The 288,358-nt window shown below is 44.1% G+C and overlaps 5 protein-coding genes and 1 long non-coding RNA gene across 11 annotated transcripts; 3 read left to right on the top strand and 3 right to left on the bottom strand.

Annotated features, from left to right (window-relative positions):
* Positions 1-50,597: 50,597 nt before the first annotated feature.
* On the bottom strand, positions 50,598-127,455 carry gpam (glycerol-3-phosphate acyltransferase, mitochondrial). 5 transcript variants are annotated; one of them, XM_033033979.1, is made up of 23 exons: positions 127,290-127,455; positions 125,031-125,153; positions 92,316-92,437; positions 89,572-89,694; positions 86,762-86,835; positions 84,277-84,390; positions 82,529-82,678; positions 78,020-78,119; positions 75,480-75,616; positions 74,284-74,383; positions 72,982-73,194; positions 71,802-71,915; positions 70,954-71,039; positions 69,350-69,465; positions 67,489-67,559; positions 66,535-66,799; positions 64,936-65,072; positions 64,673-64,750; positions 62,577-62,702; positions 61,305-61,425; positions 57,753-57,821; positions 56,276-56,334; positions 50,598-55,184 (listed from the first exon to the last, which is right to left on the bottom strand). In XM_033033979.1, exons 3-23 carry the CDS (start codon positions 92,415-92,417, stop codon positions 55,071-55,073), a joined length of 2,469 nt encoding a protein of 822 aa, XP_032889870.1. In that variant the 5' UTR covers positions 92,418-92,437; positions 125,031-125,153; positions 127,290-127,455; the 3' UTR covers positions 50,598-55,070. The 5 variants fall into 5 exon arrangements, with proteins under 5 accessions (XP_032889870.1, XP_032889869.1, XP_032889868.1 ...); XM_033033978.1 differs by having other exon boundaries at positions 125,031-125,135; positions 127,290-127,416; XM_033033977.1 differs by lacking the exon at positions 125,031-125,153 and having other exon boundaries at positions 127,290-127,433.
* Positions 127,456-127,584: 129 nt separating this feature from the next.
* On the top strand, positions 127,585-149,617 carry sfxn4 (sideroflexin 4). Of its 2 annotated transcripts, none has more exons than XM_033033975.1 (14): positions 127,585-127,931; positions 132,451-132,516; positions 135,399-135,467; positions 135,625-135,651; positions 137,181-137,235; positions 138,415-138,440; positions 139,263-139,316; positions 140,313-140,375; positions 141,441-141,509; positions 142,134-142,224; positions 144,187-144,338; positions 145,583-145,668; positions 146,877-146,994; positions 149,325-149,617. In XM_033033975.1, the coding sequence occupies exons 1-14, from the start codon at positions 127,893-127,895 to the stop codon at positions 149,400-149,402; spliced, it is 993 nt and encodes a 330-aa protein (XP_032889866.1). In that variant the 5' UTR covers positions 127,585-127,892; the 3' UTR covers positions 149,403-149,617. The 2 variants fall into 2 exon arrangements, with proteins under 2 accessions (XP_032889866.1, XP_032889867.1); XM_033033976.1 differs by having other exon boundaries at positions 127,590-127,931; positions 144,223-144,338.
* Positions 149,618-153,942: 4,325 nt separating this feature from the next.
* Positions 153,943-175,688, bottom strand: dennd10 (DENN domain containing 10). The gene is made up of 10 exons (XM_033033973.1): positions 175,537-175,688; positions 175,302-175,417; positions 170,278-170,474; positions 168,306-168,385; positions 164,521-164,669; positions 162,209-162,320; positions 159,580-159,680; positions 158,615-158,722; positions 155,697-155,791; positions 153,943-154,607 (listed from the first exon to the last, which is right to left on the bottom strand). Exons 2-10 carry the CDS (start codon positions 175,339-175,341, stop codon positions 154,437-154,439), a joined length of 1,053 nt encoding a protein of 350 aa, XP_032889864.1. The 5' UTR covers positions 175,342-175,417; positions 175,537-175,688; the 3' UTR covers positions 153,943-154,436.
* LOC116981170 lies at positions 174,450-176,062 on the top strand. Its single transcript, XR_004414180.1, has 2 exons — positions 174,450-174,588; positions 175,237-176,062. It is a non-coding gene; the product is annotated as an uncharacterized LOC116981170 (long non-coding RNA).
* Positions 176,063-179,772: 3,710 nt separating this feature from the next.
* On the top strand, positions 179,773-238,730 carry eif3a (eukaryotic translation initiation factor 3 subunit A). Its single transcript, XM_033033972.1, has 22 exons — positions 179,773-179,986; positions 191,225-191,415; positions 191,802-191,938; positions 195,240-195,403; positions 200,439-200,638; positions 202,421-202,629; positions 203,258-203,429; positions 205,197-205,301; positions 207,869-207,967; positions 209,874-209,990; positions 211,161-211,346; positions 212,872-213,219; positions 215,891-215,995; positions 216,827-216,940; positions 217,096-217,218; positions 217,393-217,546; positions 217,640-217,824; positions 221,916-222,016; positions 225,160-225,428; positions 227,327-227,459; positions 229,511-229,692; positions 237,845-238,730. The coding sequence occupies exons 1-22, from the start codon at positions 179,938-179,940 to the stop codon at positions 238,036-238,038; spliced, it is 3,537 nt and encodes a 1,178-aa protein (XP_032889863.1). The 5' UTR covers positions 179,773-179,937; the 3' UTR covers positions 238,039-238,730.
* A 7,088-nt stretch (positions 238,731-245,818) lies between these two features.
* Positions 245,819-247,493, bottom strand: nanos1 (nanos C2HC-type zinc finger 1). The gene has a single exon (XM_033033971.1). The coding sequence runs from the start codon at positions 247,097-247,099 to the stop codon at positions 246,278-246,280; it is 822 nt and encodes a 273-aa protein (XP_032889862.1). The 5' UTR covers positions 247,100-247,493; the 3' UTR covers positions 245,819-246,277.
* Between the last annotated feature and the right edge of the window lie 40,865 nt (positions 247,494-288,358).

Here is a 288,358-nt window from a genome sequence, read left to right as displayed (position 1 = left end):
AGGGGAAGGTAAAAGAATGAATGGGGAATATCAAGCGTTAAGAGTGTTTTATTCTCATGTGTCCCGGATAGAACAATGAAATTCTCACTTGCTGCAGCACAACATAATATGTAAACGCAATACACTGTAAACAATATGATAATCGAGAGAGAAAAAAAAGTTCAGTGTGCATATATACACATACCCACAAGTACACACAATTGAAAAGTGGTGTGTCTTCTATATAATTAAAAGGCTAATCTTGACCACTTCCTGTTTGCGCTGTATATTGATTTTAGAAAAAACGCTACCACGTACGGCTGTGATTTTTGGCCATCTTACTCAGAGTCCCCCTCCACTCATCAGGTGCCGAGGATTTTTCCCATCGATAAAAAATAAGAGTTATTAGTGTTTTAAAAATGTTGAGATTCTCTCTCCTGTCAATCTCGCCATGAAGGCCATGCCCCTTCCGGTGGTAGGGGAGGGACTATAAAACCAGGAAATGTGGAATTTAAAGGAATAGCCGAGAGTCAACTGCCAGCCCACCAGCCGTGAGTCAGTGAGTGAGTGAGCTGCCAGCACACCAGGCTTGAGCGACTGAGTCGCCAGCCCAATAATCCATTCGGCCCACAATGTCCATACTAGCCCTCTGGAAACCAATCCCTTCAGCCCACAACACCCATACTAACGCTCCAGAAAGCCCCACCCCCCACTGGACACCAATATTGGAATTGGTGGAGAGGTGGAATATTGCGTTGGGGGACCAGCCCTCCCGTGTGAAGCTGGGACCCAATGGGTCCCACTTAGTCTAGTATATATAGGTATGTTGCAAAGCCTACCTGAAGCGTCGCTGAAAATCTGCCGCTGCGGTGTGCGCGATTTTGGCGCCGTTTAGAGGGGGGCGGGTTTAAAACGCGATTTTCTCTAGGCTGTTCAAATCGAAGATGTTCAGCCTAGTTAATTATTAACGGAAAATCGCTGAAAGACCCCGTCGCAAAAGCTATTATTAGTTTTAAAGGCCTCGTAAAATAGTTCTAGTAGTTTAAAAATCAATCTCTAAACCCGCGAACACCAGCAACCGCAGGGTCTCATAAAGCAAATATCTGAAGGTATGCTGTATATTTTTACATTAAAAAGGGCTTCTAAAGATCCCTTTATACAAAGTTTAATATTGCGAGTAGCTCATTTTGGGCCCATTATATCCCGCAGTATTTTTCTGGGCATTTGGGGCACAAATCTACCGCAATGTGAACGTTCTAAACCAGCGCGTTCCACAGGGACCCACTGGAAAGCTGATTAAAAATGGACTTTAATTTACAGCAATTGGACACTAAATTCCTTCCATTTGGTCTATAAATTAATGTAAATGAGATTTTAAAATCATGTTTTATTGTGAATTATTTGTGAATATTATTTGGACATTTAGGCTATTTAAAAATGTTAATCATTTATTAAGAAATGGATAGATGTTTAGATCTAGTAATTGAAGTCTGAAATTAGCTACAATTAGGTAACTAACTAATTATATGCTTTAATTTCAGGTCATCCAAGTAAGAATATTTTATATTTGTTTCAGAATGCTTCAATCTATGATAACTGAAAATTTCATTCAGTTCTCTTAATTTTTAAGAAAGTTATGGGCTTTTGACTGTTCACGATCACAGCTTTTTTGTTATGTCCATAGAAAATCAATAGGGAACAAGATGCTCATTTCCCAGTATGAAAATGGCCATAACTTTTTAAATACTTGAGATATGAAAGTGAATTAGGTGTCAAATTAAACTTATTTTTATGCTTTATCTGATGGGATAAATTGCAGACTTGATTTTTTTAATCTCAAAATTTTGTGACATTGCTAGTATATATATATATAAAATATGTGTGTGTGTGAGTGTGTGTGTATGTGTGTGTGTGTATGTGTGTGTGTGTATGTGTGTGTGTGTGTGTGTGTGTGTGTGTGTGTGTGTGTGTGTGTGTGTGTGTGTGTATATCCACATACATATATATATACAGCTTAAGGATAAGGGGGAAATCCTTTAAAACCGAGATGAGAAGAACTTTTTTCACACAGAGAGTGGTGAATCTCTGGAACTCCCTGCCACAGAGGGTAGTCGAGGCCAGTTCATTGGCTATATTTAAGAGGGAGTTAGATGTGGCCCTTGTGGCTAAGGGGATCAGAGGGTATGAAGAGAAGGCAGGTACGGGATACTGAGTTGGATGATCAGCCATGATCATATTGAATGGCGGTGCAGGCTCGAAGGGCCGAATGGCCTACTCCTGCACCTAATTTCTATGTTTCTATGTTTCTATGATGTTGGGGAAGTCCAGGACAAGGGGTCACAGCTTAAGGATAAGGGGGAAATCCTTTAAAACCGAGATGAGAAGAACTTTTTTCACACAGAGAGTGGTGAATCTCTGGAACTCCCTGCCACAGAGGGTAGTCGAGGCCAGTTCATTGGCTATATTTAAGAGGGAGTTAGATGTGGCCCTTGTGGCTAAGGGGATCAGAGGGTATGAAGAGAAGGCAGGTACGGGATACTGAGTTGGATGATCAGCCATGATCATATTGAATGGCGGTGCAGGCTCGAAGGGCCGAATGGCCTACTATCCCGCATACATTCCAAAAAATCCTCTTCCTCAGCACCCCTGCCAATTTGATTCACCCAATCTATATGTAGATTGAAGTCACCCATTATAACGGTTTTGCCTTTGTCGCACGCATTTCTAATTTCCTGTTTGATACCATCTCCAACTTCACTACTACTGTTAGGTGGCCTGTATACAACACCCACCAGCGTTTTCTGCCCCTTAGTGTTTCGCAGCTCTACCCATACCGATTCCACATCCTGCAAACTAATGTCCTTCCTTTCCATTGCGTTAATCTCCTCTCTAATCAGCAACGCTACCCCACCTCCTTTTCCTTTCTCTCTATCCCTCCTGAATATTGAATATCCCTGGATGTTCAGCTCCCAGCCTTGGTCACCCTGGAGCCATGTCTCTGTGATCCCAACTATATCATAGTCATTAATAGCTATCTGCACATTCAACTCATCCACCTTATTACGAATGCTCCTTGCATTGAGACACAAAGCCTTCAGGCTTGTTTTTACAACACTCTTACCCCTTATACAATTTTGTTGAAAAGTGGCCCTTTTTGATTTTTGCCCTGGATTTTCCGGCCTGCCACTTTTACTTTTCACCTTGCTACCTATTGCTTCTACCCTCATTTCACACCCCTCTGTCTCTACGCTCACACATTTAAGAAACCCTTTCCCTTTAACTCCATCCTCCATATATATATACACACACGCACATATATATATATACACACACATATATATACACACACATACTCAAAAAACAAACAATAGTAGTGCAATAATAATAATAATAGTCTATTGTAGTTCAGAGCTTATTTGAGGTTGGAGTGTTTAATAGCCCGATGGCTGTGGCGAAGAAGATATTCCTAAACATGGACACTACAGTTTTCAGGCTCCTGTACCTTCTTCCCGATGGCAATGGTAAAATGAGTGTATGGCCAGGATGGTCTGGGTCTCTGATGATGTTCTCTGCCATTTTGAGGCAGCAATCCCGATAAAACCCGTCGATGGTGTGGAGCTTAGTGCCGGTGATGGACTGGGCAGTGTTCACAACTTTTTGCTGCCTTTTCCGCTCCCGGCATTCAAGTTGCCAAACCAGGCAATGGTGCAACCAGTCAATATGCTCTCTACTATACACATGTAGAAGTTCAAGAGAATCCTCTCTGACACATCGAAACTCCATAATCTTCTCAGGAAATAGAGGTGTTGATGTGCTTTATTTATAATTACAACAGTGTGCTGGGTCCAGGAATGTTTTTGACTCTCTCCACCATCGTCCCGTTGATATGAACAGGATTGCGGGTCCTCACCCTTCCCCTACCAAAGTCCACAATCAGTTCCTTGGTTTTACTGACATTGAGAGCCAGTTTGTTGTGCTGGCACCATTTGGTCAATTGATCGATCTCACTTCTATACTCTGACTAATCACCATCTGTAATTCGTCCAACAACGGTGGTGTCATCAGCAAACTTGAAGATGGAGTTCGCACTGTGTCCATCCACACAGCCATGAGTATAGAGTGAGTAGAGTAGGGGGGCTGAGCACGCAGCCTTGAGGTGCTCCCGTACTGATTGTTCATGAGGAAGAAGTATTTCTGCCAATTCGAACAGACTGTGGTCTGTGGATGAGGAAGTCGAGGATCCAATTGCAGAGTGATGAGCAGAGGCCCAGTTCCGTGAGCTTGGTAACCAACATTTTTTTAAATCAGAAATATTTATTCAAATATTAAAATAATAGACAGTACAGTAAAAAAACAAAACAGAACCCACCACCATAATACACGACAATCGATAAACTATTATACAACTATCTTGTACTCCTTGTCAAGGATGCGATGCCCAGCGGTCCCGTAAATCCCCCAGGGCCTGGTAACCAGCATGGAGGGGATGATGGTATTGAACGCCGAGCTGTAGTCTATAAACAACAGTCTGACAACAGGTGTTTTTATTGTCCAAGTGGTCCAGTGCGGAGTGGAGAGCCAGTGAGATCGCATCCTCCGTTGATCTGTTGTGATGGTAGGCAAACTGTAATGGGTTGAGGTTCTTGTTGAGGTAGGGGTTGATATGCACCATAACCAACCTCTCAAAGCACTTCTTCACCACGAACGTTAGTGCTACTGGTCGATAGTCGTTGAGGCACGTCACCTTACTCTTCTTGGACACCGGTGTTATTGATGCCCTCTTAGAGCAGGTGCGAACCTCAGTAATGAGAGGTTGAAAATGTTAAATTCCAATTGGGGTTGGACAGAAAAAAATAAGGGTGAGCGTCGTAAAATTCTACATAGATGATGGGGATAAAGATGTTGAAACCAGACTGAACTGTGAATTGAAAGTGAGGAAACTACAGAACTGTGGGACCACAAGGAACTGCAGGTGCCATTTTTTTAAACACAAAAATACACAAAGTGCCGGAATAAATCTGCAGGTCAGGCTGTATCTCTGGAGAACATAGTTGGTTGATTTTTCCAGTCAGGACCTTTCTTCAGATTGACTGCGGTGGCAGGGGAGAAAGTTGGAAGAGAGGACAAAGCCTGGCAAGTATAGATAGATACAAGTGAGGTGGGTGAGGATTGACAAGTGGAGCTGTTCCCAAACCATGATGTGATGCATCCCATGCTGTTAGACCTGCATTTCTTGCATTAAAGCAATGGCTATATTTTCTAAAGTGGGGTTGGACAGAAAAATATAGCCATTGCTTTAACGCCAGAAATGCAGGAATTCAATAACTCTGAACTATTTTGAATTGCCCCTGAGCCCCAGAAAGGCAAAATAAAAGGAGAAGGTTTGAATGTACCCTTGTTTCCAGGGCAGGAGTGCGGATAAACTTATCAAATCTTATTCTGCAATGCAAACTATTCAACGTAACTTAGGCATTCAGGGAAAGCCAGGATTAAACAGCCTGAATGCATTTACTGTTGCTCACTAAAATAAGCTCTATAAGATTTACGTGCAAACTCCACCTTATATCACATAATTCATGTCTATTTCATCTCTTTAAAACACATAAACTATAGCTAATTTTCTATTTTTTTAATATGGCTATATATGTTATATATATGAACTTTAATATTGCTATTTAAAATATGGTTAGCTCAAATTTTTATTTTTAAATGTTGATGAATATTTCTTTATTACATTCCTTAATTGTGGATTTTTAATATTTATTTATGATTTCAGTAATGTATAAAAACAATATTTGAGACTTATTTCAATGTTTCTTTACAATTATGTAAAGTGGGTAATATAGATATTTTGAGGTAAATTGCTCCTGAAATAAAATAACTATCATATTTTTTTGTGGTCATTTTATTCGTACTGAAGTTTGCTTCTGTCCAGCCACTGCATAGATATAAATAAACCAAAAAATAAATGATGGTGCATTATTGCAGTGGTGAAGTTACTGAACTTCAGAGATCCAGATACATGGGTTTGAATCCCACTTAATGACCCAGGCCACTGTACCATTCTACCAACAATAGAGTCCTGAACTACAATCTACCTCATTGGAGACCCTCGGATGATCTTTCATCGGACTTTGATCGGAATCAAACTTCATGAATTGTGATATTCCTTCTTTCCTTCAATGAACAAGTGAGACATTGTCTTGCTCCAGTATCTCATTGGATATTCCATCCATTTTGTAGCTCTTTGATGAAACAGGTAAGTGATTGCCTATCTAAGTTCATATATAGAACACAGGACAGTACAGCATGAAAAGATTGTGTCATAAGATCATAAGTGATAGGAGTAGAATTAGGCCATTCGGCCCATCAAGTCTACTCCGCCATTCAATCATGGCTGATCTATCTCCCTCCTAACCTAATTCTCCTGCCTTCTGACACCCGAACAGGCCCTTCAACCCACAAAGTCTGTGCTGAACATGATGCCAAGATAAAATAGTGAGATTAAATGAGAACTTACCAGTTTGAAGTTTGATCGTTAGTTTATGAGGAGGAACGTTGAGGGAATACGTGAAGAACCCCGCCAGGACGCATGCGTGTCATTCTTCAAAGCAGCGGTGTGAAATCACAGATAACTGTAATGACTAAACATAGTAAGATTAGAGAAGAGATACCAGTTTAGGATATGATCAAGGGTGGGAGCGGGGGGCACGTATTCCCTCAACGTTCCTCCTCATAAAATAACGCTCAAACTTCAAACTGGTAAGTTCTCGTTTAATCTCACTATTTTACTTCGGAGTCACGTGAGTGACTACGTGAAGATTTTAAAGCTCTGTGATTTCATGCCGTGGAACGAGTCCATGCATCACATCTGCCTTGATTATGGGGAGAATAGAGTTAACATCATTAGACATCAATACAATATCGAAACCCAACGGTAAAAATATTAACACCAATTATTGCCCCTATTTATGGGGTAATTTATATTACAGAACTTAAAGTTGTTTCTGCAAATGTTCCAGGTTCAATGACTGGTTTGTTATAAAGTCGTTGGAAAGTTTCCTACGTTGACCATCCTGCTGTCTTGAGGATTTGGTCCATAGGTATGTCCAACTTCATAGCTGCCGATGTAGCTGCAGCCCTGGTGGAGTGAGATTTAAAATGCTAGTGAGCACTCCAGCCTTAGTTAGGACCTGTTTTAGCCATCTAGTGATGGTCTGGTCTGTCACTGTTTTGAGTGGCTGTTAGTAGCTGATTAAAGTGACATTTCTTCCCTCTGATGATCTTAGTATTCTTCATATATTATATATGATAGTAAGTGTGTTACAATACAGAGACGACCATCTGTAGGGTAGGCCCTGAATTCTGTTTTTTTGGGGGGGTTTTTACGCCTGCTGACCCCCGTCTGTTCTGTATGACTATTACATTGATGTGAAAAGTTAAATTTCCAGATGAAATAATCATGTTGTCCAACCTTATTTTCTGTAGTGATTGGACCCTTTGTGTCGTGACCAAGGCCATCAGCATGACTGTTTTCATAGTCAGTTTCTGTAGGGACAGAGCTTTAGCTGAAGACCAGTTTGTTAACATGGTCAGTGCAATGCTCCCATCCCATGTTTGGGAGTACCTGGTTCTTGGGGATTAATATTAAACTGCCCCTCATGAGTTAGGTTGCCTGGGTGTGTCCCAACAGAATGCCGCTCTGTTCCTTGCGACAGGTATGTTGACAGAGCACTTCTGGCGCAGTTGATGGTACTATGACTGAGCCTCTCATCGTAATGGAGGCTTGCCAGGAATTCCAGAACAGACGGGATGTTCATAGATCTGTGGGTGATGATTATTGTTTGTGACAGTACTCCCATTCTTGATGACACCAAGTACTGATTTAGGTGGGCTGTCTGAGGCCCGCTGAAATAATACCGCATTCGGTTCGTCAGTCCCAGGTGTAGAAGAGGAGCTTTCCACTCTAAAATTAATAGGTTTATATATAATTGTGACATGGTTACTCCCCTTGTAGCGGGAAGAACCAGTAAGTTAGATCTAGGATGGATGGTGATGTATGGTTCTAAAACCATGTTGATGTCACCAGGACCCATGGTTGAGTAGGCCAATCAGGTATTATCAAAATACGAGACGCGGAGTCTATAGTTTCTTCCTAAATACCCGACTGATGAGGCGGAGGGATGCATAAATGATCCCCCAAGCAGCCAAGATGCATCTGAACCACTGCCCCAGGTTCTGGTTCCCAAGACATAATTTGATAACTGGTAAGAGTATGGATGTGAATAGGACGTTATCTGGTGTTCCATACCGTGCTGTTCCAGCAATACATATTTGTCCAACATCCATACAGTGTTTCTAGTCTTAGCGTGACCTGTTGTCTGCCACTAAATTCAGTTCCCTGGTAAATTGGTAGCTGATATCCAAATTCTATCTGGATACACTATTGCCAAATAGTGTTGGCCAGATAGTCATATGAGGTCGATACGTTCCTACCCATATGGTTGACATATGCTACCACGGTGGTGTAGTCAATGTGTAGTCTAACATACTGGTGATATAACCCAGAACAATATGACTTAAAGCCAAGGCATGCACTACCCCCCCAGGTATATATGCCCAGCATTTGTAATGATGCCTCCTGTACATCCCCCACAGCTGGAGATGGAATTAGTAGCATCCCAATCCAAGGCCCATGAGACGGGTAACTGTCAATGTTTGGATTGGAACAATGCCTTATGTTATGTCTCCACCATTTTAGTACCATAGTGGCCTCTGTTGGTAGCTTCATAGGTCTGTCAGAATGAACCCCCCCATAAATTTAGAGTGACGCATGATTGCACTCAGTAACTTGATTATGTAATGGTCTGATTTATGTGGCTGGACACAGCCACTAATGCCAATCCTACTACCAGTCTGATGGATAGTTCAGTTTCCTGCAAGCCTCCATAAAGGCTGCAACCTTTTCTTTCGGCAAAGTCCCTGACATGAGAACTGAATTAATGGTGAACCCCAGATAATCCATTTTTTGTTGAAGGTGTTAATTAGATTTAACTGGATGGATGATAAATCCCAGTTCTTCAAACAATTGTTTTGTGGCTGTTTTGCCAACAATAAATATGTCATCTAGATATGCCATTACCATGACTTTTAGTTTTAGCTGTAACGCTAGGGCTGGTTTCAAATTTGTTGTGAATAACCTGGGCTGCTGTAAGTCCATAAGGTAGTGCCCTGTCTTGCCAGAGCTGACCCATCCAGTTAAATTTTAAATAACATCTGTGGTCACCTCTTGTGGGTACTGTATTGTAAGCATCTTTTAACATTGATGCTCGCCAAGTAGTAGTCTTTGGAAGTCAATTGCTTTGCAGTGACAAAGGTTCCCATCTTGAATGAATATATTGTACAAAGGTATTTAAAGTAGTCAATCGATGATGATGCGGCCACCACCATATTCTTTGATTTTATAAGATATTGGACACGAATTCCTGTGATTCGTGTTGGGTTTGTTCAATTACTCCTTTTTATATAGCCGCTGTAGTTCAGCATGTGCTTTGGATTTCCCTATGCCTGTGAGCACGAACATTCGGTTCGGTACATGCTGTACTGGAGGTTAGGTTTTTGTATATTCTATGGTATAACCCTGGTCCCTGCATCCAAATAATATTGTTTCTCCCCCAACTTTCGTGCTTCCTTAATTCTAAAGGAACCAGACCCACCTATCACCATTGTGTTGGGTTTGTGTTGAAAGGCTTGTGCATTTTCCAGGACGGTCGGTCTGGGCTATGGCCTAAAAGACCGATGTTGGGTGTTCCTGGTTTAGCGCCTGCTCCGGTTGCGTTGTCCGGCTGGGGTCCGTAGGGGTTCTGCTTTTATGAGCCCCAGTGATTTCGCCTCTTCATCAAGTTCTTTGACTCGTTTTGGTAAGTCCCCTCCAATATGGTTTGGAGGTTCCAGGTTTACAGAGGCCGGGAAATTTGGGGTCTAAAGCTGGTTGGATATTACTTACCCTGATGTTGTTCGACTCATATTGTGATTTGCAGAGTAAAGCCAGTGCATCTAGGTGGTCTAGGGTCATGTTTTGCTCCTTAATGTGCGGGCAAAAAGCTGTAATCCCTGCCATTAGGACTTGTAGGACTTTCTGAATTGTTAAGTCCCTGATTCTAATAGATGCCCCTACATGTTTCCAGATGCACTGGTTTACTCTGGGAACATTTAGCTGCTTGCAGTTCCCTGGAGGTAAATGTCATGCCATGGTGTCTGATAGTGCCAGTGCCTGCAGTTGGTAGAATGACATATAGTCAATGCTTACCCCGATTTTCAGGTCTTGGCCAGTTTAGCCTGATTGGATAAACTGGGACACCATGTCCAGCATGTTTTCTTTCACCCCAGGCATACTGGGGGTATGTTGATCCTTGCCTCCTTCAGGGTCTGACCAGGGTGGATACTCCGTGCTCTCCTCTGATCAGGGAGAAACACTGTGCAGCCCCTCCAGGGGTACTGCTGTGGGGCTTATTAGTTGCCCACTGTGGCTTTGCCACTTTGGAGTATTTTCACTCTGCAGCCCCACAAGGGGTACTGCTCCTGCAGCCGGTCCAACCGGCTCCAATGCTCTCGGGCACTGGCCACTCCCGGCTGCTCTTTATCCTGCATGCTGCAGCCGCTCCAACCGACCCCGGTGCTCACGGGCACTGGTCGCTCGCGGCTGCCTTGTTTGTCCTGCAGCCGCTCAAACCGACCCCCATGCGCACGGGCACTGGTCGCTCGCGGCTGCATAGTTCCCCGCTCCCAGCCGCTCAAACCGGCTCCCGTGTGCACGGGCACCGGCCGCTCGCGGCTGCTCCTAAAGCCGCTCAAACCGATCCCCATGCACACGGGCACTGGTCGCTCACGGCTATTCAGAGTCGGACTCCTCGGAGTCAACGACTCTGTTAGGTGCTTACCTCTCCCGACCGGCCGGGGCCGGCGCGGGAGCGAAGTCGGGAGTGAAAGTCGGGCACAGCTGTTCCCATTACGGGAGATTACGTGCCTTGGGCTGCTGCTGCCGGCTGCCCGCTACTCCACGGTTCTCCCCCCGCCAGCTTTCCCGCAGCCTTTGTGGATCCGGTCCAAGTCTCCACCTAAAAGGTAAGTGGAAGGAACTCAGAGTCTCCTTACCTGCTGTTCCCGGCTTTCAAATGTTGCCGCTAGGGGAACGTCGTTCCCCCTTGCTGTGACTCGTTGCAATGCGTGTAGCGATATATGGCACGCATGCGTCCTGGCGGGGTTCTTCACGTAGTCACTCACGTGACTCCGAAGTAAAATAATCCCTTTTGACTGCACATGATCCAAATCCCTCCATAACCTGCATATTAACGTGTCCATCTAAAAGCCTCTTAAATGCAGTTTTCGCCCAACTGATGAATATTTCCAACATTTTCTGTTTTTATTTGTGAAAAGACATTAATCCATTTGAGTGAATGATGCAGATGATTCTCCAAAGAAAATGCAACTATTAATATTGCGTTCTCGTTACAACAATGAACCAATGCTGCTTGCACGGTAAACACCCCCCCCCCCCGCTCTCATTTCACCTTGCCTGTGTAGGCTCTGCCTCAACAGTGCAGAAGATTTTAAATAATTCCACATAATTATATATATACGTCTATTATCAAACAATTATTCAAAGTTAAACCCAACTTTACTTGAGCCACAATTAGTTTCAACAGCAAACAACTCTCTATAGGAAATGTACAAAATAGAACATTTTACGTTGCTCGGTACAGGTGACAAAAAACGAAACAAAAAAAAAATCCATATTTCTATATTGATTTAAGAGATATTCAGCCGACATTGGGATATCATTAGGAATAACAGGTTGAATGGCCTCAATCCATGTTGAAATGTTATATAACCTGTACCAGATTCTTCAACTATATACTTAAATGTGCTTTATATGACAAAAAATTTTTTAAATAAGGTTATTCTGAAATTCTAATTTTAGATATTTGGGTTTGCTATCCGGCTGACTAAGTCTTTAAATTTAAAAATGCATTTTTGTTCTTTAGGACTTCTGAATTGGTATTTTTCCACTGTGCTAAATCATTTCCATTTATTCTTCCAAGCATTGATTATAATAAAAGTTTTAATGACACACAAATCAAACAAAAAGGACAAAAGTGCTTTTATTTTCTCCTTTATCTGTTCGGATTGCAGGAAATATTATCTTTGCTAATTATGTTAGCTTTATAATGTTTGAAAGTACATTGTGGGAAGCTAGCTTACCTCCTCTCTGAGTCACAACTACACACCCTTCTCCGACTGAAACTGGCAAACTTAGTGATGTGGTTGTCCATCAACACTTGTTAATTAACTTCACTGATTGGCACTTCAGTAGAACACTCTGCAGGGACTTATTTGATTCATTAACCATATAACCATATAACAATTACAGCACGGAAACAGGCCATCTCGGCCCTTCTAGTCCGTGCCGAACACGTATTCTCCCCTAGTCCCATCTACCTGCACTCAGACCATAACCCTCCATTTCTTTCCCGTCCATATAACTATCCAATTTATTTTTAAATGATAAAATCGAACCTGCCTCCACCACCTTCACTGGAAGTTCATTCCACACAGCTGCCACTCTCTGAGTAAAGAAGTTCCCCCTCATGTTACCCCTAAACTTCTGTCCCTTAATTCTCAAGTCATGTCCTCTTGTTTGAATCTTCCCTACTCTCAGTGGGAAAAGCTTATCCACGTCAACTCTGTCTATCCCTCTCATCATTTTAAAGACCTCTATCAAGTCCCCCCTTAACCTTCTGCGCTCCATAGAATAAAGACCTAACTTGTTCAACCTTTCTCTGTAACTTAGTTGCTGAAACCCAGGCAACATTCTAGTAAATCACCTCTGTACTCTCTCTATTTTGTTGACATCCTTCCTATAATTAGGCGACCAAAATTGTACACCATACTCCAGAATTGGCCTCACCAATGCCTTGTACAATTTTAACATTACATCCCAACTTCTATACTCAATGCTCTGATGTATAAAGGCCAGCACACCAAAAGCTTTCTTTACCACCCTATCTACATGAGATTCCACCTTCAGGGAACTGTGCACAGTTATTCCCAGATCCCTCTGTTCAACTGCATTCTTCAATTCCCTACCATTTACCATGTACGTCCTATTTTGATTTGTCCTGCCAAGATGTAGCACCTTACACTTATCAGCATTAAACTCCATCTGCCATCTTTCAGCCCACTCTTCCAACTGGCATAAATCTCTCTGTAGACTTTGAAAATCTGCTTCATTATCCACAACACCACTTATCTTAGTATCATCTGCATACTTACTAATCCAATTTGCCACACCATCATCTAGATCATTGATGTACATGACAAACAACAAAGGACCCAACACAGATCCCTGTGGAACCCCACTAGTCACTGGCCTCCAACCTGACAAACAGCCAACCACCATTACTCTCTGGCATCTCCCATTCAGCCACTGTTGAATCCATCTTGTTACTCCACCATTAATACCCAACAATTGAACCTTTTTAACCAACCTTCCATGAGGAACCTTGTCAAGGGCCTTACTGAAGTCCATATATACACCATCCACTGTTTTACCCTCATCAATTTCCCGAGTAACCTCTTCAAAAATTTCAAGAAGATTAGTCAAACATGAATCCAGGCACAAATCCATGTTGACTGTTCCTAATCAGACCCTGTTTATCCAGATGCTCATATATATTATCTCTAAGTATCCTTTCCATTAATTTGCCCACCACATTAAAAGAGTAAAAATAATAAAACTTTTGCTTCATGCATCCAAGCTGAAAATCAGGTCACATTTGCAAAATCAGATATGCATTTACCGTACAAGACTTTCTTCAGTACTCCTTAATATGGAGGCTTTTTCAAGATTGTGGTAGGGAGGCAAAAGTACAGGCAGAGTTACCCCAGTTTAGGAGTTATTGGATGCCTGAAATGGGTAACAAGGCAAGGGAATTTTTGAAAGAAAAACAGTAGGACAACATATTGCCCATTGAGTTACTCCAGCACTTTGTGTCTTTTTTTTGTAAATCATCATCTGCAGTCAAGAAGGGTTCCTACCCGAAACCTTCCTTTCCTCCTATGATGCTGCCTGAGCCACCAAGTTACTCCAGCATTTTGTGCGTATCTGCAGTACCATTATTCTACCCGATAATTAATTGATTGATTGATTGTTTGATCGATCGATTGATTCATTGATCGATTGATTGATTGAATATTGTATGGAAACGGGTCCTTTGTCCCACCGAGTTTACCCTGATGATCACATGGATTCAGTGTTATCCCACTTTTGCACCCACTCCCTACACATGAGGGGCAATTTACATCAGCCATTTAATCTACAAACCCGCACGCCTTTGGGATGTGGGAGGAAACCAGATCATCTTGAGAAAATCCACGAGGTCACAGGAAGAATGTGCAAGCTCTGCACAGATGGCACCCGTTGTCGGGATCGAGCCTGGGTCTGGCGCTGTAAGGCAGCAATTCTGCCAGCTGCACCACTATTCCAAACATATTAGATGAAAGATTAATTACACTTCCTGGAATGGTTAACAGCAAACAGTTAACCTGCCCACCTGAGGGAAGGTGTAAGAAGAAACTGCATAGGTATGTTCTCATGTATTCACAGGAGACTATGGATGCTGCCTTACTGCGCCAGAAATCCGGGTTGGATCCTAACTATGGGTGCTGTCTGTATGGGGTTAGTATGTATGGGAGTTGTGTCCGGATGTCCCGATTTCCTCCCACATACCAAAGCCGTACAGGTTTGCAGGATAATTGGCTTCTGTAAATTGCCTATAGTGTGAACTAGGATACAACTAGTGTACGGGGTGATCTCTAGTTGGTGTGGACTCGGTGGACCGAAAGATCTGTTTCCACACTGTATCTCCAAATTAAACTAAAGTTCACTTCAGCGGTTTGCCTTATGTTGCTGCTTACATACATGGGGGTTGCACGTAAGGTCATCGGGTCAAAGGGCGTGACGCACGGAGCAGCTCAATCCATCTGGAGGACATGGCAGCTTCCAGCATACACTGTAAACATACGAAATGCGTGCTTTCTTACCTGTTAAAAACCGCCGAAATGGTGAATTTTTGCGCTGTAAATCATTGTGGAGGGTGACTGAGCGCTCTGAACCAAATGCTCGAGTGTCGCGGCCCAAATATGCTTAAACATTACTGGCCCAATATATCGGCTTAATACTTCAGACAGCCAACTTAGTCTGAACTTACTCAATCCAGAGCCTATCCCATTAGTCGGCTCAATATCCGCTTAATACTTAAATTTACTTAGTCTGAGTCAACAATCCCGAAAAATGTTTTACGTTGCGTTGTCTGTTCTGAAAGATCTTAGCAGGAACCAGATCACTTTGGATGAAGGATAAGAGTGTTCCTGGGTACTCTTAGGAGTTCAGACTCAAGGGGTCGAATAGTGCCCTTGGAGACCCCGGCCAAACTGTAGCCTCTTACTCAGCCTTCAGCGATTATTTCCAGCAAGAGCTGCCGACTACGCCAATGTTGCGGCACAATTATGCTTAAACAGACAAAAACGCAAATAAAATCAGCGATCAAGCAGTACAATCTTTATTTCGCCAGGCCGGTGTGGTAAAACTCTTAACAGTATGCAGATTACAGACTATACAGAGTTCTCATCCCCACACAAAGGGGCAGTGATCTAATTACATATATCTACAATAACCAATGATTCAGCAATACCTTATCTACAGATCATAGCACAGCCTCTTGCTTCTTAAGATTGACAGATCCTTAAGATTGACAGCTTCTTAAGATTGACAGGTTCTTCTGACACAGGAAGGGTTAGCCTTTTATGGTTATATGGGAAGGCTATATTTCTGCAGAACAAGCATTTTGGGTTTTTCTACTTATGACGCACATTATAATCTTATAGTCTGAATTCTCTCTCAATGTTTACATTGTAGAGGAGACATTCATGAAGCTGTGCTTGTTATCTCGCTTATGTTATTGGAAAGGGAACATCAACAGTCTGCTAGCTTTGTTAGTGTACTGAATGCAAAGGTTAGTGCTTTTTTGCTAGCTTTGCAATTTAATAGAAGAAGGTTAAAGCTTGTCTTAGTCTCAGCGGAATCCATTTTGTGAGTTTAAATCATTATTAACTTCCACATTCCTTCCTCTTTATCAGTTTATGATAACATTCACAATCCCCGGGTAGGTACATAATGGTCTCAAGCAATTAACAATAAAAATTAGAGCAATGATTACTAAAACGAGCCATAGTGTGGCGGTCCCTGGGGGTAGGCCACTCCTTGGATCATCCCCCTCGCCGATTGAGGGACAGGGGCGTTGGTCTGCCACGGGGTTTCCTGACGACTCCCTAGGGGTAGAGATAAGGGTGTCGTGGTGTGTACTCGGACTGCAGGAATTAAAAAGCTTCTTTTGAATCCCGCCTGGTGTCCGGTCTTTTCCTGACCTTGACCAGGCCACTACACTGGTGACCTCGACGTGATGGTGAGAATTCCACAGCTCGTCGGCATGTTCACCCAGCGCCTGCATGTCGTTAAACGGATCCCTGGCGAGCTGCATGCGAATTTCGGGAGGCAGCTGCTGCAGGTAGGCATATTTAAATAAAAAACACGGCTCATGTTCCCCCATTAGGGTGAGCATGTCTTCCAGGAGGGCAGACGGCTGGCGGTCGCCCAGGCCGTCCATTCTGAAAATGCGAGCTGCCCGCTCGGCGTCACCCAGGCCAAACCTCCTGATGAGAAATGCTTTAAGGCCAGTATATTTGTTTGTTACCGGGGGGGCCCTGAGGAAAGGCTTAACTCGCCTCGCAGTTAGTTGGTCAAGCGAGCCAACCACGTAATAGTACTTAGTCTCATCCTGCGTGATACCTCTCACAGCAAACTGTGCCTCTGCCAGCTGGAACCAGGTTTCGGGTTCTTTGGTCCACAGCGTTGGGAGCTTCAACGCAACGGCGTTATTATCCATCACGATGCGTGATGAACGACGCGGAGAGGGCGCGGCTCACTGACCCAGACTGGGTAGACGCTCTACCATGGGTTTTGCTGGGGATACGTACCGCACCCAAGGAGGACTTGGCCTCCTCCTCCGCCGAGTTGGTGTATGGGTCTCCGTTAACGGTGCCCGGGGAGTTCATCCCGCCGGCACGTGGCCAGGTGGAGCAGCCTTCGGACGCTCTGCAACGTCTTCGGCAGATGGTGGGCAAGCTGGCGCCGGTGCCCACGTCTCGTCATGGGTCCTTCCGTCCGCACGTTCCCTCTGCTCTGGAGGACTGCCAGTTTGTTTTTCTGCGCAGGGATGCACATCGGACACCTCTACAGCGGCCGTACGAAGGTCCCTTCCGGGTCTTGGAACATGGCTCGTCGACTTTCGTCCTGGACATGGGGGGTCGGCGTGAGACTGTTTCAGTTGCGCGGTTGAAGCCAGCACATATTGATATCGATCGGCCGGCGCTGGTACCGCTGCCCCGTAAGCGAGGGCGGCCTCTGTCTAGGGTACCTCCTCCTCTGGCTACTTCGTCCCCCGCACTTGTTGACCAGGCGCCTGTTCCAGGGCCGAGCGTTGTGTGCACCCGGGCTGGCCGGCTTGTACGCCCTCCTGTCCGTTTCTTACCTCGGGTACTTGGGGGGGGGGTCCTGTGGCGGTCCCTGGGGGGTAGGCCACTCCTTGGATCATCCCCCTCGCCGATTGAGGGACAGGGGCGTTGGTCTGCCACAGGGTTTCCTGACGACTCCCTAGGGGTAGAGATAAGGGTGTCGTGGTGTGTACTCGGACTGCAGGAATTAAAAAGCTTCTTTTGAATCCGCCTGGTGTCCGGTCTTTTCCTGACCTTGACCAGGCCACTACAATAGTGTAATATAGTATTCCAAAGTCCATCAAGCCAACTGAATGGTCAGCATCTCCCATTTACTTCATTGTACCCATGCATGTCACTGTTAACTTCATGGATTTTCTCAATTTCTTGGGAAATGTGGGCAGCAAGGTCGGTGATATTGGTAGTCTCATCGGGGAAATAAGTGCAACATTCACGGTTTATGATAGCACAGGTGCCTCCTTTTTCTGCCAAGATAAAGTCCAATGCCATGCGATTTTGTAAGGCCATAGTGTGGATGGCAACCATCTCTGCTGTAATAGATGGCATGACCTTATTTACATCTGTTAAGGCACTAGCGGTTGCATTTACCAATGTCTCCATGGTGGAGGCCATATTGATCAATTCTCGAGAAGCACGAGCAGTCCCCCAGAATGGGAAGGCAATCATCCAAAATGGTTCTAGTTCTGATATGCCCCATCTTGTTCTGAAGGGAAGGGGCAACTCAGTTAGTTGTTGCACCATACGCATGTGGGGAAAGTCATAAGCCAGATAGCAGCATCCTCTCCAGTTGTCGTTCTTACCCAACCTCATGTCAAAAGTGGAGTCATCTCCTGGTGGCATCCCTGGCAGCCAAGGGTATGCCCATGATCCACATACAAAGTGTGTTCCATTTACTGGTCAAGGTGGTCTCATAATAGAGAATGGGAGGTTTGAAGTGCAAGAACTGTTTCCCAAATACACTCCTTTTCCTTTGCCGTTACAATGACAGGTGCCATTTACAGAGATACAGGGATTGCTTGCTAGTTTCAGTCGGGGATTTTTCCAACTTTTGGTCTCATCTTTCTTCCAACCTGATTCAAATGGGGGAGTGTACCATCCCTTAAAGTCGTTACACACAATTTCCCCACCATTTGTCCCTCTTGTGTTCTCTCTGCACCTGCCAGCAGCAGTTCCATTGTGAAAGCCGTATACGGCCATAACTTTGGTCTGGTTTACGGGTATTGGTACCAATGGTATGTCTCCCCCGCTGTTGTGGGAAATGTAGGTGCACACCCAACAGTTACTACCATCCCCCCTTCGAGCAAAATCATAGCTCATGGCCAAAAGGGTACTAGTCCAGGCCACCTGGGCCATTACCAGGACGCTGAGGAAAGTTATTAGTGTCATTGTTCTTCTTTCCTTTAAAAATTAATTTGCAATCAGGAAGGAATCTGGGGACAACACTTCTTATTATAATACAGCTTCCTCTTTGTTGATCTTCATCATCAATACTTATTTCATAGTAAGAAAGACTATTTTTAATATACAATAGTTATAAAACAGTTAACACGATTACATACAAAGATTATCAAGAATTGAGAATGGAGCTGTCAACTATCTTTATGCAGAGCTTATATAAAAAATGAAGAGTAATAATAATAATCTCCCCACTCCGGGACCTACCCGAGGGGGGCCTCTCCCCTCCCGATCCCTCAGCTCCAGGGATGCTCGCCCCCCTCACCCGACATCATCGCAGCCTTGCTGGAGAAGACGGGGCCTGCGGTAGTTTACATCGAGACAGATATAGAGATAGAGAGAGACAGAGGGAGAGACAGAGACAGAGACAGAGACAGAGGAAGAGACAAAGAGAGACAGAGAGAGACAGCGAGAGAGAAACAGAGAGAGAGAGAGAGAGAGAGAGAGAGAGAGAGAGAGAGAGAGAGAGAGAGAGAGAGAGAGAGAGAGAGAGAGAGAGAGAGAGAGAGAGAGAGAGAGAGGAGGAGAGAAGAGAGATATGTAGGTATACATACATATCTATCCATTTCTATCCTATTGTATATATCTTTATCTATATATATCTCTCGTCTCTCTACTCTATCTATATATCTATCTCTTCTCTCTCTCTCGCTCTTCTGGATAGAGAGGCTGTGTTTTTTCTCAGCTCCAGTGGCTGAGAAGTTTTAAGCAGCCTTTGAAGGATCCTGTCGCTGGGAAAGGAACAGAGGCAGAGGGGCTTCATAGTCTAACTTATTGTTGGACTGTTGAAACTTTCCAATGCTTTAAAGACTCCTCCATTTAGCGTGAAAATCCCTTGATAATTTTCTGCATTGTCGAGGGAGCAGGGTGCGGCTGTCATTGGCGGACTGCCAAGAGTGCCTGGATATCGAGGGTTTGAAGTTTTTCGGTGCCTTTGCTGTGTTTTGGCACTGATTCTCTGCCCTAAAGTCATTTTGCACAGTGCGGCTGCCTGGCTTAATGTGAAGACGGTGCTTTTGCGTTCGGCAAGAAAGGGCGAGCTGGCTTTCTGGCATGGACGAGTTTGGAACTTTCCTTCTTCAGCTGGAGGACTTTGCTTTTTGAGGATTGCTTTGGACTGTGACTGTCCCTGGGAATTAATTTGCTGAGCTGCTGGAGGGACGGGAGCTGGTTTGTGCCTCTGCCCGGATGGCGATGGCGGGGGCGCGGCAGAAGGCGAGGAGCTACGCAGTAGTGACATCAGCAGCGGAAGCGAGGCCATCTGAACATGAGCCTCATGTTGACTTGAACTGGGACAGTTTTGGTATCTCGGTTCAAACTGGGCCCCAGATGTCCAGGGGAGCGATTACGAAGGCTATGAATACCCTTCTTGGTAGGGGGGCTATTGTCTCTTCCGAGCTCGAGAGGGGAAAGGTTGAGATGATATTGAAGAAACGGGAGGATGTGGCCACAGTGGTGGAGAGGGGGATTTCAGTGGGGGGGGGTCCATATACAGGTGGACCCATGGGTGTCCAGGGTGAGACCGGTTCTCCTGCGGAGTTGCCCTACATGTATTCCGGATGCGACACTCATTCCACACCTGTCTCAGATTGGGGAGGTGCGGTCTAAGTGCTTTAGGCTCATGCACCCTGGGGGGGACCCGGAGGAAAAAGGGATTCTCAGTTTCAAAAGGAGGGTGTTCGTGAAGGTGGGGGAGGGGGAAGGCGATGAGGGGAGTTTCGAGGTGGAGTGTAGGGGTCTCCCTAGAACCGTGCGTTGGAGTTGGGGAAAGGCACGGTGTCATGCGTGCGGTTGTTATGGACATCTCCGTAGGGAATGTCCTAATCATGGGGTCGCTGCCAGAACCTCTAGCGCAGCGGCCCAGGAATGCACTGCTGGCCCATCAGCGGTGGCTCGTCATGCCTCGGAGGGGCGGGGTGGAATTGCTGACCTGGCTGGGGCTGCTGGCTCTGCCTCGGTGATCCGGGGCAGCGGGGATAGCCCTTCTGGGTCTGTAGTTTCCGCCTTGGGGACCCGGGGCAGCGAGGGCCCCCGCCCCCTACATCTTGAACCTGTGGGGGTGGCTGAAGGTGAGGCACAGAGGGAGGGTGGAGAGAAATGGGAGCAGCAGAAGAAGAAGAGGAGTAAGCAGAAAAAGATTACCCAAGTGAGTCAAAAGCAGGTGGGTGTGCAACTGCCGAGTGCGGAGATCACCCAAGGGGTGCCTGTCAGCTCCAGGGAGGCCCAGAGTGAAACTGCCGTGGCCCAGCAAGGAGCTGAGGTGGCTCTGACGGGAGTAGGGAAGGTAACACGTGCGGGTGGTAAAGTGGCTGGGGGTAGTGTGGAGGCGGAAGACCCTTCCTTTATGGAGGTCACCACACCGCCGCATGCTAGTGGGACAAAAAGGAGGATTGGGCCTGGCGAGGAAGAGCAAAGACGTGAATCCAAAGTAAGGGGGGTGCAGTTTTCCAGTCCTTCCACCACCGATGTGGGTGGAGGTCAGGAAATGAAGTCTTCTGGGTTGGAGGTTGAGCCTCCGCTTCAGGGATCTCTCGAGGGTACCATAGGGTCAGGTGACGGGGTAGACCCCTCTGGAGCTGTGTCCTCTGGGCGGGGGGAGGTTCTTTCGTCACAGGGGCCCTCCGAGGGAGGTATCTCATCGTGTGTTGATCTTGGCTCCCCTGGGGGTGCGTCCTCTGGATCGGAGGAGGTCCCCTCGTTTCAGAGGCCTACTAAGGGTGTTAGCACGCAGGAGGGTGGGACAAGCTCCCCTGGTAGTGTGGACCCTGAGACGGGGGATGAGCAGAGTCAGCCCGAGGGAGGGGGGCCGGGGGGAATGGTGTACCAATCAATGCTCAATATTGGAGCCAGTGGAGGTGCCGAGGTGTGTATTGTACTGCCGGCTGATTTGGCAGGGGAGAGAAAAAAGACTGGTGGAGAGCCTCTGGGTGTTGCCAGTGGAGGGGTTGCTTTCGGTGCTGTGGAGGTCGGAGTTGTTTCGGGCAGCGACCTTCTTTCGGATTCTGGGGGTGCCAGTTTACCACAGACCCTGGGGGTGCCTCTTGTTTTCTCTTCCCCAGTCCTAGATGTGGAGGGTGAGGACAGAGCGCAGGAGCCCAGCCAGTCAGTGGGCTGCGTGATGCGGATAGGGGCTTTGGGACCCTTCCCCGGCATTGATCCTGGGGGTGGTGACATGTCGGAGGAGGGGGAGAGGGATGGGGCCAGTTTGTGTGAAGGGGTTGGCGAAATTCCAGAGAGCTCTGGTCTTTCGACTTCTGAAAATGACCTTGGTGATGCTGAGCGTGTTGTGTCAGGTGCGAGTAACTTGGCCGATAGCCCAGGAACCAAGGACGAGTCTCATACAAGTGCTATCTGCGAGTTGCTGGAATTTTTAAAAACAAGCCGTTCCAACAAGACAAAGTTTGAGGCTGCTAAGAGACGGTGGGCTGATCTGTCGGCCTTAGTTGAAACTCTCGAGGCTATCCTTGCCAGCGAGGATAGTGGTCTTCCTGGCTCTGAGCAGTGCCTGCTTAGGGGCTTTTTGGAGTTCCTAAGAGAGAGGGCTACAGAGCCCAGGAGGAGAAGTGGGAGGATTTCAAACTAATGTACCAGTGCATTCACGTTAGTTACCCTAAATTTAAACGGGAGTAGAGCGAGTTTTCGCAGATTCCAGCTTTTATCGGTCCTTAGGGAGGGGAAATTTGCAGTGTGTTTTCTGCAGGAGACGCATACTGTTGTCAGTGATGAACCCACCTGGAGATTGGAGTGGGAAGGTGAGGTCTATATGAGTCATCTTAGCTCAAATTCGAGTGGGGTGGCCATTCTGTTGGCTCAGAATTTCCTGCCCAATATTATAAAAGTGCAAGAAGTTGTGCCAGGACGTTTGCTCCATCTGGCCGTGAGCCTGGATGGCATGCCGTTGCATTTCATTAACGTGTATGCCCCCAGCTCCGGCACCATGCAGGCCGGCCTACTTCAGGAGGTGAGTGCTCTGTTGAGCACTATTGATCGGGGAGAGTGTGTCTTCCTTGGGGGGGACTTTAACTGCACACTTGAGGTGCGAGATCGTTCTGGTACTCAGTGTGCCCCTGCTGTAGCGAAGAAGCTGAGAGGGTTGATTGATTCTTTTGAGTTGGTTGATGCGTGGCGGGACCTCAACCCAGACTCCACTGCTTTTTCATGGAGGTCTGAGGGCGGTGGTTCCCGCATTGATCGAATATATATCTCCCGAGCGTTTGTTTCCCGTGTCTCAGCGGCCTCAATGCAGCTGGTGCCATGCTCGGACCATTGTCTGGTGCGTGCGGATTTTAATCCAGCGTGCGCTCGGGGCGGGTCTGCGTATTGGCACTTTAATAACCGGCTGCTGGAGGATCGGTGTTTCCGGGAGTCATTCAGTCAGTTTTGGGTGAGGTGGAGAGAGAGGCAGAGGTGCTTCTCTTCCCTTAGGCAGTGGTGGGATGTGGGGAAAGCTCACATCCGTATTTTTTGTAAGGAATACACGTGGGGGTCGACCGGGCGGCGGGACTCAGCGGTTGAGAAGCTTGAGAGGGAGCTGAGGGACGCAGAGTCTCGCCTGGGTCAGGTTGGAGGTGAATCTTGCGAATGGGGTGTGTTTCATGAGAAGAAGGAAGCCTTGAGGAACCTGCAACTTGAGAGGTCCCGGGGCGCTTATGTGAGGGCGCGGGTCCAGATGCTGCACGATCTGGATCGAGCTTCGCCTTTCTTTTTCTCTCTGGAGAAAGGGCGGGGAGCCCGCAAACAGCTCGTGGAGCTGCTAGCGGATGATGGCTCCTCTGTCACGGATCCAGAGAGGATTAGTGCCTTGGTCAGGTCCTTTTATGGATCCCTGTTCTCCGCAGGTGGAGTCAGTGGGGAAGCTCAGCAGGACCTGTGGAAGAGTCTACCGATTATGGATAGGGAGGTGGTCGATATTCTTGATGGCCCTTTATCTTTGGAGGAGTTGACTTGTGCATTGCATCAGCTCAGGAGGGGTAAGTCCCCCGGGATGGATGGGCTGATGGTAGAGTTTGTAAGAGCTTTCTGGGGTATCCTGGGGGGTGATTACATGTTGGTTCTGGGGGAGAGCCTGGCGACCGGGGAGATGCCCCTCTCGTGGCGTAGAGCAGTTGTTGTCCTGCTGCCCAAGAAGGGGGAACTCCGCTTGTTGAAAAACTGGCGCCCGGTCTCTCTCCTATGCACAGAGTATAAAGTTTTTGCACGGGCGATGGCAAATCGCCTGGGCTCCGTGCTGTCTCAGTTGATTCACCATGACCAGTCCTACACAGTCCCTGGTCGGTCCATTCAGGATAACATCCACCTGGTTAGGGACCTGATTCATCTAGCACAGGGAACTGGTCAGTCAGCTGCTTTTCTGTCTCTTGATCAGGAGAAGGCTTTTGATAGGGTAGAGCATGAATACCTTTTCGGGACGTTGCAAGCGTTCGGATTTGGACCGCATTTTGTGGCCCGGGTCCGCCTCTTGTATGCTGCAGTGGAGTGCCTTGTGAAGGTTAATGGTGCGTTGTTGGCTCCCTTTCATTTTGGGAGGGGGGTCCGTCAGGGGTGCCCCATGTCAGGTCAGTTGTACGCGGTCTGTGTGGAGCCGTTCTTGTGTCTTCTTCGGAGGAGGTTGACAGGCCTGGCCCTACCGGGCCCGGGGGTGGAGTTGGTTCTTTCGGCATATGCCGATGATGTACTCCTTATGTTCACCGATCCTGGTGACCTGCGGAGGATGCGTGATTGCCAGAAGATATTCTCGGCTGCATCTTCTGCCAGGATTAATTGGAGCAAGTGCTCTGGACTTTTAGTGGGTCAGTGGCAGGTGGACCCCCTGCCAGAGGAGATGGTAATGTTTGCGTGGAGCACCACGCACCTCCTCTATCTGGGGGTGTACCTGAGTCCCACTGAGGATGCTTGTCCGGCAAACTGGCAGGAGTTGGAGACGAAAGTGGTTGCCAGGCTGGGGCGCTGGTCAGGCCTGCTTGGAGTTCTTTCTTTTCAGGGGAGGGTGTTGGTCATAAACCAGCTGGTGGCCTTCATGTTATGGTACCGGCTGGCTACTCTTGTCCCGCCTTCCATTTTTGTAAATGCTTTACAGAAGAAGCTGGTGGACTTCTTTTGGGGAAATAGGAAGCACTGGGTTTCCGCAGCGGTCCTGAGTCTCCCGTTAGAGGAGGGTGGCCAGTCCTTGGTATGCGTGCGTACCCAGGTGGCGGCTCTCCGCCTCAGGACTCTGAGGAGGTATATGTATATAGAGAACCCCCCCAGATGGCACGTTTTGGCCACATATTTTTTCCGACGGGGTCGTTGTCTAAGGGGGGTCTCGCGGCTCCCGGAGGCGGGCATCAGTCGACCCGCCCTAAGGGGCTTGCCTGTTTTCTACCGGGATGTGTTAAGAGTGAGGAATCTGGTTGTTTTCAGCCAGCGTGTTGCTCCACGAGGGGAGGGGGATGTTGCAGCTGCGGGAGTGGCCGGTCCTCACCAAATCATGGCGGGTGTCGAGGAGAGGCGCGAGCCTAGAGTGGTTTTGAATGAGCTCTTACCCGATCCGTCAGATCTGCTCATCGGGCCTCGGTTCCGGGACATATCTCGGGCACCGGCTCCACACAACCTGAGCCGCCTTTCGGAGATGATTAGCGTGCCGTTTCGTGACGCGAAGAGACGCTCACTGTATAGAATGTTCCTGCACATTCTGCACCTCCTTGCCTTCGTCTCCCGTCCCGACACTCCATGGCGGACGGTGTTACCACCTGAAGGCGGGGAAGGTCCCCAGTGGGGGTCCCTCTACACGGGAGTTGTCCCCCTTTACATTGGGGACCTGTGGTGGATAGTGATGCACGGAGCGGTGGCATGTAACAAACTTTTGAGTCGGTTCACGGACTCGTCCGCTGCCTGTATTTTCTGTGGCGAGGAAGATACCGTGTTCCACATTTATATGGAGTGTGAGAGGCTACTGCCCTTGTATCAATATCTGAAGGGGTTGTTGCTAAAGTTGTGGTTACATTTTAGTCCTACGATTCTTGTGTTTGGACACAAGGCAGGTTGTGGGGAGAGCCAAGTGGGAGGGTGGGACCTACCTGTCTGTCTACTCCTGGGCCTGGCCAAGATGGCCATACGCGGGTCCAGGCAGCAGGCGATGGATGGTCAGGCAAGGGTCGGCTGCTTGCCCCTCTTTCGGGCCTACGTCCGTGCACGTGTGTCCCTGGAGAGGGAACATGCGGTGTTCACGGGGACTTTGGAGGTATTCCGTGGGCGCTGGTCACCGCGAGGGGTTGAGAGTATTGTGAATAATGATTGTAATGTTGTACTATAATGACACTTGGTATAATGTAATTTCGTTTTGTGTATGACGTGATCTGTTGTATTATTTGATGTGTTGAATAAAGTCTTGGAAAAAAAAAAAAAAAAAAAAAAGAGAGAGACAGAGAGGGGACTTTGGAGGTATTCCGTGGGCGCTGGTCACCGCGTGGGGTTGAGAGTATTGTGAATAATGATTGTAATGTTGTACTATAATGACACTTGATATAATGTAATTTTGTTTTGTATATGACTTGATCTGTTGTATTATTTGATGTGTTGAATAAAGTCTTGGAATTGGAAAAAAAAAAAAAAAAAGAGAGACAGAGACAGAGACAGAGAGAGACAGAGAGAGAGACAGGGAGAGAGGGAGAGAGAGAGAGAGAGAGAGAGAGAGAGAGAGAGAGAGAGAGAGAGAGAGAGAGAGAGAGAGAGAGAGAGAGAGAGAGAGAGAGAGAGAGAGAGAGAGAGAGAGAGAGAACGACAGACAGACAGACAGACAGACAGACAGACAGACAGACAGACAGACAGACAGACAGACAGACAGACAGACAGACAAACAGACAGACAGACAGACAGACAGAGACATTAACACTGTGTTTTTTATTTTCTGTTTTTGGATTGAATTCTGTTTTTAATTTGTGTCTCTGTGATGTATTTTTTACCTGTTCTATTCCGATTATATGTTTTTTTTCCGATTTGTAAGGTGTCCTTGAGATGTCTGAAAGGCGCCCATTAAATAAAATGTATTATTATTATTATTATTATTAAATTTATAAAACTGACATTTCTTTATTTTTCCCTACGGCCCGCAGAAATGTGGCAAATATATAATAGTAGGGATGTCACAAAATTTTGAGATGTTAAAAATCAAGCCTGTAATTTATCCAATCAGATTAAGCATAAAAAAACCTTTAATTTTACACCCAATTAACTTTCATATCTTCAATATTAAAAAAGTCATTGTCATTTTCATACTCGGAAATTAGCTCCTTGTTCCCTATTGCTTTTCCATTAACTTAACACAAAAGCTGTGATTGAGGGCAAGGGCCATTAACACAGATATGTGTTCAAAATCCTCAAACATCCACTCTCAAGATAATCAAAATCACTATTTTTTGCACAATCATGTCATAAGAACATCTAAATTATTTGTATTTTGTGTAATTGTCTATCCATGATCAATATTTTCATACTAAATATCTGACTAAAAACTTCCACAGTACAAACAGATATCGGGGCCAATTAACCTAACCAATTAATCATCAGATTAAAATGAAATTTTTAATTAAAACGCCAAAAACTAGATAAGATGTTAAATAAACATCCTACATCCTTTTGTTTTGTCCTGAACTTCATTCCGTGATTTTGAAGGTGTTGAAGTTGAGCCCGACTTTCAAATCCAGCGATTCAATAGACCAGCAACGTTATGAAAAAAAAACACGAATGGGATGACTGAACGAGATTTCCTCTACGCCATAGGCTTGCCGTACGAGGAATTCCTCCGACAACCAATGAAAAACCTGCATTTTACTCACCCCCCCCCCCCCCACAGCCTCTCGAGTCGCACGCACAGGCAGTGGGCAGATCGAGATCGCCACTGATCGCGGGGATTGTAACGACACTATATTATAATGTGGCCCTCATACTGAAAAGTTTGGAGGCCCCTGAAAGTAAACTAAACAATCACAATCAATCACAATCACAATAATACTTTATTAGCCAAGTATGATTTGCAACATAAGAGGAATTTCATTTGCCAAGTCAGTCATACAAATAAAAAGCAACGGAACACACAAAATATATTTTAACATAAACATCCACCACAGTGACTCCTACACATTCCTCACTGTGATGGAAGGTGAAAAAAAGTTCAAATCTCTTCCCTTCTTTGCTCTCCCGCGGTCGGGGGTCTCGAGCCCTCCGTTGACGGGGCGATCTTGACTCTGGTAGCTGGCGGTGTTTAGCTCTCCGCTTCGGGGCGATCAGCTCCTGCATCGGGGGGATGTCAGCAACCCCGTGCCGGGGCTCTAAACTAATATAGAGATTTGTTCAAAACTACAAACAATAGACAATAGACAATGGACAAAAGGTGCAGGAGTAGGCCATTCGGCCCTTCAAGCCAGCACCGCCATTCAATATGATCATGGCTGATCGTCCCCAATCAGTACTCCATTCCTGCCTTCTCCCCATATCCCCTGACTCCGCTATTTTTTAGAGCCCTATCTAGCTCTCTCTTGAAAGCATCCAGAGAACCTGCCTCCACCGCCCTCTGAGGCCGAGAATTCCACAGACTCATAGAAACATAGAAACATAGAAGATAGGTGCAGGAATAGGCCATTCGGCCCTTCGAGCCTGCACCGCCATTCAATATGATCATGGCTGATCATCCAACTCACCATTCTCTGTGAGAAAAAGTGTTTCCTCGTCTCCGTTCTAAGTGGCTTACTCCTTATTCTTAAACTGTGGCCCCTGGATGTTGGGGGAGTCCAATCGGGTACATGTTTCCTGCCTCTAGCGTGTCCAAGCCCTTAACAATCATACAGCTGTTTGGCTACATCACTACTTTTGATTTCACAGTTCAATCTCCAGGGTATTGTGTGCGAGCCACGTGAATATTATGTGGGAATAGCTTCATCCGCTTGTTTTCATGTTTCCTATTGTAAGCTTCCACAGCCTTGCAGCTCCTGACAATAACATAGGATGAAAGAACAGATGCTGAAAAATCTGCAGCGTATATTATATTGCTTGGATCAAAGAGTTTGGACGGAGAAACAGCATGCATTGATTTGATTTCTGAACAGCTTCTGTTCTTGAAACAATTACAGAATTTATGTTTAAAGAATGACTTCTGTGAACATTCTTGAGTTAGACATTTGAGATTAAACATGAGATTAAAGGACTGGTTTACCATGCAGGCAGATCCTTTACTGAAAGCAAACATTTCAAAGGCAATGTGGAACACCATAAACACAAAGAGCAAATAGACGGGAGTGAATTGGAGACACAAGAGACTGCAGATGCTGGAATCTTGAGCAACACGCACAAATTAGAGGGTCAGGCAGCATCTATGCAGGGAATTGACAGACAACTTTTAGACTTCAGACTTTAGAGATACAGCCTGGAAACAGACCCTTTGGCCCACCGAGTCCGTGCCAATGAGCAATCCCTGCACATTAGCCTATCATACACATTTATAATTTTACCAAAGCCAATTAACCTACAAACCCATATGTCTGGGAGTGTGGGAGGAAACCGGAGCACCTAGAGAAAACCCACGCAGTCACAGAGAGAATGTACAGACAGCACCCGTAGATACATAGATACATAGACAATACGTAGGCCAATCGGCCCTTCGAACCATTCACTGTGAGCATGGCTGATCATCCACAATCAGTTCCCCGTTCCTGCCTTCTCCCCATATCCCTTGATTCCGCTAGCCTTAAGAGCTCTAACTCTCTCTTGAATGCATCCAGTCAATCGGCCTCCACTGCCTTCTGTGGCAGAGAATTCCACAAATTCACAACTCACTGGTTCATACCTGGGTATCTGGCGCTGTAAGCTCTGATACGTATCTCCTTGACTCCATCCCACTGCCCATTGTCCACCACAATCTTGCCACTGCCCCAATATGTCATGAGGTTGAAAAGGCCGTGCAAAGCAAAGAGCAACGAGGCAAGTTCCCTCCTGGCGGGAGGTCATAATTCCCTCATCTGGCTAAAGGAAAGTAGGAGAGCTCAGTGATGCCAAAACCGTCCACCTCAAGAAAAATGATTACAAAGTGGTCTTCTTACTGTCTATCACAGGGACAGGCTTCAAAGAAATCCTCCTCCTGCTCTTCCCAGACCTGCAACCCAGTTCCCATCTGTCAAGAGGTGCAATGGATGGATACCATCTTCAGAATACAGCAAGCAGCATTGTGCACTGCTGGTGATCTCTCTCACAATCCTGTCGTACCTTTCAAAATTCCATCACCCAAGTGGGATTTTTTGTGACTACATACACGCTAGTAATTTGTTTCATTCATCATATTTGAAAACATTAGCAACGCAGTGGTGCTGGTTTCCAACGGGAACGGCGACAGAGGCACCACACATCTCTGTCCTCCAGTTCCTACGGACTTCCGACGCTGGAAGTATAGGATTTTGGTGTGTTATTATCATGCCTTACAATGCTATGTACGACAGTGATAGCTACCTCTACTGAAGTGTGGATCGCTAGAAACTCTTTTTTTAATTTATTTTTATTAGAAGCAATGTACAGTAGTATAAACCGTGGCATAAGACATAATACGTTTCGTGTACAACTTCGTGTTTTAAATTGAACAATAGAAAAGTAACAGAAGAAAGAAAAATAGAGAAAAGAAGAGAGTAAGTGAAGTAGTGATGTGTAAACCCCTGGATCACCACTCCAGGAGTTAACAAGTGATAGTTAGTAGAAGGATAGAGAGAAAAAACACATAGTTGTAAAAAGAAAAGGAAAGAAGAAAGAACGGAAAAACAGAAAAACAGAAAGGGGGTATACCTACTTCATATCTTTCCACACCCCTCACCCAGTTCAGAAACGGTTAATTTCCAGAGTTGTGTTGCACCATGTTATGCTTGTAATAAATCGATGAAAGGAGACCATATCCTTAAAAATTGCTCTGATTTTCCTGCTAGGACGAATCTCATATCTGCTTGCTAGAAACTCATCCGCCCTTTGACAGGTCTTGTGTTTGGTCTTGCTAGGGGTCCGCATCCCGCTCCTCACCTGGCAAACCAGGTGGGGGTGACGGCTTAGTCGCCGACTATCCGACCATGGAGCAGGTAGCACGGGATTACATGGTACCTGTGGCGGGGGGGCCTCCCCCCGACCTGACCTAATGTTACCCAGTAAGATGGCCCTGAAGCAAGGCAAGTCTTCCCCAGCTGGTCCCGGAAGTAGATCTGCTATCCTCAATTACAATTGCTCCATTCTTTTAAATCTTTATTTATCTTTAATCAGACTTGACTGGATTTTATCTTGCACTAAACGTTATACCTTTTATTCTGAATCTTCACACTGTGGATGGCTCAGTTGTAATTATGTTGTCAATTGGCTGACTGGAGTAACTAACAAAAGCTTTTCACTAGTACCTCGATACACGTGACGATCATAAACTAAACTAATGATGGCTTTCCTCCAGTAAATGTTGGCAAAATAGAACATCAATCCAAAGCGATAACTGGTCCTATGGTGAACGCCTGGATTGTTTATAGACACAAAAATCTGGAGTAACTCAGCGGGTCAGGCAGCATCACTGCAGTGAAGGAATGGGTGACGTTTCAGGTTGACACCCTTCTTCAGACGTCTCGACCCCACCCATTCCTTCTCTCCAGAGATGCTGCCTGCCTGCTGAGTTACTCCAGCTTTTTGTGTCTGTAAACAATCCAAGTGTTCACCATAGGACCAGTTATCATTTTGGATTGATGATCTATGGAGGAAAACCATCATTAGTTTAGTTTAGTTTATTATCTTCGGTTTGAACCAGCATCTGCAGTTCCTTCCTACACTTGGATTATTTAGCTTAGTTTAAAGATACAGCGCGGAAACAAGTCCTTCGGCACACCAATGCCGTGCCGACCAGCGATCCTGGCACACTAACACTATCCTGCACACACCACGGACAATTTACAATTTTACCAAAGCCAATTGACCTACGGAATGCCCGGAGAAAACACACACAGAACATGGGGAGAACATACAAACTCCATACAGACAGCACTCGTGGTCAGGATTGAACCCGGGTCTCTGGTGCTGTAAGGCAGCACTCTACCACTGGGCCACCGTGCTGCCCCCTAAGCAGACACGCCTCTGATACTGGTCACCGAGAACTAGAGTGAATAGAGCATCGAGGCAGCTTGGCTCTTTTACAGCCACACTGAGCTTGGCCCAGGACTTTCAAGCTATTGTGGACTGTGAAATCAAAAGGCTCAATTTCTACATCCCTCACCACACAAAATACATTTGAAGAAAAATGTCAGAAGTAGGTACCAGGTTTCAGAAGAAAGTAAAACTTACTTTTTTCCCCTCCTTAATTGATATTCTGAGAACATAAAAAAGCCTTTGAAAGTTGGCAGTGCTTGGTCTTCACAGCAGGAACATTGAAATTACCTTAAATTGTGCTTTTTGTCCAACTTAAAAGCCAAAAGTACAAAGGAGAATGGTATCAAGGAATAGAAAGAACAGAAGCAAAGGTTCTGGCCCAAAGCTACATAGGAGTGACTTAATAGACGCTGCTTATTCTGAATTCAATGTAACAGTACAATCTGTAATACTTGGAACTGCCAATGGTCAGGGATCAATAAGATTACAAATGGGCATCACACTGCAGATATATTCATTCTGTTTGAAATCATGCAAAAGTAAGTGGCATATCTTGCAGTAAACGTTAGTCCCTTTCATGGGCGGAAATCCCGGGGGGGGGGGGGGGGGCACGTCCCTCCCATGCTTTGAGAGGTGGGGGACAATCCCACCCATGTTTCGTAATCCAGATTTTGAAATGCGGTGAAAAAAAACCTATTAAAATCTCCGCTTTCCGCGAAACAGTCACTGTTAAGCGCTTGTTAAATGTCTCTATTGACATCATATTATCACAATGACTCACCAATTGTGTTTTGACCTTCAAGTATTACTAAAGGTATTCACTGAGAATTTCTTAAAGCTGTCTGATGTGGGCACAATAACCATTTGAACTAATTGGATGTATTGGTGGATGGGAAAGATTTAAACGGGTATCGGATTTAAACGGGTCAGGTCATTAAGGGCTCCGGTCGAACAGGTTTCCTGGCTGGCTTGCAGGTAAGTCCCTCATTCACGGTATTTCGTTTTTTTCCCATCTCTCTCGCTCTCCCCCCTCCAAGGTTGATTCTTCTGTTTGCCTTTATTTGCTTCAGCTTTATTTGTTTACGTGTTATTTATCACATTGTAGCTTCTGAAAGATTCAAGCGGGTATCAGACGCTTTCTAAGGGCTGAATTGGCCCGTTTGCCGGTCCTTTCATCGCCCGGCGCGGCTTGAAATCAAACTGCTGCATCGAGGCGATCGAGGCTCCCGATGTTGAAGCCCCCGCCGGCCGATTTTAAGCCGTGCCGGGCGATGAAAGGCCCCGCAAATGGGCTGATACAAGCCCTACGATTCGGGGCGGACGTGTGTGTGTGTGTGTGTGTGTGTGTGTGTGTGTGTGTGTGTGTGTGTGTGTGTGTGTGTGTGTGTGTGTGTGTGTACGCGCGGCCGCCAAGAAATTGGGTCCGCCCCATGTTGTGATAGCGATTTCCGCCCCTGGTTTTATCCTGTATCTGTACACTGTGGACGGCTCGATTGTGTAATCGTGTATAGTCTTTCCGCTGACGGGGACAGTGGGGGTGTAAAGACAGGTGTGCTGGGTGGGGTTGGAAACTGGGTAGATGAGAAGCGAGGGGAGTACCTGAAATTGGAGAATTTATTGTTCTTACCATTGGGTATTAGGCTACTCAAGTGGAATATGAGGTGATTTTCTTCTATTTTATAACCTGATTTTATAATTAGTTTTTGTAAAAACACAAAGTGATGGAGTAAGTCAGTAGATCTGACAGATCTGTGGAGGGTAGAAACAAGGAACTGCAAATGCAGGTAAATACACAAAAGTACACAAAGTGCTGAAGTAACTCAGCAGGCCAGGCAGCATCTCTGGAGAACATGGATAGGTGAATTTTGTAGGTTCTCCAGAGATGCTGCCTGACCTGCTCAGTTACTCAAATACACCTGGAACATTTCCAACATTTCCCTACCATTTCTAGACCTCACTATCTCCACCGCAGGTAATAGACTACTGACTGACATCTACTATAAACCCACTGACTCCCATGGCTATCTGGACTACACTTCTTCCCACCCTGCTTTCTGTAAGGACTCCATCCCCTACTCCCAATTCCTCCGTCTACACCGCATCTGCACCCAGGATGAGGTGTTCCAAACCAGGAACCTCATTCTTCAGGGAACTGAGGTTCCCCTCTTCTACCATAGATGAGGCTCTCACCAGGGTCTCTTCTATACCCTGTGACTCTGCTCTCACTCCCCACCCCCCCAGGGCAGAGTCCCCCTTGTCCTCACCTTCCACCCTACCAGCCGTCATATACAACAAATAATCCTCCAACATTTTCGCCACCTCCAACGGGATCCCACCACCGGCCACATCTTCCCATCTCCTCCCGTCTGCTTTCCACAGAGACCGATCCCTCCATAACTCCCTGGTCAATTCGTCCCTTCCCACCCAAACCACACTCTCCCCTAGCACTTTCCCTTGCAACCGCAGGAAATGCTACACTTGTCGCTTTACCTCCCCACTTGACTCCATTCAAGGACCCAAGCAGACTTTCCAGGTCCGGCAGAGGTTCACCTGCACCTCCTCCAACCTCATCTATTGCATCCGCTGCTCTAGGTGTCAGCTGCTCTACATTGGTGAGACCAAGCGTACGCTTGGCGATCGCTTCGCCCACCAATAACCAACCTGATCTCCCGGTGGCTCAGCACCAACTCCACCTCCCATTCCGAATCTGACCTTTCTGTCCTGGGCCTCCTCCATGGCCAGAGTGAGGCCCACCGTAAATTGGAGGAGCAGCACCTCATATTTCGCTTGGGTAGCTTACACCCCAGTGGTATGAACATTGACCTCCAATTTCAGGTAGTCTCTGCTTTCTCCTCCCCTTCCCAGCTCTCCCTCAGCCCTCTGTCTCCACCTCTTCCTTTCTTCTCCTACCCCCCCACCTTCACATCAGTCTGAAGAAGGGTCTCAACCCGAAACGTTGCCTATTTCCTTCGCTCCATAGATGCTGCCTCACCCGCTGAGTTTCTCCAGCATTTTTGTCTACCTTCGATTTTCCAGCATCTGCAGCTCCTTCTTAAACTGCTCAGCTACTCCAGCACTTTTTGTTCTTTTGAAGATTTCCCCACAGTGAAGATGTGGATCACAGAAATGACGGAGACATGACATTTAGAAAAAAATAAGGTTTGTTTTGTCTGACAAATCAGATCAATTTTCCAAAATATGGTCTCCTTTCATTGAATTCCTTCAACAACATAATGGTTGAACACAAATTCAAAACCGACGCTCGGGTCGGGTGAGCGGGCGTAGGGAAGGGTAGTGGGATATATCTCCGCTTTTTTTTTCACTTCTTCGTTAGTTCAGGGGTTTTTCTTTTTCGTATCTTTTCCGAAATTCTTTTTCTTTTTCCTTTCTTCTTCCTTTCCCTTCTTTCCTTTTTTCTTTTTTCCAATTTACTTATTAGTTTACAAAGTGTTAAAACTGAAGCTGTACGAAAATTGTATAATTGTTATGTCGATTACTTTCTCTTTGTACAATTGCTTCTAATAAAATAAATATTAAAAAAAAGAAAGATTTCATCATCTCCGGTTCTTGAAGCTCCAAGTAATTTTATAAACTAGTTTGGTTTATTTCTCAACTTTGCTCTAAGTCTAAACTATGTTTTCTCATTCCAAATTGCTTGATTGAGACTTAAACACTGCTCTACTGACCCCCTGTGTTCGTGCATTGGAACTGCAAGCTGCCTCACCCTGGTGCTGTGGGGCTCTCGCTACAAATGCTCAGGACTGCCACCTAGAGCCAGAACGGGTACTGCAGCCAAATCTTCATGTGTTTTAAGTTAAGAAAACTGCCTGGACCAAGACAGCACCGAGATCTACTCCCCCTGGATTCTACCACTCACCTGCACATTAGGGGCTATATAGAGCGGCCAATGAACCTACAGACCTGCGCTTATTTGGGATATGTGTGAAGTGGGTAAAAACGGGAGCATCAGCACGGTCACATGGAGAACTCACCCACAGTCAGGATCGAACCCAGGTCTAAGAAGGCAGCAACTCTACCGCTGCGCAACCCCTAATTCATGACTCCTCACTCTTCCTAGATTCAGGAATGCTTGTGATTAGAAGCACAGCACTGTACATTTCCACCAGGTCTGGACCACCCCAGTCCCACATGTAGACCCTGTAGTGTATTTTGGGTACTTGGAACTGACTCAAAAGAACTCTCAGATACAGGAGTAAACTAGCAAGCTTCTTTATTGTAGGACGCAACCATGAGTCTCCTTCAGCGCATGCGTCCCCTCACACAAGACATAACATATGCTAATTACACTATATACATTACACTGCTCCCCCTTTAGCTTGGAGGCGAATAACACCATTTCTAGTACATTAAATATAATTGATTAACACACAGTTGCAAAATTATATTATTGCAGTCATCTTACATTACATCCTCAGAACTGTAAACTGTATCTAAACTTAGCACTTATAATGGTTCATTCCATTCATCTTTCTAATCACTCTAGCTCTACCTCTATCTCTGCCTCATCCCTTTTTAAATATCCTAATCTAATTTGCAGATTTCTTCCTGTTCTTGAAATTCTGCTAAAGTTAACATTTCCTCTGTTTCTGTTCCTTATTTGTAGGTGGGATCTGACACATGACTGCAGGTTTTCGTTTTTCAGTCGCTCTCTGTCGCTCAATTTCCTGGCGCTACGTATTTATCTGCTCTTGTTGTATAATGACATTCTGCAATGCATAAACATTTGTCCATTGCTCAGTGAAGGAAGCTCCATGTTGGACTATACTGAAGTGTCCTAATCGCAATCGGTCCTGCATACTTTTGTCTCGACCGGCAAGCCTCTCTTCATTAGACTTTTCTGTTAACAGCTTTTTGCTCATCGTCACACATTTATTTAACCGTTCTTTGCAACGTTTAAGCCTTTTCTGCTGTTCGTCTATGTGTCTTCTTAAATCACCTTTCTGGTTATTCATCAAGAAGTAGGATTTATACTGTCCTTGCAATACAGCAGTGGCTTTGATTTGCGCTCTGTATATTTCTCTTACTACATAAGCACGGTAGTGATACTGCACTACAACTGCTGTATAAATCACTGCCAAAATGCTGAAGTAACTCAGCAGGGCAGACAGCATCTCTGGAGAGAAAGAATGGGTGACATTTCGGGTCGAGACCCATCTTCAGACTAATGTCAGCAGAGAGGGAGATACATAGATAAGGAAGTGAAAGGTGTTAAAACAGGACAAAAGGAATTGAGATCAAGGAAAATATAGAATAGATCATTGTGAGCTGGGAGAAGGTAACAAAGCAAACACAGATAAAATGTAGTCGGTGACAGTAAGACTGATCGGAGAACTGGGAAGGGGGAGGGATGGAGAGAGAGGGAAAGCAAGGGTTACTTGAAGTTAGAGAAGTCCCACAGAGCCAGGTACAACTCAATGGGTAAGTTGTTGAGGGGTGTCACTTGCCTTGAAGGAAATCAACCTTGACAGCTTGTTGAGGGCTAACATGTGGCCCACCTGACCCATATTTCTCCATATGTTTTCTCTTTTGATCATTTATACATTGGGAAAGAATGGGAATCAAAACGCTCGAAGATCTGTATGAAGTGGGAAAATTACTATCATTTCAACAACTACAACTGAAATATAATTTGAAAAATAACCAATATTTTAAATATCTTCAAATTTGTGATTATTTGAAAAAATACACAAAAGACTATCATAATATGCCTTCCGACTTACTGGATGAAGCAATGAAGACAAAGGCGGAATCAGCTAACTTAATATCGTACTTATATAATATCATTTTAAACATAGAAATACCCACAACAGATGGAATTAGAAGAGACTGGGAACAAGAATTAGCTATAAAAATTTCAAAAGAGAGCTGGGATAAACATTTACTACAGGTGCATAAATGCTCGATCAATGTACGACATACGCTTATCCAATTCAAAACATTACATAGACTATACTATTCAAAAACTAAATTAAATAAAATCTTTCCTAATGTTTCACCAATCTGTGATAAATGTCTGTGTCAAGAAGCTACCATAGCGCACTCTTTTGTTTTTTGTACAAAAATCCAAAAATTCTGGCATGGAATATTTGATATTTTTTCAAAATTAATTAAAATAAAACTGGTACCAAAACCAGAATGGATCATTTTTGGGATATCGGAAGGTATCCCTGAATTAAACGTGTATCAGAAGAATTTACTCAATTACGGGCTAATAATGGGAAAAAAGCTCATACTTAAATTCTGGAAAAATGCGCCCACACCAACAATAAAAATGTGGATATCAAATATGTTTGAAACATTACATCTGGAAGAGATGAGATTCCTCTTAGCAGATAAAGCAAACCAATTCCAAAAGACGTGGTCTACGTTTATGGACCTATTACAAGCATGAGGTGCAATAGTAATTTAAAAAATAAATAAATAAATAAATGGTATCAGGACCTGGCATTGGGAGATAAAACAACAAAAACAGACTTGGTTGGTAGTCTTTCTGCGGAGTTTAATGTTATAATAGAGCGATTGTCCTTACTTTCTTTTTCTTTCTTTTCTAGGGTCTACTTTCTTACTTTACTTCCTTCTCTAACTTCTTTTCTAAGGGGCTTTCTTTTCCCAACACTCTCCTGCACTTCACAACTCTTGCGCACCTTCTTTACTTTCCTTACTTCTATCTTTTTCTTAAAGCTTTAAAAAAAAAAAAAAATGAAGCGGTACAAAAAATGTATTAAGATATATGTGTTGTGTGTTATTGTAATTTACCGTACTTCTAATAAAAAAAATAAATAAATTAAAAAAAAAAAAAAAAATGTTTTCTCTTTTGCGCGAGAGACTTATTCTGTAAGTGGATAAAGTGTTTCCATTATAAATGTATTTATTTAAACACAGAACCAAAAAGGAGAGCACAGTAAGCTGCTTATAACATCTACACGAGAGTGATCATGAATGGTTTTGCCGGTTATGGTCTACCACATGGAGCAAACAAAATGCATAAATCAAAGCTTCAGAGAACGCCAGCTCACAAGGTTAGGTTGAGGGTAGAGAGATTGATCAGTTGGACTCATCAAAAATGGCCTGCTACCATCTATTATATAAAGTAAATCATCCTCCCTATTAACCTTTCCTGACAGAAACAACAGGCAGGGAATGATAACTGTTAGTAGTATTTCATGAGCTCACATAATCTTCTATCGTAGGAGGTAGAGGTGTTCAACTCTTTACTGAAGTGTGTTCGCAGATAGCTGGGTATTCAGTACAAGTTCAGTTACCCAGAAATTAATGAAGGTGACAACTCCTGGCAAGAGAAGACCAACGTCCTTCTCGATTTACATGCATTAGTCTTGTATGACATAATTCACAATTCAGAAGTGTACAAAGACAGACAGGAATATGGTCAGGGATCGAGCATTCATCTTTCTGATCATTTCAAATCTTCCAGGTTTACCTCAAACTCTTTGGAAAAAAATGTAGATCTGAGACGGTAATGCTTCCTTTCAAACATCATAGTCCTGAACCGGACTAAACACTTTAATTCTCCTTCCCATTCCCACACAGACCTTTCTGTCCTGGGCCTCCTCCATTGTCAGAGTGAGGCTACACGCAAATTGGAGGAACAGCATCTCATATTTTGCTTGGTTACAGCCAGTGTTATGAATATTGAATTCTCTAACTTCAAGTAACCCCGGCATTCGCTCTCTCTCTATCCCTTTACCGAAGTCGCACCAGCTTCTCGTTCACCCAACAGCTAACAATCGTCCGTTTCCTTTATCATTATTACTTTTTTGCATATCTTTCGTTCATTGTGCTATATCTCTCTACATCATCGTCTATATCTCGTTTCCCTTATCCCTAACCAGTCTGAAGAAGGGTCTCGACCCGAAACATAACCCATTCCTTCTCTCCAGAGATGCTGCCTGTCCCGCTGAGTTACTCCAGCTTTTTGTGTCTATCTTCTGTTTAAACCAGTATCTGCAGTTCCTTCCTACACCAGTGATAGGTAGATACAGGTAAGAGGAGGGGGTTGATTAGCAGATGGGTTGACAAAGGCTTGAGATAAAAAGGAGACAAAAGGCTGGTATATAAGAGGTGTGAAATGAGAAGCAAAAGGGAGGGATAGGGTTGGAAGGAGTGATAATGGGAGAAATCGGTGCACATCAGGGCACAGGGAAGAGAGAGGGGAAGAAAGAGGAGGTATGTAACCAAAATTTGGAGAGTTCAATGCTCATACTGTTGGGTTTTTATGCTCTTCTTATAAAACTACTATTTAAATATTAATAGTGGATACTCTGCTTCATCTTAATCAATGCATTATTGAGAAATAGACAATGTTAGACATAGTCTGCTTCCAAATGCTTCCATAATTTGAGCGTATTAATCTCCGCCGCCCTATCTGCAAATGTCCATTCCAGGTATTGATCATATTTTGTAGTCAGAACCACCCAAATTAGTTATTTATATTTAAACCTTGTTTCGGTCATTCCCACTTGGCCTTCAGCCAAATTGCAGAAAATTTAATTTGCTGCATTTTATATTGGTTTTCTACTCAAAATGTTATGAGCAGCTTTAGCTCACTCTAAGTAGATCATAAATTGTGGCAGCAAATAATTTAATTAAAGCATCGCAGAAGGATTGACATAAATTAATTTCTCTCATGAGCCTTTGATCAAAAAATGGTTGGCACATTTAAACCTCACGCTGGACTTAATATAAGAACAGCATTAATTGCCACGGCAGCTGCACGAGGCGGTGGTGGAAGGAGCCAATGGCATCGCGCTGGGCCAGGCCGACACCTTCTTGATGGCCAGGATAGCAGCAGCCAGCCGAGAGTTCCGCCCGAGTCGACAGAATGCCCCTCTTCCAGGCCGACGTCCGTGTCAGTGTGACCCTGGGACATGCGATGTCCACAGGGACTCTGGAGGCCTTCCATGAACGCTGGTCACTGTGCGGGGGGTGGGGTGTGGATAAGAATGATAGTGTTGTAATTCGATGATTGATTGACTGAGGTTTGTAAACTGCCGGACTGATCTCTGTAACTATGATTAACTGACTAAAATGTCCTTGTTAAGGCAAAAAAAAACACCCTTTCTTGATTAATCCAGTGGCCCCAGGACATTAAAACGAGAGGGCTATAAGGATTGCATGTTTCCTTAGCCCTCGATCGGACGTTTCAGAGACTTGGTAGTTGCAAGATAGCACAACGTAGCAGCTCTCTCAGTATTGTTCTGTTGTGTTTAGTTTAGAGGTACAGCATTGAAACAGGACCTTCGGCCCACCGAGCCCACACCGACCATCGATCACCCTTTCACACTAGTTCTATGTTGATGAGAAAGTGGGGTAACATAGAACATACTCTGGAATTTAGAAGGATAAGAGGGTACCTTATTGAAACATATAAGATTATTAAGGGTTTAGACACGCTAGAGGCAGGAAACATGTTCCCGATTTCGTGGGAGTCCAGAACCAGGGGCCACAGTTTTAAGAATAAAGGGTAAGCCATTTAGAACGGAGATGAGGAAATACTTTTTCACACAGAGAGTTGTGAGTCTGTGGAATTCTCTGCCTCAGAGGGCAGTGGAGGCCGGTTCTCTGGATGCTTTAAAGAGAGTTAGATAGAGCTCTTAAAAATAACGGAGTCAAGGGTTTTGGGGAGAAGGGTGGAACGGGGTACTGATTGTGGATGATCAGCCACGATCACATTGAATGGCGGCGCTGGCTCTAAGGGCCAAATGGCCTACTCCTGCACCTATTATCTATCGTCTATTGTCGACAGAGGCCAATTAACTTACAAAACCACACTTCTTTGGGATGTGGGAGGAGACAATAGACAATAGGAGACCAGAGTACCCGGGGGGAAACCCATGCAGTCACAGGGAGAATGTGTCAACTTTGCACAGGTAGCACCCGAGTTCCGAATCGAACCCGGGTCTCTGGAGCTGCGCTGCCCGCAGTGTATGGTATGATTTAACGGAAGCATACAGAACAAGCATTTCACTATATCTCTTCATCATCTACATCCTCCCCCTTGGTCATATACTCCGTCACTTCAAACTGGACTTCCATTGCTATGCTGATGACACCCAGATCTATCTCAGCACCAAGTCCCCCGACCACCCCCCTCTCTCCCATATCAACTCCTGCCTGTCAGCCATCAAATCTTGGATGCAACTCAACTTCCTTAAATTAAACAGTAACAAAACAGAATTTCTCCTCATTGGCTCCAAATCAACACTTACCAAAATTAACAACCCCACTCTCACTATTGACGGCACCACTGTCTCCCCATCTCCTCAGGCCCGCAACCTTGGCGTGATCTTTGACTCAACCCTCTCCCTTGAGCCTCACATCCGCCATGTTGTCAAAACATCATTTTTTCACCTCCGCAACATTGCCAAAATCAGACCCTCTCTCACACCCCCCGCTGCTGAAAGACTCATCCATGCCTTCATGGATGGACTGGACTACTGTAACTCTCTTCTCTTTGGCATCAATTCCAGCAACATCAACAGACTCCAACTGGTCCAGAATGCAGCCGCCCGACTCATTACCCACACCAAATCCTGGCACCACATCACCCCAGTCCTCAAAGAACTTCACTGGCTTCCCATTTCCCACCGGATCATCTACAAAATCCTGGTCCTCACCTACAAAGCCCTCAACCACTTGGCCCCCCCTTATCTCACTGACCTCCTCTCCCCCTACCAACCCTCACGGTCCCTCAGATCCATTTCAGCCGGTCTCCTCTCCATTCTGAAATCCAACCTCTGCACTTTTGGAGACAGAGCCTTCTCCAGGGCAGCTCCCAGGCTCTGGAACTCCCTCCCATAATTGATCCGAACTTCTGAGTCCCTCACCATCTTCCAGTCCCGCCTCAAGACCCATCTCTTCACCTCTGCATACCCTTAGTCCCATGTCCCCCTCCCCTTTGCATCTCTGTCTTACTGCTCTATTTTGTTTTGTTCTTGACTCACCATGTAAAGCGACTTTGATTCCTTGAAAAGCGCTATACAAATAAAATGTATTATTATTATTATTATCTCTGTAAATGTGACAATAAAAAACCATTAAACTACTAAATTGTGGATAGAAAATGCTAATGCAGAATACATTAACCACATTCTCCTCAGTATTGTGTCAATTTTATAACTCCAAATTATATCTTTAGTTTACTAAGTTAATTCAAGCATTAAAGGGAATATAGGGAAGAAAAGTGGTTGGACTTTGGAATGCACTGCCTGAAAAAGTGATGGAGACAGGGACTCACTCAACATTTAAGAAATTACTAGACGGTACTTGAATCGGCAAGGCATAGAAACAAGTGTTGATTAATAGGTTTCAAAGGTCAAAGGCTTCAAAGGACTTTTATTGTCACGTGTACCAATTACGGTACAGTGATATGCGAATTACTATACAGCCATACCAAAAAAAAAGCAATAAGACACACAACTGCATAAAAGTTAACATAAACGTCCACCACAGTGGATTCCCCACATTCCTCACCGTGGAAGGTAAAAGTTTGGAAGGTAAAAAATTTCAACCTTCTTCCTCTTTATTCTCCTGCGATCGGGGCAGTCGAACCATCCATCGGTGCGATCAAAGCCCCCGCAGCCGGCGGTCGAAGCTCCCACGTCAGGGCGGTCGAAGCCCCCGCGTCAGGTCGATCAAAGTTCCCGCGTCGGGGCGGTCAAAGCTCCTGCGGCTTGGAGTCCCTGAAGTCGGTCCCTGACCAGAGACCGCGAGCTCCGTGATGTTAAGTCCGCAAGCTCACACGGTTGGAGCTCCAAGGTCGATCCCTGGCAAAGGGATTGCGGGCTCCGCGATGTTAAAGTCCCGTAGGCTCCCCGCGGTGGTGCTCTCAAAAGTCGGTCTCCAGCAAAGGCCGCCAACTCCTCGATGTTAAGCCGCAGTGCGGACGGAGATACAATACGCATCTCCGTCGAGGTAAGAGATTAGAAAAAATTCCTCCCCCGCCATAAAACAAGCTAAAGAACACTAAAAACATACATTTAACATATACTATTAAAACACAAAGAAGGGACAGACAGACTGTTGGAGAGGCAGCCATGGCGCATACATAGAATTTCTACACATTTGTTACTGTTTAATGTTTCAGTTGAAAAACATTTTATTTTGATTTTTGATGAATAACTCAAAATAGGATTAGGTGGTGGGGGCGCTGCAAGCTGGCAGCCCTGCCAGCAGCGTGTTAGTTTTTTCTACTTTTTACATTTTTTTTAGTGTGTCCTAATGTGTGTTTTTAATGTCTCTCTGTGTGTCTTGTGTGGGAGTGGTGTGCGGGGGTAAGGGGGAAACCGCTTCGGTCGCCTCCTCCATGGAGAGGCAACTTTTTCCATGTCGCCTCCCCCGTAGCCTAACATCGAGGATCGGTGCAACCTTTCCAGAGACGTGCCCGGGTCTTCAGCGGCAGGCGCAGCGCGGACTCTCGTCGTGGAGCGGGCGAGCCTTCGCCGGGGGTCGCCGGAGGGGAGCGCTCCGTTTGCTGGCCTGCGGCAGCCTGAAGCCGCGGTCTGTAGAGCTCCAGCCGGCGCGGCGTCCGCAGTCTGGGATCCCTTGTTGGGGACCAGGGAGGAGAAGAGCTCCGACCGCCAGCCCGCGGCCTACTTCTACTGCGGGAGCGGCGGCGACTTACCATCAGGAGCGGGGTCCCTCGCCGGAGATCCCTGGAGAAGAGCTCCGACTGCCGGCCCTGCGGTCTGCGGTGCTTCCGGCTGCAGCGTGGCGGGGTCTTTAGATCTTCGACCGCCGGTCTGCGGCCTACACCAACCTGAAGCCGCGGTCTCCGGTGGGGAAGCACCGATTCTGGGCTTTACCTTGTCTAATCATCTGGACGCCCGCAATCGCGGCTGCGGAGGGTTGAGGTCCCGACCATGGGGGAAAATGGAGGAGGACTGGCCAAATTTTGTGCCTTCCACCACGGTGATGAATGCTGTGGTGGATGTTTGTGTTAATTTTTTTATTGTGTGTTCTTTTTCATTGTATCGCTGCTGGCAAATTCATTTCATTTGCACCTTATGTGCAAGTGATGAATAAAACTGATATTGATAGATATTGATTAGTATAGATTGGTTGGCTGCAAGGCGTACGAAATGCACCAACTAGACAGGATTGTGAAGACCGCCAGCAGGATTATTGGTGCTCCACTCCCTTTCCTGCTGGACATATACAGGAAGAGATGTATCAGCAGAGCCATCTCCATCACCAAAGACCCCTACCACCCATCGCATCACATATTCTCCATCCTGCCATCTGGGAAGAGGTACAGGAGCATTAGCTGCAAAACCAGCAGGATGCTCCTCAGCTTCTTCCCGCAGGCTATAAGACTGATAAACGGACTTTGCCCCCTGCCAAAGTATCGCGCACCAACCTGGACACACTGCAGCAGAGCCACTGTCGTGCCGCTGCCGATCGGAACGCCTGTTGATGTTTAGTAGAGAGTTTAATTTGTTCATGATATATGTATTTTTATTTCTATTTATTTTTTACTGCACACTGAATGGACACTGGTTGAGCAACGTTTTTTTGTTTCCTCTGGGTATGTGAGTACTCAGGAAAATGACAATAAAGATATACTACTACTGCATGGGCGAGGTGGGCTGAAGGGCTTGTTTTGATTCTGGATTACCTTATTACACAAAGCTGCAGCTAAAAAGCTAAACTCCACGTAATCCTGTACAACTGGTTTACGCCGTCACCTTTGCAGGTTTCTCTTTTACAAGGTGTTTTCCAATTCTGCAATGAAATTCACCACCATTAGGAGAGGTATTTCTGAATGATGGCTGAATATGTAAAACATATCCCCCTCCCCTCCCCATAATGACATTCCCTTCCAGGAAACTATGCCTTTTATTGGCTGTGCTCCTCACAGAAGCAAGGGACTCCCCCCTCTCCCCCCCCCCCCCCCCCCTCCCCCCCCCTCCCCCTCCCCCCCCCCCCCCTCCCCTCCCCACCCCAAAGACTATAATTCTCCCCTATAATTATGGGGAGAGTTGCTGTGTTAGATTTTCCAGGTATTCATCTGATTACTAGGGCGGCACAGTGGTGCATGGGGCAGGGCAGTGATGCAGAGGTAGAGTTGCTGCCTTAGAGATGATCCAAGATGGCGGCGCGCACAGTCGCAGCGGCTCGAAGCTCTCCCTTTCGGTGCTTTTTTTGTGTGTTTTTGTTTGTATGTCTGTTTGACAATGTTACGTTTTGTCGTGCGAATCTCACCTTCAGCCGACAGGATCTTCTGATTATCGGATTACAGTGTAAACAGGCAGTTAAGAGTGTTTTTCTGCATTCACGCAACATACCGGAGGAGATAGCCAGGACACCGGGCTCTCCGTGGATTGTTGTCGGCCCCAGCAAACGCTGGAGATGGAGGAGGCACAGGAAGCAAAAGCGTGGTCGCCGGTCCGGACTACTCGCTAGGCTAAGGCAACAACCACATAAACCACCGCTACCCAGCATCATTCTCACCAACGCCAGATCTATCACCAACAAAATGGACGAACTAAGACTACAGGTCGCCGCAAACAAATTCATCGCGGACAGTTGCATTCTGCTAATAACAGAGACGTGGCTACACGCACTTGTACCGGACGGAGCCATTGAGCTAGCAGGCCGCACAGCATTTCGCTGGGATAGAAACAAAGACTCCGGTAAGAACAAAGGAGGGGGGTTATGCATCTACGTTCACAACAACTGGTGCACAAATACCACAATCATAGACAGACACTGTTCTGCTGATTTGGAGTACCTGATAGTTAGATGCAGGCCTTTCTACCTTCCACGTGAGTTTACCATGGTCATAGTTACAGCTGTGTATATCCCACCGGATGCTAATGCTAGCATAGCCCTAGGTTACCTCCATAGCGCTATCAGCAAACAAGAGAACACCTACCCCAAAGCAGCCCATATCATAGCTGGTGATTTCAATCACGCAGACTTAAAATCAGTTCTCCCCAAGTTTGAACAACACATCAAATGTGCAACCAGGGGAGAAAATACATTAGACAAGGCCTACTCAAACATCAAGAAGGGGTTTAGAGCCACACCACTACCACACTTAGGCCAGTCGGATCACTTATCCATTCACTTAGCACCAGCATACACCCCCCTCAGGAGAAAAGCTCAACCCACCACCAGGACTGTTAAAACTTGGCCTGAAGGAGCTTCCTCACAGCTACAGGACTGCTTTGAAAGGACAAACTGGGACATTTTTGGAAATCAGGACTTGGAGGAGTACACATCCACGGTACTCTTTTACATCCAGAACTGTGTTGACAACGTCACCGTCGACAAACTCATCCGGGTGTACCCCAACCAGAAGCCGTGGATGACAAAAGAGGTCAAACTCTCCTCAAGGACCGCAACACCGCCTTCAGGTCTGGCGACAGAGCCCTGTACAGCGCTGCTAGAGCCAACCTGAAGAAAGGCATCAGGGATGCCAAAGCGGCCCACAAGAGGAAGATAGAGGACCACTTTAACAACGATCCACGGCGGGTGTGGCAGGGCATCCAGCACATCACCAACTACAAGCCCAGCAACAGCACAATGGCCAACGGCGACGCCTCACTGGCAGAGGAGCTGAACTGCTTCTTTGCTCGCTTCGAGGCAGAACCAGAAGAGCTCGTCACCATTCTCCCACCAGCCCCTAACAACAACAACTACACCCTCACTGTGCAGGAGCATGAAGTGAGGCGGGTGCTCAGGGAGGTGAACCCGAGGAAGGCTGCCGGCCCGGATGGCGTGACAGGAAGGGTTCTGAAGGAATGTGCAGACCAGCTCTCCGAGGTCTTCACGAAAATCTTCAACCTGTCCCTGTCCAAATCCATCATCCCACCGTGCCTGAAGTCTGCCACAATCATCCCACTACCAAAAAAGCCTGTTATCAGCGGCCTTAACGACTACCGACCGGTCGCTCTCACACCAGTCATCATGAAGTATTTCGAGAGGCTGGTCCAGCAGCACATCAAAGCCAGCCTCCCGCCCAACTTCGATCCACACCAGTTTGCCTACAGAGCAAATAGGTCCACTGAGGATGCCATCGCCACTGCTCTTCACACTGCACTGACCCACCTCGAACACCAGGGGAGCTATGTGAGGATGCTTTTCATTGACTTTAGCTCCGCATTCAATACCATCATCCCCAGTTTGCAGACGACACGACTGTGGTTGGACGTATCTCAGGAGGAGATGAGGCAGCCTACAGGGAGGAAGTCCAAAGACTGGCAGCGTGGTGTTCAGACAACAACCTCATCCTAAACACCACAAAAACAAAGGAAATTATCATAGACTTCCGTAAGAACAGTGCAGCCCCCAAACCCCTATTCATCAATGGGGACTGTGTGGAAAGGGTCTCAGACTTCAGATTCCTGGGCACACAAATTACGGAGGATCTCTCCTGGACTACAAACACCACCACAGCAGTCAAGAAGGCCCAGCAGCGACTCTACTTTCTGAGGATCCTCAGGAAAAACCTGGAGGAGAAGCTGCTGGTGTCCTTCTACCGCTGCTCCATCGAGAGTGTGCTGGCGTACTGTATAACCACATGGTATGCCAGCTGCTCTGCAGCGGACAGGTGAGCCCTTCAAAGGGTCATCAACAGGCTGCCCACTGCCCTCCCTGAAGGACATCTTCAGCTCTCACTGCCTTGGCAGGGCAGCCAACATCCTGAAGGACCCTTCCCACCCTGGACACAACCTGTTCCACCTGCTGCCCTCTGGCAGACGGTACAGGTCTTTCAAAACTCGCACAAACAGACTGAGAGACAGCTTCTACCCCATAGCCACACGTGAACTTAACAATGCAAAATAAGTAATAACACTCACATTTAACTGAATGGTTCTACGTCAGCTGCTATTGTTATTTATCTGTAATTTTTTTTTATATGTATATATTTTTACCTTTTTTTATATATTTAAAATTGCTCTTGTGAATCGCACCGTGGGATTGACTTTTAAATTTCGCTGTACCATGTGCAATGACAATAAAGAGATTCATTCATTCATTCATTCATTATAGCGCCAGAGATCTGGGTTCAATCCTGACTGTGAGTGCTGTCTGTAAAAAGGTTTTCTCCGAGTGCTCTGGTTTCCTCCACATTCCAGAAACGTACAGGTTTGTAGGTTAATTGGCTTCCGTAAGCTTCCCCTAGTGTGTAGGATTCAAAACTGCCCACATACCTCAAAAGGTTTCCTATTCATGTACCTGTCCAAATGTATTTTAAATGTTGTTATTGTACCTACCTGAACTACCTCCTCTGGCAGCTTGCTCCATTTACCCACAGCCCTGTGCATGTTAAATCTTTCCCCTCTCAATTTAAACCCATGTCTGTTGGTTCTTGACTTTCCTGCTCTGGGTAAAAGACTGTACATTCACCCTATCTATTCCCCTCATGATTTTATACACTGCTATAAACTCACCCCTCAGCCTCCTGCCCGCTAAGGAATAACGTCCTAGCCTGCTCCACCCTTTCCTATAGGCCTCAAGTCCTAGCAACATATCTGTAAATGATCCAGAGTGTTTTGAATTAAAGTTGTACTTGCCCCATATGTAAACAGTAATGCTCCAGCAAATTATTTAATGGAGTGCAACAAACAACTTTATTTGCAGAACTGAAAAGAGTATTTCTCATCTTTTCCTGAAGTACACTTACTCTAATAGTCCATAGGGCAAATGACGCCAAGGTGCATCATCAAGGTGGAACATGCGCCAAGGGTTGGTTGTGGAGGCAGATACGATAGTGGCATTGAAGAGACTTTTAGATAGACACATGAATATGCAGGTGAATGGACGAATATGGATTAAGTGCAGGCACGTAAGAGTTGGTCTTGGCATCATGTTCAGCATAGACATTGTGAGCTGAAGGGCCTGTTCCTGTGAGGCGCTGTTCTATTAAATCTTCCCCCCTCCCACTTTAAACCCGTGTCCTGTGGTTCTTGATTTTCCAACCTTGGGTAAAAGACTCTGGGCATTCACTAACTATTTCCCTTGTGATTTAGACACTGCTATAAACTCACACCTCAGCCTTGTGTGCTCCAAGGAATAAATACCCCCCCCCCTCCCTCATGATAGTACCTGCCCCAACTGCCTCCTCTGGCAGCTCGTTCCATACAACCACCACCCTTTGTATGAAAAAGTTACCCCTCAGGTTCCCATTAAATCTTTCCTCCATCACTTATGTCCTCTGGTTCTCAATTTAGCCGATTCTGCACAATAGACTGAGCGTCTAAATGATCTATTCCTCTCATGCTTTTGTACACCTCTATAAGATCACCTCTCATCCTCCTGCGCTCCAAGAAATAGAGTCCTAGTGTTAGAATTGTGCGGTGCATTCAAATATGATGCATTTTAATAATTCACTATTCAGCCAAAACATTCATAAAACAGACTGATGCAATTTTTTTCAATGTTTATTTTATAAAAGTGACAAAACAGTTCTCCTCAAACCAGATATAGGATCTTTGAGATCAGTCTCCTGCAATTTGCATTTCAAACATTACAACACAATAGTAATTGGAAAAAAAAATACTTGCGTGCTTGCGCATTTACTAATTTTCCTCTTCCCATTCCCACAAAAACACTACATACAGATAGGCAACAGCTGAGAATTATACAGAGAAAGTGACAGTTCCCTCTTTTGGCTCTGTGGGAATGACTATATCTTGAGCAGTACATGGTTTGTACCACACTGCCAACCATTCTCAAGACAACTGTCATGAGCAAAAAAAGCTTTTGCTTTGTACATTTGGCTTTAGTAGTTAATAATCTTCAAACTGCATTACATTAGTTTAATAATTTAAATAGGTAACTATTTTAGCACAAATAATTAATTATGCTTGTAGAATAATATCAGTAAAAGGTGTAGATCTGAATAAACAATATATACTTTAGTGCCAAATAGCCTCAAACCTTCTGCAGACATTTATTGTGTGCCACTGTCTCGCCAACACAGCAGTATTGGCAGCAAAATGGGCCTCGCATTCAAAAGCACTGAAACTATGTCTTGACATCTGATCTTGACATTTCATTTTCTATCTGCCACCAGTCTATCTAGTTTTGCAGCATCCCAGGACTAAATTAAATACTGCATCAGTCTATCACCAGTTTGCATCAGAAGGAAAACAGTAAATTCCTTAATTAAACTTTTCTATAACCAAAACAGAACTTATTAAGCATTTCGCTAAAGCAATATGAAGGAGATTGACCTGTTAGGGTAATATGCAAGAATGTTTTGCCCTTGAAATTCACAACTACCCCAAAGACATTCACCAGAATATGGACAAGATTGTTTATACATAATAACTCAAAGATTGTTATACCTGCTATTCTTTTCCTGTTTTGTACTTTTACCTACATTTATTTTCTTCATGTGGTACTAAGTATATCCAAAGTTGCTGTTATGCAGTTAGTATATGTTAGAATCTATAAAAACCTAAAAGGTACATGACAACCCAGTCAAATGTATTCAAATTATTCCCCATTAGCACAGAAAGTAAAGTGTGGTCTAGTATCAAATGATCCAGAATGCATCGGTCACAGTTTTAAATTCCTGAAGGATGTTAGATTGGCTGAAAACCTCAGTACCCGTGGATTTGGGATGGGGTAACGGGATTTATGAACCTGAATTCCACAACACTTTCTGGCTCTCACTTCAGAGTGTGCACATGGGTGCTTGTGCGTGTTTGCAGTTGGTATTATCAAGCAAAGCCAGGACAGAATTTAGCTGGGACAGTCAGCGTGGATGAAACATAGTCGACCGATACCCATTGACCAGAGTCATTCACTTTTGGGAAAGGACTGGATCCTGGCAGGTTACAGACTTCAAGAGAGAAAGAAAGGAAGTTGGTGGTAAGAAGGGAGTGTTTTTTCAGAACTTTTACTCATTACCACATCATCAAACAGCCCCAAAAATTAATTAGTTGGTGGAAAGCTGATACCTATTTAAACAAGGTAAGATAATTTACAATAGACCACTCATTGTCATAGTATGTTAAACATTTTGAAATAGATTCAGATATTACCAAGGAAACAGAAATCAGACAAGTAACAGTTAAAAAGACAGCAAACTGTTGTTAACTTCTTGTGTGTTTCATCCATGAGATTTATTCCCTGATTGGCTCTAATAATGGGTTAAGCTCTCTTTCTCTTTTGGAAGCACCATATAATTAAGGCTTCTTGGGATCTAGGTTATTTCACAGTCCTGAGCTTAACAGATCAGTGCAATTGCAGATCAAATGCTTTTCAGCTCATTAAAACCTCTCTATATTCATTTCTTTACATAAAACGTTCGTTTGTACCACAGTTAGGGGAAGATTTCACTGCACACACAAGCAAAACATGTATGACCCAATACCTCTAAACTACCTGTATAATTAAATATCACAACCCTGGAAAGAAAGCTTTCCTGTATTTTTATGCACCACAGTACTGCATGTCAAAAACAGAGTTTAAAATCCTGAAACAAGTCAAAAGAAAACATAAATATAGAATAAAACAATTGACATGGCTGAGCAAGATTACAAGAGAAATGACAAGATAAAGTTTCTGTTTTTATTCTGCAATGTATGTTTTTTTTCTCTTTCAACCCTTTTTCCTCATCAAAATTACTCTCCACATGACCATCCCTTCCACGTCATGATCCGACCTTATGAGGCAGAAGGGTCATTAACAAGTTCAGCAGTCATAGAACCAAAATATCAAATAATGCAGCATGTGACATTGTCGTTTTACATATATTAGTGTACGTTAGAAGCGAGACATTCAGGTTTAGAATTAAAAAAAGAACAAATGCACATTAAAATACAGTCGCTTTAACATGGGAGGACTCTTTGGTGTAACACATAGATGATGACCACTGTGATCTGATTAGCCATTACGTAATACACCATTGAGATTTAATGTCCGTTTGCTGTAAATATTCAGGGTGAAGTTGCAGCTTAGATAAGTGACCTTCTCTTACTGAGAGCTGTTGGCATTCTGGGCGCAAAATCTATAAAGAGGTAGGTCTCCCATTTTGGAGGCTAAATGTTGTGTTTATGAATTTTTAATCCAGATAGAGGGATTAATGTGTGAAATCAGTGAAATGAGGAGCTGACCTTGACCATGTCCTTGCACTGTGAGATAAAACAAAATTAAAAGCCAGTGCAAGCATTTCCAGTATTTTGTACACAGACGGTGGTAATACTACCGCACGCTTCACAGGTATGAAGTTGATCTGTGATGCCCATCTACACACTAGGGATGGTTTACCCACTATATATTTCTTCCAATGCAACAACATTATTTTGTTATTGTACGGTGGCTAATTTGAAAGCCGTTTGGGAGAAGTGTCAGGTTAGCTTCAATACCTGTCAAGGCTGGATTCGAATTTGAGTGTTTAAGTTGGAAGGCATACACAAGTGTTCTCACAGCACACCACTTGCCACAAGATGCATATAATTTTTGAAAGGGTTACCTTATTGCTAAGGTGAAATCAATGTGTATTGAAACCATAAGACCTTCTGGAAAATATATGGAATAAATAAATTCTTTCGTTGCTAAATATGTCAGTAAATTTATTTTTCAGTAAACCTATGGTAATCTTTAAGACCCAGAAAGAGACAGATTGAATAAATGGCAACGTAATTAGTCATCAATGCAAGAGTGTGGGTCAGCTATTCTGATTTACAAAGCAGTTCAGTAGAGGAGAGAGGCTGAAAGAGAGAGAGCAGAGGGAGAGATCGCAGACTGAAGGGATGTATAGAAAGAGCTTGTATTACTCCTATATAACTCCTTGCTGGGGAGGCAAACGAACTCACAGCTTCCAGGCACAGTTGTTTAGTTGTTTCATACAGTACTGGCAATAACCAGAGGCCCGATCGCACGCTCTCCAACACCAACAAATCATCATAGGGTAGGTGTCTGCAACATGGCGGGTAAAAAAAACCTTTATAAAGATTATCTTTCCGGAGTTTGAATGACTGCAACTAATGTGGTGCGGTAGGGCGGGATGGGATAGAGGGAGGAGAATGAGAGCCATGTATTCCTGAAGGTGACAAATCTTTTCAAAGAGGCAACAATCCTCCAAATACTTATGGCTGCTGCTCAGCCATTGACTGATCTTTAGATTGTGCATGGTGTTAAACATTGGTCTAGGCAAAGCCTGCTTATAAAGCCCGCAGCCAAGCGTATAGATACCCTCCTGATTACAAATCAATTATTCCATTTAAGGTACAATAATTAAATCAGGAAGATGGCCCATAACCAAAATAATAGTTTTGTGGGGGTGAAAATCCACACCCGAACGACACAGATCTCACAATGTCTGATTAGTTACGTTTAGTCTATCAAAATCTCTTTTAGTGTACCACTTTCCTGCATTGAAACAAGTCTCTCCAGTGCACCAAGAACCCAAGATAACTTGATACACCTGTCATTATCACTGGATTTGACACTCCAGTTCATGGCGTATGTTCACAACCAGTCGGGAACCGAGTAGCCACTTCAAGTTAAACGAACACAAAACACATAAGCACTACAGGTGAGACAAGCGTCTGTAGTTTTCACATCTTATCATCAAATGTCAGTGTCATCAATAAGCCAGCACTAATGATGGCAATCAGCTTTTGGTGGCTTACCCTTCCACAAGTCTGCATCAAAACACACAGAAGATGACAATGTGTGGAATGATACACCAGTTAAATTACTTTGAGGGAAAGCAGCCAAACCAAGTCAGCCATATATATCTTTCACTAAAACAGTGAAACAAATCAAATTAGAGAATGCAGCATGTAAAATATTCATTTCATTTCTTAAATGTCAAATAATTAATTCAAACGGGTTCATTAATCCATGTCAATAAATTATCATACCCTGTCCAGTATTTTCTACAACACAGTAAAATTATGAATGTACTCCAGCAGCTTCTGTCGATTGATGAGAGGTAGAAAGATGTTGCTCAGTTCCAAAACCGTGCTCCCACTCTTCTGTGCTTTAAAAACCTGCAGAAGTAGAATCGCCACAATGTAAAATGATCGCCATCTTCATGTCAACTTACAACTTGCAGTAGCTACAATTATAGTTCTCTTCCGCAATTACACGTGAACAAATATTTCCGCCTTCTGGTAAGAAAATAAACACTTGGAGCTCAGGAAGCCCGATAGCCCTTTGAGCCTGACTTGGGGAATCATTGAGAATTCAATTAACTAACGCTGGTCGATCATTTCACAAGAGAATCAATAGGAAATTCCAAGTCAGCAGCTATTTTAAAGATTATTTTTTGTAGAACCACAATTTGACAAAATAGCCACGAGAATGTACTGTGCAGACAGAGGCATTTAAACAATTACTCTAGCCCATAAGTAATGATAGTTTATAATATGTCTGCCATGAAGTATGAAAAACGGCCTATTTCGACGAGTATTCTGTTGCTATCAGAGCTTTCAGGTAACTAACATCACCTTTCTGATGGACCCAACAATTTCTGAAAGTTCCAAAGTGCTGTGCATATCAGATCACCTATGCGAAGAAGGGTCCTGACCCGAAATGTCACCTATACACGTTTTCCAGAGTGCTGCCTAACCCAGAATTACACCAGCAATGTGTCTTTTATTGTAAATCAGCATCTTGCAGTTCCTTATCTCTGTTATTTCTGAAAGTTCATTGGAGATATTATTAACCCTGTTAACAAAGTAATCAGATATAACTTTGATGCCCATGTCCATTTTTCACACTTTGCTTAATACTACAAATTAACAGCCTTATTAAGTCATGGTAGCTCAAATGGAAGATAGTCATCACAGTGGCATAGCAGTGGAGTTGCTGCCTTACAGCTCCAGAGATCCAGGTTCAATCCTGAAGACGGGTGCTGTCTTTGCAGTCTGTACATTCTCCCTGTGACTGCGTGGGTTTTCTTCAGGTGGACGTACAGGTTTGTAGGTTAATTGGCTTCTGTAAATCGTTCCTAGTGTGCAGGATAGTGTTAGTGTACGGGGTGATTGATGGTCGGCGCGTACTCGGTGGGCTGAAGTGCCAGTTTCTGCGCTGCATCTCTGAAGTCTAAAGTAAATATCACAGGAAATATAAAACTTACCCCAAGGTCCTTAAGAGTTTTCACCGCACTTTTTGCAAGACAGAAGGTTGCACTCTCCCCTAAAGAACAAAATGAAACAGACTAAACAAGATCTGTTGTGGTATTGTCAAAAATACATTTAAAGATACAATAATTTATAGCCACAAGAATGAGGCACAAGTTATTTTATTGTTAAGACCACAGATTTAAATGCTGCATAAAACAATTCTGAGGTCAATCTGGGTTTAATTATTAATTGCGGAGTGAAGTTTGCAATAAGAATATTCTTTTATATTTCCAGCCTTAGATCGAGTGGGCTGCCAGAGGTTATAAAATAGCCACTTTTTAAAATAAGAAATACGGATACTTCTAATATCTCATGTGGACAAAAGGCTTTTAAACTATTTAACATTTCCAAGCAGATGCCCCATGATAAAGGCATATTGTGCCATGGAATGCCAAATGTGTTACCCCACTGTCACACTGGAGATTTGATGGCTTAGAGTCATAGTGCATACAGTGTGGAGATGGGGCCTTTGGCCCAACTTGCCAATGCTGACCAACTAGTCCAACCTGCCTTTGTTTGGCTCAAACCCCCCCAAAGCTACCCATCCATGTACTGGTCCAAATGCTTCGTAAACATTGTGATAATACTTGTCCCAACTACCTCCTCTAGCAGCCCCTTCCATACACGCACGCCTCTTTGCGTAAAAAAGTTACCCCCCAAATTCCTATTAACTTTCCTTCCTCACCTCAAACCCTTTTATCTGTTTCGCCATTCCCCTACTCTGGGCAAGAGCGTGTGTTTACCCTATTTATTTGTCTCATGATTTTGTACACCTCTACAAGATCACCCCTCATCCTCCTGCGCTCCAAGGGAATAGAGTGCTATCCCGCTCAACCTCTCCCAATATGTCTGGCCCCCGAATCCTGGCAATACCCTCGTAAATCCTCTCTGTACCCTTTCCAGCTTCTTCCAGTTAGAATTCTAAAGTCTATTTGTGGTTTAGGGTAAATTAGCAGTCAAATTACTGAGAATTTTGAAAATTAGGAAAGCTTTTAAATGTCTGGCTCTGAGGTTTTGTTCTTTTTTTCCCCTACATCCTTCCTCCATGTGGTGAACCAGGCACAACTTCCAAATCAGAAAGCTGGGTTCAAGACTTCAGTCCAGCACAAGGCTCAACATCTGGGTTAATGTTTTGGTGCAGCTGTGAGAGGTTGCTGAATGGTCAAAAGTACTATCCCTGCCTTAACATCCTCTGAATTAGATGTTTATCCAAAAGGCCTGAAATATTATTACTGGTTCCATTTAAAATCTTTGGCAGGGTTTTTATTTTGGCGTTCAAACATAAATCATAACAATAAAGGGGTCTGAAATATTTGGAGCTATGAATAATGTTTGTTTATCTTGCAAGTTCATATAAGCAGTTTATGAATTTAGCGCAAAGGAAATTAGATTTCAAATGATCATACTGTATCTCATTTGTTCATGACTCACCAAATACTGCTATTTTCATTTCGGTTCGGGATAAAAGATATTTGTGAAACTTGCTGATGTATTCAGTTTCTGAAAAACAACATATTTCTGAAAGTTGCTTATGAATGAGGATTGATTAAATAGAACATTATACAGTGCTTTTTCTTTCTCCATTTTGAGTGGAGTTTAACTACTATAGCAACTTCACCCTGGGCAATCGATTTTATTGATGCTGAAGTTACCTTGCATATAACGCAGCACAAATTCAACAAAGCCAGGACTGACCATGTACGGTGAGCAGCTGTATTTGGATGTTATCTATTATTGTTGATATTTCAAAATGGCTTGCCACAAATCAGAACCAGATTCTAAAAGCCGCGGCCATACCGACAGCAGGCGTGGCTCACCTGCCGTGGAATCGAGCGAGGGAAGTCACCGAGCCCGGCCACTGCTCGCCCCCGAAGATTGGGGACCAGAGATGAGGTAGAGGGAGTCGGTGGCGGACACGGTATAAAGGGACAGTAAAAAGAACTGGGGGTCTTATCTTCCGTGCCCTCAAGGTCGGCTACAGGAGGCGCCTCCGGGGTACAAAGGTTGAAGATGTTCAAGCATGGAGAGGGGCGACGGTTCGCAGGACGACCGGATAGACCTGCAGCTGCAACGGGGCTTATTGGCCAGCTGTAGTTGGGACTGTGAAATGGCGCCAAAAGCTGGCAACTATTGCACATAGACTCAGTGAGCTGTTTCTATGCATTATGTACTTATTGTATTTATGTATGGTAATAATATTCTGACCAGACTGCAAAAAATGAATATCACTGTACCTTGGTATATGTGATAATAAAGGTATCATAGAACCATTGATTAAATTTACAGCAGTAGATTTGGCTTCAGTTCGTTTGGGCAATTCACATATTTATCTGCAAAGGCAATTACACTGCGGAGTACAAGGATTTCTCTTTCTTAAACAAAACTTGACAAAAATTAAAAAATAGCAGATTCTGCAAATAGTCATACAGTACGGAAACAGGCCTTTCGGCCCAACTGGCTCTGCCAACCAAGATGTTCCATCTACACTAGTCCCACCTGCCCATACTTTGGCCCATATCCTTCAAAAGCTTTCCAATCTGAAGCAAAAACAGAAAATGGTGGAAATACTCAGCAGGTCGGATAGTATATCTGGGAAGAGGAAAAGAGTCAATCTTTCAGGTTGAAGACCCTTCTCCAGGACTGGAAAAGGGAATAAAAGTGAGTTTTACGCTGCAGGGAAGTTGGAGGGAGGAAAGGTTAAGACAAACTGAACATCTATGATAGGTCGAGCTTAAGTTGCTTTGGGAATACATTGTTAATAGAGCAGGTGTAAGTTTTGAGTGCCCGCCATAATGTTTGGGGCAAAAACCCATAATTTATTAATTTGCCTCTGTACTCCACAATTTGAGATTTGTAATAGAAAAAATCACTTGGTTAAAGTGCACATTGTCAGATTTTAATAAAGCCCATTTTTATACATTTTGGTTTAGAAAATAGGTGCAGGAGTAGGCCATTTCACCATGTAGAAATTACAGCAGTGTTTATACACAGTGTACGAGTGATCGGTGGTCGATGTGGACTCGGTGGGCCTAAGGGCCTGCCATACCATAGTTACGCAACCAGACACAATTAAATTTAAGGTAGCTCTTTTTTCCCCAAGAACCCTTTTTTGCTTAAGTCCAAGTCAAGAGTCAAGAGAGTTTTATTGTCATGTGTCCCAGATGGGACAATGACATTCTTGCTTACTGCAGCACAACAGAATATGTAAACATAATACAGAACAGGAGATAAAAGTTCAGTGTGTCTATATACCCTAGCCCAAATATATATACCCAATAAATAAACAGATAAAGTGCAATAGGCTGTTATTGTTCAGAGTTTGGAGTTTGGTGATGGACCATCCACCACCTCCAGTTTAAATTCCATTTTGAATATTTTTGGAGGACCAGGAAACCAAGAAGCAAGAGTTACTCCAGGGAGTTACTCCAGCTCCAGGGAGTGATTCTGCGTTGGTTTTCAGCGGTCGCGGCGAGGTGGCGACCGGACAGCAATGGCAGCCAGATCTCCCACAATGCAAAGGGAGGGAGAAAGTGCCGGCGCCGACCAGTTGCCGTGGCAGTGCGCATGTGCAGGGCGGCCAGCCAGCGGATGAGGAGCGTCCGGAGAGCGGAGAGCGGAGACCTGGACACGGATGGCGGGCGGAGACGGAGAGTGACAGAGAGAGATATAGAGAGAGGGGCCCGCTCAGAGTTTAACGGCAGGTGTCCCGGATGCTTGCCAAGCCGGGCAAAATGGCACGGCTTTTAGGTTGCCCAGTGGGACTTTAGGTGGCCATTGGCACCCCGGGCAACCGTTAATTGCGAGCCCTGTTGCTGTGTCCCAAACATTATGGTGCCCTGAAATGGGGGGACTGTGTATAAACACTGCTGTAATTTCTACATGGTGAAACCAAAATGTATAAAAAAGACCTTTATTAAAATCTGACACTATGCACTTTAACCACATGTGATTTTTTTCTATTACAAATCTCAAATTGTGGAGTACAGAGGCAAATAAATAAATGATGGGCCTTTGTTCCAAACATTATGAAGGGCACTGTATAATATGTTGCAAATAACAGGTCACGGTGTACTAATGGAGAAGGGAAAATTATTTTAAAAAAGAGCCAATGCCACACTTGGAGGACTTACAGAAAAATATGTCTGGTTTGGATAGAGGTAGAGAAAGAGTGTTATAGGAAGTTGGAGAATTCATTATCGAGTCCAGTAAGCATTCGGAAATGGTCAATCGAGAATGTTAATTTTGCTTGCTCTTGACTTGTGGGGATTCCAAACAATTTGTTTTAATTTTAACTTTTGATTTCCTGCATTTTCAGTTTTTGGTTATTGTACGATTGCTCATTCGGTGATTAATATATAGTGATCAACGGAAGCTAGAAGACTCTTGCTCATTGTCAGTCAAGGCTGGCTAAAGAATTAACTGGACCTGCATTGTAAGTGCTGTGCCAACAAGAGCAGTTCAGAAGCTGATGTGACTAGTTTGTCTTTTTAACTTCTTCTTGTCTTTCTACTATCTACAACATAAATCAAGAGAATGGATGAATACTCTCTACTTGCCAGAAGGTAACTTAAATATTTAAGGAGCTCTCCACATGACCCAAGACACAGCAGTGCATTTCATAACTCATCTTGAAAATTGCCCCACTTGCCTAAACATTCTACAGTGTTCACCATCCACTGTGACAACTCGCTAAATTTTCTTTGAATTAATTTCCTGCCTTTATCAATTAGATGAACCAAATGCAAGGCAAAATCACTGCCACTACACCTCTAAATTCCCATTCAAGCCATGCACTATCCCTACCTGGAATTATATTGATTTTCCTTCATTGTCACCGTGTCAAACGCCTGGACCTTTCTATTCAATAGTCGATCGATGGTCAGCGCAGACTCGGTGGGACTTAGGGCCTGTTTCCACGCTGTATCTCTAAAACTAAAACTACAAATGAAGAAAGCACAAGTAATGATCTCAGTGAGAACCTACCTTCAACTGGAAGTCTGAAGCTTTGAATATAAACAGCGGCTGAAAAGTAAGCTTCCAATAAAGGGCCCAACAATCTTTGCAAGAAAGTGATGAACGCCTGGTGATCTGGCGACTGGCTCACCTAGAAAAGTTACAATTGAAAATGATTTGCCGTTTCACAAATGATATTTTACGTATTAACACATTTTGTGTGGGGTTACTCACATTGCAGTTATTTGAATGCTATAAAATACAGTTAGAAATACAGCTTCCAGTCTTCTTTCAGCAAATGGCAGAAGCCACATAATAGAAAATCAATCGGATGGTAGCACGTTTCATTTTATTTATGACATAAATGGTTGTCATTCAGCTCATTAAGTCCGTGCCACTCTCAGAGTAATCCCATCAATCACACTCCCTCATTAATGCCTCTGTATTTTATTTTCTCATACATGCCCATTAGCTTCATTCTAATCCCAGACCATCATTTACACGAGGAGTAATTTACAGAGCCAATTAACTTCCCAACCGAGGACAACTCAGATGGGAATTTAATTCAATCAATCTATTGCACTTACTCTGATTGCCCAAAAGTATATTGAAGAAGCCAAAATTTAATCTATAAAATGTTCCATTGAATGGCCCAGGAACTATGAGCATTTAAACCACATTGTCTAATTAAATTTCTGAGATACAGCGCAGAAACAGGACCTTCGGCCGTCCGGATCTGTACTGACCAGTGATCCCCGTACATTAGCACCATCCTACGCACTAGGGACAATTTACAATCTTTACCAATGCCAATGAACCTACAAACCTGTACATCTTTGGAATGTAGGAGGAAACCAGAGCAACCAGGGAAAACCAACGCGGTCAGAGGGAGAACGTACAAACTCTGTACAGTCAGCATCCGCAGTCAGGATTGAACCCGGGTCTCTGGTGCTCTACTACTTGTCACTGTGCCGCCCCTTTGAGTATTTTTATAATCTGACAATTTAATCCAGGATTAATTTTTTTTATTGTCACCTGTACTGAGGTACGGTGAAAACCTTTGCTTTGCATGCCATCTAATCAAATCAGATAATACTAAACATAAATACAACCAAGCCAAACTCAAGTACAATAGTTAAAGCAAAGGGAAAGATACAGAGTGTTGAATATTGCTCTCAGCGCTATAGCTCAACAGTTCTAGAGACCAAGTCCAACATCCGCAATGAGGTAGAGAAGATTTGGACTGTACTCTAGTACCAAGGACCGTTCAGAAATCTGCCAGAAGTGTTTTACATTTCATACCTTTAGGTAACGATCGCGCTGCTCTTCCCCATAGTCACTGTCATCTTCTTCATCACTTCTCCACGACAGACCATCTGGGTACTTATTCGCCCACGTCTCCTCTGTGGGACTGGGGCTCAGGTCCTCCTGTCCATTCATTAAGCAAAAACATGTTACTATTTGGGAAATACCTATGTCATTTATCACCCAAGTCTCTATTGCAGTGCACTACATTCATTCCTTTTAAGTTTGGCTTTTTTTTTTTTAAAGTCTCACACTGAGCCACCATTGAAGGGATGGACAGAAACTATGGGTAATGATGGCGATGAGTGAAGTTTTTTGCTGATTTGCAGCCAATGTACTCTTACAGACTGTCGCTCTTGCAGTTCAGACAGATACAGTGTTTAGACACAGCAAATTTAAATCAAATGTGACACGTTCTCAAATCAATATAGTTCACATGTTATAGGAGTAGAATTGAGCCATTCGGCCCATCGAGTCTACTGCGCCATTCAATCATGGCCAATCTCTGCCTCCTAATCCCATTTTCCTGTCTTCTCCCCACAACCCTTGACATTCATTCTAATCAGGAATTTGTCTATTTCAGCCTTAAAAATAGCCACTGACTTGGCCTCTACAGCCCTCTGTGGCAATGAGTTCCACAGATTAACTCTGACTAAAGATGTTCCTCCTCACCTCCTTTCTAAAAGTGCGCCCTTTAATTCTGAGGCTATGACTTCTGGTCCTGGACTCTCTCACCAGTGGAAACATCCTTTTCACATCCACTTATCTATGCCTTTCATTATTCCGTAAATTTCAATGAGGTCAACCCTTCAACCCCCTCAACCTTCTAAACTCCAGCGAGTAGAGGCCCAGTGCTGTCAAATGTTAAAATATAGTGCACAGTGTCGAAGAGACCAGGTCCCTGTGCATTGCTTTCATCCCAGAGTGCAAATTCTGGTTTAATCATCATGTCCCAGTTCAAGAGAAAAACATTGGATTTAAGTTGATGTAGCTACCAAGTTTCAGAACAATATATCAGGGATTTCCTAGCTGCCACTTGGAATGCTGTAATTTTCTGCATTCTAAAATAAGGTACAAGTTTGTTCATTCATCACAGCTTTACATCTCATAGATTACATATAGATTATTTATGTGGCAGTATTTAACTTGCTATATTAATTTGATAATGTATCACACTTTTAAAATAATTGCTACCTCGACATGCTTGAACTACTGGAACAACAGCACTGTAGGAGTACTGTAGGAGACTGCAAAGCAGCAAAAAGGCTCAGTCACCACCGCATCTATTAAAAAATGATTACAGAATGGCACTTTATTTTAAATAGTAGTAAAAATTAAAACTGAAAAATACAGGTATATAAAATATTGAAAATTTTTATTTCAAATACGCAGTATTATGCTTTTATATTTTGAATTTGTGTTTATTCGATCAATTTGAGATACTGAGCTTTTAAAGGACATGACAAGTCTCTTAACAAATTCTAGACAATAAAAGAAACAATATATGCATTCTACGTGAAACCACAGCTGGGAGTGGAGTTTAGATATACAGCGCGGAAACAGGCCCATTGGCCCCCCGTGTCCGCACCGACCAGCAATCCCCACACATTAACACTAACCTATATTAAGAACAAATTTTACCAAGCCAATTGACCTACAAAGTTGTATGTCTTTGGAGTATGGGAGGAAATTGAAGGTCTTGGAGAAAACACATGTCTGTCAAGGGGAGAACATACAAACTCCGTACAGACAAGCACCCTTAGCCAGGATCAAACCCAGGTCTCTAGCGCAGTAAGCGCTGTAAGGCAGCAACTCTACAACAGCGCCACCGTGCCGTCCAAAGAAAAGAGAGAAAAGGACTAACTTCTAAACATTAATGGAGAACAAAGAACATGATATATTGTAGGTTTTCTTTTGTGCTTCAATCAGGCTTCCTTTAAATGTAACCAACTATTTCCTACTGAATTACTGCTGGTGGAGAAAACTGGATTGTTTTGGATTGGTTTAGTAACAAGAAGTTCTGATTTTATCCCACTCCAATGGGTGAACCATCAATGGTGCAGCACTTAAAGTTCAACAAGTTGTTTGCTCACCTCTGCCACCAACAGGATGCCGTACTGAATGAACTTGCTCACAGCGTCATTGAAAACTTGGTATACTGCCTGGCAGGGCTACAAATGGAAATTACTTATAATTAGATAATTTAATGTAGGATCAACAATAATCTCATTGCTGCTACATTTGGTGAAAATGCCGTGGGAGTGTCCCACATGCCATTCTTCATTTAGCAGTTAAATCAATAATATTTATTAATCAGAACTCATCATACAATATATTGCACTTAGTTTAGACTCACCAATCCTACAATCACCTCATTGGAAAGGAGGTGACACAGATCAGCTGCTGTACGAACAAGCCTTTCCTGGCTGACTGTTGGGTCCATTTTGCCAGGTCCTGAAATATTCTCCCTTAGTACAGCACAGAGGGAAGAGGCTGCAATACAATGAAATAGGTTCAACAATGGAAATTGTGAGAAATGAAATAGTGAGATAATCATATTACAGTGAACGGACCATGGAAGCAGGAGTGGGTCACACAGTCACAGAATCATTCAGTGTGGAAACAGTCCCTTCAGCCCAACTAGCCCGTGCCAACAAACAGGTCCCACCTGCCTGCGTTTGGCCCATATCCTTCTAAACCTGTCCTATCCATGTACCTACCTGAAAGCTTCTTAAACGTAGGCATGATGTGACTGAATAGCACGCAAAGTTTTTCACTGTGTCTTGATACATGTGACAATCATACACCAATATCAATACAGTCAACACTTGTTATTACATACCTCTTTGTAACAGATTTCAGTTTAATAGGACTGTCTCTTTAGGAACACAGGATGCTATTTACACTGCAGAGGCAATTGAAATTGACAGGACATTGAAATTGACAGGCCATTGCTTCGATCTACACTTAAAGGGCCTGTCCCACTATACGAGTTTACCCAAGAGCTTTCCCGAGTTTAAAAAAAAAATCAAACTTGTGGTAAATACGTAGAATGTACGTAGCGGGTACGTCGGAGCTCGGGACGTCTCTTAGCGGCTCGTAACGCTAACGGCAGGTACTCGGGAAACGAGGTAAGCTCGTGAAGTTATTTCAACACGTTGAAAAATGTCCACGAGAGCTCCGAGTACCTACGAGCAGCTATTACCGTAATTCTTCGAGTTCGAGGGGAAACTCGGGAGAACTCTTGAATTACCTCGTACTGTGGGACAGGCCCTTAACTCTATTTAACAATGTAACAAACAGCCTTTATTTTTAGTCTTAAAATATATTTTTAGCTGTTAAAAAGAACTTTATGCACTCAGCAGGTTAGTGTCTTTGGAAGGAGAAAGAGAGTTAATGTTTAAAGTCAATGTCCTTTCACCCTGAACTCCGGGCAGTCATTGTGTCATGGGAGTCTCACTTAGACAAGGTTTCCACACCCCAATGCCCCAGACCTCCCACAATCTCTGAATGCGGGTATCAGCAGCAGGGGCAGCAGTTATTGCCGTTCCCCAGCTGTGCTCGACAAGGTGGTGCTGGGCGGCCATCTTGGGCCACAACGCTCCTTGTGGTGAGGGAGGTCCCACTGGGCTGTCAGAGACGGGGCTCCCGGATTCTGGCCCAGTAGCCCAGGCTGAGATGTCAATGGGGGGGGGGGGGAACCTTTGCTCTGTTATTGCGGACAATTGGCAAAAACAGACACACCCCACCCCCCCCCCCCTCCACGATCTGTTCAATCAGTAGTCTACCGACATGGTTCTTTCCCCAGACCACTTGGGTTCTCCTGTATATGAAGCTTAAATATCCTGCTTCATCCAGTGGCTTAATTAGAATTTTAGCTGAAACAATCAAATCATAAACGTAAATGCCAAAGTATGTTCCAATCACTGTCAAGACTGAGATGTTAAGCACTTACCCAGTATTGCTTCGGTGAGAAAAACCTGGAAAATGCCGTTGCTGTAGAAATTCAGCTCAAACAGGGCTGGAATCGTCGTGGTTGGTGCAATAAAGAACTCACTGTTTCTCCGGGAGCTTCTGACATTAACACAGTCTCCCAGTAAATGAAGGGCATGCATTACGACGTCTTCGGAATTTCCAGAAAATCCCAGATCAAAATCCCGAGCCAGGACTACCTCTTTCATACAGAAAAAATCTTCCACTAATTTTGATAAGTGGACACCCTGAAAGAAAAAAGACATGAAAATAATGTAATCTATGTTAGATATAATCACATCCACTTTTTACAACATCAATTACAAATGAAAATTTGTGAAGAGATAATTGCACATACTGTGGTGTTAGTCGAGCAGAATATTGATTGGAAATATTAAAATCTCTATCATTGTCTATAGGCCTTGATTCTTCCATCAAGTCAGAAGTACACACAATGTAATCAGAGTAAGGGCACTAAACCACCTGATCTTGATTATTTTTCACTTGGTGTACTGTGACAGGGAAGACACTCTACACATCAAATGCTGCATTGCAGTTCAGAGTAAGTCAAATGCAAGCCAATTATGTTCTCAACCTTTGTAATATTGAAGGATTTTGTTTGAGTGTATTTATAGAAAATGTATATTCCATGTGCCCTCAACTTTTTATTATAATTTTGGGATTTGCGTCATGTAGTAAACTGCATTTTAGATTTCTTGAAAGAAGCAGCTGTGATGTGATGCAGGTAACTATTTTCAAATTACTGGCAGCTCCTCATTACATTGAATGACTTTAAATTGGTCACATCCAAAAGCGCAATTTTAATCTCCACTGTACAAAAGTGTTATAAAGAAACAAAGAGTGAATATACTCTGCATCTCTCACCACGTTAGCACATGCCAGTTTTAACGATAGCTTACAAATGCAAATCCCTCACCTCTCGGTGCCGGTAGAGAAGCAAACACGCAACAATGTGAGTGGACATCACAGCAGAACATCTACTGGCAGCTGGAATAGACAAATAAAATGACTGTTTTAGATGGGGCATCTTGATCGCCATAGATGAGTTGGATGAAGGGCCTGTTTCCATGCTGTATGATTCTATGACTAAGACTCTATCGACAATAAATAAATGGAATGTGACAAACCAACTTGTCGAAGACTCAGACAGTAAAATCTTCAAACACTTGAGCAATTACATTAGAGCTTTCGATATGGTTTACTACATTTTCCCTTCGGAAATGAACCAGAATTTTGTAACTAATTAAAAGATTTGCTGACAAAATATTTTTATTTAATTTAATTTAATTAAATTTAATTTCATTCCCATTAAGGCAGCAACTCATGCTAAAATATAGCGGGCGTTAGCAGCCCTCTGATAACTTGCTCAAATCTCCATTTCCAGTATGAACATCAGTGACAAGTTACAAAGCGCTGGAGAAACTCAGGGGTCAGGCAGCATCTGTGGAGGGAATAGACAGATGACATTGCGAGTCGGGACCCTTCTCTTTTTTCTCGAGTCCGAAGAAGGGTTCCAACCCTAAACATTGTCTATCCATTCCCTCCACAGATGTTGCCTGAGCCACTAGGTTCGTCCAACACTTCATGTTTTCCTCAATATTCCAGTAATGCAGTTCCTTGTGACTCCAGTACATTAATAGGCATATTAACTATGGAAATGCAAGGGAGATGCAGCATGCAAACTGCATGGGTGGTGGGTGGAAAATGCGTGACCAGCTGAGCCTATTTCTGTCCACACAATTTCTAGCATGGCACTGATTACAACAGGAACAGACATCAGAATTATTTTTCCTACTCTCGTGACCAAGAGAATCGATTACACAAAACTCGCTGGTATTTTATAGAAGTTTGGAGAATGCAAACTACATAAAATTTGTAACACAGAAACAACCCATTTAACCCAATTAGAAGAAGGGTGAAGAAGGGTTTCGGCCCGAAACGTCGCCTATTTCCTTCGCTCCATAGATGCTGCTGCACCCGCTGAGTTTCCCCCGCAATTTTGTGTAACCCAATTAGTCTATGGCAGTACTTATGTCCGACAAGAAACATCTCCTGTCCCATCATCTAAATGCATCAGCATAATCTATATCTGGAATGGGCATTGCTCATAATACCTAGAGAATGGACTGGACTCTAAAAATGACGCTAAAACATGGCGCCTCTTGCACGAGGGATCAGTAGTTTATTTCTGTTCAATTTGATAATCGGGGATGTGCTTAGGTGGACTGTTGTAAGAATTTTTCATTGTGCATTTGCACTTTTCCCAGTAGCTGTAAAAGTATGTTCTGCACTGTTTATTTTCTTGTTCACTACCTTTAATAAATGTTTAAAAAACATTTAGACAGGTACATGGATAAGATAGCATTACAGAAATTTGGCAATGCAGGCAGGTGGGACTAGTGTAGGCAGGTAGGACCAGTGTAAATGGGGCACGTTGCTCGGCATGGGCAAGTTGAATCGAAAGGCCTGTTTCCTTGCTGTATAACTCTATGACTTCATGTGACAATAAATGCTTCATTGACCTTTGAGTACACATGTAGCTTTCACTTGGAATCATCTGGATTATTTGTTTCAATTACTTCAAGTTCCCCAATTCAATTTGAACTTGGAACCATCAATTTTAAACATTGTCTGTAACTTCAACCCTTGCCTTAATTAAATGTTTTATTTGCATTGTCGATTCATAAAAATAGCATGTTGTTTCACAAAAAACTGAATGTTTAATTTGCATTCGGCAAAGAAAATCAAACTTAAAAAATGATTCCTGCCACACTTACTGAATAGAGCATGTTTGGCTACATTGGAGATCAGCTGCCGCCGGTATTGTTCATCAAATAAATCTCTGGAGATTACAACAGGTGTAAGATCTTGCTCAATATGGTTAAGGCCTGGTCTATTGGGATAAAGCAACGCATAGTGAAGCATTGAAGGATTTTTTTTTGTAAACCATATGAAAATGCAGTGACTAGGCTGCAACTAAAATGCATACATTTAACAAGCATAAAAGGAATTCTAAACTTTAATTTTGACATTATTCTGTTTTTTTTTTAATCCTTTGACATTATTTTGTACTAGTGAAACATCTCTCCCAAAAATACAATAATGCTGCATCTTTATTTCCTGAGAAACTGAATAAAACATTTTAAGAAATGCTTCTTCATAGATTGTTAACCAATGCCGCACAAGTTGTAACGGTGCGTGAGTTTCCATCGGGTACCTATTTGTTTTATGTTGCTGGAGGTGCGGCTTTGAAGCCCGTGATGCAAAATACTTCTTATAACTGTAACATCTGTAACCAACTTCAGATGCACAAACTGAATCTTCCGTGTAAATCATTTAGAAACACAAAGAAGCTGTGCAAACTACCTGCAGGGTTTTTTGAACATACTGTTTTAAAGCAGGTAACCACAAATTCTTCACGTGTTCACGATTATCGATGCCACTGCAGAAAAACTGCTCAGCACGCTGATTACAGGATGCCAGAAAACCCTTGTTACAACAGATATGGAGGGGGGGAAGAGGCGGTGTCCATTATTGTCGATTGTCCATTATAACTAAGTGGGTAAATTTGTACAGCATTGGAAAACAGCCTGTAAATATACACTAAATAAGACACGTGATGAGCAGGAAAGGTAAACACAGACTGAGACTGAACGCTCTGACGTTCTTTTGGTGCTGTTTATGACACTGCTGTGACATGGTTACCATCAGTGACGGCACGCAAGGTACCTCCAAAATGTTATAAACTAGATTTTCACATTTTTAATATTACAAAAAGATTACTAGAATTTAAAAAAAATAACATTATTAATTATCTTAGGCGGTCAGGCCCTTAAACAGCTAAAACTGCTTATAGTTGAACGATCCGCCATAGACACCAATAGGAACAATATGCCTGCCGGCAACTTTTGTCCAAGAGAAACACCCTGGTTACCGTATCGAATGATCTTTGCATATTTTTTTCTTGTGAATGTCTGTAAAAACAGAACCGGTTCGTTACATGGGATGCCTGTGTGCGCTTCACCTACAAAGGGTGGAGAATTTATCAGATGATATTCAGCAAATGTTTCTGTCACTCAGCTGCATCCAGTTAAAGTGGCTGCTTCCTGTTGCCTTTCCAATGAGACGCATATAAATTGAGGCAGCTGATCTCTGACCCAGTGCTCAGTCTTTGTTCCTGATACGAATGGACACCTCGGTTACAACAGATTCCGTCCGCTATAACCAAAATCTATTATAAAGAGGTCCGTAATAACGAGGGTTGACAGTAATGAGATTAATTGCTGCAACAAGTAAGAATTTAATTGTTCCGTTTCTGGACATATGACAACAAAATCCTCTTAACTCTTGATATGCTTCCCTTCACAAGCCCAGTGCTTACCTTTCAGTGATAATGGTCGGAAGAAGATTTTCTTCCAGGGATAGGGTTGCAGGCAATGGACGATTCCTCTGAGTATCAATGTATTCCTAAAGAAACAAAGATTACGTTTTTACATTACTATCTTCACCCACATTTTAAATCACTTTGAACAGTCAAATTAGAACTTAGAGAAGGATATATTTGCTTTGTAAGAGCAAATTGTTACTATGTCAAAATAATTGCAGAAATGTTTTGCCCGATAATAAGGCGACCCCAAAGCTAACGTGTCAAATTTCCTCAAAGGAAAACAAAGCTGGTTGATGATGACATGGGGAATAATATCCAGGTGGAAAAAGAGCTGATGTTCCCTCGGGATAGCTTACAAGATGCCAAACAATTACGGGACATCAATGATCCATGTCGTGAAAGTAAAACAATGCCTTCTTACTGCGAAAACTAAAGTCAATTATTTGTATCTTACAAATCAAAACATATGTTTAAAATATATTAATATTAAGTAAGCTGTAATATTAATGTTTAGTTAACTGTAAGGCACAAGTCAGTTATTTCAATGCTTGATTTAATAATATTAAAAAGGACACAAAGTGCTGGAGTAATTCAGAAGTCAGGCAGCATCTCTGGAGCACATGTATAGGTGTTTTGGGGTTAAGACCTTTCTTCCACCACTTTCAACCCGAAGTATCACCTTTCCATGTTCTCCAGTGATGCTGCCTGACCTGCTGAATTACTCCAGCAATTTGTGTTGGTTTGTGTGTTAACCAACATCTGCACTTCCTTGTTTCTACATTTAATAGTGGGTTTCGACTCTTAAATGCTAAATTCAGGCGATTTCCATTTTTATCACTCACCCTAACAGAAAATGGTTGCCCAAAGTCTACTCGGACACAGCCAAAGTTCTTGCGAAGCATTCTGAAGACTCCTTGTGCAACACCCCAAAGGCTCTCTTTTTTTTTGGGCTTCCCCTAGAAAAGAGCATTTATCAGCATTACTTCATTAAACTTAGAACTGAACCAGTGACTAAATCTTTCATGTTAAACATCAGTGTAGCATATTTGTCACAAAAATAAGTTATTGGGTGTTGTTAATCATCTGTCAATGTGGTAGGCCTCAAACAAATTGTTGGTGATATTTACACCGAAGAACCTGTAGCTCTCGACCATCTCCATCTCCAGAATCACCACTGATTCTGAATGGGGTGTGCATGGAATACATTGGCATACACCAGTGAGCTAAAATACAAAGTAATGCCTCCAGAAGATTATAGATATTAATTATGGAAATCACCTGTCAGGTTAGCCTTAATTGTAGCCCTGACCAGGTGGTCTTGAGTTGCTGCTTTGAGTCATTGAAGTTCGTGTTGTTCATAAGTTCATAATACTTCATAAGGGCGGCACGGTGGCTCAGCAATACAGTTGCTGCCTTACAGCGCCTGAGGCCCAGGTTCGATCCTGACTACGGGTACTGTCTGCACGGAATTTGTACGTTCCCTACCTGACCACGCCATTCAATCATGGCTGATCTATCTTTCCCTCTCAACCCATTCTCCTGCCTTCTCCCCATAATTTTTGACACCCTTACTAGTCAAGAATCTCCGCTTTAAAAATACCCACTGGCCTGGCCTCCACAACCGTCTGCGGCAATGAATTCCACAGATTCACCACCCTCTGACTAAAGAAATTCCTCCTCATCTTTCTAAAGGTACATCCTTTTATTCTGCAGATACTTTGCTACAGGATTACAACTCAGCGTAAGGATTTGAAACGGGATGGTCTGTGACTTGATGCAGTGCTTGGAGGTGATGTACTTCCAATGACCTGCTGTCTTGGTTATCTTGGGATTGCAGGGTTAGCAGATTGAATGGTTTAGGTCTATGCCAATGTATCCCATGAATGAGTAATAAGAAAACTGAATAACTGATACCTGTATTTCCAGACTTTGTACAGGATAGCAAAACATTCACAACTCAGAGAAAGCAACAGAGCAAGTGCCCAGGATAAAAACAGCATCAATGTTAAAAATGGTACCCACCAGCTGTTCACTGTTGTAATTGCCTTCAATGATCCGGTCATAGGAGATTCCCACTGGAATAATCATGACATCAGTAACGATATTCTCACAGAGGCTATCGACCACAATAGAGAGAAGTCCGGTCATGGCCATATATGGTTTACCACTACGAGACCGCGTGCCTTCCACAAATATCTCCATAAACTGCCGCTGCCGCAGAAGTTCCTCAATGTACTGTTAAATTAAATAGGTATCACTCATATATATAAAAATAAATCAGTCATCCCATTACTTACTGGAATCTTATTAGCTGGCTCTCCAACCAACTTCTTGCACTAACCTTCGAACATCTAATTTAATTCTGATGTATATTTAGGACTGCCACAATCGGCACTCATCTAATGATGCATTGGTCAGTGGAATGTAGTACAAACTCATGAAAACCCAGGATTAAATAGAAATAAGCAGCAAACTTATGCTGGAGATCTAAGTTATTGCGATTCAGTGACCTGTCAGGTGTCATTTTGGACATAGTTTCTCATTAAGCCCTTCCAGTGAGCCAATATGCAAATTATTGTCTCCAGAAGGCTATATATTGACACAGATTGAAACTACAAATCCACCACTGATTTTCCGGCATCCTTGGTTCTAGAGCCTTTCTGGATTATCTGTTTTGCTGGACCAACAGAGGTCACGGCATCAGAGAGAAGTTCAATAGTACCAGAACGGTCCGTCCGCCTAGACAGCTGAGGAGCCGAGATATCGACCCCTTAATGTCAGCTTGGAAGTTGGCTATGGGAACAGATCTGTCGGCTCCGACCGGACCAGAGTTCCTGAACCTCGGCCGCAGGGAGCAAATTCGACCCGCTGATCGGCCGCGGAAGTCGTCTATGGGAACGGGCCTGCCGGCTCTGGCCTAGCCAGAGTTCTAGAACCCAAGCCACAGGGGGCAAATTCGAACTGCTGATCTGTGCAAAAGTCCTGATGAGGTCGAGATCGCCCGCCTCACCTGGCCCAGGTGCCATACTTTCAGGGGGGGCAGGGGATGACGACTTCCAGGCAGGATATCAAGTGCGCTCTCGTAATTTTGTCTCGTAATTTAATGGAGGTGCCAGACCACGTTGTCAGAAAATCGATGCTGGGCCTATGCACGACAAAGGATGAGTACTATACAAGGGTAAAACTGTTCCAACTGAGAATGAAACAAATGAACCTAGGCTACCAAAATAAAACTGGCAGACATGTACGCCTGATGAAAGTATGTACGGACAATTATTTTAATGATTTGCTTCCAGTCTCCCAACTATTCCCAGCATAACCTACCACACGCAGCACAGATCTATACAGGATATCCTTCCGTCCATCTGCACCAATATCCAACTTCCTTCGAATGAAGAAGCCACCAAGTTTTCTTATGAGTGTGCTGCAAAAATCAACATTTTATTGCCTAAAATGACATGATTGGAATAGGTCCAGCACATGAATTCCATAATTTCATTGACAAAAAGAGCACAGATCTACTATTTGGTTCATGTTTCAGATAAACGAATGCTACTACTGAACGCTGGAAAATGTTTCCGTTCAAACTAAGGCCATATCTGTTCCATTGTACAATGTCCAAGGGGTCATTTTCATAACTTTCAGTGACAATGACACTAAAATGCATTTGCCTGTCACCATATTTTTCTTTTGTCTTCCATCTTAAAACTGAAGAGTTACCCAAAACAATTCATAACCTAAAAGTTCATAACTCCTTCCATTCAATCAGAATCATGTAACGGATTCTGTATTTGTTTTTATTTTAGATATACGGCGTGGAAACAGTCCCTTCGCCAACCAAATCCTCACCGACCAACGATCCCCATACACTAACATTACCCGACACACACTAGGGACAATTTACAATTATATCATGCCAATTCATTTACAAACCTGTAAATCTTTGGAGTGCGGGAGGAAACTGGAGCTTCCTGGAGAAAGTCCACACTTTATTGCTAGGAAATCAAATAAAAACAAAAACTTTGGAAACACTCATCCCTTTGAGCTAGTTTGTGTTAATGGGGCAGATAGACACAATATGCTGGAGTAACCCCGCAACTCAGGCAGCATCTCTGGAGAAAAAAAAAAAAATAGGTGACGATTCGGGTCGGAATCCTTCCTTAGACTTTTGTTAATGGGGAACATTTGCCTTTTTAATTCTGATTTCACATTCATTTCTCATATTGTTTAATGTCTTACTTTCCAATTAGGTATTTACCTCCCTTTTAGCTACCAATTGATTTTGAAGCCATGGTCATCTAAATCGAGATTTCACAATCTCCTTCTTTTATATGAAGATTATTTGGAGATAGCAAAAAAAATGTTTTAGAGGTGAATCTTATGGAAAAGAAAATCTCACTAGGTTTGTGGAAAATATAGTTCAACTACAGAAAGGCACACAACATGAATATGGGAGCTGATATATTTGCATTTAAGAGAGACTTGGATAAAGAAAAGTGCCTTGACTTCATTCCACTCACCTGAAAATGGGAATATTTAAATTATTTCCAGCGGCAATATGCGGTGCTTTGATGTTGTGACAGAAGAGAATGAAAGTAAGCAGCAAGTAGTCAATGTGAGATTTGTGAACCGGTAGAAAGATCAGAGGAACATTCTGCTGGAGGGCAAGAAAAAAAAGATAAATGAAAACATAAACTACCACTTGAAGAAAGCAATAGGTCCTTTCAATATCTGGCTAAAACCTTTCCAAATTTAATAACAACCGAGTTAATAACAGAGCAATCCCTTTCTTATCGTTCCTTCTTAGCAATATGCATTCTAATATTAATTTCAGTGTTGTATCTTATTTATTTTAACTTTGCATAAGCTTGCAGTACCCAGATTGTTCAATGGCCTAATGTATATCGGTAACATGCAGTCATAAATGGATAAATTGTATTTGCAATGCAAACCATATGGGGAATGATTTTATTTTATTATCTCATGTACGTGTTCACATGAATCATACCATTCCCCGAATCCTTCCACATGCTCATCAACAATTCATCAACAATTATTCTCCTATTAACATTTTGGAAAAAAATTATAATCAACCATTGTACAGTATCACCTCCAAATAATCTTCATAATCTCATGAACCAATAAAAAAAAAAAAACACCTGATATTTAATACTGGGATCAATGATGTTTAAATGGTGTGTGTAAAGATCCCTTTGGTCAGTAGCAACAATATCAGCTTGAGAGAACAAAAGATGATTGAAATGTAGGTGATTTTAATTGGTGATGGAGTTCAAGGATAATTTCATCTTTTGAATTCAGATGATTAGATAGGAATGCAAAATTACAACCAGTATCCAATGTTCTAAAATCAGCTCACATCAACAAAAAACATTAACCATCTTCCTAATTACTGGACCATAATTAATGCATAATCTATTTATACAAGAGTGCAGCATCGGAACAGGCCCTTCGACCCACAATGTCTATGTCGAACTTGATTCAAAGTTAAACTACGCCCTTCTGCCTGCATGTGACCCATATCTCTCCATTCCCTGCATATTTAACAGGAGAACCAGATACAGCAAGTAAAATCAGTGGGTACCAGGTAGATAGCAGTAGGTGGCATCATACCATGGCAGGTACGCCAGTGACCAACTGGCATATGATTTAACCTGTTCAATTTTTTTGTGATTTAACTAAAACTGTCACAAGTTAAATATAACCAGTTACATTTGCATTTTGTTCAAATTTGTTTTCATTAAGAGCGACTCAGTGTACGTGGTTCAATGCCAAGGCCTTACAAACGTGGCCTATTGGGCAATAGAAATTTGCTGTCATGGATTTTACAAATCACTACCCAAAAATTTGAGATACAGAATAAAAATCACTCTCCCTGATATTATGCAAAAAAAATAAATAAATGAACACATCTGTGCACATGCCCTGACATGTGCAGATGATACCGGTTTGCATAATGGAAAATCAGAATACCTTTTGCTTGGACTGCACCACCCCCCTCCAATTTCAGGTGGTCCTTGCTTTCTCCCTCCTTCCCCTCCCCTTCCCAGCTCTCCCACAGCCCACTGTCTCCGCCTCTTCCTTTCTTCTTCCCGGCCCCCCCCCCCCCCCACCCCCCCCCCACCCCACCCCACGTCATCTATTCCTTCGCTCCATCGATGCTGCCTCACCCGCTGAGTTTCTCCAGCATTTTTGTCTACATTCGATTTTTACAGCATCTGCAGTTCTTTCTTAAACAATTCTGATGAGTATGTTGGCTAGTTAACTAGAATAAGGATCCCCATAATCTAGTTCTATGTTATCCCACTTTTGCATCCTACATACACTTGGGGCAATTTGCAGAAACCAATTAAGCTACAAAGCTGCTTGTCTTTGGAGCGTGGAAGGAAACCGGGGCACCTGGAGAAAACCCATGCGGTCACAGGGAGAAGGAATAAACTCCGCAGCAAGCACCCATAGTCAGCGGTCAAACCCAGGTCCTTGGCGCTGAGCCAGCAGCTCTACTGCTGTAGCACTGTGCCGCTCCTTTCATAACACTGGCTTCCATCCAGGTTAACAGCGAATAAAAAGTATTTAGGTCATATGCAGGCACAGTCAGCTCTATTCCACATCTTTAATGTTCTTCCTCTTAGCAATTCAAATAATATTTACAAAGTTTCCCATCATCACCAAAGTTAAACAATCATTTGCATGGCACTGTTCAACTTTATACGCAGGAAAACTGAACTTTGGCCACTGGTTAAGATATATGGGAGTGATTTTAATTTGTACACACTCAGTGGTTGTTAAGTGTTCTAGCACTATCAGAGTCATCTGAACAACAACATGCTAAAAGTTAATTCCCCACAGAACATTGAGCAATGGCAAATAATTCATCAGGAGTTACTGTTCAGGATCCAGGTGTTTCCCAACAAAACAAATTAGTCTAATCACACTTGCTCTTCTCTTAGCAACTTATTTTAAAGCAAGGGAAGTGTATACAATGGCCATTCTCAAGCACATTGCACTTCATTAAAGCTGGTGCTTATTTTTAATTGCTTACCTCTGCAGCAGCTTTCTTAACCATCTCAAGCTGTCCTTTGTGAATCTGTATGCTCCAAAAGAAGCCATTGAACAGTTTCAGCAGCACCCAACCTGTTAGTCTAAAAAAACAGGTAGTAGTTTAGTTAAACACATTTTTCATGTATGAAACTTAACCTTCATTTTCTATTTGTTTTCTGCAGCAAACTCAAACCAAAGATTATAGGTATGACAAATGCAATTTACTTTGGTGATTGAGAACCAATGATGTTATAAAAACTGACATAAAAGAGCATTTTGCATTGAAAATGGCAACAGAACCAAAAAAAAGAGAATCAAGTATTCAGAGTTTAATTTTTTAAGTCATTCTTTGTCAAATTCTTCACTGGCACAGCCAGCATTTATTCCCTCATTTAAAATCATGTAATCATCGTGTTGAACAGCACGAATAAAGGCCCTGTGCCCCACCTTGTGCATGCTGACAAGTTGGCATATTGTGCTAGTCCTATTCGTGTGCATTTGGTCCATAGCCCATTACACTCTTACGATTTATATATATGTCCAAATCTCTTTTAAAAGTCACTAGACCAAGTGCAGACCCGTTGGGTCTGTTTCCCTAACGGCGTTTGCGGGGGGGGGGGGGGGCAGCGGCATCACACTCACATTAACCACCCCCCAAACACACAGGTGGGGGGAGGGGAGGTGAGAAGAGGGGAGGGAGGGGAGAGGAGGAGGAGGAAATGGGACAGATTTGGGAGGGAAAGGAGTGCGGGGTAGGACGTGAGAGAGGGGGATGGGGAGAGAGACGTGGGGGAGGGGGGGATGGGGAGGGAGGGGAGGATGGAGGGAGGGGGAGAGGGGTGGGGGGAGAGAGGGGAAGGAGTGGGGAGAGAGGAGGGGGAAGGGGGGAGAGAAGAGGAAGAGTGGGGAGGGAGGAGGAGAGGGGTAGGGGGAGTGATGGAAGAGGGACAGAGGGGTGGGGGAAGGGGGCAGGGGGAGAGAGGGAAGGGGGTGGGGTAGAGAGGGAAGGGGGGTGGGGGAGAGAGGGAAGGGGGTGGGGGAGGGATGAGGAGGGAGAGGGGGAGAGGAGTGGGGAGGGAGGGGTAAAGGGGTAGCGGGAGTGGTGGAAGAGGGACGGGGGAGTGGTGGAAGAGGACAGAGGGGTAGGGGAAGGGGTGGGGGAGAGAGGGGAAGGGAAGGGAAGAGAGAGGGGTGGAGGAGGAAGAGGGGTGGGGTAAGGGGAGAGAAGTGGAAGAGTGGGGAGGGAGGGGTAGGGGGAGTGGTTGAAGAGGGACAGAGCGGTATGGGGAAGGGGGCGGGGGGAGAGAGGGAAGGGGGTGGGGTAGAGAGGGAAGGGGGGTGGGGGAGAGAGGGATGGGTGGGAGAGGGAGAGGGGCGAGTAGAGGGAGACATAGAAATTAAGTGCAGGAGTAGGCCATTCGGCCCTACGAGCCTGCACCACCATTCAATATGATCATGGCTCATCATCCAACTCAGTATCCTGTACCTGCCTTCTCTCCATACCCCCTGATCCCTTTAGCCACAAGGGCCAGATCTAACTCCCTCTTAAATATAGCCAATGAACTGGCCTCAACTACCTTCTGTGCCAGTGAATTCCAGAGATTCACCACTCTCTGTGTGAAAAATGTTTTTCTCATCTCGGTCCTAAAAGATTTACCCCTTATCCTTAAACTGTGACCCCTTGTTCTGGACTTCCCCAACATCTGGAACAATCTTCTTGCATCTAGCCTGTCCAACCCCTTCAGAATTTTGTAAGTCTATAAGATACCCCCTCAATCTTCTAAAATCTAGCGAGTACAAGCTGAGTCTATCCAGTCTTTATTCATATGAAAGTCCTGACATCCCAGGAATCAGTCTGGTGAGCCTTCTCTGTACTCCCACTATGGCAAGAATGTCTTTGAGCATTGGGCATTGTGACATCACACGATGGAACGTTCACCAGGGGCTGGGGCTGCTTCTATGGGTGAGAAGCCAGTATTTTTTTTAATATTGGGGGGGGGGGGGGGGGGGGGCTGCGGCATCACACTCACATTAACCACCCCCGAAACACACAGGTGGGGGGAGGGGGGGGTGAGAAGAGGGGTGGGAGGGGAGAGGAGGAGGAGGAAACGGGACAGATTTGGGAGAGAAAGGAGAGCGGGGTAGGGGGTGAGAGAGGGGGATGGGGAGAGAGATGTGGGGGAGGGGGGGGGATGGGGAGCTAGGGGAGGAGGGAGCGAGGGGGAGAGGGGTGGGGGGAGAGAGGGGAAAGAGTGGGGAAGGGGGGAGAGAAGTGGGAGAGTGGGGAGGGAGGAGGAGAGGGGTAGGGTCTGTGTGAAAAATGTTTTTCTCATCTCGGTCCTAAAAGATTTACCCCTTATCCTTAAACTGTGACCCCTTGTTCTGGACTTCCCCAACATCTGGAACAATCTTCCTGCATCTAGCCTGTCCAACCCCTTAAGAATTTTGTACGTTTCTATAAGATACCCCCTCAATCTTCTAAAATCTAGCGAGTACAAGCCAAGTCTATCCAGTCTTTCTTCATATGAAAGTCCTGACATCCCAGGAATCAGTCTGGTGAACCTTCTCTGTACTGTCACTATGGCAACAATGTCTTTGAGCATTGGGTATTGTGACATCACACAATGGAACGTTCACCAGGGGCTGGGGCTGATTCTATGGGTGAGAAGCCAGTATTTTTTGAAATATTGGGGGGGGGGGCTGCGGCATCAAACTCACATTAACCACCCCCCAAACACACTGGTGGGGGGAGGGGGGTGAGAAGAGGGGAGGGAGGGGAGAGGAGGAGGAAACGGGACAGATTTGGGAGAGAAAGGAGAGCGGGGTAGGGGGTGAGAGAGGGGGATGGGGAGAGAGATGTGGGGGAGGGGGGGATGGGGAGGGAGGGGAAGAGGGAGGGAGGGGAAGAGGGAGGGAGGGGGAGAGGGGTGGGGGGGAGAGAGGAGAAAGAGTGGGGAGGGAGAGTGGAGGGGGTGGGGGGAGAGAAGTGGAAGAGTGGGGAGGGAGGAGGAGAGGGGTAGGGGGAGTGATGGAAGACGGACAGAGGGATAGGGGGAAGGGGGCGGGGGGAGAGAGGGAAGGGGGTGGGGGAGAGAGGGAGAGGGGTGAGGAGAGGGAGGGGGAGGAGAGAAGGGGGAGAGAAGTGGAAGAGTGGGGGGGGGAGGGAGGGAGGGAGGGGTAGAGGGAGTGGTGGAAGAGGGACGGGGGAGTGGTGGAAGAGGAACAGAGGGGTAAGAGGAAGGGGTGGGGGAGAGAGGGAAAGGGAGGGGAAGAGAGAGGGGTGGGGTAAGGGTAGAGAAGTGGAAGAGTGGGGAGGGAGGGGTAGGGGGAGTGGTGGAAGATGGACAGAGGGGATGGGGAAGGGGGCGGGGGGAGAGAGGGAAGGGGGTGGGGTAGAGAGGGAAGGGGGGTGGGGGAGAGAGGGATGGGTGGGAGAGGGAGAGGGGTGAGGAGAGGGAAACATAGAAACATAGAAATTAAGTGCAGGAGTAGGCCATTCGGCCCTTCGAGCCTGCAACGCCATTCAATATGATCATGGCTGATCATCCAACTCAGTATCCTGTACCTGCCTTCTCTCCATACCCCCTGATCCCTTTAGCCACAAGGGCCACATCTAACTCCCTCTTAAGTTCCGATTGGGCATATGTGAACATTGGGCATTGTGACATCACACAATGGAACGTTCACCAGGGGCTGGGGCTCCTGCAAAGGCATATGTAAATGAATCCATTCCGATTGGACATCTGTGAGCATTGGGCATTGTGACATCACACGATGGAACGTTCACCAGGGGCTGGTGCTGCTTCTATGGGTGAGAAGCCAGTTTATTTTTGAAATATTGGGGGGGGGGAGGATTTGATTAAAAACGTGTACTTAAACACAACGAAATGTAATGAGGAGCGGATACTTAGAAAGAAAAATGAAATCTCTACCGAAATGGAAAAGATGTCGGCGATTCTGCGTCTGGTTTCGGAGTTGCAGTGAATCAAAGGAAGAAATGCAGCCGGCAGCCGTCCATGTAAATGGATCCATTCCGATTGGACATCTGCGAGCATTGGGCATTGTGATTGGACATCTGCGAGCATTGGGCATTGTGACATCACACGATGGAAACGAATCAAAAGGAAGAAAGGCAGCCGGACGGACGGCAGGCGACAGGCACACAGTTTTATATATTAGATAGATAATTGCATCTGCTTCTATACCGTCAATGATGGTGTCCATTATTGCTGACTGTCTGCAATAACCGAGTGAGGGGGGTGAAGTTTAACCCAAGGCCTGGAGTGGAGATACGCGAGGTTAAACCAGCAGGAATTCACAGGAGCTGCAGAGCTGCCGTCATGCGGTGCACCAGGGAGGGACCCGCGCTACTCACACAACCGATAGTACGTCTCATTAGGTAACTGGCAGAAGTGGGGGGGCGGTGAAATGGGAGCCTCGCTCTGCTAAAACCAAAATCCGCTATATTATTGTGAGAGTTTACTCTGTTAAAATTGATGGACATAATTACCTGATCACAGCTGGCGAGATGTTTGCCACCATTTGCTGAAGGATCCCTCTAGCTTTTCGCTTTACTTTATTCACAGCTTTGGGTTCTGGCTGGGCAAGAGTTTCTACGGGCATTCGATCAGTCACAGTTTCCACAATGGCCTTTTGCACTCTGCAGTTCACAACGCCAGAAATAAGATTTATTTTTTAAAGCGCATTTTTTTTTAAAGTGCATCTCCATTCTTTCCCATAATTTTCACCATACCACTTTCAATACTCAAGATCTTTTCTTTTAAATGGTTATAACTGACTGCAAATGTAAGCTGTATATACATTTTGTGGGAAGCAAATAAAAAACAGAGATTCTGGAAATTTAAAGTAAAGGTAGAAACTGCTGAAACAAAAATACTCAGCAGACGACATAGCATCTGTGAAGGGGGAAAAGGAGTCAGCTACTCAAATCTAAACGCGATTCTTGCAGTTTGGTGGGCACTCCGTAAATAGGGACAAATCGTGGGGAATCCTGAAAATATCTGCAGATTAATAAGAATCTTATAGTATAAAGATAAAGTAATATCTTTCAGTGTGACCTTACTAAATAACAATTATTCAGAACATGGTGAATAGATACATAGTTTTCCTTTTATGACCCCTCTCCCCCCACCCCCGCCCATTCCGTCTATATCCCACCATCTGGCTTTACAATCCACTCCTCTTCTCTTCTTATCTTACACCCCGTTTGTGGAAAGAGAAACTAGGTTAACATTTCAGATTGATGACTGAAGGAGTCATTCATGCTTAGGCTAATTACTGTTAGCATATTTTATTATTTTGTCTCGATATTTCTAGCAATATTATTTTGAACTCTTGGGGATGGGCTTTGATACGTAGATGAACGTTACATATATCATACCAGGAGAGGGAGTGGCCAAATCAGACTGGAGCAGGCACGGGAGAGAGAATACAGTTCTTACCAGAAGAGAGAGAGAGAGAACGGAAAATTACAGCTTGTATAAGAATAAGGAACACCTGGTATGAATCATCTCTTTGTTTGTACAACTATTTCAATAAAGAATCAATTAAACTGGAAATAAAGGCTGGAGGATACGTTTTCCTTATCGTTTGCATAAGTTCACTCCTTCCTGCCTGTGTAGTAATGGCAACGGAAAGTTGGACATTGGAAAAGTTTGAAATTGTCATTACAATGACCTTTCAAAAAAGCAAAGAAAAGTAAGAAAACACGGCTGATTTAAGTTGAAGGGGAGAGTGGAGAGAAGGAAGGTTATATTTGTGGTAAGATGGAGATCAAGAGAGGTGGGAACTTGGTGATGCAGAATACTAGTTGCTAGAAATCTGGATTAAAAGAAAATTTCCAGTAGGTGAAGAAGCATTCTCTCTCTCGATACAGTTCACCAGAGCATCATGTCTTAACGAGTTAAGTATTGAGGATACATTAACAGTTTCAGTTATTTTCAGTTGGTTTGTGCACCTCTGAAAAAGGTTTTCTAAACAAGCTTTTCCACGTAAATTGTATTCAAAACTTGGAATGCTCTTACCCATATGGGTGTGGCTGTTTTGTGGTCAACAAAATACTCAACTACTATGTGCTAAGGTTTGGTGAATGTAACTGTGCTGCATTTGCTGAATATAAATCATTCAGCTTAAACAAGGGTGTCAGTCATGTGGGGGGGGGGGGGGTTAAAGGGCAGGGGGCAGGAACTAATGCAGTATGTGCGAGACTTCCAAACAATAAAATTCAGTACTCCATACCTGGTGCTGTTTAAAACATTCTCAATCACATTCCTTGGAAACATATCACGATGCACATCTCTTTCCTGAATGAACAGGACATAGCAGAGGCGTCGTGCCAACCAACCTCGGTATCTAATCACCAAAGCAAAGGGGTAAATATCAACCTATTTCATCACTGCTCCAACCCAGTACATAGTTAACGTGATAGACACAAAGTTCTGAAGGAACTCAGCGGGTTCAGCAGCATCTATGGAGAAAATGGGTCAGTGATGTTTTGGGTTGGGACCCTTCTTCAGATTGAAGGATAGGTGAACAGCTTGGGTCAGGACCCTTCTCCAGGCTCACGGGTCTCCACCCAAAATGTCACCTATCCATTTTCTCCAGAGATGCTGCCTGACTCACTGAGTTACTCCAGCATTCTGTGGCTATCTTTGGTATAATCCATTTTATTAAATCAAAAATGATTTTAATAGAAATCCAAATATCAAAAATGCTGCTGTGCCATAATTCAAAAATATATTTTCATGCACACTGCAAAATCCCGAAGAGTAATTGTGATCAAGTACACAACAGCTGTCTGTCATAATTCAAGTGACATTTTGCTGTGTTAACATTATGCACCATTTCCCAATCAAGGATGCAAATTACATAGGCAACATATTTGCAGACCTTTGATAACAGCATTTCCAGCCTACTACAAGCTAACAACTACACTTGGTCTACAAGAAACAACCTAACTTCCCACTCTGTGCCACTGAGGTGGCAGCCACACTGAAAAACCTCAGATGTAGGCTAGTGTACTAACTTGTAACAGTCTAACTGTGGTACAGTTTAGTTAATTTAAGTACAAATTAGTAATTGATCAGTGTCTTGGATGATGACTGAGATCACATTTATCCCAAAATGTTTCCATTGCTTTGGCACTTATCAACTGGCAGGAGAAAGCAGATTCAGATTCAGATTCAATCTTTATTGTCATTGAGCAGTGTACAGTACAGAGACAACGAAATGCAGTTAGCATCTCACCCAGAAGAGCGAACATAGAATAATGAACAGCAGAATATATATATGTACATACATTAGTGCAATTTTTCTGAGGGAGGGAGAGTCCGGGGGGGTGACTGGCAATCACCAAGGTGTAGAGTTAAGTAATGTAACATCCGCAGGGAAGAAGCTGTTCCTGAACCTGCTGGTCTGGCAACGGAGAGACCTGTAGCGCCTCCCAGATGGGAGGAGGGTAAACAGTCTGTGGCTGGGGTGAGAGCCGTCCTTGACGATGCTGAGCGCCCTTCGCAGACATCGCTTGCTCTGGACAGACTCAATGGAGGGGAGTGAGGAACCGGTAATGCGTTGGGCAATTTTCACCACCCTCTGCAGTGCTTTCTGGTCGGTGACAGAGCAGTTGCCATACCATACTGTGATACAGTTGGTAAGGATGCTCTCGATCGTGCAGCGGTAGAAGTTCACCAGAATCTGAGGAGACAGATGGACCTTCTTTAGTCTCCTCAGGAAGAAGAGACGCTGGTGAGCCTTCTTGACCAGTGTTGAGGTATTGTGGGTCCAGGAGAGGTCATCAGAGATGTTGACCCCAGAAACCTGAAGCTGGAAACATGTTCCACCTCCGTCCCGTTAATATAGAGGGGGGGGGGGGGGGGGGTGCGTGCCACCCCTAGACGTTCTGTAGTCCACAATGAGCTCCTTGGTCTTCTTGGAGTTAAGGGCCAGGTTGTTGTCAGCGCACCATGCTGCTAGGAGCTGGACCTCCTCCCTATAGGCCAACTCATCGTTGTCGCTGATGAGGCCAATCACCGTTGTATCATCTGCATACTTGATGATGATGTTAGTACCATGTACAGGCGTGCAGTCGTGGGTGAAGTGGGAGTAGAGGAGGGAGCTTTGTCAAACATCTCCAGCAACCCTTTTTCAAACATCTCCAGCAAAGAAGTTAGGGTGTGCTGGCAAGTCAAGTTTTGTCGGTATGAGGTCAACTGACCAAATGTTAAAAGACAAATATTCAACATACATGACTGGCGCTGGATTTATTTGGAGCCAGGAACCAAATATAATATGCCCTTTATGTTAACTGGACGGCTTTTCTCAGCACACACACACACACACACACACACATATTGTTTACAGAATACTATGTTTACATATTCTGTTGTGTTGCTGCAAATAAGAATTTCATTTTTTCTATCTGGGATTTATGACAATAAAACACTCTTAACTCTTGGATTATCTTAAATTCAATGCTTTATAATTATATATTATCTGTGGTAACATTGAAAAGGAATCAGGATGAACTTAACTATGTTAATACAATCTTCACACGTGCCATTTCTGATAACTTTTTTTTAAATGAGTAGGATCATCATCCACACATCAAATTAATCACAGCCAAATATGATGCCAGCTTTTGCAATGCTGTATCAATATGTTTTATAAATACCCATTTGTTAAACACAGAAACCAGCATCCACAATAATATCAAATTAGATCATACCTGGTGTGAGTTTCATTAATATAAATAACATTCCGTAGTCCTTGGGAAGGGATGCTGGCATTGAAAAGTGTATCCTGGGTTACAAAAGGACAAAACACTGAAGTCACCTTTAATATATGTGTGCAGTTGCACAAGCAAAAAAATAATTATTTTGTCAAACTTATTTCTGAGCCCATAACTTGAATAAGCAGAATAATTCATTGAAACACACATTGATATGATTTGGCCGCGGCAAGCCTTTCACAATGCTTTCACCACTCATTTGAGATAGATGCATGACCAGTTCTTTGGCATGAATTCCTTCCCTTTGGGCAAGATAAACATGGCCATTCTTCGACTTTCAGCAATTCAGTATTAGATCAGCAACTTCAATTTGAAATTTGAAAGGGTACCAACAATACTGGCTGGTGCATCAAGTTAAGAGGTAACATTCTTCAATGATAATGAAAAAGCTTTCATTCACTGTTCTGATGAATTACCAAACTCGAGTCCTTATGGATAGGAATGGTTTAGAGGGATAAGGACCAAAGGCAAGCCAATGGGACTAGCTCAGGTGGCAACATTGATGGCGTTGTTAAATTGGGCTGAAGATTGGGGAGACCAAGTTAACCAGATGATTGCTATCCACACAAATCTGCTTCAAATATTAAGTATGCAGATCTAACTAGGACAAAATTAGGCTCTACAATGATATTCACTTCACTGAGCAGCCTTCTTAGTCTATCAAGGCTCAAATATAAAAATATTAATAGTCTTCATTGAGGCACAGTTTAATGTACTTGGATCCATACAACAGCAAGGAATCAATATCTGCAAATGAAAGGGAAGGGAAAATCAACAAAATGACAAAAATATGTATATGTGAGGCAATATGGACTGCATCCATCCTATACTGTACCTAACTTACAGATCATAGAGTTACAGAGTCATACAGCGTGAAATCAGGCCTTTTAGCCTAACCTGCCCATGCCAACCATCATGTCCCATCTGCACTAGTCCCTCCTGCCTGAATTTGGCCCATATCCCTCTAAACCCATCCTATCCATGTACAGTGCCCTCCATAATGTTTGGGACATCATTTATTTATTCATTTACCTCTGTACTCCACAATTTGAGATTTGTAATAGAAAAAAAAAAATCACATATGGTTAGTGCATTGTCAGATTTTATTAAAGGGTATTTTTATACATTTTCCTTTCACCGTGTAGAAATTATAGCTGTGTTTATACGTAGGTTATTTTAAAGAAAAATCACTATTTTCATTGTGGGGGTGGGGTGTGAGATAGGGAGGAGGTTTAATTTTTAAAAAAACATTGCGATTTGGATTGTGGGGGGGGGGGTGGGATAGGGGGGAGGTGAGGAGTGGGGGAGCAAGGAGATTGAGGGAGAGGAGAGTGGTGGGGAGGGGAGAGGGGTTATGGAGGGTGAGGGATTGACTGAGGGTAGGGGAAAGGAGAGGGAGGGAGAGGAGTGGGAGGGAGAGAGGGGAAAGGAGAGGGAAGGTGAAGAGGAGGGGGATGGAGTGCTGGGTGATGAGGGGGAATGGAGGAGGATAGGGGAAGGAAGAGGGATGGCGAGGCGCAGTTGGGGGAGCTTTGCTGTGACTCGTGTCACAATGGGGATCTCCGGCGTCACACTGGGAACCCCTCAGCCGCACCTGTGAAGTTGGGGACTATGGGTCAGTGATGGAATATTTAATTGGGAAACGGGGCCCAACGGGTCTGCACTTGGTCTAGGTTCCATTTTTAAATAGTCAGGAAAAAAATTTTAACTAATTTTAACGAATCTTTAAATTTGCTCCATCCATCCGAGTAAAAATACTGAGAAAATACCAAAAATTAGACAGGTAGAAAAAGTTGTTTGCCCCACCTCATCAGTTTGCCAAAGATTCATGATCCCCTCATCAGAATTAAGTCAAGCCTTCTTTGGAAGGAAATCTAAAGCACCAACTGTGCTGATTGTCAGCATATACAGCATGTTCTAACTGGTATTATTCAATTTATCTTTCTTTCTCAATAACCACTGAAACCTTGACAATGTTCCAACATGTAGCCCTGAACTTCTCATAACTTACTGAATTGAAGAAAAACAAACTTTGTATGCAAAGGATTTCATCCCTTAATTTTCTTCTGCTATCTGAACAATAACCCACTCAAAAGGTAGAGTTCTTACTTCCTAGAAAATAAGCTGAAGGAAATGTGTAACAAAAAAGAGGAAACTGTGTTATACTTTTCCACTTTGTTCACGCAGAATCTGGCTCAAAAATTACTAAAGCATGCCTATTAAATCAATGCATTTAAAGGATTAATCTCCTTCAGTGATCAAAAATAGATTTCATGTAAATCTGGTAGGTCATTTCAAGTGATGCCAATGTCATTGAGCTAAGTATCCAATATATTAATTATTCGACTGCAACACGATTCACATATGGTAAAGGTACTTTGGCCCTGCATTTTGTCTGATATATCACTATAATTTTATCTTTGCCATTCCCTATTCTCCCCTCTCCCATCAGGCACGGGGTATAGAAGTGTGAAAACACGTGTTCAGGGACAGTTTCTCCCCAGTTGTTTTCAGGCAAGTGAACCATCCTACCAACAGAGGTACCATTTACCTCATTGGAGATCTTTGGACTATCTTTGATCAGACTAAACATTATTCCCTTTGTCATGCATTTGTACACTGTGGACGGATCGATTGTAATCATGTATTGTCTTTCTGAAGACTGGGTAGCATGCAACAAAAGCATATTCACTGTACCTCGGTACACATGACAATAAACTAAACTATTATAAACTGGACTCAATTACCCTGCTTAAGGGAGAACAGATGTGGCAGCACCGTCCGACAAACGGTCGCTTTCTGTTCAGAATCGACTCCTTTCCAGTAGCAGCTGCGGACTGAAAGACACCAGAGCTGGGACAGTATTCTTCCTGTAAAATATTACAACACAATAGGAATGGCATGAGAGGAATTCTAATGAATAAAGCAGCTGAAATGAAAAACCCCTCCAGGGCTTAAAAATTGTATTGTCAATGCCAACATTTCAGAACACATCTCCCAATCTTTCTTTAAAAGCAAAGCCAACCCAAGCATATTTTAGTCAATATATTCCTCCATAGCCATTTGAGATATAAAGACACAGAAAAAGAATATTCTCCCCTTTCTCCGTCACACATTAATTTAATGCAACCACTGAAATGCACTTTGATAGAACTTTATCATCTCTAAACCACCTTGCTGTTAATACTATTTAAGGGTAGAAACCTGATTGGTGATGAGGTTCAAACAAGATGTCCTGGATAAAAAACAAATGATTTTACATCACAATTTATTACCATTAAAGTCACATCTATACTTAGGGCCTGTGATAATTATCTCAAATTGTACTGTGCCAGGAGAATGATACTACTAGTTAAATCAGAAGCATATTAATCAGGTAACAAAATCAAAGGCACAAGGAAGTACAACGGTACTTTATTTTCTGGATTAAGGTTTTCCTTTAGTCAGCAGTGATGAGGAATATGCCAAAGTATAGTGCTTTATGTAAACCATGGAGTGGCACTTCAGATTCAAAAAATGTTTCTGTAGCTTAAAAGAGCATTTTAAAGGAGAAAGGAAAGGTATAGTTGTGACATTTGAGAGGGTTCCAGAGTTAAAGGACATTAGCAGCTGAGAACACAATTGCAACTGGTACAGCAACAAGATTTAAGGGTGATCAAGATATCAAAATGAGATCTCCACAGCAAAAACACACAGCACTGAGCGGCACAGTGGCTCAGCAGTAGAGTTGCTGCCTTACTGCGCCAGACACCTGGTTTCGATCCTGACAACGGATGCTGTCTGTACGGAGTGTGGAGTTGGGACGGTGGTGCGTTGGAGTTTGTACATTCTTCCCACGACCGCGTGCGTTTTCTACGGGTGCTCCAGTTGTTGGGTGTATGGGTTGTAGATTAATTGGCTCCAGTAAAATTGTAAATTATCCCTGGTGTGAAGGATAATGCTAGTGTACTGGTGCTTATTTCCGCATTGCATATCTACAATCAAATCTGCCATACGAGTTAAGAGGACTGGGAAGGTTAGAGAAATAGGGAGGGGCAAGATTGTGGCAGGATTAAAAAAACATTGTGAATTTAAAAACTGACACATTGCTTATCTGAGCTAGTGTATGTGAGCCACTATATGGGCGTGAACAGACGGGGTTGAATATCATAAATGAAACAGTAGAAGAGTTTAAAAAAAACCTCAGGATTACAGAGTAAAAAGAGGGAGGTCAGTCAGGGTGGCATCGCAATAATCAGGATAAAGAAGGCATGATGGCGACTAAGAATCTCAACCCAAAACATCACCCGTCCATGTTCTCCAGAGATGCTGCCTGACCTGTTGAGTTATTCCAGCAGTTTATTTCCTTTTATGGCATGGTACAAGGTTTTAACAGCAGACAAGCTGAGGCATGAGCAAGTTTGCTCAATGTTATAGATATGGAGTTTAGTGGTCCGAGGGATGGCACAATCATCAAAAAACTGAACAACGTGCTTCAGTTTTAGACAGTTACCAGGCAGAGGCGTAAAGTTGTTTGGAGATAAAGTTTGAGAAGCTTGCTTAAAATGATGGCTTTGTACTTTCCAATAATTAATTGAATGAAAGTTACTCTGTGAGCAGCAACATTCATTCAATTAATTATTGGGAAGTACAAAGCCATCATTATAAACCAACTTCTCAAGGAGCCAAGAGAAGATCCCTTGGCAAACTCCAGAGGTTTCAGTGCAATTTAGGATTGGAAGTCAGGACTGGTGATTCTCTAGATATTGAGTTGAACAACAGTGGCACAGCACAGGACGAAGATCGTGTGGTCAACTCTTTCAAAGGCTGCCTGAAGATTAAGGAGGAGAGATTACTTTGTTCCAATCACACAGGATGCACTAGTAATAGAATCATAGAGTTATACAGTGTGGAAACAGGCCCTTCGGCCCAACTTGCCCACACCAGCCTACATATCCCAGCTACACTAATCCCACCTGCCTGCATTTGGCCCATATCCATACAAACCAGTCCTGTTCATGTACCTGTCTAACTGTTTCTTAAATGTTGCAATAGTCTCTGCCTCAACTACCATATCTGGCAGCTTGTTCCATACACCCTTTGTGTCAAAAGTTACTTCTCAGATTCCCATTCAATCTTTTCCCCATCACCTTAAACCTATGTCCTCTGGTCCTCGATTTCCCTTCTCTGGGCAAGAGACCCCGTGCATCTACCCAATCTATTTCTCTCATGATTTTATACACCTCTGTAAGATCACCCCTCATCCTAAAGACAGAACTATTTACAGTACGATGGGAGGGATGAAAACCTAATTGGTGGGATTCACACAAGCAGGCCTCGGTCAGATAAAAAACATTTTACAGTACAATTTATCACTCAATTTATAATCATAAAATGGAGATGTTTATTGCATAAAACATATTTTGCCTTTCTAGTGCCTCGTAAATAGAGATTTCTTCTATGAAAATGAAAATATTTACTGTGTTGGGTTTATGTTTGAAAGTTTGCTTACGAGCTCATCGCTGCAATTCTTCATTCTGTTACCAGCTTGTGCTCCAGAATTTGACAAATAGGCATTGTCGATCACTGAGGTAATCAGCACTGCATCAGCCATGCCTCCTGTTTATTGGAGTACTGCAAATGAAAAGAAGAATACCCTTTTATTTAAAAAAACATTAAAGTATGACAATTTAAAAAAATTTAAACAATATTTAAAACAAGGGGTCGGCCATTTAGAACGGAGATGAGGAAAAACTTTTTCACCCAGAGAGTTGTGCATCTGTGGAATTCTCTGCCTCAGAAGGCAGTGGAAGCCAATTGTCTGGATGCTTTCAAGAGAGATAGTGAATGGCGGTGCTGGCTCGAAGGGCCGAATGGCCTACTCCTGCACCTATTGTCTATTGTCATATATTTGCATATGACAGATTTCTTAACTATGCTTAGCTCAGTGACAGCAAATTAACCGCCAAGGCTGTAGATTTAAGCCTCATCCAGCAGCCTGACACTGCAGTGCAGTAGTGAGGGAGTGCTGTACTGAGCAGCAATATTTTCCAAATGAGTTGTTAAACCAAGGACATGATTGCCCAAGAGAATGTACTCAAGAGAATGTACAAGAGCTACATTTAGCACTCAACCAAAATCAAAAGAACACATTATCTGGTCGCACAGTTCATTGCGGTTTAGTCAGTCATGCAGATGGAAAAAGGTTCCTCAGCCCACCACGTCAAGGCCAATCATCATTTAAACGGAAGGTACACAAAAATGCTGGAGAAACTCAGCGGGTGCAGCAGCATCTATGGAGCGAAGGAAATAGGCGACGTTTTGGGCCGAAACCCTTCTTCAGACTGAAGAAGTCTGAAGACTTCTTCAGAAACCCTTCTGAAGAAGGGTTTCGGCCCGAAACGTCGCCTATTTCCTTCGCTCCATAGATGCTGCTGCACCCGCTGAGTTTCTCCAGCATTTTTTTGTACCTTCGATCTTCCAGCATCTGCAGTTCCTTCTTGATCATTTAAACGGATCCCATTTTATTCTCCCCATATTCCCATCAACTACACCTGAACCTCCCCTCCAAACGCCACATTTATCCCACACTAGGGGCGATGTATGGTAACCAATTAACCTACCAACCTTTGTTTCCTTAGGTTGGGAGAGGAATTGGAGTCCCTGGGGGATACAGATGCAGTCACGGGGAGAACATGCAAACTCCATGATGACAACACCAGAGGTCAGGATTGAAATGGCGCTGTTAAGGTTAAGCCAGAGGCTCTACTAGCTGCGTCAGTTCATTGTCAAATGTCAACATTTTGTGAGGGATTATCTGTCATATTTCCTACATTACAAGAGTAGACAGAGTTCAAAATCATTTCATAACTGTTTTGGAACATCTTGAGATAGTGCTGCTGCATAAATGTGTTCTTTCTTTCAAGAGAAAGGAACATTAATTACTTCCCTTCCATAAGTTTTAAACCATTGCAAAGAGTCAATCAATACAACAATGAAAGCTAATTGAAAGCACCAGTGAGCAAAGATTTGCTGCAGATCATTGAAGTCTAATACTGTGACCACAAAGAATGCTTGTGGGACAGATTTAATCATTTTTCCTGTCATATTATACATTGTTCAAGTAATACAGAAAATTTGTGAGTGGGATAGACTTACAGCCGTGATGTATTTTACAACTGAAGCAACCCTGGCGGTGGACCGAATAATTATCAAGCATGCTTTACTCAAGCGGAAATCCCCATTTAAATTGAAAATTGACATACATTGTTAATGGTATGAACTTTTATTTATAAAACTGAACCTCAACGAGATTGTCTGTAATACTGGGCCAGCAATTTTCAACGGTAAATAGTATGAAGTAATTTTCAAAACTCAATTGGTCAAAATTAAGGATAACGCACTTCAGAATTATTGGCAGGCATGCTGTGGAGTACTTTTCAAATGTCTGGAAGAGTATGTATTTATCATTACCATTGAACATTGACAGCATAGGGACAGATCCTTCAGCCTACAATGTCTGCACCGAACACGATGCCAAGATAAACTAATCTCATCTGCCTGCACAAGTGTACCCTGTATATACATGTGTACTGCTTATTCCATGAGCTTCATGTGAACAAGGAATTTTATGACACCATGATATGTATAACCAACTGATCAGATCTGATCTGCAGGGCGATTTCCCAGCAGGAGAGGTAGAGAGTGTGGATTTCATGAAGAGTCCACTGTTGGAGTAAAGGAGGGGTAGACAGGCAACAATGCTTACGGTGGCGCTGCAAGCTTAAGGTAAACTTGTGCTGGACTTCAGGACATCCAGGGAGAAATACAGGGAAACCTGACAGAAGCACTGCTGCTCGGGTGAATGATCTGCCACAGAAAATCACAACCTAGTGCTTTGTCTGTTCTTCCATTTTCTCAATGCATTTTACAGCCCAAGAATTACATGTGAAGCATCGTATAGGCAAATAAATGACAATTTATAAACAAGAATATCACACAAATAGATGAGTGATCATTAAATTTATTGAGATGGTGATATTAGTTGCGAGGAGAATTGTGTGCTAGAACGGCAGGAAATCTTCAGACCCTAATATCATTGAACTAATAAGGCTATCACAGGAAGGTCTGCATAGATTCACTTGGGAAAGGTGCTGCAGAAACTTTCCTTTGAACAGATGGAAAACACCTTAAAATTGCTTGTGTTTATTACCCTGTTTTGAATTACAAACATTTAATTCATTTAGAAAAGGCATTCTCAGCTATTTTATAATAATAAATTATTTTGCAAAACACTTAGTATATCGAGTTTTCGCCTTATATTTTGAGTTTCAGTTTAGAGATACAACATGAAAAAATGCCCTTGAGCCCACCGAGTATACGCTGACCATCGATCACCCATTCACATCAGTTCTATGTTATTCCACTTTTGCATCCACTCGCTTCACTGGAGGCATTTTTACTTGGGATATGGGAGGTAACCGGATCAAATCCATGCAGTCTCTGGCGGGAACATGCAAACTCCACACAGACAGCACCCAAAATGGGGATCAAACTTGAGTCTCTGGTGCAGTGATGCAGCAGCTCTATAAGCTAGGCCACCGTTAGATATTTAAGACTCCATTCTAACCACATATCTTCCATTCCAGACATACCTATTATCTGCTAAACCCATATCCGTTTACATACATAGGGCCACACCCTCCTGTCAGAAAGAATGATTTAAAATATATGTCCTTAACACTTCAAAAGGAAGGTAAAGGCTTAGTTTCATCTCTAACTGCAGAACAATGACAATATCATTTGAGATGGGCAGTTGAGATCATTGCTAAGCTCTGACTTAAGTCCTGGCAGCAATGTGACCATTTAAAAAGCATCCTTCTCTGTGAGGACCTATGATGCTCTACGTTTTGTTGTCCTTTACCTTGAATTATCTTTGTATTTTGTAACGTTTAAGGTGAGGGGGAGGGAAGGGGGGGTGAAAGATTTAATAAAAACCTGAGAGTAATCTTTTTTTACACAGAGGGTGGTGGATGTATGCAACATGATGCCGGAGGAGGTAGTTTACACAGGTACTATCACAATGTTTAAGAAACATTTAGACAGATGCATGGATAGGACAGGTTTAGAGGAATATGGGCCAAAGGCAGGCAGGTGGGACTAGTGTAGATGGGACATGTTGGTCGGTGTGGGCAAGTTGGGCCAAAGAGTCTGTTTCCACCCTGTCTGACTATAATTTTTCTAGTCCTTTGTATTTGCTGCAACACGAGAACATTAGTGACACCGGCAAGTGCAGAACACACCTACAAATGTGCCAAACGCAGCACTCCCGCCATGTGTGTAAAATAACAGATTAGACTAGGATCAGTCTGAAGAAGGGTCTTGAGCCGAAACGTCACCCATTCCTTCTCTCCAGAGATGCTGCCAGTCACGCTGTGTTACTCCAGCATTTTGTGTCTACCTTCGATTTAAACCAGCATCTGCAGTTCTTTCCCACACAGATTAGACTAGGAAACAGCTTCAGGAACTGGAACTGTGAACTGACACAAATGAAGTCGGCAGGCACGAGCATGAATCCTATGGATGAATACTATTTTGTAATCTGCCCTTTAATACTGCGAGCTCAAGGCACCACGTTCTACCAACTGTGTAACTATGTTTTCAGCTATAAATCTGGGATGATGAACTAATTGTTTGAAGCTCAGATTTCAAAGACTACTGAAGAATTACTTCTGAGCCAAGTTCTATCATTGGAACTGTTTCCCTTTTGACTAGAGGTTTCACCTTCAACTTACTGTATTTTTCATGGTGGTTTCCCCTGATTTGAACTCGGAGAATTACGGTAATAGCCGCTCATAGGTACTCGGAGCTCTCGTGGACATTCTTCAACATGTTAAAAAATCTTCACGAGTCTACCACGTTTCCCGAGTACCTGCCGTTAGTGTTACGAGCCGCTAAGAGACGTCCCGAGCTCCGACATACCCGCTACGTACATTCTACATGCTTACCACGAGTTAGATTTTTTTTTTAACTCGGGAGAGCTCTTGAAGTACCTCGTACAGTGGGACAGGCCCTTAATTCTGCCAGAAAAAAATGCAGTTTCATTTAATTTTGTTTTACAGATCAGAGACAGTGTTGCTCATGTTTCATCCGATAAGCATTTTGCTGAAGCACTGCAAGCACATTCCAGTAGTATTTTCCAGCCAATGCATACCGTATGCCAACCACAAAGAAACAAAAGAAGTACATTTAAATGCTTCTTTTACAAAGTGCCAATAGAAAGTTAGAGTTTGTAACCCTTTCAGCGATGCTCACTTGCTTCCTCTTGGGTGGTTCCCCGCAATGGAGGATGACTTGTTTCCACTCTGGTTTTGTGGGTTCTGTGGTGACTGATGAGTTCAATGTGGACACTGCAGACTCGTTCATAATTAGGGGCGGGAGAGGCCTGACAGGGCAGCCAGGTGCGAAAGTGTGCTCCTTCCACCATACGCACTGGGCTTCACCATTGCATGCTCTCCACGTTCTCAATACCATTGCAAATTAATCTCACCACCAATGCTACTTTTGTGATGTTATTGTTGTATAATAATACAACAATTATTATACAAACAATAATAGTAACTGTTGTATTGTCAAGATAATAATGACAGTCACAATCATTATTGTAACAATGATTGTGAACAATCCCCAAAAACTCTCACCAGCTTCTTCAGATGCACCATAGAAAGCATTTTATCAGGATGCATCACAGCTTGGTTTGGTAACAACTCCAGCCAAGACCACAAACAATTGCAGGGAATTGTGGACCCAGCCCAGACCATCACACAAACCAACCCCCGTTCCATTGACTCCATGTATGCCTCACACTGCCTCGGCAAGGACAAGTCACACCCCAGCCACTCCCTCTCCTCCCCTCTCATATCAGGCTGGGACAGTTTCTTCCCAGCTGTTATCAGGCAACTGAACCATCCTATCAGCAACTAGAGAGCAGTCCTGAGCTACTATCTACCTCATTGGAGACCCTCAGGCGACCTTTGATCGGACTTTACTGGACTTTATCTTGCACTAAATGTTATTCAATTATTCCCTTTAACATGTATTTGTACACTGTGGATGGCTCAATTGTAATTATGTATTGTCTTTACGCAGACTAGTTAGCATGCAACAATAGCTTTTCACTATAGGAAGGAACTGCAGATGCTGGTTTAAACCAAAGATAGACACAGAAAGCTGGAGTAACTCAGGTCAGACAGCATATCTGCAGAAAAGGAATAGGTGATGTTTCTTGTCGAGACCCTTCCTCAGACGGTCTTGAACTGAAACGTCACTTCTTTCCAGAGATACTGTCTGACTCGCTGAGTTACTCCAACTTTTGTGTCTATCTTCAGCTTCTCACTGTACCTCAGTACATGTGGCAATAAACTAAAAGCAACTCAAACACAACTCATCTTTTTTTTCTTGTATCACCCTTATGTTTCTAACAGGGCCTGGAAAATGTTTGTGTATGGCGAACTGCCACCTCTAAAGATTTAAAAGCTAAATTTTTTTTTTTTAATTTAAATTTTGAATTTACAAAAATATTACCAAAGTTTAAAAAGTAAAATCTAGTAATTGAGTTAGGCTGTTAGGCCCTTTGACAACTTAAGCAGCTTAGAGGATGACAAACCGCCATAGACGCTAACAAGGAATATGCGCACCAGCATCTTATTGTCTATTAAATAAAAGCACTGACAACCACTATTATTCCACTGTGTCTCCTAACAAAATATAGTCAAGATCCTTTCCGGAAAACACACATCCTGTCTTCACCAAAGGTGACATTTTACAACATACAATACTGTTATGCACTTAACTCAATATTTAACTGTACATTTCTATAGACAATAGTGCAACAGCACGTATTATACAAATGGATGTCAAATGATGTCAAATCAACAGAAAAACTAATTCACACATGCCCAAGAGATTTTTTTTTTTGCAACTTACAGGGATCTATGACCCAGTGGTCTTGGAATTTCAGAACACAATTTTGATCATGTAAATAAATGGTTTATTTTTACTTCATTTATCACCCTTTACTTCAAACCTACATTTTCAAAAAGGATCTGGCAAAATGCAAGTGTTGGGGATTGAGTTGTAATTATAAAGTCAAGTTAGTTTTAGCTTAGTTTAGTTACAGCGCAGAAACAGGCGCTTCGGCCCACCGAGTCCGCACCGACCAGCGATCCCCGCACATTAACACTACCCGAAACACACTAGGGACAATTTTACACATACACCAAGCCAATTAACCTACAAACCTGTACGTCTTTGGAGTGTGCGAGGAAACCAAAGATCTCGGAGAAAACCCACGCAGTCACAGGGAGAACGTACAAACTCCATAGACAGCATCCGTGGTCGGGATTGAACCTGGGTCGCCGGCACTGCAAGCGCTGTAAGGCAGCAACTCTACTGCTGCGCCACCATGGCCACCCTCAAGTTTTTTTAGTTATTGCTTATGAGTGCGTTAAGGATATGCAGAAAAAAATCTCAAATGGCAATGGAGAAAGTTTGGGAATCTGATTTACAGCACGGTGAAGAGAATGCATAACTATATCCCATTGAGTGTCTTAGACAAGTAATTTATTTGACAGTATTAATAATGTATGTGACATAAAAATCGCATCATGTTTATCTGGATTTATTTCTAATGTAACCAGATTAACCTTCCTGTCTTGTCCTCTATGTAGCTTAGAATTAAGCAATCAGAGGACTTGATGTACTTGCCACATTGCAAATAGACAGTGGCCTCCAAGAATTAAGTAAAAGTATTCAAAGTTAATCAGGTACAAGATAAATTATCAAAACAGAAAATGGAATAGTAAGTTGAGCAAGAAGCAAAATCATCTCTAATTCTTAAAATATCGCCGATCATTGAAAGCTACGGAGCCGCTGCAGGTAAATGGGATTAGTACAGATGAGTACTTTGATGGTCGGCATTGATATGAAGGACTGAATGGACTGTTTTCTGTGCAGTATGACTCTTAGAGCTATGACTCTGTTTCATTAGAATATAGAAACAGTCCTTTCGGCCAACGCCCATGCCAGCAAGTTTGTCCACATTTGCCCCATATCCTTCTAAATGTTTTCTTATCCATGGACCCGTCTAAAGGTCTTTTAAATATTGTAATTGTACCCAACATTATCACTTCCTCTGGATTCCCACCTATTTCTTCTCCCCCCACATTCTTTCTAGCTTCACAATTCGCAACTCTTCAATCTTTTTGTCTCACGCAAGGTTTTTTATCTCTAGCCTGTGCCTAACCATGTGTATCAAACAGCCGCCTCACCTGCATTCACCTATTATCTGCCATGCTTTGTCCTACCATCACTTTCCTCTCCCCACCCCCACCACTGCCCTCCACAATCAGTCTGATGGGTCAATAGACAATAGGTGCAGGAGTAGGCCATTCGGCCCATCAAGCCAGCAACGCCATTGAATGTGATCATGGCTGATCAACCCCAATCAGTACCATGTTCCTGCCTTCTCCCCATATCCCCTGACTCGGCTATCTTTAAGAGCCCTATCTAGCTCTCTTTTGAAAGCATCCAGAGAACCTGCCTCCACCGCCCTCTGAGGCAGAGAATTCCACAGACTCACAACTCTCTGTGAGACAAAGTGTTTACTCGTCTCCGTTCTAAATGGCTTACCCCTTATTTTTAAACTGTGTCCCCTGGTTCTGGACTCCCCCAACATCGGGAACATGTTTCCTGCCTCTAGTGTGTCCAAACCCTTACACATTTTATATGTTTCAATAAGATGCCCTCTCATCCTTCTAAATCCCAGAGTGTACAAGCCCAGCCGCTCCATTCTCTCAGCATATGACAGTCCCGCCATCCAGGGAATTAATCTTGATGGCCCCGACCTGAAATGTCACCTATCCACAATCTCCAGAAATGTTGCCTGACTCGCTGGGTTACTCCAACAATATGGCTTTTTTTGTAAACCAGCATCTGCAGTTCCTTGTTTTTACATTGTATCCAATTGCCTAACTCAACCTGGTGCAAGATCTAACCTTCCGGACCAGCCTCCCGTGAGGGACCTTGCCAAAGTCCATGTAGACAACTATGAATGCACTGTCCTTGTCAATCCTCCAATAGAGATTACATCAGTGGAATAATGTTATTCCCTTCATATCAATTCTAGCAAAAAGGAAATCAATCTGAAGTGTTAAATTGTTTCATTCTCCAGAGATATTGTTGAATATTTTCATTGCATTGTTTTTATGTCAAGAAGTGACCACAGTATTTTGGTTTTGTGCAGTTATTAGTGTCATAGAGTCAGGCAGCGTGGAAACAAGCCCTTCGGCCCAACTTGCGCACACCGACCAACTCATCCCACCTGCCTGCTTTTGGCCAATATCCCTCTAAACCTGTCCTATCCATGTCTCTGCCAAAATGTTGCCCAAATGTTCCGATAGTACCTGTATTCTTGCAAAGTACCTGCAAAGTTATTCTTGACATTGGAGGAATGTTATTTTTCAGTTTAAATTTTTATTTTGTACCAATATCAAAATGAGCATACTTTTTAAAAAAAAGATCATAGGAGGAAAAATATTTGAGCTTGCTGTAGCTTGGATAACCGCAATTGGCCAGAATTCTATCATTACAGAAACATTGTGGAGTCGGAGGTTTGTGGGTCACAAATCCTTCCAGAGGATGTGAACACATCCTGTACACAGGCTCCAATGTCATTTCTGCCACACTAAACTTTCATAAGCTCACTCCTCCCTTCAGACGAATACCCAACCCCAACCTCACACCTCCATATTGCTGCCAATTATTTAGGAGGAGAATATCAGCTAGACAGAGGGCGGCACAGTGGTGCAGCAGTAGAGTTGCTTCTTTACAGCGCTGGAGACCCGGATTCGATCCTGACCGCGGGTGCTGTCTGTACGGTGTTTGTATGTTTTCCCTATGACCGTGCGTTTTTTTTTTCTGGGAGCTCCGGCTTCCTCCCATATTCCAAAGACATGCAGGTTTGTAGGTTAATTGACTTTGGTAAAATTGTAAATTGTCCCTAATGTATAGGATAGAGTTAGTATAGGGGGTGATCATTGGTCTCAGTGGACCGAAGGGCCTGTTTCCGTGCTGTATCTCAAAGTCTAAAAGGTCATTCTTTAGTTTAAATCTTTTTATTTGAATTTTGAATTTAACAGCAATTTGCATACATACAATGATAACAGACAGTGATAATCAGGACATAATTGTACAACAGTATGTAAACGACCCTCAAAACCCTTACCCTTACCCACCCTCGCCACCCGGGAACAAACAACACTCACATACGTACACATCCACACAAATACGATTTAAAAAAAAAAAAAAAAAATTAAATTAAATTAAACACAAAATTAAAAATAAAAATAAATAAATAAATAAATTGTGGGGAGGGAGGGGGGGGGGGGGGGGGGGTTGAGGGGATAGCAGCTGCAATAAGACAGAGCTGTGATAGAGGACACTCAGTCCTCTTCCGAGTCCGGAAACAAGTTAAGAGAGTTAACAAGTTCCAGGAAAGGGTTCCATGTATCTAGGAATGTCTTGGTAGAGCCTTTGAGAGAGAACCTAAGTTTTTCAAGCTTTAAGTTGTAGAGCACCTCCTTGATCCAGCGGGCGTGTGTAGGGGGACAGGTAAGTCTCCAGTTAAGCAAAATCAGTCTCCGGGCTAACAGGGTTGTAAAAGCCAAGACCCGCTTCAACGCAACAGAGAGGTTGGTGTTGGGGGGAATACCAAAAATAGCTGACAGTGGGTTTGGAGGAATAGTCTGGCCATAGGCTCTGCTTAGCACGTCGAAAGCACTCCTCCAAAAGGTTGCTAGCTTAGGGCAAGACCAAAACATATGACTATGGTTGGCAGGGGATTGATTGCATCTGTTGCAGGTGTCTTTAACAGCGGGGTATATTCTAGATAATCTTGCGTTTGTGTAGTGGACTTTGTGAAGGACTTTGCATTGGATTAGGCCATGACGGGCACATATGGAGGAAGAATGGATCAAATCCAAGGCAGAGTCCCATTGCTGGTCTGTTAGTTTCATATTCAGCTCGCCCTCCCACGCTCAAAGTCTAAAAGGTCATTCTTTGAACAGCGAGATAAGAAAGCACTGATGTTGGCATACTAGGTGAGGTCTGCTACATAATTTTAACAGGTTGTATGTAAACACAATGCATTCCACTAGGCGCATGTGACAATAAAGTATCATTGAATTATTGAATCACTTGGCATTTTTCCAACTGAAATAGGGAATCATAAGTCCAGTCTCAGGTACTTGCACAGCCTCATATAGTACTGCACCCTGGATCCAATGCAAGTCTGACTTTGTAAACTGATCTCAACAATGGAGACTCTGAAGCAGGCAAGTGACACAACCTGTTCATGCGTCTAACTAGTCAACTAAAGTAGCATATCTAAGCTCGAGCAATCTTAGTTCGGTTGTGTATGCATGAGCGCTTCCAAGTTTCGCCTCTTGCATAAAAGCCCTGTCCCACGGTTCGAGTTCATTCCAAGAGCTCTCCCGAGTTTGCCCTGATTCGAACTCGGAGATTTACGGTAATGGCCACTCGCCGGTCCTTGGGGTTCTCGTGGATATTTTTCAACATGATGAAAAATCTTCACGAGTCTTCCCGTGTTTACCTGCCATTAGCGAGTCTTCCCGAGTACCTGCCGTTAGCGTTACGAGCCGCTAAGAGACGTCCCCGTGCTCCGATGTACATGCGTCGTTCATTCTCCGTGCTTACCACGAGTTTGATTTTTTTTAAACTCGGGAGAGTTCTTGGAATGAACTCGTACCGTGGGACAGGGCTATACGTTATGATAAAGAAGCCAATTTGCCAGAGGTTGGTCATAGCACTGTGATGACTACACAAGTTACCACCTACAAGGTAAGGGGAACATAATAGATTGAACTTCCTTTATCTGCCACAATAATCTCCAATACACAGCACAGCAACGCCGCAAAAACAAAATGCAAATAATCTTCAGAAGGCAGAAAGATCATTCAAGTTAGGTAGGAAATGACCGGCAGCAAGTTTTACCATTGAGCCATATCTCATACAGTGTTGAAACAAAACTCCAGAAAGATAAACAGGAAATTATTCACCCATCGTGTTTGGAAGAGCTATCTGATTAATCCCACAATATGTTCTCTTCCTGCTGCCTGTAATATATTTTTCTGACAAGCATGTGAATGCTGCTGCAAAGTCTGTTTTTCCTACTGTTCCACGCATCCATCTTGGATCACAACAACTCACTGTGGAAAATAATATCTCTATTGTCAATCATAATGCTTTACTTTCCTCCTGAGCTCCTGAGACTTTGAATTCGAAATTTCAAACGATTTTCTTCCCACGTTACTTGTTTTTAAAAGAACACAATTTCCAGCAATCAACAACCTTATGTCAGTGTCAGTACCTGAGACCTTAATGTGAGCAAGACGAAAGAGTTGGAGTTGACCCAAGGATGCGAGGAATGAATACAACCCTGTCCTCATCATTGGAATTGTTGCATCCATATCACCAGCAAATTCAACTGGTCATTCCACATTAATGCGGTGATCAAGAAAGGACATTAGCAATTTACTTTCTGACAAGATTTGACATGTCCATGAGGATTCTAGTACATGCGCTACATAAAGTAATTTGATGGGATGCATCTCAGGCTGGTATGGCAACTGCTCTGCACTTGATCGCCTGAACTTGCAAATACAGGGGAGTCCATCATAGGTTCGTCAATTCCTTCTATCCAGTCTCTCTTCCTGGTCTGTGTAGGAAGGAACTGCAGATGCCGGTGTATACCGAAGATAAAAAACAAAATGCTTGAGTAACTCAGCGGATCAGGCAGCACCCCTAGAGAAAACAGACGACATTTCGGGTCTAGCCCCTTCTTCAGACTCATGGTCCACTGCATGAGCACGTTTAGATTTATGGTCAAAATGCCTGTACCCTGCAATTCCCTTCTCTCTCTTCTACGTCTGGGCGAAGGTACAGAAGTTTAAAAGGTCAAATGTCCAGACTTAAGAACAGCATGTTCACCAATGCTCTTACACCCCTAAACCAATCACCACTTTCACTCTATCTTCACGGCAGTGCTGCCTCGTATTCTTATGGGCCTGTCCCACTTAGGCAACTTTTTAGGCGACTGCAGGAGACTATGCAGTCGCCACATGTTCGCGGGTGGTTGCCGGGGAGTCGCCTTCATGGTCGTGAGGAGTTCCCGCATTCTGGGAACTAATCACGGCCTCATTATGGTCGCCGTGAATTTTTCAACATGTTGAAAAATTAGCAGCGACTGGAATGAAGTCGCCATGGAGAGTAGTGAGATTTCTCAAGCCGTAGGCGAGTCGCCAGGAGGTCGAAGGTTGTCGTAGGTTGTAGCCGGTGCTGACCGGTGAATTTCATTGGCTCAATGGAAAAATAAAAGTAAGCTGTAGTTTTCAGAGCCGAGGATAACCGACCGGTAATGTTAATGTCCGCCGAGCTTCACAGCCGTGTATCTCTGGCTTCTCCTTCCCCCCCTTTCTCCACCACCCCCTTTTAAAGGACACCGTACACTGTGCTTTAGCCGTCCTTTTACAGCGCCAACCTTCCTGTTCATCGCGGTGTGTGTCTGTTTCACCTTGCCTTTGCACAGTGTGAATTCTTTAGACAGCACTCCCCCCGCTTGCCCTGTCCCCCGCCTGCATATCGGGCTGGTGAAGGAAACTGTGTGACTGTGTGTCTGTGTGTGTGTGTGTGTTAAACTCTGACAGTCACCGTTCCAGTTGCTGGTTTTTCAGGGTACTGCTGGCAACTTGACAGTCGCTGGCAGTCCACTGAAAAATCGCCTAAGTGGGACAGGCCCATTACTCTTAACTCTGCCTCATTTGGTTATTCCATTATTGCACTATTACTTTGTACAACTTCAGATTGTGCTGCAATCTTGCACCATCCTGCTATTTTGCACTTGTTGTATTTATCATGACTGCATGTGTACTGTTTACACTGTGAGCTTCATGTGAACAAGGAATTTCATTGCACCTTGGTGTATGACAATAAACTAATCTAAATCTGCATCTTTAAATCTAAATCTATTCCGCATTTCCACATCAGATCGTCTGCGCTTTCTTTGTGACGCCTCAGAGACAACAAATCCTAAGAGGCACACCTTAGTATTACAAACACCTGTTCACCCTCCCATTGATTGATGCCCTCAAGCACTGCAGTTCTGCACTTTGCCGTGCTTCCCTAGGATGTAGTTTGGCCAAAGAGCCATGGAGAAGCTCCAGGCTACAATGCTCATCTCACCCTACTCTGCTCATTTCTGAAATCTGGTTCAGAACGCTGGAGGGCTGCCCCACCGTACACAACAGCAAGCTGCTTACTATTCACCTGAATTCTTTACTGTTACAGATGAGCACCTCAGGGGACCTCATTGAAACTTACAGAATAGTGAAAGGCCTGGTTAGAGTGAATGTGGAGAGGATGTTTCCACTAGTGGGAGAGTCTAGGACCAGAGGCCATGGCATCAGAATAAAATAACATACCTTTAGAATGGATATGAGGAGGAATTTATTTATTTTGAGGGTGGTGAATCTGTGGAATTTATTGCCACAGAAGGCTGTGGAGGCCAGGTCAAATGATATTTTTTAAGGCAGAGATTGACAGATTCTTCATTAGTGAGGGTGTCAGGGGTTATGGGGAGAAGGCAGGAGAATGAGGTTGAGAGGGAAAGATAGTGCAGTTAGTGCAGGTATCCAGGCCAAGAAACCCTGAGTTTGTACTCAAACAATGGGACTCAACTCCATTTACATTTTAGGCAGACAAAAAATGCTGGAGAAACTCAGCATCTATGGAGAGAAGGAATTGGCGATCTTTTGGGTCGAGACCCTTCTTCAGACTGATGTCGGAGGTTGGGGGGTGGGAAAAAGGAAGTAGGCGGAGATAGTGGGACTTGTGGGAGAACTGGGAAGGGGGAGGGGAAGGAGGGAGAATACAAGGGCTATCTAAAATTAGAGAAGTCAATATTCATACCGCTGGGGTGTAAACTACCTAAACAAAATACGAGGTGCTGTTCCTCCAATTTGCGCTGGGCCTCACTCTGGCAATGGAGGAACAGAATGGTCAGACTGAGAATGGGAGTGGGAGTTGAAGTGCTGAGCAACTGGGCGATCAGGTTGGTTAAGATGGACTGAGCGGAGGTGTTCAGAGAAGCAATCGCCGAGCCCTTTTTAGCAAGAACTTGTGTAATCTCCTGGAATTTTTATATGGCACATGAATGAAAGGTAATATATCTCAACTGCCACATTAATCTGCTTGAACTCCACCTTCTTACATAAGGTTTGGCATCCCCTTATTCACAGTTATCACTTAATTCAGTTTGATAGCAACAACACTCAATCTGTATGACTTACCAATGAATTCCTGCTGCCACCTACTCCCTATTGCCACTCCATTCAGCAGATGCTCATCACTCTGCTGTCCTTCTCAACTTGGCATATCACAAATGACCAAACTTTAAAGATGAAATATAATCTGTTCCCGGTTCTTGGCATTGCTTCATATGTTACATCACACCTGACACATTTTTCAAATGTTCTAACCTTGGACGGCTGTACTTTCAGTGATAAGAATCAAACTCACCAGTTAAAAGTTGGTCGCTGATTGGCTGAGATAGATTGACCTGAAATAGCAACGAACAGGCGGATTCATCACTTGTGTTGTAAAATCTTATTATTCAATTGGTAAATCTTTATTGCCCTATGTGGCTCCCCATGGTACACAATATTGAGCCCACCAATTGTAAAGTTCTAATTGTTTAAAAATCTTTTTGTGGTCATATTTCAATTTATTCCTTCTTATGACAATCTTCCTCAACAGTACCTAGCAAAGATCCTATAGCGGAGCAAGATAGATCACTCCTGCTAAATGCAATGGGCTGACGTGTAGTACGGAACGGAACGGAACGTGGGTCTTTTTTTCATCCATTTCCGTAAGCCAAGCCGACCCGACTCGCAGTGTAATCAACGTTGCGGGGAAACAGTTTGTGTTAATAAATTAAAATTCTGAAAATGATGAGTAGATTTTTACCAAATAACTTTTATTTTTACGAGGATGTTTCCGTAACCGGCTTCCGGTTCCGCACTAGTATCTTTGCTCCGCTATGGGATCTTTGATGCGGAGACGGAAACCGGTTATGGAAATGGGGCCTAAAATTACCCATGGATCTGCACATGACCGTATTACGTCTTTTTCGTCGAGTGATCTATCTTGATTGCTATAGGATCTTTGGTACCTAGTGGTGACTCTACCACTATCCTGAGCTTATACTACCAATTCTTCTCCTCCCTATGCTATACCATTACTGATAGAAACTAAAGCTACCACTTGCATTCTGGCATTCCCTTCCGAATTTCCAATTCTGACATTAAGCAGGTGAAATGGTTATCTATCTCCTTGTCTATCTAATCCCATTATCATTCAATTTCAACATCACCGTGCCATCACAAACCATGCAGTCCATGGGAAAGCCCTACATTCCATTTCCCCACTCTGCTGCCAGCCTTTTCCTAACCTTCATTCCTCTTCCCATTACAAGTCAGTGATTCAATTGAGCACAATGCAAAACTGAAGTTTTATTTTTACACAAAAAACACTAAATATATGCCAGTTTACTTCACCGATTCTAAATGTCTCACAGCTTAATTTAGTTACAGCATGTAAATTGGCCCTTCGGCCCATCGAGTGTGCGCCGACCAGTGATCCCAGCACTCCAGCACTATCCTACACACTTTGGACCAAAGCTGTACATCTTTGGAGTGTAGGAGGAAACAGGAGCACCCGGAGAAAACCCACACGGCCACAGTGAGAATGTACAAACTCCGTACTGACAGCACCCGCAGTCAGGATCGAACCTGGGTCTCTGGCGCTGTAAGGCAGCAACTCTACCACTGCGCCACCGTGCCGCTCATATGGCACATGAATTTTCCAGTTCTTTTCCAGTAAAGCAGGGGTGGGCAAAAGATGCACTTATCCCAGAAATACCAAATATCAAAAAACGTTTTTTTGAAAACAAATTCTGCCCGTAAGAAATGCTTACAAGAAAAAATCTCTTGAGAGATGGTAAAATAGAGCTGTTTGGTAATTGAGTTAAATGTATGATCCTGGGCCAGAATTTGCAAACTCAGGAACAGTACTGCCTTGAGAGATAAGCTAGAATAATCTTTTGCTTGTGGTGTAAATGAACTGTATTAGCCTTTACTCACAGAATCCCAATTGGCTCTTTCTCCTATTGATGAGACTCATCCCTCAATTAGACATATTACCAACCCCAACTTTTAAAGCCAAGTGCACTTACAATAAATAACCTTGTAACTGCAAACAGATCATGTTGAAATATAATCCTGCCATTTGTTTGTTTCTTTATAACTGATTAATAAACTTTATTCAGTTATCAAGTATTTATTGGGTTGCTTTCAATTTATCGGACTAGACTGAACTACTACAGTTCAATGCTGTGATCAAACATTTTGCGACCAATGTTACCTTGACTTCCAAACGACCTGACAAGGATGGTGATGCATATTCATTAGAAACTTTCAAAGTTAAGTTACACCTGTACTTAAAGGCAAACATTTTGCCGAACTATGAAGAAAGATCATGAAACTCATCGAATGATCATCACACAAGCATCATGAACCCTATAGCCATCTTAGGTCTTACAATACAACTTCATCTCCAGAGGGAAATTGATCTGCCGTCAGTCATAAAACACAACATGATACATGAAACATGAAATTAAAATGATGAGTGGAAAGTCCAGGTTTGGGGATAAGCAAAGATTGGGGAAGAGGGGGGGGGGGAGTCAGTCAGTCCACCACACGACAGAGGGGGAGAAGTTGTACAGTTTGATAGCCACAGGGGAAAAGCATCTCCTGGGACATTCTGTGCTGCGTCTTGGTGGAACTAGTCTGTTGCTGAACGTGCTCCTCAGGTTGACCAGTATGTCATGGACAGAGAGGGTGAGCTGCATTGTCCAAGATGCTCCACAGTTTGAGAAACATCCTCCCCTCCAAGACCACCTCCAATAAAGCCAGCTTTCCTGATGAGCTTGTTGATTCTGTTGGTGTGCTGGCCTTCCCTCTGCTACCCCAGCACACGAGAGCGAAGAAGATGGCACTGGCCCCCACTTATCGATAGACCATCTGCAGCATCTTACTACAGACGTTGAAAGAGGGGAGCCTCCTCTGAAAGTATAGACGGCTCTGACTCTTATTATACAGTGCCTCAGCGTTCCTGGACCAGTTTACTGTCCAGGTAAACTCCAGGGTACCTGTACTCCTTGGTAAACTGCACATCCAAACCCTTAATGAAGACAGGGGACAGATTCTGACTCCATGTAAGAATCCTTGTAAGTATTGTAAAAATCCAAGATTTTAGGATCCATTTCAGAAATTTTGGAAAAGACTTGCACACAAATCTCCTTTCATGAGGCTCTTTTTAATGTCATTTGCGCTCTGCTAAAACTAATTGGCAAGAGACAATAGTTTTAGTTTAGTTTAGAGGCACAACATGGAAACAGGCCTTTCGACCTACCAAGTCCACACCAAACATCATCTATGTTATCCCACTATGTTATCCCACTTTGTCATTCACTCTCTACACACTCGGGTCAATTTACTGAGGGCGATTAACCTACAAACCTGCACCTCTTTGGGATGTGGGAGGAAACAGGAGGACAAGGCGAAACTCATGCAGTCACACGGGGAACATACAAACTCCACACAGACAACAGCCGAGGTCAGGATCGAAGCCAGGTCTCCCGTATCGTGTGGCAGCAACTCTACTAGCTACTCCATTGTGCCGCCCTGTAAAATATTGCTTTTAATTCTAACATGGCAGTTCAATGTACTCTAAAAACAATCCACCAGCACAGATCAGAGTTCTGCAAAAATAAAAGAGCAAGAGATAAAAAATTTAAACACAAAATAGCCTAATGAAAGGAGATTTATGTGAGGGTCTTTTCCTTAAAATCTTGGAATGTGAAAAGAAGGCTGTAGGGTTCATGGTGTGTGTGCAATGATTATCTGATCGGAGTTCTGAGAAAGTAAAAGAGCAAGGGAATAAAATATTTTCTCCAGGTGAATTTCAGTGAAAGGTACACAATTTGAAACGGTATGCAATGTTGCTTGGTCCGTTTGAAAACTAATTAAAGCAGCTAGAAATGCATTCAAAAGGCTGAGTCTAGTATTATTGAAATGCTTTGTCTTCATCCTTTCCCACTCGACCACAGAGAAAATTAAAATGTGCATTTTAATTTTAAAAAGAAAAACCTTGGTAGGAAAAGATGCAAATTATACGATGCTTGGAACCTGCACAATAGAACAATGAATTAACTGCTTGTGTCAAGAAAGAACAGTACAGGCAGCACAGGGAGATAAGGTTCTGAATAAGCATACTTGCTTTCATTAACCAGGACAACAAATGTAAGAACAGAAAGATTAAAATGCAACTTTGCATAACACTGGTGAAAGTATTTGGTAGGCAACAGTTTAGTTTGTGTGCAGTTCTGGTCACCACATTATGGGAAATAAGTGATTGCACTGGAGATCGTACAATGGAGATTTGCCACAATGCTGGAATAGCTCAGTAGCTCAGGCAGCATCTCTGGATATGTTTTGGGTTGGGGCCCTTCTTCAGGCATAGTGTCTTTAACAATCAGAAACAATGAAGAATAATCCCAACATGAAACGTTATCTATCCATGTTTTTCAGAGATGCAGCCTAACCTGCTGAGTTACTCCATCACTTGTGTCCTTTTTGCAAACCAGCATCTGCAGCTCATTGTATCTAGATTCACCATAATGTTGCATTTTAATTATGAGGAAAGACTGGATGACCCGAGTTTGTTTTCCTTGAAGAGGTGAGGGGAAACCTGATCGAGGAATACTAAATTCTGAAGGTGTTTTGAGACAAGCATTTGTATTGCCAAGACAAAGAAGTCTATGGACCAAGTGCTGGTAAATGGGTTAGTATACCTAGTAGATCCCCTAAATAAGAACTTCATGGTGGAATGAAGGGCCTGTTTCGGCGCTGTACAACTTTATGACTATAAATACAGAAAAAATGTTCTAGTTAAATTGAAGCAGGACAGATATCAAAGAAATTAGAAAAATGGCATAGCCCAACATTGTTCATTCAGAAAGGAACAATAGATTCCGAACGCAGTTCCAAACATTTGCTAACTTGCCCATACACAGATGTTTTAGTGAGAACATGCTGACTTTTATTTAAAACTTTTTTTTTTCCTTAGCCCTAACTTGTGTTAGGATTCAGCTACCAGAAAACTACGACACAAAGCAGGCCAAAAACGACTGCTTCTAATTGTACTCGACCAACCTGGTGTCTGCTGTGACATTTTATTTCCCTTGGCAATTATTTTATGTAATATGTTGAGTTACATGATAATATTATAATCAATCTTTGAAGTTTTCAGACTAAGACAATGAAAATGAATAATTCCGATTGTGGCCACCTTCTTCCGTGGTTTCGAAGTCCAAATGGAAAATGTTCCTTTAAATATTCCACTAACCCTCTGGACTCGCTGCTCGAAGGAACTTGTTTGACATGTTAACCAAATTCCGGTACAAATGTTCAACCGTGCAAATATTTAATTATGAAGATAGACATGTCAAAATGTTGACAAAAATTAGGCAACAAGGATCTTGCCCTTCAGCCCACCTTGTCGATGCTTGACATACTGGGCTAGTTCCATTTGCCTGCATTTGGCTCATAGCCCTCTAAACCTTTCTTATCCATTTACAATATCTGTCCAAATATCTTTTAAAAGTCATAACTGTATCTGCTTCTAAAGTTTCCTCTGGAGGCTCATTCCACAAATCTCTTTTTTCTGGACAGCTATATAGGAGGTTCAGGATTCATGTGTGAGGTATTTCTTCAGGAGTGATGTCCCAGAACTCCCCTAACGGCTCAGTACACATGCTAATATGCCGTGTTCTGTATGGTTCAGGAAGGTTTTGAGTTCACAATGGCTCATGCTAAGAGGGAAAACTGAACTGGTGAGGCACCTTCTTTGCCCGGTTCGATACTGGCAACACCACCAGGTGTGGAATAACCCCGGCCACAGCGGAGGGACAGGCCTTAACACTGAGCACTCAGGAGGTACAGTGCGCTCTGCGTAGGATCAATCCACGCAAGGCTGCAGGCCCGGATGGTGTACAGGGAAGAGTATTAAAGGACTGTGCTGGACAGCTGGCGGAGGTATTCACGAGAATCTTCAATCTCTCTCTATCTCTGGCAACGGTCCCCAAGTGCCTGAAAACAGCCACCATAGTGCCGGTGCCGAAAAAGTCCAAAATCACCAACCTCAACGACTACCGGCCGGTTGCCCTGACTCCAATCCCCATGAAGTGCTTCGAAAGGCTGGTCCTCTCCCATATTAAATCCAGCATCCCTGCCTCACTGGACTCCCATCAATTTGCATACAGGGCAAATAGATCGACAGAGGATGCCATCTCTCTGGCCCTTCACACTGTCCTGACTCACCTGGACAGACAGGGCACGTATGTGAGGATGCTCTTCATTGACTATAGCTCTGCATTCAATACGGTCATCCCCACCAAGCTCACCACCAAACTCCACCAGCTAGGCCTCAGCTCACCGATATGCGCTTGGATCCTGAACTTTCTCACGGAGCGACCGCAGGCAGTGAGACTGGGCCCGCACCTGTCCTCCACCATCACCCTGAGCACCGGCACACCACAGGGTTGTGTACTAAGCCCCATGCTCTACTCCCTCTTCACTCACGACTGTGTCCCTGCATTCGACACCAACACCATCGTGAAGTTTGCAGACGACACAACAGTGATTGGGCTGATCACCAACGGTGATGAAACAAACTACAGAGCGGAGGTGCAGAACCTGGCGGACTGGTGCGCCAATAACAACTTGGCACTAAACACCTCCAAGACCAAGGAGCTGATTATTGACTTCAGGAGGTCCCATTCTGGAGAATATGCCCCAATCTCCATTTATGGGGAAAGTGTGGAGAGAGTGTCCAGCTTTAAGTTTCTGGGCACTCACATTTCAGAAGACCTCACATGGTCCACAAACACCGCCGCGCTGGTCAAGAAGGCACAGCAACGACTGTTCTTCCTGAGGACATTAAAAAAGACTGGTCTGCCCCAACAGCTGCTGACAACGTGCTACCGCTGCACCACAGAGAGCATACTAACGTATGGCATCTCTGTGTGGTATCTCAGCTGCACGGAGGCGGAGAGGAGAGTTCTTCAGCGCGTCGTCAACAGAGCGCAGCGGATCATCGGGACAGAGCTACCAGCCTTGGAGGGCATCTACCACACGCGGTGCCTCAGGAAGGCCCTCAGCATCCATAAGGACTCATCACACCCCTGCCACGGTCTGTTTCAACTACTTCCCTCCGGCAGACGTTACAAGGCCTTCTATGCCCGAACCTCCAGACTCAGGAACAGTTTTATCCCAAGAGCTATAGCGGCTCTGAACCGGCCCTAATGAGTGCCCCCCCCACCCACCCCCTTTGGACAGTCTCCCTCAGATGGTCACGTCAATCAATTCAGCTTGTTTATTTATGTATTGTATTTATTTACCTTTCTTGTACATCAGTGGAGCTGCATACTAAATCTCGTTGCACTGACGTGCAATGACAATAAAAGATATATTATTATTATTATTATTATTATTATAATTAGGCAAGGTAGGTTTGGATAGTGAACAAATAATCTGCCAATGTTCTCGTTTCTTGTCTGCATCACCTTGCCTGTGCTAACAAATGAAGAGTGATCAATCGAATGCAATACCGAAGGTCAGCCAGTTACCTTCTTTCAATCTTATTCAGTGGCAACAGATGAACAAAGCCTGTTACAAGATATACTTTCATCGGAAATATGCACGGTATTAAATATATGTAAAGTCTTACCTGCAAAATAAACTGCGTAGCTTCTCACGTCACTTAACCAGGAAGACAAATGGTGAACAGTACAGAAACCATCTGCTATGCAGTTTTTAATTTGCTGATGAGAAGTTTCCCGCAGGCTGCTGCAGGATCGTGTGCTGAGTCTACAAGGGCTGGAGCAACTCTGCACCAGGTCACCAACTTTCCTGCTTCTCATGCTCATCTTAAATACGCTTGCCGAGGCAGTCTAACATAAAGCAGCAGCTATCCACCGACCCAGTATATGTATTTGTGAACTGGCACACTGGATACAAGTATACACTTCATGGGTTTGTAGGTTAATTGGACTCCGTAATTGCCCCTTGTGTGCAGATGTGAGAGTGGGATAACTCTCTCACTCTATGGGAGTGTGAACAGTGGTCGATCGTCGGCGTGGACTCAGTGAACTGAAGAGCCTGTTTCAATGCTACATCTCGAAACTACACTAAAATAAAGCCGATCACTGCAAAGCTACATTCCATCTTCACCTGCACAGGAAACATTTCCTAATACAGGTAGCAATCAGGAATAGGAGCCATTGCTAGATTTATTGCTCTCTGTTCAAGGATAATGTGTCTTGTTGCACTATCCCTGCCTTCATTCATTTAGTTGTCCTTCCTCAGTACGAACCATATTGAACCCCAAACCTTTCTGAACTACATCATGGAACGGTGGCGAACGATGGACTTTGGGGTCACCACCTATAAAGAAATAACTCACTAATGAACCTAGAACCTCCAAAGTACATAGGAATCTTCTGCAACCTAGCTAGTTAAGGGCCTGTCCCACTTGGGCGTCATTTGCGCGTCACGACGCACGTGATGCGCGCAAGGCGTGCATTATGCGCGCATGCCGTGCATTACGCACGCATGGTGACGCAGGCAGTGACGCGCGATCGCGCGCGACGCCCCAAGATTTTGGGATTCACGAACGCGCAAATGGCGCCCAAGTGGGACAGGCCCTTTTGCCTTGTCTGTTATTGTTACTGTTGCAAATTGTTGCTAATATTATTGCTATTTGGTTTGCCCCTGCAGGCACTCCTGCATGCGCAATACTCACCCAGACCCAAAGATTATAGAGGAGGATCTTTGCACCAGACCTGTCCGCCAGACTGGCATCAGCAGCTGGTAGAGCTGCTGCCTCACAGCACCACAGACACCTGTTCGAACCTGACCTCGGGTGCTGACTGTGTGGAGTTTGCATGTTCTCACTGCGCTGGGTGTTCCAGTTTCCTCCCACATCCCAAAGACAGGCGGGTTTGTAGGTTAATTGGCCTCGGTAAATTGTCCATAGTGTGTAGGGAGATCGATTGTCAATGTGGGCCAAAGGGCCTATTTCCATGCTGTATCACTAAGTTAAATTCTAACGTACATGTTCGGAAAAAGGAGTCTTACGAGTGATTTTAACAAAAACGCTATTAACATCAAGCCCTATAAAAGCTCTGAGAACAATCAGTTCCTGAACTATATTCCGATCATCAAACACAAATCTATTTTACATAATTTTTAGTGAAGCAAGTTCTTAAAGGTTAAAAGCTGACAATTCCAGTAAAAACAAAAAATAGCATGAATCACAACAAAATCAGTAATGATTTTAGGTTCATCTCAGGCAGAACACCTTTTTTGGCTGCATGGCACATGCATATTAAAAAAAAAAATCGCACTCATTTAGTTTCACAACACAAAATGCCATATGAACTCAGCACGTCAGACAACATCTGGGGTGGGAATGTAAGGCAACATTTTGGGTTGGTGTGCATTGCTCCAGATTCCAACATCTACAGTTCCTTTTTGCTCCGCGATTTGATCACGGCTCATCTACAGTTCCCTCCTAACTCCGTTCTCCTGCCTTCTTCCCATTACCTTTGACACCCTTACTAATTAAGAACCTATCAAGCTCTGCTTTAAAAATACCCATTGATTTGGACTCCAACACCATCTTTGCCAATGAATTCCAGAAATTCACCACCCTCTAGCTAACGAAATTCCTCCTCATCTCGATTCTAAATGTACATGTCATACGAGAATTTTCCCGAACAGTCTGTGACCCATAGCGCTGTGGCCATAGCATTATATTTAGAACCCATAGCGCTGCAGCCGACAGCTCTATTTAAATTCCCGCACGTTAAGCCGACAGTGCTCTGTTTAAGCCTTTGTGCGCCTTAACTTTACGTGCCAAGTCTGTAACGCTGAGTATTACTTTACGCGCCAGTCTGCGACTGATAGCACTTTGTTCCCAAATGGGAGGGGGGGGGGGGGGGGGGGGGGGGGGTGCTTGCTGGGATGCAGTCCCCTGCCATTGGTCATAGTTTGAATTTGGGAGCAGCACTATTGGCCAGGACTTATCGCCGGTTATTTCAACACCTGGTTTCTTACCTGTATAATGGCAGACACCAGCAAGCCAGAAGTTAGTTCAAGTTCATGTACGAGGGGTTCACCAATAGGCTGAGTCACGATCTGCACCACGGATGGAGGCAGAGAGAGAGATGTGTGCTGCTGTAATACGGACCCCACGCATACCAAGACAATTATTCTTTTTGTTCGAAAGAAGACACAAAATGTTGGAGTAACTCAGCGGGTGAGGCAGCATCTATGGAGAGAAGGAAGGGGCGCCATTTCGGGTAGAGACCCTTCTTCAAACTGATGTCAGGGGAGGGGGCGGGACAATGATACAATGTAGACGGAGACAGTAAGTCTAGTGGGAGAACTGGGAACGGGAAGGGGATGGAAAGAGAAAGCAAGGGCTATCTGAAGTTAGAAAAGTCAATGTTCATACTGCTGGGGTGTAAACTACCCAAGCAAAATATGAGGTGCTGTTCCTCCAATTTGCGCTGGGCCTAACTCTGACAATGGAGAAGGCCCAGGACAGAAAGGTCAGATTGGGAATGTGAGGGGGAGTTGAAGTGCTGCAGGAGATCAGGTAGGTTAAGACGGACTGAGCGGAGGTGTTCAGTGAAACGATCGCCGAGCCTGCGTTTGGTCTCGCCGATGTAGAGAAGTTGACACCTGGAACAGCGGATACAGTAGATGAGGTTGGAGGAGGTGCAAGTGAACCTCTGCCTCACCTGGAAAGACGGTTTGATTCCTTGGATGTAGTCGAGGGGGGAAAAAGGGACATGTGTTGCATCTCCTGCGTTTGCAGGGGAAAGTACCTGGGGGAGGGGCTGGTTTGGGTGGGAAGGGACGAGTTGACCAGGGAGTTTCGGAGGGAACGGTCTCTGCGGAAAGCAGAAAGGGGTGGAGATGGGGAAATGTGGCCGGTAGTGGGATCCCGTTGGAGGTGGTGAAAATGTTGGAGGATTATATGCTGTATGTGCCGGTTGATGGGGTGGAAGATGAGGACAAGGGGGACTCTGCCTTTCTTACGAATGGGGGGGGAGGGGGAGTAAGAGCGGAGCTGTGGGATATCGAGGAGACCTCATCTATAATGGAAGAGGGGAACCCCCGTTTCCTAAAGAAGGAGGACATCTCCGATGCCCTGGTATGGAACACCTTATCCTGGGCACAGATGTGGCGTAGATGGAGGAATTGGGAGTAGGAGATAAGAGCCTTTAGAGGAAGCAGGGTGGGAAGAAGTGTAGTCAAGATAGCGATGGGAGTCAGTAGGTTTGTAGTAGATGTCGGTCAATAGTCTGTTTCCTGTGATGGAGACGCGATCAGCGCCGCGGACAGAGGCGCAGAGGGAGAGAGAGAGAGAGAGAGAGAGGTGTGCTGTTGTAAAACTGGACCCCGCGCATACCGAGACAACTATTGTTTTTGTCCTCTGTTGCCAATAAAACTGACTTGCAACTAAACAGACGAGTGAGCCTTTTTATTTTCTACTAGTCAGATCCTTGAAACTGTTCCCTTGTAACAACATCCTTTTATTCTTATTCCAATACTGGTACATCCTGTCCACGTCCACCCAGTCTAGGTGAACTGATCATGAGCTGGTTATAGATTAGTGTTGATAACTGGCATTAGGGTAGAACACAAAGCTCATTGTCAGTTCAAACAATATGAGGTCTGTTCTATGTTCAGTAACAAGTAATAAGAAAAAAGCCGAAAGTGTGGATTTGCCCAGGTCAATCTGTGTGCCTTTTAAACAGTTTTGTTTATACTCAGTATGTAGAAACAAGGAATTGCAGATGCTGGTTTACAAAAAAATACACAAAGTGCTGTCAGGTTATAGGTGAAGAAAGAAGAGGGAGGTTTTTGATAGGCAGATGGTTGAACTTATCTTTAGTTAATCTACTTGTACATTCCAGATATGGTACCTGGAAAATGACTCTTAAGATAAACAATGCAGCAGGGTTGCTAAAGGGAATTAAGTGGGGACGGGAGAGGTATTGGTATGCAAGGAACAGGACATGGTTACGATTCCATTGACAGCTCTGCTGGGTACAATCACAATTTCCATTTGAAGCTCCTACGATATATATTCCAATCATATTCAAGTTTCACCTCAGAATGGAGCAAACAAAATGATCATTCACAATCAATATAATTTTCCAGAACATCCTTCTTTATGACACTGAGAAAGAGCCTAAATAGTAGGAGACAATGTATATTCACCATAAACTGGTGCTCAGAGATATTTAATTTTGAAATGTTTCCCCTCGGTTTAAAGGTTCATGAAATTGAAAGAAAGATTGCAAATCCCTTCCAACATTCCTGCTGTGACCACCTCAAGCAGCAAAGTTCAAAACCAGCCCTCGAGCTGCTATGGGCTAAATAGCTCAAATATTTAACCGGATTATCATTAGAGAAATCTACGAACAATCTATTTCTCATCTCAGTTTTAAATGGCTTCCCCTTTATTCTCAGACTGTGGCCCCTGGTTCTGGACTCCCCCAACAAATGTAGGAATTACAAGGCTATGGAGATTATTTGAAGACCCCTTTGGACTCCACTGCTGATCTTACATCTTTCAGCTTCAAAACTTTAAATTTGCTTCTCATCAGGCACGTGCCGTGAGGGTACGCAAGGTAGGCACTGCCTACCCTGACTAAAATAATAAAATGGTAATTATTAAATATAAATTGTAAAGGCATGGGAGAATAATGCCTACCTAAGAGATCGATCTCTTAGGTAGGCATAATTCTCCGTGCCTTTCATCCGCAGTACATGTAACACGCGAAGGTCAGTACTGCGCATGCGCAGCGCAAGTTTCTTGGCGGGATTTTCAAACATGGATTGCCATTATCTTAAGAAAAAAAGAGAGAAGAATGGAGTTTGTGTACAAATGATGTGGTAAGTAAATTTCTTGGTGCTATACGTTTTTAAATACCGTATTTCCCGGCAATGAAGACGCCATTTTTTTACCCAAAAATAAGGCACGAAAATTTACATGCATCTTGGAAACCGAAGTTGGAAGGCTGTTCGCCAAGAAAGATAGACTTGGCTATCCCTCAGTACAACAACATCAAGAACGATGTTGTTGTACTGATAGCCAAGTCTATCCCTCATTGCTGGCAGCTGATGGGAAGCGGCTGTAAAAGGACAGCGCCGCTGAAGAGGGGAGAGTTCCTTTCACAGCGTGTGGGGAGTCTGGCCCGGGTAAAGTTGCAGGGAGGGCAGGAGCATTGAGAAGGAGGGGGTCGGGGATCATGCCAGCAACTCACTTGCCGCGACGCTCCAGGCGCGGAGCCACCGCATTGTGGCTGGGGGGAGAAGTAGCTTGGGTGGCTGCGAGCGGCCGCCGGGACCAGGCAGAGGAACCGGCCGCCACCTCAGCTCCTTCTGCCGGCCCCCGCATCTCTGGCAGTGCATGAGTGAGTGAGTTACTGGCATGATCCCCAACCCCCTCCTTCTCAATGCTCCTGCCCTCCCCGCAATTTTACCCCTGGCCAGACTCCCCACACGCTGTGAAAGGAACTCTCCTCACCAATTGGTCCCTTGAACAAGTATTGTCATTCAATAAGATCACAACTGATTCAACTTGTCCCGGTGTGCTCATGTTTTTCCCCACCATCTCTCCACCTGCCGTTAACCTCCACCCCCCACCCATTCAGTAATTCAGAATGTAGGAGATTTGGAAGCCTTGGGCAAATAGCTTTCTTTATTTTTATCTTTTTGAGTGTGAGAAATTCAATGTCCCACCAGTCTTCTTTCAAAATTTATCAACTCAAAATGGGGGTGTGTTTTCATTGCCGGGAAATACGGTACTTTATTAAGAGATTTGGCTTTTGAAGATTTTTTAAAAGCCGACTGACTGCCTACCCTGAGTAATTACTCACGGCACGTGCCTGGTTCTCATGAATGAGTCCACTCCCTCTGTGCAAGTCCCCAGGTGATCAATCAAGAGCAGAAAGCCTAGCTCCCAGTCATTTATTGGCCTTTTGCCCTAGAAATAGATTGTTCTTGAGGAACGGGTTTATCTAGTCAGCTCAAGTCAGGAAAAAAATCTTTCATAGTATATTGCTAAAGTTTTGATGAATGTGCTCTCCCAAATGGGGTTCAAGGAGAGAATCTGAATTTGCTCTACAGGGACATCAGTAACATAGTCCTACTTAGAAATCGGAGACTAGGAGCTCCTCAGTCAAATCTGGAGTCAGACAAGACAGCCCTCTCCGCTCAGAATCATGTGTGTGTTGTATTGAGCCTTTTGCCAAAAATAAAGGCTGAAGCTTTATTTGAAAGGACCCGGGCATTGGAAGGATCGCAAATAGTGGGGGCATTCAGGACGAAGCTTCCTGATCTTTGCCGAGGTTCGGCTCAGCCATTGCATGAAACAGCACTTTGTAACCTCAAAAAAAGACACAAAGTGCTGGGGTAACTCAGCAGGTAAGGCAGCATCTCTGGAAAACATGGACAGGTGCCGTTTCGGGTTAGGGTCCTCCTTTGCAATCTCCAAGCTGTTTCCTGGGACTCTCGCTGAGGCAAAGATTGGTTGCTATTGGAAGGTCATCAACTCACTGAAAGACGCACCTTGATATGCCCGTGACCTATTGGTCTTCCAGTGTGTGGAATTTTCCGCAAATGAACGCTGCCGACTGGCGCATTCTGAGTTGCTGACCTCAAGGCGGAGGGAGTATTGAAGCTTGTTGCAGCCGCTGTAACGGTTCTATCCCTCATTGCTGGCAGCTGATGGGAAGCGGCTGTAAAAGGACAGCGCCGCTGAAGAGGGGAGAGTTCCTTTCACAGCGTGTGGGGAGTCTGGCCCGGGTAAAGTTGCAAGGAGGGCAGGAGCATTGAGAAGGAGGGGGTCGGGGATCATGCCAGCAACTCACTTGCCGCGACGCTCCAGGCGCGGAGCCACCGCATTGTGGCTGGGGGGAGAAGTAGCTTGGGTGGCTGCGAGCGGCCGCCGGGACCAGACAGAGGAACCGGCCGCCACCTCAGCTCCTTCTGCCGGCCCCCGCACCTCTGGCAGTGCATGAGTGAGTGAGTTACTGGCATGATCCCCAACCCCCTCCTTCTCAATGCTCCTGCCCTCCCCGCAATTTTACCCCTGGCCAGACTCCCCACACGCTGTGAAAGGAACTCTCCTCACCAATTGGTCCCTTGAACAAGTATTGTCATTCAATAAGATCACAACTGATTCAACTTGTCCCGGTGTGCTCATGTTTTTCCCAGCATCTCTCCACCTGCCGTTAACCTCCACCCCCCACCCATTCAGTAATTCAGAATGTAGGAGATTTGGAAGCCTTGGGCAAATAGCTTTCTTTATTTTTATCTTTTTGAGTGTGAGAAATTCAATGTCCCACCAGTCTTCTTTCAAAATTTATCAACTCAAAATGGGGGTGTGTTTTCATTGCCAGGAAATACGGTACTTTATTAAGAGATTTGGCTTTTGAAGATTTTTTAAAAGCCGACTGACTGCCTACCCTGAGCAATTACTCACGGCACGTGCCTGGTTCTCATGAATGAGTCCACTCCCTCTGTGCAAGTCCCCAGGTGATCAATCAAGAGCAGAAAGCCTAGCTCCCAGTCATTTATTGGCCTTTTGCCCTAGAAATAGATTGTTCTTGAGGAACGGGTTTATCTAGTCAGCTCAAGTCAGGAAAAAAATCTTTCATAGTATATTGCTAAAGTTTTGATGAATGTGCTCTCCCAAATGGGGTTCAAGGAGAGAATCTGAATTTGCTCTACAGGGACATCAGTAACATAGTCCTACTTAGAAATCGGAGACTAGGAGCTCCTCAGTCAAATCTGGAGTCAGACAAGACAGCCCTCTCCGCTCAGAATCATGTGTGTGTTGTATTGAGCCTTTTGCCAAAAATAAAGGCTGAAGCTTTATTTGAAAGGACCCGGGCATTGGAAGGATCGCAAATAGTGGGGGCATTCAGGACGAAGCTTCCTGATCTTTGCCGAGGTTCGGCTCAGCCACTGCATGAAACAGCACTTTGTAATCTCAAAAAAAGACACAAAGTGCTGGGGTAACTCAGCAGGTAAGGCAGCATCTCTGGAAAACATGGACAGGTGCCGTTTCGGGTTAGGGTCCTCCTTTGCAATCTCCAAGCTGTTTCCTGGGACTCTCGCTGAGGCAAAGATTGGTTGCTATTGGAAGGTCATCAACTCACTGAAAGACGCACCTTGATATGCCCGTGACCTATTGGTCTTCCAGTGTGTGGAATTTTCCGCAAATGAACGCTGCCGACTGGCGCATTCTGAGTTGCTGACCTCAAGGCGGAGGGAGTATTGAAGCTTGTTGCAGCCGCTGTAACGGTTCTTTAAGGGGAAAGGCCACAGTCTGGAGTCCTCCCTCCACTAGCCTCTCAAAGTCATTCTAGACAAAATGCTTGGGATTGAAAATATAATAACACATGGAAATATTTTAAGTATTAAAAGTGACGGTGGTTTAAAATGTAATAAAAATGATCTGCAGATGCTGGTTTATACCAAAGATAGACACAAAATGCTGGAGTAACTCAGCAGCAACTCTGGAGAACATCAATGGGTGATCGGCCTATCAGAACCACCCTGCCTAATGTCATCTGTTGCCGGCCCTGGGTTGTCCTTGTCTTTTCTTCCTTCCAGTTCCTCCCCCCCATACAATCAGTCTGAAGGGTCCCAACTCAAAACGTCATCTATCCATTTTTCCCCAGAGATGCTGCCTGACCCGCTGAGTTACTCCAGCATTTTGTGTCTATCTGTGACTGTGGAGATAAGTTTAGTCCAGTGAATGAAGTAATTGCAAGTTTCAATATTGTACTACTGTATACCTTATCAATAATGTATGTTTGGAATAAGCTGGAGCACATGCCAGCTTCCTCCCGACCTTCTGAACCCACTCCAAAAGGAGATCAGCAAAGACTGAAAACCTGGGACCTCCTTGACACACTGGCTTGTCTATTCACTCGAGGGAGTATTCCAGCACCAATTTCTGAATTTGGCATGACTTGCATGGCACATGTTGTTTCAGATATAAATACGTTTATAGCCCGAGGCAAGAAACTGGGACAGGGAGCACGACAGCTCAATGTGATCTTGCACTGCCCAGGAACTTACTCAAACCTGCACAGAAATAACTAGAAATCAATTTCCCACCTTCTAGTTCCTTGCACTTAATATTGAGATAAGCTATATTACACTGAAATATAGAAGTTGGTAGGTTACGCTACAGTTGTACAAGGCCTTGGTATACCAAGACAATTAACCTGCAAACCTGTACGTCTTTGGAGCGCGGGAGGAAACCGATCTCGGAGAAATCCCACGCAGGTAACGGGGTGGACGTACAAACTGCATACTGATAGCACCCGTAGTCAGGATCGAACCTGGGTCCCTGGCGTTGTAAGGCAGCAACTCTACCATTGCGCCACCGTGCCGATGGTGTATAAGATCATGAGGGGAATAGTAGAGCCAATGCACGGAGTCATTTACCCAGGGTAGGGGAATCAAGAACCAGAGGACATATGTTTAAAGTGAGAGAGGAAAGATTTAAGAGGAACCTGAGGGGCAACTTTTTCCACACAGAATAGTGGTTATATGGAACGATCTGCCAGAGGAGATAGTTGAGGTAGGCACTATCACACATTTAAAAGACTTTCTGACAGGTACATGGAGAGGCACGGTTTAGAGGGATGTGGGCCAGACGCAGGTAGGGGGACATGGAGATGGGGCATGTTGGTCGGCGTGGGCAAGTTGGGCCAAAGGGCTTGTTTGTTTCCATGCTGTAGGGCTCTATGACTGCCCCTGCCTCTCTTCCCTATTATCAGTAGCACAACCTTGAACCATGAAAGTCCTTGTGTTCTGGAAATTTATCCTTCCATCCCAATCTTTCAGAAGCTCCCACCAAACTCCTTTGTTACCTGCCTGTTATCTTCTTTCAAATCTGCCTTGGCATCAAGTCCTCGGGAAATTTCAGAGCTGCAACATGCCTTTCTTCCCTCAGGCACAGCGCCTTGCCACTTTCACTGCACAAACGGAAGGACCTGATATCCGAAGGTCATCAACTTAAGACAAAGCTCTTTTTAATTTATACATTTATGCATTTTAAAAGTGCAAACAAGCATATTTAGAATGGGTCACAGCGGACAATCTGAGCCAACTAAGGGGATCAGTCATATCAAACGTGCGTCACTGCAGAACCTGATTAATTGGATGTGACAGTCATTTTTTATTTAGAATGCAAATGGGATGCAGGTCCTCCAATGAATTATTCTTATTCTCGATGCCAACGTAGTTTCTCCGAAGAGACTTCTACCCGAGTATGCACCGCACTACTTGCATGGAATTTGAGAGATAAAAATGACACAAACTCCTCTCCATTCCCATCACCTCCCACACTAAGGAATGCAAGCAATTCTGTGAAACTTTCATGAAGTTTATAATAGTGCAAATTCTTCCCAAGAAACACAAACTTGTGCACAATTCTGTACATCTTACAAAACTTTTGTTTCAAACCAGTTTTCAAAATAGCAATTGATACGCCTTTCTTCTCCTTTCCAGCTTTCTCTCCCCCACTACAATCAGTCTGAAGAAGAGTCCTGACCCAAAACATCACCTATCCAAGTCCTCCAGAGGTGCTGTCTGACCCACTGAGTCACTCCAGCATTGAGTTCAAATCATACGCCGATCATGTTGCATCTCCAGCAGTTGCATGAAAGTGTCAGGGGATAGTGAGGGGTGATCAGATCAGGGAGTCGCAGAGGAAGGCAGAAAGGGGAGGGGAGAAGATGTGGCTTGTGGTGGGATCTCAGTGCATGGTGGAAATAATGAATGATGAGCTGAATGAGGAGGCTAGTGGAGTGAATGATCAACAATTCATTCCAATCCCATGCCCTCTCCCTCTCCACAGATGCTGCTCAGGCTGCTGAGTTCCTCCACCAGATTGTCACTTGCCAGCTCTCCTGTCTTCCCCTCATGCCAGCTCCTCTGACCACTGATATCCTCCTGTTCTGATAGCCATTCAACCACTGATGGTCTCAGCAACAGTCTTTGCCCTTTTCTGTGCATCTTACTTTCTATCCTTGCTTCCAATGCTCTTAAACCCTACCCGCACTTGGAGGTCGTAGTGTCTCCTCTGATTATTTGTGATCAGGCTCAAATAATCAGAGGAGACACTACGACCTCCAACCCTTGGCTGAGGGAGTCGCTTGGTCCCTCTCCACAACACTGGTAGTCTCAGCCCAAACCTCTGCTGTGGGTCGCTGAACTCACCCATTCAGTAATATTTGTAGCCGCAATTTCCATTATTTCGGGGGGGGGGGGGGTCTCTCAAGATTGCTCCCTGTCACTGGCGCGCTCAACTTTAACTTCTGCCTTGCCCGAGAGTCGCTGAGTCTTCTGGTCTCGCTTTCCCTTCGTCTGGGGTCTCTCTGAGTGATGCTCAATTGCCTCAGTCCTTCCCTGTACCAGTGGAGTTCCCAGACTCCCTCTTGGTCAGAAGAGTCTCTATTCCCAGCCTCAGACTCCTCTCACCCTGGGTCGAGGGAGGAGGGAGCAGCAGTGGGACTGCGTTTCTTCAATATCCCCTTTCCCAAGGTTGTGCGGGGGGAGGGGGGGGGTGAAGGAGTCTGAACCACCCAGCCTCCTTTCATCTGGAGTAGGGGGTGGATGAAGAGTCTCAGTCCCCCCCCCCCTCCCCCCTCCCCCCTCCTCTCTCTCTCACCCACGGGAGGGTAGTGGCTCCTCGGTGTGGGGGGGAGAAGTCTCAATGACCCCTCGCAGTCTTCAGAGTCTCAGTCTTTCCTCACCCCGGGGGTAGAGGGTGTCCCTGTCCCCTTGCCCAGGGGGAGGGGGATCTCACTATCCCCTCGTCCCAGAAATAGAGGGGTGTGTCAGTCACCCCGGGGATAAGGGAGTCTCTTGCCCCAAAGATAGAGATGGTTTCAGTCTCCCGTCGCCCCGGGGGTAATCATCGCCGGTCGCCGTTATCACACTAGCCGTGGATAGTGATCTATCCATCAACCTCCTCCTCCTCCACATTGCCCCGGACCCAGCGCGGCCTGTGTATCCCGAGGGGGGGGGGGGGGGGGGGCCCGAAACCCTCGGCCCCGAAGCTGTAGCAGCGCGGGGAGACGAGGGGCTGGGCCCCCGGCACCAGGAGCCGAGCGGAGCGGCCTTACCTCAGGACATGCCGCAGCCGCCGGCCCCGACACCGGCCCTTCGCATCGCTGACGACAACTGACACCGACACCCGGTGCTGCTGCTGCTCGGGCAGGCGACCGTCCACACTGGGGACCTCATGGGGGCGGCACTCCTCCCAGCCGGGCGGTGGCGCTGTTCCCGGTCCTCCCAGCCGGGCGGTGGCGCTGTTCCCGGTCCTCCCAAACTCCTACGCCCCTTCCCGCCGCTGGGTGGCGCCATCCCCGGTCCTCCAGGCCACACGCTGGCGGTGCCTCCCAGCCGCCTGGCGGCGCTGCAGGCACATCCACCCTCCGCTTAATGTGCTCTAACGTGTATTTTTTTATTCATGTTGTCTGAGGATAAACGCATGATCTCTTGGGTCCGTCCAGCGCGGCACTTGTATTACTCTGCGCGCATTGCCGCGCCTGCATTGCGGTGTCGGGGACCAGGCCTGGCGGCCGCGGGGTTAAGTTAGGAGCCTTCGCCGCTCCAGGTGACCGGTGCCACCTGCAATGGCGTCCCCGCCGCCTGGGTCCCTCCGCCAAATCACTCCGGGCGGGACGAGCAACTCAGAGGTCAACTGATGGTCTCCTCATGATCCAATGGAAGGGAATGTAGATCAGTGGAGAAGGGAAGGACAGGTAACTGACTCATATTTCCGACAGACACAAAGTAACTCTGGAGTAACTCAGCGGGACAGGCAGCATCTCTGTCGTAGCCATTTAGCTGACAACACTCTGTAGAGAAGGAATGGGTGAGGTTTCAGGTCGAGACCCTTCTTCAGACCCTATACATGATTCATATCTCAACTCGCTGCATCGTAACTGAAGCTTTAATTCTTACATTTTGTTGTTTGCAGGATGTCTTTATATTGCAGCTACCCGTCCTTTGGATCTTGCCCACCTGAAACCTTGTCCTTTAATGCAAAGGCTCCAAAATCTGCATCTTGCATTGGTAAATCCCTCCATGGCTTAGGTTTACCTTGTCTGCAGCATCCTTTCAGGGCAAAGAATGGTTTGTGGGTTCTGAGATAACTGACAAAGCTAATGTGCGGCTGGAAGATCTTTCACAGATGAGGTAGGATGTAGCTAATAGGATAGAAGCTGAGTAGATTATGAGGCAGTATGTTCCTGTTACCATGTACACGGTCTTGTACGTGCCCATAACATATGGTCTTGATGTTCAGAATACTTTCTGAAGGCTTCTTCTCAACTTTGAAAGTAATAAGCCAGAAATGTCTCAGAATCACCGGGAAAGTATTGGGTAAATAATATAGGTTGCCTAACACAGCTGACTAGAGCCTCGGTGCTGAGAATGTTGGCTTGGGAGAGAACACTAATGTTAGTCTCTGAATTCTGCCTCATCATGGTTGTGATCCAACCAGCAAAAGTGGTAACGTCGGCAAACTTTAAGATCCAATTGCTGCTCAACTGGACCACATGGTCATGTGTGCTGAGGGATTGGAGCAGGGGACTGAGCACACAACACTAGGGACACTAGGGTTTTGAGGGGGAAGGAAATGTTAAATGACCAATTCCATCTGATGGAAGTCTACCAGAGGTGGAAGAAGGGTCTCGACCTGAAACGTCACCCATTCCTTCTCTCCATAGATGCTGCCTGTCCCGCTGTGTTACTCCAGCTTTTGTGCCTATCTGAAGTCTACCAGAGAGCAAGTCCAGCAGACGATTATATGTGGCGGCCTCAAGGCCAAAGAGTAGAGGCTTAGGAATGAGCTTATTTCATATTGATGCTGTTGAGGTCCGAGCTGTAGTCATTGAATAGCTTTATCATTGTTACTTTTTTGCATATCTTTCATTTATTTGTTCTATATCACCCTATATCGTCTCTTGTTTCCCCTTCCCCTGACTCTGGGTCTGAAGAAGGGTCTCGACCTGAAGCGTCACCTATTCCTTTTTTCCAGAGATGCTGCCTGATCCGCTGAGTTACTACAGTATTTTGGGTCTATCTCAGGGCTACCAACTCTCACGCTTTGAGCGTGACACTCACGCATTTCAGCCAATTCTCACGCCCTTGCGCTGAAGACAGAATTCTCACGCTGACTTCAGTCCCTGCACAGCAAAGATCCTATAGCGGAGCTATAGGATCTTTGCTGCACAGTTTGTCTCTTTGCGCCACATGACAGCGATCTGCACGGATTGGGGAAGCACGTCAGTCCCGGGCAGCGGGTGTCAGCGCTTTTGTGCGCTGTCTGCGAGCGCTGCGCTTCCGGCTTCTGCGGCAACCTCGCTCCCTCCCTCCCTCCTGCCCTTCAACTCACACGGCAGCGCCAATGCACGCTACACGTTTGGGCGGCCCGGGAAAGAGAGGGAGGGGAGAAAGAGAGAGAGAGAAAGAAAAAAAGGGAGGGATGGAGGCAAAGAGAGACGGGGAGGGAATGTAGTTACGGATTGAAGGAAGGGAAGGAGAAAGGGGAGAAAGGAAGCGTGAGGAAAAAGAGGGAGGGTGAGGAAAGGGAGGGAGGGGGAGGAAAGTGGGAGGGATGGGGGGAGGATGGAGGGGGGGAAGGAAAGGTGTGTGCGTGTCTGTTTCCCTGTGTGTGTGCCTCCCTGTGTGTGTCTCCCTGTGTGTGTGTGTGTATGTGTCTCCCCGTGTGTGTGTGTCTCCCCGTGTGTGTGTGTCTCCCCGTGTGTGTGTGTCTCCCCGTGTGTGTGTCTCCCCGTGTGTGTGTCTGTCTGTCTCCCTGTGTGTGTGTGTCTGTCTGTCTCCCTGTGTATGTGTGTGTCTGTCTCCCTGTGTGTGTGTGTGTCTGTCTCCCTGTGTGTGTGTGTGTGTGTCTGTCTTGTCTCCCTGTGTGTGTGTCTTCCTTTGTGTATGTGTCTCCCTGTGCATCTGTTGTCACATCCTGGCCTTGGACAGGGCTGCCAACTCTCACGCTTTGAGCGTGAGAGTCACGCATTTCAGCCAATTCTCACGCTGATGACAGAATTCTCACGCTGTCTTCAGTCCCTGCACAGTTTGTCTTTTTGCGCCATATCACAACGATCTGTGCGGTCTGGGGAAGCGCGTCAGTTGGCGGCTGTGAATTAAGTTGCATCTGTTCTCTTCTCTTCTTTCTTGGTTGGATGTGCAGCCGCCGACAACATGAAGCAGCCGGATGTAAAACTAACCAGGTGAATCGGTTGTAAAACATGGGGAGGACCATAATGAGGCCAAACATCTAGGACAGGGTTCGGCAATCCACGGCACACGGGCTGAATCCGGCCCGTAACCCGAAAAAACACGTTTTTTTTCAATTCGTTTTCATTTAAGCAAAATTGCCCTCACTTTCCCCATTTTGATTCTTGAGATTAATATCCCTTTGCTCTGTTAACAGCGTTAAAGTACTTATGAGGTCGAGTCAGGAAAGGGAACATGTTATTTCTTTTTAGTTTGCTTTAATTTGTTAGTTGATTGTTTGTTGAGTGCCATCATTTCTGAAATGGTCAGAAAGTAACTTAACTGTTATAAAGCAGTAATAAGTGATTTTTGGCCAAACAATTGGAACTTGCATAAAATTTTTGCATTATTAGCAGGACTGCCAACTCTCACGCATTGAGCGTGACTCACGCATTTCACAAAATTCTCATGCTCTCACGCTGATCACAAAATTTCTCACGCTCAAATATCTGCGGGTGCTGAAAGTTCAAATTAAAGCAAAAATTGTTTCAGAGGTGAGTAAAAACCATGAGGGGAATATCAGGTGAATGCACAGTCTTTTTCCCAGGATATGCGATTGAAGCACTAGAGGGGATTGGTTTAAAGCAGGGCTATCAAACTACCAGCACCAACCCCCATCCTCCCTACGGCACAGCACACACCTCCCACCCTCACCTCCAGCGGCTCTATGTCCGTCGACCGCTCTATCCACACACCATGGAGTTTTAACCCCGGCCCGGAGCCAGGAGCGGTTGGTGCCGCGTCCGGAGCCTACTATGGGAGGGGAACACGCCCTCCCTCGCAATTTCTCACTCTCAACTCTCACCCAATGTTGGCAGCCCTGCATCCTGATGTAGGTGCTCCTATTGGCAAAGTGATCTGGAGTTGAATGTATAGCAAGGGAATGGTATCCTCTCTGGATCAATTATTCCTGGAGTCATCCAGATATCAGAAGCATAGTGAAGAACAACACTCGCTACTGATAATAATACATAGGAGCAGAATTAGGCAATTTAGCCCATTGAATCTGCTCCGCCATTTGATCATTGCTGATCTATTTTTTCCCCCTCAACGCCATTCTCATGCCTTCTCCCCGTAATCTTCGATGCCCTTGCTAATCAAGAACCTATCAACCTCCACTTTAGAAATACCCAATGACTCGGCCTCCACCAGCGTCTGTGTCAATGAATTCCACAGATTCACCACCGTCTGTGGCAATGAATTCCACAGATTCACCACCCCCTGGCTAAAGAAATTCCTCCTCAGGTCTGCTGGGGTGTCTTCACTGTCACAACCTATCTGGGTCTTTTATCTGTTCCTCTATGAGAGAAAGAAAACACATATTACTGTAACTCTCTGTCATTTCCATATCCTCTCTTTAACCACTACCCCTTGCTCTACCTCCATCTCTTACTCAGATTTAGAAGGTTACTTTACAAATGATATATACCTTGCAACAATTTGTTACATGAAGAGGTTTTTATATTGGTGCACTGCTCCATCTGATACAGATTAATTACAAAAATCAGGTGTAACAATGTAAACAATTTTTGGACTGGAGGCCTAGTGTGCCTCAGGGTTCGTTGCTGGGCCCATTGCTGTTTGCCATGTATCAATGATTTGGATGAGAACGTACATGGGCATGATTAGCAAGTTTGCAGATGACACAAAGATGGGTGGTATTGTAGATAGTGATGGTGTCTGCCCCACTTGCCCCAGATGGTTGTCAAAAATTGCAGCAGGATCTTGAACAGTTGGGCAAGTGGGCTGAGGAATGGTTGATGGAATTTAATACTGTGAAATGTGAGGTGTTGCCATTTGGGTAGACCAACATAGGCAGGACCTACACAGACACCACACAGTGAATATGTTCTTGCAAACTTGCTAAGTAGGTCATCAGGAAAATAAGTTGCTAAATCTGCACAATAATAAGCAACGTCACTTTGTTAATATATTTTTGCTGATGTTATTTTATGCCATTAGTTTGACTGTTGTGTTCTTTAGTCTTTCCTCCGTAGGTTTCTTCAATTGGTGGACATCTTGGATCCTACAACATTACTCGCATCAAATGTAAGCAGAGCCATATCTGAAAATGGACAGTCTAACCTGGACAATGATGGTTTAGTTTTACTAAAGAGTATTGAATTATGTTGAAAACCTGCAACGATGATTATACTGTTGGAGATTGATGGCATCCCAGCGATAGTTTTTACTAGCTATGATCCTCCACATAAATAAAACACTGTTTTATCCTTACAAATAAAACACACGGTTATGTGTTGGAAGGAACTACAGATTCTGGTTTACACTGAAGATAGACACAAAATGCTGCAATATTTTAGTGGGTCAGGCAGCATCTCTGCAGAAAAGGAATAGGTGATGTTTCAGGTGGATACGTAGGTCTGTAGAAGGGTCTCAACCCAAAACGTCAGCTATTCCTTTTCTCCAGAGATGCTACCTGAACCTCCGAGTAACTCCAGCATTTTGTGTCCACACAGGTGTGTGTTGTTGCCAGAGCTGGAGTTCACTGCCATCCTCCTTAACTGACAGCGAGAGAACAGTGGGAAGGGTTGTCACGTATGCACTGCACAGTGATATTTCCCTCAATCACTCCCCAAAGTCCGGTCCCTGTGCTCAATATACTGGAGCGGCTCTCGATCCAGGTGAGCCCCAGGCTGCTGCAAGGCCTCCTCCACTGCCCTCAACCGGCTCGGCCTGCGAACCGACGTCACTCTCCTCGCTCGACCGCCTTTGTGTCCCAGGGGCGCCTCCTGCAGCCGACCTTGAAGGAGCTGGTGACGTTACCCCGGTCCCTCTACCACAGGACCACCAGTGGCTCCATCCTCCTATTTTGAACCCCATGGATTCACAAATGTCCTGGTTGTCCACGGGCCGGTGGGTTGTTGGCCTGGGGTGGAGCCTCGCACCACCATGGCACTCCTGCAACACAGAAGAGTACAGCACAGGAGCAGGCCTTTCAGCCCACAATGTCTGTGCCAAACATGATCCCAAGACCAACCCTGACCTGCCTCCACATAATCTATATCCCCCCATTCCCTACATATTCATGCGCCTACCCAAAAATCTCTTCAATGCCGCCATCGTATCTGCCTCCATCACCACCCCTGGCTGCGCATTCCAGGCACTCACCATCCTCCTAGCAACCAAAGTGTAAAAATAACACTTGCCCTGCACATCTCCTTCAAACACACCTTAATATTCCACATAATATTCCTAATGCAGCTTAACCAAAATTGAATACAGCTGCATCTTGAGGCAGAAGCCTGGTATGCTGCCCCTCGGACTGTCAAGCTATTCCCTCCAGTATTTGATATTTCCATCTTGGGAAATAGGTTCTGACTCTCTACCTATGTATGCATCTCATAATTTGAGATTCTTCTATCATGTCACAAAGTGGGATAACACAGAACACGTGCACAGGTGACCATTGGTCGGCATGAACTCGAAGGACTGAAGGGCATGTTTCCAATTCTAAACAGCCCGCAACCTCCGGCATTCCAGGGAAAACAATCCAAGTCTGTCCAACCTCTCCCTGCAACTAACACACTCTAACTCATCCATCATTCTGGTAAACCACCGCTGCACCCTTTCCAAAGCCTCCACATCCGTCCTGTAATGGGGCGACCAGAACTGCACACAATACTCCAAATGCATCCAAACCAAAGTCCTATAAAGCTGCACCTAGAAGGAAAGAAGCCTTGTATGCTCTACAACCTTTTCAAACATTTTCTTTAAACATTTAGTCTTTTAAGACAATTATTTGTACACCTTACATGTTGCCTTGTACTGTCTCAGGAAGTCCAGAACACTTGTGATGCAAACTGTAATTGTGGTAACTTGTGTTTTATGGAACTTCCTTTGCACACAGCAGTCCCACATAGATAATGGAGATAAGTGAAAAGATAAGCTTTATAAACCATATTTTCAATGAAGAAGTGGGAGCCAATTTGCAACTTGGAGCTGATTAATCATTTGGCAATATTGAACCATATCTCATTAGTTACAAACAGTCTCATTCATTCGCGAGGTGTGTTAACAGTGATTACATTTAGTGGTCTTAAAGAGACTACACCCTGATTTGGGCAGTGAAATAATGTATTGGTTGTTAGGAGGAAAATCACCCAGTCATTATTACTGTGCTGATGCGACTCTGAGGGCAGTTTAGGTGATGCTGCCGGGCTTTCATTTCTACATGGCGGCTCTGGGGGGAACAGTATTCCATCTCGTTTGCTGTAAGCAATGCATGGAAGGCCGCCTTGTTTTAGAGTGAAAGCCAGGCAGCTTTGCCCAACACTGCCCTCAGAGTAATCCCGGCACAATGGCGCAATGGTAGAGCTGCTGCCTCGCATCGATAGAGACCCGGGTTCGATCCTGACGACGGTTGCTGTCCATGTGGAGTTTGTGCGTTCTCCCGATGATGACGTGGGTTTTCTCTGGGTGCTCCAGTTTCCTCTCTCGTCCAAAGATGTGTAGGTTAATTGGCTTTTGTGCATTGTCCCTAGTGTGTAGGATAGAACTAGTGTGTGGGTGATCGCTGGTTGGAGCGAACTCTGTATCTTTAAACCAAATTAAACTAAAGAGTGTAAGAATTGATATTCCCAGAAAAAATGGAACTGCAAATCATTCAAGATAGATGTAACTTTTTCATTTGATTTTATTCACTCTGCAATGGTTCTATTTATTGGTCTTTGTAAGTTAGTTACAAGATTCGAATCAAGTTGTAAAGATTATACCTGTATGATGCGTCTTGAATTAGCATCTGTTTTGTCATTGAATACATTGGGTATTCCTATCTGAAGGTTAAAATCCACACCTGGGGCAGATTCCTCTCCTCGCCTTTTGTTGCCACAATGCAGTGGGGCGGACAGTGAGTGGAGCCCATGTTTCTGTTGAACTTATTAAATGCAAATCTTTCTTTTTCACTAAGACAGAAGGAAATAGAAAATGCTCACACTCTACTTCAGAGCAGCCAACTGAAGGAAGTGGTGAAAGATGAGAAGGTACGCCATGTTCTCCGAGCAAAAACAATCCATGGCAAAAGGCAGACATGCCCTTTGATTTTTCACTTGTACAGTTTATTTACTTTGTTATTTGGTTAGTGTTCATGAGTTTAGGTTCTTGTGCATTTATTAATAACTTCCCCCTTTTCCCTTGCAGATTAAAGAAGCTCTGAAACTTACCCTGGTGAGCAAAAGTTAGTGAAAATTAGCAGAACATATAAGCAGAATTAGTCAATAATTAGATCGTGCTGATTGTTAATTGGTAAAATACCTTTGAAAATATTAATATCAAAGACAGAATATCAATACGAACAGGTTGGGAAGGACAGTTTGATCCCACATTTTAAGTCCAATGAGAAAAAACCCCACAAGTAACTGGAATAACTCAGTGGGTCAGGCAGCATCTCGGGAGAACATGGATAGGTAACATTTTGGGTCAGGCTCTTCTTCAGACTGATCGTGGTGGAGGGTGAGGGAAGAAAACTCGAAGAGAGGAAGGATAGGACAATGCCTGTCAAGTGATAGGTGGATACAGGTGAGGGGTGGGTAGATAGGCTGAAGAAGGATCCTGACCCAGAACGTCACCTATCCATGTTCTCCAGAGATACTGCCTGACCCGCTGAGTTACTCTTAGCACTTAGTGACTCTTTTGTTGTTAACCAGCATCGGCAGTTCCTTGTGCCTCTTCTCTAGTTCCAACGAGTTGACATTGAACTGACTTTTCACGTTCGCGGAACATCCTTTTAAGACCAATTAGTTAGTTTTGAAGTGCATTCACAGATGGAGTGCAGCTGAACGTGGTATCTGCCCAGCACACAATAAGATCTGACAAACAACAAAAACGACTCTTGGTTTCTTGCATTACAACAATGACTTCGAAAGAATGTCATTAGGTGTCATTAGCACGCTACAAAAGCTTTCTCTACCTCTGTACATGTGATAATAAACAAAACTAAAATTTATGTAATGTACCCTCACAAAACAACTCTCATATTTAACCTTCAAGGTTAATCTTGGCTAACTTGCCCTGTATTGTACCCCCAAAAAATTAATGCATCTTCCCAGCAGTTCAGTGTCTATAAGAGAACACTGGGGTATGACTATGGCTCCATGGAAACAAGAATCCCTTCCTGTATCCCTTTGTTATCTCCTCTTCCCCAGTCAATAATGGGCCATTATGGGCTACACCCTTCCTTGGTTATCTGTTGTCGGCTCTTCGTTGTTTTAGCTTTTCCTGTCTCCAGTTCCCTCCCCTCTACTTCCAGTCTAAAGAATGGTCCTGACCCGAAACGTCACCCATCCTTTATCTCCAGAAATGCTGCCTGACCCGCTGAGTTACTCCTGCACTTTGTGTTTATCTTCAGTATAAACCAGCATCTGCAGTTCATTTGTACACATCCTTTGAAGACCAATTAGTTAGTTTTGAAGTGCATACTCGGTACTGAGTGTTCCAGTTCTCCCAAACGAAGGCTAACATTCCAAGAACCCCAACGATAACACAATGTCTCAACTTACAACAGGTGTTTGCGATGATCTTTGTAACTATTTACATCTTGTGGTTACGATTGTCTTAATTGTAATGTACCTAATATATTAACTTATTGTTACATATACTAATTGCTTAGTGATTTTTTTAAATCCCAAACTATTTCTGTCATTGCCCTGTGGTGACGTAGCTAATGTAACACATCTCTTTATCTCTCTGTCCCTCAGTCTTCAGTTCATCCAGACACGGGGAATGTGCTGCCGACAGTGTTCCGTGTTTCAGGTGAGCATTGTTCACATCATTCATTATGTAATTGCAGAGAGTTGTGGACGTAGCCCAGTCCATCACGCAAACCAACCTCCCTTCCATTGACTCCATCCACATGTCACGCTGCCTCGGCAATGCCGCCAGTATAATCAATGACCAATCCCACCCCGGTCACTCACTCTTCTCCCCTCTCCCATCAAAAAAAGTAAAAATGCATACCTCCAGATTCAGGAACGGTTTCTTCCCAGCTGTTACCAGGCAACTGAACCGACCTCTCGCCAACTGGTGAGCGATCCTGATCTACCATCTACCCCATTAGAGACCTTCGAACTATCTTTAATTGGACTTTACTGGACCTTATCTTGCATTAAATGTTATTCCCTTTCTCCTGCATCTGTACACTGTGGACGACTTGATTGTATTCAATCATGTGTAGTCATTTTGCTGACTGGATAGCACGCAACAGAAAAGCTTTTCACTGTACTCCAGTACACGTAATGATAAACTAAACTACACCATGTATTCACCCTCTTGCAGTCTTCTTTAAGATTAGCAACGATTTCTCGCGACATTGCCCTGGGGTAGTCTGGAACATGCTAAAGGTGATTCCGTCCCAACCAAAAAATCTAGTTGCTGTTAGCAAGTATAACTACAAGAGCAACTAGAGGAGTTTTTCAGTTGGTTGGCAATACCTTGTGAACCCAAGGCTGTTTGCATGGGTCAACAAGAATAATCACAATAGTCTTGCTTTTTCAAAATAATTTGCATGCGAACAGAGTGTAATATAAAGGTACACCATTGATTTTCCAGCACCCTTGGTTCCAGAGCCTTGCCGGATTATCCATCTTGCAGGTCCCAACAGAGGTCACGTCATAACAATTCAACAATACACCTCTGATCCACTAATTATACCACTCCCATGTTTCTAAAGTGCTACGGACTGCTAGAAACTTAAATAAAGAATTAACAATGAACAAAGAAGTAAACATTTAATTCTTTCAGGATGAGCCATGTCCTGAAAGAATATCGCCACACACAATGCTCTCTTAACTTTCTCTGGAATAAAGGAGGTGCCAGACCATCAGTTGCCTGAAAAATCGATGGGCCTGTATACAACATTTTGAGATGCATGAGATGTAACTTAGCAAATAAGTGTCAAACTATTTATGGTTTTTCTTTTGCTCTCTCCACCAGCATTCGCACCATTTGCTAGTCCTTTGGTAGGTACTGAAAATCGATGGGTCAATATTTCATTCAAAGGCACAAACTGTAATGTGCGCCTTTTCTTCATGCTTCCGAAATAGTTTGAATGAGCATCAGCCAATTGTTAGTTTTGTGTAAACTGGTATCATATTTTAGTAGTTACATTTATACTGCTCTGCAGTAAATGTGGCTGTATTGGAGAGAGTGCAGGCAAGCCTCATCAGGATGTTTAGTGGATTGGAAGACCTTGGATATGGGGAGATTGGATAGACTGGCTATTTTCCCTGGAGTAAATCAGGCCAAGGGATAACCAGAGGGACCTATATAAATTTATAAGAAGCATAGATAGATAGGGTAGATATTCAGAAACTTTTTTTCACAGTTGGCATATCAAAAAGAAGAGGATATTTGTTGAGATGAGAGGAAGGAGTTTCAAAAGGGATTTCAAGGGATTTTTTTTTCTCACACAGAGAGTTGTTGATATCAGGAACCTACTGCCAGAAGAGATGGTGGAGTAATTTAGGCAGCACTTCAATAGGCAAGCCATAGAAAGACACACAACTAACTGGATTAGTGTACAGTAGGTGGGCAAAAGGTTCAGCATAGACATGGTGGGCAGAAAGTGCTGTTTCTGTGATGTCCAACATTATGACTATGGCTCTTATTTTAAGATGTTAGGGGAGTTTCTTGTTAACCTTCCAACAAGCTTATTAAAACACTTCAAATGCAGATACTTGGCAGCAGAGTTCAATTCTGAACTTAAAATTAGATACTCAATACATTTTCTAGAAGGTCATTGATAATCATTTCTTATTGATCTAATTGTCTTTTATTTTCAGATTATAGCAATACTTCTGCCTCACAAGAGGATGAAACCAGCTTTGCTTTGCCAGGTAATAATGTTCCTGGATGGGATTATTCTGCTGATATGAAATCTGTGCAAATAACGAAGTTCTGTGGGAGCTATCAACTGAGATTATGCACTCACCACTTGAAAATGCTCTGGTCGAAAAGGTGACTGACAGGAAATGGAAGTGTTTTTAAAAAACGAAATATTTTAAAGGTAGCAAGAAAATAAGCAGATCAAAATAGCTTACTGAATCAGTAGAAATGTGGAAAGAGACAAAAGGATGAGCATAGGGGGGTAGAAATTGACCCAGAGATTTGATTAGATCTGCAGACATGAAGAATCTTATACACCACCAATTTTTCCATCACCCTTGGTTCCAGAGACTTACAGTGCCTCGCAGCGCCAGAGACGCGGGTTCAATCCTTACCTCGGGTAGTCTCTGTGTGGAGTTTGCACGTTCTCCCTGTGACCGTGGGCTTCCTCTGGGTGTTCCGGTTTACACACACATCCCAAAGAGGTGGGGGGTTAATAGGTTAAACAGCCTCTGTAAATTGCCCCTCTTGCATAGGGAGTGGATGAGAAAGTGGGGTAACATAGAACCAGCGTGAATGGGTCAGCTTGAACTCAGTGGGCTGAAGGGACTGTTTCCATGTTATTTCTCAAAGCAAAAACTCTAAACTAAACTATTGGTTCAGCCATTTTCATGATGAATGTAAGGGAGGCTCAGAGAGCCAGCCAGCCCACCCCTGCACTATGCATATAACAAGATTGTCTGATGAAGAGTACACTGTTGTCTCAAACTATGGTGTTTGACCTAAAGAAAGTGTCTCGATTGCAAAGTTCTTCATTACAGTGACCATCATTATGATAATTTAAAAAAAATACCCAAACCAGAAATACACCTGATTCTTGGATTTCTCCCATCAGTCTGCTGGCTCTGAGTAACGTAATGTATGTAATAGGTACATTTAAAATGATTACTGTATAAAACTTAAAGACTGGTCAGTAGAGAATGTTATAATATTATTGCCGTCTGTAGCTTCTCTTTCAGTCATACAGTGCGGGATACAACTTGGCAAATGGAAATAAAACTACCTGTAAAGTAAGTTTAATTCTTTTCAGCTTGGGTTATATATATATATGGTTTCATTAATATTGTACATTGAGTTCAGAATGTTTTGATTATGGATTATTGGGGAACATATTGCAAACCCCTCCCCTCCACCCCCCATAAATTGTTAATTCATGTCCATTTAATGATGGAAATCTGCAATCTTGCCTAGTTTCTTTTACCGTAGGGTGGCCTGCTGGCAAAGCGTTAGAGTTGCTGCTTTACAGCGCCATTGACCTGGGTTTGATCCTAACTATGGGTGTTTGTCTGTACAGTGTTTGTACATTCTCTCTGTGACCTGTGTGGGTTTTCGCCAAGATCTTTGGTTTCCTCCCGCACTCCAAAGACATACAGGTTTGTAGGTTAATTGGCTTGGTATAAATGTAAGTTGTCCCTAGTGTGTGTTAATGTGCGGGGATCGCTGGTCGGCGTGGATTCGGTGGGCCAAAGGGCCTGTTTCAGCGCTGTATCTCTAAATTAAACTAAACTAAAGTTGTGCAAGAGGCCATACTTGGAGTGCCATGCACAGTTTTGGTTACCTTGCTATAGGAGGGATGTCATTAAGATGGAAAGAGTACAGAGAAGATTTATGAGGATGTTGCCATGACTTGAGGACATAAAAATATGGTTATGAGCAAAGTATAATCAATGCTGCCAACGTTGCAAACCCCTTCTTGATAATACCGGGTATTAGTGCAAGCGCTGAGGAGCCTGCTTTCACAGATGAGGGGGAATCTAAATTAAATGGAGGAAATGGTGGATGGCAGATGAAAGCTGAAGTGTCTTGAGAAAGTGGGGTAAGACAAGGCAAGATGTCTGGGAAAATAATACATTAACGTTGAACAAAATCTTTAATTCCAAATACGGTTATTCACTTTATCTCATTACTTCAGTCTTGAAACAATTCAGATCCCTCCTGTCTTTTTGTAAACATTTCTGAATATGGAACTACAGCTAATTTTGAAATCAACAAAGACATTTCAAAAAGCAGTGTAATGTTAATTATTTTCTGTACTATATTTGATCAAAATTTACAAATTTGTTTCTTTTTTTTAGGATGAAAAAATGCCTCTAAATAAATTTCTCCTTTTGATCGGAGCTGTATCCTACACAACATGTTTGGGAGTATGTAATCATAATAATAATTTTTTTATGAAGAATTAGGTGATGAAATGGTTTGACAATTACGGTATTGAGGCATGCCTTAGTTAGCAAATTTATACTTAGTGCAAAAAATAAAGTAGTTATCCTTAGCATAGCAGCAGCACAGTGGCCCAGCCATAGAGTTGCTGCCTTACAGCGCCCGAGACCCAGGTTCGATCCAGACTACTAGAGAGCCATCTGTTTGAAGTTTGAACGTTATCCCCATGACCTCATGGGGTTTTCTCCAGGTGCTCCGGTTTCCCTCCACACTACAAAGACATGCAGGTTTGTAGGTTAATTGGCTTCAGTATAAATTGTAGATTGTCCCAATTGTGAGGGATAGTGCTAGTGTACGGGGATTGCTGGTTGCTGAAGGGCCTATTTCCATGCTGTACCTCTAAACTAAAATAACCTCAACCATTATTTATTTTTGAACTACAATGAGGTAGAAGGTCAACAAGAATTGGTGTTCTTAAACTTTCTTCAAGAAATGTTAAATTGGCATTTAATAATTGGCTCTTTAACTGTCACTCACTCCTGCATTCTTAATTGAATTTGGATTTGTAGATGTTATTTGGAATGACCTGTGTTCATGTTGTGTTTTAGGTTGTCCCTCAGTTTGTGGTATCCCGCTACAGTTTCAACAGTCCAGCAATGTACACTTTCTTCAGAAAGATCTTGCCCGTTCCTGTACTTGGTAAGTATGCTGCTGTTTCTTCACGGGTCGTCACGAGGGATCGATCGTGGCTTGTTTCTGCTCTGGTTCTGTGGGTTTAGTTTAGCAGGGAGAATGTACAAACTCCGTACACACAGCACCTGTAGTCGGGACGGAACCCGGACTCTGGTGCTACAAGCGCTACTTCTTCTTCTTGAATATGGCATGCACAGCCTAAAGTTGTAGGACAACTTATTCTATTTGATCTTATTTGATTGTGCACTAGTCAAATTATTTGATTGCATTAGTCAAATTATTTGATTACATTAGTCAAAACAGGGCGGACCATGTGAAGGTTGCAATCTTCCACCCCCTGCAAGCGCTGTAAGGCAGAAACTCTACCGCTGACTTGGTTGACAAAGCTAGCGTACAGCCCACAAATGGGCAGCCACTGCTTGATGGGATGAGCAAGTTTGGGGTGGGCTTCAGATTGTTCCTTGCAAATGGACTCAAGGTGCTCAATATCATCCTGAATACACCCTGTTTATCCTACTGGCTTTTAAAATATCCTTGAATCATTTCAATTGTCCGCTTGATCATCTCTTGTCATGTTGAGGCTTGGACTGGAATATATATTTTGGGTGTACGGTGGCGAACTGACAACGATTATGGCTTGGCCCTTGGACTCGTGTTAGTGTTATTAGGGATGCTGGCCTGGGAGAAGATATGGATGTCGCTTCACAAGATGCCATGATTTGGAGGGTTTTGCAGGCCTCTTGACCATATCTTTTCCAGTTCTTTGGCAAGTCCATAACTGGTTTGAGCAGTCAGATAGGCAAAGTCAAAGTTTTGGGGTCAATGTTCTTGTGAATCACAAATGCCGTGAGAGATTGATTAGAGAGTACATTGTTGACTGTGGCTTTCCTCTGCACCAACTCTATGTGCATATTCACAGAAGCAGCATCCACTGCAGGCAGGGAAAGAAAGTATTGCATTCCTGTATTATGGGCACCTAATTCATATTCACCCATTGAAATGGCAGAGTTTCTAGCTTTAACAGGAAGGCCACATTAATATAGAAAAACAGTATTATCACAAGGTACAGCACACTGCATATGCTGCCAGGCTTTGCCTCTGCCCGTCCCCTGTCTTTTCCAGCTATCCACCCCTTCCTCCGATGTCTGAAGAAGGGTCCTGACCTAAAACATTGCCTGTCCTTTCCCCCACGAGGTGCTGCATGACCTGTGGAGTTCCTCCAGCTCTTTGTGTTTGCAGCACGGCGGTCTGGCCTACACTCTGTAAACTTTCAAGTTTATACTTTGTGTTTCTTTTCTGCTGTAAGTCAGGCTGGGAAGTTTGACATCTCATAAACACAACAAGGAGAGGGTCAGTCTGCTGCACACTAAGTTTGAAGAAGGGCCCCAATCCAAAATATCACCTAACCATGTTCTCCAGAGATGCTACTGACTGAGTTACTCCAGCACCTTGTGTCTTTTTGTGTAAACCACCATCTGCAGGTCCTTGTTTCTGCACTCCAAATTACATTTCTGCCTTTGGATTTTTATTGGAAATAATTGGTTGTGTACTTGTGGAAGAAGTTCAATTGCCCAATGTCTCATTGCAGGGATTAAGGTTCAAGTGTAGTTAGATGGCTGTGGAGTCATTTTTTGCTCATCTGCCTTTGTATCATTATTAGAAAACAGGATGTCAGGGGTTGTGGGGAGAAAGTGAGAGAATGGGGTTGAGAGTGAAAGATAGATCAGCCATGATTGAATGGCAGAGTAGACTTGATAGGCCAAATGGCCTAATTCTGCTCCTATGACCTATGAATTTATGAAAAGCCAAGGTAATTCTCATGGCAGTTTTTCCACCATGGAAATCCCAAGCTTGATTAGCTGTAAGTTAATGGTGTCTATCAGTCTTTTAAGATTATACACTGAAGAACGATTGGTAGAATGAGGCAAACTTTGTCATCTGAAGCTTTCGATTGTCGTACTTCTTTAGGGCTAGTTTTGATTGTGGTTCTCTCCCTCCTGTCAGCGATTGCCAGTGCTTTCAATGTGGCAGTAGTCCGAGGATCCGAATTTGAGAAAGGTGTTGAAGTTACAGATAAAAATGGAAATGTCGTAGGAATCTCCCAGGCAGCCGGAACCAAGGTAAGGCTACTTTATCCCGGACACACAGGGTAAGTTGTGAGTCCAGTGCTTGCCACGACATTTTGTTAAATTATAATCAATTTTCAAGCTAGAATCTGGAAGAATCTGCTCTTGAATTGACAAGGGAAAACTAATTTGCCGTTGACCTGGTGTGCAAACCTCAGCCATTCCTCGCATTACATGATGTAATCCAGAAAGAAAGAACAAAGTTCCAGGTCCCAAATCCATATTAAGTCAATAATGCCTGATCGATTCCTGGGATAAAGGGTTTGATATGTGAGGATGAATTGAATAAATTTGCTGATCCCTGGAGCTGAGATGAATGAGATGCAATCTTCTTGAAGTATGTTCAGTTCTGAGGGGTTGACAGAACAATTCCACCGGTGGAGCATAAAAACTATAAAAATCCCCATCTGGGACAGAGTGAGACGAGAAGTGATCTCTTCTCACCCGGTTATGAATCTTTGGAAAATTTCATCAGAACTGGGGATACCGATTCAAGAAATATTTTCAATATGGAGAGATCAGAGGGTTCATCTCCAAAGGATTAAGGGTTGTGGGCATAGGTGGTGAGTAGAGTTGAGACCAATGACCAGACACAAAGACATGGAACAGTAGAGCACAGGAACAGGCCCTTCGGCACACATTGTCCATGTCGAACATGATGCCATGTTAAACCAATCTCTGCCAGCACATGATCCATATCTCTGCGTATTACAGAATGACAGCAAACTTGAGCACTATAATGTAGTAACTAGGAACTACAGTTGCTGGTTCACAAAAAAAGGCACAAAGTACTGGAATATCTCAACTGGTCAGGTAACATCTCTGAAGAACATGGATATGTGACATTTCGGTTTGGGACCTTTCAGACTTACAAAGAAAGTGCTGGAGTACTGTATCTCAGCGGGTCAGGTAGTCAGGTAACATCACTGGAGAACATGGATAGATGATGTTTCAGGTCAGGACCCCTCTTTAGACTGAGTTACTCCAACACTTTGTGTGGTTTCCCTTGAGCACCACAACCTATCCCTACTATCTTTGACTTCCCTGGATTACAGAGGGAAATAAGCACAAATTGCCTGACTACTCTTCATGACGTTCACAATAATCTACAGATATTGTTGTGTTTGAATATTGTAAAGAGTCAAGTGATCATGGAGATTGCATGCAAGAGGCTTAATAGTTGCATCCTTGGCTATGAAATTAGTGTAAGAACCATTAAAGTTTATTTTCCCTTTTAGGCAGTTAAAGACACAGCAGTTTCCAGAGCAGTATTAATTGGAACCACAGCAGCTGCACCTACCATGATTGTCAGCTATTTACAAAGGTATGAAATATTCTGAAATTTTTATTCCGCTACTTTTGAGGTACAGTGTAATGTCGCCCCACATGTATGGGGGGGAAACACCATCGCCGATTCAAACAGTCCATTTGATTTGATTTTCTACATTTTATGCTACCTTCATCTTTTTTAGCTTTTCTGCAGCAGACAAAAAGCAACGGGAAGAAACATAGAAAATAAGTGCAGAAAATAAGAGTAGGCCATTCGGCCCTTCGAGCCAGCACCGCCATTCAATGTGATCATGGCTGATCATCCAGAATCAGTATCCCGTTCCTGCTTTCTCCCCATATCCCTTGATTCCATAGAAGACCTGCTCCCAATCTCCCACCACTGTTGAGAATTGACCTGGGATAACTTCTCTCTAAATGTCCACCCTTGCTTGCAAGAACAATCCTATCCAGTGTATTGCGTTCCCCACAAAGCTATGGTTAACACCCGGAACTTTTAATGTGGAGGAAAGAACTGCAGATGCTGGTATAAACCGAAGGTAGACACAAAAAGCTGGAGTAACTTAGCAGGTCAGACAGCATCTCTTGAGAATAGGAGACGTTTCAGGTTGTGCCCCTTCTTCAGACCCTTGTGTCTTGACCTGAAACATCACCTATTTTTTCCAGTGATGCTGTCTGACCCGCTGAGTTACTACAGCTTTTTATATCTACTCTCAATGTGGAGATTGATGACTACAAACTCATTGTGCCAAGTAGTGGTGTAGTATTTGAGTTCCAAGATGATAGCACTTTAGTAACTATATCTTTGCAATCCTTTCTTTTTTGTGACAGGTTTCACACGTGGCAGTCAATTAAATAAATGTTTATTTAAATGTCAGATAGCTATATCCTTGCAAGCAAGGAGCGGCACTATGATGCACCTGGTGGAGCTGTTGCCAAACAGCACCAGAGATCCGGGTTCGATCTGACCTCGGGTGCTGTCTGTGTAGAGTTTGCACGTTCTCCCTGTGACTACGTGGGTTTCCTCCCACATTCCGAAGACGTATAGGTTTGTATATTATTTGGCTTCTGTAAAATGTCCCTGGTTTGTAGGGAGTGGATGAGAAAGTGGGATAACATAGAACTGGTGTGAACTGACGATCAAAGGTCATCGTGCACTCGATGGGCCTCCGTGACAGTTTTACATATTAGACATAGCAATTTTACACATTATATTTTCATTATCATTGTGCACTTTTATTCCAGGACAAATTTCATAAGAAGATTCCCACATGCTTTAGCTCCTATTGGCCATGTAACGACGATCTTGATCCTAGGATTAATGGTACCCATTTCCTTCAGCCTGTTTCCTCAGATGGGGAAGGTATGTCCTGAGTTTAACACCTACCATTTGTCCTGTTGTATTCTGCATTAATCCTGTTGAACTAATAGTTTCCCTTAATTGTCACCAATAGTTTCCAACAGGGTTTTCTTGTGGGATTTTGTCAGATTAATTCTCCATGTAGGCACCTCACGTTTTCCACGTGTTTGATTTACACGTCTTTTATTTTTAAATAACACGCTTCTTTAATTAATATCAAAACCTAATTTACCTGCTGTATTTTTTAAATAACGCGCTCAAATTTATGCCTGTCTAAATGTTTAAAATTCGTATGTTTAATTTAGGCGTTTTTAAATTGCCGCAGCTTTTCAGGAACGTAACCACCACGTAAAACACAAGGTGCCTGTGTTATTAGATTTGTATTTAATATGCTAGCTGATTATTGTTGTCATTGTTGTTCACTTTGAGAGACTTCTTGCTGTAAGAACAAATGTCACGATGGCAGCATGCTACATTTGTCTAGCTCTAACATCTCCAGGCATTGTACGTGTTATGAAGGGTTTCAAGGAGACATGCTGTTTGCTGCCTCTTTCACTCGCTTGATGCTGCTGCTGAAAACGGTAGCAGCTGCAAGGAGAGGCCGATGCAGAAAATCCTGCATTCCACTGATGTGTGGCCATAACATGCAAGGGTGATAATGAACCAAACTCAATGTCTCATTTCCCTTCCATTGGATAGTATTTAGTGAAAGCAACCCTGAGAAAAGTAAAAGTAAAATCCACGGCATCTAACTGAGAAACCTGTGCTTACTTAATGTATTGAAAAACGCACCAACATCATCTGAAAGGGAGTGGGAACACCTCATCTTTTGAATTGAAAGTAGGATGGAGCCTCAATTAATGAGGCATATCTATCTAATGAGGAAATGGAAGGGAAGATGAGGTGGTCACAAAGGAATTTGAATTGGGCTTACTTTCAGTGGCTCCTGGTTATAAGGTATGCAGAGGTATTTGGTGTCTGGGCTTAGATTGGATAGCACAGGGAATCTAATGTGGACACAAAGGCATTTGAATTTGAAGAGTTTAGAAATGTAGGCTGCATCAGTTCTCTGCTGTTGGTACTGAGCTTTCTGGGAGAACGGACATAGATTTCAATATCCCTCATGGAAAAGGAAGAAGGTGAGATAGGTTGACAACCTTCCAGTAAAATGTTCCCACCATAGTCTTTGTAAAAAAAAAATGTGTCCTGCACATCCCCATTAAACTTTCCCCCTCTCACCTTATAGCTGTGCCCTCCAATGTTGGACCTTTCCACCTTGGGGAGGAAAAAGGTTTTGACTGTCTACCGTCTGCCTCTCGTAATTTCTGATCTCAGGATTGGCATCTTCCCCGTTGCTCCATCTATTGTACTTGTCTACCCTATCAATGCCTCTCATAATTTCTAATCTCAGGATGGCAGATCCCTACTCCACCTCTCCATTTCTTGGTGTAGACATTAACCAAAGACTCTTCAGTGACAAAGCAGCAGAGACCCAATGCCCCTGAAACCGTGTGCGACCTGAAATCAGGATATAGAAACAGTACAGCTCGGGAATGGGCCCTTCAGCCTACAATGTCTGTGCCGAACATGATGCCAAGTTAAACTGATCTCATCTACATGTACATGATCCATGTCCTTCTATTTCCTGCACTTCCACGTGACTATCCAAAAGCCCCTTAAACGCCACTATCGTATCTGCTTCCACCACCATTCCTGGTAAAGCGTTCCAGGCCCCCACCACTCTCTGTGTAAAATAAACTTGTCCCTCACATCACCATTAAACTACCCCCCTCTCGCCTTATACCTATGCCCTCTAATGTTGGACCGTTCCACTCTGGGGGGAAAAGTTCTGTCTACCCTCTCTATGACTCTCATAGTTTCTATCAAGTCTCCCCTTAACCTCAGATGTTCCAGGGAAAATAGTCCAAGTCTATGCTACCTTTCTCTGTAACTGAAGCCTCTTAATCCAGACATCATTCTGGTAAACCTCCTCGGCACCCTTTCAAAAGCCTCCACATCTTTCCTGTATATGATTTGTCCCATATCACTGAGACTTGTATTTTGCACTCTGTATCTTCCCCTTTGCTGCATCTATTATACTTGAGTATCACAATTGTATTTATGCATGGTATTATCTGATAGATTGGATAGCGTGCAAAACATACCTTTTCACTGTATCTCAGTACACATGGCAAATAATAAACCTAAATCTCAATGGGGATCTTAGCAGGGAGTAAAGAGAATTTTCAAAAAAGTAGAATTGCACTCTACAAGGTAAATGTGTTTTATTTCTCTCGTCCAGAAAGCAAAGTAATCTTTGATTTTAATTTCAGATAAACAAGAGCAAACTAGAACCTTTAATTCAAGCAAACACAACGGAAGATGAACTTTATTACAATAGAGGTTTGTGAAAGAGGGCCACTGAATCAGATCGCTGGGTTGCTTTCTGCACGAGGATTATTTATTCATCTGGCATATCATTGTTAAGCCTAGATGTTTGGCACACAACACAAGTACCTCAGGAGTCCGATCATTGCAAAAATGTTACTTGCTGGTAAAGTGTTTAGAATAATGAATGTAAAACATTGAGATCCATTGTAATTGAAATAAACATTTTGTTTTAACATTTTGTTTCTCACCTATATTGTTGTACTTTCTATGTTCTGATACACGTCAAAGAACCCTTCACAGGTCAGACATTTCTGCATTTAATGATGCTCTATAAATTAAGCATCCTTTGTTGTGTGATGGTGTACCAGTTTTCACCCATTCATGAAGTCAGTGACTGCTCCGCGCAGAGATCTCAAACCAGTGGGTGTGATCAGTGTTCATGTGGTGATTGTGCAGAGGTTTTACCATGGAGACATCACAGTCTAATTTTTTAATGAAATTCTTTTTTGCTCCGATGTCTTGCTTCTTTGGGACAGTATTTTCTTCATTTTACTGCATTGCAGACTTTATATGTAACTTATGTACTTTATGTGTTGTCTGAGACTATGTGCCTGTGATGCTGCTGCACGTAAGAATTTCACTGTACCTGTAACTCACTGCGCTTGTTCATAAGACAAACTCAACTTGAGTTGACAGTGGACACAAGGAACTGCAGATGCTGGTTTACAAATAGACACAAAGTGCTGGAGAACTCAGCGTGTCAGGCAGCATCTCTGGAGACCAGAGAGAGGTGTCATGTCACGTCTGAAGAAGGGTACCAACTCAAAATGTCACGTATCCATGTTTTCCAGTGATGCTGCCAGACCACTTGAGGTACTCCAGCACTTTGTGTCTTTTTTTGATTTTACTGCATCCTTTCAGAGGTTATATATATATATATATAGTATGTACCTATGTACCTGCCTAAAAACATTTGACATGGTGAGCAACATCTTCGAACCACTCTATTGGGTAATGTGGCCCTTGGGCAATTCACATATGCAGGGAGCAGTACAAATGTTCTCCGTTCCCAAAATTCCTAATAGCTTCCCTCATGAATCCTTTCCTCCCTATCTCCCAGGACCATGGTGGAAGGCTACCATCAGCAAGACGACTGGCGTTGGCTCATCCTCTTGGATGAAATGATCCAGCTCTGGATCCCCAGGTGCACTCCACAAATCATTGTCAACATCTTGATAGAGCCTGCCACCAAAATACAGACAACCCCTCGAGATGTAGAACTGCAGATACTGGTTTACCAAGGAAAGACACAAAGTAACTGGAGTAACTCAGTAACTCAGGGCAGCATCCCTGGAGAACATGAATTGGTGACGTTTTGGATCAAGACACTTCTTCCATTTGTTCTCCTGGGATACTGAGTTACCCCAGTACTTTGTGCCTTTCACAGATAAGCTCAGGTCTCCACACCAAAGTGGCTCAAAGCTCACTTTAACCCTCAGCCATAAGTGATCAATATCCATCATGCATTTTAATAATACGCATACTTAAAGTTCCTTCTTTTCTGGTTGGTAGTTTCACTCTTTATAGAAAATGTCCCATGTTTCCAGTCTTAAGAAGAATCTCGACCTGAAACGTCTCCCATTCCTTCTCTCCAGAGATGTGGCTTGTCCTGCTGAGTTACTCCAGCTTTTTGTGTCTATCTTTGGTTCTACTATCAAACTGATCTAGTGTAGGAAGGAACAGCAGATGCTGGTTTAAACCGAAGATAGACACAAAATGCTGGAGTAACTCAGCGGGACAGGTAGCATGTCCGGAGAGAAGGAATGGAATGGGTGACGTTGCGATTCTGAAGAAGGTTCTCTCCAGCATTTTGTGTCTATCTTCTGATCTATCTTTCCCGTATTAAAGAATCTCCTGTGCTAGATAGACGAGCAGACATTTTAAAGCTTTAAAAAATGTAAAGAATCTAATTCTGTAAATCTTATTAAAGGAAAGAAACATACCTTTAGCGAGAGGAAACACAAAGTGCTGGAGCAACTCAGCGGGTCAGAATGCATCTGTGGAGGGGATGGACAGGCGACATTATGCGTAGGGACCCTTCTTCAGATCAATTGTAATAGGGAGGAAAAAGTGAGGAGGGAGCGCAACAAAGTCAGGCAAATGAACAGTACAGTGAGGGGAACTCATTGGCAGAGGGTGGAATAAGTGTCAAAGGAGACATAAGGGTGTTAGAGGAAAGAAGGTGTTGTGTGGGTCAGTGCTAGAATTAGCTTCAGAGCTTGACATTTAATTCCTCATCCACAATTTCAATGTCTTCTTTCATGCCTCAATCATGATTGACTGAATTTACGAAGCTGAAGCTAGTAGGGTCCTCTTTACATTTACAGATCAGGTTTTAATTACCTCAACCACTATATTAATTCAAGCAGGGATCAATGAGAACTTCATTGAGAACTGAGGCAAAGTCTGATAGGGAAGGTAACTAATTCCAAACAAGGCCAGTAAATGGAGTTTTAAGTGAAATAAAGTTTCCTTATGGGCTATATACACGGTTGTGCAGTGGCAGAGTTGCTGCCTCACAAAGCCAGAGATCTAGGTTCGATCCTAACTATGGGTATTGTCTGTATGAAGTTTGTACATTCTCCCTGTGACCGCATGGGTTTTCCCCGTGTGCTCCGGTAGCCTCCCACACTTCAAGGACGTACAATCTAAAGATTGGCTTTGGTAAAGATTGTAAACTGTCCCTAGTGTGTGTAGGATACTGCTAGTGTATGGCGATCACTGGTCGGTGTAGACTCGGTGGGCCGAACGGCTTATTTCCGCACTTATTCCATAAAACTAAGCTCCGAGTTAATCTTTGTTCATCAAGTGTTAGCCATGCACTCACAAAGACACAAGTGCAGGCCCTCACACACACAGCTATGACCATCGGTGTTCTCTGTATGGGATTTGTACATCCTCCTATAACTATGGGTTTCTGCTGGGAGTGCTAGTTTCATCTACTGGTGTACTTGTAGCTATCCCTTAGTGTCAGTAAGTGGTAAGAAAACACCAAATAACCCATTTCTGTGTTGTACAACTCAATGATTCTTTCAACGTTGAGAAATCTATTTTGTGTGCATTTCTCTCACCGTAAAATCAAAATTATTCTTACAGCTTTCTCCTCTCCAAAACGAATCAAGTGCAGTCATCAATAACTTATTCTTTTTGACACTATGTATGTCTCTGCTCATTTTCGATGCATTTACACAGTTCACATGTCAGACTGATCCTCTCTGTGCAATTACAATCGCTTGTTACTGAGAGAAATGGAGCTTTGTATCTGATGAACCATGGCATTCATGACAAGCTTGGGATTGGTGTAGAAATAGATTCTATGCTACATCTACTGATCTGTGTCTGAGGACTGTGATGCATATTTGTGCATGTAATCTGTAACCATTTTATTCCAAGGAGCAAATAATAATTTGTTTACCTCAGAATTCATTATAATTAATTCAATTAGAAACATATTCTTATCAGTTCTGTACCTGGGAGATGGCTTAAATACATCATCTCTCAAATTATTTTCGAGCAATGTGATAAACAGATATATAGTTAGAAAGTAGACATTGTAAACTATAATTTAGTATGTCATGTATTGACAGTCATAATCATATAATTTTGTAAATTATATATTGACTTAATCATAGTCATATGTTAGGGAATATGGAGAGTCAGGAAGAAAGATTCTGTGGATTTATTCAACCACCTCCTCCCGTCCACTTCCACCTTTATACCTTTACATGGAGCTACTGACCAATTTGGCAAAAGCTACCAATGTCACCAATGACAAGGGGATATCATCACAATGAACAATGTTTACCATGTACCAGTCAAGGTATTTGACATAAACACAAACCTTCCATGGGATATGGTCTTGCACTATGGTCACTCAATGACCATGTGAACTGATGGCAAAAAAACTTGTTGAACGCAAGTCAATGCACTGGTGAGCCTCTCACACTGGTGTTAGGAGCATCAGGATTTTTTACCACCTAGTGATTTGAAGTAACCTTCGAGGTTGAAGAGTTCGATTGTTTAGGAGAGGATGGTGAAGAATAATGGGCAGGTAGATAACAGGCACATGGCTATGATGATAAATCCTTACAATAGTAATTCTTATACTGTAACCCAAAATTGTTCCAAAGCATAATTTCAGAGAAGATAACTTAGTTTGCAACAATTTGTGGAACTATTTCTCCAAAAGAGATGGTCAAGTTTTGGACTATTTGGACCTGCGCGTGTTACTATTAATTAAGAATGCCATGTCAAATGTCATAAATGTCAAATGCACCCACTGACCTAGAAATTCTTCAGTACTTGTTAGAATGGTTGGAGGAGCACAAAGTGCTGGAGGAAGTCAGCGGGTCAGGCAGCATCTGTGGAAGGATTGGACAGATGACATTTTGGATCAGGTCCCTTCTTCAGACTTTATGGTTTAACTCAGGATTCCAGCACCTGCCGTTTCTTGTATCTGCATGTTCGGTTGGAGATGTGAAATGGCCCACTATTTTTTTCCCCTCCCAAGGTCTCATTGTGACGAAATTCCACACTGCACAAGATTCCTTGTGAGTGTTCAATCAGGATTTCACGATTTAAATATCTTTCTTCTGTGTGATCGGCTGCCAGGAGAGATGAGAGAGTGCTGGGGATCAAAGTTCCAATTGGCTTGGTGTTGCAGGAAATCATGCTCTTGATGTGCTGGAGGATGTGACTGAGAACTGCGATGAGGGACACATTTTTTAACTGATAAAAACTTTCAGGGCTTCTGAAGAAGTTTTTTTTTTATGATCAAAGCAAAAAGTGGCAGGTTCTTTTAATAGAAATATTTTCATAGAAAATCAATGGCCATGCAGAGGTCCCATTTATCGTACATCACCGAGGTCAGAAGTGAGATGCCTGGTGCAGGTTCAATTTCAATCATTTATTCATTTTGCAACCAGAGCAGTTAGGTTGGTGGGTACTTCTCTGTTGATTGATCTTGGTCCACTATGTGAAAGGTAGAACAGCGATCAGATCTGCAGCATTTGTTCAGCAGCTGCCAGGTGATACAGGAAGCTCTCGGTTGCGGGTGGAAAACGCCGCTCCTTTAGGATCTCCAGAGTGATCTTGGATTTCCCCTCCTCGTCTGGCGCAAGTGAGGCTAAAGTGGTCAATATTTCCTTTGTTTTATGTGAAATGTCCTGGATGGAACAATGGAAGTTGAAATCATCATCAAGGTGAAAACATCTGATCACTTATAAATTAGGTGATACTAATAAGTATAAGTATTACAGTCACGGGGTCATAGAAAGCAGGTCACTCGGCCCAACTCGGCAATGTTGTCCAATTCACATGTGCCGGCATTTGTCCCATATTGCTCTAGATTTATCTTATTCATGTGCCATATCCATGCATCGTCCAGGTATATTTTAAATGCTATTATGGTACCTACTTCAACTGTCTCCTCTGGCAGATCATTCCATATAACCACAACCCTCTGAAAAAAAAATGCCCCTCAATTTCCTATTAAATCTATTCCCCTCTCAACTTAAACCCATATCCTCCAGTTCATGATATTTTTACCCCGTGAAATGTCTCTTATTAATTTGTACACCTCTTATACGATCCTCTGCTCCAAGGAATAGAGTCTTAGCCTGCCCAATCTCTCCTTGTAGCTGAAGTCCTTGAATCCTGGCAACATCCTTGCAAATCTTCTCTACACTCTTTCCAGCTCAAAGACATCCTTCCTATGGCAGGGTGACCAAAACTGAACACAATACTCAAAATGCGGCCTCACCATCATCTTTTTAGACATAGCTCCACATTGACTATTCGTCTACAACAAAGTGAGCTATGAATGGCCGGTCAGGCCTGAGACCAAGTGTTTGGAGCCCCTAAGAGAATCAATGGATATGGGGATCAGGCTGCAATGTGAACTTCAGCCACAGAACGAGTCTTGGTCGCACTGAGCACCAGAATATGCTTGAGATATCATGTGGTCCTTTGCTTCTATCTTATGCTCTCATGCCCTTTCAATGCCAGAGAGTGTGGCAACATAGCAATTACACTAACATAATAACTAACTTCAGAAGAGGATAGAAAAAAAGATAGCATGCATAGAATAACACTCCAGTCTGAAACAAACCAATGGATTCGATCAACATTACCCATGACCTGAATATGTGGACAATTAAGGAAGAAAAGAATTACAAGTAAATGTGGCCACTGGATGACACAATCATTGGAGCCTCTCAGAAGATCTGCAGAGAATTTCATGACTAAATAATTACCTTAATCACTTGGCCATCTGATTTCTCTGGGTCACCAGCTGACTGGACAATGAGTTGTCCTATATCTTTGTGCAGCTTACCCATTGTCATTGTTTCTGTGAGAGAAAGAGTTAAATAGTTCCATGTTTCCATCAAACAATAACAAACATCAAACATGTAATGCTGAGGCTCTATAAGGCACTGGTCAGACCACATTTGAAGTATTGTGAGCAGAGCCCTAGTGAGACCATGCCTGAAGTATTGTGTGCAGTTTTGGTCTCCAAATTTGAGGAAGGACATTCTTGTTATTGAGGCAATGCAGCATAGGTTCTCCAGGTTAATTCCCGGGATGGCGGGACTGTCATATGTTGATAGAATCGAGCGGCTGGGCTTGTATACTCTGGAATTTAGAAGGATTAGAGGGGATTTTATTGAAACGTATAAGATTGTTCAGGGTTTGGACACGCTAGAGGCAGGAAACATGTTCCCGATGTTGGCGGAATCCAGAACCAGGGGCCACAGTTTAAGTCTGTGGAATTCTCTGCCTCAGAAGGCGGTGGAGGCCGGTTCTCTGTATGCTTTCAAAAGAGAGTTAGATAGAGCTCTTAAAGATAGTGGAGTCCGGGGATATGGGGAGAAGGCAGGAACGGGGTACTGATTGTGGATGATCAACCATGATCACATTGAATGGAGGTGCTGGCTCGAATGGCCGAATGGCCTACTCCTGCACCTATTGTCTATTGTCAGTTTTGGGCCCCATATCTGAGGAAGGGAGTGCTAACTATGGAGAGGGTCCAGAGGAGGTTTACAAGAATGATCCCAGGAATGATTAGGTTAACATATGATGAGCATTTGGTGACACTGGGCCTGTACTCACTGGAGTTTAGAAGGATGAGGGGCGAACCTCATTTAACTTTACCGAATAGTGAAAGGCCTGGATAGAGTGAGGGTGGAGAGGGTGTTTCCACTAGTGGAAGAGTCTAGGACCAGATGCCATAGACTTTGAATAAAAGGGCGTGCCTTTAGAAAGGAGATGAGGGGTAATTTCTTTTAGTCAGAGGGTGGTGAATCTGTAGAATTTATTGCCACAGAAGGCTGTAGAGGCCAAGTCAATGGATATTTTTAAGGCGGAGATTGACAGATTCTTGTTTAGTAAGGGTGTCAGGGGTTATGGGCCGAAGGCAGGAGAATGGGGTTGAGAGGGAAAGATACATCAGCCATGGTAGAATACCGGAGTAGAATTTATGGGAGGAATGGCCTAATTCTCCTCCTAGAACTTATGAAAATATTGATAATATCAATATTCACCTATCTTTCGTGAGAATGCTCAGTGAGTCAAATGATTGATAACATGATTATTGCCAACAAAATGTCACAGTGAAATGAGATATACATGACACCAAAGCGGCATAAATATTGCATTAAAATTACAATGTATTTGTTGAATAAATGCTAAACTCCCAAATCTATGAATATCTTCACATCGATCATTTAGCTGTTGTGGTATCAATAACTATAAATTGGATAAACCCAAAGCAAGACAATTTTTAATGAAAAATAACAGGGTTACACCATCATCCAACATAAAATAAATCATACTTGAAACAAGATACCTCAGTATTATGGCAATTTGTTTCATTTACGCTTAATCTGTCCTCAAATTGCTTCAATCACTAAAAGAGCCAATAACAAAACTGCACCTGATGAAATTTAAAAGTTTGATTAATTTAAAATATTCAAATTGAAAAAAGTGTAAGCTTTAATGGCATATTAAATAATTTAACTGGTGCATGAAATCTCATTGGCAACACGTTTTGCAAGGACAACAGTGATTTGAATCCATGAGGTACTTTTAACATGGTAACACTTGCCATTTCATAATTAAACACAATTTGTCACCAAAAACATATTGTTAAAGCGTATTAATAGCTGGATTAAGGAGGAAAGTTACAAATTTGACTTTAGTTTATTGTCATGTGTATTGAGGTACAGTGCAAAACTTTTGTTGCGTGCTAACCAGTCAGCGGAAAGACAATACATGATTTCAGCTGAGTACAGATACATGATAAAGGGAATGATGTAATATAAGGAAGAAAACAAAAGAGAACAGAAAAATTGAAAGATTTGGGGAAGTAATTCTAGAATGTAGTCGTAAGTAGCTAAAGGCATAGGCACAGAATAAAATCTAGGAATGCACAACAGGGCAGCAAAGTGGCATAGCTGGTAGAGCTGCTGCTTCACAGGTTCGATCCAGATCGCAGGGGCAGCTGGGTGGAGTTTGTACGTTCTCCCTGTGACTGCCTGTGTTTCTTCTGGTTGCTCCAGTTTTCTCCCACATGCCAAAGACATGGGGTTTTGGAGGTTACTTAGGCCTCTGTAAATTGTCCCTTGTGTGTAGGAAGTGGATGCGATAATAGGATAACATAGAACGAGTGTGAACGGGTGATCAATGGGCTGTATGTTTCCATGCTGTATCACTAAACTAAACTAAGGACAGAATAGGAGCAGACAATATAGGTTTGGAAGAGGTAACGAAGTAAGTCATGAACAAGGAAGAACATTTTAAATTTGAGGTTTGTTTAGAGATACAGCATGGAGTCAAGCCCATTGGCCCAATGAGTCCATGCTGACCACCGATTACCCGTACACTATTTTCTATGTTCGCATCTTACACACTTGGGACAACTTACAAATAAAAATTAAGTTCCAAACCTGCACATCTTTGGAATGTGGGAGGAAACCAAAGCACTCCGATAAAACCCACGTGGTCACAGGGAAAACGTACAAACTCCATACAGACAGCACTCGTAGTCCGGATCCAACCCGGGTCTCTGTCACTGTGAAGCAGCAACTCTACCGCTGCGCCACTATGCCGCCATTGGGAAACTGGACTCCATTGATTCAAGAACATTAATGAGGCAAGATAATGCCAATGATACCTTTAGCATGGGGTGCGATGATGATCTCACTTTCCACCAAATTCACAAATACATCGTAGATGCCTGGCCGGTCAGTCACCTTTAAGTCTGTGAAACCAGCCACGTAACCTGCGTGTGAAATGAATAGGACATTGCACCACATTGGTTAGGACACTTTTGGAGTCGGGTACACAGTTTTGTTCACCCCATTACAGGAAGGATGTAAAGGCTTTGGAGAGGGTGCAGAATAGGTTAACCAGAAAGCTAACCAGAATGTCCAACCTCTCCTTATAACTAATACTTCCTACCTAAATTAGAGGAGTGTTAGTCATCAGGAGAGGTTGGACAAACTGAGATTGTTTTCTCTGAAGCATCAGGGGGTCAGGGGAGACCTGATGGAAGTATATAAAATAAGGGGAGGCATAGGTAGGTTGGTTAGTCAGTACTTTTTTCCGTAGGGTGGAAATGTCAAAGACTAGAGAACATTGCTTTAAAGTGCGAGGGGCAAAACTTAAAAGGAGATGTGCGGGGCAAGTTTTATCTACACAGGAAGTGGTGGGTGCCTGGAACGCGCTGCCAGGGGTGGTGGAGGAAGGCAGAAATGATAGTGGCATTTAAAATACTTTGAGATGGGCACGTGCATTTGCAGTATATGGAGGGATAAGAATCATGTGCAGGTAGAGGAGGTTCATTTAACTTGGCATCATGTTCTGCATGTATATTGTGGGCTGAAGGGTCTGTTCCTATGTTGTACTGTTCTATATTCTACATATAACCAACCGATAAAATTGTTTCCAAAGTCTCGAGATGTTTGTTGTCCATTAAAGAGGAAACCAAATCGATGTTTATTGCAAGATGAAACCCAGAGACCCGAAGACAACTTAAAATATCCCAGATGTGGAAAATAAGCTTTTCCCTTTGTATTTTCAAATTGGATTAGCTAATGCAAAGGATTTCATGCAGATTGGAAAAAAAAGTACCCCTACCAGTGCAAATTTTCAGTGCCTCAAGCTCATTTTGATTTAAGTGCATGTAAGGGTGGAGTATTGACCAGTCCTGCCGATGCCAAGTTAATGTGGGCAATGTCCTGGAATATAAAATATGAAATTAACATCTCTTGAATCCAGCATAGATTTGCAACATTTCTGCCAATGCACTCAAATGTGAACTACCATGTTTAAATGGGAACCTAAAACTATTTCCTTCTCATTGGGTTTTTTTCTGGCACTCTGCAACTGCAGAAGTCAAGGACCCACAAACATTATCTTACAGAATTTTACCTGCCTTAATAGTTTGTATTTCAATACAATTCTTTTCCATTTGGAGTGCCTGAACAATGTGTATTTATAGTGAGATGAGGGAGCATGATTTAATTGCCCAGAGGCAAGAGCAAGGACACCTATATCTTCTATCTATCTATCTATCTATATTACTAAAAGTCTGATCTTGACCACTTCCTGTTGTTCTGTATATTGATTTAAGAAAAAACGCTGCCACTTATGGCTGTGATTTTTGGCTATCTTATTCAGTCCCCCTCCGCTCCGCAGGACAAGAGGATTTTTCCCATTGATTTTTCCCATTGCTTAAATAAAAGTTATTAGTGTTTAAAAAATGTTGAGATTCTCTCTCCTGAAGGCCACGCCCCTTCCGGAGGGACTATAAAACCCGGAAGTGTTGAGTGCCTCAGTCAGTCTCTGCAAGATGGGGGAGCGAGAGGGTCACGTCTCTCAGAGATGTGAATAACACTGAACACATGTCTACTAAACTGTGAGTGGTTTTACTGACCTGTCAGTGCCCTTAATATGGTTTGAAAATATAGTTTGGAAATGCTAAAGCTGTGTTGCCTTTGGTTTGGAAATGCTAAAGCTGTGTTGCCTTTGGTTTGGAAATGCTAAAGCTGTGTTGCCTTTGGTTTGGAAATCCTAAAGCTGTGTTGCCTTTGGTTTAGAAATGCTAAAGCTGTGTTGCCTTTGGTTTAGAAATGCTAAAGCTGTGTTGCCTTATTAAAGTTGCCTTGCCTAATTAAAGTTGCCCTGCCTAATTAAAGTTGCCTTGCCTATTTAGCTACCCTGCCTAATTAGAGTTGCCATGCCTAATTAAAGTTGCCTTGCCTAATTAAAGTTGCCTTGCCTTCTCTATAATTAAAAGTCTAATCTTGACCACTTCCTGTTTGCGCTTTATATTGATTTTAGAAAAAACGCTACCACGCACGGCTGTGATTTTTGGCCATCTTACTCAGAGTCCCCCTCTGCCCATAAGGTGCCGAGGGTTTTTCCCATTGATGAAAAATAAAAGAGTTATTAGTGTTTAAAAAATGTTGAGATTCTCTCTTCTATCAATCACGCCATGAAGGCCATGCCCCTTCTGGTGGGAGAGACTATAAAACCCAGAAGTGTGGGCGTGGCTCAGTCTCTATAAGATGGAAGAGGGAGAGGTCATGACTCGCTGTCTTCAGTGGCCTTTCACCCTGCTTGAAATGGTATGAAATTGCACTTGAATTTGGTGGCCTTGCACCCTGCTTGAAGTGGTAAGAAACTGCACTTGAATTTGGTGGCCTTGCACCCTGCTTGAAATGGAATTTCAATAGCCATGAGTCAACTGCTAGCCCACCAGCCCTGAGTGAGCTGCCAGCACAACATGCTTGAGTGACTGAGCCGCCAGCCCAAGAATCCATTCGGCACACAATGTCCATACTAGCCCTCTGGAAAGCAGTCCCTTCAGCCCACAACACCCATACTAGCACCCCAGAAAGCCCACCACTGGCTACCAATATTGGAATTGGTGGAGAGGTGGAATATTGCGTTGGGGACCAGCCCTCCCGTATGATGCTGGGACCCAACGTCTCCTTCCTGTGAAGGAACCACGTCCTGCGACTCCGTATCCAGAGGTCTCGCGTTTTACATACCCTCCCATTACCGGGCCGACTGCTCCACTGCCAGAGACTGTGTCCCCTGCGGCCTCTCCACGGCGTTCAGCGCCCAGCTCGCCTATTTCACCACCTCCAAGCGGCGGGTCTCCAGTGCCGTCCCCGGTCATATCCCCAGTCCCTTCCCCAGTCACTTCACCGGTGAAAGGAGATGCGGATTCGTACCGCACACGCGCCGGACGGGTCAGCAGGCCACCAATTAGATACGGCGATTTTGTGTAACCATCTATACTTCCCCATATGCGGGATTAGCATTTCAACTACTGGATTGTTTAGCCACCATGTATCCACATATCTATGCGTCATTTTGTTTCGAGATGTAGATTGGTTACTTCTCGCCAACCAATTGTAGTGCTTGTTAGTAGAAGCTCCGCCGCCTATGCGGTTTATATTACCAGAAGTTTCCTTACTTAATTTGGTCTGAGTAGCTACTAGTTACTGTAACACCTTGCAGACCAATGCTATAAGAGTACTTTAATAAATATGTGCTGTACCTTGACGTGTGCACAACTCGACTCATTACAGGGGGGACCAGGCCTCCCGTGTGACTGGGACCCAACTGGTCCCACTTAGTCTAGTCTCAAATAGTTCCAACAGCTTAAAGAAAAAGATTGGACAGTATGAAATATAAAATGCAACCACTGGAGAACGCAGTCTGCCCATATTTGTCTCTTGCATGTTGGATGTACCTGATAAATTCCTGCAAAGCTTCAATACGAGGATGGTAGACCACAATCCTTTTCTTCAGCATCAGTCCCGTGTACAGAATAATAGTTTCCATTCCAAACTGATTCACTATATCTGGAAAGAAAGAACATTCTATTGAAAACAAACACTTTCCCATGTGTCTTGCACTATTTATAAAAGAAGGCTTGCTCGTGTAAAACACTTAATAATCAGAAATACTAAACCCTGGCAACTGAAGTGTCCCGACCTTAAATGTCACCTGTCAATGTTCTCCAGATTTATTGCCTGATCCGCTGAGTGTCTTTTTTTGCAAATCAGCATCTGCAGTTCCTTGCCAAATCTTGCAACATTGCCAAATCTGTATTGAGTGTGACAACAGTAACATCTTCCACTGCTCCCATGTTAAACTTAAGTGAACTTTGGTGCCTGTGAGAGAAAATTGCTTGAAAGTTCCAAATTATCATCCTCTATCGAGCCGAACTGACCAAGATGGCGGTGGAGTGTGGAGACTCTTTGGGTGCTTGGCCCAGAAGAGCATGTGCTATCATCCATTCACACAAACAAAAACTTTTCATTGCCACTCGGGACCCAGGACAATAATAAACTAAACTAAACAATGTCTGAATCTGTATTAACATTGCCTCAGCAATGTCTATTAATATTTTCCACTGTGGTCCCAGGTTTGTGTTCAACTGGGGTATCTTATTTCAGTAGGGACTCAGAAATCCCGGGAAAGAATGGTTGGAAATTTGGAAATTTGGAAGAAATAGTGAATATGCTCCCAACTTCTAATTTTCTGCCTGGTTTCGCAGGATGGAATTTACATACATGGATGCCTAATGTGAATTTAGCTCCTGCCGAAATTACGATATAAACTTCAAAATTATGAAACTGTAAAACGGTAAAAATTATAAAACTAATATTTAATTGAATGTCATATTAAATAAGAAATCATAACTGTATTCAATTCTATGGAGAAAGCTGCTAAGTTTAGGTTTATTATTGTCACATGTACTGACGTACAGTGAACGCCTTGGTTTTGCATGGTGTACAAACAGATCTTCGGTAAAGATTGTAAATTGTCCCTAGTGCGTAGGATAGAGCTAGTGTACAGGGATCGCTGGTCGGCGTAGACTCGGTGGACCGAAGGGCCTGTTTCTGCGCTGTATTTTTAAACTAAACTAAATTAAATATACCATAGATAAACACAACCAAGTCAAACTCAAACACAATAGATAAAGCAAAGGGGGAGATAAAGAATGTATAATCACTTCTTGCAATTTTTTCCCACATGTTGTATACAGTTTTATTTCAGTAACTTTTTTCAGCATACATTCTTTTGCACACTGCCTTTCATTGCTCCGATCCATGCATGTTAGGTTTGGTTGAATGGGTTGGTTCCAGAAAGTAGTGAGTTTGTGGTTAGGGTTAGAGTCTGGGATCAGGTGGCCAAGCCTCAGGACTTGCTGAGATAGAGACCAGAGACCCTAAGCGTGGTTGGGAGAGCTCCAGAGGTGCTGAGATGGAGGCCAGAGGCCATAGAAGCAGGTATGGGTCACATAGTCATACAGCGTGGAAACAAGCCCATCGGCTCAACCTGACCACACCGAGCAATATGTCGCATCTACACTAATCCTGCCGGCATTGGATCCATATCCCTCTAAACCTGTCCTATCCTGGTACCTATCTAAATATTTCTTAAACGTTGCGATAGTACCCTCTTCAACTACCTCCTCTGGCAGCTCATTCCATACATCCAACACCCTTTGTATGAAAAAGTTACCACTCAAAATCTTTCCCCCCTCACCTTAAACCTATGTTCTCTGTTTCTCGATTCCCCTACTCTGGGCAAGAGACTGTGCGTTTACCCACTCTATTCCTCTCATGATTTTTTACACTATAAGATCTCCCCTCATCCTCTTGCGCTCCAAGGAATAGAGTCCTAGCCTGCTCAACCTCTCCATATAGCTCAGGCCTTCGAGTCCTGGCAACATCCTCGTAAACCTTCTCTGCAGCCTTTCCAGTTTGGCAGCATTTTGCCCATAACATGGTGCCCAGAACTGAACACAATACTCTAAATGTAGCCTTGCCAACATCTTATACAACTGCACATTATCTCCCAACTTCTAAACTTAATATTCTGACAGATGAAGGCCAGCGTGCCAAAAGGCTTTTCTGAATCTGGCTGTGCAGTACGTTGATATTTCAGAATTACAGTTGATATTGCAGAATTACAGCAGCTATTTCCTTGATTTCCAAGCTTTAGGTAACGCCTTCTTCTTACCAATAATCTACATCAATTCACTGTGCTTACCTTTGATGGATCCTGCAAGATATGCCTTCTTTGCATCATAGTCCTTTGTAAAGAATGATCCATTCTCTTCACTTTGACAGATGCCATTTGTAAGAACAGAAATGTAACCTTCCGTAATTTTGGCTGGATTACCATATTTCATGTAGGTCCTACAGAAAATCAAAATGATTACATTTAGACTCATAGAGTGATACAGTGTGGAAACAGGCCCTTCGGCCCAACTCGCCCATACCGGCAAACAATGTCCCAAATGCACTAGTCCCACTTGCCTGCGCTTGGTCCATATCCCTCCAAACCTGTCCTATCCTTGTACCTGTCTGTTTCTTAAACGATGAGATAGTCCCAGCCTCAATTACCTCCTCTGGCAGCTTGTTCCATACACCCACCATCCTTTGTGTGAAAAAGTTACCCCCTCGGATTAGCAAATTAGCAAGTTTGCTGCTGATACAAAAGTTAGTGGTTTTGCAGATAGTGAAGATGGTTGTGAACGATTGCAGCAGGATCTGGATCGATTGGTCAGGTGGAGGAGGAATGGTTGTTGGAATTTAATACAGACAAGTGTGAGGTGTTGCATTTTGGGATGTTGAACAAGGGCAGGACCTACACAGTAAATGGTAGGCCTCTGGGTAGTGTTGTAGAGCAGAGGGATCTAGGAGTACGGGTGCATGGTTCCTTGAAGGTCGAGTCGCAGGTTGATAAGGTGGTCAAAAAGGCTTTTGGCACTTTGGTCTTCATCAGTCAGAGTATTGAGTATAGACATTGGGAGGTCATGTTGCAGTTATACAAGATGTTGGTGAGATCGCATTTAGAATATTGTGTTCAGTTCTGGGCACCATGTTATAGGAAAGATATTGTGAAGCTTGAAAGGGTTCAGAAAAGATTTACGAGGATGTTGCCAGGATGTTACACACACTTCATTAACTAGCCCTTCCCAATTTCCCAATACTAGATCCAGCGTTGCTCTCTCATGTGTGGGGGCCTCCACATACTGCTTAAGAAAGCTCTCCTGAACACTTTTGAGGAATTGCACTGCATCTAACCCCTTCACGCTATGATTTTCACAGTCTATATTGGGAAAGTTAAAATCCCCTGCTACAACAACCTTATTTGACCTGCAGCTGTCTGCAATCTCCCGGCACATTTGTTCTTCTAATTCCCGTTGACTATTCGGGGGTCTGTACTACAACCCCAACAAGGTGATCATGCCTTTCTTGTTCCTCAGCTCCACCCATATAGCCTCACTGGATGAACTGTCCGTAATGTCACCTTTGACCACTGCCATGACATCCTCCTTCACCAACAATGCAACACCCCCCTCCTCTTTTTACCTCACCTCTGTCTCTCCCGAAGCTCCTGTACCCCAGAATATTGAGCTGCCAGTCCTGCCCCTCCTTTAACCAGGTTTCAGTCATGACTACAATGTCCCAGTCGCTCGTACCTATCCATGCCCTAAGCTCATCTTCCTTGCCCGTCAAGCCCCTTGCATTATTATACGTGCAGTTTAAACCAACGTGCAGCCACTCCGAGACGTCCTGGACCCTGGCACCAGGGAGGCAACACACCATCCTGGAGTCTCGTCTGCTGCCGCAGAATCTCCTATCGGCACCTCTGACGATGGAGTCTCTCACCACTACGGCTCTGCCTGACGTCACATTTCCCAACTATGATCTTAAATTAGTTCCTTGGAAGAAATATCTATGATTCATAACTGCTGGATTGCTATTAATGTGTTAATAACTGTTCAAAAGGACCTCCTTTGAAATTGGAACCATTCCAACGGTTCATCTTTCTAAATGGCAAAAGCCTGTTAATTGTCAGGCTTAGTTTGGTTCTTGACTTTGATATTGAGCCTTCCTTATATCACCAGAATAGTGCATTTCAAACTAGTTTTTATCAATCATGCACTCACAATGCAACTGCAAAAATATGAAATGCTAAAATACTAAAGAGGGGTATAGGAAGGATGTGAAAATGCTGGTTTACACCAAAAGATAGACACAAAATGCTGGATTAACTCAGCGAGTCAGGCTGGAGAGAAGGAATGGGTGACGTGTGAAGAAGGGTCTCGACCTGAAACATCACCCACTCCTTCTCTCCAGAGATGCTGCCTGCCCCGCTGAGTTACTAAAATAGGGGCTTTTCATCTCCTTGAATCTGCTTCATATCTTTTGATGAACAATCGACTTTCTTTTCTTTCCACATATCTATACTTTTTAAGGATTTGGTGAGGGGGGTGGCTGGGCAAGACTGGAGATTTCCTTGAAGGATTTAGTATAATTTAGTTTAGGGATACAGTGTGGAAACAGGCCCTTCGGCCCACCGAGTCCCCGCTGACTAGCGATCCCCATACACTAGCACTATCCTACACACTAGGGACAATTTCCAATTTTCACCGAAGCCAATTAACCTCCAAACCTGTATGTCTTTGGAGTTTGGGAGGAAACCGGAGCTCCTGGGGAAAACCCACGCAAGTCACAGGGAGAACGTACAATCGCTATTCTGCAAACTGTCCGCAGACAGCACCTGTAGTTCGGATCTAACCCAGGTCTCTGGGACTGTAAAGCAGCAACTCAACCGCTGTGCCACTGTTCCGCCACCGATCCTCCCACAATGAAGGTCTTTGTAGATCTCTTGGCCATTGAAATGTGGGAGGAGACCAATCACCTCGTGGAAGTAGCAGTTCCTACCTCTATCTAGATAGAGTGGATGTGGAGAGGACGTTTCCAGTAGTTGGAGAGTCTTGGACCAGAGGAAGGGTGGAAATGTGGAGAAATTTATTTAGCCAGAGGGTGATTAATAGGTGGAATTCATTGCCACAGATGGCTGTGGAAGCCAAGTCGTCGGCTATTTTTAAAACAGAGATTGATATCTTCTTGATTAGTAAAAATGTCAATGGTTAAGGGGAGAAGGCAGGAGAATGATGTTGAGAGGGGAAAAATAGATCAGCTATGATCGAATGGCACAGCAGACTCAATTGGCCGAATGTCCTAATTCTGCGCCAATGGATTATGGTGTTACTGGGAAACCTATAAAACAGCAGTTAATTTGGTAAAATACCTAATTTAACTGTTGGAGTCCTGTCTCTCTATGGTAGGACTTTTGAACATCTCAATCCCCTTTGACGTCAATTGGATACACTGAATGCTGGTGATGGGTTCAATATTTTTTTCTGCCCATTATGTGAGCATGGCTACGTGGAGAAATGGAGGGGAAGGGGGTGAGAATCGTGGAGAGTGTTTATTTTAAAGCTAATGTTACTTCAGAGTTTGATTATAGTGGTACAGGATGGTGAGAGAAGCAGAAATTAGTGTTGTGACTACAAATCAAAATTAAAAACACTTGGAGTTGATTATGAGAGGCTGGGTAACACTGAACATTCCCTTGAAGGACTTCTCTTGGTCATTAAAGAGTGCCAGTCACCTTGTGGTGATAGCAGTTTTTTCCTCAGTTTCACTAAGAAACAATATGTTATCCCGTCCAACATTTATCCTTCACCATGCAGCACAAAAACAGATCATTTGAATTTTGTCCCATTGCTATTTTTGGACAGTTCTGTATGCAATTTGGCTGCTATTATTTCCTTTATAACAGCAGTAAAGAAAACACATCTTCAGCTGTAAATGTGTTCTCTGATGTTCTGTCATTTTTGGTCTTGATCCATTGATAATATCAACTGTAGGAGTACAGTTAACTCCAGCAAAGTAGGAGTCTGATCCACTTGTAAAACCCATACTGATTCCATTAAGCTCTTAATGTGCACAGTTATTGAAGAATTTGAAACTCACCTACATAACACTCTCCCAAACGCCGCATATTTTTCTGGGTTAAAATCTTTGGCAGTTAGCACTATAGAGAAATGGGTCACCTGTGATTAGAGTGAAGAAGAAAATATTGATGATTGTTGATGTGCATTGTCACTGGAACATTCAAGACACCATTTTGTTTTCTGCAAAATACATCAGGGTTTTGGAATGAAAGCTAATGTAACAAGTGTTTCTATATTTATATTAATTATTGCAGGGTATTTATTTTAAAAAATGTACAGAGGCAATGATGGCATTTGAATGGAAAAAGACCTACACGTTAATATCATTAGGAACTACAATATCCACTTTGCTTATCCTATCCAATCTATTGGGATATCCAGTCTCTGCCTTACTCACATTCACCACCACTGAAACACTTATCCGCATTACGACATAACTCCAGATTCAGGGACAGTTTCTTCCCAGCTATTATCGGGCAACTGAACCATCCTGTTACCAATTAGAGAGCGGTCCGGACCTCCCATCCACCCCACTGGAGACCTTCAAACTATCATTAATCTAACCTTTTTGGACTTTATCTTGCAGTAAATGTTATACCCTAATCATGTATAGCCTTTCGCTGATTAAATAGCACGCAACAAAAAGCTTTTCACTGTACCTTGCACACGTGACAATAATAAATTAAACATCTTCTTGTTTATCTTCTTCGGGTGCCTTTGTTGATTCTAACAGTTTCTATACAGCACAAAGCCCACTGATTCTATCTAATTCTACATGGGTATTTGATTTTTTTTTCCACACTGTTCTTCAGAAAAGATCTCTAGCATCATGAACTCTGTACCTTTTGTTCAATTGGGCAGCAAAGATATCCCAACAATTGAGGATTCTGAATGCTAAATCATGACAAAGCATTTTATTGATTATTCCAGTAAACCAACAGATTACTAATGACCACTGTTGAACAAATGCCTCTATCCTTTCGAATAACAAAGTGGACTTGAAAAACAACTTAGTAAATGCATGAGTACTTCTATATCCAGCAGAGTTTTGTCCCTGTTTATTACAAAAGTGTGCTTCTAAAAAAAGTTGAAAATCTGTTCCACATAAGTAACCACATTTACTCCATTCATATTCTCTCATCCAAAGTTATTTTCTGGCAATCAAAGAGGTAGGAGTGATCCATTTGCAATCGGAAGTGTTTCAGAGTTAATAATTTGAATTGAATTTTGTTTTCTTGCATGCTGTGAAGTACAGGTCTTCCACCGATTTTCCAGCAACTGGTCGTCCGGGATCTCCTTTAATCCGAACAAAATTACAGGAGCGCAATTGAAATCCACCCTGTAATCCCCGGAAAATGCAATACCTAGGCTGGGTGAGGTGGCCAATCTCGACTTCATCAGGACTTCTGCGACCTTTCAGCGGGATGAATTTGCAACCCGCACCGGGGCTCCAGAACTCCAGCCCTGCCAGAGGCGGCAGATTCGTTCCCATAGCCGACTTCCGATGCCAACTTTGCGGGCCAGTATCTCGACCCCTCGAGGAACTATTCCAGTACCGTTAGACTCCTCTTGGAGGCCGTGACCTCTGGTGGTTCAATAGTTCTCTATTGTCACGTATGTACTGCACAGTGAAATTCTTTTGCATAGCTCACACACGCACGAGCCGTCATATTTTAGCCAATGTCTGGTCCATGCGCTCAATGTACTGAAGCAGCACCCATTCCAAGTAAGCCCCTGGCCGCTGCAGGGCCTCCTCTATCGCTCTCAACCATCTTGGCCCACTAACAGAGGTCCCTCTCCTTGTCTGGACACCTTTGTGTCCCGGGAGCTCCTCCTGCAGGCGGCCTTAATGGTGCTGGAGGATATACCTTGGTCCCTCATCACTACCTTATCTTAGTTAGCCTAGAGCATCCTGAGGAGAAGGTCAATTGGCCCATGGGGAGGAATCACTTTTGTATCGTATTGAAATAATTCAGAATAACATTACACACCTTAGATAATGCAGTAGGATCCTGGACTTGTGTGGTTGTGATATAGTACCAAGTTCTTTTGAACTGGCCAAAGACAAAGGTAGGGAAGACATCATTTTCACCAGTGAGAGAGCATTTCCTTAAAAGCAGCTCTCGGAGTTCTGCTGTAATGGTGGGGTAACACCACACCCATAGTGCGTCGCCATTGGTGTCTTTTTCTAAAAAGGAATATGAGAGGTTGAAGAGCAACTATCAAAGTACAAAGATGTACTCAACACAGGGCTGATAGCAAATTAGCCTTTGAGATAACATTTAGTTTAATTTATAGACAAAATTTGGAGTAACTCAGCGGGTCAGGCAGCATCTCTGGAGGAAAGGAATAGGTGACATCTCGGGCAGAGACTCTTCCTCACACTCAGGTGGAACGAGAGATATAGATGGTTATATAGAGAAATATAGAACAAGAATGAAAATTTAGTTCAGTTTACTTTAATTTAAAGATACAGTGGGGAAACAGGCCATCCGGCCCACCGAGTCCACGCTGACCAACTGTCCCCGTACATTAGCATTATCTAACACTCTAGGGACAATTTACAATCTTTACAGAAGCCAATTAATCTACCAACCTGTATATCTTTCGATTGTGGGAGGAAACCAGAACACCAAGGGAAAACCCAAGCAGTTACCAGGAGAACGTATAAACTCCGTACCGAACCCGGATCGAACCCGGGTTTCTGGTGCTGTGAGGGCAGCAACTCTACCGATGCTGCCCATTCCTTCTCCTTAATTTATACCATTAAACATTTATATGCTGTCATGGATCAAACATTGAATGAATGAATGAATGAATAAGTTTATTGGCCAAGTATTCACATACAAGGAATTTGCTTTGGTGCTCCACCCGCAAGTGACAAAGACATAGTGACAATTAGGAATGACACATAAAACATTGAACATTAATAATAAAACATTATTGATTAAGCATGTGAATTAAATAAAATACCAGAGCAAAAGGAGGCTACAGATTTTTGGTTATTGAGTAGAGCCACTACTAGTGGAAAAAAGCTGTTTTTATGTCTGGCTGTGGCAGCTTTGACAGTCCGGAGTCACCTTCCAGAGGGAAATGATTCAAAGAGTTGTGGCCAGGGTGAGAGATAATCGTACCCACTTGCTTCCTGGCCCGTGCAGTGTACAGTTCATCAATGGAGGGAAGGTTGCAGCCAATAACCTTCTCAGCTGATCTGATGATTCGCTGCAGCCTCCAGGTGTCATGCTTGGTGGCCGAGCCAAACCAGACCATGATGGAGAAGGTGAGGACAGACTCTACGATGGCCATATAGAATTGGACCATCATTGCCTGTGGCAGATTGTGCTTCCTAAGCTGCCGCAGGAAGTACATCCTCTGTTGTGCCTTTTTGACTGTGGAGTCGATGGTAGCCCCCCATTTAAGGTCCTTGGAGATGATGGTTCCCAGGAACTTAAAAGACTCCAGAGATGTGAGTGTGGTGTTGTTGATGGTGAATGGGGTGAGGGGAGGGGGAGCTCTCCTAAAGTCTACTATCAATTCCACTGTCTTAAGAGCATTGAGCTCCAGGTTGTTGCAATGGCACCAGGCCGCCAGCTTTGTCACTTCCTGTCAGTGGAGGTGCAGTCATTGGTGTAGAGAGAGTAGAGGGGAGAGTACGCAGCTTTGCGGTGCTCCTATGCTGAGGGTTTGCGGGTCCGAGATATGCTTTCCCAGCCTCACATGCTGGTTCTTGTCTGTCAATAAGCTGGTGATCCACCAACAGAGAGGTTCAGGCACAGTCAACTCGGAAAGTTTGGAGTGTAGTAGCTCTGGCACAATGGTGTTGAATGCAGAGCTAAAATCAAGAAGCAAAATCCTCGCATAGGTTCCCTGGCGGTCTAGGTGCTGGAGGATGAAGTGCAGGCCCAGATTGACTAAGTCATCCACAGATCTATTGGCCCGATATGCAAACTGCAGAGGGTCCAGCAGGAGGTTCGTGATATTTTTCAGCTTGGCCAGCACAAGCCTTTCAAGGGTCTTCATGACTACAGAGGATAGTGCGATAGGCCTGTAGTCGTTAAGACCAGTAATCCTTGCCTTTTGGGTACAGGGACAATAGTGGAGATTTTGAAGCAGGCAGGGACACTACAGGTTTGCAGGGACTGGTTGAAAATGTCTGTGAAGACTGGTGCCAGTCGTTCGGCACAGAGCTTGAGAGTAGAGGGGGAAACATTGTGATGTTGTGCGGCACAGAGGGGGGGGGTAATTGGGTGTGAAGTGGTGATTGGAGAGGGGTGGGGGGGGGGGGGGAAGGGTCCAGTCTTTTCAAACTGGAGTCTTGCTTTAAGTAGGTATAAAGTGGTGAATGGGGAGGAGTGGGTGTAGAAGGGTCCAGTCTTTGCAGACTGGGGTCTGGCCATGGTGGTTGGGGAGGGGGGGAGGGGGGGAGGGGGTACCAGGGTTACGTTTCTGCTTGTCAAACCTGCGATAGAACTCATTCAGGTCGTTGGTCAGCTGATGATTGTCCAAAGAGCGGGGGGTTTCCCCTTGTAGCTGGTGATTTCTTGCAAGCCCTTCCAAACTGAAGAAGAGTCACTAGCTGAGAACTTGCTCCTCAACTTCTCAGAGTACCTTTCCTTGGCAGCTCTGATTCCTCTTCTCAGCTTATACTTTGCCTGCCTGTAGAGGTCTGCATCCCCGCTCCTGTAGGCTTCCTCTTTAGACAGTCGGAGCTGTCTGAGTTCTGCAGTACACCAGGGTTTGTCGTTGTTGAGCCAGGTTCGGGTCCTAGTTGGAATGCAACTGTCCTCACAAAAGCTGACAAATGATGTTGCAGTGTCTGTATACTCATCGAGGCTTGTGGTTGCTTCCCTGAACACATTCCAATCCGTGCAGTCAAAGCAGGATTGTAGGTTCTCAATGTCCTCTCTTGTTCACAGTTTGACGTTTAGAATAATTATTAACTCAATTTTCATACATAACTATGATGAAGTACACAGCTTAATCTGTCACACCAATCGAGCCTGCTTGGGTTGTCAGAGTCAATATAATTTGCTGTTTATCTTTATCACTGAATACAAAAACTGTAAATACACTCACAGCCACGGGAATTTTCATTTGCCCAATTACAATGGTCTACAAAGATTACAATTCTATTGCAAACGATCTTCCAGTAGAAAATGTTGGAATTACTCAGTAGGTAGAAAGGAAAACAAGAGTTAACATTTCAGGTTGAAGATTGATTGACTGAAAGATACAGCACATGGTCCATCGAGTCCAAGCCGGCCATCGATCACCCATTCACACTAGTTCTATGTTATCCCACTTTTGCATCCGCTCTCTACACACTAGGGGCAATTTATTGGAGCCAATTAACCTACAAAGACACATGTCTGTGGGATGTGGGAGGAAACAGGAGTATCCGGAGGAAACCCACGCAATCACAGGGAAAACCTACAAACAACATACAGCACCCGAGGTCAGGATAGCAACCGGGACTCCGCTGCTGTGAAGTAGTGGCTCTATCAGCTGTGCTACTGTAATGAACAAAATTCACCAACTCCCTTGGAGCAGGATTACAGCTTGTAGAACTGTACCTCACAGCTCCAGTGTCCCGTGTTCAAATCTGTTATCTCAGTGATGCTGCCTGTATTGAGTATGTCCTCCCTTGTGTTTTCTCCAGGGATTCTGATATCCTCCCACATCCCAAACACATGAATGTTGTTAGATTAATTGGCTGCTGTAGATGACTCCTGTTGTGTAGTGAGTCTGGGGGGCAGTTGATGGAAGTATGTGGATTAGTGTAAGCGAATCTGGGATAATGGATAGAAGTACAGGTCCACCACCAATTTTCTGGCACTCTTCTTCACAGAGCCTTTCTGGATTATCTGTTTTGCTTGACCAACAGAGGTCACGGCCTTCGAAAGACGTCCAACGGTGCTGGAACTACCTGCCTCGGCTGCCCAGTGGCAAAGATACTGCAAAGTCGGCCGGGGAAGTCGAACCCATCTAACAGCTCCCGCCGGGCCAGAGTTCCGAGCAAAGATCTTAGATCTGCTCTAAGATCTTTTGTTCCGAGTTCAGGCCGCAGGGGGCAAATTCAACTCGCCGATCCACACGGAAGTCCCGTTTGGCCACCTCACCCGGACTAGGCACCACATTTTCCGGGGAATATCTGGTGGGGGGGGGGGGGGGGGGGGTGTCAAATGCGTTCTCGTAATTTTGTGCGGATTAAAGGAAGTGCCGCACCACCAATTGCCGGAAAATCGATTGTGGACTTGTATGTGGATCAGTGCAAGTGAATCAGGGACAGTTGATTTGTGCAGGTTAGTGTAAGGGAAATGTTTGCATAGATGTGCCCGGTTGAGGGCCTGTTTTCTGCTATGTATGTGACTCCAATTATGGCAGTTTCCAGATGATATATGTTTTATTTCCTGTCCTCTGATGCAGTTGCGTTGCAGATTTCGGAGTAGAGGGAAAGTTGGCACAAATAAAAGCTCTGACTATAATTGTACCCTTTGAGAGCACAGGTGGGGGGCGAGGAGGGATCGCGTAATCCTTGGGCAGAGATGGGGAGAAAAGAAGAAATAAAACAACAAATCCACTGACAGGAATGAATGAGTGTCCGTCTATTAATGGCTCGGGTTCCGGCAGCTCCGACTGCGAATATGATCACGGGGGGAGGGCCAAGTTTTCTTTGCAAAACAAATGCTTCCCCAACAGAGCCACAGTCCTTGGCTCAACTCGTTTCTTGTGGCTGAATGCGAGTATCAACGGTATGTTGCCAATATCGACCGTATTACTAAAGATATAAAACACACTCACTGGGTGAATCTACCCACGACTGACAGCATCCCCTGGAATTACTCTGCATTGAACTGGAAGTGAATCCTATGGGGTCTTAATAATTGCGATACTGAGGTGGGGATTGAGGCAGGGCCGGACAATCAGCAAGCTTTGTGTCTGCCCAACAGGATCCAAGGGCAGGGAAGAGTGCGTGTAACATGCAAGCCGGCGCAGTGAGTTTCAGGGTTCTTACCGATAAGGCCGACGCTCAGCATCAGAGGGGTCCCAGCCATGGTCAAGCCAGCTCGGCTCTGCAGCAAGAAAGCCGGGACAAGCCGTCTCCGCAATGAGTCTTCAACAGCAATGCCACTGTGAAAGAAAAGAATATCAACTGACTGTAATTTCCGCCGTGCTGTCACTGAAATAATGTATCATGTGGTATTGTATCTAGTAATGTCACCAGCACTGTCAACCTTAATTATAGTTACCATTGCTGTTGTCTCACTAACTTTACTGTTACTTAACGTAGATCTTCATGCGTCTGTTTCTTGGACTGTTCCTATTTCAGAGGAAGTAACTTTTTTTTTGCCGAGAATGCTGAAAGCATTTCCGCATTATGATCTTTCGGACCCTGGTGCCTCAGTTATAAATTGTCCGCTGCCTCTGCCAATATATCCCGGGCGGAAGCGAGAGCCGATGTGGAGAAATAGCACGTTGTAGGTTTTCCAGGGTTGTCTGAAACTATTTTAAAAACTTGTTTTGTTTGCAAAGACACAAGGAGTGATGATAATAGAAATGCAGCAATTAGATTATTTTTTTATAAGGCCCATCAACACCTTAAAAGATACAATTACGTTTCTGCCAATGTGTAAATTGACATTGTAACAAACGTGGTTCTCAATCAAAATGAATTCCAACAAAGAAATGTCCTTTAAAATATCATCGTAATACAAATATCATCTTTTTTTGGTATGTTTCTTCCTTTAAACGAGAATAAAAAATAAGTGAGACTAAGATCTATTCATTACTTTTTGTACTTAAATTTACTTTTGATATTTAATTTGTTAACCTTATTCCATGTTTACTGATGTGAGTTTTATTTCTCTATATCATTAGATCATAAGCGATAGGAGCAGAATTAGGCCATTCAGCCGATCAAGTCTACTCCATCATTCAATCATGGCTGATCGATCTCTCCCTCCTAACCCCATTCTCCTGCCTTCTCCCCATAACGTATGACACCTGTACTAATCAAAGAAAATCTACATAGGTCACGGGGAGAACGTACAAACTCCGTACAGGCAGCAGTCGTCTTTCTTACAGTTTGGATTTCTTCCCAACCAATTGTTCAAGCGCTTTTGATTGCAACATGCGCCTTAATTTAGTTCAACAAAGAAACTGACAAGTTACTAAAGAACCCGTAGTCGGGATCAAACCCGGTTCTCTGGCGCTGCAAGGCAGTAACACTACCGCTGCGTTACTGCCGCCCGAGGAATATATCTTTGAAAACTAAATACAAACTGCTTTTTGCCTTAATACCATTTGAACTCTCATTCTATGTAACATTTGTCCTGTAACATCACCGCTTTATCTCTGCAGATTGATAGTGTGGATTGGCATAAAATATATGATTGCCCAAGAGGATATGGTGTCTTGTTTGTGCAGTATACTCTGGAATTTAGAAAGATGAGAGGGAATCTTATTGAAACATAAGATTAATAAGGGTTTGGACATGCTAGAGGCAGGAAACATGTTCCCGATGTTGGGGGAGTCCAGAACCAGGGGCCATAGTTTAAGAATAAGGAGTAAGGCATTTAGAATAGAGATGAGGAAACACTTTTTCACACAGAGTTGTGAGTCTGTGGAATTCTCTGCCTCAGAGGACGGTGGAGGCCAGTTCTCTGGATACTTTCAAGAGAGAGCTTGATAGGGCTTTTAAAGATATGGGGAGAAGGCAGGAACGGGGTACTGATTGTGGATGATCAACCATGAGCACATTGAATGGCTGTGCTGGCTCGAAGGGCTGAATGACCTACTCCTGCACCTATTGTCTATTGTATCTGAATAAAACTCCCGACTCTGTAAAATATGTCAATTTGAACATATCAGGCAAATCCCATGGGATCAGTAAATTAAAGATTTATATATATATGAATGTATCAGGATTTTTGAAAAATTATTGACAGATTCAGTTAAGGTGGTAAAATGTTATTTAAATTAAAGTTTTTCTAATATCAAGAGAATCAAAGAATGCGGAGCTAACATTGCAAGTTGAATTGAGTTGAAAGATCATTCAATATCTTACTAAATGACAGGAAAACGTATTCCTGCCTTTCTTTATATTGTTAATTAGATAGGAATTGCCATTTGAGATTTTTCAAGGTGGAAAGCTGCAGTATTGAATATAGTTGGAGCATATATGAACCAAGCATCGAGAGTCATGTGTAGGAAGAAACTGCAGATGCCAGTTTAAACCAAAGATAGACACAAAACGCTGGAGTATCTCAGCGGGACAGGTAGCATCTCTGGAGAGAAGGAATGGGTGACGTTTGGGGTCAAGACCCTTCTTTCATGCATCTGCTTGCCTTTCAGAAGTCTTAAACTGGTAACAGCAATGCAGAGGACTGAAAATTCCTCATTACTTTTTTTACATGCAACAGATTGGAGTTCGAAATCAAAATATTCAATTCATAATATAAAGAAGAATTGAAGATTGGTTACTATTTAATTTCAAGTTGTTAATATTGATCATTTATGGTAAATGATCTTTGTGCATCTTTTTGAATTTTAAAGCAAATTTATCTCACTGAACATATATGTATAACAAACCTGTCTAGAATGTGTTTGAAACATTCTTGGGATGTAACAAACTCAGCATTCATTGTTCATAGTGGCTTTACAACCATCTAACAATGATTAAACTTCCAAAACATTTCAACGGCTATAAAGTACTTTCAGTTAAGGTGGTAAAAATGTTACGTACTTGAAAGCTTTTCTACCTGAGCACATACAAATGAAGCTCGCTGGTGTAAGACTGGAGTCACAAATAACCCAAGGTTTTCTCCAGGAGCTCCGGCTGAGGTCAAAGGTTTGTATTTAATCAGTTAAACTTAATCCACTTTTACAAATGTTTTAATTTTTTTGAATTAAATTCAAATACCCTTTTTGCCATAATAACATTTGAATTTATATTTTCAGTAACATAATTGCTACACCTTTATAGGTTTGCAATGTATATTGGTAATGAATATGTGTTTGCTTGCCTAGGAAATCATGCATGATAAAAAAATAAGATGTTAATAGTTAAATGCATATTAAAAATGAAGTAGACCTTGATGATATATCTATTTTTTCAAGGTGATAATTTAACAATGCATTCATGCATATTTACCTATCTATAATCAGCAATTGATTTCATTACAGTAAATTTTGTTGCACCAAAAATACTTGGTATGTTTGTAATGTACGGATCCCATTCACACTGAATATAAATTCTATTAATTAATATACATGATGCTATTCCTTATAAAGATTATTATATCTATATAATACATAAAATCAGAATGAGATACATTGAGGGCACATGATAATTGAACAAAAACAAAAATAATTAAGATTATTCCGTTTTTTTGTTGGAAGTGAGAACAATGACATGGTACAACGAAAGAATTCCAATCTATTGGAGCAAAATGACTGAAATATCGCTGACCATCGATCACCTGTTCAGATTAGTTCTTTGTTATCCCACTTTCTTATCCAGCCCCTATACACTAGGGGCAATTTACAGAGGTCAATTAACCTGTAAATCCGCAAATCTTTGGGATGCAAGTCAAAACCGGAGCCCCTGGAGAAAACCTGTGTGGTCGCAAGGAGAACATGCAAATTCCACACAGACAGCATTGGAGGTCAGGATCACTGGATCTCTGGTACTCTACCAACCGGCCACTGTGACGCCCAAGTCATAAAGCGATACTTTTTGAAAAGTAGCCATGTTGTGATGAAGAAAACACCGCACCTAATTTATATATAGCAAGCTCTCAACTAACAACTATATGACACTCTTAAATAAAAGATCTGGCATCTTGGTCGGCATGGATGAGTTGGATCAAAGGGCCTATTTCTGTATGACTCCAAATCTTTCCGTACTGTTAATAGTATGGGCCTAGCCCTTCAGGAAAACCCTCAGGTAGTGTAGAAACATAGAACTTCATATGCTGGGGGTTTTTTTAACCAAAAATAGACACAAAGTACTGGCGTAACTTAGTGGGTGAGGCAACATTAACAATCATGCCTTGGCATGATTACATCACTTAAATGAATGAAGGAACCAGAGAAAATACAAAATTCGTGTCTCTTTCAAGGACTATGTGTAGGGAGGAACCCGACCCGAAACGGCGCCCATTCCTTCTCTCCAGAGATGCTGCCTGACCCACTCCAGCATTGTGTGCCTATCTTCCTTCAAGAACTATTTTGGTTAGAAATGGAAATAAATGAAGAATGAGTCAGGTTTCCCGCGATTGAAACTATCGGACAGACGCAGTTTTGATGCCTGGACGCATATTGTTATTATGGAAAGACATGTGAGTGTAGTGGATGGAGATGAGGAGCATGCATGTATGCACGCAGAAGCACAACTCTCTGCTCCTGCTGCTCCAGCCGCAGCTCTCGCTCTCCAGGCATGGCGTTGGATGACGCGTGGTCGCGGGCGCGGGCACGAGCACGAGCACGGACGTGGGCGCGGGCAGGTCTGGGGCGGGGTCACGTGGTGCTGGCGGCCTCCATTTTGAAGCGGCCGGTTCGTGGAGTCGGGAACTGCGGGCTGTGTGTTGAGTTGCTGTCGCCACCGCCGCCGCCGCTGCTGAGGGAGGGTTGGAGAGGAGCCTGAAAGCATGCCGGCGTACTTCCAGAGGCCGGAGAATGCCCTCAAACGGGCCAACGGTGAGTCCGGGAGGGTGGTGAGAGAGGGAGGGAGTGAAGGAAGCTGAGGCCCGGGCCTTTGCCATATGGCCACGGTGTCGCTGGGCGGCGAGTGAAGGAGCTGCAGGCCTCTGGTTCACCCGGCCCGGGCCTCGTACATGCACACGTTGCCCCAGTGCCTGCCCCCCTAACTTGATAGCGCCTCGTAACTTTAAATACCATAATCTTATATCAGATGTCAAATAAAATCTGCTTAAAAGCTAATTGCACCCCCTTCAAGACGGAGAGAATTACGCTTCCACCCCCCTTTGAATTCAAGCATTGTCTTTTTTTTATTCGGATATAAATTAATGGATCAATATGCTACAAACAAATATTGTTGTGTCCTTTAGAAACATTTCGTATTTTGGCTTTTCTTTGTATTTGTGCGTTTACGGGATGCACACATGATTGGAATGACCCGGCATTTTTCATGCTCTGGCCGGTGCTCAGATCACACGTGTACTTCGTCTTGTTATAATCATTCTGCTTTTCCCCCCCTGATTAATCTCTATTTATGTTAATGTTTCCAATCTCGGGATAATTGGAGGCTGCCTTTCAATTTGGGATGTGACGGGTAAATTGGGTGGCTGGTGGTGGTTGTCAGAAGGGTATTTAAGTCAGATCGCTAGATTAATGAACAGTCTGTAGGAATTGGCTAATTCAAAGGGGGTGGTAGGGAAATTCTACATGTGATCATTTTCATGTATTTATCATTTTCACATATTTTTAGCAGACCTTTTCATTGAATTGCAAGTTTTAAAGAATTCACAAAATAAGACTTACGAACGGTAATGAAGACTGTCAAAGCATACCGACAATAGGTGCAGGAGTAGGCCATTTGGCCCCTAAGAGCCAGCACCACCATTCAATGTGATCATGGCTGATCATCCCCATATCCCCTGACTCCGCTATTTTTAAGAGCCCTATCTAACTCTCTCTTAAAAGCATCCAGAGAACCTGCCTCCACAGGATGTAGATTGTTTGTGGATTTGGGTGAAGAAATTAAAGATGGAATTTAAGATGGGAAAGTGCTGTTGCACTTTGGAAGGCCACGTTTAAAGGGAAAGTATACAGTTAATGGCAGGACCCTAAACAACATTGATGTACAATTATGAGAGGCATAGACAGGATAGACAGTCAGAACCTTTTTCCTAAGGTGCAAATGTCCAACACTAGAGGGCACAGCTGTAAGGTGAGAGGAGAAAAGTTAAACGAAGATGTGCAGGGCAATTTTTTAGTATAATGGACTTGAAACACATTGCTAGGGGTGATGATGGAGACAGATACGATAGTATTTTTTAATAGGCTTTTAGATAGGGGTGTGGAAGTGCAGGGAATGGTGGGATATGGATCATGTACAGGCAGATGAGATGAGTTTCACCTGATATCATGTTTGACACAAACATTATGGGCCAAAGGCCCATTTCTGTGCTGTACTTTTCTGTGTACAATGGGGTCTTGGGGTCCAAGTCCATAGTTCCCAGAAAGTAGCAAACAGGTAGACGGGGGTTTAAAAAAAGGCATATGGTATGCTTGCCTTCATTGGTTGGGGCATTGAGTAAGAGTCATTAAATCATGTTGCAGTTTTATAGAACGTTGGTTAGGCTACATTTAGAGTATTGCAGCAGTTCTCATTGCTACATGTGAAGGATGTGGAGGTCAAAGTGCAGAAGAGGTTTATATCAAATACCTGTATTAGATGGTATTTGCTATAATGAGAGGTTTGGATGAACTTGGATTGTTTTCTCTGGAGTGTCAGAGGCTGAGGGGAGACCTGAAAAAAGTTTATAAAATTGAGAAGAAAACATAGGATAGACAGAACCTTTTCCCCAGGGTGGAAATATCACAAGCCGGCATTGATCTAAGGTCAGTTAGAAAGTTTAAAAATATGCAGTGCACATTTTTTTTTAAACATGGATGATGGGTGGTACTGCCAGAGGTGGTTGTGGAAGCAGATAAGAAAATGGTGCTTGAGAATATTTTAGATAAGTGCATGAAAATGGAGGGATACTGATCACATGCAGGGAGATGGGATTAATTTAACTTGGTATCATGTTCAACACAGACATCGTGAGCCAAAGAGCCTGTTCCTGCGCTGTACTGTTCTATGTTCATAAGAATGTTAAAATAAATTAGAGAGAGGGTTTGAAACAAAAAGGATTTGTGTGGCAATCAAAACTAAGAAAGGAGTGAATTTATAAAGATGGTAAGCTGCAGAGGACATTACCTGAAACATTTATAGATCCTAATCATAATAATACTTGATTTATTGACCCAAGAAAATCTGCATGAATTTCTGAAGCATTTTTTATGTTGATGAAGTTTTTAAGATTTTAAGTGATTCTCTCACATTGGCAAAGGAAGGAAGGTAATGATATTCTGTAATATTGGTTGGCTAAACAGGATTTATAGTAACTGCAATAAATACAAGATTGTAATATTTAAATAGGGATTTGTGGAATTGTCAGAATGTGGAATTTGCCACCACAGGAAGTGGTTCAGTGAACTGTATGCTTTTAGAAAGAAATGAGTTAAGGGGTGAGAAATAGGTAGGAGGAAAATAATATACTGTATAAAGACCATTACATTGTCACCCCCCCTCCCCCACGAAATACCTCCACAATTGTTGAAAATCGAGTTTTTTTTAAGTCAGTAATATGCAGCAGTCTGAGAGAAGCATGCTAATTCACTTACTGCTGATGTGGCCTGATTCGAAACAATTTTCTTGTTTTATTTGGCGGTGAATAGAAGGTTTGACTTGTTCTGGGTGGTGATAGCAGGACAGGATGTTATGATCTATGTACGGCACCTTAGTCAAATACCTGCAGAAATAATTTGTTTCAAGTAGGCATGTTAGACACAGGCATGGGCTGAACCACCTGTTCCTATGCTATGCCGTTCTGTTCTATGCTTCATTTGGTTTAGAGCTCTGTGCCCCAAGGGTGTTATGTTGACTTCTAAGAGGATAAAATATCAAATTGTTAGCTTAAACTGATGAAGGGCAAATTACATAACTTCACCTGTCAACCATCTAAATGGATTTTTAATTTTCACCAATGGTAAGAATCTAGAATGAAGGATGTGGTTCAAATTTTGTCCACTAAGAAACGACCTTTCTGGAATAATGTAAATGATTATACACTTATCATTATGCATGTTTGGGTTTTGTGGAGCATGGAATATACATGGAAATCGTCTGCGATTTGACAAAACTGACTGATTTAGGATTTAATTCATTTTTGCAAAGATTATTGATAGGCTTTGTGTTTCACTCAATGAATGAATTAATAAGTTGGCCAAGTATGTACACATACAAGGAATTTGCCTTGGTGCTCCGCACCTCCTGCAATTAAAAAATATATATGTTAGTGTTCCCAATTGATGATTTTTGCATATCTGCTATATATGAATCGTGCACTGTCACCTAGTTTCTTCTGATTTTGGAGCACTGAAAGCTGGCCTTGTCTTTGGCTATTGTGAGCGGTTTGGGGGGAGAAAATAAGGCCAAGTCCTCTGGGAGCAGTAAATTTGGCCAGTCAAACAGTGGTGGGGTGAAATGAGTGGTTATGAGGTCAAGAAGGATCAATAGTCAAAGAGTATGTCATTTGTGACTTTTGTTTGAGCTAATTCACTGCTGTGCCAGGAGAACAACGTGTGATTTTGCAGAGTCATTCTGAAGAAAGATTAATTCTGATTCTTGATTCTGAAGAATCAAGAAGGATTGGTCAGGGCTGATGAATCAAACGTGTTCTTGGCAAAATGAGTTTGAAACTGGTACATTGCCTGAGGAGAGGGAACAATTTACCATGTCATGTGGAAAGGAGTAGGAAATGAAGTGGGGAATGGGGTCACAACATTTGTAGGTTCAGAACTATGTTGGGTTAGAGGAGGTTACTGGAAGGGAGGAATGGTGGCAGAGGCAACTCAATGAAACGTATAGATTTAATTGTGATTTCTTTGCTCATTACAGAGTGGGTAAATATAAAAGGTGGCTGTTATTGATGGGGATAGTGTCATAAACTAAACAGGATATCAGATGATACAATGAAATGTTGTAGGATAGTGTGAGATCCAATGTTATTCAGCCACATGGTGTGTTGGTTTTGTGTACCAACTACATATAGTTCTCTAGATAGACAAAATGCTGAAGTAACTCAGCTGGACAGGCAGCATCCCTGGAGAGGAGGAATGGGTGACGTTTTGGTTCGAGACCTCCTTCAGACCCTTCTGTCCCGCTGAGTTACTCCAGTATTTTGTGTCTCTTCGATATAAATCAGCATCTGCAGTTCTTTTCCACACATACAGAGCCCTCCATAATGTTTGGGACAAAGATCCATCATTTATTTATTTGCCTCTATTTGAGATTCGTAACAGAAAAAATCACATGTAGTTAAAGTGCACAGTGTCAGATTTTAATAAAGGACATTTTTGTACATTTTGGTTTCACCATGTAGAAATTACAGCAGTGTTTATACATAGTCCCCCCATTTCAGGGCGCCATAATGTTTGGGAGACAGCAATGTCATGTAAATGAAAGTAGTCTTGTTTAGTATTTTGGTGCATGTCCTTTGCATTTCGATTCATGGACATCACCAGTTGCTGGGTGTCTTCTCTGGTGATGCTCTGCCAGGCCTGTACTGCAGCCATCTTTAACAAATCTTGTTTCGGGGGCTAGTACCCTTCAGTTTTCTCTTCAGAATATAAAAGGCATGCTCAATTGGGTTCAGATCGGGTGATTGACTTGGCCACTCAAGAATTGACCATTTTTTAGCTTTGAAAAACTCCTTTGTTGCTTTAGCAGTATGTTTGGGGTCATTGTCTTGCTGTAGAATGAACTGCCGGCCAATGCATTTTGAAGCATTTGTTTGAACTTGAGCTGATAGGATGTGTCTATACACATCAGAATTCATTATGCTACTATCATCAGTAGTTGTATCATCAATGAAGATAAGTGAGTCAGTACCTTCAGCAGCCATACAAGCCCAGGCCATAACACCCCCACCACCATGTTTCACAGATGAGGTGGTATGCTTTGGATCTTGGGTAGGTCCTTCTCACCCCCATACTTTGCTCTTGCCATCACTCTGATATGTCAATCTTCATCTCATCTGTCCACAAGACCTTTTTCCAGAACTGTGATTGCTCTTTTAAGGCTTATTGGCAAACTAACCTGGCCAACCTATTTTTGTGGCTAACCAGTGGTTTGCATCTTGCAGTGTAGCCTCTGTATTTCTGTTCATAGGCTGTGGGCTGAGCATCAAAAATATGTCCTCCCCCCCCCCCCCTCTCCTACCCCTCTCCTACTCCTACCCCTCTCCTACTCCTACCCCTCTCTCCTACCCTCCCCCCCTCTCCTACCCTCCCCCCCTCTCCTCCCTTCCCCCCTCCTCCCTCCCCCCCCTCCTCCCTTCCCCCCCTCCTCCCTTCCCCCCCTCCTCCCTTCCCCCCCTCCTCCCTTCCCCCCCTCCTCCCTTCCCCCCCTCCTCCCTTCCCCCCTCCTCCCTTCCCCCCCTCCTCCCTTCCCCCCCTCCTCCCTTCCCCCCCTCCTCCCTTCCCCCCCTCCTCCCTTCCCCCCCTCTCCTCCCTTCCCCCCCTCTCCTCCCTTCCCCCCCTCTCCTCCCCACCCCTCTCCTTCCTCCCCCCCTCTCCTTCCTCCCCCCTCTCCTTCCTCCCCCCTCTCCTTCCTCCCCCCCTCTCCTTCCTCCCCCCCCTCTCCTCCCTCCCCCCCCCTCTCCTCCCTCCCCCCCTCTCCTCCCTCCCCCCCCCCCCCCTTCCCCCCCTCCTTCCTCCCCCCTCTCCTTCCTCCCCCCCTCTCCTCCCTCCCCCCCCCTCCTCCTCCCCCCCCCCCTCTCCTCCCCTCCCCCCCCTCCTCCTCCCTCCCCCCCTCTCCTCCCCCCCCCCCCTCTCCTCCCTCCCCCCTCTCCTCCTCCCCCCTCTCCCCTCCTCCCTTCCCCCCCCTCCTTCCCTTCCCCCCCTCTCCTTCCTCCCCCTCTCCTTCCTCCCCCCCTCCCTCCTCCCCCCCTCTCCTCCTACCCCCCCCTCTCCTCCCTCCCCACCCCTCTTCCTCCCTCCCCCCCCTCTCCCCTCCCCCCCCTCCTGCCCTCCCCCTCCCTCTCCTCCCTCCCCCCCTCTCCTCCCTCTCCTCCTCCCCCCCTCTCCTCCCTCCCCCCTCTCCCTCCCCCCCCCCCCCCCGCCCCCCCCCCCCCCCCCCCCCCCCCCCCCCCCCCCCCCCCCCCCCCCCCCCCCCCCCCCCCCCCCCCCCCCCCCCCCCCCCCCCCCCCCCCCCCCCCCCCCCCCCCCCCCCCCCCCCCCCCCCCCCCCCCCCCCCCCCCCCCCCCCCCCCCCCCCCCCCCCCCCCCCCCCCCCCCCCCCCCCCCCCCCCACCCCCCCCCCCCCCCCCCCCCCCCCCCCCCCCCCCCCCCCCCCCCCCCCCCCCCCCCCCCCCCCCCCCCCCCCCCCCCCCCCCCCCCCCCCCCCCCCCCCCCCCCCCCCCCCCCCCCCCCCCCCCCCCCCCCCCCCCCCCCCCCCCCCCCCCCCCCCCCCCCCCCCCCCCCCCCCCCCCCCCCCCCCCCCCCCCCCCCCCCCCCCCCCCCCCCCCCCCCCCCCCCCCCCCCCCCCTCTCCCTCCCCCCCTCTCGCCCCCCCCTCTCCTCCCCCCCCTCTCTCTCTCCCCCTCCCTCTTCCTCCCCCCCGCTCTCCTCCCCCCCCCCTCTCCTCCCCCCCCTCTCCTCCCCCCCCTCTCCTCCCCCCCCCTCTCCCTCCCCCCTCTCCTCCCCCCCCCCTCTCCTCCCCCCCCCCTCTTCCTCCCCCCCCTCCTCTCCTCCCCCTCCTCTCCTCCCCCCCCTCCTCCTCCCCCCCCTCTCCTCCCCCCCCTCTCCTCCCCCCCCTCTCCTCCCCCCCCTCTCTCCTCCCCCCCCCCCCCTCTCCTCCCCCCCTCCCTCTCTCCCTCCCCCCCCTCCTCCCCCCCCCTTCTCCTCACCCTCACTCTCCTCCCCCTCCTCCTCCCTCCCCCTCTTCCTCCTCCCCTCCCTCATCCTCCTCCCCCCCTCTCCTCTCCTCCCCCCCCTCTCCTCCTCCCCCCTCTCCTCCTCCCCCCTCCCCCTTCTCCCTCCTCGCTCCGCCCCCCCTCTCCTCTCTCCCCCCCCCCTCCCCCCGCTCTCCTCCTCCCCCCTCCTCTCCTCCTCCGCCCCCAACTCCTCCCGCCCGCTCCTCTCCTCCTCCGTCCCCCCCCTCTCCTCCTCCCCCCCTCTCCTCTCCTCCCCCCCACTCCTCTCCTCCCCCCCTCTCCTGCCTTCCTCCTGCCCCCTCTCCTGTCCTCCCCCCTTTCCTCTTCCCCCCCCCCTCCTCCCTCTCCCTCCCTCTCCTCCCCCCTCTCCGCCCCCCCCCCCTCTCCTCCCTCCCCCCCCTCTCTCCTCCCCCCCCTCTCCTCCCTCCCCCCCCTCTCTCTGCTCTGCTCCCCCCCCTCTCCTCGCTCCCCCCCCCTCTCTCCTCTCCTCCCCCCCTCTTCCTCCTCTCCCCCCTCGTCCTTCCCCCCTCGGCTGCCCTTCCGCCCCCTTCCTGGCGCCTTCCCCTGCCACTCCTCCCTCCCACTCCTCTGGACCTCTCCCGTCGCCCCTCTCTCTTCCTCCCCCCCTCTCCTCCCTCCCCCCTCTCCTTCGCCTCCCCCCCTCGTCCTCCCTCCCCCCTCCTCTCCTCCTCCCCCTCCCTCTCCTCCTCCCTTCCCCTCCTCCTGCCTCCCTCCCCCCCTCTCCTCCTCCCCCCCCCTCTTTCCTCCTCCTCCCCCCCTCTGCTCCTCCTCCCCCTCTCCTCCCTGCCTCCCCCTCTCCTCCCTCCTCCCCTCCTCTCCTTCCCTCCCCCCCTCTCCTTCCCTCCCCCCTCTCCTCCCGTCGCGCCCCCCCTCTCCTCCCCTCCCCCTCTCTCCTCCTCCCTCCCTCCATCTCCTCCCTCCTCCCCCTCTCTCCTCCTCCCCCTCCTCCGCCCTTCCCCCCCTCCTCATCCCCCTGCCTCCCTTCTCCTCTCTCCCCCCCTCCTCGCCGCCCCCCTTCTCCTCCTCCCCCGCCCCTCTCCTCCGCCCCCTCCCTGCCGCCCCCCTCTCCTCCTCCTCCCCCCCCTCTCTCCTCCATCGCCCCCCTTCATCCTCCTCCCCCCCCCCATTCCTCCCTCCCGCCCCTCCTGCTTCCGCTCCCCTCTCTCTCCTCCTCCCCTCTCTCCTCCCCCCTCGTTCTCCTTCCCCCCCCCTCCTCCTCCCCCCCTCGCTCCCTTCCGCCCCCTCTCCTCCCTCCCCCCCTCTCCTTCTCCCCCTAAAGCTCCTCCTCCCCCCCCCTCTCCTCTCCCCCACGTCTGTCCCCCCCCCCTTCTCCTGACCCCCCCCCTCTCTCCTTCCCCCCCTCTCCCCCGCCCCCTCTCCTCCCCCTCCTCTCTCCCCCCCCTCTCCTCCCCACCCCCTCTCCTCCCCCCCTCTCCTCCCCCCCCTCCTCCTCCCCCCTCGTCCCCCCCGCCGCTCTCCTCCCCCCCCCTCTCCTCCCCCCCCCCTCCCCTTCTCCCGCTCCTCCCCCCTCTTCCTCCCCCCCTCGGCTCCGTCCCCCCCCGCTGCTCTCCTGCGCCCCACCCTCTCCTCCCCCCCCTCCTCCTCCCCCCCCCTCTCCTCCCCTCTCTCTCCCGTCCTTCTCCTCCCGTTCCCGCCCCTCCTCCGCCTCCTGGACCCCCTCCCCCTCCCTCCTCCTCCCCCCCCGTCTCCTCCTCGCCCTTCCTCCCTCTCCTCGGCTCCTCCCCCTCTTCCTCTCCCCTCCCCCGCCGCTCCTCCTCCCTCCCTCTTCTCCTCTTCCCCTCTCCTCTCTCTCCCCTCTCCTCCTTGCCCCCCTTCCTCTCCTTTCCCCCCCCATCCTTCGTCCCCGTCTTCCTCCTCCCCCCTCTTTCTCCTTTCCCCCGCCTCCTCAGTCGCCCCTTCGTCCTCCTCCTCCTCCACTCCTCTCCTCCCCCCCCCTCTCCTCCTCCCCTCTCCTCCCCCTCCCCCTCTCTCTCTCCTTCCGCCCCCTCCCTCGCTCCCCCTCCCTCTCCTCCCTCCCCTCGTCCTCCTCCTCCTCCCTCCTCTTCCTCCCGCCTCCTCCTCTCCTCCTCCTCCTCCGCCCCCTCTCTCCTCCTCCCCCCCTCTCCTCCCGCCCCCCCCTCCTCCGTTTCCTCCCCTCCTCCTCCCCCCCCTCTCCTCCGCCCCCCGCCCTCTCTCTCCGCGCCCCCCCTCTCCTCCGCCCCCCCTCTCCTCTCCCCCCCTCTCCCTTGCCCCCCCCCCTCGATCCTCCTCCCCCGACCCCCTGCTCCTCCCCCCCCCTCGCCTCTCCGTCCTCCCCCCCTCCTCATGCCTCCTCCCCCCTTCTCCTCCTCCCCCCCCTCTCTCCTCCGCCCCCCCTCTCCCTCCGCCCCACCTCTCCTCCGCCCCACCTCTCCTCCGCCCCACCTCTCCTTCCGCCCCCCCCTCTCCTCCGCCCCCCTCATCCTCCTCCCCCCCTCCTCCTCGCCCACCTCCCTCTCGCCCCTCCCCTCCCCTCCCCTCCCCCCTCCCTCTTCCTTCCTCCCCCTCTCCTCCCTTCCCCCCCTCTCCTGTCCCTTCCTCCCCCCTCCTCCTCCCTTCCCCCCCCTCTCCTCCCTTTCCCCCCCTTCCTCTTCTCCTCCCCCCCCTCCTCCTCCCCCCCTCTCCTCCTCCCCCCCTCTCCTCTCCCCCTCACCTCCTCTCCTGCTCGCTCCTTCCTCCCCCCCTCTCCTCCTCCTCCCCCTCTCCTCCTCCCTCCCTCTCCCCTCTCCTCCTTCCTCCTCCCCCCCTCTCCTCCTCCCCCCCTCTCTCCTCCCCCCCCCCCTCCTCCCCCCCTCTCCTCTCCCCCCTCTCCTCCTCCCTCCCCTCTCCTCCTCCCCTCCCTCTCCCTCCCCCCCTCCTCCTCCCCCCCTCTCCCTCCCCCACTCTTCCTTTCCCTCCCCCCTCATCCTCCTCCGCCCACCCTCTCCTCCTCCTCCCCCCTCTCCTCCTCCCCCGCCCCCTCTCCTCCCTCCTCCCCCCCCCGCTCTCTCCTCCTCCCCCGCCTCTCCCCTCCCCCCCTCTCCTCCTCCTCCTCCTCCCCCTCTCCTCCTCCTACCCCCCTCTCTCCTCCTACCCCCCCTCTCCTCCTCCTCCCCCCCGCTCCTCCTCCTCCTCCCCCCCCCCTCTCCTCCTCCCCCCTCCTCCTCCTCCCCCTCCTCCTCCCCCTCTCTCCTCCTCCTCCCCCTCTCTCCTCCTCCCCCTCTCTCCTCCTCCCCCTCTCTTCCTCCCCCTCTCTTCCTCCCCTCTCTCCTCCTCCCCCTCTCTCCTCCTCCCCCTCTCTCCTCCTCCCGCTCTCTTCCTCCCCTCTCTCCTCCTCCCCCTCTCTCCTCCTCCCCCTCTCTCCGCCCCCCCTCTCCTCCGCCCCCCCCCTCTCCTCCGCCCCCCCCTCTCCTCCGCCCCCCCCCTCTCCTCCCCGCCCTTTCCCCTCTCCTGCCGCCCCACCCCTCTCCTCCTCCTCCCCCCCCCTCTCCTCCGCCCCCCCTCTCCTCCTCCGCCCCCCCCTCTCCCTCCGCCCCCCCCCTCTCCTGCCCCCCCCTCCTCCGCCCCCCCCCTCCTCCTCCCCCCCTTTCCTCCTCCCCCCCCTCCTCCTCCTCCCCCCCTCTCTCCTCCCCCCTCTCCTCCTCCCCCCTCTCCTCCTCCTCCCACCTCTCCTCCTCCCCCCATCTCCTCCTTTCCCAACCTCTCCTCCTCCCCCCTCTCCTCCTCCCCCTCCGCCTCTCCTCCTCATCCCCCGCCTCTCCTCCTCCCCCCCTCTCCTCCTCCTCCCCCCCTCTCCTCCTCCTCCCCCCCCTCCCCTCCTCCCCCCCCTCTCCTCCTCCTCTCCACCCCCCTCTCTTCCCCCCCCCCCCCCCCCTCTCTACCCCCCCCCCCCCCTCTCCTCCTGGCATGTATGATTGTGTAGAAAAGAACTGCAGATGCTGGTTTGAATTGAAGTTAGACACAAAATGCTGGAGTCTGAAGAAGGGTCTCAACCTGAAACATCACCCATTCCTTCTCTCCAGCGATGTTGCCGGTCCCGCTGAGTAACTCCAGCATTTTGTGTGTATGTATGATTGTGTTTTGAGTAAATCTGGAAGGTAAGATTTTATTAATAAATGAATACTTTTAAGTTTGTAATATTGCAGTGTTTAATAATTTTACTCTAAATTGCAGAGTTTTTGGAGGTTGGCAAGAAACAGCCTGCTCTTGATGTGTTGTATGATGTCATTAAGAGCAAAAAGCATCGAACATGGCAGAAAATACACGAGCCTATTATGCTCAAATACCTGGAGCTGTGTGTGGATCTTCGAAAGAGCCATCTGGCAAAAGAAGGATTATATCAGTACAAGAATATTTGCCAGCAGGTATGTTACATTTTCTAAAAAAAAAATTATCCTGTATACCTGTTGGGTAGCTGATGGTGATCGATGTTGTTGATAGTTTATGTTCTACAGTGACATTTAGAGAGAGCTCCAGGATTTTAACTGTCTTGGATTGGCAATGTTTTTAAGTCAAGATGGTTTGTGACATGGAAAGGAGCTTGCTTAACTTGATGTTCCCAAGTCTTAGGATGCAGTGGAAGATGTTTGGGGGGGGGGGGGGGGGGGGAATATTTAAAGTTGACTTGCCTCATACAAAGTTGTAGTGAAGTAATCCTATCATGGATATATATTCTGATTAGCCACTTCTGTTGCAATGCAGTTTTTCTCTCTTAATATCCAATTACATTTCTCTTATTTGATTTTTACAGGTGAACATCAAATCCTTAGAAGACGTAGTTCGGACTTATCTGAAATTGGCTGAAGAAAAAACGGAAGCTGCTAAAGGGGAATCTCAACAGATGGTACTTGATATTGAGGACTTGGACAATATTCAAACTCCAGAAAGGTGAGCAAAATTTAAGCTTTAGACCCACGTTATATATAATGTAAAATGATTGACATTTGTGATCATTTGTTATGTGTGGTGTTTTGTGGTGTTGCTCAAAGTAAATCTTTAAATAATGAATACACCTGCATTATATGATAATCTGCTACCTTTGTTTAAACTTATGTAGTCCTTTTGGCTACGTTCTTTAAATTCAGAGAGACAGACTTTTTTTTTGTCTTCCCAGCACTCCTCGCAACTTCTTTCCCGGTCCTGTTGATGCTGTTTGACCTAAACTAATTCTTTGCACAGATGCTGCCAAACTTGCATTCTAGCATTTTCTGTTGGTATTTCAGTTTAAGCATTGGCAAATTCTGAATTTTACACTTGCCATTTGTTATTGACCAAGGAATTTGAACATTTAAATTTAATTTCTATCGAAGCTAATGCAAAGAAAATTGTGTGGAATATTGGAAGGTAGCTGTTAGCCAGGATAAATCAAAAATCCCAAGCGTCTTCCAAATGGCCTGTTGAATTGTGTATGTTATTCACTTGTGCAGTCTACTTTTCAAATTCTAATCGCTTAAAGCCAGAAAAAAAGCTTTTTCCATTGTAAATAGAACTTGTACAAACAAGCCACTGCCCAGATCCATCTCCCCAGCATCCCTCCACGTCGTTTCTAGCACCTGTTAATTTCACATCTGGTGCAGTCTCACTATTCTTTTCCCTGTTCACCTTGTCTGTGACTTACGGACCTCTGTGTCAACACTTCCTCTCATGCACAGTGTCCTCCATAATGTTTGGGACAAATTCCCACCATTTATTTATTTGCCTCTGTACTCCACAATTTGAGATTTGTAATTTAAAAAAATTGCATGTGATTAAAGTGCACATTGTCAGATTTTATTAAAGGGTATTTTAATACATTTTGGTTTCACCATGTGGAAATTACAGCTGTGTTTATACATAGTCTCCCCCCCCCCCTCCCATTTCAGGGCACCATAATGTTTGGGATGCATGGCTTCACAGGCGTTTGTAATTGGTCAGGTGTGTTTAGTTGCCTCCTTATTGCAGGTATAAGAGAGCTCACAGTACCTAGTCTTTCCTCCAGTCTTTCCATCACCTTTGGAAACTTTTATTGCTGTTTATCAACATGAGGACCAAAGTTGTGCTAATGAAAGCCATTATGAGACTGAGAAACAAGAATAAAACTGTTAGAGACATCAGCCAAACCTTAGGCTTACCAAAATCAACTGTTTGGAACATCATTAAGAAAAAAGAGCACTGGTGAGCTTACTAATCGCAAAGGGGCTGGCATGCCAAGGAAGACCCCCACAGCTGATGACAGAAGAATTCTCTCTATACTAAAGAAAAAAACACGAACACCTGTCCGACAGATCAGAAACACTCTTCAGGAGTTGGGTGTGGATTTGTCAATGACCACTGTCAGCAGAAGACTTCATGAACAGAAATACAGAGGCTGCACTGCAAGATGCAACCCACTGGTTAGCCGCATAAATAGGATGGCCGGGTTACAGTTTGCCAAGAAGTACTTAAAAGAGCAACCACAGTTCTGGCAAAAGATCTTGTGGACAGTTGAGACAAGGATTAACTTGTATGGCAAGAGCGAAGTATGGAGGAGAGAAGGAACTGCCCAAGATCCAAAGCATACCACCTCATCTGTGAAACACAGTGGTGTGTATGTTATGGCCTGGGCATGTATGGCTGCTGAAGGTACTGTCTCACTTATCTTCATTGATGATACAACTGCTCATGGTTGTAGCATAATGAATTCTGATGTGTATAGACACATCCTATCTGCTCAGGTTCAAAACAAATGCCTCAAAACTCATTGTTCATTCTACAGCAAGACAATGATCCTAAACATACTTTAAAGCAACACAGGAGTTTTTCAAAGCAAAAAAAATGGTCGTGGCCAAGTCAATCACCTGATCTGAACCCAATTGAGCATGCCTTTTATATGCCGAAGAGAAAACAAAGAGACTAGCCCCCAAAACAAGCATAAGCTAAAGATGGCTGCAATACATCATCTGAGGCCTGGCAGAGCATCACCAGAGAAGACACCCAGGAACTGGTGATGTCCATGAATCGCAGACTTCAAGCAGTCATTGCATGCAAAATACTAAACATGACTACTTTCATTTACATGACACTGCTGTGTCCCAAACATTATGGTGCCTTGAAATGGGGGGACTATGTATAAACACTGCTGTAATTTCTACATGGTGAAACCAAAATGAATAAAAATGGCCTTTATTAAAATCTAACAGTGCACTTTAACTACATGTGATTTTTTTTCTATTACAAACCTCACATTGTGGAGTACAGAGACAAATTAATAAATGATGGGTCTTTGTCCCAAACATTATGGAGGGCACTCCATACGTACAAAATGGCGTATCTGACCTCCACACTTTTGTTCCAGATGCAGGGTCTTGACCTGAAATGTCGCTCACATCTTTGCCTCCACAGTTGCTGGTTGACTTGTGAAGTTCTTCCAGCAATTATTTTGCTCAATTCTAGCGTCTGCAGTCTCTTGTGTAGTTAACTTGTCTGGGGTCTTTGATCTCGTCCAGTTGGAAACAATACACAATTTTTTCAGAATTTCACATTTTTACAGCCAACTCAGCTGCATGAGCGAGCATTGTGTAAACGAGTAAAGGTTGGATGGGAGATATGTCACCACAGGAGACGTCAAACACTGGGTGCACGATGACAGATTTTTTTTTTTTTGCTTTAAGCCCATCAATATTTTAATAATGGTGAAGTTAACTTATTGAAATGTTTAGAAGATAATCCATTTAATCAAAGTAAAATATTTAGGTGAAAATAAAGGTAAGTAGGTTATTTCATTCAAAGCATGCACCAGCAAGGCTTGAGTAGAATAATATGAATTGGTACAAAAGGCAAGATAACTATAGCCATCTTATTTTTGTGATGCTATGCAAACATCTCACAATTAGAAAGCCAAATTTCCAGGTGGAATTTCTGCATTAACAATACTGTCGTGGAAAGCAAACCATAATCACATATTCACAAAATGATTATATTTTGTTTGGTATTATTGTTGCATTTAACTGCTATGCACTTATTTTTAGGGCTCTTGTAAACCTGCCTTTAGTTTTTTTTAAATCACTTTTTAAGTGTGTTTTGCATACTCTAATCCACATGTTTTATTTCTGTATCAACTTTTTGTGCCATCAAATGAAGTTAGCTTCAGTAGTAACTTGGATTTTTGGATTGCTTAAAAAATACGCTTGAAATACATTTAAGGTATTTACATGGAATATTTATTTTTCAGTGTGCTGTTGAGCGCAGTTAGTGGTGAAGATACCCAAGATCGTACAGATCGCCTTTTGCTTACGCCATGGGTCAAATTTCTTTGGGAATCCTACAGACAATGTTTGGATCTGTTGCGTAACAATTCTAAAGTGGAGCGTCTTTATCATGACATTGCTCAACAAGGTAGAGGTTGCTTTTTGAATATATTTTATACGCCTTTCCCCATTCCATTTCAAAATTGTGCACAGTGAACAGAATCTGTTCAATCCCTGTATTCATCCACTAACGCCTCTTAATTTGAGTAATGGTCCCAAAAATTAATTTGGTGTCTACCTGAACTGTTGTCCCAAGCAATATGTTCCATTGCTCTACAATGAAATTGGTCTCTGAATCAAAATCCTTTTCAATTTGACTGTCTTCTTGTATCCAACTACTGGTTAAGTTTCTATTGCTTTCTACCCCATCCAGCTCCCAATGTGCTTCAATAAAGTATCTATATACTATTGAATGCAGATTGCTAGTTTTTGTCCCACTCTATAGATCACACAAAATCTTGGATTTAATACAAGCTCGGTTCTGAGTTAGATGTTGCACTTTTGGAGATGCTGTAATTTGAATTAAATGTTCAATGGTTGGTTGGTGATTGAGAGAGTTGGCAGCTACAGATTTATGGGTGTTAACATCTCTGATGACTGTCCTGGGCCCAGGATGTAGATGTGAGTCTGTGCCAGTGATGCTGCTGCTTGCAAGTTTTTTTAATTATACCTATAGCTCACCATACTTGAGCAAAAGACAAACCAATGGATATGAGAGCTCATGTCACTATTTTTAAAGTAAGCAAAAGATAATGGCCTCGCTAAGGTTTATTCAGGCTAACATATGTGCACTTATCTTTCAGTGGATGCCACTAAAAAGATTTGCTCATGTTTCCATTTTGAGGGATTTATGTACGCTCCTCAATCTCAACATTACAAAAGTTCTTAGCATTACAAAGGAGTTTCATTAACTTTACAGTGTTACTGAAAAGTACCCCTAATATAAATGCTGGTCTGACTATTTGTATTAATCACTTCTGAATTAATTTGGTACTGAATCAATGGAAATAGTCGCCGCGTATAGCTGTGGAGGTATTATTAAAGTGTCAAAGGTGTTAGAGAGAAAGCAGGAGAATGGAATTGAGAGGGGTAAAATAGATCAGCTATGATCAAATGGCGGTGCAGACTCAATGGGCTATCCTAATTCTGTATTTATTTAACCTTGTCATTGCACTCAGAATATTGCATTTTGCATGTAAACCTGAGGCCATGACATTTGTTATTCAATTATTCGTTAAGATATTAGATACCAAGTGAAGGTCAAAATGCTCGAGTAACTCAGCGGGAAATACAGCATCTCTGGAGAGAAGGAATGGGTGACTTTTTTCAGGTCGAGGCCCTTCTTCAGACCCGAAATGTCACCCATTCCTTCTCTCCAGAGATGCTGCCTGTCCTGCTGAATTACTCGCGCATTTTGTGGCTACCTTTGATTTAAACCAGCATCTGCAGTTCTTTCCTACACAGATACCAAGTGAAATCAAAACTTTGCTAAAATTAATTATTTCTGACCTTGAATTTTATTTTCCACTGGTTTAACTTTGTCACTATGTAATGAAACTTCAATGGCTTCCATCTATAAAACAATAGACACCAGGTGCAGGAGTAGGCCAATCGGCCCCTCGAGCCAGCACCACCATTCACTGTGATCATGGCTGATCATCCACACTCAGTAACCCGTTCCTGTCTTTTCCCCATATCCCCAGACTCCGCTATATTTAAGAGCTCGACCCAACTCTCTTGAAAGCATACAGAGAATTGGCCTCCACTGCCTTCTGAGGCAGAGAATTACACAGATTCACAATCCTCTGTGTGAAAATGTTTTTCCTCATCTCTGTTCTAAATGGCTTACCCCTTATTCTTAAACTGTGGCCCTGGTTCTGGACTCCCCCAATATCGGGACCACGTTTCCTGCCTCTAGCGTGTCCAAACCCTTAATAATCTTATGTTTCAATAAGATTCCCTTTCATCCTTCTAAATTCCAGAGTATACAAACCCAGCCGCTCCATTCTATCAACATATGACAGTCCCGCCATCCTGGGAATTAACCTGGTGAACCTACGCTGCACTTCCTCAACTTTAAAGACCAAAACTGCACACAATACTCCAGGTGTGGTCTCACTAGGGCCCTGTACAACTGCAGAAGGACCTCTTTCCTCCTATACTCAACTCCTCTTGTTATGAAGGCCAACATTCGCTTTCTTCACTGCCTGCTGTACGTGCATGCTTACTTTCAGTGACTGATGTACAAGGACCCCCAGATCTCATTGTACTTCCCCATTTCCCAGCTTGACACCATTCAGATATTAATCTGCCTTCCTGTTTTTGCCACCAAAGTGGATAACCTCACATTTATCCACATTAAACTGCATCTGCCATGCATCTGCCCACTCACCCAACCTGTCCAAGTCACCCTGCATCCTCATAGCATCCTCCTCACAGTTCACACTGCCACCCAGCTTTGTGTCATCTGCAAATTTGCTAATGTTACTTTTAATCCCTTCATCTAAATCATTAATGTATATTGTCAATAGCTGCGGTCCCAGCACCGAGCCTTGCGGTACCCCACTGCCTGCCATTCTGAAAGGGACCCGTTAATCCTTATTCTTTGTTTCCTGTCTGCCAACCAATTTTCTATCCATGTCAGTACCCTACCCCCAATACCAATTTTGCCCACTAATCTCCTATGTGGGACATCAAATGCTTTATGAAAGTCCAGGTACACTACATCCACTGGCTCTCCCTTGTCTATTTTCCTAGTTACATCCTCAAAAAAATTCCAGAAGATTAGTCGAGCATGATTTCCCCTTTGTAAATCCATGCTGACTCAAACTGATCCTGCTACTGCTCTCCAATTGTGCTGCTATTTCCTCTTTTATAATTGACTCCAGCAACTTCCCCACCACCGATGTCAGGCTAACTGGTCTATAATTCCCTGTTTTCTCTCTCCCACTTTTCTTAAGTGGGATAACATTAGCTACCCTCCAATCCACAGGAACTGATCCTAAATCTATAGAACATTGGAGATTGATCACCAATGTGTCCACGATTTCTAGAGCAACTTCCTTAAGTACCCTGGGATGCAGACCATCAGACATTGGGGATTTATCAGCCTTCAGTCCCTTCAGTCTACCCAACACCATTTCCTGCCGAATTTGAACTTCCTTCAGTTCCTCCGTCACCCTAGATCCCTTGGCCACTAGTACATCAGGGAGATTGTTTGTGTCTTCCTTAGTGAAGACGAATCCAAAGTACCTGTTCAACTCGTCTGCCATTTCCTTGTTCCTCATAATAATTCGCCCCGTATTGTCTTTTTAGTTACCCTCTGTTCTTTGAAAGTTTCACCTGTTTCAGTCTTCAAGGGTCCAACTATTTAGTCTTAACTTTTTTTCCTCTTCGCATACCTAAAGAAGCTTTTACTATCCTCCTTTATATTATTGGCTAGCTTACCTTCGCACCTAATCTTTTCTCCCCGTATTGCCTTTTTACTTCTGTTGCTCTTTAAAAGTTTCCCAATTCTCTGGGCTCCTGCTCATCTTTGCTATGTTATACTTCTCTTTTATTTTTATACTGTCCATGACTTCCCTTGTCAGCCACGGCCGCCCCTTACTCCCCTTGGAATCTTCCTCTTTGGAATGAACTGGTCCTACAGGTATTATTCCCAGAAATACCTGCCATTCTTGTTCCACTGTCATCCCTGCTAGGATAACTTTCCAGTCAACTTTGGCCAGCTCCTCCTTCATGGCTACATGGTCCCCTTTGTTCAACTGTAACACTGATACTTCCGATTTTCCCATCTCCCTCTCCAATTGTAGATTAAAACTTATCATATTATGGTCACTACCTCCTAATGGCTCCTTTACCTCGAGGTCCCTTATCAAATCTGGTTCATGACACAACATTAAATCCAGAATTTCCTTCTCCCTGGTAGGCTCCGGTACAAGCTGCTCTAAGAATCCATCACGGATGCACTCCACAAACTCCCTTTCTTGGGGTCCGGTACCAACCTGATTTTCCCAGTCTACCTGCATGTTAAAATCTCCCATAACAACCGTAGCATTGCCTTTACGATATGCCAATTTTAACTCTTGATTCAACTTGCACCCTATATCGAGGCTACTGTTTGGGGGCCTGTAGATAACTCCCATTAGGGTATTTTTACCCATACAATTCCTCAGTTCTATCCATACTGACTCTACATCTCCTGATTTTATGTCACCCCTTGCAAGGGACTGAATCTCATTCCTCACCAACAGAGCTACCCCACCCCCACTGCACACCTGTCTATCTTTTCGATAGGACAATATCCTTGAATATTCAGTTCCCAGTCAAGAGAGTTGTATTGTCATGTGTCCCAGATAGGATAATGGCATTCTTGCTTGCTGCAGCACAATAGAATATGTAAACATAATACAGAACGGGCGATAAAAGTTCAGTGTATTTATATACCAGCTGGGCAAAATTACACGACTTTTAGGTTGCCCGGCGGGACGTTAGGTGGCCATTGGCACCCGGGCAACCGTTAATTTCGAGCCCTGCTATAGCTCTGCCTGATGTCGGTCTCGCCAGTCGAGTCTCATCGCTCGGATTGGAGCCACCGACCTGTCTGCCGCTTGGACTAATAGCGTTGTCTGCCCCGACAGCTCTCAAAAGGGTGTGCCTGTTTTCATATGGCACAGCCACTGGGGTCTCCTGCACTGCACGGTTACTCCTCTTTCTCCCAGTCACCCACCTTCACTCTTCCTGTGTCCTTGGCGTGACAACCTCAATTAATCCAGAACTTAATTATTCCTGTTTTTCTGGTGGAGTTTGTGAATTAGGAATCATTTCTTCCTCCCATACCCGCTCCAAAAGGACTAAAAAGAAATTTTACCAATACGTGTTGGTCAACTTGTTAAAATCTGAAATGAGGCCAGTGATTAACATTTTTTTTAACCTTGTTCCCACCAGTTCATTGCCTTTCTGTTGTTTGTCTTGTCACCCTGTATTCTTGATTTGTGTCATAATCCAATGTGCAAGAACAAACTTCAGGTAGCCGGGCTAGTTTTTGACTTTGTTTGGACATATGGTCTACATTTAATTAGTATGTTGTCAATTTTAATAAAGTAATATTTTACCTCTTGTAGCGTTCAAGTTCTGCCTGCAGTATACTCGTAAGGCGGAATTCCGCAAGTTATGTGACAACTTGCGTATGCACTTGGGACAGATCCAACGTCATCATAACCAAAGCACAGCAATCAATCTCAATAATCCTGAAAGCCAATCCATGCATCTAGAGACGCGACTTGTACAACTAGATAGTGCAATTAGTATGGAGCTTTGGCAGGTAACACAAAAATTATTCATAATAAATATATTGTTTTCAAAGTAACAATTTAGCTGTAAACTTAGCAATGCTGCTTTTAAAATTAGCAACGTTATGCCTTGACATTTGATGCACAACACATTTAACTGTGGTAAAGCCTCTCAATATAAAACTTGATGTGAATATTCCCCACTTTGTTCATCAAACACAGAATGATCTTGTAGACAAATCTCTCATTAACAAGGAGAACAATCTCCATTTAAAAAAATGTAATCTGTTAAAATCTGTTGTATCAGGTAAATTCTGGTAAATCAATGTCCTAAGGATATATCCTTACCAAATTGTGGTGACGTGAACTGGATACAATATTTATATTGTGGCCCTAACCATATCTTTATGATTCAGCATAACGTCTGTGCTTTTGTACATGCTGATTCTACTTTGTGGCCATGTGATGTGCTAAATATTCATTCTTGATGAATCTGCAATGATCTATGTATGCCAGTCCTCGTCCCCGTTTTATCCTCCTGGAGTCTCCACATTTCAAATGACTATATTGCCGGTTCCTATCTCTTCTGTCAAAATGTCTTGCATAGCATTTGTCTAAATTCCTCTTGTCATGTATTTGTGCAGCTAGGTTATCCTGCATCCTGCTGCAGATGACTGGTATCACCTTCGGTTTTGTGTATTTTGAAAACAATCTCTATTTCAAAATGCAAATTCTTTATTAAAATAGTCAGCGGTGCTCGTGCTGACCCTCGGAGAACACCATTATTGTTCTCCAGTCTACTGAATATTTCATTTGGATTTCTTTCTTTAAGCCAGTTTGTTGCCCAGCCTTGCACTGCCCCACTAATGCATTAATCTCAATTTTGCTGACTAGATTTTCAGATGGTACTTTGTCACACATTTAAAATCTATTTTGACAATATTTACTTTTTGATAACTATTCATCTTCAAAAGAAGGTTTTGAATAGATTTGATTTGTTTTTTGTAATTTCATGCTGCCTCTCATTAAAGGCACTTAGAGATTTTAGTCAATTAAGTTTCCTACTTTTAGTTTGAAAATCTTACTCGCAAGATTAAACTGACACGCCTGTAGTTGCTAGCAATGTCTTTCTGCTCTTTCTTGGAAAAAGTGGCATATATTCTACTTGCCAATACTCTGGCACCTTCCCTGTATCTGGGGAAGTGCAGGAAATCATGGGAAGTCAACTTAGTTTAGTTTTAGTTTAGTTTAGAGATGCAGTGCGAAAACAGGCCCTTCGGCCCACCAGGTCCGTGCCAACCAGCGATCCCCACACATTAACACTATCCTACACCCACTCGGGACTATTTTTACATTTACCAAGCCAATTAACCTACGAATTTCTTGAATGTAGGCCACCCTGACAATCCAGTGATTTTTCTTGACACGCTAAGCCACCAGTGATCCTGTCTATCAGTTTTCACCCCACCCATTACCACTACCATCTTTACTTCTACCAATGATTGTCTGCACCCTCTTAGTAACGATTCTCCAAGTATTGTAGATCTTCTAGCCTTGCCCTGAAGCACCTAAGCACATATTTGCTGCTTTTGTCCTTACGAATTCCCCCCCCCCCCCCCGCACTTCCTGCCCTCATTTGTATGCTTGAGAAATAATTGAATTCAACTGAACCATCCCTGAACTTGTATTAAGACCATGGTTTAACTGGGCAACCAACAAACTGCTGCCAAAATAGTTGTGGGTTTTGTTCACCTTAATATTCAATGATGCGTGAATTAAAATTCAGGATTTACTGAAGTATGTTTATTTTACAGGAAGCTTTCAAAGCAGTTGAAGACATTCATGGATTATTCTCCTTGTCTAAGAAGCCTCCCAAACCCCAGTTGATGTCAAATTATTATAATAAAGTTTCCACTGTATTCTGGAAGTCTGGGAATGCGCTATTTCACGCATCTACTCTTCACCGATTATACCATTTGTCCAGAGAGATGAGAAAGAATCTTTCCCCAGAGGAGATGCAGAGGTGCAAAAATATTTATAAATATTGATGAATGGAGAGATGCTATCTTTAGTTTGCAATCATTTGGAGAGAAAACATACAAATCCAATGGAACACTTCAGCGATAAAAGGATTGAGAGGTGTGCTGATATCCTATATCCCACATCACACAGTGACAAGATGTAGGTTCACACCTGGCATTTTCTCGTGAGAGTTGTCAATCTCTAGAGCTCCTTGGTGGAACCATTTCTTTAGGATTACTAAGATGGTCTATTATTTAACTTTAACTTTGATTTTGATATTTCTTTGGTATTAAACCACATTTTTTAAAGTTGCAGCAAGTAAAAGGAATGCAAGTTAGAAAGTTCTATCTTGATAATTGAACAGGTTTCAAATTTGAAAGAATTTGCTCGCAACAACATAATTATTTTATCAATTTAACTAGCTCTTTTAAATACACAAGCACAATCTTGTTAGATGCAGTAAATGCTGGAGTGTTCCAGAGGTTTATCATCCAGTTCCCCAAAATATCAAATTTGTAATTTTCTTTAAAGTCATGTCATTTAGAGATTACACACAATATCCATTTTATATTGCAACATTAAGGCTGTTTTTACTGTTTATTTATTGGTTTTATTTTCTATGTTTACAGGATGTCTACCAGAGTACTTTTGGCTACTTTATCAATTCCAATTACCCCTGAAAGAACAGACATTGCCCGGTTATTGGACATGGACGGTATTATTGTTGAAAAGCACCGACGACTAGCTACATTGCTGGGACTTCAGGCCCCTCCAACGCGGCAGAGTTTAATTAATGATATGGTACAAAATGTTCCTGACTTTTTATCCTAGCAGAGCAAATCATTTTTCCTGACTTTTCTTTCCCCGTTTATTCTTGGAATGTGGCACAAAGACGATCCAGCTCGTGTGTTGTACGCGCATATCAGTCAGACATAAAGAACACGTTTTTTTTCTGTCCTAATGGGCATTGAAGAACCATTTAGGTTTATACAGCAATCAGTTAGCCAGCTCATTGCTTTTTCCTCAGCTTTTTGTTTAACATAAATTTTCTAACTCGTTTCTAACTTTACACTTTCTGGTTTACTGGGTGTGTTAATTCAGCATTAAAAATTAAAATAATTTTTTTTGTAATTGTTGATGAACTGCTAGACATGTGCTTCCCAGGTGCTTCCCCAAAAACTTGACTTTTAAGTACATTTTTACAAACAGTTAATTTTGCTGAATTCTGTATTGACTTTTCGAGGAACGTTTAATCTGACTGAAATGTTTTAAATTCATAAATTTAGGTCAACTGTTGGATTACAGTACAGAAATAAAGCTATCGATGCTGGAAATCTGAATACATGTCAAAAACTGGTCGAAATACCAGTGCATTAAAACTTAATGTTGACATTCTTTCATCTGAGCTGCAAAATGTCAACAGGAAAGGAAGTGAGGTGGAATAGATGCATTATGGTGGGGGGGGGGGTAAAAGTGAATGTAAGGCACGTGATAGGTGTATGGCCAGATCCAATTTATTTCGAATCCTATTGCCACTTTTTAAACTTGAACAGCTGCCTTAAGAAGGGCCTCGACCCGAAACGTCACCCATTCCTTCTCTCTGCCTGTCCTGCTGAGTTGCTCCAGCTTTTTGTGTCTGTTACCCTAATTCTTAAAATTTGTATTGGCGCAACATGGTCAACGTGAATGTTAACTTTTCTTCTCTGACCACACACTAAGTGAACTGAATAACTGAATAATTGCAATGTTTTATGGAGTACCTGGAAATAAGCACATTTCATTACCTTGTTCTCAATCATGGTGAGATTCAAGGTATTTCTCATGTGCCAGAATAAGACTTGAAGGTTAATAGCAATGTGGCTGATTAGTTGTAGCTACAGTTGCCCGTTAGCCTTCTGACAGAGGGAGCTCTAGCATTTTGGGAAGCTTAGTAAGCCAGGTGCATGCAATGTCAAATGAAGAGATCATTGTGATAGTAATTAGTCAAGTAATTGGTCTAAATATTTTCTTATAAAATAATTTAAACTTTTGAATATGAGTATATTTTGAGTATGCTTGAATTTTGCTTGGTTTGGCAAAATACTCTTACATATCTGGCAGAAAAACCTACTCTTCCAAAATAAAACTGTTTCCTAACAATTCACATTCATTATTTCTGTTGGCTGTATGTATTCTTTCAGTTTCATGAAAGCCAATTAAATAATTTAAGATCGAATTCATGATGAATATTTAAGCAACGTTGAATTACTTTGAAAGTAATAGGGATCAATTAAGATCTGACATTTCCATCAGATAACTAATGAGATTTTGCACAATTATTAAAATTAGATTGCGTTTGGTATCATGATCAAATTACTTGGAGGCTATCACAGAATTAAGTCATAGTGTTGATTTGATGTGATATATAAAGTTACTATAAGAATATGAGAAATTTAACCATTTGTCTTGGATTCTCATAACTTTTGTATGATTTCTTTGTAAAAATATTGGGATCTTGACATTTCTTTGGAAAGCATCTTTAAAATTTCAATGTCATTTATGAGCCTTTTTGTTTTAAATAAATGTAAGGTGCGGTTCAATGTGATGCAGTATGCAGTACCTGACGTGAAGGAAGTCTTTAACTGGTTAGAAGTGGACTTCCACCCACTCAAACTTTGTGGGCGTGTTACTAAGGTAAAAATCGCACATGACTTTCCTATTGTGCATTTGAACTTTCAAATTATTTCTGAAAGTGTACGAGGTGCTCCCCGCTTCATGCAGTTAAATGTTTATCCATCCATTTTTGCAGATTGTGGACGCCTTAATTAAATATATGCCATAGTGTAAATGCACACATTCTCTCTGGAATCAAGAACAGAGAAAATGCTCTTAACTGCCCTAGCTCTAGCGTTAAGAACGCAACGAATCCCACAACTCTAAACTGAAAAGCTGTGAATTTGGCCTCAAGAATTATTCAGGAGTTATAGAATTATGCTAGGCTTTGATTCAAACTAGAATCAATCTTCAGAGTACCAGTATAGTTTAGTGATTCAGTGCGGAAACAGGCCCTTCGGCCCACCGAATCCGCACCGACCAGCAATCCCCACACATTAACACTATCCTACATACACTAGAGAAAATCTACATTTATACCAAGCCAATCAACCTACAAACCTGTACGTGTTTGGAGTGTCAGGAAACCTAAGACCTCTGAGACACCCCATGCGGTCACGGGGAGAACGTACAAACTCCGAACAGACAGCACCCGTAGTCAGAATCGATCCAGGGTCTCTGGCACTGAGCACTGTAAGACAGCAGCTGTGCCACCATGCCGCCCCTAATGTACAGGCAAACAATCTAGCAATGTTACAAATTTTTAAGATTTTAAAAATCAAGTCTAATTTATCCCATCAGATAAAGCATAAAAAGAAGTTTAATTTGACACCTAATTCACTTTCATATCTTCAGTATTAAAAAAGCTATGGCTATTTTCATACTTGGAAATTAGCACCTTGTTTCCTATTGCTTTTCCATTGACTTAACTCAAAAGCTGTGATCGATGACAGTCAAAAGCCCATAACTTACTTAAAAATTAAGAGAACTGAATTTTGTTTCCAGTTATTATAGATTGAAGCATTCTGAAACAAATATGAAACTATCTTACATAGATGACTTGAAATTAAAGCATATAATTAATTAGTTACCTAATTGTAACTAATTACAAAATTCAATTACTAGATCTCAACATCTATCAATTTCTTAAGAATAGATTAACATTTTTAAATAGCCTAAGTGTCCAAATAACATTCACACAAGAATTCACAATACAACATAATTTTGAAATCTCATTGTCATGGATTTATAGGCCAAATGGAAGGAATTTAGTGTTTAATACCTGTAAATTAATGGCCATTTAAATCATCTTTAAATGATTTTTCTGGAACGCGATCATTTGGAAAGTTGCGGTTGCGGTGAATTTAAACTCCATATCGGCACGAAAAATACAGCCGGTTCGTATGGGGGGGAAAATCACCGTTTCGCAACGTAAAATGTGAATTAAAGGCATCTTAAGGAGCACTTTTATACATAAAATAAACGGCTTTTATTTACCTGTCCCGTACCTGAAATCCGAACAAACAGTACTGTCTGCAGAGCCCAGAGCTCTGGCTGGTAAGGAGATACGATTTGCAAACTGATATGACCATCAGATTTTCTTGATGCAGCAATGGAACATAAAACAATTGGGGGGGAGGGGGGGGGGGGGTGTAACTGGCCTACATCAAACATGGTCAGCTTAAGTTATTTTGTGCTATTGTAATATGGATAAAAGAAGCTTTCACGCCAGGCTGATTTTGTCATTTGGCACAACAGGCATGATTGTAGGCTATTTGCTGTCTAAGATTAATTGTACTATTTGTGTGCTCAGTCGGCCCTGTTAGCATTAGTTTTGGTGTCTGGGTGCTCTGTTCTCAGAAGTCTTTCGACCATTCTTGTGAATTACATTGTTGCAGCAAATGTGTTTGAACGTTTAGAGATACGTTGTCAATTACTGTACCGTGTGCTTTATTGTAAATATGTAATTCAATGGAACGATTTGACTAAGTCAAAATATTAAAGTAAGCCCTGTCATTGCAGCCACTGAAATTGTGTTAAATCACCTGCTGTTATCTTTGTTAAGAGTATATAAATATGATGTGCTTTGAGTTCAGGAACATTCTACCATATAAGTCTCCACGAGAATGTCTCCTTGTGATGAATAAAGACCTTTTATATCCAACAGCTTTAATCTCTGACTCGGTTCACTAGTCATTACGGACCAAGTCATGTTTCAGTGCAAAGATCAAAAGATTTTTCAGCAAGGGTATCAAAAGGATGTAGAACAAAGATATGTAAATGGAGTTAAGATATTTTATCTTGAGGATATGTAGCCCTATTTGATAATGTAATTTGTTGCTGTGTGAGGCAGCACGCTTTGATATCCTGCTCTGTCAGTTGAGAGCAGTGATATTTTTAATGTGCTAAAGTAGAGCTGGAGGTTAATTAGCAGATGGTCTAACCACATGTGCCATAACTGCCAGTCCCCTCCATACACTGAGAATGCGACAAAGCCGCTTCCTTATTGATGGTCATTTAAAATAAATATTGCTAGCTTTTCACTGCCAGGAATGTTATTTAAAAAATGTTGTTTGTATCATTGTATACTGTAGAATATTTTTCATAAATTGACTGAGTTGATCTGGCATCCCCATGTTCTCCTCCAGGTTCTCAATTGGATTCGAGATCAGTCAGAAAAAGAACCGGACCTTCTGCATTATGTGCCTCACTTGCAGAACAACACTATCCTTCGACTTCTTCAGCAGGTGTGTATGTGGTTAGGTTGGACTACTTGTGGATTTTAGCTCTTTGGAATTAAAGTTGAATACAAGTGACTAGAGTTAAATGATTTTTTACGGGTTTGCGGCTGTTATTTTAATAATTGAGTCTTGAATTGCCAAAGAATAGAAGGATACGGAATTGTTGTGAATAAATGGGATTAAGTATTGGTGGGTAAAATAGGTTCCATGGAATGATAGACCGAAGGGTCTGTTTCTGTGCTGTGGCAAATTATTTCTGTTGACATGTGCAGATTTGTGCCTTTATATTCTCGCTCCCTGTAATATTTCTACTAGCAGCTACTCCATTTAAGATTTTTGAAATTGAGATTTGTTCATGCAACTTATAACTGGAATATTTGTTATACTGCTGGTTTTATGAAAGAAATCATAGGCTGAAATAGTGAAGCTGGTCATTTTATCTTGGCAATTGATCCCCAATTATTTTCTCTGCCTCACTTACCTATGGATGTTTTTGGAAACTAAGAGCAACATTCTCATCTTCAAGAATATTAACCTCCAATTGTTCGTGTAAAATCGCAACTGTCCTACCGCAACGGATTTCTGGTTTTGCAGCTAAACAAAATGAGAAAAATGATTAAATGGGTTACATTCTCCTCAAATAAATATTCATTTTTTAAAAAACTGCATGATAGTTTAATTTTGACGAAGTCTCAGATTTTCATGCATTTAAATCTTCATTAGAAGCGTGTTTTCTTGCTACCATCTTGTATGTTACTAAGGCTATGGACAATGCTATTGTGCATTTGAAGTTTCGGAAAGAATTTGGAAAGAGTGTAAAGTATCCTCTCCATGTTGTACTATTCTAGTTTAATGTTTTTTTCCAGCCTTTTTGAAGGTTGTGGATGCTTTAATCAAAAACAATAAATTAATTAATAATAGTTAACTACTATTTCCTTGAAGGACAAGAGGAAAATACTCTGAACTGCTCTGGTGTTTAAAGAGTGAAATCAGGAAGATTTGTTTTCCCGGATGTTCGAGGTTTTCAAAATCCTAGAAATCTAATCTGAAAAGCTTTTAATCTTGGATCACTTTGTTTTCAGTGCAGTGGTCCAAAGATTTTTGAGCATTTGTTTCAAAAGATATAAGAGCACCAGATTTGTTTAAAAGAGATGAGATATTTTGAGGTTTGAAGATGGTTGGCTTATTTTCAAAATGTATTGCAGCACGTTTATATATCTTGCTCGCTATCATTGAGAGCAGTGATATTATTAATGTGCTAAAGTAGAGCTGGAGGTTAATTAGCAGATGGTCTAACCACATTTGCCATAACTGCCAGTCCCCTCCATACACTGAGAATGGTAGTTTGCAACCTATTATTCAACAAGCTACATCCTTATTGATGGTTGTTTAAATAATTGTTGTTCATGAGTATTTGTTTTAAAAACAAGCTGTTAACCTTTTATTGCCAGGAATTTTCTTGTATCATTGTATAGTGCATAATATTTTTAGTTGCTTGACTAAGTTAATATTGCTATTGATAGCTATATATGAGCTTCAGTTTCATCCCCATATGTTTAATCTTTTGGACACCAGCATTGTCTCTGGGATCAGACGGGAACAGTGTGCATCCAACTTCATACTAAGCAACAACACAATTATCCAAGTCTGAAGGAGCGTCGCGACCTGAAATATCACCTATCCATTCCTTCCACAAATCCTGCCTGACCCACTGAGTTACTCCAGCACCATGTGTTTTACGCAAGATTCCAGCATCTGCAGTTCCTTGTCTCCACTGCAATACCTGGTTTATTTACACAGTTGCAACCAGTTAAAAGTTAGTCAAGGCTTAAATCTGTACTTGGACTCTGAAAGGCATAAAAATAGAAACTTTTTAAAATCCTGTTTAACCGCGTATTTTTGCTTGCCACAGGTGGCCCAAATATACCAAAGTATTGAATTTACTCGATTGGTTTCCTTGGTTCCATTTGTTGATCCTTTTCAATTGGAACGTGCTATTGTTGATGCTGCCCGGCACTGTGATTTGCAGGTAATCCCAGAAGCTGCAAACATTGACCTATGCACTAATGTTAAACTTCTGCTAATATTTCAAATATTGTGTTTAATTTTCTGGTTAAAATGTAATAAATTATAATTATTTGTTCTTGTTTGGACTCTTACTGTCTTCACACACTGGCAATCAATGGAAATTACCGTACTTCCCGCAATGAAGACGCTATTTTTAACCCTAGAATAAGGCCCGAATATTTACCTGCATCTTGGAGGCCAAAGGTTAGATTGTTAGCCAAGAAAAATAGACTTGGCGATTCCTCAGTACAGCGGCTGTAAAAGGACAGCACCGCCGAGCAAAACTGCAGCTAGACCAGGGGCTCACTGGCAACCTGGGAACTGCAGCTAGACCCGGGGCACACTGGGAACTGCAGGTGGTCCTGGAGCTCGCGGGCGACCTGGGAACTGCAGCCAGTCCCAGGGCTCGCGGTCGACTTGGGAACTACAGCTAGTCCCAGGGCTCGCGGGCGACCTGGGAACTGCAGCCAGTCCCAGGGCACGCAGGCGATCTGGAAACTGCAGATCGCCATCCGCTCACAAACATGGGTCCTGCCCCCATGCAAAAAGGTTGCCGACCCCTGGACTAAACCAAACCTTGATCCTGTCCCGCCAGCCTTTTTTCAAAATGTAGCTAATTTTTCAAGATGGGGGTGCGTCTTCGACGCAGGTGCGTCTTCATTGCCGTGAAATACGGTACTCCTTGGTGATACATTATGATCTCTGAAACGTAATTAGCCATTTGCACTGCTGATCAAACAATTTGTATGAAATTATGTTAGTTAATACGATACCAAGAATCCGACCAAGTGCTAAGTAACTTGAACGGCTGAATTGAAGATCCATTCAATTTAACTTTACTTAATTTTAAATGTGCTTGCAGCTAAATTAATTCCAAGTGGGTGTTGTGTGTACACTGAAATGAAATTTAAGTTTATTAGTATAATTTGAAAGGAGGATAACAAACATATTTTATTTCCCTGTGGATTCTGTTAATCTACTGAAAACATGAGATTGAGAGAGTGGTCAGGAAAATGTACAATTATCAAAGCCGTAAATTATTAAATACCGTACTATTGGACTAAGGTTTGTACTGCTGAATAAAGGGAAAATGACTTTTTCTGTCTTTGTTCATTCTCCCCTTTTGTTTCAGGTTCGCATCGATCATTCTTCCCGTAATTTGAGTTTTGGCTCCGACCTTAATTATTCTCCACGAGAAGATTCACCTGTGGGTCCCTACCTGCAGCCAATGCCCTCTGAACAGATTAGAAGTCAACTGACTGCAATGTCTGCTGCATTAGCCAAAGCTATTCAAGTTGTTAAACCAGCACACTTGCTTGTAAGTGCTTTATAAAAATAGATTAATAATAATAATAATAAATTTTATTTAATGGGTGCCTTTCAGACATCTCAAGGACACCTTACATAGTAATCGGAATAACATATAATCGGAATATAACAAGTAATAAAGACATCACAGAGACACAAATTAAAAACAGAATTCAATCCAAAAACAGAAAATCAAAAACACAGTGTGAAGAGAGAGCAGCGGCAGCCAAAGCGCGCCAGCGTCCACTCTCTCTTCACGGCAGCCATCTTGGACACAGACCTACAGGACTACAATTAGACAAAAAAAATCATCCCCCCACAGTGGATAGCACTGTGGGGGAAGGCACAATGTCCAGTCCCCACCCCATGTTAACCCCAAAGTCAGGCCTATTGAGGCCACCGCAATTGCCTCTACGGAGGCCCGATGTCCCTGGCCGTTCTCACCGGGTGGTCTTGCCCCGGCGTCGGGAGAGTCCTTTCGGCGGCTGGGCCACCTGGAACGGCCGCTTCCTGGTTGGAGCCCGCGGCTGCCGAAGCTGACAAGGCCGCGCCGGTTTGGAGCTCCCAGGCTCCTGATGAAAAAGTCGGCGCCGCCTCTCCGCACTGCCACCTCGCCGCACGCCTCCGCTCCGCAGCCCGGAGATGTTGCTCTTGGCGGTCCAGCTCGCCAGAGCTCCAGCGCGGCGACCCAGGCAAGGCGTCGCCCGCTCCGCTCCAGCGCTTCAACGCTGTGCCGCCGCCGAGGCCGAGGTGCTGGGCGGACCCCGCCAGGAAACGGCGCTCCAAGCCCACAGGTAGGCCACGAGGACGGGTCGACGGGCAGCCCGGAGAAAAGGCTGCCACACCGACCAGGTACGGACCTAGAAATAAAGTTTACACCTACCCCCCACATTAAAAGACCATATCCTCTACAAACAAAAAACAGGACTCACTAAAAACTATTTTAAAAAACGGATTTAAAACGGACGGCTGTTGGCTAGCAGCCATTCACCAAGATGGCTCCTCCTCCTGATTACCCAGATTACCCAGCAAGCCAATTCCATGATCTGTTCTGATTGGACAAGCTATAGGAATCTTAGTGGTGCTGTATGCTAGTTAAACTTGATGAAAATGCATACATTCCCAAAGTATCATTGCACTGTTAAGACTATTCTCCTATTACAGTTTTCTGAGCTAAAAAAGGTGAGGGATGTGTTCCTATAGTGAAAGTATTGTCAAATTTAAGGTTATTTATTTTTATAAGTTCTTAAAAAAACGGTTTTGGCAAACCTTTTGGGAACAAAAACACAATGCTTCGCAGTGAACAAGAGATTATTAGTGCTCCCTTGTTGCTCCTTGTCTCATGAATGTTTAAATTGTATCATCTGTCTTAAAGTTGGTTGATCTGAGATCGGCAAACTCTGCCTGGCTGAGCTGTTCGAGACTCTGGTTTTGTCTTTAATGAACCCTCTAACTTGTACACGTTAAATATCTGGGAGTTATAAATGTGGATAAACTGCTTGCATTCATACCGCTCCCCATGTTTCCTTCTTTAGAGTGAAAAGGAAGAACAGCACCAACAGGCTGTCAGTGCTTATTTGAAGAATGCCAGGAAGGAACATCAGCGTATCCTTGCCCGTCGGCAGACTATTGAAGAGCGAAAGGAGCGCTTGGAAAGCCTGAATGTTCAGCGGGAGAAAGAAGAAATGGAACTGCGAGAGGCAGAGCTTCAGAAAGTCCGCAAAGCTGAAGAGGAACGTTTGCGTCAGGAAGCACAGGAGAGAGAGAAAGAGCGTCTCATGCAAGAGCATGAAAACATCAAGCGGAGGCATGTGCGGGAACGGCTGGAGCAGATTAAAAAAACTGAACTGGGCGCTAAGGCATTTAAAGATATTGACATTGAGGTAAGATGTTGCTCTACATATATCCATCTCTAAATTATTTATGTGCTTGCAATTTTAGTTTGGAGTGTAGTTTAGAGCGATGACATGGAAACGGGCCCTGTCGGCTTACTGAGTCCACACTGACCATAGATCACCTGTTCGCACTAATTCTGTTATCCCACTTTCACAACCACTCCCCGCATACTAGAGGCAATTTACAAAGGCCAATTAACCTACAAACTGACACATCTTTGGGATGTGGGAAGAAACTGGAGTACCCGGAGAAAACCACAGTCGCAGGGAGAACGTGCAAATATTTTGTGCAGATCGCTGTGTGAAAGCAGACCATTTGACGGCATTTGATGGCATTTATGCTCCCTCGCATTTATCCTCGCTCATCTATATAACAACCCTCTACCCTTGTGTGGAAGGAAGTGCAGATGCTGATTTGTACGAAAGATAGACATAAAATGCTGGGAGTAACTCAGCGTGTCGGGTAGCATCTGTTGATCTCTGGAGAAATGGAATAGGTGACGTTTCGAGTCAGAACCTTCAGTCACTGCAATCTGAAGCAGGGCCTGGGCCCAAAATGTCAACTATTCCTTTTTTCCAGAGATGATGACTGACCGCTGAGTTACTCCAGTATTTTGTGTCAACCCTCTTCCCTTCTACCTTATGTGCTGTCTAGCTGCTATGTGTCTCCTTATTATAGCTTCAGCTATTTGTGGGAGTCAGTTCTATGTTCTCATAACTTTAACTCAGTGGTAATTTTACCAATCTGATTTTCTTAGTGACCTGCATCTCATGTGGGAATACACTAGCCACACTCAAAACCTTTAAAGAATTCCATTTATAATGCCTTAGGCGGATTTAGGATATTCTAAAATATATTAAGGCCCACTTCCGATTATTCTGCAATTGATGATTCGGCATCTCCTTTTAACTTGGGCAAAATTAGGAGAGTGCACTTGAAATCACCCTGAAAATGTGACACCTTGTCTGGCTGAGGTGGCTGATTTTTACCTCATTTGGACCTCCTTGCCGATCGGTGAGTTGAATTTCCTGCCTGCTGCCAGGACTCTGGAACTCTGACCTAGCCTGAGTCGGCAGGTCTGTTCCCATAGCCGACAGCGAAGCTGAGTTTGTGGGTGAATATCTCGGCCCCCCAAGGCCGTGACCTCTGGTCCGGCAAAACGATTATTACCCCAAGGCTCTGAAATCAAGGGTGCTGGGAAATTGTTGGTAGGACTGTACAATTTATTAAGTACTTTCGGCTTTAACTGATACTGTTCAATGATATTTTAAGTCAGAATTGTCGTTAACAAAGTTTATTCCTAAAGGCATAATACCCTGATGTTAACTGAAAATTTCCTCCCTTCCAGGTTGAGGATTTTAAACTAATTTGTATTTTTCAGACATAACCTTTTAATGCAGTGGCCCAACTCTGATCAGTAGCTATTTATTTATTCATGTTATTTTGGAACTTTCTCCACTACTCTATTTTGGACATTTAGAATTTGGTGATTGTATAAAATTTTAGGTGGACAGAAATTCTGGAGACATTCAGCGGGTGAGGCAGCATCTATGGAGCAAAGGAAATAGGCGACGTTTCCGGTCGAGACCCTTCTTCAGATTGATGTGAGGGTGGGGGGGCGGGAAGAAGAAAGGAAGATGCGGAGAAAGTGGGCTGTGGGAGAGCTGGGAAGGGGAGGGAAAAGAAGGATAAAACAGGGATTACCTGAAATTGGAGAAGTCAATGTTCATACCGCTGGGGTGTAAACTACCCAAACGAAATATGAGGTGCTGCTCCTCCAATTTAATGTGGGCCTCACTGGCCATGGAGGAGGCCCAGGACAGAAAGGTCGGATTTGGAATGGGAGGGGGAGTTGAAGTGCTGAGCCACCGGGAGATCAAGTTGGTTATTGCGAACCGAGCGGAGGTGTTGGACGAAGCGATCGCCAAGTCTACGCTTGGTCTCACCGATGTAGAGCAGCTGACACCTAGAGCAGCGGATGCAATAGATGAGGTTGGAGGAGGTGCAGGTGAACATCTGTCGCACCTGGAAACACTACTTGGGTCCTTGAATGGAGTCAAAAGGGGAGGTGAAGCGACAAGTGTAGCATTACCTGCAATTGCAAGGGAAAGTACCAGGGAGGGGGTGGTTTGGGTTGGGAGGGACGAATTGACCAGGGAGTTATGGAGGGAGCGGTCTCTGCAGAAAGCCGAAAGGGGAAGAGATGGGAAGATGTGGCCAGTGGTGGGATCCCGTTGGAGGTGGCGAAAATGTAGGAAGATTAATTGTTGTATGTGACGCCTGGTAGGGTGGAAGGTGAGGACAATGGGGACTCTGCCCTTGTTACGACTGGCGGGATGGGGAGTGAGAGCAGAGTTACGGGTTATAGATGAGGCCCTGTTCCTCCTCATCTATAGTAGAAGAGGGGAACCCCCGTTCCCTGAAGAATGAGGACCTCTCCGATGCCCTGGTGTGGAACACCTCATCCTGGATGCAGATGCGGCGTAGACGGAGGAATTGGGAGTAGGGGCTGGAGTCCTTACAGGAAGCAAGGTGGGAAGAAGTGTAGTCCAGATAGCCATGGGAATCAGTGGGTTTATAGTAGATGTTGGTGGCTATTTATGAAGCCACATTTATATCTGTTTTCTGCATGATATCTAATCCCTTATTACTTTACAGGACCTTGAAGAGTTGGATCCAGATTTCATAATGGCCAAGCAGGTTGAACAGCTGGAGAAAGAAAAGAAGGAACTTCAAGAACGTCTGAAAAATCAGGAAAAGAAGGTGAGCAGGCAGATTGCATAATGAATGAGCCACTGTGATAAAGGAAAATTATGATATTTGTTTGAATTTTAGTTTGAGGCCCTTCAGCCCACTGAGTCCACGCCAACCAGCAATCCTACACACTAGGGACAATTTACAATTTTTACCGAAGCCAATTAACCTACGTACCTGTACATCTTTGGAGTGTGGTGGGAAACCGGAGCACCCGGGCGAAACCCACGTGGTCACGGGGAGAATGTACAAACTCCACACAGACAGCCCCTGTAGTCGGGATCAAACCCAGGTCTCTGGTGCTGTAAGGCAGCAACTCTACTGTTGCGCCACCCTGCTGCCCAATCTTCTTCTTATCGAATCCACACACAAGATTAGAAGTTGTTCAGCCAGAGCTGAACACACTTCTGGGCATCTGCACAATGGTGTCGGTCTTGCGCTTCTTGTGCGTGATGGTGGAAAGATTGGTGGAAACAGGGCCGCGATGTGAACGCTCTTTCCTTGACCCCACTGCCCAATTATCTGATTTCTACCAGATGCTGCTTTTAATGAATTGAATGAACCTCCAATACTCCGTGTGAAAGGCTGAAAGCTACATGTAGCCATGGGCATGTATTCCCAGTTATTGTCAACCATTGGAAGGGGCAAATTCAAGATCTGCAAATTCAAGATTAGAAACATAGCAGTGTTTTAACAAAAATGTGGTTGTTTTAAATGTGTGAAAATAATGTACACCGGGCTACTTTATTTTAAATATAAGATTTTTAATTAATTTATTTTGAATATTGTGTGTTCTTAAATCAAAGATCAGCTTGGAATGCACTTTTTTTTGTTGCACAGATTGATTTTTACGAACGAGCTAAACGATTAGAAGAAATACCTTTGCTAAAACAATCTTTTGAGGAACAGCGAATAAAAGATATGGAGTTGTGGGAACTTCAAGAGGAAGAAAGGGTAGGTGATATAATTTGTAAACACTACTTTTATTACTTCCCTTCCTCCTTGCTTTGTTTTGAAGACTGTTTATTCTTGATGTTGTAATTTGAGTATATTAAGCTGTAAGTGGCTAAATTGCATTTGCATATAGTTGAAGATTGTTTTATTTCCAGATTACCAATATGAAAGTGGAGCGTGAAATGGCGTTGGAACACAAAAATCGAATGTCGAGAATGATGACTGATCAAGAATTGTTCCTTGAAAGGCTTATGGCTTCAAGGCGCACAGTGTATGAGGTCTGCAGTTTTTTTTAAATATTGCAATTTCTTGTTAGAAATTTGTTTTTTTAAATTTGTGTTGGATTACAATTCGTCCACATAAAACTTATTGTAGCAATGAATTGTTCTAATCACTGCTATGTGACCTGCCCTTGCAATTCTTCCCTTATTTTCTGCTTTTTCTGAGAAAAGGAAAAACTGAAGAATTTCCAAGACAAGCTCGATGAAGAACGGCACATGCGTTTGGATGAACGCAAACGAGAACGTAAAGAGGAAAGACGCAAGGTTTACTATATAGAAAAAGAGGAGGAAGCTGTGAGACAAGAGGAGGAAAAGATTACGAAAGGTTTTAATATGCATGTATAATGTTCTTAAGTCAAACTCAAACCATGCAAATTGTTACAAAGTGTGGATTCTAATTTGGTTTTTCTTGATGCAGAACGGGAAGAGAAGGAGCGCACTGAGCGTGAGAAACGGGAAGCTGAAGAGCGCGAATACCAGGAAAAGCTACGAAAATTGGAAGAAATTGAAAAGAAACGACGCCAGAGAGAGTTGGAAATTGAAGAACGAGAACGTCGTAAAGAAGAAGAAAGGAAAGTTAATGACGATCAAATGCGCAGAAAGGTAGTAGTTGTTCATTCTTATTTGCATTTATCCTCTCGCCTTTCAGATATTAAGAACAGGTACCACTAATTGTTTAAAAAAGACAAAAGTGCAGGAGTAGCTCAGCGGGTCAGGCAGCATCTCTGAATAAGATGCATAGGTGACATTTCGGGTTGGGGCCCTTCTTCGGCCCAAATGGAATTACCCGTTTTAATGAAATCAAATACGTAACTGTATGTGTTGTCAATCATAGTTCACTTGCTGAGATTTCTCTGACTTAACAATAGAAACATAGAAAATAAGTGCAGGAGTAGGCCATTCGGCCCTTTGAGCCAGAACCACCATTCAATATGATCACGTGTAAAAGGGAACGGCAGATGCTGGTTTAAACTGAAGATTGACACAAAGTTGGAGTAACTCAGTGGGACAGGCAGCATCTCTGGATAGAAGGAATGGATGACGTTTCGGGTCGAGACCCTTCTTCAGACAATATGACCATGGCTGATCATTCAAAATCAGTACCCCGGTCCTGCTTTCTCCCCCTAGCCCTTGATTCCGTTAGCCCTAAGAACTCTCTTGAAAACATCCAGTGAATTGGCCTCCACTGCCATCTGTAGCAGAGAATTCCACAGATTCACATCGGGACCATTTTACCTGTATCTAGCCTGCCCAATCCCTTAAGAATTTTATATGTTTCTATAAGATATCCTCTCACCCTTCTAAATTCCAGTGACTATAAGCCCAGTCGATCCATTCTTTCATCATATGTCAGTCCCGCCATCCCAGGAATTAGCCTGGTGAACCTATTTCTATGTTTCTCTGGGTTATTGATTGGGGACGATCAGCCATGATCACAATGAATGGCGGTGCTGGCTCGAAGGGCCGAATGGCCTCCTCCTGCACCTATTTTCTAACCTATGCTGCACTCCCTCAATGGCAAGAATGACCTTCCTCAAATTAGGAGACCAAAACTGCACACAATACTCCAGGTGTGGTCTCACCGGGACCCTGTACAACTGCGGTAGGACCTCCTTGCTCCTACACTCAAATCCTCTCGCCATGAAGGCCAACATGCCATTTGCTTTCTTCACTGCCTGCTCTACCTGAATGCTTACTTTCAGTGACTGATGTACAAACACACCCAGGTCTCATTGTACTTCCCCTTTTCCCAACTTGACACCATTCAGATAATAATCTACCTTCCTGTACTTACCACCAAAGTGGATGGCCTCACATTTATTCACATTATACTGCCCACTCACCCAACCTATCTAAGTCACCCTGCAGCCTTATAGCATCCTCCTCGCAACTCACACTGCCACCCTGCCTTGTGTCATCCGCAAACTTGGAGATGTCACATTTAATTCACTCATTTAAAGCGTTAATCTATATTACTAAAAGTCTGTTCTTGACCGGTTTTGGCTATCTGTGCTGCGATTTCCGAGAGAACGCCGCCACCTACGGCCGTCATTTTGGCCACCTTGAGCCCCACTCCGCCGTATGTGTGCCGAGGATTTTTCCTGTCGATGAAAAATGACAGAGATATTAATGTTTTTACAAAATTCCCCATTCTCTCTGCTGTTGTGCCTCAATTAGTCTCTGCAAGCTGGAGCTCTGTCAATTAGTCTCTGTCACTCTGAGCTCTGAATGACACTGAAAAAATGTCTATAGCACTGTGAGTACCCTTAATTTGGTTTGAAAATGAAAATATGGTTAGTTTGAAGTAAAAAAGCACTGCCTGCAAATGGTTGTTTGGGTTGAATTAAAAAGGCACTCTCTCTCTCTCTCTCTCCCCTCCTCTCCTCTCCCCCCCTCTCCTCTCTCCCCCCCTCTCCTCTATCCCCCCCCCCCCCCCTCTCCTCTATCCCCCCCCTCTCCTCTCTCCTCTCTCCCCCCTCTCCTCTCTCCCCCCTCTCCTCTCTCCCCCCTCTCCTCTCTCCTCTCCCCCCTCTCCTCTCCTCCTCTCCCCCGCCTCCTCTTCCCCTTCTCCTCTCCCCCCCTCTCCTCTCCCCCCCTCTCCTCTCCCCCCTCTCCTCCCCCCCCTCTCCTCTCCCCCCCTCTCCTCTCCCCCCCTCTCCTCTCTCCACCCCTCTCCTCTCTCCCCCCCTCCTCTCTCCCCCCCTCCTCTCTCCCCCCTCCTCTCCCCCCCCTCCTCTCCCCCCCCTCCTCTCTCCCCCCTCCTCTCTCCCCCTCCTCTCCCCCCTCCTCTCTCCCCCCCCTCCTCTCTCCCCCCCCTCCTCTCTCCCCCCCCTCCTCTCTCCCCCCCCTCCTCTCTCCCCCCCCCTCCTCTCTCCCCCCCCCCCTCTCTCCCCCCCCTCCTCTCTCTCCCCCCTCCTCCTCTCTTCTCTCCCTCCCTCTCCTCTCTCCTCTCCCCCTCCCTACCTCTCCCCCCCTCCCTCCTCTTCCCCCCCCCCTCCCTCCTCTCCTCCCCCTCCCTCTCCTCCCCCCCCTCCTCCTCTCTCCCCCCCTCTCTCTCTCTCCCCTCTTTTTTCTCCCCTCCCCCACCGCCCCTCCCCTAAACCCCCCTCCCCTCCACACACCCCTACCCTCCACCCTCCCTCCCCCTGCTCCCCATCTCTCCCCCTCCCCTCATCTCACCCCCCCTCTCAGCACACATTCTCTCTCACCCCCTCTCTCTCCCCTCCATCCCCTCCCTCCCCTAAACCCCCTCCCCTCCACTCCCCCTACCCTCTTCCCTCCACCCACCCTCCCCCTCGCTGCTCCCCACCTCTCCCCCTCACCGCACCCGCTCACTCTCACCCTCTCTCTCTCCTCCCCTCCTCTCCCACCTTTTCCCCCTCACCCACCCTCCCTCTTATCCTCTCCACCCCCCTATCCCTCTTGCCTCTGTCTCTCTCACTGTCTCTGCCCCTTCTCTCTCTGCCCTCACTCTCTACCCCCTCCCGCCCCCCCCCCCCCCACTCCCTCTCTAGATGTGACTGCAAGTTGGGGGCTATGCGTCAGTAGATAGGGTGGTTATGGGGTAAAAGGAGCAAATTAATAATATTAATATAATATCAAGGGGGGTAATTAGCGTGAGTGCGGGGGGGGGGATAGTTAGTGTGTGACGCTGCATGCGTGACGCTGCCCCCCCCCCCCCACAACCGCACGTTGGGGGAACAGACCCAACGGGTCTGCACTTGGTCTAGTATATATTGTAAACGGGTCCCAGCACCGAGCCTTGCGGCACCCCACTAGTCGCTGCCTGCCATTCTGAAAAGGACCTGTTAATTCCTACTCTTTGCTTCCAGTCTGTCAACCAGTTCTCAATCCATGTCAATACCCTACCCCCAATACCATGTGCTCTAATTTTGTACAATAATCTCTTGTGTGGGACCTTGTCAAAGGCTTTTTGAAAGTCCAGATACACCCCATCCACTGACACTCCCTTATCCATTCTACTTGTTACATCCTCAAAAAATTCCAGAAGATTCATGATTCCCCCTCATAAATCCATGCTGACTTTGACCGATCCTGTAACTGCTTTCCAAATGCGCTGCTATTACATCTTTAATAATCGACTCGAGCATCTTCCCCACAACTGATGTCAGGCTGTCTTTTTTCTCTCCCCCTCCTTTCTTAAAAAGTGAGGTTACATTAGCTACCCTCCAGTCCACAGGAAAGGATCCAGGCTGTAGAACATTGGAAATTTATCACCAATGCATCCACGATTTCCAGGGCATTGTCTTTGATCCAGTCGGCTTTTATAGCTAGTTTATTGAGGGGAGTTGGGTCACATTGCTTTGACTGTCATTGTGTTGGGATATTTTGTGTGAGGTCAATTAAGGTTGCTATTTGATCTGACATTTTGAAGAATTGTTTGTGCTAATTAGAAAGGTGTCTCTGCAAATTCTTAACCCTATAGTATTGTTTTCCAGCAGTTAGGATTTATTGCTTTAGTTTTTAAATCGGCTTGGGTTTTGTGCATTAACCCACATTTTTCAATTAAAGTTGATGGAATACTATTTTGTTTTTAACTAATCATTTGTGTGCAATGGAATTCTATTGTAGAATTGTCAGAAGTGAAATTTGTGGATTTTGAAGAAAACATTTCCATTTTGAATGGGAATTGTAATTCTTTAATTTTAACAGTATGCTTGCATTCTCATCAGGATACGAATCGCTGGAGTGACCGAGATAATGAACGAGATGGATGGAGGGATTCCCGTGTTATAGAAAGAGACAGTGAATGGAGACGTGGTGGAACTGATGCGTATGTAGTTGTTGTAACCAAGTTATCAAATTGTATAGCATTGAATGAGGCCTTCCAACTTACCATTAAATCCTGTATCAGGTCTTAAACTTATCCTTCGCTTCTTTGAAAGGGCAAGTTTATCTATAAGTATTGCGCATTACTTTTTTAGTGTAACTCTTAAATGTCCCTTGTAGCTTTTTGGGGCATTGCAATTATAGTTTGCTGGAATTCAGTTAATTTTCAAATAACTGTTCTTTTACCAATTGAATTCATTATTATGTTACAGACAACGGAAGGGTATAGGGATTCCTTGAAACTGGTCATAAATCACATACACTTTTATAACTCTCCTCCATATCCTCTTTATTAAACTGCAAAAACTGCAGGTGCTGAAAATATGCAATAAAAGCAACGCTGGGGGTATTCAGCTGGTCAAGTAGGATCTGTGGGGAGGGAAACAATTAGATGTTTTTGGCAATGACCCTTCAGCTCGGTTTCTCTGCAGTTTTCACTGACGTGTGGATTATTTCCAGCATTTTGTTTATTCCATTTGTTTCCTGTGAAGTGCAGCAATCTACTAATCTCAGCCTTGAGTATAGAACTTTTGTAGTTCTCCACGATAAAGAATTCGGGAAATTTACGACCTTCTCTTCAGTTTGAACTGGCCAGTCTCTTGTCCTACTGCTCTTGCCCATTTTGCACCTGGGAGGACTAGCCAATCAGTGTCACCATATCTATCCCTCAAGAATCTTGACATTTAAACAAGATTACCTCATTCTTCCAATCAATGAGTATATACTCATCTTACTTTGTGCCTTCTTGGTGGGCATTCTTCTTGTAATCTTAATCAATCCAATTAATCTACTTTGCGCTAACGCTACGACTAATGTATCCTAGGTAAACAGTAGGAATACAGATACTCTTGAGAATCCTGCCAAAGTCATGTACAATATTGTCAAGGCTGCTTCTGTAGCTCCCCTCCTCCCCCAACCCTGGATTCGTCAGCTACCCTCTACTATCTGGAAGTTTACAGTAGCCACCTTTTAACCTATCAAACAGTATTTCATGGGTATGTGGGAAGAAGTACAAACACGAGGCAGGTACTAGCATAACGTTTACTAAACATTTGGACAGGTACACAGATAAGAGAGGTTTAAAGGGATATAGGCAAAACACAGGCACTAGTGTAGATGGGGCATGTTGTTCGGCTTGGGCAGAAGGGCCTATTTCCACGCTCTATGACCTTGGGTAAGCGCATGTGATCATAAAGAATGTACAAACACCTCAAAAACAACACCTAGATTCAGTATTGAACCCAGGTCCAAAAACTGGCAGCAGCATTAACCACTGTGCCAAATAAACCAGTACACCAAGATCTCTCTACACTTGTCTCTCTACCTGTCTATTCTATTAACAAACCTCATCAAACATTTTCCTTAACCTTGATTTTAAGAATTTTGGCTTCTCTTATTTTCATGTAACTGAATTTTCCATCCTTGGTACCCTGTTCTCTAAGCCCTTTTAACATCTAACATCCTAAAGTGTGTATCCATCATTGGATGCTGTATATTGGATACTTTACCTTGGATGAGGTTCAATTAGTGATTTCTGAAGGTTTGCCAAAACTTCCTTGGTTTCGCACACCTCCCCCCTCGACTCCATTCAAGGACCCAAGCAGTCGTTCCAGGTGCGACAAAGGTTCACCTGTATCTCCTCCAACCTCATCTACTGCATCCGCTGCTCTAGATGTCAGCTGATTTACATCGGGGAGACCAAGCGTAGGTTGGGCGATCGTTTCGCCGAACACCTCCGCTCAGTCCGCAAAAACCTACCTGAACTCCCGGTGGCTCAGCACTTCAACTCCCCCTCCCATTCCCAATCCGACCTCTCTGTCCTGGGTCTCCTCCATTGCCAGAGTGAGCAACAGCGGAAATTGGAGGAACAGCACCTCATATTCCGTCTGGGGACCTTGCGTCCTTATGGCATTAACATTGAATTCTCCCAATTTTGCTAGCCCCTGTGATGAAGCTGAATTTTAGTTAAAATATAAGAAGATATTAAATTGGCTTCTGGGCTAGCTTACAGCTTATATTTAGTCTCAAATTAGGCTTGCCTCAGGTTGCGGGTGTGTGGGATAATAAATCCTATAACATAGTCTCCCAAGTGAGGAAGTGACAGAGAAAGAAACAGCTAGTCACATCTTTGAAGTAAGATGCCATAAACCAAATGGCCTATGTTTATGAAGGACCAAATGACAGAGAGGAAGCAGCGAAAGAGCTAGGGTGATCTCTGAAGATAAAATGTCGTAAACCAAATGGCCAATGTTATCTTGTACTATGTAAACAAAAGGCCTTTGATGTGATGCATTCTGTGGAAACCTTTTCCTGTACCTCTGACCATGACTAATGTCTGTGAAATGTGCTAAGGGGACAAAAAAACCCTATTTAAGGCAATGTAATTCTGTTGTTCAGTGTGGTGGACGGAGGACGGTCAAGTGTCTGTAATGGTCACTTGACTGGAGTTCTCCCTCCCTTCCATCGGCCGATAATAAGTAAAGTTGTGAACTGGTCTACCAAACAGTTTGTGTGGTGTCTGTTTATTAAGAAGCGAACCTGGTTTAGTAGTTAAGAAAGTAGCTTTTTCACCTGCTGTCTCCTCCCCTTCCTTAACCCTCTAGCTTCCTTAATCCTCCCACCCTCCCATCCGCCCGCCCTCGGGCTCCTCCCCTTTTCCTTCTTTCTCCCACCCCCCCATCAGTCTGAAGAAGGGTTTCGGCCCGAAACGTCGCCTATTTCCTTCGCTCCATAGATGCTGCTGCACCCGCTGAGTTTCCCCAGCAATTTTGTGTACCTGCTTCTATTCATGTTAAGTTTCATAAATGTGATGCTACCTTCAAAGATTATATATCTGAACCATCACTTCCCTATTTTGCACTTCAGAATTGTGCCATTTGGTGTATTCTGCATTTCAGCACATTCCTTAACGTTTCAATCTCACTATTTCACAAATCCTTTCCCCTCTGAAAGGTCTCTACTCTCATTCTCAGTATTGCTCGTTTTGAAATCTTTTTGTATGCTGCGGTTCACATCTTGAAACTTACAGAAGGGTATAATTATGAAGTCTTCTAACAGTTTGTCCCATGTTCAAATTTCCTCCTCTAGAGAGTGGCGCAGAGGAGAAGGCCGGGGCTTTGATGAAGAGCGGCCTGCAGTCAGGCGAGGGGAGGATCGGGTCCGACGAGATGATGATAGGGATCCACTGTTCAAGAGAGGAGATGATGATCGGAGTAATCTGTTTAGAAGAGGTGATGACGACAGGGGATCTTGGAGAGATGATGACAGACCACCTCGCCGTGATGATGACAGGGGCCCTCGGCGAGCAGATGATTCAAGACCTGGCCCATGGAGACCAATTGAGAAACCTGCTACAGGTTGTTTTTTTAGCTTTCGATTTGGTTCTACTGAGACAGTTGTGGTTTATTTTAATTTTCTCATAGGGTGAGGATGTTAATTAAAATTTAATGTCTCTCCTTGAAAAAAAGTATCTACTTTGAATTGCTGCAGGATCCCTGCTATGAGATAGGGACTTACAGGATGTTGACCAGCGACAGTAAAGGATTTGCATTTCTTAGTATCTCTACGAGAAGATAGAGATGATTATCTTTCCTTGTATCGACTGCGCCACAACCGGGCACGAACCTTGTAGCTGCAGCATAATTTGCAGTTTATTGCAACCATCATGTCTCCCAATTGGGAGCTCTCAGCGGCCCAGAGCCTCCGAATCGGCCACTACTAATCAACCTACCAGTCAGCACCGCCCGCAGTGGAACCCATTGCTGCGCCGCTGCTGCTGAAGCTACTGAACGTGGAGGGAGAGCGAGGCAGCGTCAATTACGTGAGCCTACGTAATTGACGCTCGCTCTCCCTCCATTGGGCTCAAGACACGCCCCCTCAGTGAGGCAAATGGGATAGCTGCCTCCCCTGCTGCTTTTTCATTGCAGTTTTATGAAGAGACCAGCGAGCCTAAATGTAATATATTTATGTGAAATAAGTTACCTGGACTATGGAAGGTGAGGACATGGAATGAAGGGGTTTACACACATTACATTGGTGACATACAGAGAGATAGTAACAGGCACACGCTTATTGCCCGCGCTCCGTACAGTTTCTGAGGGGTTACGCAATCAGAGGGGAGGCTCAGCTCGCCGCTGCCTCACCTGTCATCTCTCCCTGAATTTGCAGCAGAGCTGTGCAAATTTAGCGATTTTGACTATAAAAAATGATTGGATTCGTATAGAAATGACATTTATAACAGATCAGTGGGAAAATCTTTATTTATTTTATTTTATTATTATTTTTCTTGACTTAACAGCTATTTTCATTGGGAGTATGACAGGTGAGGCTCTGCCTCCCCTGACCACACGTCCCTGCTTCAATCCCGTTCTGTTCTCCCAATTTCTCATCCACTTCCTATACACTGGGGGGGAAATTTTACAGATGCCAATTACCCTATAAACCCACAGGTTTTTGCGATGCCCGGGGGGGATGAAACTGGAGAACCATGAGGAAGCCCATGTGTGAGTGTATGCAAACGTCCCATAAACATTACTCGAGGTCAAGATTGAACCAAAATGTCTGGTGCTCTGTGACACCGGCTCTACCACTGCGTCACTGTGCCGCCCTTGCACCTTACAGAAGGTGGAAAGTCTTTAGTGAAGGAGTGAGGAGATGAGTGACTCATTGCAGACGACCAATTTTCTGTTCTTTCTTAGCCACAGGTTCTGCAGATCCAGTTACATTGTTGGTAATCGTGATCCCCAGGTTGGTAGGGTAATCGTGATAATATTAGGAGGAGGAGGTGGTTCATTGCCGGTTATTGGCCAGTTCTTCATAAAGAATCACTAAATTTTGCACGTGGCATAGACTGGTTCATACTCAAGGAATTGCAACTGTAACTGTATTTTGTGATCATCAGTAAATATTGCTACATCTGAACTTATTTGAGTTGTGGACATTGAAGTTTAGTGAGAGAAATTGTATGGCTAGAATGTTTTTCTCTTGATTTAGGTGCTGCTGGTAGGTCCAGATTATTGTCCGTCCCTTGTTTTGTATCGGCGGCCTGTCTCTATGCATCATGAAATTCTTCAACAGAGACAACATAAATATTGGTATAATTAAAATGTAGAGCTATAAAACCTCTAATGTACACACCAGCGTTGCTTAATTAAGACAAATTATGATATGCACAATTTTTTGGGGCAATTTTTCATCATTAAGCAAAAAAGTAATACCATAAAGAAACGAGTATAATTTTTTCTTTGAATCCAAGGTGGTGGATGGAGAGAGAGAGAAAAAGCACGTGAAGAAAGTTGGGCCCCACCCAGAGAAATTAGGTCTTCAGAAGATAACCAGGATAGAGAGCGTGACCATGATCGGGATCAAGATCGACGAACTGCAGTTAGGTTTGTAGCTTGAGGATTAATAACATACTTTGTCTTCCTGGCTAATTCTGCTAATTGCAGTTCTACTAATTAGTTTCATTCAAGTATCGAGTATTGATTTAATTTGGTGTTTTTCATTAAATAATTGTCCAGGTGTACCTTTGCCAGACAGTTAAATATCCCAGTCTGAAGAAGGGTTTCGGCCCGAAACGTCGCCTATTTCCTTCGCTCCATAGATGCTGCTGCACCCGCTGAGTTTCCCCAGCAATTTTGTGTACCTTCGATATTCCAGCATCTGCAGTTCCCTTTTGAACAGTTAAATATCCCAATTGTGTTGCAATACATCTCTATTTCCATTTCAGATCTTAAGATCTGGGTGAAAAATGGATCTGGACAGTACATTTAACCATTTTTGTCCTAGTATTTTTTTTCTTCATCAGTTCTGTTTTGATTTCCCATAATTTGAATGCAGATGAACATCCTCTGGCACTGTAGCTAAATGGCTATTATTTACACATGAACTGTGACCCTTGACAACAACGAGTAGATATTGTGTAGGCAAAAAGCCTAGTCCTGAACTTAACCAGCACCAACATAGGTATGCTTCCATTTAGGTAGCAACCAGGCAATGCAACTGACTTTTGTCAATGCTGTTTTAGATTAGATTAGATTAGATATAATTTATTGCCACACAGCCAGGCTGGTAGAAATTTGGGTTGTCTGCAGCGATACAATAATAAAGAACACATAACCACAATAAAACTGTAACACAAACATCCACCACAGCATTCATCACTGTGGTGGAAGGCACAAAATTTGGCCAGTCCTCCTCCATTTCCCCCCCGTGGTCAGGACCAGAGTCCAGAGTCAGTCCAGGATCGGCTCTTCCTCACCGGAGACCGCGGCTTTAAGTTGTTGTAGGCCGCAGGCCGGCGGTCAAGATTTAAAGTCCCCGCCGCAGCCAGAAGCACCGTAGACTGCAGGACCGGCGGTCGAAGCTCCCCTCCAGGGGTGATGGTAAGTCCATGCCGGACCCGCGGTAGAAGTCAGCCGCGGGCCGGCAGTGATGGCTTCTTCTTCCCCCGGGTCCCCAACGTGAGATCCCGGGCTGTAGACGCCGCACCAGCTGGAGCTCTGCAGACCACGACTTCAGGCCGCGACTTCAGGCTGCCGGCTGCCTCGGGCCAGCGAAACGGAGCGCTCCCCTCCAGCGAGGGCTCACCCACTCCACGCCTAGAGTCCACGCTGAAGCCCCGGGCGCGTCTCCGGGAAAGGCCGCGTCGGTCCTTGATGTTAGGCCACGGGGGAGGCGACCTGGAAAAAGTCGCCCCTCCATGGAGGAGGCGACCAAAGCGGTTTCCCCCTTACCCCCCCACACAAGACACACAAAGAAACATTAAATACAGACTTTTAAAACACTAAAAAAAAAATTTTTAAGTTGAAAAACTGACGACCTGCTGACATGGCTGCTGCTAGGTACTCTAGGTACAAAGCCAAAATCAGTTTGAAGAACGGTCTCAACCCAAAACGTCACCCATTCCCCTTCTCCAGAGATGCTGCCTGTCCCACTGAGTTACTGCAGCATTTTGTGTCAAAGCTAATTATAACATTGTTACTGACCCACCCAAGGTTACTTAATTATGCATAGGCAAGATATTATATCGATAAAGGGTGAAATATCTAAATGGCTTGACACATAGCGTAAACTTGTGGTGCAGAGGAAACTAAATTCATTTATTTGCATTTGCACTTGTTAATTATTTTACTGTCCGATTGGGATTACATTTACAGAATTGATCATTAGCTATTTTCGCACCCGTACCGCCATGCTAGCAAGATGTTGCAAACTAGTAAACATCATTTCAATTATTAACCTCTATTTGCATGCAGAAAAATAATTCATTTACCTGAGACTGTTACCTATTTCTTTGAATAGAAACAAAATGGAGAGCAAACACTCGTCCAGGAACAGATGTATGGAATTACATATGCAAGGGCAACAAACTGCACTGTACCATAATGGTTTAAGTAAATGTTCTTGAACATCATTAACAAATGGGTTTGCTATTCAGAGACAAGGATGAAGCCCCATGGAGACGGGGTGGTACCGAAGAGAGTAGTGCCTGGAGAGAAGCGTCTCAGCTACCGGATGGTGACCGAGATCGTAGAGACCTCCGTGATCGCCGAGAAGTAAGGGATCGTAAGATTGAGCCAGAACGGCGTGCTCCACCTGTTAAGACTGATCGAGAAGACGGTAAAGGAGCAGAATAATATTACTTAATGTAGCGTAATGTAATTATGTAATGAATTTAATCTACATATTTTATCCTACATTCCTAGAATTAAGCAAAGCTAGCCAGTTCCTTGAAAGCATTTTTTAGCATTGGTTCGCATCTTTTAAAGTATGTGGAAAATCTCAGTTGCTAACTGAGGTGCAATATGGATGGTACTATTTAGCTCTTTGAAGCATGTTAGACATTATTGATACAGGCCCTTCGACCCACCAAGTCCGTGCCGACCTGCAATACCCTGTACATTAGCACTATCCTACACACTAGGGACAATTTACAATTGTAAATTGCACCTGGAGAAAACCTAGGCGGTCAAAGGGAGAACATACCAACCTCATACAGAAGCACTCGTAGTCAGGATCTAACCCTAGTCTCTGGTGCCATAAGGCAGCAACTCTACCACTGTGCCACCCAAGTACAGTGCCCTCCATAATGTTTGGGACAAAGACCCATCATGTATTTATTTGCCTCTAGTCCACAATTTGAAATTTGTAATAGAAAAAAATCACATGTGGTTAAAGTACACATTGTCAGATTTTAATAAAGGTCATTTTAAACATTCTGGTTTCACCATGTAGAAGTTACACCAGTGTTTATACATAGTCCCCCCATTTCAGGCAGGCACGTGCCGTCAGGGTAGGCAAGGTAGGCACTGCTTACCCTGACCAAAATTATGAAATGGTAATTATTAAATATAAATAGTAACGGCATGGGAAAATTATGCCTATCTAAGAGATCGATCTCTTAGGTAGGCATAATTCTCCGTGCCTTTCATCCGCAGCACTTGTAACACGCGAAGGTCTGTGCAGCCCACGTGCCGTCAGCGCTGCTTGAAGCCGTCAATGACAAGCGAGGCTGAAGGCAGCTGAAATTCTGCCTTTGCAGTACTGAGCATGCGCAGCAGCCTACTGCGCATGAGCAGCGCAAGTTTCTTGGCGGGTTTTTCAAATATGGATTGTCATTATTTTAAGAGTATCATAGGAAACAAAGAGAAGAATGGAGTTTGTGTACCGATAATGTGGTAAGTACATTTCTTCGTGCTTTATGTTTTTAAATACCGTATTTCCCGGGGTGGGGGGCGAGCTTCTTTCACAGTGTTTGGGGAGCCTGGCCTGGGGTAAAGTTGCGGGGAGGGCAGGAGCGTTGTGAAGGAGGGGAATGGGGCCAGTAACCCGCTTGCGACGCTCCGGGCACGGAGCCACCGCATTGTGGCCGGGGAATTAATTAGCTCGGGTGGCCGCCGGGACCGACAGTCCCTTCTGCCGGTCCCCGCTCACCTCTGGCAGCTCTCCGTCCGAAAACCTCTCTCCTGCCGCTCGCCGGCCTCACTCATGTCCGCCACTTCCCGCAAATCCTTAAATCCCGACAGCGCGCTCAAGGGACCAATTGAGGTTACTCTGCTGTCGGAATTTGAGGATTTGCGGGAAGCGGCTGACATGAGCGAAGCCGGCGAGCGGCAGGTGAGAGGTGTTCAGACGGAGAGCACTGCCAGAGGTGAGCGGGCCGGCAGAAGGCGCTGAAGTGGCAGCCGGGTCTGCTGTCCGTTCCCGAGGCCGCTCGCAGTCACCCGAGCTGCTTCCTTCCCCGGATATGGCGGCCAGTTATGCTGTCCGTGCCCGGAGCTCTGCGGCAGGGGTGAGTGAGTGAGTTACTGACATGTTCTCCAACCCCCTCCTTCTCAACACTCCTGCCCTCCCCGCATCTTTAACCCCTGCCACAGACTCTCCACACGCTGTGAAAGGAACTCTCCCTCCAATTGGTCCCTTGAATTAATATTGTCGTTCAATAAGATGACAACCGATTCAACGCCCCGGTGTGCTCCCGTTTTTCCCACCATCTCTCCACCTGCCTTCATCCTCCATCCCCCACCCATTCAGTAATTAAAAAATGAAGGAGATTTAGAAGCCTTGGGCAAATTGAATTGTTACTTATTTTTATTTTTTATTTTTATTTTTACGGAGAGAACAATCTGACTGACTGCCCACCTTGAGTAATTACTCACGGCATGTGCCTGATTTCAGGGCACCATAATAGACAATAGGTGCAGCTGTAGGCCATTTGGCCCTTCGAGCCAGCACCGCCATTCAATGTGATCATGGCTGATCATCCCCAATCAGTATCCCGTTCCTGCCTTCTCCCCGTATCCCCTGACTCCGCTATTTTTAAAGCCCTATCTAGCTCTCTCTTGAAAGCATCCAGAGAACCTGCCTCCACCGCCCTCTGAGGCAGGGAATTGCACAGACTCACCACTGTGAGAAAAAGTGTTTCCTCATCTCTGTTCTAAATGGCTTACTCTTATTCTTAAACTGTGGCCCCTGGTTCTGGACTCTCCGAACATTGGGAACATGTTTCCTGCCTCTAGTGTGTCCAAGCCCTTAACAATCTTATGTGTTTCAATGAGATCTCGTCTCATCCTTCTAAACTCTAGACCAAAACTGCACACAATACTCCAGGTGTGGTCTCACTAGGGCTCTGTACAACTACAGAAGGACCTCTTTGCTCCTATATTCGATTCCTCTTGTTATAAATGCCAACATGCCATTTGCCTTCTTCACTGCCTGCTGTACCTGCATTCTTACTTTCATAGACTGATGTACAAGGATCCCCAGATCTTGCCCTTTTCTCAACTTGACGCCATTTAGATAGTAATCTGCCTTCCTGTTTTTGCTACCAAAGTGGATAACCTCACATTTATCCGCATTAAACTTCATCTGCCATGCATCTGCCCACTCCCCCAACCTGTCCAAGTCACCCTGCATTCTCATAGCATTCTCATATCCCCTGACTCCGCTATTTTTAAGAGCCCTATCTAGCTCTCTCTTGAAAGCATCCAGAGAACCTGCCTCCACCGCCTTCTGAGCCAGAGAATTCCACAGACTCACCACTCTCTGTGAGAAAAAGTGTTTCCTCGTCATAGCATAATGTTTGGGACACAGCAATGTCATATAAATGAAAGTAGTCATGTTTAGTATTTTGTTGCATATCCTTTGCATGCAATAACTGCTTGAAGTCAGCGATTCATGGACGCCACCAGGGTGGATTCTCTGGTGATGCTCTGCCAGGCCTGTATTGCAACCAACTTTAGCTTATGCTTGTTTTGGGGGCTAGTCACCTTCAGTTTTCTCTTCAGAATATAAACGGCATGCTCAATTGGGTTCAGATCGGGTGATTGACTTGGCCACTCAAGAATTGACCATTTTTTAGCTTTGAAAAACTCCTTTGTTGCTTTAGTAGTATGTTTGGAATCATTGTCTTACTGTAGAATGAACCGCCAGCCAATGAGTTTTGAGCCATTTGTTTGAACTTGAGCAGATAGGATGTGTCAATAATAATAATAATAATATCTTTTATTGTCATTGCACATAAGTGCAACGAGATTTGGTATGCAGCTTCCATCCGATGTCATCTTAAACAACTAATAAAATTTCGATTTAGATACCCCGAGAACATGGTTTATAAAAAGAACAGTAAAACAGTCAAAAGTGCAAATGTGTCTGTGCGACGTGACCATCCGAGGGAGACAGTCCTTGGGGGTGGGGGGGACTCAGCAGGGTTGGTTCAGAGCAGCTATAGCTCTGGGAATGAAGCTGTTCCTGATTCTGGAGATGTGGGCGTAGAAGGCCTTGTAACTTTTGCCGGAAGGTAGGAGTTCGAACAGTCCATTACAAGGGTGTGTGGAGTCTTTATGGATGCTGACGGCCTTCCTGCGGCACCGTGTGTGGTAGATGCCCTCCAAGGCTGGTAGCTGTGTCCCAATAATCTTCTGCGTTCTGTGGACGACGCACTGAAGAGCTCTCCTCTCCGTGCAGCTGAGATACCACACAGAGATGCCATACGTTAGTATGTTCTCTGTGGTGCAACGGTAGAAGGTCGTCAGCAGCTGTTGGGGCAGACCAGTCTTTTTCAATGTTCTCGGGAAGAACAGTCGTTGCTGTGCCTTCTTGACCAGCGCAGCGGTGTTGGTGGACCATGTGAGGTCCTCTGAAATGCGAGTGCCCAGAAACCTAAAGCTGGACACTCTCTCCACACTGTCCCCGTAGATGGAGATTGGGGCGTATTCCCCATTATGTGTCCTCCTGAAGTCGATAATCAGCTCCTTTGTCTTGGAGGTTATTAGGGACAAGTTGTTACGTGAGCACCAGTCCGCCAGGTTCCGCACCTCTGCTCTGTAGTTTGTTTCATCAACGTTGGTGATCAGCCCGATCACCGTTGTGTCGTCTGCAAACTTGACGATGGTGTTGGTGTCAAATGCAGGAACACAGTCGTGTGTGAAGAGGGAGTAGAGCATGGGGCTCAGTACACAGTCCTGTGGTGTGCCGGTGCTCAGGGTGATAGTGGAGGACAGGTGCGGGCCCAGTCTCACTGCCTGCGGTCGCTCTGTCAGAAAATTCAGGATCCAGTCGCATATCGGCGAGCTGAGGCCTAGCTGGTGGAGCTTGGTGGGGATGACCGTGTTGAAGGCAGAGCTATAGTCTATGAAGAGCATCCTCACGTACGTGCCCTGTCTTTCCAGATGAGTCAGGACAGTGTGAAGAGCCAGAGAGATGGCATCCTCTGTGGATATATTTGCCTTGTATGCAAATTGATGAGAGTCCAGTGAGGCAGGGATGCTGGATTTGATGTGGGAGAGGACCAGCGTTTCAAAACACTTCATTGGTATTGGAGTTAGGGCAACCGGGCAGTAGTTATTCAGGTTGGTGACTTTAGACTTTTTCGGCACCGGCACTATGGTAGCTGTCTTCAGGCACTTGGAGACCGTTGCCAGCGATAGAGACGGGTTAAAGATCCTCGTGAATACCTCAGCCAGCTGTACAGCACAGTCCTTTAGTACCCTTCCTTGGACTCCATCCGGGCCTGCAGCCTTGCATGGATTGATCCTACGCAGAGCGCACTGTACCTCCTGAGTGCTCAGTGTTAAGGCCTGTCCCTCCGCCATGGTCGGGGTTATTCCTCTCCTGGTGGTGTTGCCAGTTTCGAAGCGGGCAAAGAAAGTGTTTAACTCGTTGGCCAGTGTGATATCACTGTGGGGGCAGGCGGGGCTGCTCTTTTAGTCGGTGATGTCCCTGGCACCCTGCCACATGCTTCTGGTGTCCGCGGTATTGAAGTGGTCTTCCACCCTTTGCCTGTGGATGTCTTTGGCCTTTTTTATACCTTTGTTCAGGTTTGACCTGGCAGTACTGTAGGCAGAAGTGTCCCTGTATTTAAAGGCATTGTTGCGTGCCCTTAGCAGATCCTGAACCTCCTTGTTCATCCAGGGTTTCCGGTTTGGGAACATCTTTATTTGCTTGTCCACTGTGAAAGCCTCCACACAGCAGTTGATGTAGGAGAGCACAGTGGATGTGTACTCATCCAAGTTTACCTCTGTACCACTGGTATCCTGTTGTGCAAACAGGTCCCAGTCGGTGCGATCAAAGCAGTCCTGGAGTTGTAGAGTGGCGTCCTCGGGCCATATTTTGACTGTCTTTATTGCAGGTTTGGTCTTGCGGATGAGGGGTTTGTATGCAGGCAGTAGAAACAGTGAGGTGATCGGATTGTCCCAGGGATGGGCAGGGGAGAGCTCTGTATGCGTCCTTGATGTTGGTGTACACTTTATCCAGCGTGTTTGAGCCCCTGGTAGGGCACTGCACATGATGGTGGGATTTGCGGAGTGCAGCTGGTAGGTCGACCTGATTAAAGTCCCCTGCAACAACTAAGGCACCGTCGGGGTGAGCATCCTGCTGCTTACTGATGGCCGAGTGCAGCTGTGCTAGCGCTAGGTTAGCATTAGCCTGTGGTGGGATGTAAATGGCCATGATGATAACCACAGTAAACTCCCGAGACAGGTAAAACGGCGTACATTTAAGCAGTAGGTATTCCAGGTCTGGGGAACAGTAGCTCTCTACTGCAGTGTGGTTGGTGCACCAGTCATTGTTGATATAGATACAGAGCCCACCGCCCTTGCTCTTACTGGAGTCCTTTGTTCTATCAGCACGATGCAGTGACCGGTTCGTTAGGTCCACAGCCCCGTCGGGAACTAGCACGCTGAGCTATACACATCCTAATTCATTATGCTACTACCATCAGTAGTTGTATCATCAATGAAGATAAGTGACCCAGTGCCTTCATCAGCTGTACATGTCCAGGCCATAACACCCCCACCACTGTTTCACAGATGAGGTGGTATGCTTTGGAACTTGGGCAGTTCCTTCTCTCCTCCATGCTTTGCTCTTGCCATCACTCTGATATAAGTTAATCTTTGGCTCATCTGTCCACAAGACCTTTTTTCCAGACCTTTTTTAAGTACTTCTTGGCGAACTGTAACTCGGCCATCCTATTTTTGCTGCTACCAGTGGTTTGCATCTTGCAGTTCTTGGGCCTTCTTAGAGCACATGGTATTGGGGGTAGGGTGTTGACATGGATAGAAAATTGGTTGGCAGACCGGAAGCAAAGAGTAGGAGTGAACGGGTCCTTTTCAGAATATCAGGCAGTGGCGAGTGGAGTGCCGCAAGGCTCGGTGTTGGGGCCGCAACTGTTTACCATATATATTAATGATTTGGAAGAGGGAATTGGGAGCAACACTAGCAAGTTTGCGGATGACACAAAGCTGGGTGGCAGTGTGAACTGTGAAGAGGATGTTAGGAGGTTGCAGGGTGACCTGGACAGGTTGAGTGAGTGGGCAGATGCGTGGCAGATGCAGTATAATATAGATAAATGTGAGGTTATCCACTTTGGCGGCAAAAACAAGGGGGCAGATTATTATCTCAATGGGGTTAGGTTAGGTAAGGGGGAGGTACAGCGAGACCTGGGTGTCCTTGTACACCGGCCACTTTGGTGTGCAGGTACAGCAGGCAGTGAAGAAAGCTAATGGAATGTTGGCCTTCATAACAAGAGGATTTCAGTATAAGAGTAAAGAGGTTCTTCTGCAGTTGTATAGGGCTCTGGTGAGACCACATCTGGAGTATTGTGTACAGTTTTGGTCTCCTAATTTGAGGAAGGACATCCTTGTGATTGAAGCAGTGCAGCGTAGGTTCACGAGATTGATCCCTGGGATGGCGGGACTGTCATATGAGGAAAGATTGAAAAGACTAGGCTTGTATTCACTGGAGTTTAGAAGGAAGAGGGGGTATCTTATAGAAACATATAAAATTATAAAAGGACTGGACAAGCTAGATGCAGGAAAAATGTTCCAAATGTTGGGTGAGTCCAGAAGCAGGGGCCACAGTCTTAGAATAAAGGGGAGGTCATTTAAGACTGAGGTGAGAAAAAACTTTTTCACCCAGAGTTGTGAATTTATGGAATTCCCTGCCACAGAGGGCAGTGGAGGCCAAGTCAATGGATGGATTTAAGAGAGAGTTAGATAGAGCTCTAGTGGCTAGTGGAGTCAAGGGATATGGGGAGAAGGCAGGCACGGATTATTGATAGGGGATGATCAGCCATGATCACAATGAATGGCGGTGCTGGCTCGAAGGGCCGAATGGCCTCCTCCTGCACCTATTTTCAATGTACAATGTATAAACATAGCTGTAATTTCTACATGGTGAAACCAAAATGTATAAAAATGGCCTTTATTAAAATCTGATAATGTGCACTTTAACCACGTGATATTTTTTCTATTACAAATCTCAAATTGTGGAGTACAGAAGCAAATAAATAAATGATGGGTCTTTGTCCCAAACATTATCTATTGCCATATTGTTAGGCAAATCTGGTTTGGAGTTGAAATTAGAAAAGTAACATACAAGCAATTGGTCCAGCAATCATTTTTTTTTAATTCCTTATGATTGCGTGATAGGGTGTAATTATTCTCCCTCTTGTTTTCATCTTGTGGCTTTTCATACATTTTTATCCTCGTAATCCCCACCACTTAAAAAAATATCTAGTGCTTGCTATAGTTGGAGGTTTCTAGATACCAAAGTTTGGGACATTCAAATGTAATGAACCAAATAGGCATTTGATTCTAGTGCATATGAATGGAGAATCCCCATAACAGTTTGAAGGTAGATGGTCAGTTGGTTCTTTAAGGAGATTTTGAAGTAGCTACCTCCTAATGCATATCAAACTTTAAATTACAATAATTCCATTCTTTAATTGTTCGTTTCTCAGTTGACGACAGTTCCTTATGTATTTTTTCACTAGGTGTGTGGCGACGTGCTGGTGAACAAAAAGCTGAAAGCCAGAATGAGAAAGAGGTAATGGATACACCTGTGAAAGGTCCACCAGCAATGGACAGTGACCAAGAAAGCTCAGCCTGGCAAAATGACAAGGATAAAGAGGCACCTCGTATCAAAACTGAAATTGATGATGATGGCTGGACTACTGTGCGTCGCTAAAAGTACATTCATGCCCTATTTACCAAGACCCACATGCTGAATCTGAATTATAGTAACTTTATGGCAAACTCTTAATCTTTTTGAAGCTAACAAAATTGACATTTGTTAAACTGTACGCATGTACCTATTTTAGTACAACAAACTTGATACAAGCCGATCATGCAACTAAAATAATAGAAGCCTGCAAAGTTAACCACCTGTTGCATGTCAAAGCATTTCCTTTACTACGTCAGCCTGTTAGTAGGCAATAATGAGTGTAAGGGAATACAATTAGCATCTAGTGCAGCTGTAACATGAAAGGAAAATGCCTTCCCTCTACTATCAGCCTGTCACTTGGCAACACTGATGGTAAATGAACACCATTAGCATCCAGTGCAGCTGTAATGCAAAAGGAAAATACACACCAAACCTGTATCTCCAAATTTTATCAACTGATTTGGATAAAATAGCCTTGCTGTATGATGTAGATGTGATTAAGGCTTTTAATAATACAACTATTTGGTACCTGTGTTGCCAGTATGTTTGTTGTCATCATACTGTGGATTGTGTGAACATATTTTTAAATTGGCACAAACCTTGCAGTTTGGAGAATTTTTGGTCAGGTTTGCTTTTTTTTTTTTCATTTGGATGATTAAATTGAATCGGATTTAGTTTTTCTTCCCATCTTTCGAATAAAGGTTTTCCTCATCAGATTTGTCTTTCTAGTAATTGTGTTGCATATCATTACACTGGTAAGTCAGTTTCAGGGAAAAGGTCAAATAAAATAACTTCAATGATTAGTGCCTGTTTTTTATTCATTTGAATAGTCTTAAATATTGTGGGTCAAAATGTATTAAACATTGATTCCTCTGCGTTTGGTGCTGTAAACTGCAGGTGCCAGCCTTTTGTAATCAACCACTGAGGCTGACTTGGTAGCTGCGATAAGTGGTTAAAATGTTATTTCTCAAATCAATAGTAGCAACCTTTCCACCAAAAAAAAATACATCACCTATCCCTTCTCCTCCCGAGATGCTGCTTGACCCGCTGAGTTACTCCAGCACTTGTGTCTATCTTCAGCATCTGCAGTTCCTTTCTACACAAGATTGAAAGCTTGTGTTTGAAAACCAAAATAATCAAGTTTCAAAATCACTAAATAACATTTGAGTTGGGTGGAAATAAATAGACCTCAATTTGATTTCTGCGACTAGCTTGCTGTCTGCCATCCAATTGATGTATGATTTCTTGAAGATGTGCATTCTGTTCATTTGAACTCTGCCAGTTTTGTTGTTTGCACATGCAGCTATGGTACATAAAGCCATCACTTTTTTCCTCATGCTGCAAAATACCCAACCCATCCATTGCCTTGGGTAATCCTTTAATATAAGCAGCATAAACTAAATGCTGAACTCTACTGGTAGTAAGAGTTACCATAAGTGGTTGGCAGATTGTTGCATATTAAATGGGCCAATTATAGCACTTGAAAGATTTTATTTTAAACACTTGGAAATTATGTTGCCTATTAAGTGTTCTAGTTCAAATCCAGTTTCTTAAGTATAGCAGAAACTCATAAAATTGAAAAGATTAATATTTTTCTCCATTAGTCATAAGCTCTTCACAAACTTCAGCTGTGTTAACTGATGAAATTGCAGGGCAAGAGAAACTAATTTGTTTACTTCAAAGTAACTTAACTGTAGGCATTTGGGCTACCAGTAGAGGGAGCAGATACTTGGGAAGAAATGGAAATTACATTTTTTTTTAATTGAGTTCAGTATTAAATGTATTCCGTTACAAAAATACAAAACTTATTTTCAGTGGTTCAAAGTACTGTTTCTCATACCCACCATCTACTTTCTGGCTCAAGCATACAAAGTAGCACATAAAATGTTCATTGTTACTGGACCTGGTGTTCAAGTTCCAAGAAGTACAGTCAGTTTGAAAATCTGCAGGAAAGGGGGCAAGTATAAAATGTAACAATTCTTGACTTGTTATAAATGCTCTGTTACTTGGTTTTACTTCTCAGTTTGGTCAATGTGGGCTTCTGGTTCGACAGGTTTTGCAGTTGTATATAACCGCTGGATCCACTTGCCTATAACAAAACATTGAATTAAGATTCTGAGGTGGACTACGGCCAGAAGATCATGAATTCTTGCAACTCCTATAGACTGTTATGCAGGTGGCACACTGTCACATACTGGTCATGCATCAGCAAAATATCGTCTCTGATATGGTGGTGCACTTGAATGTCCTCAAGATTACATTTGCTACTCACAAAATTCCAGTTGAAACCTGGTTATCATGTATCATCAGCTGTTGAGTTCATTATCCTTGTTTAAAAATACTTGGGTTATCAAAAGCTCAATGTAATCTAGGTAAGGCTTCCATGGCCATCACCAGGATTGTCTTACTGCAATTACTGGCGCAAAGGCCGAAACTCCCAACCACGAATCGTCAAAAAAAGTGTTGCATTTTAGAACAGATAAAGTGCTCAAGCCTAGTGAAAATAAAGAATTGAGTAAAATTGCTGTGTTCACAGGTCCAACTATCCCTAATTTCATTGCTGAACTCTATTGCCAGTGGTATTGCTAAGGATGCAGTCCCTGATTTCATACAGCAAGTTAAAAGCATCCTGACCTGATATGTTGTTACAATATGTGCCAGGCAAAGATCAAAAAACCATAGCCAATAGCCCATGACAGCAGATAGCATTGCATTTGTGAACCTTCGTATCAGCAGCATAGGATCATCAATGACTAAACCCAAATACACCAATCTCATTAAAAGTTTTGGTAGTTGATTGCTGGCAAGGCCCATTTTATGCCTATTACTTAGTCATAGAGTAAGACAACACAAAAACGGGCCCTTTGGCTCAACTTGCCCATCTACGCATGTCCCATGTTAGGCCCATACCCCTCTAGATTTGAAGTGGATAAACTATTTCATTTGACTGCAGTGATACAGTATTAAAAGATTTTGTACTAGTTTCTTTAATATATCAAGGAATGACAGGGCAGACGGTTATTGCAACCAACTCTCCAGGAAATAATAAACCTCAATCAACATGAGACATTAGCATATACACTTTACATATCTGCCATGAGGTTTACATAAATATTAACAGTCCAGGCAACTATCCCCAATTCAAAAGGAAAGAATCGAAACAGTGACATGGTTCCTACCTAATGCCTTGATGCCAACTCTAATATGGATGCATGCCTAAAATGCCTTGAATTCTTGAAGCCTTCAGTAAACTAGCACAAGGAATAGATCACCCCATTCTATATCTTTAGTGTGAAGTGGGTCTCATAGGTTGTGTTATTATTCAAACTGGGATAATGCTAGAGAGATTGTTGTTACAATGAAGGTAAGAATCTGTATCACAGTTTGATTGTGCCTTATATGGGTTTTGTATTTATTAAAAATCATTCAAATTTGTTCCTTTCCTAATAAATGCCAAGCAGCATCTTTAGTTTATCAGTCACGTGTACCGAGCTACAGTGAAAGGCTTTTTGTTTGTATGCTTCGTATACATCTTGCATCAGTGATTTAGTATGTAGATGCACATTACTAATGTCAACATTCAATTTAGGTCATTTCTAATGACAAATAGAAATGACCTGATCAATATATAAATTTATGAGAGGCATAAATAAGATAGATATTCAGAACCTTTTTCCTCAGAATGGAAATGTCAAGGACTAGAGGGGAGGGGCAAACCTTAAAGGAGATGTGCAGGCCAAGATGTTTTGATACAGAGTAGCAGGTGCTTGCATCATTTGCCAGGGCTGATGGTGAAGGCAGATATAATGGTGGCATTCAAGAAGCTTTTAGCTAGGCACATGACATGCAGGGAATGGAAGGATATTGATCATATGCAAGTCGTTTAACCTGGCATGTTCGGTACAGACATTGAGGGCTGATGGGCCTGTTCCTTTGTTGTATTGGTCTATATAAATATTTGCAATTCAGAAATATGTCCCAAAAGAAACAAACAGAATGCAATGTACTCACAACATCTTTACCCTGATATGTAACTGATCAAAGCCTAGAGTATTAAAATTCTTTAAGCTGTCATCAACCTTCCACATTCCTGCTGCTCAAATGGAAAACTTAAGCATGTATCAACGAATAATAGCAGTTATATGACCTGGTGTGCCTGTGTCTGGCTAATCAGGAGCACTCCTGAACTTAAAACAAAATATGTTGCACAATTAAAGCAACAATTTTCTGACCAGAATACCACTAAATTAAATTGCAATGTTTTTTTTTATTTTTTATAAACATAGCATTACTTTCATTATCAGAACACATGCAACTGTACTAACGCTGTGACTTGCAGACATGCGAGTTGGTCCCAGGTCTTCCAGCCACATGGAGTAATCTTGCTATTTCAGATATTCTTTGGTGGAGGAAAAACTGATAGCACATTTGTCCTCAGGGTATTTCAGCATTTTACAGCTATTTAATTGCCAGAGTACAGACACATACATAAGGGGACATTGGCAGCCCATCCCCCACAGCAAAGCCTCTCCTACTATGAAATAAATTAATTTACTTAAGCAATACGAATTTGGGGATAAATATTCCCTGGAATAATCATGCACAGTTATGTAGGAAGAAAATACAAATGCTGGTTTGTACCGAAGATAGACACAAAATTCTGAAGTCGGATCACAAACCTAAAGTTTCTGCTTCTTCCTGGCTCATGATAGCTGTGGAATTATTCCAAAACATCCACATCTGCACTAATAAGAGTTACAGATGAGAAATATTACACATCGATAAGGGTAGGGCAGTGGGTGGTATTTACATGGATTTCACTAAGGCATTTAATAAAGTCCCCAATAGTAAACTGGGCCAGAAGATTAAGATGCACAGGATTAACAGCGACTTGGTCGTATGGATTCAGAACTGGTTTACTGATAGAAGACAGATGCTTGTGGTGGAAGGGCAAGCAAGATCAGCTACAGAAATGACAGCTGAAATTTAATCCAAGCAAGTGTGTGGTGTTGCACTTTGGAAGGTTGAACAAATGGGGAAAATTAACAATAATGGCAAGTCCTTTAACAGCATGTCTATGTCCATAACCCCCCAAAAGTGGCAACATGAGTAGATAGAGTGGTAAAGGAGGCATATGGTACAATTAATCTTCATCGGTCAGGGCATTAAGTGCAAGACTCAGGAAGTCAGGATGCATCTTTATGGGATTTTGATTGTGGAGGCTTTGGAAAGGGTGCAGAGGCAATTTACCAGAATAATCCTGGATTAGGGGGCATGAGCTGTAGGCAGAGGTTGGACAGATTTGGGATTGTTTTCTCTGGAATCCCCGTGGTTAAGGGGTGACCTGATGAAAGTATATAAAATTTTGAGAGGCACAGATTGGGTAGACAGCCAGTACTTTTTCCTCAGAATGGAAATATCAAATACGAGACTAAGTGGGACCCGTTGGGTCCCAGCATCACACGGGAGGACTGGTCCCCAACGCAATATTCCACCCCTCCACCAATTCCAAAATTGGTGGCCGGGGGGGCTTTCTGGAGTGCTAGTATGGGTGTTGTGGGCTGAAGGGACTGGTTTCCAGAGGGCTAGTATGGACATTGTCTGCCGAATGGATTATTGGGCTGGCGGCTCAGTCACTCAAGCATGTTGTGCTGGCAGCTCACTCACTCACGGCTGGTGGGCTGGCAGTTGACTCATGGCTATTGAAATTCCATTTCAAGCAGGGTGCAAGGCCACTGAAGACAGCGAGTCATGACCTCTCCCTCTTCCATCTTACAGAGACTGAGCCACGCCCACACTCTGGGTTTTATAGTCCCTCCCACCAGAAGGGGCATGGCTTTCATGGCATGATTGATAGAAGACATTTTTTAAACACTAATAACTCTTTTATTTTTCATCGATGGGAAAAACCCTCGGCACCTGATGGGTGGAGGGGGACTCTGAGTAAGATGGCCAAAAAGCACAGCCGTGCGGGTAGCGTTTTTTCTAAAATCAATATAAAGCGCAAACAGAAAGTGGTCAAGATTAGACTTTTAATTATATAGAAGGCAAGGCAACTTTAATAAGGCAACACAGCTTTAGCATTTCCAAACCAAAGGCAACACAGCTTTAGCATTTCCAAACCAAAGACAACACAGCTTTAGCATTTCCAACCTATATTTTCAAACCACATTAGGGCACTGACAGGTCAGTAAAACCACTCAGTTTAGTAGACATGTGTTCAGTGTTATTCACATCTCAGACTGAGAGACGTGACCCTCTCGCTCCCCCATCTTGCAGAGACTGACTGAAGCACTCAACACTTCCGGGTTTTATAGTGCCTCCGGAAGGGGCGTGGCCTTCAGGAGAGAGAATCTCAACATTTTTTAAACACTGATAACTCTTTTATTTTTAATCAATGGGAAAAATCCTCTTGTCCTGCACAGCGGAGGGGGACTCTGAGTAAGTTGCCAAAAATCACAGCCATAAGTGGCAGCGTTTTTTCTTAAATCAATATACAGAACAACAGGAAGTGGTCAAGATCAGACTTTTAGTAATATAGATAGATTAGAGGGCATATCTTTAAAATTGAGTTGGACCGAGTTTAAATGAGATGTGTGGGACACTTTAAAAAAAGATGGTGGTGGGTGCCTTGAATGTAGTGGTGGAGGTAGATACAATAATGGCTTTTCAGATACTTTTGGATCAGCATGTGAATATGGATTATGTATAGATAAGCAGGTAATAGTTGGACTTGGCATCTTGATTGGTATAGACATTGTGGGCCAAATATCTTATTTCTGTGCTATTCTATATTATCCCATCTTAGTCCAGCTATCCATGATAAAGCCATTTAACCTCCCACTTCAGCAGCTAATTCCTTCTATAAATTTCTCAATTCTCAAAAAGTCAATTTATTGGACAATTAATAACAAGATTAAAAGTTAATCTCAGACGAAATCAGCGTCAACTGTGATACATTCACTATTCTATTTGATTTTGCTACTCGCTACATATTACAAATTAGATACTTCGGAGAACGTCTTAACCTAATTCTTTAGAAAGATATTGACCAAAATTGTTTATCACCACATATGCAGTTTGATCGGTTCGGCATCTATTTTTAAATATTATAGATTTCATTTAAACTTGACCCATAATTCAACATATTTTTTGTCTGTTTTTTTAATTTTTTTTTTTTTTTTAATTTAAACGAGCTGCTGCTGTTCTACCTTATTTAGTCCCTATTTAGAAGTGTCACAACATTTCCAGCCCCACTTTAATTGCTGTCAATCTAACCGCTTTTGGAATTTCGCAATCCAGACCAGGTCACATTGTGCAAATTGGAAACAGAAGCGGTTTAAAATATCCATTCTTCAGTGTTCCCTTTCCCCAACCAAACAATAATTTCGCATATTAAAAAAAAAACACGATTGCGGCCAATACTAAAAGCCTAAATGTTTAGTTGAATGCGTGGAATTGAAGCAGACCAAATATTAGTAAATGTTGGCTATCCAAACAGGACGCTCAATTGTCTATGCAAGGCCGCCCTTGTTCTATTAGACAAGATGACAGTTCAAGCAGTATTGCAATGACGTTAGCGATAGCATTCAATCGCAGCTCGGGCTTCGCACTTGGATTTTTATTCCAAGTGCGAAGCCAGCGAGCGGCAAGGATACGCGTAGGTCACTTTGTCTACCTCCAACTGAATGAATCATCTGCGGCTCCTGTTAGCCACAGGAAGGCGGCGCCCGAGGACACTCGGAAACAAATGGCTCCAAAACCAACTTGAAATGGCTCATTGCAAACAAAACAGACAATAGAGTTGCTAAAACGTGAAAATTTATTGGCTCCGGTACTGTTAACACAGTTACTTATTAGTAATCTTTAAATCTGTTTTACATTTCACTTTCGAATGTAACATTTGCTACTTTTTAATTAAATCAAAATACATCTACAATATATCACTGTTCCAGTTACCTTAATTTTTTTTTCTGAAAACGAAATGCACATAGCGGATTTAAAAACAAAAAAATTGATTATGGCGTTCTCTCATTTCCATAAACTCTATATTTATATAACTGAGGTAGATTTCTGGTCTCGGATTTTCCACCAGAAATATTAGATTGTAAACAAATTTAGACAAAAAGAGTATACATTCAGTCACTATAAAACGTTTATCCCGTACTCAAAATAGTCTTAATACAAGTCCACATATTAGTCTACGAAGCTTTGATCAGGACACGAACTTAATTCGACTCACGCTGCCTTGGTGGGCTCCTTATTAACGGACCCTCTTGCCAATGCAGTTTCTGGTCTTCAGTTTGGGGATGGTGGGCTGGAGCTTGGAGAGTGGGCAATACTTGATGGTGTGCGCGTTGTCGCCGTTGGCACCGCACAGGGGACATGTGTACCTTCTCAGGATGGGGCACAGTACTCTCCCATCGGGACTTTTGAGGATGTGGGTGGTGTAGAGGGTGACAGACTCGTTGTTGTTCCTGCAGAACACGCATATCTGCAGCTCCGGCTTGGCCCTGGCGCCTCGCTGGTGGTGACCAGCTGCCTGGTGGTGGTGATGCTGGTTGTTGTGGTGATGAGAGTGAGGGAGATGTAGGTGGCTTTTGTCGTCCATCATGATCACGTCCACTCGGTTCCAGCCCACCTGCTCCCGGTCCAGGCGGTGCTGGTGCCTTGGCTGATGGTGCCGTTGTTGTTGTAGCAGTAGTTGCTGCTGCTGCTCCTCCTCGCCTCCCCCCGTGTAAGCCAAGAGAGGGCTGGATCCAGGAGAGAAAGGGTTGAACTCGGCGAACCTCTCCTCCAGGTCGGAGCCCAGCAGGTCGCCGTGGTGGGAGCACAGAGGCAGGTGACTCAGTTCCAGGGACCGGGCGAGGTAGGGTGCCCGGGACTGAAGGCTCAGCTCGCTGCCCGGGTGTAGCCCGCTCTGGCCCGCCTGGTTGACAGCTTTGCTCACCAATGTGGTCAGACCCAAGTAATCATTCCACGAGTTGAAAGTATTCTCGCAACTACTCGCGTACCTCTGGTGCAAATAATCCACCGGGCGGGCATGCTTCTCCAACTGCTTGTCCAATGACCCCAAACTTTCCATTTCTCATTTACAAAGGATCCAGTGCTTTGCTTTCCCCCCACCCCCTCCCGCTCTCTCCCCACCCCTCCACCCCCTTCCCCTTCCTGAATTCTTCGACGGTGCCCCTTATGAACGGTGCAATTCTTCCCAGTCTTCTTACTCATAAATGCAACGCAGGCACTGCAATTCAAAACAAGCACACACACACACCTCCTCCTCCTCTAACCCAAAACTTTTGCAGCCAGGACGCCCTGCGAGCCGAGCCGAGCCTCCGACGCTCTGCAAACGCCTCTTTTCTTTTTTTTGTTGTTGTTAAATCCTGCAAATTGCACACAAAGTCTCCAGCGCCATTTCTCTTCTGATCCCCAAACAGACGATTATCTCTTTAGAAATAGCAACTCAGCTGCTCGGGAACCGCCCACCGCAGCCGCTGATTAGACGCTATGTGGTCCAACCCGGCCAATGGCTCGGGGAGCGGGAGGTCTTAGGTTGGCTGGATGGGGCGTCAGTCACCCTGCGTCCACTGGCCATTCTTGAATGGCGAACGAGAGGGTCAACAACACAGGCAGAGGAAGACTGACCACTGTCAGACAGACACAAAATGCTGGAGTAACTCAGCATGTCCGGCAGCATCTCTGGAGAAAAGGATTAGGTCGCGACCCTTCTTCAGGCTGAGATTCAGGGGGGAAGGAGGTATGCAAAAGGACAAATCAAAGCCAGCAACGGTGATCAAAGAAAAATGGAGCACACAATGGTCCATTGTTGGCTGTGGAGAAGGTGGTAAACGAGTGACTACAAACACTGAAACAACTATCAGGAGAGTGAAGACTTTTTTTATTTGTGAGATTGCCAGAAGTTTCAGAAAGCAAAGATCAAATGAGATTAGTTTATTGTTACCTACATCAGAGTGCAGCTAGATTCGTTCACAAGAGTCTCATGGTTTAACTTGCTGTAATTATAAATACAACTTTAAATATGATAAGGTAGACACAAAACATTGGAGTAACTCTGCCGCTCAGGCAGATCCCTGGGGAACATGGATAGGTGACGTCAGAACCCTTCAGACGAATATGGCTGGATTTGAAAAGACAAATATACGATAATGAGTGCAAAATAGTGGAATAAAACCATGAACATAAGATATGGTAGAATTATGCCATTCGGCCCATTGGGTCTACTCCGCCATTTGATCGTGGCTGAACTATTTACTTCTCCATATAACCATATAACAATTACAGCACGGAAACAGGCCATCTCGACCCTTCTAGTCCGTGCCGAACACGTATTCTCCCCTAGTCCCATATACCTGCGCTCAGACCATAACCCTCCATTCCTTTCCCGTCCATATAACTATCCAATTTATTTTTAAATGATAAAAACGAACCTGCCTCCACCACCTTCACTGGAAGCTCATTCCACACAGCCACCATTCTCTGAGTAAAGAAGTTCCCCCTCATGTTACCCCTAAACTTCTGTCCCTTAATTCTCAAGTCATGTCCCCTTGTTTGAATCTTCCCTACTCTCAGTGGGAAAAGCTTTCCACGTCAACTCTGTCTATCCCTCTCATCATTTAAAAACCTCTATCAAGTCCCCCCTTAACCTTCTGCGCTCCAAAGAATAAAGCCCTAACTTGTTCAACCTTTCTCTGTAACTTAGTTGCTGAAACCCAGGCAACATTCTAGTAAATCTCCTCTGTACTCTCTCTATTTTGTTGACATCCTTCCTATAATTAGGCGACCAAAATTGTACACCATACTCCAGAATTGGCCTCACCAATGCCTTGTACAATTTTAACATTACATCCCAACTTCTATACTCAATGCTCTGATTTATAAAGGCCAGCACACCAAAAGCTTTCTTTACCACCCTATCTGCATGAGATTCCACTTTCAGGGAACTGTGCACAGTTATTCCAAGATCCCTCTGTTCACCTGCATTCTTCAATTCCCTACCATTTACCATGTACGTCCTATTTTGATTTGTCCTGCCAAGATGTAGCTCCTCACACTTATCAGCATTAAACTCCATCTGCCATCTTTCAGCCCACTCTTCCAACCGGCATAAATCTCTCTGTAGACTTTGAAAATCTAATTCATTATCCACAACCCCACCTATCTTAGTATCATCTGCATACTTACTAATCCAATTTACCACACCATCATCCAGATCATTGATGTACATGACAAACAACAGTGGACCCAACACAGATCCCTGTGGCACCCCACTAGTCACTGGCCTCCAACCTGACAAACAACCATCCACCATTACTCTCTGGCATCTCCCATTCAGCCACTGTTGAATCCATCTTGCTACTCCATCATTAATACCCAACCATTGAACCTTCTTAACCAACCTTCCATGAGGAACCTTGTCAAAGGCCTTACTGAAGTCCATATATACAACATCCACGGCTTTACCCTCATCAATTTCCTGAGTAACCTCTTCAAAAAATTCAAGAAGATTAGTCAAACATGACCTTCCAGGCACAAATCCATGTTGACTGTTCCTAATCAGACCCTGTTTATCCAGATGCTTATATATATATTATCTCTAAGTATCCTTTCCATTAATTTGCCCACCACTGACGTCAAACTAACAGGTCTATAATTGCTAGGTTTACCCTCAGACCCCTTTTTAAACAATTACTCTTAGACCCCTTCTCAACCCCATTCCTCCGCTTTCCACCCATAACCTTTGATGCCCTTACTAATCAAGAAATTATCAATCTCTGCTTTAAAAATACCCAATGCCTTGGCCTCTATAGCTGTCTGTGGCAATTAATTCCACAGATTCACCACCTTCCATCTAAAGAAATTCCTCCATGCATGGTGCAAAAGAATATCTAAGTACAAAATGGAATAGGCGAATGAGGTGGAGTTAAGAGTATGTGGCATCACCTCTGGAAACGGTGTGTGATAGAGGTAATTGGTTCAGCCATTTGATAGTAGTGGGGAAGAAGCTGTTCATAAGACGAGACATGTGGGCTTCCAAGCTCCTGTAACTTCAACCAGAAGAGAGAAGAATGAAAGGAGAATGGCCAGGGTGGCAAGCATCCAAATACTTCCTGCCTTCCTGCTGCATTGCGCCATGAAGATGGACTGGGATGGAAGTGACAAACCTGTATTGGATTGAGTTCTGTTCACCATGCTCACCATGCAGGCTTAGGTGGTCAAAAGCAGAGATGCAACCCATCAAAACACTTTCTATAGCACATCCATAGAAGTTCACAAGAATCCTCGTGGGTGTATTAAATCTTTGCCGAAGAAAACTAAAAATGTTGATTGCTTTCTTGATCACCACATTAGCATGGACCAGGTAAGGCTGCAGGTTATATAGATGCCTGGGAAATTGAAGCTATCGACTACCTTTACAGCAGCTCCGTTGGTGAAGAGAGTTTCATGTTCACCTCTCACTTCCTTAAGACAACTAACTACCAAGACTTTTGCATTGCTGTTATTAAGGTTAGATTGTTGTCCTGACACCATGACATTATGTTTTCAATCTCTTTCCCGTACATTATCTCATCTTTGTTGCATATCCGGCCAATAACAGTCGTATCATTGTCAAACTTAAGGTTCAAGCTAGCATTGTACATTGTCACAGTCATGAATGTCCAAAGAGTACAGCAAGCAACTGAGGTGCTATTTTATTTTAAATTGATTTTTATAACATTCCAAATATAGTAATTTGTAGGAAGGAACTACACACGCTGCTTTACACCAAAGCTAGACACAAAATGCTGGAGTAACTAGTGGGATCTCCTGAGAAAAAGAATAGGTGACATTTTGTGTTTTGGGTCAAAATTATATATATATATATATATATATATATATATATATATATATATATATACTAGACCAAGGGGGATCCGTCGGGTCACGTCCCCTCAACACGTGGTTGCGGGGGGGGGGGGGGGGGGGGAATAACTCAGGAAAAATGAATCAAATTTTCAGATGAGGCGATTTTCGAGATCATGAGGTAAATCTCTACCGGAATATGTAAAAATTCCACTGTTAGTGCGTCGGGTTTTCGAGGAGATGTGAATCACAGAAAAAGACACAAGTAAACAAACAAGCAAACAAATAAATATGTTAACATCCAAGATCAGAGTTTTATAATATAATAGATAGATAGATAGATAGATAGATAGATAGATAGATAGATAGATAGATAGATAGATAGATAGATAGATAGATAGATAGATAGATAGATAGATAGATAGATAGATAGATAGATAGATAGATAGATTGTCAAGTTTCAGTAATTCAGCAGTACAGGCAGCATCTCTACAGGGAAGGATAGGTTTCGGGTTGGTTCGAGACCCTATTTCCGAAGATAGACACAAAATGCTGGAGTAACTCAGCGGGTCAGGCAGCATCTCTGGAGAAAATGATGGGTGACATTTCGGATCAGGACCCTTCTTCAGATTGAAAGTTCCCTTGAGGGACCTGAAAGTTGGTTCAAAATGCATTTGTTAAAAGCAAATCAGATAAATATTCAAAAGATTTTGTTCTGTAGGGCAATAAGAAAAATAAGAACAAACAAAATAGATTCAGTGAGGCATGGACAGGAGGGACCAACATTTTTTTTCCCTGATGTACAATTCTGTATATTAGCTTGTTTCCAGGAAATTTATATTTTATTGATTATAGTGGAGACTATATTAAGAATGAGAGGTTCTTTAATATTTCATCATACTTCTTATTTATAAATAGATTGTTTCTGTTCTGTAATCGTGACTAAGATTGAATAAATGCCACCTGATAAATCACTAACATGACAACGCTGCTCCTAAAATGAATGTCCTTTCTTTCAGTAGACGAACATTTCCTACATTACTTTTTGTAATGTTGCATTTTCAGATAACATTGAATTTGGCTTTGTAGGAAATGAAACCTAATTTCTAATGTTTGGATTTAATTGTGTATATAAACACAAGAAATAACCCAAAATGACTGTTTCACAGAAATCATGAGCATTATCTGTTTTCAGACACTAATGTTTTTGTTTTAGGGCTGCACAGTGGCTACAATGTGACTTCAACTGTGAAGCCTAGAAAACATATTGGATTTACAAGAAATTCCACACACCATCTTCCGATGGACCCAGCATTATAGTCTCAGTCTTTGACCTTCCAAAATACTTGGTTTAGAGAAACAGGCCCTTCGGCCCACTGAGTCCAAATCGACTCTCAATCACCGTTAACACTAGTTCTGTGATATCCCATGTTCGCATCCACTCCCTACACACGAGGGGCAATTTACAAAGGCCAATAAATCTACAAACCCACACGTCTTTGGGATGTGGGAGGAAACTTTAGCCCCCAGAGGAAACCCCAGGGCCGGATTTAGATGAAGAGAGGCCCTAAGCTATTTCACTGTGAGGCCCCCCCAATTCCCCACCTCCACGACTAGTCAAGTCAAGTCAAGTTTATTCGTCACATACACATACGAGATGTGCAGTGAAATGAAAAATGGCAATGCTTACGGACTTTGTGCAAAAAAAAAACACAAAACATAATGGAACAGAATCACATTCACATATTACATATTTGTGGGAGGAAAAAAGAGAAAAAACCCAGCAATTTAAAAAATACACCACACAATAGTAAATTGGTACAGTAAGTTAGTCCCTGGTGAGATAGGAGTTTACAGTCCTAATGGCCTGTGGGAAGAAGCTCCTTCTCATCCTCTCTGCTTTCACAGCATGGCAATGGAGGCGTTTGCCTGACCGTAGCAGCTGGAACAGTCCGTTGCTGGGGTGAAAGGGATCCCCCATGATCTTGTTGGCCCTGGATTTGCACCTTCTGATGTATAGTTCCTGCAGGGGGGTGAGTGTAGTTCCCATAGTGCGTTCGGCCGAACGCACTACTCTCTGCAGAGCCTTCTCCTGGGCAGAGCAGTTCCCAAACCAAATTGTGATGTTTCCGGACAAGATGCTTTCCACAGCTGCTGAGTAGAAGCACTGGAGGATCCTCAGAGACACTCTGTATTTCCTCAATTGCCTGAGGTGGTAAAGGCGCTGCCTAGCCTTACTCACCACTGCGGCAGCCTGTGATGTTCATGTCAGATCCTCTGAGATGTGGACTCCCAGGTATTTAAAGCAGCTCACTCTATCCACAGTATCCCCATTTATCTTCACTGGTGTGTACGTCCTTGGATGTTGTGCCCTCCTAAAGTCCATGATCAGCTCCTTAGTTTTTTTGACATTCAAGAGGAGGCTGTTGTCTTGACACCAGAGTGCCAGATCAGCTACCTCCTCCCGGTAGGCGTTCTCATCGTTATCGGAGATCAGGCCCACCACCACAGTATCATCAGCAAACTTGATTATAGAGTTGGAGCTTAACCTAGCCACACAGTCATGTGTGTACAGGGAGTACAATAGGGGGCTGAGGACGCAACCCTGGGAGGATCCTGTGCTAAGAGTGAGGGACTTTGATGTATTTCCTCCCATCTTGACTACCTGGGGCCTGGCGGTGAGAAGGTCCAGGACCCAGGCACACAATTCCAGCAGCTTCTCAGCAAGTCTGTTGGGGACTATCGTGTTGAAGGCTGAACTGAAGTCTATAAACAGCATCCTCACATAGCCCCCCTTCTGGCTGTCAAGGTGAGAGAGCGGTGTGCAGAACCTGGGAGACCGCATCGTCCGTGGATCTGTTTGGACGGTATGCGAATTGTAGCGGGTCCATGTTGCGAGGGAGGAAGGCGCAGATGTGTTTCTTGACCAGCCTCTCAAAACATTTCATGACTACCGAGGTGAGGGCCACCGGATGGTAGTCATTCAGACAAGCTGGGGAGGCATTTTTTGGTACAGGTACAATGATGGATCTTTTGAAGCAGGCAGGGACCACAGAATTGGCCAGGGAGAGGTTGAATATTGTAGTGAGCACCGGAGCTAGCTGCGTAGCACAAGACTTAAGTACTCGCCCCGAGATGCCATCGAGGCCTACAGCTTTCCTCGTGTTCACCCGTGTCAGGGCCCTCCTCACGTCGTGCTCAGACAACGAGAATGTGTGCACATCCCCACCTCCCTTCAGCTTTGTTAGCCAGCACGCTGGCGGTATTGTCGTTAGCCAGCAAACCTGGGTGATGTTGCCCGTCTCGAAACGAGCGTAGAAGGAGTTCAGGTCATCAGCTAGAGAGGTGCCAGCACTTCCGGTTGAGGGGGAGGGGGATGCTCTGGTAGTTGGTTACAGTCCGTTGCCCCTGCCACAGGTATCTGGTGTCCTGCTGCTCCATCTGTGACTCCATCTGAGGACCATGACTACCCGACAGTGACAGTGTGACACTTTTAGATCCTACTGTATGTTGTAATTAAACAGTTGGTTTTAAAATACATATTGGATTCATCGCGGAGCGGGCGATGCCTTACCTGGATCGCTGTTTGAAGCTCTGGAGTGTTGGGCCTGCTGCTTCAATATCATGGAGCTGTGGTTTGCAGAGCTCCCAGTCTCGTGCCGCACTGATTTCAATACCATGGAGCCCTGGGATCCCTTTGCCGAGGGCCGCCAGCGTGAATCTCCACCCAGCTCAGCCTGTGGACTTCGGGAGCTGTGGTCTCCGGTAGGAAGTGGCTGATTCGGAAGTCCAAGCCGCTGAGAATGTTCTCCCGTTCCGACGTCGGATGGTGACCCCCAAATTTCATTGTACCAATGGCCATGAGGGGGGTCTAAGAGGAGGGGGTCCGTTGGAGATGGGAAAAGGGATCATCAATGGGGGCGAGGACTGAGGCGGAGGCGACGGAAGAAGAGCTCCAAATCATGGTGGGCGCGGAACTCATTGAGGTGGGGACGGAGGGGGACAAAGGTGAGGCCTCAGCTGAGGACAGGCCTTTCGGTATCTGAGAGGGGGAGGTCAGGGGGGATGGTGAATACACGGCAGGGATGGGGGTTGGGGCCGGAGGAAGGCAGGTGAGTGGACTGAGGCCGAGGTGATGTTTGGTGGGGGGGGGGGGGGGTAGTGGATGGTCAGGGGGTAGGGGGGTATGAGGACTGTAGCGTGAGTGGGGAAGAGCTGGGGTCACATGGTTTGAGGGGAATGGGGAAGACCCAGTGGAACAGCCACTGAGGTTACCAGGGTTAGGGAGACTAGCACTAGGACCCAGCGCAGTCAAACTCAAGGGAGTTGGAGTCTGCAGCATGGAAACTTCAGGCCCGGTGCTGAGTCCAAGCTGCAGGTAAGGCGACAGCTGCGGGCTGCTAGAGGGCGGTGGAGTGGCCAGGGTCAGCGGGCAAAGAGTAGGAGGTCCTCTCCACAACGAATATAAACCTCATCTGCATTTTAATCCCGCCCCCCCCCCTCCCCACCCCACACCACCAAAGCCTCCGGAATCGCAAGCACAGCGCCACTGATGGTAGGGTTTGTAACAACGGCACTATGTCAAAAGTTTTATACACCTTGGTGGAGCGGGCCGAGGCCCCCCTAGCTCTCGAGGCCCTAAGCTTAAGCTTGTCTACCTTATACGTAAATCCGGCCCTGGGAAACGCACGTGGTCACAGGATGGAACCCGGGTATCTGGAGCTGTGATCTGCCTCTACTGCCCCTTCTGGCAACTTGATCCATATAACTATGACCCCCTGTGTGAAAATCTTCTGACACTATTGTCTGGTTCCATCATCTAAATGTAAAATTAGTTGCTGTTCAAGATTCACATCAGCCATTTTAAAGAAGAAATGGAAGCATAAGCTAATGGGCCGAATGATCTGTTTCCAAGCTGTACAAACGATACAATTTTACACAATTTGATACCCATTGTTATTCTCTTTATACCTTTACCAATAGCCTTGAAATATAGTAACAAAAATATATAGTTTCATTATTGTATTTATCTTGCTGTAGATGTAATTATCCAGATAATGTGGATATACTTTTCTAGATTAGCAGATAATTCAGATCTACAATTCAGATAGTACAATATATTGCCACATTATCTCTAAAGAATAAATGCTAATTCAAAAGAAAATTAAAATTCATGATAAAAACTAAGTTAATTTCGCAACATAGTACATTTTATTTCAGTGTGATTGCTTAAAATGATTATAGCGTTGTTAGCTTGATAATTATATATTAACACTAACCTTTTCTTCTCTTCTATTTAATGAGATAGAATACCAGTAATATAAAATCTATAACCGAAGAGGATTAATCAATTCCAATATTACTGTGCCGGGGCTGTGGGTTCAAATGTTATCTCATCTCTGGGACATTGGTTCAAATCAAGCTCTTGATTGATGGCATTGAAAATATTCTCTTTTCTCCTGGTTATAATGAATGGTTTTGAACGAATTTCAACCCTCTTCCTATAGTGATCATAATTCTACAATGCCAAACGCATCCGAGCTTGTTATTAAATTGGCCAACATACTAAAGCAGTAAGATTAGTGATTAGTGTGGTAAATGGAACTGTGATTAGTGTGGTAAATGGAATTCAACTATTCAGACCTGCTCGGGGGCTTGGTATTTATAAGTTCATAAGGTCATAAGATCATAGGGGATAGGAGTAGAATTAGGCCATTCAGCCCATGGTGTCTACTCCGCCATTCAATCATGGCTGATCTCTCTCTCTCTCTCTCGTAACCCCATTCTCGTGCTTTCTCCCCATACCCTCTGACACCTGTACTAATCGAATAAGTTCATTAGTTCAGCCCATCCAATCTGTTCTTTCATTCAATCATAGCTGATCTATCTTTTCCTCTCAAATCCATTCTTCTGCTTTCTCCCCATAACCCCTGGCACCCTTATTAATCGAGAATCTGTCAATATCCGCTGACTAAAGAAATTCCTCCTCATCTCCTTTCTAAAGGTACTTCCTTTTATTCTGAGGCTACTGGGAACAGTGGCTACTGGTGGAAACATCCTCTCCACATCCTTTGATTTTTTTATTTGTTGATGTGCTTGCTGTAGGCAATGATGGTCAGGTGAGCATGAAATGGTGCAACTGGTAGAGCTGTTGCCTCACAGCGCCAGGAACCCAGGTTTAATCCTGACCTCAGATGCTGTATGTGTAGAGTTTGCACATTCTCGCTGTGACCACGTGGGTTTCTTCCGGGTGCTCCGGTTTCCTCCCACATCCCAAAGACGTGCGGGTTTGTAGGTTAATTGGCCTGTGTAAAATTGCCCCTGTTGTGTCCCGAGTGGATGAAAAAGTGGAATATCATAGAACCAGTGTGAACAGGTGATCGATGGTTGGTGTGGACTTGAGCTGATGGGCCTGTTTCCATGCTGTATCTCTAAAACTAAAATGAAAAACAAATTTCTTAAGGAGTTAACACGACTGCTACAGATCGGATGGTGATCCAGCATTGATAACTAGAGAATCCGAGCATATTTGGCCAGCAGAAATGAAAAAACTGTGATATAACACTAGCAGCAAAGGAGAGCATTTGAATGAGGCAGCAACTCTACCGCTGCGCCTTTGTGATGTTGCAAACTCAAAAATATCAAACCTATGTGGTGGGAATGGAATTTTTTATTACAGTGTTGGTTTTAGTTTCATGCAACACTGACTGAATTCTATCTTTCTCTTAAGATTTTAGCTTTGATTTTTCTTAGATCTTTCTCCCAAGGAGTCCACTTTATATTTCAATTTTTTTATCTCCTAACATTCTGAGATTGACTTCATGAGACTCATTCCATTGTGCACTCACATTTCCATTATTGAATGTGTGCCGCTGCACAATGTTTCCAGTTCCTTCAGCATGTCTTTCAAGTAGTGATCAATGGACTTCGTTATACATCAGAAGTCAGTAAATCAGACGCTTGTAAATCACATTCAGCTTCACACCACTAAACACCTTCATATTCATAACCATTAGCCAACCTTTTGCAACTTACGAGGAATTTGATTTGCTGTACAGTCATCATACCAATAAAAAGCAACAAAACACACAAAACACATTTTACCATAAACATTCATCACAGTGACTCCTCCACATTTGTCACTGTGATAGAAGGCGAAAAAAACCTTCTTGTAGTTTAAAAATAAATTCCACAAGGGTAGCTCTCATTAGAAGAGGTCAGAACTGTTCTACAGTATTGTTGTTGAGGTCTGTGCATTGAGTATTGTACATGGAAGAGAAGATAGGGTAGTGAAGCGTAGAAACAGCCCCCATTTGCTTCAAAAGGCTGAATTGAATTGTTCAGAGATGTGCATGACTGCTTACCTTGTCACAACTAAATCACACATTCTGTTGGTGCCAGGAATAGTTCCAGACTATCAGTTAGCTTGTTTGATTGAACATACAGAATGCCAACTGTAGTTTTGCATTAGCATTCCAAAATCTTGATCATACAATCTTGGAAGAGTTTTTTCTTATTCTTTATTGTGTTACATATTCTTACATATAATGTTCCTGATAAGAATAAGTAAAGTTTATATGAAGACTCGAGGCAGGTGGAAGGGTCGGAGGACTGATGAGATGTCCTTTTTTGTTATGCACTTCATGTTTTCATGGAATATGTTTCTTGGTGATGCCCTTCACTTGAGGCATAAAGAAAAGTCAGTGAGACCCCTTGGACATTGCTCTAATATGATAAAACCTACGACCACAAGACATGGGAGCAAAATTACGCCATTCACCCATTGAGTCTACACTGCAATTCATGGTTGATCTCTTTTTCCCTCTCAACCCCATTCTCTTGCCATTTCCTCACAACCTTTGACACCCATAACCTTTGACACCCATACTAATCAAGAATCTATCTATCTCTGCTTTAAAAATGCCCAATGACTTAGCCTCCATCACCGTCTGTGGCAATGAATTCCACAGATTCACTACCCTCTGGCTAAAGAAATTCCTCCTCATCTCCATTATAAAGGTGTGTCCCTTTATTCTGAGGCTGTGCCCTCTAGTTCTAGACTCTCCCACTACTGAAAACATCCTCTCCACATCCACTCTATCTAGACCTTTCATTATTTGATAGGTTTCAATGAAATCCCTGCATCATCCTTCTAAACTAGTGAATACAGGCCCAGACCCTTTAAACAGTCCTTATATGTTAACCCAATCATCCCCGGGATCATTCTCGTAAATCTTCCCTGGACCATCTCCAATGCCAGCACATCATTCCTCAGATATGGGGCACAAAGTTGCTCACATACACCAATGCGGATCTTCTCCTTTGCAAGATGCATCTATTTAAACGGGAAAGAGAGTGAGCTTGCAGAATATGACCCCCCACAAAAATAAATGTTCTGGTTTCACCACCTGCAAGAATAAAAGCACTTTTGTTCCACATTTAAGCCAAATTTAATGAAAAATTTGGTTAAAAAAAACACTTAAAAACATTTGGACAGGTGCATGGATAGGATATATTTAGAAGGATATGGGCCAAACATAGGCAGGTGGGACCGTTGTAGATGGGGCATGTTGGTTAGCGTGGGCAAGTTGGTCTGAAGGGCATGTTTCCATACTGTATGAAAATTAATCACAAGTGCCTTTGGGAATCACAAAACGTTACTGAGGTGTTTTACTCCCAAGGATTTATTTACAGCTCTTGCATTTTACATTCAAAGCACATACTCACTATAATTATCTTTTGTCTTTACGAGTAGACTTGCAGTAAACAATAACAGCTAATAAGCAAGGATATATAAAAAACACACAGTCACCAGTAAATAAATCAAAGACATATTGTGTCAGCCCAATTTATATATTGTGTGATTAACCATTGTTTGAAGAATGTATTAAAAGGAAATTGTTGGCATTTAGCAGCACTGTATGACACATGCAGCTTCTCAGAGTTCAAGTATACTTGTTTGGAACAAAACTTCATACATGTAATCTTATCTTGAGTTTGAAAAATGGTAACTCTTGGCACAAGCTCAAATTAAATTATTATATTTTGATTTTAGTTTTAGAGATACAGCACTGAAACAGCCCCTTCGGCTCACCGAGACCCCAACAACCAGCACTATCCTACACACTAGGGACAATTTACAATTTTAATCAAAGCCAATTAAACTGCAAACCTGTACATCTTTGGAGTGTGGGAGGAAACCAGACCACCCGGGGAAAACCCACGCGGTCACAGGGAGAACGTACAAACTCCGTACAGACACTGGTCTCTGGTCCTGTAAGACAGCAACCCTACCGCTGCGCCACCGTGTGTGCCGCCCCTTTGCGGAGTGTGTTCCACTGCTAGGACTCAGATATCCACTCATTCTGAATTCACTTGGTTGGGATTGGAATACTAGGCACCAGGCTCTTGAAACTGATTGAAACAAGGAACTGCAGCTGGTGGTTTACAAAAGAAAAGAGACACAAATTGCTGGAGTAACTCAACGGGTTAGGCAGTACGTCTGGAGAACATGGATAGGTGACGTTGTCGGTCAGGGCCCTTCTTCAGAGCCCTGGCCCAAAACCTCACCTATAATCTTCCTCCAAAGATTATCTGAAGAAGGGTCCCGACCCGAAACATCACCTATCCTTTTCCTCCAGTGATGCTTCCCAACCCGCTGAGTTACTCCTGCACATGTGTCTATCTTTGGTATAAACCAGCATATGCAGCGCTTTGTTTCTGCAGTGAGTCTGAATAACTCTGGCAGCCCCAGATCACGATGCAGGACTCCGAGAGAAATAATAAAAACAGAAATGGTGGAAACACAATGCAGGTCAGGCAGTATAGGTGGAAATAGAAAGATAGAAAATAGGTGCAGGAGTAGGCCATTTGGCCCTTCGAGCCAGCACCGCCATTCAATATGATCATGGCTGAACATCCAAAATCAGTACCCCGTTCCACCTTGTTCCACAAATCCCTTGATTCCCTTAGCCCTAAGATCTAAATCTAACTCTCTCTTGGACACATCCAGTGAATTGGCCTCCACTGCCTTTTGTGGCAGAGAAATTCACAGATTCACAACTCTCTGGGGGAAAAAGTTTTTCCTCATCTCAGTCCTAAATGGCCTACCCCTTTTTCTTAAACTGTGACCCCTGTTTCTGAACTCCCCCAACATCGGGAACATTTTTCCTGCATCTACCCTGTCCAATCCTCTTAGAATTTTATATGTTTTTATAAGATGCCCTCTCATCCTTCTAAATTCCAGCGAATACAAGCCCAGTCGACCCATTCTTTCATCATACGTCAGTTGCGGCATCCCGGGAATTAACCTGGTGAACCAACGCTGCACTCGCTCAATAGCAATAATGTTTTTCCTCAAATTAGGAGACCAAAATTGCACACAATACTTCAGGTGTGGTCTCACTAGTGCCCTGTACAACTGCAGTTGGACCTCCTTGCTCCTAAACTCAAATTCTCTCGCAACATGCCATTGGCTTTCTTCACTGCCTGCTGTACCTGCATGCTTACTTTCAGTGACTGATGTATAAGCACGCCCAAGTCTTGTTGCACCTCCCTTTCTCCTAATCTGACACCATTCAAATAATAATCTGCCTTCCTGTTATCACCAACAAAGTGGATAACCTCACATTTATCCACATTATACTGCATCTGCCATGCATCTGTCCACTCACCCAACCTATCCAAGTTACCCTACAGCCTCATAGCATCCTCCTCGCAGCTCACACTGCCACCTAGCTTTGTGTCATTAGAGATGTTACATTTAATTCCCTCGTCTAAATCGTTAATATAAATTGTAAACAACTGGGGTCCCAGCACCGAGCCTTGTGGCACCCCACCAGTCACTGCCTGCCATTCTGAAAAGGGAAACAGAGTAAATGTTTCAGGTCAAAAACCTTTCATAGACTTGGTGATTCCTTGCAGAACACTTCTGTTCAGTTTACAAGGTGATTATAAACTGCCAACTATTAATTCCCCTCCCAATTCCATCCTGATCTCAAACTTCATTAACACAGAGAGGAGAATGTCCACTGTTTTTCCTTTAAAAATAATTCTTGAAGAGAAAGGCATATTGTTTATGTTAGATTCTAAATTTAGCATAAGCAGAAACAATCTTTTCTATTGTCTGAAGAAGGATCCCAGCCTGAAACATCATTTGTCCCCATAGCTTCAAAGATGCTGACTTGCCTGCTGAATTTCTCTGGCACTTTGTTTTTGCTCAAGATTCCAGCACCTGCAGTCATTTAAAAAAAAAAAATACCTAGCAGGTCAGGCAGCATGCAGGGAGAGAGAAACAGTGCCAATATTTCACATTGAAGATCCATCTGGCAATATCTCCAGCATTTCCTGTTCTTGTTTCAGATTTCTAGCATCTGGCAAGTTTATTAATTTTCTTAAACCATATCTGTGAAAGCTGGTATTTAGACCTCGTGTTTTTTCCTGTTGAGCGGTGGGTGGGCAATAGAGGACAAAGAAGTGTCAGCCACATTGCAGTGTATCTGGAGTTTCAGCATCACAACCGGATGTAGGACAGATTCCCTTCCCTGAAGGACATCAGAGAACCAAATGGAGTTTTACAATCCAATAGTTTCATAATCGCCGTCATTGAGACAAGCTTTAAATTCTAGAGATATTTAATTATCTGCATACCTTGGCTGTTGTGGTGGGATTTGTACTTGTGTCTCCTGACCAATTGCTCAGGCTTCTGAACGATAGCCCAGTAACTTAACAACTTTGCAACCTCACAGGGCATCCAGATTTCTTCTTAAACTTTTATTGGCTCGAGGCTATGTTTATATAATAACAGTTTGATGTAAACTTGAGGGGCCACGTAAGTTCATTTTAACAGTGGAAAATGCATCATAAATAATGTTGCTGTTCCCCAGCAATGACATACTGTACGTTCTGACTAATGGTGAGCAGTGCCACTTGAGATTTCTGGTGAACTATAATCTTAACCACAAATTTCACCACAAATTTTTTACCACAAATCTTAAATATGCCTATTTTCCATTGCAATAAAGAGAAAAAGATTGAAGGGAAATCAAACATTTTAATCGTAGAGTAAAATCTCAAGATAATTTAAAGGAAGTATTCGGGAAAGAAAAACTTGTGTGACTGAGGATCGACCACAGTAGATTCAGTCTCTACTTGGCAGTGATCACACTGTACACCAACACTATTCAACACACTAGGGACAATTTATTTTACAATTTACCAAAACTAATTAATCTATAAACCTATTAAAGTGTGGTTTAAAGGTTTAAAGTGTGGAAGGAAATCGGAGCACCGGAGAAAACCCACGCAGGTCACTGGGAGAATGTACAAAATCCGTGCAGAAAGCACCCGTAGTCAGGATCGTACCCGGGTCTCTGGCGCTGTAAGGCAGCTACTCTAACACTGCGTCAACTGTGCCATCCAGCTTCACTTTAGCATCAGTATGACACATTAAACTTTAAGCAACATAGTCTGGAGAAGGATTATGACCTGAAAGGTCGCCTGACGATGATCTCCAGCAATGTTGCCTGACCAGCTGAGTAATTCCAGCATTGTGTGTTTCGCTGAAGATTCCAACATCTGCCGTTTCTTCTGTCTCCAACTAACATACTCCTTTATACCACGCCAATATATTCTCTGATCTGCTATGGACAGAGAGCATTTTACATCGAATAACAATTCTGATTTAGTTTGGAATCACAATTTCTTGAGATTGATTGAACTTTACAAAGTTATTTTTTATTTTTCATTCTGCAACTTTTAAAAGGTGTTCCACATCAAACATTGAGTTTAAAGCATAAAGATGCATATTGGACTACAGTCTTTACTAGATTGTACCAAGGCAACAGCAATGTGGCCCCAGCCCTCAGGACGAAGGAGAGAATTAGTAATTTCCCCACTCGTAATTCTGCACCGTGAGACTTTGCTAAGGATGCTGAAAATGGTGGATGTCAGCTGAGGTTGGGAATAAGCCTGACTGTGTTTGCTGTTTTGGTGGACTAACCTGTTAGTGATCATTGTCTAGGCTGACCTGTGGAGAATAATCACACATGTGTCGGAAAAGAGCTCTGCTATTGCCTGTGAAATGTCAGCTCAGCAAGAGTCACCATCTTCACCAGAAGAGAGAAATATGTGCGCGTGGGTATTGGGAGGGATGATGAGGCTTTGGGATAGAAACATAGAAAATAGGTGCAAGAGTAGTCCATTCGGCCCTCCGAGCCAACACCGCCAGTCAATATGATCATGGCTGATCATCCTGATCATCAGTACCCCGTTCCTGCTTTCCCCCCATATCATTTGATTCCATTAGCCCTAAGAGCTATATCTCTCTAGCTCTCTCTTGAAAACATCCAGTCAATTGGCCTCCACTGCCTTCTGTGGCAGAGAATTCCACAGATTCACAACTCTCTGGGTGAAAAAGTTTTTCCTCATCTCAGTCCTAAATGGCCTTGGCCTACCCCATATTCTTATACTGTGACTGCTGATTCTGGACCCCCCCCCCCCCCCAACATCAGGAACATTTTTCCTGCATCTAGCCTGTCCAATCCCCTAAGAACTGTATATGTTTCTATAAGATCTCCTCTCATCCTTCTAAATTCCAGTGAATATAAGCACAGTTGATCCATTCTTTCGTCATATGTCAGTCCCGCCATCCCAGGAATTAACCTGGTGAATCCACGCTGCACTCCCTCAATAGGGATGGAGAGAAACAGTATGGATGTAGTCAGCTTTAGCTTCTGCTCTGCTCCAAACTGACGTCTGGCACAAAATAGGAAACAGTTGGGCTCCAAATTCACCAGCTCTCAGTATTTAGAGTCATGGAGGCTGTGTGCTTAGCCCCCTGCTATACTCACTCTATACTCATGGCTGTGTAGACGGACACAGTGCAAATTCCATCTTCAAGTTTGCTGATGACACCACCGTTGTTGGACAAATTACAGATGGTGATGAGTCAGAGTATAGAAGTGAGATTGACCGATTGACCAAATGGTGCCAGCACAACAACCTGGCTCTCAATATCAGTAAAGCCAATGAACTGATTGTGGACTTTGGAAGAGGAAGAATTAGGACCCACAATCCTGTTTATATCAACGGGACAGTCGTGGAGAGAGTCAAAACCTTTAAATTCCTGGGTGTGCATATTTGCGAAGATATTCCCTGGACCCAGCACACTGATGCAATTCTAAATAAAGCACATAAATGCCTCTGCTTCCTGAGAAGATTAAGGAGATTCCATGTGTCCAAGAGGATTCTCTTGAACTTCTACATGTGTACAGTAGAGAGCATATTGACTGGTTGCATCATGGCCTGGTTCGGCAACTTGAACGTCCAGGAACGGAAAAGACTGCAAAAAGTTGCGAACACTGCCCAGTCCATCACCGGCTCTGACCTCCCCACCATCGAAGGGATTCATCAGAGTCGCTGCCTCAAAAAAGGCAGTCAGCATCATCAGAGACCCACACCATCCTGGCCTGGCATTCTTTTCACCACTGGCATCGGGAAGAAGGTACAGGAGCCTGAAAACTGTAACGTCCAGGTTCAGGAACAGCTTCTTCCCTGCAGCCATCAGGCTATTAAACACAACCTCATATAGGCTTTTCACTACAATAGACTATTATTATTATTACTATTGTTGTTTGTTTTCTGAGTATGTGTATGTGTGTGTATATATATGTGTGTACTTGTGGGCATGTGTGTATATACACACTGAACTTTTTTTCTCTCGTTTATCATATTGTTTACAGTGTACTATGTTTACATATTCTGTTGTGCTGCAGCAAGTAAGAATTTCATTGTTCTATCTGGGACATATGACAATAAAACTCTCTTGACTCTTGGAGTCATATAGCATGGAAACAGGCTGTTCAGCCCAACTTGCCCACGCCGAACATCATGCCCCATCTACACTAGTCCCACTTCCCTGCGTTTGGCCCATATCCCTCCAAAGATATTTGTTATCCCTACATCCTCTGGCAGCTTGTTCCATATACTGTACCTATAACCCTTTGTGTAAAACCATAGCCCCTCAGGTTCCTATTAAAGATTTAGTTCAGGGATACAGCATAAAAACAGGGCCTTCAGCCTATCATGTCCATGCTGAGCATCGATCACCTGTTCAGACTAGTTCTATATTATCCCACTTTTGTATCCTACACACTGGGGGCAATTTACAGAAGCCAATTAGTCTTTAGAAAGTGGAGGAAACCCAAAGTCATGTTCGAAACCTGGCGCTGTGAGGCAGCAGTTCCACTTCTGTGCTACTATACTAGTATTTATTTTTATTAGTAAGTATTATTTGGCTAAACGTAGCATGCCATATGAATAGAATGTATAGGAACGAACTGCAGATGCTGGTTTACACCAAAGATAGACACAAAATGCTGGAGTAACTCAGCGGGTCAGGCAGTATCTTTGGAAAAAAGGAATAGGTGACGTTTCGGATCGAGACCCTTCTTCAAGCCATATGCACCGTGTGTTATCAACTTCAGCAGAGGAACAGTAAGGACATAAAATTAGTGGGAAAATTGGAAATGTACAACAAATAAAATCCAGTGATATTTAATGATACAAAAATGAGAGTCAGTGCATTGTGAACTGTGTAATGTTTCCCCTGAGGTTCCCTTCACTATTGCTGGGAATCGTGTGCATAGAACATAGAACATACACTTTACATGTGTGCAACAAAAATTAAACTCGTTAGAAATTTTAAGCGAGAGTGTTTAATTGACATTACAACGGAACAATGAAATGTTTCCTTGCAGCAGCAGAACAGACCTATAAACATTACTCATAGTTAATATATAACAAACAATACATCAATAAATCATTAACCGCTAGAGGAAAAATATCCAGAAGTCCTTAATGCAACCAAACACTTTTTTATTACATGCAAATAACTGAATATCTTTATCTAAAATCTGTTTCCTTTCTTCAAAGCAGACACACGTTGCTTCAGGTGAGTCTGTGGTTGACTGATAGTAGTGTTTCGCTAGTGTCTGGTTACGATGCCACCTCAAATGTTAGAATTTTTCCATGGTGCAGCTATGCTCTAAATTCTTAGCTTCACCTTCTCATTCCTCCCCCCGCCCCCCGCCCACCGCCACCACCCTACCCTTTATCCTACCTGTGGACATTCTGCATTCCTCAGAGTTGGGATTAACTGTCTGTTAGTCTGCTGTTACAATCCTTTCTGTGTGTGTGTGTGTGTGTATGAATCTGAAGTTTGAAAGATCCTGTGTCTCACAAAGGCTGGTTGGTATAAAGTGACACACCCTGTGACACTTTATACCTCTGCAGGAATACCTCACTGAAAGGAGGAAAACCCTACGCACGATTTAAAATGCCCTGGGGCTGAATGTTTTATTTTGTCTGTTTACGCATTTTAGTGTTCGGGGAATACCAAAATCACAATCTGAAAAGAATCAGCAAATTAGGGAAGGGGGGGGGGGGGGGGGGGGGTAATTATCTAGCTTATGCAATAGATGCAAGTACATTTAAAATGAAGAACTTGGTAAACAGAGGTAGAGGTCGTGACAATGGGCCTTTAAGGTCAAGTTAAGACTTAACCTTTAATCTTAGGTTAGTTTAGAGACACAGCGCGGAAACAGGCCCTTTGGCCCACTGAGTCCGCGCTGGCCAGCGATCCCCATACACTGGCACTATCCGACACACCTGGGACAATTTACAATTTTTTACCAAAGCCAATTAACCTGGAAATAGACACAAAATGATGGAGTAACTCAGCAGGACAGGCAGCATCTCTCATCTCTGGATAGAAGGAATGGGTGACGTTTTGGGTCGAGACACTTCTTCAGAATTGAAGAAGGGTATCAACCTGAAACATCAACCATTCCTTCTATCCAAAGATGCTGCCTGTCCCGCTAAATTACTCCAGCATTTTGTGTCTTTCTGTGGTGTAAATCAGCATCTGCAGTTCCTTCCTAACCTAGAAACCTGTACGTCTTTGGAGTGTGGGGGGAAACTGGAGCACCTGGGGAAAACCCACGCGGTCACAGGGGGAACATACAAACTCTGTACATATAGTCAGGATCGAACCAGGGTCTCTGGTGCTGTAAAGCAGCAACTCTACCGCTGTGCCACCATAGCCTTTTAAGAACTTTGAAACTTGAAGATTTAGGTTTATTATTATCACATGTACCAAAGTACAGCAAAAAAGCTTTGTTTTGCATGCCAACCAACAGATCAGATATGCCACACATAAATACAATCATGTCGAATTCAAATACAATAGATTGAGCAAAGGAGAAGGTACAGTGGGATAGTGCTGGAAATGTGTTGACTCTTGTGTACTGCCTCAGTAAAATCTACTATTCTTACACTTAAGTATGATTGTGCTTATGCATAGTGATGTTTTTACTGCAATGTATACAAAAATGGAACTTCACTGCACCATGCAACAATAAAGTACCATTGAACCATTGATTAATCCTTCTGATTACCTTTACTGATTGTACGCCTCCTTGTTACCTTTCCCTCAGCTAACAATGAACCATTCTAAATATCCTTATCATCATCAACTTTGATCTATCGTTTTCAAACCTTACCTGTCCTTATCTCTAGACTCCCTCTCGCTTGCCTCTCAGTCTGAAGAAGGGTCTCGACCCGAAACGTCACCCATTCCCTCTCTCCAGAGATGCTGCCTGTCCCATTGAGATACTACAGCACTTTGAACCATTGAACCTTTGAGCCGAGGTAGTGACCTTTCAAGTGACCAGCTTCTGTATGGTGGACTGTGATACATATGACCCAGTCCACTGCGGGTACTGACCTCCTCACTTATTGAAGGGATCTAAAGTTGGCACTGGCTCAAAAAGGCAGCCAGCATCATCAGAGACCCAGACCACACTGGCCACGCTCTCATTTCACTCCTGCTATCTGGAAATGAAAGCATTTACAGTTACAGCCTGAAAACTGTAACGTCCAAGATCAGCAACAACTTCTTCCCGCCAACCATCCAGCTATTTATTGAACGCCACAAACTCCAACTAAACTACGACTACCTGCGTTGCACTAGGGATTTGGGGCTTAAAAGAGTCATATGGCCTGAAATAGAACAATACATTTCTTACTTGCACTGTGCTGGGTTTTTTATTCATTTGTTTATTATATAATCTATTGTGTACTGTGCTTACACACCTTGTCGTGTAGAAAGTATGAATTTCATTATTATGTTTCGGTACATATGACACTCTTGACTCTTAACACGGTACTTTGCACAGCTTTCAGCGTATTGTTAATCACTTGGCCCACACCATCCACTCATGTATCTCAACATGATCCCAGGAATGAGTAGGTTAACCTATGATGAGCGTTTGTCAGCACTGGGCCTGTACTCACTGGAGTTTAGAAGAATGAGGGGGGACCTCATTGAAACATACAGAATAGTGAGAGGCTTGGATAGAGTGGATGTGGAGAGGATGTTTCCACCAGTGGGAGAGTCTAGGACTGGAGGTCATAGTCTCAGAATTAAAGGATGTTCTTTTAGGAAGGAGATGAGGAGAAATTTCTTTAGTCAGAGGATGGTGAATCTTTGGAATTCTTTGCCACAGAAGGCTGTGGAGGCGATGTCAGTGGATATTTTTAAGACAGAGATAGATAGATTTTTGATTAGTACAGGTGTCAGAGATTATGGGGTGATGACAGGAGAATGGGATTAGGAGGGAGAGGTAGATCAGCCATGATTAAATGGCGGAGTAGACGATGGGCTGAATGGCCTAATTCTACTCCTATTCCTTATGAGTTATGACCTAACATCACTGCAGCTGATTAATTTGTCAACCCGCTCCCCCCTCACCAGATCATCTCTCTCTGACCCTTGAATTCAATGATATGTCCAGAAACATAGAAACATAGAAAATAGGTGCAGGAGTAGGCCATTCGGCCCTTCGAGCCTTCACCGCCATTCAATATGATCATGGCTGATCATCCAACTCAGTATCCTGTACCTGCCTTCTCTCCATACCCCCTGATCCCTTTAGCCACAAGGGCCACATCTAACTCCCTCTTAAATATAGCCAATGAACTGGCCTCAACTACCTTCTGTGGCAGAGAATTCCAGAGATTCACCACTCTCTGTGTGAAAAATGTTTTCCTCATCTCGGTCCTAAAAGATTTCCCCCTTATCCTTAAACTGTGACCCCTTGTTCTGGACTTCCCCAACATCGGGAACAATCTTCCTGCATCTAGCCTGTCCAACCCCTTAAGAATTTTGTAAGTTTCTATAAGATCCCCCCTCAATCTTCTAAATTCTAGTGAGTAAAAACCAAATCTATCCAGTCTTTCTTCATATGAAAGTCCTGACATCCCAGGAATCAGTCTGGTGAACCTTATCTGTACTCCCTCTATGGCAAGAATGTCTTTCCTCAGATTAGGAGACCAAAACTGTACGCAATACTCCAGGTGTGGTCTCACCAAGACCCTGTACAGCTGCAGTAGAACCTCCCTGCTCCTATACTCAAATCCTTTTGCTATGAATGCTAACATACCATTCGCCTTCTTCACTGCCTGCTGCACCTGCATGCCTACTTTTAATGACTGGTGTACCATGACACCCAGGTCTCGTTGCATCTCCCCCTTTCCTAATCGGCCACCATTCAGATAATAGTCTACTTTCCTGTTTTTGCCACCAAAGTGGATAACCTCACATTTATCCACATTATACTGCATCTGCCATGCATTTGCCCACTCACCCAGCCTATCCAACCACTCACCCAGCCTATCCAGCCTGGCACATTGTGATTCTGACATCTGTCCACCATCTGATTTGTGTTCCTGGCCTCTTCCCTCAGCTCCTGACGGTGTGTCTTATCACCCACCCACTCATGACAAGAGTACATGTCAAGCATACACCACCACTGATCATTCGTCAAAGCCGCCACCAGCAGGTATGCTTGCTTTCTTATCCCCAACGTTGCTCTATGTTGATGATCTGTACCCTACCCTCCAGAAACCCAGCTGGCAAAGAAAAGGTTCGTCTCTGCACAAAGACTACACCAGCCGGTTCTCTCACCATGCCAGTGTTCACCTTGTGAGTGATATAATTCTGCTGCTTGTGGGCTCCATTTAATTCAGAGCAGATCCCCACAATTGCCCTGTCCTAACAAGTTTTCCCCAAACTGAACAATTCCTCTTCACTATTGGCAACATGTTTAGCACAGACATTGAATTGAAAAGGTACAGCATGGAAACAGGCCTCTCGGCCTACCAAGTCCACGCTGACCATCGATCACCGATTCGCACTAGTTCTATGTTATTCCACTTTCTCGTCCACTCCCTACACACTCGTAGCAATTTACAGAAGTTGATTAACCTGCAAACCCGCACACGTCTTTGGGATGAGGTAGGAAACCGGAGTGCATGGAATAAAACCACGCGGTCACAGGGAGAACGTGCAAACTCCACACCGACAGCACCCGAAGTGGAGCATCTCTGGTGCCCTGAGGCAGCAGCTTCACCTGCTACACCACTGTGCCACTGAAGGACCTGTTCCTGTGCTTTTATTGATAAGGGTGGCACAATGTCACAGCGGTAGAGTTGCTGCCTTACAGCGCCAGAGATCCAGCTTCAATCTTGACTACGTGTGCTGTCTGTATGTAGTTTATACGTTCCCCCTGTGACCGTGTGGGTTTTTGTCGAGTGCTCCAATTTCCTCCCACACTCTAAAGACGTACAGGTTTGTAATTGACTTTGTTAAGGTTGTACATTGTCCCTAGTGTGTAGGATAGTGCTAGTGTACGGGGTGATCACTGGTTGGCCCGGTCTCGGTGGGCCAAAGGGCCTGTTTCCACGCTGTACCACTAAAGTCTCAAGTCTAAAGGTAAACTCTAATATATCACATTCAGGTCCTTTATATTTTACATTGGCATCATCCTCTTTTGCATGTTCGATATTCAGCAACATTTTTGACATCTATTTATCTATAAGTGTTATTTCAAGGGAAGTCATTGTTTTGTGTGTGTGTGTTATTTGTTTACAATTGGAAGGAGGGAATGAAAGCCAGATGAAGCATTCTACATGCCTAAAGGGGCCCCACGGCATTTCATGTGACAGCTGTTAATAATTTCAAAACCCGTGCTGATCTATGCTGTGCTGTGCTGAGCTGTGCTGTGCTGTGCCGTGCTGTGCTGATCTGAGCCGTGCTGTGCCATGCTATGCCGTGCTGTGCCGTGCTGCGCTGCGCTGGTAGAGACTGGTACACGGCTTATTTCTAAGGAGTGTTCTGCACTGATTGTATTCATGTGGTGAAAAAGCACTATCCTTCAAACCGACCCAAACTGTGCGACAAACAGGAGGCAGTACAACAATTCATTCATTAAACACCCTGTAGCCAGCCACGGTAAGATATAAAGTCTACTCCTCATGCCTCTAGTCACCCCCTCCCATGACTCTCAGTCTGAAGAAAGGTCCTGACCCGAAACGTCACCTATTACTTTCCTCCAGAGATGCTGCCTGACCCGCCGAGTTACTCCAGCATTTTGTGTCAATCTTTGGTGTAAACCAGCAGCTGCAGTTCCATCCTATGCTTTTTATATTTTAGTTCAGTTTAGTATATTGTCACGTGTGCCGAGGCACAGTGGAAAGCTCTCTGTTGCGTGCTATCCAGTCAGCGGAAAGACTAGACGTAATTACAGTTGAGATCGTATAATCCAGTTTTTTATAAACTGGTCCTGTTCCAGGGAGTTGAGCGACACTTCAAAGTGAACCGCGTTTTGCCCCTGGGCAGCAGCTGTTCGGTAAAGATGATCTTTTAAGTTCACTCCGGCCGAAGACTGGGGTGGGGTATCAGAACAAACCGCTGAGTAGCAAAGCCAGAGGCTAAAGCCTTTCTGGAGAAGATCAGAGACACTCAACAGCTGGCTTGTGTGAGCGACTTGCTTCCAGCAGTTGCAGCCACCGTGTGGAACTCAGCCACCCATCTGCTTTCTTGCATTCTGAAATACCAATACCAGACGATGGCGAACATGTAAAGAGGCTGGATCCAAAAATGGGGGCACCCTGTGGACCATCACGCAAAGCATGTAAGCGGTTTGAATTCCTCTCTATTTCTGCAACTCCAAACTGGTTTCAATTGAGATTTGTTTTGAATCTGCGCTGCAGTTTCTTTTCTCTCCACCCACTGCCTCGAGCTACGAGATGACAGATAAAAACTGCCAGCATTTTACTCATCTGCAGTGGGAAATCCTTCCCCTGCGGATGGTAATTAACGTCAAGCAAGGCTTCATCCTGACGTGTAGTTATCTCTCCAGTCGGTCAGTGGGAAAAGGGCCAAAGCTGTTAATTGATGGCATGGCTTCTCTGTGAAGGCTGGAATGCTGTCAATAGTTCTGGGGCCACAGTAAAACGAAGTAAACAGCAGCGCTGTTTGACTGGATGCTTTCTGAACCAAAATCCGAAGCTGATATAAAACAAGAGACAAAAAGAAAACAACTTCCCTTTAAAATCTTGGCTCATAGAAAGCAGGCTGGCATTTACAAAACTATAACCACAAATAATAGTACCCATGTAAACAGTTAGCACAGTGGGGCAGCACAGTGGCACTCTTGTAGAGCTGCTGTCTCACAGCGCCGGGTTCAATCCTGACCTCAGATGCCGTCTGTGCGGAGCTTGCATGTGTTCGAGTTTCCTCCAACATCCCAAAGACGTGCGGGTTTATAGGTTAATTGACCTCTGGAAATTGCCCCTAATGTGTAGGGAGTGGATGGAAGCAAAAGTGAGATGATGTAGAACCAGTGTGAATGGTGGGTCTGGACTCGATGGGCCGAAGGGTCTCTATTCTGGATGTACCTTCAATCAATCAAAAGAATGAATCTGCATTTAAGTAATGCAGTTCACAAACATAGGAGAATCCAAAGTACTTTCCAGGCAATAATTTTTTCAGGAGTTTTATTGTGATTAATGAGACATAATCAATGTAGCAGTTACATTCCAACAGTAATTTTTATATGGTGCCACTTGGTAGACTCGTGGGTAAGCTCAGAACAAGAGGAGTTGTTGTTTAACCACAAGTAGGGTCCCTAGAGATGCTGCCTGATCCGCAATCGATAGAGTCTAAAACCTCGCCTGTCCATTCCTCCCAACCCCCACTCACACCTGATGTTGCCTAACCCACAGAGTTCCTCAAGTACTTGGTGTTTTGCTTAAGACTCCAGCATCTTTAGTTTCCTGTGCCTTCAGATGTAATGATCAAACCAATAACACAAACAGGCAAAAATTGATGCTGGGTCCATTGTTGGTCCCCATTTACGTAAACCATCTGAATTCAGCGTCAGAAGTTTGGTTTCAAAATTTGAGAATTATATCAATTAATACAGAGATAAAAGATAGACCCAAAACGCTGGAGTAACTCATAAGGTCATAACGAATAGGAGTAGGATTAGGTAATTCTCACCATCATATCTACTCGCCATTCAATCATGGCTGATCTATCTCTCCCTCCTAACCCAATTCTCATGCCTTCTCCCCGTAACTTCTGACACCTGTACTAATCAAGAATCTATCTATCTCTGCCTTAAAAATATCCACTGGCTAGACCTCCGCAGCCTTCTGTGGCAAAGAATTCTATAGATTCACCTCCCTCTGACTAAAGAAATTTCTCCTCATCTTCCTTAAAGAACACCCTTTAAATCTGAGGCTATGACCTCTAGTCCTAGACACTCCCACTGGTGGAATCATCCTCTCCACATCCACTCTATCCAATCCTTTCTCAGCGGGTTAGGCAGTATCTCTGGAGAAACAGAATAGGTGACATTTTGGGACAGAACATATCTTCAAACCATGCTTCCAACCCAAAATGTCACCTATTCTTACTGCAGCATTTTGTGTCTATCTTCGGTATAAACCAGCATCTGCATTTCCTTCCTACACAAGATAAAAGAGGGAATTGTGCTTATAGCTGTCTGATGTCAATATTAGTAATGTTCAGGTTGATAGGGATTAAAAGCAAGCCTCTTTGGAAATTTTATTTAAATTGGGAAGAAGAACAATTAATTGAGGGTTTAGTTTAGTTAACAGGTTCTTCGGCCCACCAAGTCAATGCTGATCATTGATCGCCTGCCTATACACTAGTTCTATTTAATCCCACTATTACATCCTACACATTAGGGGCAATTTACAGAAACCAATTAACATACAAACCTGAGAGGTGACAATCAGACCAAGGTTTGGAAAAATGATCATCTTAGTACTCCATCTCAGTGCCTCTAAAGCAGGCAATGTCCTCAATACAATCTACCCATGCCCTTGATAGTACCTGGGCACAGATCTTAGGTCTATGTTGATGATTCCTGCAGATACAGGTCGCAGGGGACTTGCTTTAGCCTCTCTCATTGACCACAGTTAAAAGTGCCTTGCCCTGCCTCTCAATCATTTTCTTTCTCCTACATGTGGAAACAATTTAACTCCATCTGTGTGTAGGAAGGAACTGCAGATGCTGGTTTACACTGAGATAGACACAAAATGCTGGAGTAACTCAGCAGGACGGGCAGCATCTCTGGATTGAAGGAATGGGCGACGTTTCGGGTCAAGATGCATCTTCAGACTGGGAATCAGGGGAGAGGGAGACATTGAGATATGGAAGGGTAGGCTGTGAAAACGAGAGATCAAAGGGGCGAAGCTCAAGGAAAATGTAAACTAGATCCTAGTTAGCTAAAGGAAAGTGACAATGAGGTCTACAGAGTAAAATGTAATCAGGAGGACAGACAAACTAGTCAGAGGACAAGGATGGGGGATGGATGGAGAGAGAGAACAAAACTCCATCCATGTTCTCCAGTCTGACAACAAGTCCAATACAATGTCCATGTTATTGGGGAAAACAATAAGCACTGTTTTTGGCAGATACGTTGCGAGTGGGATGGTACGTTTGTGAAGTGAGTCACCAAACCAGCAGATAAACACAACAACCACTTAATATATTGAGGTTAATAAATCAAAGGATGCATTGAATCATTCCTCTTGAATTCTGAGAAGGAGAAAAGACACTACAAGTAAGCTCCACAGACCAGATAAGTTTGTGCGAGTTCAAACCTTAGGGAATCAATCTCACCATCTAGAGCCCACGAGCTTGTTTTACTAAATAATGAAAGCAATTTTTCATAGTTTCTCAACTGGGTCTCCGCACACATTCAGTGCGAGTTTGTTTTGTGATACATTTGTCCCCAGGTTACAAATTTTCACTTTCTTCAATGTCATTCGATTTTCTTTTAATTGTCGGGATCTCTCCTCTCCTTCTGGCAGCTTTCACCGAGGTCACGGCTCTTCCGAGCCAGCGTTACTTGAGTTTGCAGATTCAAGCAAACAAGGTACACTGAAAGTGACACCTGGCGAGGGGTGGAGACGGAGCTGTAGAATAGGATGGAGAATGCAAGAATCTATAGATTGTGGGTCAGGCAGCATCTCTGGAGAAAAGGTGCCATTTTGGGTCGAAACCCTTCTTCAGACTGGTGTCAGGGGAGCAGGAAACTAGAGGTATGAAAAGGTACAGAACTGATCAGAGCCGGCACCGATGACCAAAGAGCCCACAATGGTCCATTGTTAGCTGTGGAGGAGGTGATAACAAGGGGATACGAACAGTAAAACTAGCAGGACAACCGGGATGGGGGTGGGACGGAGAGAGAGTGGGAATGCAAGGGTTACTTGAGGTTAGAGATATCAATATTCATACCACTGGGGTGTAAGCTGGCCAAGTAAAATTTGAGGGTGCTGTTCCTCCAATTTGCATTTGGCCTCACTCTGACAGAGGAGGAGGCCCAGGACAGAAAGGCCAGTATGGGAATGGGGAATGTTTGGCAACTGGGAGATCGTGTAGGCCAATGCAGACAGAGTGGAATGGAGATTTCTTAAACCTTTTCTGAAATGGTTCCACGTCACATTTCTTTTACCATCAAATCATGACTCATCACCCATCCAGTCTCCCTTATGAAATCATGCCTGCCTTCTTCATGCCTGCAGCCTGACTTCTTGCTTCTCGTGAAGTGCTCTGGGGCCATTTTGCTGCCTTCATAATAAATGATCTTACCCTTTGCGGGTTGCGACTCTTGATCCAAAGAGGATCACTCAAAGCTGACCACTGCTTTGGAAACCATGAATGCCCTGAAATTTACTTCGAAACCTTTCAAATAAAGGGCACAAAAAAAAAATCAGGAGTAGGATTCTGTCTTCTTGACCAGTACTCCCTGCTGTGTGTTGCTGATAATGGAGGATCAATACTGTTATCATTAAAGGAATGCTCAATACACGTTTTACAGAGTGTGGTTCTTGTTTCATTATTATTTTGCACCCAAAACCTAACCTTGATATTTGTACTGTAAGTATTTGCTCTGATTGAGGGCATTGAACAAAGTGGAAAATCACCAAAGTGTTGTTCTTATAAGACAGCTTTAGATAGGAATGTGTCACTTCACATTAGGCCGGGTTGCGCAGAGCACTTTGTGGCTGGAAGGAATTTATTAATGCCTTGTATTCCAGGCGTAAGCAATTTCAAAAAGCCCTTGTTAACAAGAAGTCTTTTAAAATGAATAAAAGATCAAAGATTATTTTACTCTTTGTGTTGTGGGGGATGCAGCTCAACGAGGCTATGTTGCAGAAAGTATCTGTGCATATCGACTGCACAGACTGGGTTAGAAAACAAAGAGCTTTTCTTCTTTTAAAAAAAGTCATGTGGGGTACGAACACTTAAGGATAATCTGCATTGGTGAGAAAATAGTTGGATAAAAGGAAATGATCATTATTATGTGAAGGGTGGAACTGCAAATGCTGTTTTACGCTGAGGATAGACACAGAATGCTGGAGTAACTCAGCGGGTCAGGCAGCATCTCTGGAGCATACAGTGAGATTTTGCAGTGCAGCAGACAAAATGTATAGGAAGGAACTGCAGATGCTGGTTTACACTGACAGTGGAGGCCAAGTCACTGGATGGATTTAAGAGAGTTAGATAGAGCTCTAGGGGCTAGTGGAGTCAAGGGATATGGGGAGAAGGCAGGCACGGGTTATTGATAGGGGACGATCAGCCATGATCACAATGAATGGCGGTGCTGGCTCGAAGGGCCGAATGGCCTCCTCCTGCACCTATTTTCTATGTTTCTATGTTTCTAAGAAGGGCCTCGACACAACATCTACTGTATTCCTTTTCTCCAGAGATGCTGCCTGACCCGCTGAAGTACTCCAGCATTTTGCGTACATCTTCAATGATCATTATTAGTTATTAATTTGGTTTTGGAAGCATTTGTGCAAATTTAAGTAAATGTAAATCTCAATGATTCAATTCAATGATACTTTATTGTCACATTTACTTCGTTACAGTGAAATTCTTTGTTTTAGCATACAACCCGGTAAAATCATACAGCGGCCTTCACCTAGGCAGTACACAAAAGAGTCGCCACGTTTCTGGCAACGACAAGGTTACAAAAGTTCTTCGTACAAGCCTTATCTTCTCTTGGCACCTTGCATTGTTTTTGAATGTTAAACTGTGAAGATATACACAATATGCTGGAGGAACTCAGCAGGTCAATCAACATATCTGGAGAAAATGGATAGGTGACATTTCAGGTCGGGACCCTTCCGTAGACTGATTGTGAGAGGGTTGGGAAACCAGAAGCAAGAAAAGGCCAGGACTAAACAGGGCCGGCAACAGATGACATCAGGCAGGGAGGTTCCCCGAAAGGCTGCTTGTTAGCTAGAGATCGTGTGATCCCAAGAGAGATACATTGTTGTGAACTGTGGGAATGGATAAGTGATTTTCAGTGGAGGAAGGGGCGCAAGGGGAAGGGGGGAAAGAGGGGGAGGGCAATATTAGAAGACGTTACCTAAAATTAGAGATTTCAACGTTCATACGGCGTGATTGTAAGCTGCCCAAGCAAAATATGAGGTACTGTTCTTCCAATTTGTGTTGGCCTCACTCAGGCAATGGAGGAGGCCCAGGACAGAAAGGTCAGTGTGGGAATGGGAAGGGGAGATGAAAGGTCAGTGTGGGAATGGGAATGGGAGATGAAAGGTCAGTGTGGGAATGGGAAGGGGAGATAAAATGGTTGACATTTGAAGAACATAAATCTGAGCAACTTCAGTGATTTGGCCAATTGACTTGACTCCATTATTCAATACAGATTGGTCAACGTTCACAGTGTAAATTAAATTATACAAGTCAAAATCATCAGGAATATCTCATATTTCTATCTGACATAAATGAGGCCATTCGACCGATTGAGACCGTGCTGGCTGTCAGTAATCCATCACTCCCAACCCCCCACATTTCCTTAAACCCTATCCTGGCAAACATACCCATTATGACCCCCTTTTGATTCTCCCATCAGTCACCCTCACCAGGGGTCATTAACAGGAGCCGGGTCACCTGACAACTTGCACCTCTTTGCAATGTGGGAAGAAATAGGAGAATTTGAAGCCCACAGGGTTATCCATACAGTTATACAGTGTGGAAACAGGCCCTTTAGCTTAACTTGCCCACACCGGCCAACATGTCCCAGCTACACTAGCCCTACCTGCCTGCGATTGGTCCATATCACTCCAAACTTGTCCTTCCATGTACCTGTCTAACTGTTTCTTAAATGTTGGGATAGTCCCAGCTTCAACTACCTCCTCTGGCAGCTTGTTCCATACCCACCCCTTGTGTGAAAAAGTTACCCCTCTGATTCCTATTAAATCTTTTCCCCTTCACCTTAAACCTATGTCCTCTGATCATCGATTCACCTACTCTCGGCAAGAGAATCTGTGCATCTACCTGATCTATTCCTCTCATGATTTTATACACCTCTATGAGATCACCCACCATCCTCCTGCGCTCCATGGAATAGAGACCTAGCCTACTCAACCTCTCCCTATAACTCACACCCTCTATTCCTGGCAACATCCTCGTAAATCTTCTCAGTACCCATTCCAGCTTGACGACATTTTCCCTATAACACGGTGCCCAGAACTGAACACAATACTCTAAATACGGCCTCACCAACATCTTATACAACTGCAACATGACCTCCCAACTTCTATACTCAATACTCTGACTGGTGAAGGCCAATGTGCCAAAAGCCTTTTTGACCACCCAACTTGCGACTCGACCTTCAAGGAACCATGCACCTGTACTCCTTGATCCCTCTGCTCTACAACACTACCCAGAGCCCTACCATTCACTGTGTAGATCGTGCCCATGTTAGACTTCCCAAAATGCAACACTTCACGTGTTCTCCACTTGGTCACAGTGAGAACATGCAAACTCCACACATACAGCACTCGAGCTCAGGATTGAACCCGGTTGACTGGAGGTCTGAGACAATGACATTACGTACAATACCATAGTTGGAAGTGCTCCAAGGAGATATTCAGGTTAATAAAAGTTATTTTTAAAAATACCAATCTCAATTTTTTCTGAAGTATGGACTTGTTCTCAATGCCATCCCAAATGGTCCTCTTTCCCAGGGTGGAAAAGTGAAAGACGACAGGGCATAGCCTTAATGTGAGGGGGCAGGCAGATTTTCCAGGAAATGTGCAGGGCATGTTTTTTTACACAGAGAATGGTGTGAACCTGGAATGCACTGTTGGGAGAAATGGTGAAGGTAGATAAGATAGTGGTGTTAAGAGACCTTTGGATAGGCAGGTAATGGAGCGATATGGCCATGTGCAGGCAGATAAGAGTTGATCTTGGCATCATGTTCGGCACAGACATTGTGGGCCGAAGGGCCAGTTCCTGTGCTGTACTGTTCTATGTTCTCCACTTTGAATGATTCCTGCTGTTTTGGATCCATGAAATAAAGGCTGGAAAATATCAAACTTCTGATTTTAAATTTGTCACAAACATAAACCATTTCCTATCTCAGATGACCTCCAGAAGACCATACAAGCATCATTGGTTAGGTTCCTCCAGGGGGTATAAGGTTGCTGGTCTTGATCTTCAAAGACCCTGTTGTTCACAATTGGCCAAATGTGGTGCCGACACACTGAAGACGATGGTGAATTTTGCCGATGGCAGCCTGCAGCTCGCCTGTATCGGGCACCGCTCCAGAAGACCGAGCGTGGGGACCGGACTGGATTTTGAAAATTGTGTTAAAACCTGGCGACTCTTGAATGTTGCTTCAATGGACTATTTCTGTACACTGTACTAATCGGCGATTGTGCTTAGGTATGTAATACTTTACTGAACTGTATGCGATAATAAAGAGCCATTGAATCTTTGATCCATTTCATTGGTGGATTGTAAACACGGTCTGAAGCTGAACATATCTTAGGACTGAGTTTAAGGCACCTTAAAGCATGGAGTATCCATTATATACCTGCCACGTGTCCCCTCATTCAATATAATTGGGGCAGCACGGTGGCGCCGCGGTAGAGTTGCTGCCATACAGCGCATGCAGCGCCGGAGACCCGGGTTCAATTCTGACTACGGGTGCTGTCTGTATGTAGGTATGTTACAAAACTTACCTTCAGCGGCGCTGTAATTCTGCCACTGGCCGTGTGCGCGATTTTGGCGCGTTTGAGAAGGGGGGGGGGGGGGGCGAGGTTAAAACGTTTTTTTTTCCCGACTTGGTCCTGAATTATATTTGTTGGAGTGCAAGATTTTGCTAAAGAATCGTTCCTACGGCCGTTCTGTGTGTTTTTTTAAAAAATTCGCCCGACAAGTTAATCGCTGGAATGATTTTAAAAGCAGCTTCTGAAGCCGTCAATGCCGACAACTGGGACGGATTTTATGGAGGACCAGGTAAAAGAAAGTAGTTTATTTTTATGTATAAAAGTGTTTCTTAAGATGTATTTAATTCACATTTTAAGTTGCGAAATGGTGATTCTTCCCCCCGAAGAACCTATTCTTAAGAAATGGATAGGTGTTTAGATCTAGTAATTGAATTTTGTAATTAGCTACAATTAGGTAACTAACTAATTATATGCTTTAATTTCAAGTCATCCAAGTAAGATTGTTTCATATTTGTTTCAGAATGCTTCAATCTATAATAACTGAAAATTTCTTTCAGTTCTCTTAAATTTAAAGAAAGTTATCGGCCTTTAAATGTTCTCGATCACAGCTTTTGTGTTAAGTCAATGAAAAAGCAATAGGGAACAAGATGCCAATTTCCGAGTATGAAAATGGCCATAACTTTTTTAATACTGAAGATATGAAAGTGAATTAGGTGTCAAATTAAACTTCATTTTATGCTTTATCTGATGGGATAAATTAAAGACTTGATTTTTAAAATCTCAAAATTTTGTAACATTGCTACATATGGAGTTTGTACGTTCTCCCCGTGACCACGTGTGTTTTCTCCGAGATCTACAGGAATGTAGGTTAATTGGCTTGGTGTAAATATAAATTGTCCCTAGTGTGGGTGTAGGATGGTGTTAGTGTGCGGGGATCGCTGGTCGGTGCGGTCTCGGCAGGCCGAAGGGTCTGTTTCCGGGCTGTATTTCTAAACAAAACTAAAATTCATAATTATACCTCTGACCCTCAGAAAGAATACTGCGAGTTATGTTTCTGTTTATATTTTGAGCATAGAGGAATTTCTGGTGAAATAGACAGTAAAGTCATTTCTTTCGCACCTGTTTTTTTTGTGAAAGTCTGATTAGATAAGTGTCTTCCCTTTCTGCAAACTTGTTTATGAAGAGCCTCTATTTGAGAATGTCCTCACTTCAGAGCGATAATGGTCGATAGAGGTGGGAAAAAGAAAAGATTGCTTAATAGTTCAAAAACGTATTTATACAAACGGAGGAAAGAGAAACAGAGTTAAAGTCTGAAGAAGGGTCTCGACCCGAAACGTCACCCATTCCTTCTCTCCAGAGATGCTGTCTGTCCCGCTGAGTTACTCCAGCTTTTTGTGTCTACCTAATGTTTAGTTTAGTTTAGTTTTCTTATTGTCATGTGCACTGAGATACAGTGAAAAGCTTTTTGTTTGTGTGCTATCCATTCAATGAAAATACAATGGTTACAATCAAGTCGTCGTAATTACATTCACAGTGTACAGATACAGGATAAACGGTATGACGTTTAATGCATGATAAGGTCCAATAAAGTTCGATTAAAGATAGTTCAAAGGTCTCCAATACAATACAATACAATACAATTCAATTTATTGTCATTTGGACCCCTTGAGGTCCAAACGAAATGTCGTTTCTGCAGCCATACATTACAAACAAATAGACACAAGACACAACATAATTTACATAAACATCCATCACATTGCTGTGATGGAAGGCCAAAAAAACTTATCTCTCCACTGCACTCTCCCCCCCGATATCAGAGTCAAAGTCAAAGTCAAAGCCCCCGGCGGGCGATGGCGAATTGTCCCGCAGCCATTAAAGCCACGCCGGGTGATGCAAGGTCGCGCATCGGGTCTTGATGTTAGAGCCCCCGGCGTGCGCTCGCAGTCCCGCAGCCATTCCAAGCCGCGCGGGGCGGTGCTGTAAAGCCCCGCTCAGGTGCTCTTCAACCCCTGAGACAGGGGTTAGACAGGTGCACCACAAACATGATGTGGATGAGAGATCAGGACCGCTCTCTAGCTGGTGAGAGGATGGTTCAGTTGCATAACAGCTGGGAAGAAACTGTCCCTGAAGCTGGAGGTGTGCGTTTTCAAACTTCTGTGCCTCTTGCCTGATGTGAGAGGGGAGAAGAGGGCGTGACCAGGTCTTGCCGAGGCAGCGTGGTGTATTTGAGGCAGGTACTACCACAACGTTTAAGGAACATTTAGACAGGTACATGGTTAGGATAGGTTTAGAGGGATATGGGCCAAAACCAGGCAGGTGCGACCAGTGCAGATGAGGCATGTTGGTTGGGGTGGGCAAGTTGGGCCAAAGGACCTGTTTCCTTGCTGTATGACTCTATGATGCTCTTTGTCTCTAAGTGGTGCGTTATTTTTTTGTTTGAGATTTTGCATTTAGTTTGAAAGGCTGGGAAACAGGTCTGCAGATTGCCTCTGATACGTGATGGTGCTGAGGCTGTTCTGTGAAACCACAGATGCTTCTGTCAGGAGCTGCAAGGTGCTGAAACCCCTTGGGAAGGAAGAAGCAAGTCAGAAAGTTGGACACAGCGCAGGAGATGTCCCTCAGAGAGCACCCAAAGGACTCTGAAGTGTCAAACAATCTGCTTTCGACAGCTGTTGAAAACTATTTGAACATAATAAGGTAAAATTGCACAATAACAACGAGGGGAAATATCCTAGGCGCCCAAGTGCGAAGCCTTACGGTTGCAGTAATTAATCAAAGCAGATGGCAAACGATTCTTTGATCCAATTGAGATGAAGAAAGTTGTTTGCAAACATGGCTCCTTGGAAATTCTGCAATCACTTCCTTGCCCCTGTCCTGCCAGGGACAGCACAGTGAAGCAGCAGTAGAACTGCTTCGTCACAGTGCCAGAGACCCGGGTTCCATATAGCATTGGATGAGTTGATTAACTGTTTGATTGAAATCTGATGTGATTTAAAAGACCCAGGGACAGATACATGGATAGGAAAGGTTTGAAGGGATGTGGGGGCAGCGGAGGCAAGTGGGATTAGCTCGGTTAGGTAAACTTGGTCGGATTGGACAAATTGGGCCAAAGGGCCTATTTCCATTCAGTATAGTATTATGTCAAGGGCAGCAACAGTGGAAGAGTTGCTGCCTTACTGCGCCAGAGACCGAGGTTCAATCCTGACCGCGGGTGCTGTCTATGTGGAGTTTATATGTTCTCCCCATAACCGCATCGGTTTTCTTTGGGCGCTCTGATTTCCTCCCACATCATAAAGACATGTAGGTTTGTAGGTTAATTGGCTTCTGTAGTGTGTAGGATAGAACAAATGAGTGATCGCTGATCAGCATGGAATAAGTGGGCTGAAGGGCCTGTTTCTGCTGTACCATAAACTAAACTAAACTAAACTAAACTAAACTAAACTAAACTAAACTAAGCTACCATGCGACAAAGTGTTGCTGGCTAACACATAAACTCTGAGCTCCCTATCATGTAGATAGACACAAAAAGCAAGAGTAACTCAGCAGGTCAGGCAGATTCTGGAGAAAAGGAATAGGCGATGTTTCGGGTTGAAACCCTTATTGAGACCCGTCTCTCGTTCTTGATTCCCCTATTCTGGGCAAAAAACTATGTGAGTTTACCCAATCCATTCCCCTCGATTTTGTACACCCCTCATCCTCCTGCGCTCCAAAGAGTATAGCCCTAGTCCAGGCAACTTATTTTTGTTGTTTATTATGGTATCCACTGAGCACTGAGTTTACATACCTGTTGTGCTGTTACATAAAGAAGAGTCTTGACCTGAAACATCATCCATTCCTTCTCTCCAGAGATACTACCTGTCCCACTTAGTTACTCTAGCATTTTGTGTCTTTCTTCGTTTTAAACCAGCATCTGCAGTTCCTTCCTACACTAAGAATGTAATTGTCCTGTTTCGGGATATATGACAATGTAACTGTCTCTGGATTCTTGTGGTGGCCAGTCTTTCATTACAATTCTAATTCATCACATAGATTGTAAAAAGACTTTGTGGCATCCATTTACTACATGATACCCATCCTCTGACCTGCTCTTGTAAGCACTGTGTCTATGTGGCAAATCCAGTTTTTGGTCAATGGTATCCCCAAAGTGCTGGAGGAACTCAGCAGATCAGGCAGCATCTCTGGAGAAAAAGGATGGGTGACGTTTCAGGTCGGGACCCTTTCGTAAACTCATTTGATTCAAGTCTGAAGAAGGGTCCCGACCTGATCCCATCCTTTTTCTCCGGAGATGCTGCCTGACCCGTTGAGTTACTGCGGCACTTTGTGTCTATCTTGTGTTTATAGGGAGTATTTGGTGATGGGAAGATCAAGAGTAGATATCTGCACTCTGTCTTGTTGGAAATGGTCATTGCTTGATGCTTGTGTGGTGTGAATGTAAAGGGCCTGTCCCACTTGCATGCGATTGCGTGCGTTTGGCGCGACCAAACGGAAGCGGAGTTCACGCGAAGTTCGCGCTAAATTCGCGCGTGACGTAATTTGCGTCATGCTTACAAATCAGCTGGGCAGGAGGCGGGCCGACTGAATTTGGGCGTCGCACGGCGTTGGGCAGTGACGTCATCACGCAATGCCATGCCGGGCGGTGACATCATCATGCAACGCCACGCCGGGCGATGACATCATCACGCAACGCCACGCACTAGGCGTACGCCGTCAAGATGCTGTGTACGCCGTCAAGACGCTGCATATGATGTTAAGACGCTGCGTACGACTGCAATGCGCCTGCGTGCATATGCGGGCCGATAGGCCGTTGGCGCGCGAAGATTTCGGTCACTGCAGGAATTTCGGAGCCCCGCGCGATGTCCGAACCAGCCCCGTACAACTCAGCCCTTCTAAGTGGGACCGGCCCCGCGCGGCCATACGGTGCCCGTACGCCTCAAGCGACCACGAGGTCGCGTAATTTGCTAGCCAAGGTCCCGTAAGTGGGACAGGCCCTTTACTGCCACCATCAGCTCAGTCCACATCAATCTCCAGGATCTGCTGACTATAGGCATCGGCTGAAGATCTGTGAATGGGATTGAACCTTGTGCAAGTATCCCCACTCCTGACCTTACAGTGCTTGGCTGTATTTTTGTTTATTGCAGGAAGTCTTTTAAGTGTTTATTACAAACAGAGAGGAAGTAATCTACTTCCCTTCTGCCTCGTGGCCAATGGCAGTCTTAAATCTAATGAACAAGGACGGGTTTTAGCTGAGACTGACCTGGGTCTGTAGTTCAAACCAACATTGTAAATTTGTTCAAGATGTAACGGTCACTCAGCCCCCTGGGCTCTGATAAGAAACAACCTCACTTTATTTTGGTGACTTAAGGCCAGGAGAATTCTTTTCTTTGCCCTAACGAGTAGCATGTGGCGAATGCTTAAACAGAATGATTTTGAAGAAACCTCAAATTTCTCCCATTCCACCACAGCAGTGACATTTGACAGCTTGTTGTACTTCTATCTTTAAGTTTTTATCAGAGATAGATTGCACGGATAGGAAAATGAAGTAAATGTTACATTTGGGTTTACTGTAGATATAGATCTGCCTCGGCAATTTTAATTTCAGAACAAAGGAGCACTTTGTACTTGTCCTGGCCTATTATTGAGTCACACAGACTAAACTGGCAATTCATGGCTGTTCCATGTCCAGATGACATCCGAGTTGATGATAAAATCGTTAAACTTGCTTTCATGTCTCTAGGTTATGACGGGATGAAAATAAAACCTTACCACGTCCCCCCAGTGGATAATTCTGTGAAGCCATCATCCAGCATTATAAATGTGGAGAAGATATTTAGGTGAAAAATAGAATTTGTGTCAACACCTAAGCTATGGTGGAAGAGTCAGGGCCTTTGGGAGAGCAAAAGACAAACTGGGGAGACAAAGCTTTTTAAAACGCATCGTCAATGATTACGGCAATGCATCAAAGTGACAAATACAGAACGTATTGGGGAAAGTTCTTCTGCAGTAATTTGTTTTCGTACATTGTCTCCATTTCATAAATTATAGAAAGCAGGATGACGATTGTGGGCCTGGTGCATTGTTGACAAGACCTGATTCGAGTGAGTTCATTACTCACACATTCAATGGAGATCTGACCTTGCCATAAATCCTGGGGTCAGCCCTTTTAAGTAAATGCTTCATGCTTCCTGCATTCTACAGGCAGTGCCAAACTGGTCTATTGATGAAGAATTCAGGATTTCTCATTAATCTTTAAGAGGATTTAAACATGTAAGAGCAATGGTTGTGTGTACGTGGCTGAAATTCGTTGACATCTCAGAGAAGCCCAAAATGCATTTTGTTTTATTAGTTTTAGTTTAGTTTAGAAATAGTGCAGAAACAGGCCCTTCGGCCCACCCACTGAGTCAGCGTCAACCAGCGACCCCCGTACACTAACACCATCCTACACACTAAGGATAATTTGCAATTTTCACTGATGCCAATTAACCTACAAACCTGCACGTCTTTGGGGTGTGGAATGAAACCGGAGCACCCGGGGTAAACCCACGCGGTCACAAGGAGAACATACAAACTCCATACAGACAGCACCTGTTGTAAGGATTGAACCCGGGTCTCTGGCGCTGGGAGGCAGCAACTCAACTGCTGCGCTACTGTATCACCAATGAATGGTGTGTGAGGGTCCAGGAAAATGTGTGACTGTTGGCATAATACATGGGCAATGTTCAGCTTAGTTTAGTTTAGAGATACAGCATGAACAGCAATACAGCATCGGTTGCAGCAGACTTCCCTCAGTGACATCACTTTACTCAACAAGACTCACCAGAAAGGCCAAAAAAATCATAGCAGACCACTTCCACCCGGCACATTACCTCTTTAATCTCCTCCCATCAGGAAGGAGATATAGAAGCATTAAAAGTAAAACATCTCGCTTCAGAGACAGCACCTACCTCCAAGCCATCAGATATTTGAATTTGCACTAATCACTCTGCACTTCCTTTTGCACTTGCACTTACGCTTAACATGACGCTGCTGGGTACTGTCCTTCCTGTATATATTGTCCTTCGTG

Source organism: Amblyraja radiata, chromosome 15 (genome assembly GCF_010909765.2).
Source record: "Amblyraja radiata isolate CabotCenter1 chromosome 15, sAmbRad1.1.pri, whole genome shotgun sequence".
NCBI lineage: Eukaryota > Metazoa > Chordata > Chondrichthyes > Rajiformes > Rajidae > Amblyraja > Amblyraja radiata.
Note: the sequence above shows the minus strand (reverse complement) of the source record. Positions and strands in the feature narration are given on the sequence as shown.

What these genes read in the sequence shown, in the direction of transcription:
- gpam (XM_033033979.1), bottom strand. Translation starts at nt 92,417, where the DNA reads ATGGCTGATGCAGTGCTGATTACCTCAGTGATCGACAATGCCTATTTG. An exon ending in TTCTCTACCGGCACCGAGAG is followed by an intron (nt 66,800 to 67,488) that starts GTGAGGGATTTG and finishes TTTTTCTTTCAG; the next exon opens with GGTGTCCACTTATCAAAATT. An exon ending in AGCGCGATCGTTACCTAAAG is followed by an intron (nt 61,426 to 62,576) that starts GTATGAAATGTA and finishes TAACTTTTCTAG; the next exon opens with GTGAGCCAGTCGCCAGATCA.
- sfxn4 (XM_033033975.1), top strand. Translation starts at nt 127,893, where the DNA reads ATGGAAGGGAATGTAGATCAGTGGAGAAGGGAAGGACAG. An exon ending in AGTGGAGAAGGGAAGGACAG is followed by an intron (nt 127,932 to 132,450) that starts GTAACTGACTCA and finishes TGTGTTCTTTAG; the next exon opens with TCTTTCCTCCGTAGGTTTCT. An exon ending in CACCATTTGCTAGTCCTTTG is followed by an intron (nt 138,441 to 139,262) that starts GTAGGTACTGAA and finishes TTTTATTTTCAG; the next exon opens with ATTATAGCAATACTTCTGCC.
- dennd10 (XM_033033973.1), bottom strand. Translation starts at nt 175,341, where the DNA reads ATGGCTGGGACCCCTCTGATGCTGAGCGTCGGCCTTATCG. An exon ending in ATCCTACTGCATTATCTAAG is followed by an intron (nt 168,386 to 170,277) that starts GTGTGTAATGTT and finishes CTCTAATCACAG; the next exon opens with GTGACCCATTTCTCTATAGT. An exon ending in GGCACTGAAAATTTGCACTG is followed by an intron (nt 158,723 to 159,579) that starts GTAGGGGTACTT and finishes TTTCACACGCAG; the next exon opens with GTTACGTGGCTGGTTTCACA.
- eif3a (XM_033033972.1), top strand. Translation starts at nt 179,938, where the DNA reads ATGCCGGCGTACTTCCAGAGGCCGGAGAATGCCCTCAAACGGGCCAAC. An exon ending in AGAGTTTAATTAATGATATG is followed by an intron (nt 203,430 to 205,196) that starts GTACAAAATGTT and finishes AATAAATGTAAG; the next exon opens with GTGCGGTTCAATGTGATGCA. An exon ending in TCCTTCGACTTCTTCAGCAG is followed by an intron (nt 207,968 to 209,873) that starts GTGTGTATGTGG and finishes TGCTTGCCACAG; the next exon opens with GTGGCCCAAATATACCAAAG.
- nanos1 (XM_033033971.1), bottom strand. Translation starts at nt 247,099, where the DNA reads ATGGAAAGTTTGGGGTCATTGGACAAGCAGTTGGAGAAGCATGCCCGC.